At 46.8% G+C, this 220,228-nt stretch overlaps 2 protein-coding genes across 6 annotated transcripts; one reads left to right on the top strand and one right to left on the bottom strand.

Annotated features, from left to right (window-relative positions):
• The first annotated feature begins 668 nt into the window (after positions 1-668).
• On the top strand, positions 669-26,641 carry LOC127570494 (transmembrane protein 41A-like). 2 transcript variants are annotated; one of them, XM_052016140.1, is made up of 6 exons: positions 669-865; positions 11,100-11,253; positions 16,758-16,919; positions 20,561-20,699; positions 21,610-21,865; positions 24,255-26,641. In XM_052016140.1, exons 1-5 carry the CDS (start codon positions 729-731, stop codon positions 21,825-21,827), a joined length of 810 nt encoding a protein of 269 aa, XP_051872100.1. In that variant the 5' UTR covers positions 669-728; the 3' UTR covers positions 21,828-21,865; positions 24,255-26,641. The 2 variants fall into 2 exon arrangements, with proteins under 2 accessions (XP_051872100.1, XP_051872091.1); XM_052016131.1 differs by lacking the exon at positions 24,255-26,641 and having other exon boundaries at positions 21,610-23,699.
• A 7,664-nt stretch (positions 26,642-34,305) lies between these two features.
• Positions 34,306-185,865, bottom strand: LOC127573094 (mitogen-activated protein kinase kinase kinase 13-like). Of its 4 annotated transcripts, XM_052020986.1 has the most exons (16): positions 185,307-185,629; positions 164,291-164,458; positions 87,980-88,599; positions 84,361-84,544; positions 82,701-82,892; positions 80,848-81,006; positions 79,220-79,378; positions 73,626-73,734; positions 72,726-72,835; positions 69,275-69,391; positions 56,802-56,939; positions 52,505-53,195; positions 42,160-42,230; positions 36,893-37,196; positions 35,879-36,025; positions 34,306-35,064 (listed from the first exon to the last, which is right to left on the bottom strand). In XM_052020986.1, the coding sequence occupies exons 3-15, from the start codon at positions 88,524-88,526 to the stop codon at positions 35,924-35,926; spliced, it is 2,883 nt and encodes a 960-aa protein (XP_051876946.1). In that variant the 5' UTR covers positions 88,527-88,599; positions 164,291-164,458; positions 185,307-185,629; the 3' UTR covers positions 34,306-35,064; positions 35,879-35,923. The 4 variants fall into 4 exon arrangements, with proteins under 4 accessions (XP_051876946.1, XP_051876928.1, XP_051876918.1 ...); XM_052020968.1 differs by lacking the exon at positions 185,307-185,629 and adding an exon at positions 185,792-185,865 and having other exon boundaries at positions 34,306-36,025; XM_052020958.1 differs by having other exon boundaries at positions 34,306-36,025; positions 185,307-185,628.
• Between the last annotated feature and the right edge of the window lie 34,363 nt (positions 185,866-220,228).

Genomic DNA, 220,228 nt, shown 5'->3' on the forward strand with positions numbered 1-220,228 from the left:
TCCGGTTTCCTCCCACGTTCCAAAGACATACAGGTTAGGAAGTTATGGGCATGTTATGTTGGTGCAGGAAGTGTGGCAACACTTGCAGGCTGCCCCCGAAAAAATCAACCCACTGTGTGTTTCGATGTACATGTGACTAATAAAGATCTTATCTAAAAAAAATCATGAAAGGTACAGCCAGAATAGGGTGAGAGGTATTCTTTTGGCACAAGGGAGCAAGAACCAGGGGGGCATTGGATGAAGGTGATTCGCACAAGGACGGAGAGTGAGTGCTTGTGGTCTCGGATGCAGTGCAGGCAAACTGGGTGGTAGAGTTCAAAAGGGAGCTGGCTCAACGTCTGAAGGGGAAGGATTTGCAGGGATGTGGGGATAGGGCGGGGGATTGGTCTTTTGCATTGGGATAGCACCGGCCCGATGGGCTGAACGGCCTCGCCCCGTGCGGCGGCCAACCATGTGCGACTGCGGTTGCCAGGGCGACTCTGGGCTGACGTCGGAGGCGGGCTTTCGTGACGTCCAGCCACAGGTATTTCCCCCCACCCCCGGGCTTCAGGTGATGTCACTCAGAGTGACGGATGATGACATCTGGCGATGACGCGGTTGGGCGCGCGGCCGGCGGAGCGATGACGCGACCTTGTCCCTGGCGCGCATGCGCGCTCAGTCCGCACAGCCTTCGCTGGAGCCCGGCAGCGCGTCCTGTCCCTCTGCCTCCCCATCCACAGCCCGGGTTCATGTCGGCCAAGTCTCCGGTCAGCTTGCTGCTAATATTCGGCGCCGCCACCGTCTACCTGTACGTGCTGTCCAGGAATCTGCCGCATGCATCGTACGGGCGGGAGCCAGTGAGCGAGGAAGCGAGCCAGGAGCAGAGGTAGGCCTCGGGGGCCGGCGCCGCGGGTCTGCGCTCGGCTGGTCAGGCAGCACCCGTGGAGGGAGAAGCCGGGTTAACGCTTCAGGCTGGTGACCTTTCATCTCCAAGCCCACTGGGCTGCAGGAAAGCCGCAGCCGATCCCATTCAGCAGTCGGTGATCAGATCTGCTGGGCATCTAAACTCCCCAAACGTTTGATTACGGAGAGCAGGGAGAGGGTGGGTTTAGTACCTTCGTAAGGTGAGGTTTAAGGTAAAGTGTCACCAACCATGCGGTCTTATAACGTCCCTGGAACAGGAACTCTGTTGGCCTGTTGCGCTCACATCCCAGATCTATGAGTATCTGTCTCATTTTTGTTTTAACATTACTTATGGAATCGGTTTCTGTTGGCCTTTCAAATACTGTAGAGCATTCCAGATACCCCGACAGCATCTAGGAAAAATTAAATACTCCTTTATTCTATATCTTTTTTCTTATTGTTTTAAATATTGTTTGGGGGCAGGTACATGGATAGGAAAGGTGTAGAGGGATAGGGGCCAAGTGCAGGCAAATGGGACTAGCTTAGATGTGGATCTTGGTCTGTAAGGACTAGTTGGGCTGAAGAGCCTGTTTCTGTGCTATATGACTCTACATTTGCAAGGCAATAATCAGAAGTCACAAAATATTTTTTTTCAACTGTTAAAACTTTATGAAACTTAGTGGAAGTCTTGAAAAGGCCCTAAAGTTTTAATTTTTAATGTTAAGTAAATATTTTTTCTTGCAGTTCCAATTGTCTGCAATTTTTGGGGGGTTATTTGTTGCTTTTGAAAAGGATGGTTGTTGTGAGCTAAGGCTATAAACTTTTTTATTTCTTGCTCATTGCTGAAATGAGCAAGGGTTATCTCTGGAGAGTATGTTATGAGGAATAAAATCACATTCCAATCTGGAAAGAATTTTTTTCTTTATTTTTGTTAAATAATTTTTATTTGAACATTACTTCACATTGTTATATATAAACAGCATTTACTATTTTTATGTCATCTTCAACTACCAGGGTAATTATAAGGGCATTTAATCAATAAAAGTCCTTTTCAGCATAAATGTTGTCATTGCAGTTTCAGCAAACTGTAATCATAATTAAGGGAATATTTTTGCACTGTGTCCCCTTGAATTGAAAGGTTCCAGCAAGACAATTAGACTTTGTCCTTCCAAACTTCAGTTATGTCTAGAGAGTCTATCATTGGAGTGCAACATTATATACAGGTCTATCACTTTCACAGTAGGGTATGGTACTGTTGGGCTTTTTTTATTTATTCAATTTTTGGCATGACTAATTGCTGCTTTTTTTATTTATTCAATTTTTGGCATGACTAATTGCCCTTTAGAAAGTGGCGGTGAGTTGCTGCTTTGAACTGCTGCAGCCTTTAGGTGAAGGTACTCCCACAGTACAGTTAGGTAGTGATTCCAGGATTTAAACACAACAACAATGAGGGATTTCCAAATCAGGGTGGTGTGCAACCTGGAGTGGGGGAACTTGTAGATGGTGATCTTTCCATGCACCTCCTGTCCTTGTCTTCCTTGGTGATAGAAGTTGTGGGTTTGGGAGGTGCTGTCAGAACAGTCCAGGTGAATAACTATAGTGCCTTTTGTAGACAGTACACATTGCGGCCACTGTGCTGATGGTAAAGGGAATGAATGTTTCAGGTGGTTGATAGGCAATCATGTGGATACAGTACTGGTGAGTATAGTTCTGTTACTGTATAGCACTCGGAAGCAGTATTGTCACTCTCTCCCCTGCCATACGATCTCCCTCAACCTATGTTTGTTGGTCCTCCACCTTTGGGCTCCAGTGGATCACTTGCTTCATCACTTCACCTCTTGCTTTTCATGGCAACATCCATGAACTCAGTTTTAGTTACATTTTACCTTTTTGATTATATGTCAATGCATCTGTTACTATTCAGCATTCAATTCTCCTTTGAAACATTTTGTGATGCTTGTTAGCTAAATGCACTGGCTTCCTGTATTGTATCCTTCAATGCACTTCAAAAGTACTCACTTGATTGCAGAGTGCTTTGGAAGCAGTCAAGGCTTGTGAAAATCATATGGTCATAGAGTTCTACAGCATGAAACGGGATGTTTGGCCCACCAGGTCCATGCCAACCTTTTTGCCCACATTAGGACCATACCTTTCTGTGCCTTTAGAAGTGTCTGTCTAAATACCTCTTAAATGTAGAAATTGTATCTGATTCCACCACCTCCTTTGGCAGCACATCCCAGATGTCAACTAATTACTGTGCAAAAAAACTTGCCTTTTATGATCCCCCTTAAATTTCCTAATTCATGCCTTTAAACTATGCCATCTTGTTTCTGATAATGCTACCAATGAGAAAAAGATTTTGACTATCTGCCCTATCTGCCTCTTGCATAGGTTTTCACCAGGGGCTCCAGTTTCCTCCCACGTCACAAAGACGTGTGGGTTGGTACCCTGGCCAAAGTGAATTGACCCTACAGTAGTAGAATCTGGGGGAAGTTGTTGAGAATGTGAGAGAATTTAAAGGGAAATAAAATGAGACTAATGTTAGCTTAGTGTAAATAGTTGTTGATCAGTGGGTTGATGGGCCTGTTTCTGTGCTGTATCTGTCTGACTTCTATCAGGTCACCCCTCAGCTTCCTTCGCTCCAGGGAAAGCAAGCCCAGCCTATTCAATCTCTCCCCATTACTAAAGTCCTCCAATCCAAGCAACATCCTGCTGAATCTCCTGTGCACTCTCTTCAATGCAATCACATCCTTCCTATAGTGTAGTGACCAGAACTGTACGCAATACTCCAAGTGTGCCCTAACCATTGTTTTGTAAGGTTGCAACATAAGGTCCAAACTCTCTTATTCTGTGCCCTGACCTATGAAAGCAAGATGCCATATGCTGCCTTCACCACCCTATTTTATAATTGTGTCTTGTGTTCAATCTTTCTTAAAATGTAAATTTATGTGGTCTACATTGAAAACTTTTGACATAGCCTCTGCAGACTTGTACTTCTGGTTCCTTGTTCTTTACCCTTATTAGCTGTCTAATTGCTTGTGGTAAATTGTGCAACTGCATTTCCACCTCTCTTATTCAGCTTATGACGAGCATATTTATTTTTTTTCCGCAATTACACCTGCCTTCCTGATTACAATACAACCTCAACCCTTAAATCTGCCTGAAAAACACTATGATGCTGGAGGAACTCAGCAGGCCAGGCAGCATCTGTGGAGAAAAGCAGGCAGTCAATGTTTCAGGTCAGGACCCTTCTTCCAGCATCACCATGTTTTTCATCCAGATCCCAGCATCTGCAGTCCTTTGTTTCTCCTTTAATCTGCCTGGCTGAGATTAATGGGGTGGAAGTTCAATATCCATGGGGGTACAAAGTAGGATATTTGTCTCTGACTAGCTGAATTGTAGAAACTTTGGACTCTGTGAATGCCTTCCAAAAGAGTAGTACCTTATCTTTCAGAAGATAGACTTGAGCCGTCAGAAGCTGAGGCATTAAGTTTGGGTAGCCTACATTCAGTCTAGAATTTCCAGCAGCTGTAGGGTTCATTAAGGTTCATTTGGCCTGACCAAGTACTGGCCAAAATATTAAGGTTTTCAGTCACTTGCCAAAATATTGAGTTCTGAACTTCAGTAGTGCTCCTGTTTCTATGCATTTACGAGATAGTTATACTTCCCTAGGATTTTGACCCCTTGAGTTCATGTCAGCTTACAGACCAATCCCATTCCCCCCTAATTTTTCCCTGTAACCTATTCTTCCTATGTCCCCATTATTTTTCCCCTTTCTCCCCGAGGCTATGGTGTCCCTGACAAGACCTGCATTTACTGAGCATTTATTGCCCATCCCTCATCGCTTTCGAGAAGGTGCGCCTCTGTTTTTGCTGTGTTCCTCCTGCTGAAGGTATTTCTGCAACGTTGTTGCATGAGAGTGCCATGCTTAGAACCAGCAGTGACGGAAGAACTGCCGTATATTGCCGTGTCAGGGTGGTATGTGGGGTAGAGAGGAAACTGCAGGAGTTTGTCTCCCCGCCCCCCCCCCCGCCGCTCCCTCTTCTCCCCCGCCCACCCCCCCACCCCCAAACCACCCACACATCCAACTAATGTTATTCCCCTAGTGGTGAAAGCTACATGCATGGGACCGGTCAGTGAAAATTCCTTGGTGAATTCTGCAGTACATTTGGATTTGGCAGAGGGTCTGTACTTCAGCCACATGCACTAGTGATAGAGGGAGAGCATGTTCAGGGTAAAGGAAGGACTGCCAACCAAGCAGACTGCTTTAGATGATGCTGAATTTCTTGAGTGCTATTGGAGATGGATTCTTCCAGGCAAGGATGAGTGTGACTGCAAGAATTCACCACGTTCCTAACTTGGACCATGTAGATGGTGGAAATGTTTGGGGAACTGGAAGGTAAACACTTTGCTGCTGGATATCCAACTTTTGACCTGCTCTTCTAGCCACACATTCAAATGGAACTGGTTGTCTGGAAGCTTTCACCCTGCTCGCAGGTAAGTACCTCACATGGTACCTTACCTTGCATGGTAAGTCCGTGATGAGCTGAATGAGTTGTTTTCATCCATCATAGGACTCCACCTGAGCAGGGGTTCCCAGCTGGAGGTTAGGAAGATGAAGATAAGTATGATTATTTATTTTGTAAGTTATTTCAATATTAATTTTTAGTTTTAGTATTTTAATTTTCCTATTAATAAAATAGTTTATATTTTAGTTAAAGTAATTTTAATTGCTTTTAAATATCTCTATGTCAGAGATCTTTAAAACATTCTTACAAAATCTCACAGATGTTAATGGGATTTGAGGTTCTGTCACCAGTTTTGCCTTCTGGCAAAAGTCTGCCTCTGTTTTCTAGGGACTGGGGTCTTAGCTCTACACCCCTTGAGGTCTTGGCACATGGCTCCAGGATTGTGAGGCTCAGGATGGTTGAACCCACATTTCCATGCTAGGTTGGTGCAGATGTGGGGAGAGTATGGGAGACAAGTCTGAATGGTGGGCTCAATCGAGTGCAGTATTTGTGGCAGGTCCAGTTGTTTTTTGCCAGTGGTGACCTGTGTGTTGTTTTTGGTAAGGTGGGGATGGTGTGGAACTCAGGTTGTAATACTGAATGTATTTATCTCCTTATTAGGATGGTCATTGCCCAGCAGATCTGTGGCCATTTATCAGTCCATGTCTGAATGTTGCCAAAGTCTTCCTTTTTGCAGACAGGCATGGCTTCTTTATTATCTAAGGAGTTGTTAATGGAATTGAAGATGATGCAAGCTTTTGACCTTGTCACAGAGATGAGAATGTTTGATCCTGGTACACTGAGGAGGTAATGTAGTAATGTTCAGGGGCTGAGGTAATTGACCTGCTAAAACCAAAATGTGAAGTATGACTGCTGCCATTTGGGAAGTTTTACCCTCGAGTCCCTTTGACTTCAGCAGAAAAGGTAGAAAATAGTGAGTAGAATAAAACCAAAAAATGCCGGAAACATTCGACAGGTCAGGCAGCATCAGAGGAGAGAGAAACAGTTATTGTTTTGGGTCAGTGACTTTTCATCAGGACCTTGCTTCTGTTGAATTAGGAGTAATTGAATATTTCCAAGAATTTATCAGTGGTGGGGGTGGGGCTGTTACTTTCTTCGTAAACACCACCAGCTTGTTTAACCTCTTCACTGTCTGATTTGTCACACTATTGTCTGAGCTGTGGTATTGGACAAGCTAGGATTTTGTCCCTACTGAATGTTGTGAAGAGACGGTCATTTGACTTTGATTGTTATCATAAGTTGTGTTCCTTGGCCATCAGTTAGGCTCAGCATCTGACGAGTCCCAGGAGAAGTAACGGGAGATGTGGGCAATGAGATTATGACCACATGTCCACTCCATCGAGACTGCTTCCCAGACTCCTACTGGGCCTCAGATCAACTGTTGTTAAAGTCTTTATTACATTTGGATTTCACTGTTCCAATATTATCTTGTATATTCTCCATACTTCTAGAGTCTCCTTCACTAGATAAGCTATCCTTGTTCAAAACTCTGCTCTGAAATCTTCCTGCATGGTCCTGCTCACCCTTTGCTCTCCTGCTAACTGATCCACATCGACACCGTAGCTGAGAATGCCTCAGTTTTAAAATCTCCAACCTTATTTCAAATCTTTAAATGGTCTTGTCCGTCTTCTGTCTGTAACATCCTCCAAATCTACAGATCTTCAAGATCTCTTTACTCCATTTGTTACTTCTTGAACCTCATTGGTGGCTGTGCCGTCAGCTACCCTAAGTTCTGGAAATCCCTTCTTAAATCTCTGCATCTCTTCCCTTGCACTTTAGAGTCATAGATTTGTCAAAAAATGTGTCCGTCCTAACTTCTTCAGAGCTATCCAGTCAGCCCCATTCTGATGTTCATTTCCTGTAGCTTTGCAAGACATTCAGTATGCTTGTGAAAGCTGAAATTGACTGCTTCCATTACCCTTGCATGCAGTGACTTCCAAATCATAAACACTCAGTTTTGTTTAAAAAAAATCTTTACATAATTCCTGCATCTTTTGCCCATCACTTTGCCACTCTGGTCTTTGACGCATCCATTAATGGGAACAGCTTCTCTGTTTGTTCCACCTAAATCCATTAGGCTCCTGTACTCTTCTATCAAATCTTCTCTCAATCTGCTTTGTTCCAAGGGAAACAACCCCAGTCCTCTCATTTTAGGATGCTGCTCAAAACCAAACTCTGACAAAATATTTGGTCATCTGTCTTGATATCTCTCCTGTGATTCAGTGTTAACAATTTATTTTTATTGATAATACTGTTCTTTATCACCTTGGGATGGTTCAAACATTAAAGATTCTGTACATGCACAAGTTATTTTTTGTTGGCAAGATATAGCTGTGGATGTTCTGAATATCTCTTTTCACAAATCCAAATTTTGTGACAATTCCAAAGTAGTGTGTTTAGCAAACTGTAAGGAAGAATGTGGTAGACTGTAGGTGTAGGTATAGGTACGAGGGGATCGGGCAGGTGTGGGGCAAATACAGTTCAAAGTAGATCAATGTGTTGCATGTTTTGAGGGAGAGGGCCAGGAACAGTAATATGTTCAGGTCTCCCCCCAGTTAGCGAACATTCGCTGAATGAATTGTTGCTGCAAGGAAGGATTTTATTTAACTTGTGGCTTAATGGAAGTTTCTTTCAAACAAGGGTCCTTAAAAACCAGTGAATGCTTAACTTGATCAAAAAGATTGTTAATGAGAAGGAGTCTGTGAAACAAACAAGCTACAATGTATTTAAAATTTTGGGAAAAAAAACTCAAGCACCTGCACTCTGCCATCTGGCAGTAATGTCTGTTGGATGAATAACTTGTAGGATGCAGCTCCTCAAGACAACTGCAATTTGCATTTAATGTACTACAGCCTTGCGAGGAGGTGATTGATTATCTACTGATTCCTTTTATTAGCATCCAGAAAGTTGTTCCTACTGTTAGACAAATTTTCACATAACACAGGATTCTTGAGGAGTGTGACCCCTTTGTTAACTGTTGGAGACCTCAAATGTTTTGACAGATGGGATGTAGAGAGCATTGACATAAAAGGACAAATGGAATTACAGGTTTTCCACATGAAGGGGAAAGCATGAACATATGAATCTTGGAAGTTCACATTTCTGCAAGGTGTTGATTAGGTTGCACAAAGTGATGATTAGCATTGATATCAAAAAGAGAGAAATTAGAAACAGTTTTCTCCAGGTGCTCATTGAAGCTCTTAATCCTGAACTAAGGGGGAATTACATTAATATTGTAAATGTTATATGGCAAATGGATCAGAATAGATTGCTGCAGGGGAGGAGCTAATGTAAGCAGAAATGGTTATCATAATTGGGTGAAATTTGAAATTTTAGTAGCTAGCAGATAATAATTTGATAAAGTGCCGCACAGGAGATTGGTGGGTAAAATTAGGGCTCATGGACTTGGGGGGCGGGTATTAACATGGATAGAAAACTGGTTGGTGGATAGGAAACAAAGGGTAGGGGTGAATGGATGTTTCTCAGAATGGCAGGCCATGACTAGTGGGGTGCCACAGGGCTCGGTGCTGGGACCACAGCTGTTTACGATCTATGTTGATGATTTAGATGAAGGCATTGTGAATAACATTAGCAAGTTTGCTGATGATACAAAGTTGGGTGGCAGTGCGACATGCGAAGAGGAAGTTAGGAGAATTCAAGGTGATTTGGTTAGGTTGGGTAAGTGGGCAGATACTTGGCAGATGAAGTTTAATGTGGATGAGTGTGAGGTTATCCACTTTGGGAGCAGGAACAGGAAGGCGGATTATTATCTGAATGGTGTGGAGTTAGGTAAGGGGGAAATACAAAGGGATCTAGGAGTCCTTGTTCATCAGTCACTGAAAGTGAATGAGCAAGTGCAGCAGGCAGTGATGAAGGCTAATGGAATGTTGGCCTGTATTACAAGAGGAATTGAGTACAAAAGCAAAGAGATTCTTTTGCATTTGTACAGGGCCCTGGTGAGACCACTCCTGGAGTATTGTGTACAGTTTTGGTCTCCAGGGTTAAGGAAGGATATCCTGGCTATAGAGGGCGTGCAGCGTAGGTTTACGAGGTTAATTCCGGGGATGTCAGGACTGTCTTATGCTGAGAGGTTGGAGAGACTGGGATTGTACACGCTGGAATTGAGAAGATTGAGAGGGGATCTGATTGAAACATACAGGATTATTAAGGGATTGGACAAGATAGAGACAGGAAATATGTTCCAGATGTTGGGGAAGTCCAGGACCAGGGGGCATGATTTAAGAATAAGGGCTAGGCCATTTAGGACAGAGGGGAGGAAAAACTTCTTTTCCCAGAGGGTTGTGAATTTGTGGACTGCACTGCCTCAGAGGGCAGCGGAGGCCAATTCTCTGGGCACTTTCAAGAAGGAGCTAGATAGGTTTCTTATAGATAGGGGAATCAAGGGATATGGGGACAAGGCAGGAACAGGATATTGATTGAGGATCAGCCATGATCTCAAAATGGCGGTGCAGACTCGAAGGGCCGAATGGTCTACTTCTGCTCCTATTGTCTATTGTCTAAAATTAGCTTGAAGTACGGCTGCTTATGTATTAATATAAAATGAGTACATATCAGACCATTAGTTGACCTGGAGATACAACATGCTTCCCAACCGGAGATACAACATTAGTCTTTTCCATAGTAAAGTCAATAATTGTGCCTTTAAGACCATCTATGTGTTTTGCAGGCAATAAATTACTTCTGTTAATGAAGTGCCTAGGCAAATCGAAGAATTAATTTTCACACAGCAAGTTCCTTAATGAGCACGAGTTAATTAATCACTTGACGTTTCTTGGTGTGATGTCGATTAAGTAATGAATATTTTACCAGAATACACAAAGAATTCCTTGGTGCCATGGGATCTTTTATAATTAGCTGGGCAGACAGGTCTGTGGCTTAATGTTTCATGCCTTTTGTTTTTAAACTGGCTTTGATTGCAATAGATTTTGTTTAATGGCCTTTAGAACTTTATCAAAAGATATTGGAAAGTATTTGATAAGTAATCATTTATCTGCAGCAGTGAGGATTTTTTTGTTAAACTCAATCTTTCCTATCAAGAGATTGTCATGTAAATGTTCTTTTAAATATATATTGCATTATTGATATTGGGGTGAAACATTTCAAAGACCTGAGAAAAGAACTATGAAACTCTTCACCTTAAATTATACCAGTTGAACCCTACCTCCTAATTTGCCCGTTTTCAACTTTATCATTTTATTTCTTCATGGCATTCAGCCCATTGAGTGTCAGTTGAGCAATCCCACTCCCCTACTAATTTTCTCTATAACTTATTCTCCTGATATTCCCATCAACTCCACCCCAGATTCTACCACTCACCTACATATTAAGAGTAATTCATAGTGGCCAATTAACCTACCACCCTGCATGTCTTTGGGATGTGGGAGGAAACCAGAGTGGTCACGAAGAATGTGCAACTCTACACGAGTTCAGAATTGAACCTGGATGGCTGGCGCTGTGAGGTAACAGCTCCAGGAGTTGTACCACTGATCCTTTGCTGTTTTCCTGTGCTGAAAGGCTTTAACCTTCATATTTGTTCCTGAATTAAGAGTGAGGTTCATAGAAAAGTTAAACCTTTTCTTTGATGAATTGGATGAGTTTACAAATGAATTACATGTACATGAATTCTATTCAGAGTTGGTCATGAACTGGGTCTTTTGCTTTCCACAGGTCATTGACGTTTCCATCTGATCTTGAAGAGTTGCGAGCAATTGCTGGATTGCTGCATTCGTACAAAGCTCAGCACACGGGTTATGTATTATTGCTCTTCTGCAGTGCGTACCTCTACAAACAGACATTTGCAATCCCTGGCTCCTCTTTCCTGGCAAGTATTGAGCACTAACGACATAGGCATCTGTGGTCAATTTTAAAATGTGTAAAGATGAATAACTTTGCAAATGAGTCAAAAAAAAAGTTAGAAATGCGAATAAAAAGAAGTCTCTCTACTTTTTCTACTTATCACTTTAAATTCATACTCATTAGTTATTGGTAAGGGGAAAGGGCTTTCCCATTCACCCTAATTATGCACCATGATTAAATCTCCCCTTGGATATACATCTTGAAAAGCTAGTGAGATTCCACTGCAAACGGCCTTCCCTTGGAGGCGATTTTGGCTTCAACTTGCTGGTTTCCAGTCATTACTTGGACACTGTTGCATTATCCTTTTTTCCCCCACTGGTTCTTATCAAGATTTCCCCAAAGTGTTTCTGCCTTAGCTATACTTGTAGCAGAAATTTCCACTCTTAAAGGAATACATTTTATTTGAATTACTTATCAGTATATGGATGGATTAGGAACTAGGTTTTAACTGACACCAAGTTTAGCCTCATTTTGATTAAATGAAGAATACCATAGTTCTTTCCTGGGCCATTAAGATAAGGGTTTCTCTATTTCAAAAGTGACTGCAGAGCTGTAAGGAGGTGGTGCCCAGGAGATTTAAAAGTAACAGTTAAGTCACAGCCTTGGAATCGAATAAAAGGGAGGCAGGCTCCAGAGGAGTGGCTGTGTTTGAGGAGAAAGTACTGAGGCTTTGTCTCAGGAGGCTTCAGGGAAAAGGCTGAGCAGTAAGCAGGGGTAAGATAAGTTTTTTTTTTACTTTCTACTTTAGCCTTATTGCATTCAAGAATGTAGTCAAGGCTGTTGTATGTTCCTTTCGCAGGACGTGGGAAATCAGGGAGACTTCCAACGTTCCTGGTGACTATACCTATGAGAAGTGTGTCCAGCTGTGCTTCCTGACTGACCACATCCAGCAGCTGGAGCCACAGTTGGACTCACTCAAGGACATCCGTGATACTGAGAGCATCTTAGACAGAAGCTTTAGTGAGGTGGTCACATCTAAGATACAGGTGGCAGGTAGTTGGATAACCACCGAGAGAGAGAGAGAGGGGATAGACAGAGCGCAGGATTCTCATGTGTCTGTTCTCCTCAGTAACATTGGTACTGGTAACATATATACCATTCAGGATACTGTTGGGGGGGCGGGGGCGGGGGGGCTGGTGTGGTGCAGTGGTCTTTCAGTGAAGAGCAGCAGGAGCAGCCAGAACTGTGGAACCACAACTGTCTCTGATGCACAGAAGGGGAGGGTAGAGATGGAGAGCTGTGGTGCTAGGAGACCCTATAGTTAACTGGATTTGGTGGCCAGGATGGTGTGCTGCCTCCTGGGTGCTAGGGTTAAGGATATCTCTGAGCAGTTGCAAAAAAATTCTCCAGGTGGAGGGTGAGTAGCCATATTGGTACCAATGACATGGGTAGAAAAAAGGATGTGGTCCTGCAGAATGAATATAGGGAGATAGGAAGGAAGTTAAAAAGCAGGACCTCAAGGGTAGTAATCTCCAGAATACTCCTGGTGCCACATGCTAGTGCGGGTAGGAATAGGACGATAAGGCAAATGAATGTGTAGCTGAGGAACTGGTGCAGGGGGCTGGGATTCAGATTTTTGGACTGTGGGGATCTCCTCTGGGGCAGAGGTGACCTGTACAAGAGGAATGGGTTGCATCTGAACTGGAGGGGGTCAGTATCCTGGCAAGCAGATTTACTGAAGCTACTCAGGAGGGTTTAAACTAATCTGCCAGGGAAATGGGACCCAAAGTAGTCGTGAGGCAGATGATAAAGTTGAGGCAAACAGAAGTTAAAGGGAGCAAATCCAGTAGGCAGGAGCATGGAAGGGAGCGAAGGAAGACTGAGGGATTAAACTGCAGTTATTTCAGTGCACGAGGCCTAACGGGTAAGGCAGATGAACTCAGCATGGATGGGTTCATGGAACTGGGATATTGTAGCTATTACAGAAACATGGTTGAGGGAGGGACGGGACTGGTAGCTCAATGTTCTGGATCGCAAATGCTAAAGGAAGGATAGAGATGGAGGAAAGGGAAGAGGGGATGTTGCATTTTTGACTAGAGAGAACATTACAGCAGTACTTAGAGTTTATTCCTGGGGGATCATCAAGTGAGGCTATATAGGTGGAACTGAGAAATAAGAAGGGAGTGATCACTTTAATGGTATTATAGGCTCTCCAATAGTGGAAAGTAGAGGAACAAGTTTTTAGGAAGATTGCAGATATCTTTAAGAAAAATAGGGTTGTAATAGTAGGGGATTTTACCTTTCAAACATCGACTGGGAATGCCTTAGTTTTAAGGACTTGGATGCTGAGGAATTTGTGTGTTCAGGAAAATTTTATCAATATGTAGATGGCCCTACTAGAGAAGGGGCAAAACTTGAACTCCTTTTGGGGAAATAAGACAGGGCAAGTGACTGAAGTGACTATAATTCTATTAGTTCTAAAATAGTTATGCAAGACGAAGTCTTAAATTGAGGCAAGACCAATTTAGATGGCACTAGACAGGAACTTTCAAAAGTTGATTGGGGGAGGCTGTTTGCAGGTAAAGGCAAGTGGGAGGCTTTTAAAAGTGAGATATTGAGAGCTCAAGGACAGCATCTTCTGGTAGAGTGAAGGGCAAGGCTGGCAGGATAGGGAACCTTGATTACAAGAGATATTCAGGATCTAGTGAAGAAAGAAGAGGAGGCACATGTCAGGTATAGGCATCTGGGATCAAGTGAACCCCTTGAGCAAAGGGGTGTAGGAGCACTTAGAAGGAAAATTAGGAGGACAGAAAGGGGACATGAGATAGTTTTGGCTCATAAGGTAAGGGAGAATTCCAAGGTATTCTACAAGTTATTCCTCTTTTGCACTATTTATTTTTGTAACTTACAGTAATTTTTATGTACTGCTGCCACTAAACAACAAATTTCATGACATGTCAGTGATAATAAACCTGATTCTGAGAAGTATATTAAGGGGAAAAAGAGTAACTAGGAGAGAATAGGGCCCCTTAAAGATCAACGAGGCCACCTCTGTGTGGAGCCACAGGAGATGAGCGAGGTCCTTCACAAATATTTCTCGTCTATATTTACCATGGAGGAAGATATCGATGCTGGTGATCTTGGGAAATTGATAGCGATGACTTTAAGAGAGTCCACATTACAGAAGGAGGTGCTGGAGATCTTTAAACTGATAAAGGTAGATAAATCCCTGGGCTTGATCAAGTGTATCCTAGGACACTGTGGGAATTTAAGGAACAAATTGGGGGGGTCCCTTGCAGAGATATTTATATCATTGATAGCCACGGGTGAGGTGCTGGAAGACCAGAGAGTAGCTAATGTTGTGTCATTATTTAAGAAGGGCTCCAAGGACAAGCCAGGGATTCTAACATCAGTGGGGAGTTGGAGATAATTCTGTGCATTCACTCCACGGAAACGTACAGCAATGAGATTACCATTTCTTTGCCATGGGAGCACCAGCAGAGGCCAAGGGGTTCCCTCTCGTCAGGTTCTGGCACAGCAATGTGCAACCCAAACATATGTCCATGTTTGGATTGGAGAATCAAGAGCACCATAACTAATGAGGGTACCCTTGTATACAGTATACTCTCAGCCATCCATGGAGAATGTGAAGTGCTGGTTGCATGAATATACCAGTTGCAAGAGAATTGCTCAAAAAACATTACTGTACATCACACACCAGTATTCTATGCATAACCCTTTAAATAAATTGACAAACTATATGTCATCTCTTTACCCTTTTAAATAATGCTATACACTGCAATTTTATATTTTAAGGCTGGACAGTTAATGTAAAATACAGCAAAGATAAATTGAATGGACTCACCATCACATGAAGTGACAAATCTTCAAAGAGAATGTTGCTGCTAATCAACCTACAACTGCACTGTCCTTGTGGATAAACATAAATATACTAAACATGTCTTTACGCATTTATTTTGCATAATATTTCAAATAAAATTCACAGTTTGAGCTTACTTTCATAAAATTAAATAATCTCGTGTAGGCTATATACAGACCTTTCCACATAGCCTGGGTTAGCCATCCACACTAAATTCACTTAATTTTAATGTTAAAAGGGCAGTAATGTTAAAAGTTCTGGATACTCTAATAGCATTTCATCAAGTCCAACAGAACATTTGAGAGTCGAAGGCTGAGGAGATTTAGGCAGACTAACCTTGAATTGATCCCTTATGTCCACTTGCTTGCATGCCTTCTCTCGTGCAAAAACTGCATGAAGAAGATGAAGCTGCATTATAATTTGAACAGGAAAGCAATTTCAAGGTTACGCAAATTCTAAGATGATTTTGAATCTTTTGGCAGCAGCTTTCCAAGAGACTCCCTCCAGCTCCCCTTCATCATCATTTCTGCTTTTTCCACCAGCATTGATCCTGAGATATAAGCACCGTTTGATCAATTTAAGGAAAACCAGTCATATAAAGCTCGGTCAAAATGGTAAAACTTTGCTGCGTGCATTGTATTGTGCTTTATAAGTTCAGGAAGAACTCTTTCAAACTCTTTTAATGTTATAAATCATTGAGGAACCAATAATCTTTCATAAAAGCATTACAATTTTTCCATTTTCAGTTTCAGTGTTAGAACAACACATTACCTCTTCACACCTTTGCAGGAGTATTGTGGACATAGTGGATAGAGGGGGGGAAATATGGTACAGTTTATGAAAAACATTGGGAACCAAACACCACTTGTAACCACACAAGGGACTGAGGGCAGGCTGCTGTGCTGCAGGTTAATGGGAGACAGTGCATGAACAAATCGCATCGGAAACTGGCGAGTCAAATTCAAATTCAAATCTTCAAAAATTCAATGAATTCATTAAATACTGGATAAACAAGAGTTTACTGTATTTTTATATGCTGTGCTTGTCTGTCCATGGGGAAGATCACTGTATGAGCATGCAATCTTTTGTATTCCTAAACTTGCAAAGTTGTCTGCTTAGGCATTGGTGATATTTGTGTACAGAGGCCAATGTGAAGCTCATATCTCCTTTTAACATTTAACTTACTTTCTTTCTAGTTATAGAGTCAGAGAGCAATGTAGCACAGATACAGGCCCTTTGGCCCAACCAGTCCATGTTGACCACATTGTCCACCCACCTAGTCCCAATTTCCTGCATTCAGCCCATCTCCCTTCAAACCCCACTCTCTCATGTACCTATCCAATGTATACCACCCCCCCCCCCCCCCCCATAATACCATATGTACCTATCTATCCTACTTATGTTCTTAATTGAAACTATTGTACTTGCCTCAACCACCTCCTCGGGCAGCTCATTCCCCTCTCCGTGAAAACGTTCCCCCTCAGGTCCCTATTAAATCCTTCCCCTCTCACCCTAAACCTATGCCCCCTAGTTTTGGACTCCCCTACCCTGGTGTTCTGGAAAATTTTCAAGTGTAGCTACAACAGGTTAATTATTTGTTGCTCATCCAGCTTCCTCATGAACCAATATTTTGTCATCATCTTCTGCAGAATATATTAGCAGGTGCACTATTTGGACCATGGCTGGGCCTCGCTTTGTGTTGTGTTCTAACAGCCATTGGAGCAACTTTCTGCTTCCTGCTCTCCAGGGCATACGGTAAACAGTTTGTGGTACGCCGATTTCCTGAGAGACTCGCAGTACTGCAGCAAAAGGTAAATAACCTCATCCCCTTGCTTTCACACTGGAGTATGTTAATGTGGTTTGAGGTGGAAAAGTGAAAGCTTACTTTCATATCCTCAGGATCTCACAAGGATTGTGCATCTAGTGGATTGTGGTCAGGATTGTAGGCAAATACAGTAGCTATTGTGTGTGTGCAGCTGCATTCCACAAACGAGACTGAAATAATTGAAAATTTAATCTGTTTGAAAGTTAAATATTGACTCAGAAGATAGGAATTGTTACATCCTCCTGGACAAGCAGGTGAGATTTGTTATCCAGAAAGTAGCATGTTCAGTAGCACTCCTTTATTACTGGCAGTCTAGCTTTTGTCCTGGAATGGGTGTTGAACCAGAAACTTTTAATGTGTACAGATTATTTTGAGGACAAGGAGCCCTGTCATAAAATTAGAACTAAGTCATCAGAAGTGAAAGCAGGAAGTGCTTTTTCCTCAGTGTTGATGGTATCTAGGTTTTGGCCATCTGAAAGGCTGTGAATGCTGTGGTCAGTAGTAATTTTCATAAATGGGACAGAGATCTTCAATAGGTAAGGACATTGAGTGGTGTTGTAAATCGGCTGTGGGTTAACATTTTAACATGGTAGTGCAGCAGTTAATCTACAGATTGTCTTTTAAAAGGCATTTGATAAATACAACATTGCTGATTTATTCAGAAAATTGAACAACATTGTATCAAATGGGTTTATTAATTTGATACATTAAAGTCTAATAAAGAGGTGTCCATTTATACAATATCAACTACACTACCTAATCAACCTTTATTACTTCATCAAAGACACAATCAGATATAATTTGCATCTAATAAATCATTGTTGGTTTTCCCTTGTTCTTCCAAGGGAGAATTTTTTTTAAACTTTGATGTGGTACACTTTGGAAGGGCAAACTCCAAGGCGGAATACAAGGTAAATGGCAGGATTCTGGGCAGTGTAGAGTAGAGGGATCTAAGGGTTCATATCCACAGATCACTGAAAGTTGCCACAGGGGTGGATAGGGTAGTTAAGAAAGCTTACGGGATGTTAGCTTTCATAAGTTGTGGGATCGAGTTTAAGAGCCGCAAAGTAATGATGCGGCTTTACAAAACTCTGGTTAGACCACACTTAAGAGTACTGTGTCCGTTTCTGGTCACCTCATTATAGGAAGGATGTGGAGGCGTTGGAAAGGGTGCAGAGGAGACTTACCAGGATTCTGCCTGGATTAGAGAGTATGGATTATGAGGAGAGACTAAAGGAGCTAGGGCTTTACTCATTGGAGAGAAGGAGGATGAGGGGAGATAGAGGTATACAAAATATTAAGAGGAATAGATAGAGTGGACAGCCAGTGCCTTTTTCCCAGGGCACCAGTGCTCAATACAAGAGGGCATGGCTTTAAGTTAATTGGTGGGAAGTTCAAGGGAGACATCAGAGGGAGGTTTTTCACCCAGAGAGTGGTTGGTGCATGGAATGCGCTGCCTGGGGTGGTGGTGGAGGCTGATACGTTGGTCAAGTTCAAGAGATTGTTAGATAAGCATATGGAGGAATTTAAAATAGAGGGATATGTGGGAGGAAGGGGTTAGATAGTCTTAGGAGTGGTTTAAAGGTCGGCACAACATGATGGGCTGAAGGGCTTGTATTGTGCTATGGTCTCTAGTTGCCTCCTCACTACAGATGTAAGACTGACCTTTAGCCATCAGGTTTATACCCCTAACCCCACCCCACCAGCCCCCCACAATATAATATTTTTGTTTGCTTCCCAGTGCCATTTCCACATTTCCAGTTCCAGGGAAGATTAAAAGAAGTGATCATAACTTCTGCCATCTCCACTCCATGCATCTCAAACTGTTTAATGTTTAACTTTGAAAGATCAACTATTTTACACTTTTGCCTCAAGGCTGATGTGTATTATAATTACTCTGTTTAACAATCTCTTCTGTATAATTCCCATAATTTGGAAAGGATTTCTAGGCCTTTTGTAGGAGTGTGGATCACGTTCACTGGAATAGTAATAGGGATGAGAGAATTCATTCACATGGAAAGATGGAAAACATTGCAACTGGGATGACTAGGAGATCTAAAAGGCGCTCCCAAAATTGAGGTGTTCTGAGAGAACAGGTACAAATAGTCTGTGTATATATTCTACAGTGTGATTTAATATTCCAAGATTATAAGTTTAAAATAATTGGCAAAAGATCAGAAAGGAAATTAAAATTCCCCACCCCACAGAGGGTGGTTAGGATTGAGAATATTACATGGAGGACTGGTGGATTGGACCCCTTCAGAATTTAAAAATCAATATGACATGCACTTAAATCTGGATGTGGGTTAAAACGGACAGCTCATTAAAGTGGCACCAAAGGCATGAAAACTGAATGGGCTCCTTCGATATTGTAAGATTTTGGCTGCCGCTGGTAGTGGAGCGGTTAGCGTAACACTATTACAGCGCCAGCGACCCAGGTTCAATTCCCGCTGCTGTCTGTAAGGAGTTTGTATGTTCTCCCCATGTCTGCGTGGGTTTCCTCCCACATTCCAAAGATGTACAGGTTAGGAAGTTGTGGGCATGCTATGTTGGCGCCGGGAGCATGGCGACACTTGCGGGCTGCCCCCAGAGCACTCTACGCAAAAGATGCATTTCACTGTGTGTTTCGATGTACGTGTGACTAATAAAGATATCTATCTATCTATCAATCTCTATAAAAGTCACTTCTTGGATAATCCTCCAACTTCACCCATCCCCCTCCTCTTAATTGTTTCCTGAACTAGGACAAGGCTTGAAAAGCACAATTCTTGCCTGACCCAGAGATGTGAAGCTGTGCAATGGTGGGCACTGACCATTGTATTGGTGATTTTTCATATGTACAGACCATCTGCCCTGATTTGCATTTAGTTAAGACCACAGGTAGCTGGATCGTGCTGACAAGGAAGATCCCAAAATCTTTCTCTGCTTCTGCTGTTACCCAATCTCAGCCAGCTTAGATGGGTAAAGTCGCCATTAACAGGGGAGTGAAAAACATCCAGGCTTTTCATTCCTGTGGATGGGATTTGGTAATGATCTCATGACTGACACTACATCATATACTCTTGGGGTACAGTAGCCAAGAGTTAAGATTTTCAGCCAGAAAAAAATTAGCTAACAAGAGGAAGGAAATGAAAACAAAATCTGTATTTCAATCTTTTATTTTCTATGCTTGAATGGTTCCCAATAGACTCTTTCTAAAATGCTGCAAAAATGCAGGAAAAGTCATGTTTTGTTTTAAAAAAAAGAATGAGAGTGTGTTCTTCTACTTTTGTGTTATGATAGGACTGTTATGACTGTTTATTCTATACTAGTGCATAAAGTAAGGCATTTAACTTTGTCATTAGTAGCATTCATATGGGAATGACCATAACCTGCTTCAGGGGAAAGAGATTTCAAATATCTTGTCTTTGCTTGAGCCTTGCCAATTTCGGTTTTATGTTTTATGAAAAAATAAAACACGTAAGCTGGCTGCATGCTGTCTGGGCTATGATGCCAAACACAGTGAACTCTTAATTCAGTCATCTCATTATGGTTGGTTTGTAGCCAGAATGATGGGAATATATTGATGATTTGATGTTACTTGTTGAAGCTGTAATCATCTGATTATTTGTGATTTTGTATTGACAGGTGCAAGAGAATAGGAACAGTCTGTTTTTCTTCCTCTTGTTTCTCAGGTTTTTCCCCATGACTCCAAACTGGTTCCTCAACATCACATCTCCTATCCTCAATGTTCCCCTCACCCACTTCTTCTTCTCCATCGTTGTTGGTAAGACATATTGCTGGCTCAAATTTTTTTTTGCCTTTATGTTGAGAAAAGTTAACATAAAGCCCATTCAGATTGTCAAAACTCATGCATTATTCACTTAACTTGCAAATCAAAACCTCCCTCTATTATCTTAACTCAACTGCTTTCTCTGCCATCTTAACTACCATTGATACCCATCCCTCTGTTTACTTGCCTCTACTGTTGTATTATTAAGCTGAATTTTGAACATCCGTAAAGCTTTTGCTTCAATCATACATTGCAGCAGATAATCCCAAACAGCAACTTTCCATGCCAGCTTCATTACCACTTCCCCTCACGCCAACAAAGACGAGAGCAGCAATGTCATGGGATTACCATCATCCCCAGCTCCCATTGACGTTATGATATGGACATATCCTGCTGCTCATTCATTGTCCTTGCCCTGCACCATCCTGGAATTCCCTACCTCACACTGCCTCAGTACCACAAGGAATGCATATGTTCATGGGAAAGGCCCAGCACCCAACCTCGAAGCAATCAATGTATCGTTGCTGAGTATCTTCATTGCTTTGAGAACTCTTTTTTTTGGGGGAAAAAAAAATCCCTTTCTCATTGCGTCCTTTAATTGGGAGGCTAGATTTCCTCTATCTAAGGTTCTTCTGCAGACTGACAAGCAACACGGTGGGGAGCTTCACACATGCTGTCTCACATTATGGGTAATCAAAAGAAATTAACTGCTTATAAATGCAGAGGATATTTATCTTAAACTTGGTAAATTCTCATCTAGTCAGAATCATAACAAAGTTACTTTCAAAAATTACTTTGCTTTATGGGAATAAATCACACTGATCATTTGTATAGTAAGGAATTCTTTCCATTTGTAAGAGTTTAATTATGGTTGTGCTTAAAATTGTTACTTTCATCTTTTCAGGTCTTCTTCCTTATAACTTCATATGTGTGCAAACTGGCTGCATCTTGTCTGAGATCTCTTCGCTGGATAACCTGTTCTCATGGTCCATTCTCATGAAACTGCTGGCCATTGCCATGGTGGCACTTGTGCCTGGTGCTGTCATCAAACACTGCAGCCACCACCAGCTGGCTGAAAAGGTCAAAAATGGCCATTTAGACAACAGTCGAAAAACTCGGTGACTGATGCTAATCCTTCTGTGACTTACAATTTTATTATGGTATGAAAGTCTTAATATGCAGAAATAATCTTCCTAAAATGTAGAGTTATATTTGTACTATAGAAGCCTGTTCAGTAGAATCTGAACCATACAACAGTGTTCAAAGCGCTAAATATACACTTTACTACAAAGGTTAAATCCGTCCAGCTGACTTTTTCTGGCAGGTGCCCACCAGTTAATTCTTCACTCACAAGTCAGATAGTTATTGTTTTCTACCAACGTAGAACATTGCACAAATGAGTGGGTTACTCTCTCGCATTACGGGTAATTAAAATAAACTGCCGATAAATGCAGAGATAAGTTGGGTGTTCTTATTTTAAACCTGTTAAATTCTCAGCTAGTCAGAATCATGACAGAATTATTTTCTGAAAAAATTTCAAACTGTTTTGTTTGTTTTGGGGAATAAATCAAATTATCAATTAGTATGAATTCACTTTTTTGCTCAGTTTCACTTCAGACTGTGGATTAGTCAAGATGTAATTTGCAGAAGATGTTGCTTGTCCTTTTAAATTAGGAACAGGGCATTAGGATTATGGAGGCTAAAAGGTTCCGAGTCTAATGGTCATTCTGTGTGTGCAGCCTTCTGACTGGTGGTGATGAGGGCTTGCAGTGGTGCTGAGTATGTCACCAATGTTTCCATGTAACTTGGCCGTAATAGAAACATGAAGCTCCCTACCCTGATGTTAAGGGAAATCAAAATTAGTCATCAGCACCCTGATTTGGTAGCCATATTGTTCATTCTTAAAACCTCCCCTAGTCAGACCACCATGAGCTCATATCACCAGTTTGTACCATGCCTTTGACATAAAGTTGCCTCACTTAGCTTCAAGGTCATGTGAGAGGGAGGTGGTACTGGAGAAAAGAGGCCTTGAATATAAAGTCATTTTAAAAGCTCGAAGCCTGTAAACAAATAATGGACTACTTTTCTGCATTTATTCAGCTTAACTTTCACGGAAAGGTTTGGATTGTGATTTCAGAATTGAGGCAGAATTGGAGGTGATCTAAAACCAAAGATAAGCATCGAAATGATAAGACTGTAAGTGGATGGGAATGGACTTTGAGGCACAGACAGCTCAGAACAAACAAGGATATTCATCCTCTGACAACTTAAAAACCAAAAGTTATTTTATTTGTTTTAAACATGGTGGCCAATCCCAGGAGGAATAAAAATAGAAAGTCCTGCAAATCTGCAAGATGTGTGGGGAGAGGTGAAGCATTCAACAGAATGTTAGGATTCACACTTAGTTAAAACCTGCTTTATCTCAGCAGCAGTGGGAAAGGGGAGAATAGGACAAAGACCTGTGCCCTGGTGGCAGAATGGGAAAGTGGTCATGATTTGAACTTGTTGAAAGGACATGGCTGTGTTGTGTCTAGTTGATAGATGAGGTGCTGTTCCTCCAGCTTCATCAGAACAGTGAAGGTGTGGACGACAGAGGTCAGAGTGGGACCAATAATTGAAATATGTTGGAAGGGGATTAATGAGAAGCCAAGAACATAAGTGGAAACAGCTATGGAACAGAGTAAGGGTGGGGAAGGTAACAGTGAGCACAGTGGGAGGAAAACACAGGGGTAGAACATAGCACAGGACAGGCCCTTTGGTCACTTTGTCTGCACTGAACATGATGCCTATTTAACCTGCACATCTGCCTACACATGGTCCATATCCCTCCATTCCCTGCCTACTCATGTGCCTGTCTAAATGCCTCTTAAAGGTTGCTATTGTATCTGCTTACACTGCATCCCCTGGCAGTGCGTTCCAGGCACCTACCACTCTCTGTGTAAACAAAACTTGCCCTGTAAATCTGCTTTAAACTCCCCCCCCCCCCCCCCCCCCACCTTAAATCTATGCCCGCTAGTATTTTATATTTCGACCCTGGGAAAAAGACTATCAACCCTATCTGTGCCTCTCATAATTTTTATATATTTGAATCAGGTCGCCCCTCAGCCTTTGACGCTCTAGTGAAAACAATCCAAGTTTGTCCAACCTCTCTTTCCAGCTGATACTCTCCAATCCAGTCAACATCTTGGTGAACCTCTTCTGCATCCTTTCCAAAGCCTCCACGTCCTTCCTGTAATGTGACCAGAACTACATACATTGCTCCAAATGTGGCCTAATCAAAGTTTTATACAGCTGCAACATGACTTCCCAGCTTTTATACTGATAAAGGCAAGCATGCTGTATGCCTTCTTTAACACCCAATCCATTCGTGTTGCCATTTTCTGGGAACTATATATGAATATTTGTTCATCTCTGCTATTCCCCTGTCCCTCTATAGCCTCTAACCAGGTAACAGTAGGAGGACTTTAGCATTCTACATACAAGAGGAATTGAATATCTTTGATGTATTGCAGAAGTCAACTGCTTAAAGCTGTTCTGTTTGCTTTCCAGCTGAATCCAACACTTGTATTTGTGGCAGGGTCTTCAGACGTGTCAAGAGATATTTGGACAAGTTAGGATTGCTGTACAATTATGTTTGCAAGCTCTCTGCATCCATTGTTTTGGCTCTCTGTTTATTTCAATAGTTTAACTGAATTTATTTGTCATGGTTGCATTTTTTTTCCCAGAACTCCTTACGACGTAGAAGGAGGCCATTCAACCCAAGTCAATGCCAGCTCACAGGCAATCCCATTCTCCCACTAATTTTTTCTGTAATCTGTTGTAAGGACCAGCATTTTTTAGGAGGGAATAGTGGTTCCACAGCTTTCTTCTTGGTTGACAGGAGAAAGAGATGCCTGCTCCATTAAATACATATATATAACTTTTATATAATTTTATTGTACTTTTACCTATCCTTTTACATCTTCTGCGTATCATTGGGTCTTTTGCACTTTAAAATGCATCTTTCTTTGCAATTGTCATTTCAAGTGTGGCAGCTTTGTTGGGTAACTCTTTCAGTGGACAAATGGCCCCCTGTTCCATAAAATCAGTTGGTTTTACTGCCCTGGATGATTAGACTCCTGCAATGGGACTTTATCCCATAGTCTTCTGACACTGGCAAAAGACTGCCTGAGCCAAGCTATGACCAGCTCGTTTCAAGGTCATGTGACTTACCTTGCAGTCAGCTCCCTCCTTTTTACAGATAAAAATAGAATTAGCTGTTAATTGTGGAAGTGCAGTGACCCCTTTGTCCTGTGTTGAGTGGCAGTCAATTGTAGGTTGGTTTCAGTTGTGCACGGAGGATATCATCAATAGTGGTGCAGCACTTGTATCAGAGAGCTGTAGCTAGAATTTGTTCCCATGATGTTCACCTTTGCATTCAAATATTAAAATTCTTGAAGCTTTGAAGACATGCTTTATTTAATATAGTCTCTTTCATTCAATGTTTTGTCTGCAAATATAGCAGCATTCACATTGTGTTTTAGTGAGATTGGTTAGGGGCAAATGTTGTCTAGAGCACCCTGTGAATTGTACTGTGAATTTATTGAATGTGCTGCATTTCATCTGAAGGATGGTATTTGCAGTGTGGAAATGCCCTCAGTACTGCATCAGAATAAGAGTTACAATTGCTGCATGATAGTCGAAATTTTATATTGATTTTTTTTATAAGCTCGTGTCATCTGGAGCACGTTGCTAAAGGTATGAATGGCTTAGTGGTTGGCACTGGGACCTGCCAACTATTCCTTGTTGGGAATATGCTTTGGCCCCAGTTTTACCTTGGTCTCGTGTTGCCCCAGTGAAAGAAAGTGATTGGATCATTGCTTAATATTTGAAATTTAATTGTGAAATGTGAGTATACCAAAGGGATTGGTTCTGTCAGCTGAGAGTAAGCTGCATGTACTCCCCAGTACATGTACGTTAGAGAAGATCAGTAATCTTTGATTCCTAATGCAAGTGTTTTAATGTGAAGTAAGTTAGTTGTCTGAAGTTTAATCATTTGCATGTAAAGACTATACATATTGTTTTGCATAAAGTAGGATTCCAGGTTAGAATCAGCAGTCTAACTGTGGATGATCTCTAAAATAGAACAAAGTGTGTTCCACTCAGCTGCCCTTCCCTGCAGCATCACTATATTCACTTCAGCTTAGCACTTGCAAGTCCTGTTGCACAATTTGAAAACGCTGAGGCAATAAGTTATAAGCCTTTTAATGTGTAAGTTTGTTATGGAAATGTCATTAAATGTTTGAGTGTGCAAACACCCTGACTACAAGCTTGTTCGATCAAACCTTGAAGGTTAAAGAGCGGCTGTGTGTGTGTGTGTGTGTGTGTAAGGGCATGCCTGTGCAGCTCCCTCCTGGCATGGAACATTGGAATCACAACCAGGCAAAGTAACCAAGGTGCTGCTAACAGCAAATCAAGTAAGGCTACAAATTTCAGGTTGTAGCTGCAATATAACTCATATCATTGTGCCTGAGGGTAAGGAGTTGTGATTAATACACCATATTGAGGTGTAAGTGGATTTTAATATATTTTTTAATGGACTTCTCTCAGATTTGTAATCATTTTTGCTGTTGTCAAGTTTTTATAAACGAAGAGTCAGCATTGCTTTATATATTGTGAATAGTATTTTCTGTGAAGATTGTAGATGTACCTCACTATCTCCATAAAACTTTGCCTTTATCAAAGGAGTGTTTACATTGCATGTTTTATTTCAGTGATTGCACTTAATTTTCTCCACTGTAAGTGGAATGGATGTGATTTAAATTTCATACGTGACTTGTTTAAACAAGTGTGGCATACTTTGAAATAATAAAATATTTAAATATTCACCTGTTTCTTGTTTCTCAAGTGTAAATTGATCATGAGGTTTGTAATTGGCTAGAATTGCATGGTGAGCCAGCTTCGTGCATTGTCACAGATAAAGATCAGTTTTGTCTCTACACATTATCAACACAGTGGGCAAACAAACACAACTGCCTTGATTCAAATGATGGATAATTTGTTTCTCATGGATAATCTGCTGTTTGACATGGAAATGGTGTCGGTGTGCAGTCACACTGACCAACCAGAAAAGGTGCAGTCTAATTACAATATTTTGAGGTTTGATGGCCCACTGCCTTTAGATCCAGGACTATGGAATATGCTCATTAGCTGAACCTCATTCTAGTCTGCCAAGTTGTTACCCCATTTGTTCAAAAAGTTATGCACCACTTCCCTTAGACCACAAACAATCACATTTGTAAGGTCTAAGTATTCAGGTTGCAGACATTTGGTCTGCAGTGTGCAAACTGTTTGAAAGTATGTGACTAAAAGTGTCTTTGATTCAACCACATCTTAGTGACTGGCCAATGTCTCTTTACAGTACTGCGAAGTCTGTGAGATGCTTGGTGCACAATGCCATCCATCCCGGTGGTAGGAGTGATTCCTGAATGAGGCCGGTAGTGTGAATGTGGGAGTAGCACTTGTAGGGACATTCACCTGCGCAATGAGTGCATTGTTCCAGTCAACCACAGATGAGCAGGGCTTGGAAATATTAAAAAAAAAGCTGCAGATGCTGAAAATTTGAAGTAAACAATAATGGAGAAACCTAAAACCTTTATCTGAATATTCTATATTTAAAGTAAGTGGGTAGCTAAGGAAGAAACAGGGACCAGAGGTGTAATTATGTGTTGAGCCAAGGGATAGGAGTGAGATACCAAATGAATACTTATCATTGGTATTCACCAGGGAGGATAGGGTGGCTGGAGAGTTAAGGGAGGGATACACTGATATTCCGGAGCATGTGTATGTCAGGAGGGAGGAAATGTTAGAAATATTGAAGCGCATTAGGATGGATAAATCCCCAGGGATCTATTCCAAGATGCTAATGGAAGCAAGAGAGGAGGTTCTAATGCAGATATTTTGTATCTTTGTTAGCCATGGGCGAGCTAACGTCATCTCAAACTACAGGGGGATACACATCAACTGGAAAGTTAGCTGGAGCGGAGGCAGATGGAACTTAATCCAGACAAGTGTGAGCTAATGCATGTTGGGAGGTGAAATTCTGGTAGGACATATGAAGTAAATACTACGGACCTTAAGAGCATTGATGTACAGAGAGACCTTAGGGTGCAAGAATTTTAAAGGAGATCGGAGGGATAAGCTCTTCACACAGTGTGGTGAATATTTGGAACAAGCTGCCAGAGGAAGTAGTCGAGACAATATATGATATTTAAAAGGCATTTGGGCAGTGGATGGGGTGTGGGTGTAATGCAGGCAAATGGGATTAACACATCACAGTCAGCAGGTACTGAAAGGACCCGGATCTGTGCTGTACGTTTCTATATAAGCAAAATGCTGGAAATGCTCAACAGGTCAGGCAGCATCTGTGGAAAGAGAAACGGTTAACGTTTACATCCGGGATTCTTTATCAAAACTGTGTGATAAAAGATGCTGCCCTGAAATGTTAACTCTGTTTCTCTTTCCAAAGATGCTGCCCAACCAGCTGAGTGTTTTTCACAGAACTGTGGGAAGAGTTGAGGTGGAGTGTGGGGAGTGCGGAAGATTTTGCCAGATTCGGAATGTGTCCTCTAGCCTCTGCAGTGTGGTTTTGATTTCCTTTCATTGCCTGATAACATTCATGCATTGTTGATGTGCAGGAGAGGTACTGTAGCTGTGGCCAGGCTGTTACTGCAGTTCAAAGCCCCTCCCTATGCCGCCAAGGGTGCAATCAGGGACAGGTCTGTGCTCCAATGGAAATGGGGGGGGGGGTATCCACAGACTCCGCCAAAACCACAGCAGTCATCCTTTGTGCAGTAAGTTCTTGACATGACTGTGGTTACTTTGAATTTCAAAACTCAGCACTCTTGTCCAAAGCCCCCACTTTGCCCCAGCGCTCACGTTGATGTGATCCATTCACATTCCTGGCCTCCTGCCGGGTTTAGGATTACCTAGAATGTCACCCCTCCATATCAGCCAGATCCTGGTGCATCCATTCACCGTCCTGTCTACCTGGATCTGGTGTGCACCCACTGTTCCGGCACCTGGGTGTGTGGGTGTGCAGCACTTGACTGAAAGCACAAGTGCAAATGCATCAGGCAATCTGAAATTTTAACACCCAGTGGGCTCTGGAAGCCAAAGATATGAGGACTGCTGTGGAAGAGCACTGCTTCAGAGAAAGCAGGAGGGGGAAGGCACTTTGTAGGATAAGGAGAGGGGTATTAGATCTTCCTGAGCACTTCTCAGTAGCACTAGCCCATCAAACGCAGGTTTAGCATTAATAAGATGCCGACTGAAACTCCCTTTGCAGCTCCAATTGCAGGGGAGTACTGGAGAACTGGGTTCTGCATTAATGCTGGAGCAATGGTCCAGGTCTGTGAGTTCAAATCCCACCAGTACAGCTCAGGGAGTAAAACCTGGCAGTACATTGGGTAAGGGTAACCATTGCAGCTGATGAATTTATGTAAAATCTCACTTGGTTCACTCAAGTTTTTAATGGAAGGTAAACCGCCATCCTTTTCGCTCAGGTCTATGTGACTCCATACACACCCTCTGCCTCCTCAGCTGAGGGTCAATTAGGAATGGGCAATAAATTGCGAAAAATGTCCATTTAGACAAAAATTCTTGTTGATGGGTTCTCTGCTTTTAAATGGGGTTCCATAAAGGACAACATACCACCCCCCCCCCCCCCACCATATTATCCTAATTAAGTCCAGTGACTCTGTGTGTTAGACTCCTGCACCAGATTCACTGGACCAATATCAGGGTGATCCCCAAATCGCACAATGCAAGCAGAACAGAAGCCAACACAATCTCATTCAGTACACTGGCTTTTTATTCCATGCATTTTTTTTGCTGTCATTACTCTTCTGACCCCACCCCCACCCCCCCATCACTTGACACCGGTTATCAGCATCAGTTCTGCTATTGTCAGGAAATCCGAGGTGAAAGTAGATCGAGCCAGACGAACTCACCCTCGGTGGATGGAGGGGAACAGGTGAAATTTTCTGGAGTCCATGGTGCCAGGTGGATCTTGAAATTTAATACAAAAGGAATCTACAATACTGTCTCCTAAGTGCAAGGGCTATCAATAACTTGTGGTACCCCCAATGGGGAGGGCGGTGGCTTTACCAAAAATGGTAAAGGAAAGTCAGATATGGGACTTTGGTGAAATACATTTCAAGTGGGGAAAAAAAACTCCCATCAAATTTTTTTCCACGTTTTGCAAGAAGGTCCAAACAGAGCCCGTGGTTCACTTATTACCTTCCCCATTTAATGTTTCTAATTGGCTGCTTTTGTCAATTTGAATTGTTTGGGACTTGATGTTTGGAAACGCCTGGTCTCTTCCCCCCAAAAGAGGAGTGGTCAAATAAAAATTTCAAATCAAGACAGCCAGACTTTGGTTCATTAAGAGGAACAAAGATATTATCTTAAGGATCTAGTGAAGCTGTATGGGGAGGTGGTAAGGATCAGGTATGATTTTACTGAGTAGTGGAACAGGTTTAGTGGAACAAGATCGGTATTGCCATATTCGTAGCATTGTTGGCTCACTGGTTGATAGGTCCAAATTGGATCAGGGTCAGCAGGTGGGACACTGTTGGCCAGACAGCTCACAAGGATAGAGCTTTGCACACTCTGGAGAAATACAAACAGGAATCCTAGTGGGAGTTCTGAAGTGTTGACCCACTGGTTCCTACAGCTGGGGCTCACAATGATGAGATGGAGGACAAAAAGAACAGTTCTGAAACTGAACACCACACCAGCAACCTCGACTGATCTGTGTGTTAAGCTGGGGCAAGGCCTACACAGGTTTAAAGTTGCAGTTAAGGACCCTGTTCAGTGTGGTACCAATCACCCAAACAGTGACCCCTGTTGAAAGTGACTCTGCTAACAAGGTGGCTAATTTGGCAGTGGGTCCCACTTTCACAATATCAAAAGAGAGAGAGACAGACAGACAGACAGACAGTGGGGGGGGGGGGCACAGAGGGTGAGAGAGAGAGAGCACAGAGGTAGAGGGAGTGCAGGGGAGAGAGAGGATATAGAGGGTAGAGGGTGAGAGACGGAGAACTGAGAGAGAGAGAGAGAGCAAGCAGAGGTTGGGAATGAAGCAGAGAGGGGGAGCAGAGGAATTAAGAGAATGGGAGTGGGTCAGGAACTGATGCCATCAAAATCTCGTGAAGCAGAAAATGAGACAGTACGGGGTGAGGGGAAGGGGATGCTGGTGGAGGTGATGGTGCAGTAGCGAAGACTCCTGTTTCTGGGCAATGAAACCAATATTTAAGGTGGTGTGTTTGATGCTTCAGGCATCGACAGAGGGCTAAAAATCTGCAGGTGAAATGTGACATTTTGTTTTAAAAAGTAGGATGTTAAACGAGGGGATGAGCTGGAATTATGGAGGGAGTTGTACTTCAGTGAGATGTGCATGAGTTTTGGACTGCAGTCACTCTTCTCAACTTTGGGAGCGTGGCAAAAGTCTGAATGCTGATGATTTGGACAATGCAAAGGTCAATGTGAGCAAGTGTAAACCAGGGCAGAAGATCATGGAGGGGGACATTAGATCATTAGAAAAAATGATCTTGTTTTGTACATTTTATTGGAACACTTCGTGGTTATAAAATACTGGGAATGTTTCTTTTGTATACTGGAGATGGTGTATTGGGTAGCCCCCCCCCCCAGGAAGGCGGGGCAGCCTGAGGACAGACACATTGGTCAACCAATAACAGGAGCCTGATGGATGCTGGCTGTCCCATGATAGGACCTCCTGGGCTGCACTGTTGGCAACTCCACCACACAGATCTGATGTCCTGAGGAGATGGTGCGGTCCCAAGGAAAGAGGAAGTTACTGGGGTGAAAACTTAGAAAGCAAAGTTCAGAAGAACTTTAGTACAACAGGTTCGTAGGCTGGAGGTGAGGGAAGGATTCCCTTGTGTAAAACAGACTTGTTCTTTCAGAATGTGCTGGAACAGAGGCAGGGCTGTTGAAAATTGAGATGTGCGCTAAAACACAAGTGCAGCAGCACAACATTGCAGCAACCCTCAGGTCTCCTGTCCCCGGGCTGCAAACTCATAAGAGGGAGCCAGATTTCGCCTTTAAATCCAGGCTGCTCAAGGAAGAGGCATCCTGTCTGTGCAATGCTCCCACAAAGCTGATTGTATGAAAGCACTGAACACCTTTCTAACCATCAGCTTGGCCTCTTGTTCAGAGCCTCAGCCACCCCTCCGTCAGTTCAGTCCCTGCCCCGACTTGATGCGATCCACTCCAGCCGATGCTCAAAGGAACCAGAGACAGACAAACACAATTACAGATCCTTCTGGGAGGAAACAAAATTCTGATCTACAGAAAAACAACACAATTAAAACCTCAGCGATAAGTTAAGAATTCTGATGTAGTCCAGCTACAGAACCAAAGGAATAATTTAAAATGATCTGATACTGTTTTTGCATTAATGACCCATAGTAAAATTACACTGGTGCTAAAATCTGTGAGAGAATGATTAGAGTCTACACTTCCACAGACTGTAAACAAATATGAAAAGAGCAATTATATATATATTATATATGGAAAGAGCAAAACCATCCAGAATATCCGATTCAGGCTTTTCCAACACTGCCAATTTGGTTACATCACCAATGTGAATCTCTTTTAGAGGTGTACTGAATAAATATTTGGGGGTAAAATAAACTTGCAAGGCTATGAGGATAAGGCAGGTGTGTGGAATTGCAAAGTCAAGTGGCATCCCTGTACTTGCAGGTATTGAGCAAGTTAGGATGTGCTTTGCTATGTACGGTTCACTGCTCTTCTGAAGTGCCCTTGCTCACAGTTGCTTTGGTCCGCTTTCACAACGCAAGTTAACAACGCAAGTTAACTAAAGGGTTATCTGGGAATTGGTGATATGAATTGTTTTTGAGATCCAATTTTCCATCAGTTACCAGTAAACATGCAGCCTGCACCTTGGAGGTATTAATGGGAACTACCATTCACCCAGTCAACACCGACAGGGAGAGCAATGTCCTAGGTTGCAGGTGTCACACAGTTTAGATACAGAATAAATACGCAGGAATGAGTTACATTTGAATATAATCAGGGCAAATGGTGGGGAAATTGGGTGGTTTCTACATAGGATGTTCAGTAGGGTGGAAACTGATTGATATGTTCAGATATATGTGATATATGTGATATACAATGCTGCCTGGATCTAACCTCAGCCACACAGTTTCTGGTAGAACCTGTCTGGCTTTTACTGTGAATTTGTTGTGGTCTTGTTTCCCTTGTGATAACAGATCTTCAAACCCACCATGTCAGGAGAATGATCCTGGCAGACATAAGGGACAGTAGTGAGTGGCACCCTGCAGACTAGGTGTGTGACCAGGGTCTACAGGGGATCCATCGAGAGAGCAGGTGGACAAACACGATACATGGAAGATCAGGGCTACGGGTCACCCGTCATAGCATTACAAGGGGTGCCACTCCACATCGGGAACTTACTCCTGTCTGCTTTCCTTCCAGGATGACTATTTCAGAGGAACACAGGAACCTTATCCAAGTGGCCGTTCTCCATTTGGGTTGACCCAGACAGAATATTCTCCTACTGGAGCCTCACAGGGGGATTTTCACAGGTAATACACAGCACCCTGAACAAAATCACCCAACGCACCAGACTGAACTGTTCCTGCAAGCTGCTGGCCTGTGGTGGGTCTCCCAGAGTTGCTCATTGCCTTAATCAGCCAAATGTCAGGAATCTAAATAAAACATGATCAAAACCGAAGATAATCAGCAGAGTAAAAGCCTGAAAGGGACGATGCCTCTCTGGAGGTTTCAATATTTGCACATCATAACATAGTATCCTGCACTGATGAGCAAGGCGGCTCAGACTGAAGCCCGTGCTGATACAATGATGTATCTCCCACTGAACACCATCAGTTTACAACAATCCATTTCTTCTTGTGGAGAAGCCAGGGTTACTCTCATCTCTAATATGAATCAGTAATGTTGCCCTCTCCAGTTGATGGCAAGCTGCGGCTGGGAATCCTGGCTCCATCCTGCAGCCGTCCAGGCTCACAAGCTCAGCTTCCCGGTGGAATGGTTGACGCTCAGTCCGATACTACACAAAGTGGCATCTCCACTGAATGAAGCAATGAAGAGAAAGTCCTTGAACAGTGGTCCTGGGGAGGGACAGCGGTAACACGGGTCAGCGACAGATGGACGTCGTGGTTGGAGAGGATCTTGTTCTGGGCTAACATTCACCTGTCAGGACTGCACTGCCAGGCTACACGGCAACCAATACTGCAGCGTCCAGCGAGCCAGGGGTCTACTGGAAGCATCTGATGGAGGAGCCCACTCGATGGCTACTTTATTTAGGAGTCTCACCCCTAATCCCAGCCTTGTCTAGGATCAGTTGGAGCAATATGGGAGGCTGACTGTGTCTGTGGTGCTTGGTGCATCCACAGGACAGGTCCGCAGGAAGGGAGGGAGAGAGGGGGCAACAGGTGTGCTCACTGCACTGTCCTCACTTAGAACACAACCTGCTCTGCTTTCAGCTTGAGGAGAACTGGAGGAGGAGGAGGAGGAGGAGGAGGAGGAGGAGGAGGAGGAGGAGGAGGAGGAGGAGGAGGAGGAGGAGGAGGACTCTTTGGGATACATTTCCCAGGGCAGGGACAGGAAAGCTCCCTCTGCAGTGTCCCATCAGATACTCCCAGGGCATGGGTTAGATACATAGTAAAGCTCCCTCTACAACCAACCCATCAGCCACACCCTAGAGTCAGTACGTTGCACCTTCCCACCTGTGCCCCTGGCTACAGGGGAGTGTGACATTTGTCCATGCCAACCTCCCTCCAATCTGCCTGAGAACACTGCCAGTCTCCTGAGGGAAGCAAACTGCCCTCCGAGAAAGAGGTCAAGACCTGACAAACTCTTACTGAAGCAGACGTCACCCCCTTGTTATGAGCTGGATTTGAATGCTGGTCGCTGGGGGACAGGGGCAGAACCGAACTTACTGGAACATCCTGGCCCATTTCTGGTTGGGCACAGAAATTTTTCCATTATTCAGAAAAAAATGTTCTGAGGGACCAAGTTAAGCACAGGTTTCAGTTGGTCAACATTTCAGTCTCGAGCTTATCCTCAGTCCTGTTGAAGGATACTGGACCAGAAAAATCAACTAAATGATTTTCTGTTTCCCCATGGACGCTGCCTGGTGTGCAGAGTATTTCCAGTTTCTGCTTTTTTTTCAGATTTCCAAAATTACGAAGGCCTTTTCCCCACTCAAAGCACGGCGGGAATCAGGAACACACTCCCCAGAACAGTTGGAAATGATGAGACAATTGGAACTTTCGCATCTGATTGGTTTCTGTCAAGGGGAGAGAATTACAGATGGAGATGAGGTACATTTAAATGAGACGTTAATAGCCTCAAATCTCCCTGTTTTGCTTTTGTTCTGGATTGTATCTCAAATCCTCCCACGACAAGGTATCCGCAGTTTGGTGACTCCACACCTTGCAAAGGGAACCCTTCGATAATTTGCCCACTCACCCGCGTAGTTGCCAGATCACTCAGACAGACTGTTTGCTCACTACCACTCCCCAAGCTCTCTGACCAATGTCACTCAGGTAAGCTGCATTACCCAGAGCCCAGCGCTTTGCTGTTCAACTCCTTCCAATCCCCGAGTCCATCTGCCTTCACAAAGCTGAAGTGTGCATCTTCAGTGTTCTGTCTGCACCCATGAGCACCAGAACTAGTCTCCTCCTGTGAGCCATGACCCAGTTTGGTCTCTCTTTACCCTGTTACATCAGTCAGTCTCAGGCTGGAGCAGCAGTACAGGTTAATGTTGGTCCGTAATCTTTGCCCTGAGCCTTGGGCTCCATGCAGTAAAATGATTAAGACTAGCGATGCCTTGTTCATCTTCTTTGCACCTCCATGTCTCTTAAGTACTTGATATTTATACAGTATGAAGTGTCAAACAAAAATAAATTGTTAATGTTACACTAGCTACATTATTCAACAAAGTGGATCCCTGCCATACTTGATTGAAATGGTGTTGAACTCTACAATTACTTCATCACAACTTGCTGCAGAACATCGAAGAGTCTCCGAGTCTTTGTGTTATTGCAGTTTGTTCCCATGGGAAGTTTAGATAGTCTTTGTTTGTGTGTGTTTTCCTTTACCTTTCCACACACTCTCTAGGCAGCACTCTCTGCCTGTCCCAGTCCTCACCAGGTGGACGAGCTGCAGGCTTTCCCTCGGCGGACGGTGGCGTCGGAACACTCACCCTCCGAAGAGTCGCAGTCCGATTCTCCGAAGTGTACGGGGTTCTAAGGTGGACACAAACGTCAAACGTCAGGGCCACAAAAGCACAATGACTTCCACCCTCCACATCCCCTTTCTCATGCAGTTCTTTTGTCCAAGAGGCGCTGCCTCAAGAAGGCACCATCCATCATCAGGGACCCTGACCATCCGGGCCATGCCCTCTTCTCGATGCTGCCATCAGGCAGGAGGTACAGGGGCCTGAAGACCCACACCTCAAGGTTCAACAACAGCTTCTTCCCCACTGCCATCAGGTTCTTGAACTGACCTGAAAAACCCTAACACTACTTCAGACTATATTTCTTTTTCTCTCTCTCAACTTGCACTAGTGTTGTTATGTTTATTTTGTGTGTAAATTATGTATAATTTATGCTAAAAGTTTACGTTAACTTCATGTTTGTCCTTGTCTTTTAATGTACTGTACTGCTGCTTCAAAAGGCTAATTTTCATGGCATTTATACCCTGGGTATGTATGCCTATGACAATAAACTCGAACTTGACAATAAGCTCATTTGCCAATCAGTTCAACTCGCCTCCTTCCCCGGTTACTGACCTCTGACACTGTTCGAACACCTTTCATAGGATCTCCCCTAACCTCCCAACTTTTCCAGATAGTTGAAGTTTCTCAGTTCTGGAAGCATTTCAGTGAATCTCCTCTGCACCACCTCCAAAACTGAAATAAAATCTAACCTAAAAGTTTAGTGTAACCTCCTCGCTGTGTACTCATTTTCTGTAGTAATAAAGCCAAGGGGTTTGCAAGGCTTTTAAATAGCCCCAACAACCACCATGGTGGATTGTATTATGTATTCTCCCATGAAGCTACCTGCAGTGTAGTGTTGCGACAACGGCTTGGCAGTTAGCTATGGGAATCTCACCTCGTGGCAATGTTCTTCTGCACACAGTTTCCCCAGCGATATCTGAGTCTTCACCCTGCGCACTGCCGACTCCTTGTCGGACAGTCCGTCAGACTGCGTGGATATCTCGATGGGGATTTCTGGAGTGTGCGACAGCATGTCTTCCAGCTTGTCCTCCATCCGCTCCTCGTTGTTGTTGCTCAGTCCATCGGGGGTGCCGCTGTGCGAGTGGTCACTGGTGTTGCCCTCCTCCCCATCCGACACTGAGAAGTTCTCCGAACTGAAGGTGGAATACGACTGGCAGCTACTCATACAGCGGTGAGGCCTGAGGGATATGGAGAGAACACAAGCCTCAGAACCCGAGCAAGGCGTGAGGTCAGACCTCCCGCAATCCTGCACAAATACGGAGGCGCATTGTGGTGACGCTGGCCTTTCATCCCTGGGGCGTGGCTGCCACTCAGACTGGAGGTCAAGTTCAGTGCTAAAATGAGATGAGTTTATGTTCAACTCAATCCAGTTTTTTCCTGATCCTTGCAACTTTACTTTCCACAGACAATGGTCACATTGGGCCATCACCTGGAGATTTCTCATCTAAGGCCCCTTTTCTTTATCCAATTTAGTATTTAATATTTGCAACATATTAAATCCAATTAATTCTTCTCCTTGCCTTAATTTTGGGTTCCCTTCTGCCAATGGTATTTCATCCACGAAAATGGATATGAAGTGATCATGTAGCATGTTATTTCCTCACTGTCCAATGTAGTCTCACCTACATCCACTTTAGTCAGTCTACATTCCCCTTTATTACTCAATTGCTCTTAATATATCTATAAAACTTTTTAACTGTTCATTTTGATGAGCCTGTGCAAGATTTTTCATAAGCCTTTTGCATCTTTTATTACATTCGCTGCATTCATTTGCCTCCCTGTCCAGCTCTCACAGTACTCTGGGTTTATTGTCTGGAGTTCATAGAGTTAGTCATATAGCACAGAAACAGGCCCTTCGGTCCACCAAATAATGTTGACCATCAAGCATCCATTTACACTAATCCAACTTTATTCTTCCCACATTCCCATCAGTTTACCCCAGTTTCTACTCTCACCAGCACACCCATAAATGGCAGGGTTCTAGAAAGTGCTGTAGAACAGAGACCCAAGGATACAGTACATAGTTCCCTGAAAGTGGAGACCAAGCGGACAGGGTGGTGAAGAAGGTGTTTGGCACGCTTGCCTTCATTGGTCAGGGCATTGAGTACAAGAGTTGGGAAGTCATGTTACAACTGTACAAGACATTGGTGAGACCACACTTGGAATATTGTGTGCAGTTCTGGTCACCCAGCGATAGAAAGGATGTCCTTAAGCTAGAAAGGATGCAGAAAAAAAACCACAAGGATGTCACTGGGACTGGAGGGCTTCAGTTATAAGGAGAGACTGGATAGGGCAGGACTTTTTACCCTTGAGCGTAGGAGGCTGAGAGAGGTGACCTTCTGGAAGTTTATAAAGTCATGAGGGTCATAGATAAGGTGAATTATCACAATCTTTTTCCCAGGGTAGGGGAGTCTAAAACTAGAGGGCATAGGTTTAAGGTGAGAGGCAGAAGAGTTAAAAGGGATCTGAGAGGTAACTTTTTCACACAAAGGGTGGTACGTACATGGAACGAGCTGCCAGAGGAAGTGGTAGAGGCAGGTACCATTACAATGTTTAACAGACATTTGGACATGGATAGGAAAGGTACAGAGGGATATGGGCCAAATGCGGAGAAATAGAACTAGCTCAAGTGGACAATTTGGTCAGCATGGTCGAGTTGGGCCGAAGGGCCTGTTTCCCTGCTGTGCGACTCTATGACTCCATGACTAGGGGCAATTTGCAGTTCCAATTAACTTACAAACCCGCACGTCTTTGGGATGTGGGAGGAAACCCCGAGGAAACTCACGTGGCCACAGGAAGAACGTGCAAACTCCAAACAGACAGCACCCAAGGTCAGGATCGAACCCGGGTCGCCGGGGCTGTGAGGCAGTGGCTCTACCAGCTGTGCCACTGTGCCGCCCCATTTTGAGGATTGGTTTCAATGCTGAAGCAGTGGAGGTGTCCTTATCAGGTTTTCTACTCCCTGTCCCTGGAACAGTGATGGCTGCTGGAAAGTACATGAGTATGGAGCTTAGCATGGTTTATGTTAGAGTGAATGTCCTCCAACAAGAGTGGTTACCAACTGATGCGATTCGGGGGCACAGCGACAGAGTTGTAACCCTTGTGATCCACTTTCTGTGGGGAGACACATCCCCACAGGTCAGCATGGAGATCTCATCGGGGAGGTCATGGATGGGGTCCTTGAGGTCACGCTGAGTGCCCACCCTTTGTGCTAGATGGGAACCTAGAGGAATTGTGTATGGAGCCTCCCTGCCCTTGTGGTCTGCTGCCTACGTGGGCAGCTTGGGTGGTCTGTAGCCAGTTGACCTGCTTGGGAGTGAGCAGAGGAGAACCCTGGGACTACTGGCCTGCAGGAAGCTCAGCATCCACAACCCCAACAGCAGCAGGGCCATGAGGAGATGGATATGGTCCTTTCCTCGGGGTCTCTGTGACCCAAACAGTGAACGAGATCTGCCTCTGTGTCAGTGCTGGAAGGGTCAAGGGCAGGTACCAAAAATACAAAGCAGGAACTCATTCGATGAGGAGCTTGGATTGCAGAGCTCAGGGCCGTCCAAGAGCAAGTGACCATAAAAACAGAAAACGTAAGGGAACCAGTGGAAAACTCCAATAAAAAAAATCTAAAAATGAGGGTTGACTGGAAGATAGGACTGTTCATGAGATGGAACAGAACCAGAAGACAGAGGAGACACAAGAGACTGCAGATGCTGGAATCTGGAGCAACACACAAAACGTTGAAGGAACTCAGTGGGTCAGGCAGCACCTGTGGGAGGGAAGGAATTGTCGAGGTTTCAGGTCAAAACCCTACATCAGGACTGAGAGTGGAGAGGGGAGATGTTAATCTGGTGGTATTAACCTCCGGTGGGTTGTTCCCCTACCCCCCTTTTATTTCCCCCCTTCCAATCCTCCTCTGGTCCTCCCATTTTTGTCCCCTTTCCCTCAATCCCTTCCCCCCCCCCCAAGCCCCCCCATCACCCACCTCCATCCCCCTCCCCGTCCTGGTCCCATCCACCCACCACACACACACACACACACACACACACACACACACACACACACACACACACACTTCACCCACAGGTTCCACCCACCTCCACCCCACTGCCTCCCCTCTCTGGTTCTGGTCCCACCCGCCCTTCACCCCTCCCCAATGGTCCCCATTCTCACCTCCTTCACTTATCAGAGTCCAGCGCCAGGAGCCCTTTGTGTTTCTGCTCTTCTCCCTCCAGCAGCTCTCTCCAACATTCACAATCCTCTCCCCACCTCGCTCCACTGCCTCTCTGTACTTTTTTCCTCTCTCTCTCTGTCTGCCTCCATCTATCATCCACCTGCCACCGTCTCCCAACTCCACCCCCTCTCCCCTCCCCTACCTGGCCTCATCTGCCTGTCACCTCACACCCCTCCTCAGTCTACCAGTCACCTCAGGCCCCTGTCTCACCACTCCCCCTCTATATTCTGGCCATCTCTCCTCTCCATTCTCAGTCCTGATGCAGGGTTTCGACCCAAAACATCAACAATTCCTCCCCCCCCCCCAACAGATGCTGCTCGACCCACCGAGTTCCTGCAGCAGATTGTTTGTTGATGAAGACAGAGTAACTGCCCAGAAACTACAGCAGAAGGCAGAATGGAAGGGCCATGTTAAACTAGAGCGCCGGGGCAGACATCCGTTGGAAACACTGTTGGAGGGATTTCCAGTACACAAGCTGGTAAATAATTGTGAATGAACTGTGGATCTTTCCGGGGGTGTGGGATTGCCCTCTGAGGAGAGAATAAGCAGACTGGGCCTTTTCTCACTCGAGTTTAGGAGAATGAGAGATGGTCTCATCGAAAGGTACAAAGGACCAACAAGAACATTGCAGGGATGATGTTGCATCTGACTGGGGCGTCTAGAACTGGGGGGGGAGTCACAGAGTCAAAATAAGGGGTCCGCTATTCAGACACAGAGGAGAAGAACTTTCTTCATCCAGAAGCCGGTGAATTTTTCGAATTCTTGACTCAAGACGGCTGTCACTGAGTATATTTAAGATGGCCATCAATAGATTTTTAGATATTAGGGGGATCAGGGGATATGGGGTTAGTGCAAGGAAGTGGTGCCAAGGTAACGTTTCAGCCCCGTTGTTATTGAACAGAACAGGCATAAGGGGCCGAATGGTCTTTTCCTGCTTCTATTCCTCATGTTTACATATTTATTACACAATAAAGGTTCTTTCAATGCTACTTTTAAACAAGATATTGAGAAACAAGATAATGAGACAGTAAAATGCTTTCCTCTTTTGGTGGAAGAGAGCAGGACGTCCCTGCTTGTCACTTAGCTATGGCTATTAATGATTGTTGGTGTTCACACTTATCTTTTCAGCTTTTCACTGCTCTGATTTGAACATTATTTTTGAGCCAATTGGGTACTAGATGTTGACTGTGATGTGAGGAACAAATACCATTTGCGAAACTTTTTGTGACAATTTTGAGTTGTGGCAACTGTCCCCTGTCCTTCCTGAAGTTTCAGAAGCACCAGTAGCCATCTGATCCCTCACTTGAATGGCCACAACCAGAGAATGTGGTTGGATCTCCCACAGACTGGACTCATCCGATTTCCTTCTGGAGCCACTAAAGGAATATCAGAGTAACATCCCAATTAGCCCAGAAGTCGAGAACCTTTGCACTATCCTGGCAAAGCAACCCACCTAATGACATCTCGTGCACCGTTCTAAATGCATTACTTTGACCTGGGGTGCAGTGGAGCAGCCCAAACTGTCTACAGGGCACACTGCAGCAGCACTTTCCAATCGCCAATGTCTACCATCCAGTGGAGCAAGGGCAGCAGGCACACGGGGAGCAGCATTGGCTCCAAGCTCCTCTCCAAAGCATTCACCATCCTGATTTGGAAATATATCCCTGTTCCTTCTTCATCACTAGGTCTAAATGCCCCCCCCACCTCCCCAGCAGCACTGTGGTAAACCTTCACCAGAAGGATGGCAGCTGTTCGAGGAGGCAGCTCACCACCACCACCTCCACAGTCCTGGCCTTGCAGGTAATGCCCAATCCATGAATAGCTGCCGATGGTCGAACACGTCCCTGACTCCCTGTGTGACACTGGGAAAGGAGGACATTCTGCCCTGTGCAGGACGGCTGGGTTTCACCTCTTACCTCTGTCTGCGAGGAAACTCCACCTCACTGTCCACTTCTCCCTCCTCTTCCTCCGAGGAGTCGTCTCCATTCTGTGACCAACAGAAAACAATGCCACACTGTGTCCCATACAGCACGTACACTGAAGCCACAAGCTTCTTATTTAGAGATTTCCATCATCCTAACTGGCTTGGTTGGTTACCCAAGTCAAGACAAGCTCAGGTACTCAGTTGCCACAGTCTCAACCCAGTACCAAGCCAACTTTGGTCCAGAGATTAAAGGTAAACCTCATTCAGGACTAATCACACTTAAAAGGTCCCTTGGGACGGAATTAGTATTGTTCTGAAGTTCTGGCTAATTCAATGTAGAAGGCATACTCTGTATCTACCCTGTGCTGTCCCTGCCCTAGGAGTGTGTGATAGGCAGTGTAGAGGGAGCTTTATTTTGTCTAATCTGTGTTCTCCCTGCCCTGGGAGCATTTAATGAGATGATATTTCCATGGAATTCACCAAATCCATCTGTGGGATAAATGAACCAACAATAGCATACACTTGCAGGCCAATACCTCCAATCACACTCAGATTAAGTGGAAATTTGGACAAAGCATTGGCAGATGGATTGTACTCTCGACAAATTCAAAGAGAAGCATTTTGGGAAGTCAAATCGGGGAGGACATATACAGGATACTCAGGAATATTGAGGAACAGAGGGAGCTTAAGGTTCAAGTCTATAGTTCCCTGAAAGTGGTAACACAGGTAGATAGGGTGGTGAAGAAGGCATATGGCATGTTCCCTTCATACGTTGGGGCATAGAATGTAACAGCTGGGAGGTTATGTTGCAACTTTACAAAACACTTGGTTAGACATTGGAGTGGTGTGTGCAGTTCTAGTCGCCACACTAAGGGAAGGATGTGATTATGCTGAAGAGAATGCAGAGGAGATTTGCCAGGATGTTGTCTGGATTGGAGGACTTTAGGTATAGGAGAGATTGGAGAGGCTTGGTTTGTTTTCCCTGGAGCAAAAAGGGAGGTGACCTGATAGAGATATAAAATTATAAGAGGCATAGATAGGGTAGATCGTCAGAACTTTTTTCGCATGGTAGGGGTACCAAAAAGAAGGGGGCACAGGTTTAAGGTGAGAGGAAGGGGTTTTAAAGGGGATTTGAAGGGAAAGTTCTTTACACAGAGAGTGAGTGATGTCTGGAACATGCTGCCAGAGGTGGTGGTGGAATCAGATACAATCAATATGCTAAAGAGACATTTAGACAGGTCCCTAAATAGACAAGGTATAGAAGGACATGGTCCTAATGCGGGCAAACGGGATTAGTATGAATGGACAAAAAGGTTGGCATGGGCATGGTGGGCCGAAGGGCCTGTTTCTCTGCTGTACGACTCTCTGACTCTATCCGAGAAGGCATTGAGAACTTTGAGTCTTGGTTGGGAGCACAGCGGGCCCAGCGAAAATGGCAGGAGCATCCAACCTCCAGAGCATCCCCCTGACCATCCTGTCACGCACTTCCTCCCCCACCTGGGGCACAATCTGTGGGTCCCACAATGGCGTCAGCAACACCTCAGGACGCAGAGAACGGAAACAAGTCATCCTTGATCCTGAGGCACCTTCTTCCCTGGGAATGCGTGATGGGACAGTGAAGAAGGTTTCTTTTCTCTGTATCTAACCTGTGTTTTTTCCCAAATAATTTTAATTTATTTGCACCATTTACATTTTCATTTTAAAACACAATCCTCACTGTCCAAGATACACTCCAACCCCCACATCTACCCATTCTGAAAGGCCTCCAGAGAACCAGAGAACATTAATTGCTCCCTCCCCAGGGACACTTGGACATGGATGTATGCTCGGGAGAGGGACAGACAATTGTCTCGGACAGAACCCCCGATAGCCCGCTGCCCGGACCTGTGAATGGCCACGTTGATCAGACCCAGGAGCAGACGAACGAGGAGATCCTCCGACTGATTTGTCTCCCTCTGCACTGGGTCCCACAGATCAGGAGATTGGGGCTGAAGTGCAATCAGAACCTAGGAAGCAGTCCTTTCGAATGCTCAACCAGTGGCTGCAACCCCTCACTCTCTGCATATGCATGGAACACAAATGGCAGGCAGCCTGGTCCATGAACCTACTTAAAAACCTATTGCACAGCACTGCTCTGTGCAACACCCTGAACCCCACGTCCCCGATGTTCAGAGGGAGGACCCCTACGCAGAGAGACTTCCACTGGAGACATCCCCTTGCGGCCAGATGGCAGAATGGATCATCGCACAGCGGGCAGATGAGAGATGAGGGTGGGATAATGGAGAGTGTGCAGGAGAAGCCTATACAGTGGATGCCTCTATGTAATTCTGGACAAGCAGGGTGAGCCCCACTCCCAAGCCCTTGCCACTCTGATTACATGACTGCCAGAGTCTTTGGCCATGTCCCTGTCCTGGGGGCATGTAACAAAAGAGTGCAGAGAGAGCTTTACCCTGCATCTTATCCATGTTATCTAGGAGTGTGTGAGGGGGCATTATAACAGGAGCTTCACTCAGTGTCTAACACATGCAGTCCCTTGCCTTGCATCATGTGATGGGACAATGCAGAGGGAGCTTCACTTTGCATCTAACCTGTGGTAACCCTGCCGAGGTGTTGTGTGATGGGACAGTGTAGAGGGAGTGTTCCTCAGCTGGACAATACTGCACCCCTTTGGTTCCTTCTTCATCTTTCTGGATGGAGTCCAGTGTGATCAACAACAGTGGCTTCACTTCCCTCTCTATTACCATTGGAGTCTTGAATGATTGGAAGCATCCTTCCTGGCACTCTCCTATTTCTCATCACCACCCATTGAGATCATTAAACTGTTGGCCATGCCATTAGATAGAGTGGTAGAGAAGGCACATGGCATGCTTGCCTTCATTGGTCAGGGCATTGAGTATAAGAGTCAGGAAGTCATACTGCAGTCGTATAAAACTTTGGCAAGGCTGCACCTGTGTGCAATTCTGGTCGCTCCATTACAGGAAGGATGTGGAGGCTTTGGAGAGATAGCAGAAGAGGTTTACCAGGATGCTACCTGAATTAGAGAGTATGAGCTATAAGGAGAGGTTGGCCAAACTTAGGTTATTTTCTCTGGAGCGTCAGAGGCTGACTGGAGACCTGAAAGAAGTTTATAAAATTATGAGAGGCATAGATAGGGTAGACAGTCAGAATCTTTCTCTTAGGGTTGAAATGTCAAGTACAAGAGGACATGCATTTAAGGTCAAAGGGGGAAAGATTAAAGGAGATGCACGGGGCAAGTTTTTTTTACACAGAGAGTGGTGGGTGCCTGGAACGGGCTGCCAGGGGTGGTGGAGGAAGCAGATATGATAGAGGCATTTAAAAGGCTGTTAGATAGACACAATATACAGGGAATGGAGGGATATGGATCATGTGCAGGCAGAAGGGATTTAGTTTAATTTGGCATTGTGTTAGGCACAGACATTGTGGGCCGAAGGGCCTGTCCTGTGCTGTACTATGTTCTGTGTTCTATGTTCTATCTATTCTGACTCTCAGTACTCTGTTCACCCATCGCCCTGTGTGCCTCCAATTCCTCACTAAACCTCTACCTCTCTTTTGCTCTTGTAAAGAAAGCTCCTTAAAACCTACCTCTCCAGCTCAGTGTTTGATCCTGTCAAGGAACCGCACTCAATGGCTTGATATCACAATTTGTCTGATGTGCCTGGTGAGGATCATGCTCTGACTTTTTTCTCGGTTAAGTTGAAGGTGTGATATAAATGGAAGTTACTACTGTGGTGTCAGACCTGTGCTCTGAGTGCATGGGGTCCATGGCTCCTCTTGTTAGAAAGCCGGGACTCTGCTCTGAACTTAGAGCTGGACTGGTGTTGATGCTGCCCTTCCCTCCTTATTATGGCAGTGACCCTGTCAACAGAGATAGCTTTGTGGCCTCTTGACCACTGCCTCGGTTGGGCTGTTACATGATGCCCACTCAGTGATACGTGGCAAACAGTCTTGCCGAGCCGTGTCCCTCTCACAATTAGCAGGTGACGTGGACTCAACAGCTGGACATGTGCTCTGTTGACAAGCCAGCCCTCCAAGTGACCTCGTCAGCAGTCAGTGAGATGAGCAGAGTATAACGTTACATCAAATGATCCACACGAAGGAATCATAAACCAATCCCAACTTCACACGGATCAAGACTATCTGAATCTGTGTTGGTGAATGATTCACGGACTATGTACGGAATGTGTCACATGATAACACTCGATGAGGCATTGCCATTGGGTCCTTTTCAACCCCTCATGTTCACAGCTCTCCTCTCTCTGTTTACTTCCCCACCAGTATCTTGATCACTCCGCTGAGCTTGCATCACGTATTCCTATACATGTGAAGTACAAGATGTTCCTGCACTTATTAATACAAAACCATAATAGTTACAGTGTGTATGTGTGCAAGAGATGGATGGATTTCGACAGCATCTTGTTATCTTTTATTTTTTCTGTTTCCCCTCTGGGAGCTAGCCAGCTTAACAGGCTGTGTGTTTAAATTTTAACCCCTCCCTCTCCTGCCCATTTAAGATAGTGGAGGATGAAGTTAATATCTACCTCCCCCCCCCCCCCCCCCAAAAACTCCCCACTTCCAGGACTTCCGAACTCCCTTGAGACTCCCTTGAACATCTTTCCCTCCCTCGAGCCTCCTCACAACCCTCAACCTCCTCGTCTTCCCACCTCCCTTGAGTCCTCTTCCTCTCACAACCTTGCAGTCGGTCTGAACTGTGGGTCTTGGCTCTCACTGTATGAAACACCTGGTGCAGACTGACCAGTCTCAGAATTATGCCTCTTCCTGACCAGAGCTGGTTTTGCCATCATAATTCTGCATTATAGTGATCCAGGGAGCAATGGTCAGTTAACACCTGTGCTTAGCTGACAAAATTGTACTGTAAATTTAAAAACATCCTAACCAGCTCTACTGCTCAGTGCATCTATCTATCTCTGTACACCCAATTTTTTTCTCTTTCATTCTTAAAAGCCCCATATACATTGTTATTGCTTCCCTCTCTTCCATTTCGTGCTGTCTTCACTCTAACAGTCAAGAGGAGGTCACTAATTTATCTTCCAATGTGCAGCCAGTCCAAGCTTCTACCTTTGTCTTGAGTTTTGGTACGGTTTTGGTTTTGGTGAATGGAAGTGGTGACCTTGCTAACCGACATCAATAAATTGAACAGGGTAAATGTGTGCTTGATGGTTGACATGGACTTGGAGGGCCAAAGGGCCTGTTTCTATGACAGCCACCCTCTCTGCCAACAAACACCATAAGGAAATTCAGCCTAAGACAGATCAGATAATTTTACCTACTGAAACTCACTCTCCTGAGTTATGGGTTCAGTTGAAACCATAAAGGCCATGACTGACGGATGTTGGGTAAAAGTGTGGAGGAACAGGAAATAAGATGTGTTGAGGTAAAACTCAGCATTTTCTCACTAAATGGAGGAGCCAAGTGAAGAGGTTAAATGGTCTCCTCCTGGATCTATGTTCTAAACTGGGAACCAACAGCAGAACAGTGATTAAACAGTAGTCAGACTCCTTCAAGAACAGGGGAGCTGGAGAAACTACATCACGGGACACTGTACATCACTTGTATAATTTATGTTTAATTCATGGTCTTCTTATGAATGTTGTGTCTCTAATAATGCTGTATGCCTGTGATGCTGCTGCAAGTAAGTTTTTCATTGCACCCGTGCATACATATACTTGTGCATATGACAAGAAACTAGACTTTGACTTTGGGGAATGGGAAGAGCTTGTCAGGTGCCAGCTTTGTGGCAGCACCCACTAATCTCCCAGTCAGGTGACCTTGGACCAAATCCCAGTTGTCACAGAGTACAGGCTAGGTCTGATTATGGAAAGGTGCAGAAGCAACAGGGTTGTCACACTGGGGGACTTTAGCTTCCCCAGTATTGTTGGAACTTCCTTAATACAAAAGGATTAGATGGGGTGGGATTTCTTTAGCGCATCCAGGTGGGGTTGTTGAAACAGTATGTGGAGAGTCCAACTAGAGGAGAGAACATACTGGACCTGGTTTTGGGAAATGAGCCAGGCCAGGTGATAGACCGGATAGTGGGTGAACATTTTGGGAATAGTGACCACAACTCAGTATGTTTTAAGATAGTTATAAGTAAGAATAAATTTGGATCTTGCGAGAAGGTACTAAATTGGGGGAGGGCAAATTACGACAGGATAGGACAGGAGTTGAGGGACACTGACTGGGAGCAGCTGCTGTCGGACAAGTCCACATTTGACATGTGGAAGTTGTTTAAAGGCCAGCTGAGCAGAGTTCAAGATCAGCATGTTTCGGTAAGGAGTAAGGATAAGGATGGTAAGGTAAGGGAACCTTGGGTGACTCAAGCGGTCTGGAATTCAGTCAGGAAGGAAAAGGAAGCATACATAAGGTTTAGGAAGCTAAAATCAGACTGGGCCCTTGTGGAATATAAACATAGTGGGAACGTACTTAAGCAGGCGATTAGGAAGGCTGAAAGGGGCCATGAAATGGTTCTTGCTGAGCAGGATCAAGAAGAATCCCAAGGCTTTTTATACTCATACTAAAGAAAAGAGGATAACTAAAGAGAGAGTAGGTCCACCTAAGAATAAAGGAGGAAATTAGTGCTTGGAGTCAGAGCAAGTGGCTGAGGTACTAAGTGAGTACTTTGTGTCGGTATTTACCGAGGAGAAGGATTTGGAGGATAGTGAAAGCAGAGTGGAGCTTGCTAATGTGCTGGACGTTTGGAGATTAAGGAGGAGGTAGTGCTGGGTCTTCTGAAAAGCATTAAGGTGGATAAGTCCCCAAGGGCTGATGGCACATATCCCGGAAGATTGTTGAAGCAAGTGAGGAGATTGCTGGGGCTTTGACAAAGATCTTTGTGTCCTCACTAGCAGCAGGCAAGGTCCTGGAGGACCGGAGAGTAGCAAATGTTGTGCCTTTGTTCAAGAAGGGAAATAGGGATAATCCAGTTAATTATAGGCCAGTGATCCTCACGTCAGTGGTAGGGAAGCAATTGGAGAGGATACTTAGGGATAGGATTTATGCACATTTGGAAAGGGACTTCAGGACTTAGGGGCAGTCAGCATGGCTTTGTGCAAGGCAGATCATGCCTTATCAACTTGATCAAGTTTTTTTGAGGAGGTGACGTTATCTACATGGACTTCAGTAAGGCACTTGATAAGGCCCCTTATGGTAGGTTGATTCAGAAGATAAAGATGCATGGGATCCAGGGTGAATTGCAAGTTTGGATTCGGAACTGGCTTGCCCAGAGAAGACAGAAAGTAGGAGTGAAAGGCTGTTATTCTGGCAGGAAGTCCGTGACCAGTGGTGTTCCACCAGGATCGGTTCTGGGACCTCTGTTGTTTGTGATACGTATCAATGATTTGGGTGAAAATGTGGATGGGTAGATTATCAAGTTTGCAAATGGCACCGAGATTGGTGGAGCTGTGGACAGTGTAAAGGGCTATCAAAGAGTAAAGTGGGATATAGATCAGTTACAGATATGAGCAGAGAAGTGGCAGTTGGAGTTTAATCCGGGCAACTGTGAGGTGTTGTACTTTTGGAGGTCAAATGAAAGGAAAAAGTATACCATTTATGGTAGGCCCCTTATTAGCAAGAGGGATCTTGGGGTCCAGGTCCATAGTTCACTGAAAGTGGCTACACAAGTGGATAAGGAAGGCACACGACATGCTTGCCTTCATTGGTAGGGGTGCTGGGTCTCAGAGTAAGGAAGTCATGCTGCAGCTATATAAAATTTTAATCAGCCCACACTTGGAATATTGTGTGCAGTTCTGGTTGCCCCATTATAGGAGGATGTGGAGACTGTGGAAAGGTGCAGAAGGGATTTACCAGGATGCTGCCTGGATTAGAGGGTATGAGCTACAAGGAAAGGTTGGACAAACTTGGGTTGTTCTCCCTAGAGTTCAGGAGGCTCAGGGGAGACCTGATAGAGGTCTTTAAAATTATGAGAGGCATAGATAGGGTAGACAGTCAGAATCTGTTCCCCAGGGTAGAAATATCAAACACCAGAGGGGTTGCTTTTAAGGTTAGAGGGGGGTAAGTTTAAAGGTGACATGAGGGACAAGTCTTTTTTTACACAGAGGGTGGTAGGTGCCTGGAATGGGTTACCAGAAGTAGCAGTGAAATCAGGCAGTTTGGTGGAGTTTAAGAGGGTTTTAGACAGACACATGAATATGAAGGGAATGGAGGGATATGGTTGATACAAAGGAGGACAATGGGTATAAATTGTCATCAAGATTGGCACAACATTGTGGGCCGAATGGCCTGTCCTGTGCTGTACTGTTCTATGTCAGTGCATTACTGAGGGCGTGTCTCTCTGTCAGAATTGCCAGCTTCTTTGGGAAAATGTTAAACAAACTTGTTCTGCCCTCCCACGGCATCACTGAACCTCATCACAGCTGTGGAGTTATCCCCAGAGCCCACCGTGATAATTATCCTGAAGCTCCCGTCACCAACAGATGGCATCACCATTATCACACTGCCATAGTGAGGCCTCGCTGTGGGTGAACTGGCTGCCACCCTTCCAACTTTATGGCAATGACGGCACATTGAAAACACCCGGTGCAAACATTTCAGGGATTGTGGCAGGTCGTATGTAAGTGGATCTTTCTCAGGGTATCTGTAAGTTAAGGCTCCACAGGATTCATGGGATACCACAACATAAACCGTTCAGACCATCATGTTTGGAAGAACTATTCATCAAGTTCCTCTCCACCAGGTTTTTATTCCCACCAATCATTATCCAGCTCCCTTTGGAAAGTTACCACTGAACTGGCTCCCACCAACCTTACAGATCCCAACAACTCACAGAAGGAATACTTTTAATCCTCACAGTACCTCCGGGTTTTTCTAGCCAGCTTACTGAAACCTGTATTCTCTACTGCCAGTGGAGGTAGTCTCTTCTTCTGCCAGTGGAGGTAGTTTGTACTCTCTTGTGTCGCCTCTATCGAATTTCATCTTAACCTTCCCTGCTCTAAAGAGAATAGTCTGACTAATCCAGTTAATCCCACAAACATGGTACCATTCCAGTAAATCTCTCTAAAGCCTCGAGAAGCTTCATCAAGTAGGGAGCCCAGAATTAGCCACAACACTCTATCCTAAACAAAGGCTTGTATAACTTGTGTCATTGTACTCTACACTTGCATTAATAAAGCTAAGGTTCTTGTGTGCCTTCCCAACTTATGCTCTCAGTTTCCAAGGCTTGGGCACAAATCCTCATCTCTTCCTCCACCCTCTTTCAAACGGTACTATTTAGTTTACACTGTCTGCCTTTCTTCATCTTACAGAAATGAATCAATCCTTGGGCCTAATGCACAGTCTCCCATGCTATAAATCTCTGCGAATTTCCATGTTAAGTCCACTCGCCGCCAAAATGCCTAAATCCCACCTGTTCAGGCGTCTGTCTGGACATTCTTCATCACTTAATACATTCCTAAGTTTGAAATAACCTTTTAAGTTTTGTAACATTGCCTTCCGTAGCCAGGTCTGGGCATTAAAACATACATAAAAAACAACAGTTCTAATACCAGGCCTGTAGAAGAGCACCAAACACATTCCGCCTGGTTAGTCTACAACCCGACAGCACGAACATTGAATTCTCCAACTTCCAGTAACCTGTTCCCCCTCTGTCCCTTTTCTCTTCCCCTCCTGATCTACCCAGTTCCTCCTACACCCACCACAGCTCCCATCACCCTGTTTCTTTCCCCTCCTCCACCCATCCCATCTGCCCGTCACCCACTGGTTCCCCTTCCCCACCACTGTTCCCATCTGCCCTCCCCACCTCCCTCCCTTGGTTCCCTGCTCCACCTTCCTCTCCTGTCAGATTCCATCACCTGCAGCCCTTGGTCGCCTCCACCCGTCACCACCCAGCCTCTGTCGCTATTCCCACTCTCCCCTCCTCCATCTGCCTATCACCCCCCCCCCCCTTCACTTGGATCCATCTATCGCTTGCCAGCTCTTGCTCCATCCCTTCTCTCCACCTCTTTATACCAGACATCTTCCCTATATCTTTCAGTCTAGACAAAGGGTCTCAACCCGAAACGTCCATTTCCCTCCACAGATGCTGCCTGACCCGCAGTGTTCCTCCAGCTTTTTGTGTGTTGCCAGCACTAAAAAATACTTCCTTCCACTTGACTTCCCAACACTCTCTGCTTAATCCGTGTCCACCACGGTGCCTCGTTAGTCCAATAGGGGTTAGTTTTCCTGATAATTACGTGGTGTCAAACACTTTTTCAGGGTCTTATTAACAATAAACTGGCCCCGACCCAGGGGAACTGAAAGATTTGCCGTGGTTCTCACCAAAGAGCCACAAGAAGCATTCTTACCTCCTTCCTGGGGGCTCTCAGCTTGCGAGGTAGTGTGGGTGTGGTGAGCTGCTGAGGGGTGCTCAAGGAAGACCCTGCTTTGGAGCTTTCCGCCTGTTTCTCCTCTGAAGGCCTGTTGTTCTCCAGGAGCCTGGGGTTCTCGTAATGAGCCGCGGGATGGTGCACTGGAGACTGGGAGAGGCCAGGGGTCAGCTTGTACCCATTGGATAGTCTCTCAACTCTCATGCTGCCCTTCCGTTCCCAACAGTCCCGACACGTGGTGCCCCGACCGGCAGCTCCGTGCCCGCAGTCCATCACCTCGCCGCTCCCCGATCCCCTGCGGCAGCCAGCAGCCAGTGTGGTGGAGATGAGGTCGGGGCTGGAGCCGGATATCTTGAGCTGCAAGCGGTCAGTGTGAGGGCTCCTGAGGGCAGCTGCCGGGCCAAAGTACTTCAGGTTGTGCACGCAGCTGGCAGCGTCGCCCAGCCGGTGCTGGTGATGGAGGGCACACTGCTCCGGGCCCGCGATGGCCCGCAGGAAGCCCGCAAACTCCTGGTGGCTCCCCTTGCTGTTGCCGCGCCGATGCCGCTGCTTGCTGCGGTACCTCGCCTTGCCCGGCGGGGTGGACACCTTGGGGCTGCCGGAGACGGGCGAGTGAGCCGGGCCGACCTCCAAGCTTGGCACGATGCCATCTGACCTCAGGAGGTCAGGCCTGTGGGAGCCAGAAGGAGAGGGGGGTTAACACTGGCACAGGGCAGGCGTGGCTGGAGGTCAGTGTCCCGTCGGTGAATACAAGGAGCCTGCTGGGGACAGGTTACTCAGGCAACCCTGGCTGAGGTGTCCCCTGTGGACTTTACCCAGGCAGTAATGGCCTGGGTCAGGTGTAGGTCGATGTTCCAACTCCAATAACCCGGCACCTCAGGACTTTGGTGATGCTGGGCCAGCCGACTTTCCAGACTATGGGAGATTAATGCAACTGATCCTATTAACACAACAACAGACTTTTAATTCACCTTTTTTTTAAGATGTAACACAGTAATATAATAAATTTTCCACTGAACTAGGTGTTTTGGAAGCAGGGCCCCAGTGTGTTTAGAAGTGTGCAGGAACGAGGTCCTGGTGTGTTTAAAGGGAGTGCAGGATCCTTAACTGTATGCTTTCCCTTTACATTTGACCTCCCAAAGTGCAACACCTCATGCATGACCAGATTAAACTCCATCTGCCATTTCTCTGCTCATACAGTATCTGCAGCTGATCTATATACCACTGTACCCATTGGCAATCTTCTACACTATCCACAACGCCACTAATCTTTGTGTCATCTACAAACTTAATAACCCACCCATCTATATTTTCATTCAAGTCATGTATATATATCACAAACAACAGTGGAACACCAATGGTCATGGACCTCTGGGCAGAATAACACCCCTCCACCACTACCCTCTACCTTCTATGGGCAAGCCAATTCTGAATCCAAACCACCAAGTCACCAAGGATCCCATACATCTTAATCTCCTTAATTATAGAACCTCTGCTATGGGGAAACGTTTCTGACCATCTACCTTATCTATACCCCTCATAATCTGTCAGGTCGCTCCTCCACTCCAAGGAAAACAAACCCAGCCCATGCATTCTCTGCCTTCCCCCACCTGCCAGGTCCTCTGGGTTAGACTAGTGGTCACTCATTGCCTGTGATTGCTTAGGCTGTGGTCGACTAAACTCAAGAAGCATCCTAGATTTTTTGCATGGCATATTACTGAAGCACCATGCTTTGTTTAGCTAAGGTGTACGATTCATAGATGTCTGTCTTTAAGGACGGGTTCAAGTTTTCGATCTGATTTCAAAGACATAATCGTGTACCAGGAGGATGCCCCAAATCTGCAGGAAGCAGCAGGCCAATTAGGCCATAGACCATAAGATTTAGGAGCTGAATTAGACCATTTGGCCCATTGAGTCTACTCTACCATTCAATCATGACTGATTGTCTTTTCAACCCCCATTCTTCCGCCTTCTCCCCTTAAGCCTTAACCCCTCTGTCAATCAAAAACCTATCAATCCCTGTCTTAAATACACCCAATGTCTTGGGCTCCACAGCCCTCTGTGGCAATGAATTCCCCAGATTCACCACCTTCTGGCTGAAGAAATTCCTCCTCATCAGTTTTAAAGGGACGTCCCTTTATTCTGTGGCTGTGCCCTTGGATCGTAGACTCTCCTACAAATGGAAACATCCTCTCCACGTCCACTCTATCCAGGCCTTTCAGTATCCGGTAGGTTTCAATGAGATCCACCCTCATCCTTCTGAACTGCATTGAGTACAGGACCAGAGACATCAAACGCTCCTCATACATTAAACCTTTCATTCCTGGCATCATTCTTGTGAACCTCCTCTGGACCCTCTCCAGGGCCAGCACATCTTTCCTTAAATACGGGGCCCAAAATTACTCACAGTATTCCAAATGCGGTCTTACCAATGCCTCGTAAGCCCTCAGCAGTAGCTCTGATTGGCTGGTGTTGTAACCTCTCGGTAAAACTCGAAGGTGGATGTAGGTAAGGCTGTGATGTTCAGTTAGTTTGACTCCAAACTGCACAGTTGTGAGCATGGGTTAGATTCTGAGTACACCAGCAGGCTGTGAAACTGCCAATGCAGTTTGGCCACTGGATTACTAATTGGGTTTTAATGCCCTTCTATTTCAATAGCCCTCGGGATATGTGGCATTTAATAGCAACCTTCAGGGACAGAAGGTGGGAACTCTCAGGGGATCTGTGGGAATAATGAACCCAAGTAGAATATCGGAGTGGGAAATTCCAAAAGTATGGCAGGGAGTATTGTGGAACAGAGGGACCTCGGTGTAGAGGGGTAGTACACACACACCATGAATGGTAGGGAGCATTGTGGAACAGAGGGACCTCGGTGTACAAGGGCAGGACACACACACCATGAATGGTAGGGAGCATTGTGGAACATAGGGATCCTGGTGTAGAAGGGTAGGACACACATCATGAATAGTAGGGGGTACTGTGGAACAGAGGGACCTCAGTTTACAGGAAAGATATGGAGGCTTTGGAGAGGGTATTGGTATTGGTTTATTATTGTCACTTGTACCGAGGTACAGTGAAAAGCTTGTCTTACAAACCGATCGTACAGGTCAATTCATTACACAGTGCAGTTACATTGAGTCAGTACAGAGTGCATTGATGTAGTACAGGTAAAAACAATAACGGTACAGAGTAAAGTGTCACAGCTACAGAGAAAGTGCAGTGCAATAAGGTACAAGGTCACAACAAGGTAGATCGTGAGGTCATAGTCCATCTCATTGTATAAGGAAACTGTTCAATAGTCTTATCACAGTGGGGTAGAAGCTGTCCTTAAGTCTGGTGGTACGTGCCCTCAGGCTCCTGTATCTTCAGAATTGTTTACCAGAATGCTTCCTGGTTTAGAGGGTATGAGCTATAAGGACAGGTTGGACAAACTCAGATGGTTTTCTCTGGAGAGTCGGAAGCTGAGGGGAGACCTGATAGATGTTTATAAAATTATGAGAGGCATAGATAGGGTAGCTAGAATATTTTTCCCAGGGTATAAATGTCAAATACTAGAGGGCAGTGGTTTAAGGTGAGAGGGGGAAAGTTGAAATGAGATGTGCAGGGCAAGTTTTCCTTTTTAAACACAGAGAGTGGTGGGTGCCTGGAATGTGCTGCCAGGGGTGGTGGTGGAAGCAAATATGATAGGATATGATAGAGGCATTTAAGAGGCTGTTAGACAGACACCTGAATGTGCAGGGAATGGAGGGATATGGATCATGTACAGGCAAAAGGTTAGATTGGCATCATGGTCAGCATAGACATGGTGGGCTGAAGGGCCTGTTCCTGTGCTGTACTGTTCTATGTTCTATGTCAGCACTTAGAGCCACAAAGAAAGAAGCAGGAATTCCCATTGTTTCCATCTGGTCTCAGTTACTTAGAGTATTCCATCACATAAAAACGGGGCTAATTCTGCTACTGCCCAGTGCCTGCCAGGCAATCCAGAAGGAACTGGTGGACACTGCAGAGTTAGTGGCTGACCTGAGAACTACTGTGTCCTGACTATTGCCAAGAGCTTGGTACATGGGGTGTGTCAATCTACAACAGGTCAAGTGGAAGACTGCCTCGGTGGATTTGGCAGGGAGGCAATGGGTTTCCTCTTGTGTCAGCAATGAGCACCTTACTGCGCTGAAGAACAAGAATAATGATAATGGTTCTATGGAAGCAGAGGCTTCCGTCACCGTCTCAGTCCTGTCGCTGGCACACATTGAACTGCTTCATCCAACCACTCACTCACCGTTTCCCCTGGGCTCCGGGCTTGTGGGTTGATGCCTTCTTCTTGATCAATTTCTCAACGGCATTAGTGCGAATTATTGGCCTGACCAGGTGCCGCTTGTACGTCCCCGGGTATTTCTTCTCCACAGCTTGCTCACGTCTGTAGGGCAACAGAAGGCTTTCAGGGTCCTCTGAAAGAGAGGCTCAAATCTACAGGGAGTAGATTATGATGAAGTCACTTACCTGGTTCCAAGATAAGGGACACTTCAAGCCAGGTTGAAAGGGTAGGGAGAGGGGGTTGAGAAGCCATGTGTTGGGATCAATAACATAGAAAAAAAGGCAAGAGGTTCTGTCTTCCAATCACCAGATTTTTAGATATTAGGGTTGTGGGATTAGTGAAGGGAAGTGATACTGAGGTAAAAGATCAGCCAGGGTAGGACTTTCACAGTGAATGGTAGGGTCCTGAGGAGTGTTGTAGAACAGAGGGACCTCTGAGTACAAGTACAAGGTTCCCTGAAAGTGGTGTTGCAGGTAGACAGGGTGGTGAAGAAAGCGTTTGACACGATGGCTTTCATCAGTCAGGGCGTTGAGTATAGGAGCTGGGATGTTATGTTGCAGTTGTACAAGATGTTGGTGAGGCCGTATTTTAGAATATTGTGTTCAGTTTTGGTCATCCTGCCATAGGAAAGATGCCATTAATCTGGGAAGAGTGCAGAGGAGATTTAAAAGGTTGTTGCCAAGACTCGAGGGACTGAGTTATGGAGAGAGGTTGACCAGGTTGGGACTTTTTTCATTGGAGCGTAGGAAAATGAGGGGTGATATTATGGAGGTGTATAAAATCACAAGGGCCTTGGAGAGGATGAATGTACACAGTCTTTTTCCCCCGAGTTGGGGAATCAAGAACTAGAGGGCACAAGTCTCCGGTGAGAGGGGAGAGATTTAATTGGAGCCTGAGGGGCAACCTCTTCACCCAGAGGGTGGTTAGTATATGGTATAAGCTGCCAGAGGAAGTGGTTGAGGCAGGTACATTAACGACATTTAAAAGACACTTGGGACAGGTACATGGATAGAAAAGGTTTAGAGGGAACTGGGCCAAACATAGACAAATGGGGACACAAGAGATTCTGCAGATGCTGGAATCTGGAGCAACATGTACAAAATGCTGGGAATCTTGGTCGGCATGGACCAGTTGGGCTGAAGGACCTGTTTCCATGTTGTATGACTCTATGACTGTATTGAATGGCACACCAGGCGCTAGAGGCTTCCACCTGGTCCTGTTCCTTATGGTCCTGTCTCGAGAGTACCAGGAGCTGGGAGCTCACGGGCTATAATCTCTCCATTGTCATCTTCAGCCACATGAAAATTGACAATGGGACATACAGATTAGGGAGGTGCAGACATGGCTGATGAAGTTTCATGGGGAGGAGGAGTTCTACGCCATAGTTTGCTGACAGCAGGTCTGGGACAAGGAAGAGCCTTGTGGTAGTGGAAAGCACTTTAAATGCAGATAAAGTGAAAACCAAAGAATATAAAGTAACTAAACCAGAGAAGGAAAGCATGTATGTAAAACAACCCTGTGCAGAAGGATCGGTTAGGGTGCATGGGCTGAAGAAGAGTTCTACAGTATACACAGAAAACATGGAGCATTAGGGGGTTTGCAGGGGGATGGTTCTAAACTTCAAGGACAGGCCTTTCAAGAGTGGTTAGGAAATCCTTTCTACGCAGGAGGGTGGAGATTTAGGAAACCCTTCTGTACAGTGCCATGGACACAAGATCAATTGTTCATTCTAAATTTGGAATTGACAGATTTTTGTTAAGTCAAGACGAGTTTATTGTCATATGCACAAGTACATGTATGCACAAGTATAATGAAAGACTTGCTTGCAGCAGTGTCACAAGCACACAGCATTCACAAGAAAAACATAAATGAAACAGAAATTATACAAAATTATACAAGGACGAACACAAGCCAAGGATATTAAGGGATGTGATGAAAGGCGGATCTGGTGATAAGGCAGATCAGTGGAGTTAAGTTACAAATCGGTCACGTGTTGTTGAATATCGAAAGAGGCCTGAGGGTTAATCGGCCTGTTGCTGCTCCTATAGCTTAGAATGGGTCGCACAGATGACCATCAGTACTGGCTCAGAGACTTGCATGCTCACTGCCGGGGTCACTCAGGGCGAGAAGCATAGGATAGGAACCAGTGTATAGAACTGTTCCACCAACCAGGTTGCTTGTATGTTGGCAGTGAGAACATTAGTCTGCTGTACAACACATGTGTACAGATGAGAGAGGCAACTGGAGACCACCTGGGTCAGCCTTCTATAGATGCCCTTAACTCTTAAAGTCACAGAGTCATACAGTACTGAAACAGGCCCTTCGGCTCAACTAGTCCATGCCGACCAAGATGCCCATCTAAGCCAGTCCCATTTGCCCACGTTTGGCCCATAGCCCTCTAAACTTTTCCAATCTGCGTACCTGTCCAAGTGTCTTTTAAAAGTTGTTATTGTACCTGCCTCAACCACTTCCTCTGGCAGCTCGTTCCACTTAGATACCACCCTCTGTGTAAAAAAAGTTGCCCCCTCAAGTTCATATTAAATCTTTCCCCTCTCACCTTAAACCTATGCCCTCTAGTTCTGGATTCCCCAGTCCTGGGAAAAAGACCGAGTGCATCTATGCCCCTCATGATTTTATACACCTCCATAAGATCACCTCTCAGTCTCCTACGCTCCAAAGGATAAAGTCCTTGCCTGGCCAACCTCTTCCTGTAATTCAATCCCTCAAGTCCTGGCAACATTCCTATAAATCTTTTCGGCACTCTTTCCAGTTCAATAACAGCTTTCCTATAGCAGGGTACCAAAACTGAACACAACACTCCAAGTGCACCCTCACCAGAGTCTTGTACAATCACACCATGACCTCCCAACTTCTATACCAAATGCCCCGACTTATGAAGGCCATCATGCCAAAAGCCTTCTTCACCCCCACCTGTCTACCTGTGACTCCACTTTCAGGGAACCATGTACCTGAACTCCAAGGTCCCTCTGTTCCACAACACTCCCCAGGGCCCGGGCATTCACTGTGAAAGTCTTACCTTGATTTGACTTTCCAAAATGCAACATCTCGCACTTTTACTAAATGCAACACCTCTGCGGGGACTCTGGTTCAATCCTCACCTAAGGTTCTGTTTGTGTGGAATTTCCATGTGCTCCCTGTGATCGTGTGGATTCCCCCAGGTGCTCCAGTTTTCTCCCACATCAAAGACATGCAGGTTGGTAGGTTAATTAGCTGCTGTTGCAGGGCTATATGGGGAAAGGGGTAGATGGGATTGCTCTGCTGGGAGCTGGCATGGACCCGATCGGCTGAATGGTTGAAACATGTAAGTCAAAGTTTAACGTTTTAAAGTCCACAGTATTCTTAGCACCTCTGTGAGGCCTCCTCATCCTGCTCCTTCCAAGACTGAAGTGCCCACATTCTGGGATAAGAGGTTGTCCAGTTAGGACTGATGAGGAGAAAACTATTCATCCAGAGGTTGTGAATCTTTGGCCTTCTTCAGATCTGACAAAGACTGTGGATAGATTTCTGGATTCAAGGGAATCAAACAGTGTGAGGACTGGAAGGAAAGATCTTGTGGAATATTGGATCAATCTTGTTGGGCTTGTGGCCTCCTCTCGTTCTGATGTCTTTGTTCTTAAGGTGTGAGCTGACCAAAGTTCAAGAGGAAGATTGGACAGTATAGGGAAAGAAATGAAGTAGCAATTGAGTAATAATTATAGAGTGCCTGGTGATGGATACAACCTGAGGCATGTACATTATTGCTGAGGCAGTTCAATGGGCAGTTAGCCTTAGTGAATGTGGCTATAAAATCTAAACATGGTCTCTTCCCAATTCTGGTAGGGCCCACAGAGTAAATGGCAGGGAGTTTAGGAGAGTTGATGTACAGAGAGAACTTGGGGTGCAAGTCCACAGCTCACTGAAAGTGGCCCCACAGTTGGATAGGGTAGTGAAGAAAGTAATTGGTATGCTTGTCTTCATGGACTGAGGCTTCAGTACCTGTCGAGTTGGGACATTGTGTTGCAGCCATACAAAACATTGTTAGACTGAACTTGGAGTACTGTGTTCAGTTCTGGTCACCAGACTACAGGAAGGATGTGACAGCAACAGAGAGAGTGCAGAAGAGATTCACCCCAGTGGAGGTTCATACAATCATAAAGTGCTCAGATAGGATAAATAGTCAGAATCTTTTTCTCAGAGAAGGGGAGTCCAGAACTAGAGGGGACAAGTTTAAGGTGAGAGGGGAGAAATTTAAAGGAGATTAGAGGGGTAGGTTTTTCCACACAATCGGTGGTGGTTTATCTGGAACAAGCTGCCACAGGAGGTGGTGGAGGCAGATACAAGTTAAAAGCGACTTGGATAGGAAAGGCATAGAGGGATATGGGCCTAATGTGGGCAAATGGGACTGGTATAGATAGGTGTCACGGTCAGCATGGACGTGGTGGCCAAAGGGCCCATTTCTGTGCTGTATGATGTTACGATCCTCTGAATACTTTCTATCCTACTTCATCCAAGAAAACTTTCACTCTTTTTCCTTCCACTCCATAGGATCCAAGTTTCATCCATCATTCTCTCACAAAACAATAAAAATATTTCAGGCCCTTAGCCGCTTCATCAAACTCACTTGCTCGACCTGAATATGGAAACCCTCATACATTTAACCAATATGTCTCTGAAACCAAGGAGTTTACAACAGGAGAGGCCTGTAACTATTCAAAAGGGATCCAGGGAGTTCAGGAACAAACACATCAAGGGATAGACAGTAGCTGGGCTTGGGGGCTCCTCAACACTGCCATCTAGTGACATGCTCCAGTATAACATTAACACCCAGTCTAAACCCACCTGACCACAGACAATCCAAACTCAGCTACCACTAAAGGATGTACAATATACTTTCCTCGTTCCCAACCCGACCACAGCCCTAAAGGTAATTATCCACCCACATCAAACTGCAGGACTCTGCAGGTGTCCAAACTTGAAAACTTTGCTCCTAGGGTATTTCTTTCGTCTCTTCTTCCAGTCAAACTCAACGCTCCAAGACACATAGAACATAGAACAGAACAGGAACAGGTCCTTCGGCCCACAGCGTTTGTGCCGAACACAATGCTGAAGTAAACTAAATCACTTCTGCCTGCACATGATCCATATCGCTCCACTCCCTGCATATTCATGTCTCTATCTAACCATCTCTTAAACACCTCTATCATATCTGCTTCCACCACCACCCCTTTCAGCCCATTCTAGGCAGCTACCACTCTGTGTAAAAAACTTGCCCCACACATCTCCTTTGAACTTAACCCCCTTTCACCTTAAATGCATGCTCTGCAGTACTGGACATTTTGACCCTGCAAAAAAGATTCTGGCTGCATACCATATACCTCTCTTGATTTTATAAGCTTCTATCTGGTCTCCCCTGAGCCTCAAACAACCCAAATTTGTCCAACTTCTCCTTAAAGCTCATGCCCTCTAATCCAGGCAGCATCCTGGTAAATCTCCTCTGGTAAATCTTTCCAAAGCCTCCACACACTTCCTGTAATGGGGTGACCAGAACTGCACACAATACTCCAAGTGCAGCCTAACCAGAGTTTTATACAGCTGCAACATAAATTCCCGACTCTTATACTCCCCGACCAATGAAGGCAAGTATGCCATATGTCTTCTTTACTGCTTATTTAGTGGCCACTTTCATCCTGAGCCCGAGTTGCATCTACTCTTTGCCCCTTTTAGCAGGACATTTCCCGAGCACTCAGTGAGAGTGGCGCACTGCTCCTTGCTCTGACACAAGCTTGCTCACAGCACCTGTGCAGTGACTCCATCCCAAACTGTGAAGTACTGAGCCAGGCCAACCCAAACCCTAACCCCAGATGGATAGTTGGGTCCCCTAGACTCGAATTGGGTAGCTAAAATCCACTACCTACTTAATGGGTTGGAGATGTTTCCCAGTTTCTTTTCTAAACTGGTATCCTTCAAGAGAATATGTCAGCCTGCGTATGTAGCCAGCAGTGTGGCGGCTGCAATGGATCAGCTGGTATTTCTGTGGTCTTCTTTCTCACGTTGTGTCCACCCACGGTTTACTTGTGAGGCATGATAGGTCCTCAAACATAGGCACTGCTTTCTCTTCATCAGTCAATTCAGCTTCACTCCCTGCATCCACAAATCTTATCAATTCTGTGCCCTACAACAACAAGGCACAATAACCTTTCAGGCTGACCTTTGGCGAAGCTTCATCAACACGCTCCATCATAGAACACAGAACAGTACAGCACAGGAACCAGCCCTTCTGCCCACAATGTTGTGCCGAACTAATTAAACTAATGACACCTAATCCCTTCTGCCTACACAATGTCCATATCCCTCCATTCTCGGCACATTCATGTGCCTATCTAAGAGCCTCTTAAATGCCTCTGTTGTATCTGCCTCCAGCACCACCCCTGTCAGCGCATTCCAGGCACCCACCACTCTCTGTGCAGAAAAACTTGCCTCGCACATCTCCTTTGAATTTACCCCTTCTCACCTTAAATACATGCCCTCTGGTATTAGACATTTCAACCCTGGGAAAAAGATTCTGTCTGTCTACTCTGCCTACGGCTCTCATAATTTTATAAACCTCTATCAGATCTCCCCTCAGCCTCCGCCCCTCCAGAGAAAACAACCCAAGTTTGTCCAACCTCTCCTTATAGCACATGCCCCCTAATCCAGGCAGCATCCTGGTAAACCTCTTCTGCACCCTCTCCACATCCTTCCTATAATGGGGCGACCAGAAGAGAATCCAATAGTCCAGATGTGTTCTAACCAGAGTTTTAAAGCTGCAACCTAACTTCCTGACTCTTGAACTCAACGCCTCAACTAATAAAGGCCAGCTTGCCATACACCGTTTTTTACCACCCTATCGACTTGTGTAGCCACTTTCAGGGAGTTATGGACTTGGACCTCAAGATCCCTCTGTATATCAACACTGTTAAGAGTCTTGCCATTAACAGTGTACTGTCCCTTTACATTTGATCTCCCAAAGCGCAACACCTTACATTTGCATGCGTCATCAGGCAATGTCAATCCAGGTATGTGTAAGAAAGGAAAAGGTTTGTTTCTAAACGTGAGCTTTTTCTCCATCCAACCATCTTGCACAAAGAGTTGAGTCTGCATTATTGGAACCTCAAGGGAAGTAAGTTGCCTCAAATTAGATCTTTGCACAGTTAAAGGGAACCCAGAAATAGGGAACTTTTCACTTCATCCTGAAGACGATTTGGAGTCATAGGGTTGTACGGCATGGAGAAAGGCCCTTCGGCCCATACGTGTCCATGCCGACCAAGATGTATATTCTAGCTAATCCCATTTCCTAGCACTTGGCCTACGTTCCTCTAAACACTTGTCATCCATATACCTGTCCACATACTACTTAAATGTATCTAAAGTACCTGCCTCAATCATTTCCTCTGTAGCTGGTTCCATATATCTACCATCTGCTCTGTAAAAAAAGTTGCCCCTCAGATTCTTATTAAACCTTTCACCTCTAACCTTAAAACTATACCCTCTAGTTCTTGATTCTCCAAATCTGGAAAAAAGACCAGTCACCCTATCTATGCACCTCATGAACTTATACCTCTATGAGATCACCCCTTAGTCTCCTACCCTCCAAGGAGTAAAGGCCAAGCCTGTCTAACCTCTTCCTATAACTCAATCCCTTGAGTCCTGGCAACATCCTTGTAAAAGCATTCAAAGCATTTTAATAACCTTACCACTTTAAAGACTGCACTTAGTGACAAAGTTATAATGGGCAGAGAGGAGATATTGAACAATTGCCATATCAATCGACCTTGGTGTAAGTGACTGAGACTGACTTCTATCTTCCTGCTCTTGTACTCTCTGTCTCAGCCAATCAAGGCCAGTTTTCCTACTTAGCTACCTTATCTACTTGTCCTCCTACCCACAGGGATCTGTGGACAAACACTCTAAGATCCATTTGTTCCCCTCAGTATCCCACCACTTCTCGTACATTCCTTAGCCTTACTCGCCCTGCCCAAATGCATCACCTCCCACTTGTCCAGACGGAATTCCATTTCCTACTGTTGTGCCCACCTAACCAGTCCATTGAGGTCTTCCTATAGCCTGCAACTTTCTCCCTCTCGGTTAACCACACTGCCACGTTTAGTATTATTAGTAACTGCCTCACCATAGACTCTGTAGTTCCTGTCTTATTGGGCCTTTATATACACATTAAGTATTAAATGATTATGCTAGAGAGGGCGCAGAAAAGATTCACAAGGATGTTGCCGGGACTGGAGGGCTTGAGGTATAAGGAGAGATTGGACAGGCTGGGACTGTTTTCCCTGGAGCGTAGGAGGCTGAGGGGCATAGATAAGATGGATGGCGACAGTCTTTTCCCCAGGGTAGGGGAGTCTAAAACTAGAGGGCGTAGGTTTAAGGTGAGAGGGGAATGATTTAAAGGAGACCTGAGAGGCAAGTTTTTCACACAGAGGACAGTGGGGATATGGAACGGGCTGCCAGAGGAAGTGGTAGGGGCGGGTATAATTACAACGTTTATAAGGCATTTGGACAGATAGATGGATAGGAATGGTTTAGAGGGATATGGGCCAAATGCAAGCAAATGGGACTGGTTCAGAAAGACACCTTGGTTGACCTGGAGAAGTTGGGGTGCTTTCCGGACTGTATAACTTGATGATTCTATGACTTTTTCTGAATAATTTGACTTTGTGTAATGTGCTGGTAGCTGTACGAAAGGTTGATGCTGTAGTCAGATAAGGTGGGACATCTTAACTTCAATATGTTTAGGAAAACATAGTTTATTAAAAATAATCACTAGAATTTTAAAATGATAGATTGCATTTAATACTTTTGGTAAAACAGTCTACAGAGAAATGGGTAATGTCTAGAAAAATTGAGAATGGACATGGCAACAAAAAGGCAGAGGGAGCTGACAAGTGGATAAAAAAATTCTGGGAGCAGTGACAGCCTATGTGTCCATTCTATACATTGTGCAATGATTGTGGAATATATGCAATGATAAATGTACTACACAGGAGGTCGTTTGACTCCTGGGGAGAAATCCCATTAGTCCTATTCCCCTTCTTACTTTCCTGCGTCTCTGCACACAAACCCATCAACTCCTCTTCCTTTTTGCAATCAACCTATTCTAAAGTGTAAAACAAATACAGGAGATGATTAACCTGCCAATGTGCTTTGGGATGTGGGAGAAAACCAGAGCACCTATGCTGTCATGGAGAGAACATGCAAACTCCACACAGACAGTACCTGAAGTCAGCATCACACTGGGTCCCTGTAGCTGTCCTCTGTGTACAATTCTCGCTGCCTTGGTAAAGCAGCTAAGATAATCAAAACCCCACCCACCCCGGACATTCTCTTTTCTCCCCCCTCCCATCGGGCAAAAGATACAAAAGCCTGAAGGCACGTACCACCAGACTCAAGAACAGCTTCTATCCTGCCGCAAGACTACTGAACAGTCCCCTAGAACAATAAGATGGATTCTTGACCTCACAATCTACCTCATCATGGCCCAGGCACCTTAATGTCGACCTGCACTGCACTTTCTCTGTAATTGTAACACTATATTCGGCATTCTGTTATTGTTTTCTCTTGTACTACCTCAAATGTACTGATGTGATGAAATGATCTGTATGGATGGCATGCAAAGCAAAGTTTTACACTGTACCTCAGTACAAGTGACAATAATAAACCAAGTTACCAATTAGCTGTGAGGCAGCTGCACTAACTGCTGCCACTGTGTCACACCTTCAAAATGTTTTGTCAATACGTTTAGATCTGTAATTAGCAGCAAGGAGGTGGTTAACCTTGCAGTTGCTCTGCATATGATAGCTGGGCTCTAGAACAGATAAATATAAGGCGACACAAGTAGAACACCTCCAGTGCTGTCTGTATATTGGGAAAGGATTCTATGCTTAGGAGGGAAGTGGGATAATGCAGAGAAACATGAACAGAGTCAGGTTGGACCCTGATACAAGAAGCAGGAAAAATACATGTTGATTCAATCAGACCGGACAGTGGAAGAAAATCAAGAAAGGCAAATAACAAAGACAAGGAAACCCAAATCAAAACATACACAAAGGCACAAGGAACAATTACAGAACACGATTCCATGATTTAATTCACAAAGTAGTAGCAGTAAGTGAATTGTGAGTACAGTTGGGTCCAGACTGGTAATACAGTATCCTAAGCTATCAAGCTCTCAGGGAAGACTGGGAAAGAAAAAAATAGTGGTAAGATGGTGACACCAGTGAGGCAGAACGTAATGGTATGACAGCCTGTGTTTAAATAGGGGCACGTTAGACAGAACCCCAGTTTGGACGAAGCTGAGGTATAGATGACCGAATCTTGCTGTTGGCCACTGCAGAAAGGTGGACACTTGCAAAGCAGGTGAACACTACAGCAGTATGTCGGGTCGAAACCAGGAAGGGAATTAATCACAAGAATAAAGTTCTTAAGTTTGAGGCATTGAGACCATGAGCCATTGCAGCACAGGAACAGGCTCTTCGGCCCAGGACGTCTGTGCCAAACATGATGCCCAATTAAACTAATCCCTTTTGCCTGCACATGATCCATATCCTTCATTCCCTGAATATTAATGTATCTAACGGCCTCTTAAACTATCACATCTGCTTCCACCACTTCCCCAGCAGCCATTCCAGGTACCCACCACTCTCTGTGTAAAAAACGCTCCGCACATCTCCTTTAAACTTACCCCCTCTCACCTTAAAGCTACGTCCTCTAGCACTTGACATTTCTACCCTGAGAAAAAGATTCTGACTGCCTACCCTATCTACGCCTCTCATAATTTTATAAACTTCTATCAGGTCTCCCCTCAGCCTCTGGCGCTCCAACGTGTCCAACCTTTCCTTATAGCTCATACCCTCTAATCCAGGCAGCATCCTGGTGAACCTCTTCTGCATCCTTCCTATAATGGGGCAACCAGAACTGAATGCAATACTTCAAATGCAGCCTAACCAAGGTTTTATACAGCTGCAACATGACTTCCTGATTTTTACACTCAATGCCCTGACTGATGAAGGCAAGCATGCCACACGCCTTCTTCGTCACTCTATCATTCTCAACTGTGTCCACTCTCACCTGTCTGATCAAAGCCAGGATATCTCCAACAATAGCTTCTCTTCCTAACCCTTCACTGTGAACTCTGTTCCCTCCCAAAAGGCCTGTCTTTGCTCCCCTTCACTTCCTCATTCACAGTTGTCCCTCGGTGACCATCCACAGATATGCAAATAATTTACGCGTGTCAGCTGACAACACCGTTTACTATCTTCCTGGCACCAAGGCTCTTCTTCTCTGATCTCTAGCTGCCTCAGCTCCTTTACTACCTCTGCACTGTCAGACTGCACTTCCAGTATCCAGGAAGGACAGGTTAGTAGGACCCAGTGCAAGTTAAGATTACAGACAGCAGTGTTTTGGACACGCATGGACTGGTATCCCAAAGGGTGTGCGTTAAAGTCCCACCATGGCACTTTACCAATGCGAAACATGTAAAAAAAATCTGAAATTGAGAAAGCGGGTCCCAGTAATGAATCTGTCAGAAAATGCACGTAGGTGACAAAAGACTACAGCTGGTTCACTAGTGCCCTGTAAGGAAGGATGCTTTCCTTACCCAGTCTGGCCAAGTGCAGGAGGAAGGTAAAATGTATGGATCAATTCCAGCCCCACCCTGTAACCTGTGAAGTGGCTTAACCAACTAGGGTTACTTAGGGGACTGAGCAAGGCCAATAAATTGCTCATCTTTACAGTGATGCCCACAGCCTGAACACAATTAAACTTTGTAAGGTATTTGAGGAGATTTGATATGTCACCAAAGATTCTTACAAATTTCTGCAGATGTACGGTGGAGAGCATTCTGACTGGTTGTATCACCGCCTGGTATGGAGGCTCCAATGCACAGGATCACATGAGGCTGCAGAGGGCTGTAGACTCAGCCAGCTCCATCATGGGCACAACTCTCCTTACCATTGAGGACATCTTCAAGAGGCAGTGCCTCAAGAAGGTGGCATCCATCACTAAGGACCCTCACATCCAAGACATGCCTTCTTCTCATTACTACCATCGAGGAGGAGGCACAGGAGCCCGAAGACCCACACTCAATGATTCAGGAACAGCTTCTTCCCCTCCGCCATCAGATTTATGAACAGTCCATGAACACTATCTCATTATTCCTCGTTTTTTGCACTATGTACATGTCACTAATAAAGATATCTTATTTTTGTAATTTATAGTAATTTTTGTCTTTACACTGTACTGCTGCTGCAAAACAACAAATTTCATGTCATATAAGTCAGTGATAATAGATCTGATTCTGACCAAAGAGAATCCCAGCCCCATTCTCCCAGATGTTGAAATGCCCTGTTGTGTATTACAGTGGATTACAGTGTTACCTTTGTACCTACTTTATGAGTTCTTTCTCTCTGATCTCCAGTTGCAACATGATGGCACTGAGTTCCATGTAGAGATTGTTGGCTCGTTCCAGCTTCCTTTCATAATGCTCTCTGATGTCTAGAGCATGCCTGGAACAAAAGCAGCAGAATTGTGACCTAGCAGCTCACTCTACTATTTCAGAAAGTACAACACCCATCTTATTGTTCCCTTGGGTCATCCTCAAAGCTACAGTGGGCAATCTTAAAGCATTGTCACCCCAGCTGCTCTGAGATGGTGGCTTTGTGGAAGCAGTGCATCATGCTGGGCTAATCGGTATCATATGACATTGGTTGAATTTCTTAGCCCATCCATTGCACTTCTTCTTTGAAAGGAATATTTGACCCAGGCAGTAGATGGGACTTTGATCAGGCATCTTGCCAACAGTGCAGCACACTCCCAGGGCTGCAGTGCTGTTTGGGGTTGGATTACTTGCTCATGTCCCTGATGGAAAACATAACCAGGTCTGAGACCCGGCGGCGGAAGCATGGGAGATGTTGAGACTTCTTCCAAAACAGGCTACCAAGTGAGTCCAGCTGTCAACCAGGGGAACATACTGTAACCGGAAAATGTGCCTCCCTGCTTCCTACTGACACACTGTACAGAGAGGAAGTGAAGGGAGAATGTCACTGTCACGTTAGACTGTACTGGTTTACTTTACTTTTCTTTGACAACCTCTACACTATTCTGTCAAAGAACAACAAATAGCAATATAAGGCAGACATAGAGTCATAGAGTCACACAGCATGGAAACAGGCCCTTCAGCCCAGCTCGTCCATGCCGACTGTGATGCCCAGCGAGCTAGTCCCATCTGCCCACGTTTGGCCCACAGCCCTCTAAACCTCTCCTATCCATGTACTTATCTAGGTGGCTTTTAAATGTTGCTAATGTGCCCGTCTCAACAACCATTTGTGCCAGCTCATTTCAAATATGCACCACCCTTTGCGTGATGTCCCTTTTAAATCTCTTGCCTCTGATCTTAAACCTATGCCCTCTTGTTTTTAGCTTCCCCCCCCCCCCCACCCCAGGAAAAAAGACTATGCGCTTTCACCTTGTCTATGCCCCTCATGATCTTATATACTTCTATCAGGTCACCACGTAAGCTTCATCAACTGCACTGCCCTCATTAATATACTTAGGTACCTCTTCAAAAAACTTAATTAGTCAGACGGGATCACCCACCAGCAAATTCATGCTGACTATCCATGATCAATCCCTGCTTTTCCAAATGTAGATTAATCCTCTCCCTCAGAACTTTTCCCAACAATTCCCCTACCTCTGACGTTAGACTTAGTGGCCTACAATTACCTGGCCTATCCGTGCTACCTTTCTTGAATAAGGGACCACATTTGCTGTCCTCCAGTCATCTGGCACTGCACCAGCAAAGATTTAAATATCACCCACAGGGAACCAGCAATCTCCTCCCTTGTCTCCCATAGCAGCCTGGGATACATCTCATCAGGCCCTGGAGATTGATCCACCTTTATGCCCACTGAGATATCTACTACCTCCTCCCTTCTAACGATTACATTTTCTGGAATATCCTGACCTGTCTTCCTAAATCTGCAACTACAACGTCTTTCTCTTGTAGATGCAGATGAGAAGTATTCACTTAAGACCTGACTCACTTCCTCTAGTTCTACACACAGATTATCAGGTCCTGTCTAATAACATTGAAATCAGCCTTTGTCCACTTCAGACACTTAATTTCTGGGCCAGCCTTATCCATTTCCATAACTACTTTGAAATTTACGTAGATAAGGTCAGTATCCCCAAAGAACTTGCTCACTGACATTTTGTCCATTTGCCCAGATTCATTCCCTAGGATTAGGTGTAGCACTGCCCACCCCAAGTAGGACTACCTACATACTGGCACAAAAAAAGCTCTCCTGAATGCACTTTAAAATTTCCACTCTGTCTAACCCTGTCACACTAAGGCAATCAAGTGAACGTTCGGGAGCTGAAATCCCCTCCTACTACAGTGATCTCCCACACTTCTCTGTGATTAGCCCGCATATCTGCTCCTCAATTTCCTGCTGACTCTAGTATAATCCCAGCACCCAGCAAAGTGATCACTCTTTTTTTGTTTTAATCTCAACCCATCTGACCGCATTTGAAGAGCCTTCCAAGACATCCTCCCTCATGGCTGCAAAGATGATCTCCTTGATCTGTAATGCAATGCCCCTTTCTCTTTCACATTCCTGCCCCCATTCCCCCAATCATACCTGAAACTTCTGTACCCCAGGAATGCTGAGATACCAGCCCTGCCCTTCTTTGAACCACATACAGAGATTGCAACAATATCATATTCCTGTGTGCTGATATAATTTTTGTTGTCTTATTTCCTTACATCAACTCTTGGAAAAGCTTAGCAAGTGGACTTTCTGCAGCACTTACCTAAAGCATGAGAGTTAAAACTATAGAGTTGTCTCATTTAAAGACAACATATAAAATCATGAGGGGCATAGATAGGGTGAATGCGCACAGTCTTTTTTCTCAGGATTGGGGAATCATGAACTAGAGGACACAGGTTTAAGATGAGAGGGGGAGATGTAATAGGAACCTGAGGGTGGTCAGTATATAGAACGAGCTGCCAGAGGAAGTGATTGAGGCAGGTACATTAACAACATTTAAAAGACACTAGAACAGGTACATGGACAGGAGAGGTTTAGAGGGATATGGGCCAAATGTGGGCAAATGGGACTGGCTTACATGGGAATCTTGGTCGGCATGGACCAGTTGGGCTGAAGGGCCCTTTTCCGTGCTATATGACTCTATGAACGTCCCGATTCCAGTGTCAACTGAGACAACATACCGATGCTCAGGGTCAAAGGCCACAAGTGGCACCAAATGCACTTTAATTAGGGTTGCTGACACTGGTTGGTCATATCCCTAAAACTTTCATCATGAGACCTCAGGCGTCGAACTGCACCCTTCACCCCGGCCCATCAATCAACCAGCACCACCATTCACTTATTATTATCAGTGATAAAACTGCAGAACTAAAGTGCTCAAGGACAGGTGCGAAGATACAGCCCAATGCTCCAGCAGCAACCACAGGGCAAGGTTCAAGCTTTGAGCTCAGGGGTTGGAGAGGAGGACTGGACTGTGCCTGAATGCACCTCACAACCTCCTTCCCCCCAAATGGAGGGTTCGGCCTTTAGCTGCTGGATGGGCTGAACTTGGATCATGAAGGAGATTTCCAGCTGTTTAGTTTTAATGGAAGTTCCTTCAGCTTGAAGTGGAGACAAAAGTTGTCGGCTCACTGTGTCTAACTGGGAAACGCTGTCAAAAGTGAGAGTGTGATAAACAAATTATGACAGCGTTTTGCCACGAACTTTCCAACTGCTCAGCCCAGAGCGATATGAATGGTTACAATTGCAACAACAGTCCATTGTAAGGGGATGAATCTAGCACCGAGCGTACCTCAGCTCCTCTCTCCTCCGTCTGATTAGTTCTTCATCTAACCGATGGATGCATGTTCCTTCACTCTTTATCTTTTCAAAGTGCTTTTTCACCTCTTCCCTCCATTCAGCCTGTAAGCAGAGATCATTTGTTTTACCAGTGGGGTCCCCACTGTGACAAGACTCCCAGCTGTACACAAGTTTCTTCCCTGATCTCTGGTACCTGTGCGCAAGGTGAGTGTCCTCTACATATCACTTGTTTGACTGTGGAGGCTTCGTGAATAAACCTGATCTCCAATGACATTGTGGTCTCACTCCCAGCAAGAGTCCCTGGGTTGGGACTGAGCAGGACTGCTGGCTGCCTTTCTCCAGTTCAGAATCTCTGAGTACCAGGTCTCTGGATGGCTTGGGGTCCAGCTTGAGAGCCCACAGGCTGTGTGGCTCAGTGCTACATCTTTCTGAGAGACCTTCAGTTTACTGGAGAGCCTGTTCTCATCTCTTGATAACACTTCCGAGTTCCCCTCCAATCCTCCTCTAACTATGGGGACTCCACCGGCCAGTATCGAAGCTCTAAGGATTCTGCTGATGTTGAGGTTACTCATGATGATTGTGAGCACAATGGCTCAGGTCTCACTTCCCCACAGACACAAGTACTGGCCATCCCAGAGGGTTTCACAGCTAGTTTTTGATAACCACTTATTTCCAGTTGTTTTCCTCATGAACTATGGGTAAGGCAAGAAAGGTAGTGGCCAAATTCTGTAAATCCGACTGACTGCACCTGGCCCTATTGCTTTGTTGCTGAGGCCAACTGTTCCAACCAACTGACCTCGGCCAACTTAGTACAGACTGGGGACGTCCTGCTGTGTTACCAGGGCAGCCCTGTGGGTATCTCTTGTCTCCAGTCTCTGTCCTGCCAAGTTACCTGGGATTTGAAGTAGGTCTCCTGAGGGGTTCCCAGAACATCAGCTGATGCGATGTCCAGGTGGAGGAGGATCTGTCGGAAGGACGGTCGGTTGCGAGGTTTACTGTGCCTGAAGAAGAGAGCAGTTCCAGTTTAGCAGCACGTCTGCACCCACTGCTGGCCCAAGGCTACGTGCATTGGCTTAATTAGTTCGGCACAACATTGTGGGCTGAAGAGCCTGTCCCTGTGCTGTACTGTTCTATGTTCTGGGTCAGTTGGATTCTCTCTCAGCCTTTCTGCTGCCATGACAACATGGGGGTTTTCCAATCGTCCCCAATGTGCCAAATCAGCACGTGGCCTTCCAAAGGTCAAGGAACATGGCATCCACCAAGGTCAGAAGGCTGACCAAAACCCACTAACCTGTGGATGTGCCAACAGAAGAGGTGACTGAGAGAGAAAGGAACATCAGGAGAGAGCTGCACGGAGAGAGAGTGAGAGAGAGACAGAGAGAGGGGGAGAGAGAGAGAGAGTGAGAGAGAGGGAGGGAGAGTGTAACAGAGAGAGACAGATACAGAGTGAGTGAGACAGAGAGAGTGAGTGAGATAGACAGAGAGAGGGAGAGAGTGTGAGTGAGATAGAGAGATAGAAAGAGAGTGAGATACAGAGGGAGAGAGAGAGAGATAGACAAACATACAGTCAGAAAGAGAGAGAGAAAGGTTCTTGATTGAGACACAAGAGGCTGCAGATGCTGGAATCTGTAGCAACAAACAATCTGCTGGAGGAACTCAGTGGGCTGAGCAGCATCAGTGGGGGGGAAGGAATTGTCAATGTTTGTGTTGATACCCTGCATCAGGAGAGGGTCAACAATTCCTTTCCTCCCACAGGAGCTGCTTGACCTGCTGAGATCCTCCAGAAGACTGTTTGTTGCTCAAGGTTCTAGGTCGAACAAGGCTTGTGTTTCTAGGCCATCAATTTTATAAAGCTACTTTTCACAAGTTCAGGACTCTGAAGCTCTTCAGTTAATGGTTTATGGAAGGAGTTTGAGTCTCACCCTGGCAGCTGGGGATTTTAAACTTAACTAATTAAAATGAGATATTAGGAGATCTTGCATCTCCTAGGTAAAATAGACCTGAAATTAAAAGAAGATGCTGGGATCAGGAAAGGGGACCACAAACCTACTGGACCATTGCAACTCCCATCCAAGTTACTAACATCTTTTAGAAAGGAAATCTGGCACCTTACCCAGTCTGGTCTATGTCTGATTCCTAACTGTCTCCAAGGTTCAGGGGCAGTTAGGGGGTGAACAATAAACGCTGGCACTGCCAGCAAGGTCCGCTCAGCTTCACTCAGCTTTCTCCTCAAAGGATCTCACTCCCCGCACCCTCTCCCTGGTTCTCCATGCCTGGGCTCTTCCTAATCTGCCCCAGTGCCTCTCCTGAGTGGCAAACAGCAATCTTTCTGCATCAGCCAGCCTTTGTGTAACTGCCTGTAACTGTAGTTAACTGCCTGTAACAAGCGAGGCACTGCCCGCAAATGAATGAATAATAAAAAAAAATGCAGTTACTGGTGTAAAGGAGGAAAGTAAGACAGACAACTTCAAAATAATAAACAGCAGGTAACCTGTTTCAGGCGTTGGCTATTGTATTGTATTGTATTGTATTTGGTTAAATATTGGCCCAGACATGGGGCACCAGAGCTCTGCTGCTTTTATTGAAGGGTGGTATGGATTTCTTTTACATTTATCTGGGAGAGTAGATGGGGCCTCGGTTTAACTGTTCATCTGTTCACAGCACCACTGGAGTTTCAGCCGGGAAAAAGAAAGAGGAGAGAGAGCGAGAAGAGAGCGAGACAGTCAGAGAGAGAGCGAGAGAGAGAGCGAGAGAGGGAGCGAGACAGTCAGAAAGAGAGTGAGAGAGAGAGCGAGAAGAGAGCGAGACAGTCAGAAAGAGAGCGAGAGAGAGAGCGAGAAGAGAGCGAGACAGTCAGAAAGGGAGCGAGAGAGAGTGAGAGAGAGAGCGAGACAGTCAGAAAGAGAGCGAGAGAGAGCAAGAGAGAGAGCGAGACAGTCAGAAAGAGAGCGAGAGAGAGCGAGAGAGTCAGAAAGAGAGCGAGAGAGAGAGCGAGAGAGAGAGCGAGACAGTCAGAAAGAGAGCGAGAGAGAGAAAACGAGAGAGAGAGCGAGGGGGGGGAAGAGGGAGAGAGAGAGAGATGTAAGGAGCTGGAAGACGTTTGATGAAGTGTCCAAGCATGCGTGAGTGGTGGATCAGCCTGATTCATGCCCTCGATTGTTAGCGGGTGCAGTTCACAGCATCCCTGTAGGCCCCACTGTCTGCCACGGGAGGGCAGTAATGTACACAGTGCCCCAGTCAACACAAGGAGTGCAGTCACTGCCTCACTCTCCTCCCTCCCTGTCCCCGCTGTGTGGATGGCCCTTGGTGTGACCCACTCAGCTACACCAGGGAGCCGTCTACAGCCAGGGACAAGCAGCAGGATGTCATTCGGGGCTCTCTTCCTCCCTGTGGTCCTCTTCATTTTGTCTCTGTTTTCCCTGCAAGACCTCCCTCTGCCTCTGCTCTTTGACCCTGGCTCCATGGCTCTCGCTTCACTCAGCTTTCTCCTCAAAGGATCTACTCCCCGCACTCTCTCCCTGGTTCTCCATGCCTGGGCTCTTCCTAATCTGCCCCAGTGGCAAACTGCAATCTTTCTGCATCAGCCAGCCTGTGTGTAACTGCCTGTAACCATACTTGACTGTATTTAACCACTTGTAAGCGTGCTTGACTGTAAGTAACAGTTTGAAACTGTGTTTAACAAGAGGTAACTGCCTGTATCTGCTTTTAATTGTAATTAACTCCCCGTCACTGCATTTAACTGAAGGTAACCATGTGTAGCTAACTGTGTGTAACTACGTTTATTGGTAGGTAACTGCGTTTACAAGTAGGTAATTGTGAGTAACTGCGTTTATCCATAGGTAACTGTTTATCGGTAGGTAATTGTGAGTACTGTGCTTATCAGTAGGTAACTGCATTTATCGGTGGGTAGTTGTGAGTACCATAGAACAATACAGCACAATACAGGCCCTTTGGCCCACCATGTTGTGCCGACCTTTAAACCACACCTAAGACTATCTAACCCCTTCCTCCCACATATCCCTCTATTTTAAATTCCTCCATATGCTTATCTAACAATCTCTTGAACTTGACCAACGTATCAGCCTCCACCACCAACCCAGGCAGCGCATTCCATGCACCAACCACTCTCTGGGTGAGAAACCTCCCTCTGATATCTCCCTTGAACTTCCCACCCATTACCTTAAAGCCATGCCCTCTTGTATTGAGCATTGGTGCCCTGGGAAAGAGGCGCTGGCTGTCCACTCTATCTATTCCTCTCAATATTTTGTATACCTCTATCATGTCTCCCCTCATCCTCCTTCTCTCTAATGAGTAAAGCCCTTTAGTCTCTCCTCATAATCCATCCTCTCTAATCCAGGCAGCATCCTGGTAAATTTCCTCTGCACCTTTTCCAACGCTTCCACATCTTTCCCATAATGAGGCGACCAGAACTGGACACAGTGCTCCAAGTGTGGTCTAACCAGAGTTTTGTAGAGCTGCATCATTACCTCGCGGCTCTTAAACTGGATCCCCGACTTATGAAAGCTAACATCCCATAAGCTTTCTTAACTACCCTATCCACCTGTGAGGCAGCTTTCAGTGATCTGTGGATATGAACCCCCAGATCCCTCTGCTCCTCCACACTCCCCAGAATCCTGCCATTAACCTTGTACTCCGCCTTGGAGTTAGTCCTTCCAAAGTGTACTACCTCACGCTTCTCAAGATTGAACTCCATCCGCCACTTCTCAGCCCAGCTCTGCATTCTATCAATATCCCTCTGTAAGCTTCGACAGCCCTCCACACTATCCACAACACCACCGACCTTTGTGTCATCTGCAAACTTACTAACCCACCCTTCCACCCCCTCATCTAAGACATTAATAAATATCACGAAAAGTAGAGGTCCCAAAACCAATCCCTATGGGACACCACTAGTCACAGCCCTTCAATCTGAATGCACTCCCTCCACCACAACCCTCTGTTTTCTACAGGCAAGCCAATTCTGAATCCACACGGCCAAGCCTCCCTGGATCCCTTGCCCTCTGACCTTCTGAAGAAGCCTACCATGTGGAACCTTGTCAAACACCTTACTAAAATTCATGTAAACCACATCTACTGCACTACCCTCATCAATCTTCCTGGTCACCTCCTCAAAGAACCCTATCAGGCTTTTGAGGCAAGATCTTCCCTTCACAAAGTCATGCTGGCTGTACGTAATTAGTCCATGATTCTCTAAATGCCCATAGATCCTATCTCTTAGAATCCTTTCTAACAGCTTGCCCACCACAGATATAAGGCTCACCAATCTGTAATTCCCTGGACTATCCCTACTACCTTTTTTGAATAAGGGGACAACATTTGCCACCATCCAATCCTCCGGTACCATTCTCATGGACAACAAGGACTCAAAGATCCTAGCCAACGGTTCAGCAATCTCCTCCCTCGCCTCGTGAAGCAGCCTGGGGAATATTCCGTCAGGCCCCAGGGACTTATCTGTCCTAATATTTTCTAACAGCTCCAACACATCCTCTCTCTTGATATCCACGTACTCTAGAACATTGCCCTTACCAACACTGTCCTCAGCGTCATCAAGGCCCCTCTCCTTGGTGAATACTGAAGAGAAGTATTCATTGAGGACCTCACCCACTTCCACAGCTTCCAGGCACATCCTCCCACCTTTGTCTCTAATCAGTCCTACCTTTACTCTTGTCATCCTTCTGCTCTTCACGTACGAGAAAAAAGCCTTGGGATTCTCCTTAACCCTACTCGCCAAAGCCTTTTCATGTCCCCTTCTTGTTCTCCTCAGCCCCTTCTTAAGTTCCTTCCTTGCTACTCTATATTCCTCACAAGCCCTATCTGATCCTTGCTGCTTACACCATATGTATGCTGCCTTCTTCTTCCTAACTAGTTGTTCCACCTCTCTCGTCACCCATGGTTCCTTCACCCTGCCATTCTTTTTCTGCCTCACCGGGACAAATTTATCCCTAACATCCTGCAAGAGATCCCTGAACATCGACCACATCTCCATAGTACATTTCCCTTCAAAAATGTCAAGTTCTAGCCTTATAGCCTCCTAATTTGCCTTTCCCCAATTACATATCTTCCCGTCCCCTTTGCTCCTATCCTTGTCCATGACAATGCTAAAGGTTAGGGAGCGGTGGTCACTGTCCCCCAAATGCTCACCCACCGAGAGATCTGTCATTTGACCCGGTTCATTACCTAATACTAAATCTAATATGGCATTCCCTCTAGTCGGCCTGTCAACATACTGTGACCGGAATCTGTCCTGGACACACTTAACAAACTCTGCCCCGTCTAAACTTTTGGCAGTAACTGTGTTTATTGGTAGGGAACTGTGTTCATCGGTAGGTAATTGTGAGTAACCGCGTTTATCAGTAGATATGAGTAACTGCGTTTATCAGTAGCTAACTGTGTTTATCAGCAGGTAACTGTGTTTATCGGTGAGTAACTGCCTGTAACTGCAGAACAGCCATCACTCCCCCTCACCAGGTTTGCTTCATGAGGATCTTGAAGCCATCGGGACAGGTGGAAGGGACAGGCAGGTGCAGGCTGTTGCTGCCCACACCCCAGATGATAGCGGAGGAATCCACATCCTTGTAGGGCACCTCCCCGGTCAGTAGCTCCCACAGCACCACACCAAACGACCTGTGCCAGAGAGGGAGACAAACACAAGATGCAGGTCAAATTCTAACCCCACTTCAGATGCAGACATTAATATGAAATATCAGGTACTTAAATTTTTGGGCAGGCACAGTAGCATAGCGGTTAGCGCGACGCTATTACAGCGCCAGCGATCGGGGTTCGATTCCCGTCGCTGTCTGTGAGGAGTTTGTACATTCTCCCGTGTCTGCGTGGGTTTCCTCCTACATTGCAAAGACGTACGGGTAGGTTAATTGGGTTTAAAATGGGCAGCGCGGACTCATTGGGCCGGAAGGGCCTGTTACCACGCTGTAAATAAAATTTAATTTAATTTAACCATGTCTGTACAAGCAGAAGGCCAGGAGCAAGACTAACCAGACCAGAGCCACCCTCACGTTCAGCTCAATCAGAACCCTGGCTGTTGATTGGTCAGAGCTGGCTTTTAATCCAGCTCACACTCTGAATTCACTGCATTCAAGTAACATGGGACCAGACTACACCAGTGTCCCAGGAAACAGACCACTGGAACTCACCCTTCCTTATTAGCACCAAACCACACCGCACAAGGCAGCAATTCCCATTACATTCGGATCTTTACAGAGCAAGAGGAAGCTGTCTGGTGCTTCATTATTTTATCTTACGTCTGTGGTCCTTCGTTCTAGACCCAGAACCAGTTCAGGTACACAGAATTATGAGGGGCATGCCAAGCCAAATGTTTCCCTTTAGCATCTGTGTCCACAACCAGATGGCACAGGTTTAAGACAAGGGGACATGAGGAAGATTTATCTTCACCCAGAGCGCGGCTGTAATCTGGAATGAGGTGATGGAGGCAGAGACTCTCACCACATTCACAAAGCACTTAGACGAGCACTTGAAATGCCAAGACATAGAAGGCTAAGGGCCAAATGCTGGAAAATGGGTTAATATAGATGGGTACCTTAGGGCCAGCATGGACACGGTGGGCCGAAGGGTCTGTGTCCATGCTGTCTGACTCTATGACTGGAAACAGTCTGCTTTTGCTCACATTGCCCTGTCTTTCTGTAATTTGAAAGCACGTACCACCAGGCTCAAGGACAGCTTCTATCCCGCTGTTACAAGACTATTGAATGGTCCCCTTGTACGATAAGATGGACTCTTGACCTCACAATCTACCTCATTATGACCCTGCACCTTATGGTCTGCCTGCACTGCACTGTCTCTGTAACTGAAACACTTTATTCTGCATTCTGTTATTGTTTCCCTTGTACTAACCTAATCTACTGTTGTAATGAAATGATCTGTAAGGATGGCTTGCAAAGTTTATCATGGTATCTCATGTGACAATAATACTCCAATTCCAAGCTTGATCACACTGCCCCTCAACATAAGTTCTGCTGCAGAAAACTTTTATTTTCAATTCTTTCTGAGGATTATGGGCTTAAGGCCTGTAATTGGGAAGTCACACCATCACACCAACCCCCCGACGCACTGCTTACCAAATGTCCACCTTCTCAGACACAGGCTCGTTGCGAATCACCTCAGGGGCCATCCAGGCTACAGTGCCAGCGAAGGACATCTTTGTGCTCTTGTCACTCAGCTCCTTGGAGGTGCCAAAGTCAGAGATCTTCACAGTGTCGTCGTGGGTAACAAGCACACTGAAACACAAGGGAAGCTCCAGAATCCTTTAATTGGACACCAGGGCCCCAGCCACAGTAGGTTCTGCTCAAAGCCCCCTTCCAACTCATCCCTCCCTTCCCGCGAAACATGGCAGCTTTTGCAGGGACGATAGCCAATCGCTGGCATCCTGTGTGGGCCTGGCCATGTGGGTTAGGGTGTCAGGACACAGCTATTTAATATCATGGACCAGAGGGAGGGGCTGATGGCAGTGCTCACACTGACAGTTCCAGCAGAGACAGTGCAATGCACCACACACCTAGTTTTTCCTTGATTGGAGCTTGTAACTCACTTGTATTATGTGTGCGTGTTCTTGTATTTTCATAAACCACCTGATGCCCTTCTTAAATCTCAGCCTGCACAACACTTTCTGTTAAATATGTGCATATGTATATTTTGATGTATAGAGGTGTACTTGTATAGAATTGCCTGTGTGTAGTTCTGTGTTTATGTGTATTTTTTCATGTGTCTGTGCATATGCACGTTTACTTGGACTTATCTGTTTATTTGGATATATGGAATGTAAATATTTGTGTGCACATACATACAATGGGAGTCATGGACAAGGGGACATGGCTACAAAATGACGGGCTGGTCATTTAAGACTGAGGTGCGTAGAAATTTCTTCTCTCTGAGGGTAGTGAATCTCTGGAATTCTCCGCTTCCAGGGGAGGTGGAGGGCAGACCATTAGGTGTAATTAAGGTGAAGATAAGTAAATATTTGAAAGATTGAGGAATTCAGGGTTATTGGGAACTGGCACAGAAGAAGAGTTGAGGCCGGCATAGATCAGCCACGATTATACTGAATGGTAGGGCAGGGTTGAGGGGCTTCAATTTTCTTGTGCTTCTGAACTCTTGTGTGTAGATGCGTTTATTTTTGTTTACATGCATATATGTATTTTATTTATTTGTGTGCACGCATGTGCATTCACTCATGTATGTATGTGTATATGGATGTGTACAAGTATGTATGTGTCTAGAGCCATAAACAATCTGCTGGAGGAACTCAGTGAGATGAGCAACATCCGATATTCTGCTCAACCTGCTGAGTTCCTCCAGCACTTTGTTTGTTGATCCAGATTCCAGCACCTGCAGTCTCTTGTGTCTCCCATGTACGTGCCTATATGTAAATGAGTGCATTTTAGTCAATGCATGTGTACCATAGTTATATGTATACATTTGTCTTTGCACATTGCTTCTGGGTATGGTGGTGGCACAGCAGTTAAGTTACCGGATAACAGTCTAGAGGCTTGGACCTAAAGTCCAGGGGACCCGGTTCAAATCCCACCATGGCTATGGAACTTTGATAAAGCTAGTCACAAGTAGTGACGAGCACATAGCAACTAGATTGTCGTGGAAACCCATCTAGTTTATGAAGGTTCCTCAGAGACTAAATCATGTACCCAAACTCACTTCCAGTGACTTAATACCATCCAAAAATATCACCGGTTTACATGGACATGTGTGTTGGTGGGTTTACAGATATGTGTCGATGTGTGTATATCACCGGTTTACATGGATGTGCGTGTTGGTGGGTTTACAGATATGTGTCGATGTGTGTATGTCACCGATTTACATGGATGTGCGTGTTGGTGGGTTTACAGATATGTGTCGATGTGTGTATATCACCGGTTTACATGGATGTGCGTGTTGGTGGGTTTACAGATTTACTCACTTGGGTGACTTGAGGTCCCTGTGGATGATCTTGTGTAGGTGTAGGTAGTTCATTCCGCTGGCGATTCCCGAGGACCAATCCACCAGCAGCCGGGGACTGATCTTCCGGCCTGCCCGTAGAACCTCGTATAACTGTCCATGGGCACAATACTCCATAATAATGCAGTAACATGGGGCCTGGGTGCACACCCCCCTGGGGACAGACAAACACAGTCTGCTCTTACTGCAGCAGAACAGATTGTCCCACCGATAACAATCCCCAGCTCGTTTCACTGCTAACCTGAGGGAGGTAGGTGGACCAAACATTGGTTACAAAGTGTAGGTGGCAATTCTTACTTCTCCCTTATTGTCCCTTCACGACTGCCCCACCATCAATCTTTTACAGTTCTGTGGTGACCTAGCTTAAGTACTTGCGTCAGAATTAAAAGTATTCACAAGGATGTTACTGGCACTGGAGGGCTTGAGTTATGAGGAGAGGCTGGATCGTCTGGAATGTTTTTCCCTGGAGCGTAGGAGGAAGAGGGGTGACCTTAGAGGTTTATAAAATCATGAGGGGCATAGATAAGGTGAAGATCATAGTCTTTTTCCCAGGATAGGGAAGTCTAAAACTAGAGGGCATAGGTTTAATGTGAGAGGGGAAAGACTTAAAGGGGACTTGACGGGCAACGTCTTCACACAGAGGTTGGTGGGTTTAGAGAATGAGCTCCCAGAGGAAGTGGATGAAGCAGGTACAATAACAATGTTTAAAAGGCATTTGGATAGGTAAATGGATAGGAAAGGTTTAGAGGAACATGGACCAAACACAGGCAAAGGGGACTAGCTCAGTTAGGCAACTTGGTCGGCAGGGGTGAGCTGGGCCGAAGGGCCTGTTTCCATGCTGTATATCTCTAAGAACTCTATTTAGCCTCTGAGTGACGCTGGGATAGGAACACGTTGGACTTCAGTAGCTATGCACCACCGCACGCTGCCTGGGTAGCTGCCTAATACTGAGTAAAGCTCCCCCAACACTGTCAGGGTGACTTTTCTTTCCCGAGACCTTGTGCTCAGCCCCATTCAGTCAGACGTCAGCCTTTCCCTCTGCAGACGCTTTTCCCAGTTGTCTCGTAGTTTGTACAGCTACATGGGTCCCATACCAGACAGGAGCGGGGACGAGACCAGGCAAAACGCCTTTCCCACTCAGCTTTAAAACAGACCAGGGCTCAGCTCAGCAGTCTGGACTATTTCCAAAACATGCCAGAGATGTAAGGTCACGATCACAACTTCAGTCGGTGAGTTCATCTCTAGAACAAACTGCAGGGCTCCTGAGATGGTAGTGTAGCGGTTAGCGTAACGCTATTACAGTGCCAGCGACCTGGATTCAATTCTGGCCACTGTCTGTAAGGAGTTTGTATATTCTCCCCGTGTCTGTGTGTGTTTCCTCTGGGTGCTCCGGTTTCCTCCTACATTCTAAAGACATACGGGTTAGGAAGTTGTGGGTATACTATGTTGGCACCAAAAGCGCGGTGACACTTGCGGGCTGCCCCCAGAACACTGCGCAAGAGATGCATTTCACCATGTGTTTCAATGTACATATGACTAATAAAGACATCTTATCTTATCCTTATCTTATCTACTTCCCACCTCCCCTCTGCTTAAAAGGACGGAAGACGTGTAAACTTTACTTGAAGGCGATGATGTTTGGGTGCCTCAGCTTCCTTAGGTGTTTGATATCCGTTTCCTTCTGTTCCCGGACTTTTTTGATGGCCACATCTTCGCCTCGAAACTTGCCCAAGAACACAGCTCCCTGAGCTCCACTCCCCAGCCACTGGAGCTCTGAGATCTCCTCAAAGGGAACCTCCCAGGAATCTGGCAAAACAGGAGTCACAGTGGCATCAACGGATGAGACCTCGGCATGAAACCGTGTACGTTGGAAACCTAAAGTGAAATACTGTAAGTAGCCAATGGCTTCCAGAGGCACGGGCCCAGAATATGTGGCCCAAAGAGACATGCGTGGCCCCAAGACATGAGGCTCCAAGGGTCACGAGGCCCCAAGGGACATGTGTGGCCCCAAGAAACATGCATCAAGTTTGGAGGGTTGGGCAGTTGGGAATTCAGGGAGTTGGGAAGTTGAGACCTGAGTTGATTGGCATTGGAGGCTAGAGGTAGTGAGATCAATGAGTGGGTGAGGGTCCAAAGCAGAGGAAGTCCATCCCCTTTGGGGAAGTAATACCAGCACCAAGAAGTGCATAATACTGAAGTATACATGGGGTTTCTTCACCATTTTGTGACCTAAAAATCGCTTATTTCTGGAGCGAAATCCAACTACAACCATTTCCACTCTTAACCCACCATGCCTTCAATTTAACTGGGTATTTCTGGCTGTAAGTCAGCTCTGTGTTGGTGATGCATGGTCCCCAGTCAGTGTACACTGGTTGCTGAACTGACCGTTACTGGAACAAGCAGGTTTAATGAAGCTTCCCCAGGGCCCACCATCTCTTCTCCTTTGCGTCTCCACCCACTCATTAATCTCACTGTCTGTACTGCCCCCACCCCTTTCCCCCCAACACTGATCAGCTCAAGTCTTAACTCCTCCAACCCCTACAATCACCCTTCCCCAACTCCCTTGATTGTCCCAATTAATTGGCCGAGTCCCTGCTCCCTACAACCCAGAACCCACATGGAAACCCAGCAGCGGGTCCGATCTGGCCCCGTCCCCACTTGTGCTGCACGGTGCAGGGAGGGCAGTGTCATGGTCTTGGTCCACATGGCAACTAAATCTGCAGCAACAAGTCTGTCACCAAACTGACCTGTGGCCCCCAGCACCAGCATGCATCCTGAGACTATCTGGTTCTCAGCCCACCTCAGTGCACAACATCACATGACACGGTGGACAGTATTGTGTCACTGGTACACAGTGCCTTATGACATGGTCTGTACATTCCATACTGCACAGTGCATCACAACACCTCCTCCACGATTATCCTCAACACCGGTGCCCTACGAGGCTGCATCCTCAGCCCCCTACTCTACTCCCTACACACTCAGACTCTGTGGTCAGATTCTGTTCTACCTCCATCTACAAGTTTGCAGATGACACCACCATAGTGGGCCAAATCTCAAATAATGACGAGACAGAGTACAGGCAAGAGATAAGAGAGCTTAGTGGCACGGTATCAAGACAACTACCTTTCCCTGAGTGTTAGCAAAACAAAAGAGCTGGTTGTTGACTTCAGGAAGTGGGGCACAGTACACGTCCCTGTTTGTCAACAGTGCTGAGGTGGAGACGATTGAGAGTTTCAAGTTTCTAGGTGAAAATATCACCAACAACTTGTCCTGGACCAACCATGTAGATGCCACAGCCAAGAAAGCTCACCAGCGCCTCCACTTCCTCAGAAGGCTAAGGAAATTTGGCATATCCCCAGTGACCCTCACCAATTTTTACAGATGTACCACAGAAAGCATCCTATCCGGATGCATCACGGCTTGGTATGGCAACTCCTCTGCCTGGGTCCACAAGAAACTGCAGAGTTGTGGACACAACTCAGCACATCACAGAAACCAACCTCCCCCTCCATAGACTCTGTCTACACTTCTCGCTGCCTCAGTAAAGCAGCCAACATAATCAAAGACCCCACCCACCCCACACATTCTCTCTTCTTCCCCCTCCCATTGGGCAGAAGATACAAAAGCTTGAGAACGTACCACCAGGCTCAAGGGCAGCTTCTATCCTGCTGTTAACAGGCACTTGAACGGACCTTCCATACACTAAAGATGAATTCTTGATCTCCCAATCTACTTCATCATGGCCCTTGCACTTACTTGTCTGCCTGCACTGCACTTTCTCTGTAACTGTAACACTTTATTCTGCATTCTGTTATTGTTTTCTCTTGCACTGATGTGATGAAATGATCTGTATGGATGGCATGCAAAACAAAGTTTATCACTGTGCCTCAGTGCACATGACAATAATAAACCAACTACCTTAGAATACTGAAAGGCACACAATTACAAAAGAAGCAGATACTAACTGGTAGGCAATACAGACACATAATAACGCCTTAGAAAATAGGACAGAATGCTGACAGGTAAATAATGCTAATTAGTACAACAAACTGTAAAACTCCACCAATCTGACACACTCAGGAGTTTGCTGGTGTCAGACTGACAGTTTTTTCCAGACTATTGATGTTATTCTAATGAGTACTCCAAAACACCTTCAGTTCAATTTTAAGAAGTTATATAATAGTACAATAAATCTTCCAAAGAGCTCAGTAAGTTTGAAGGGAGCAGGAGAAACAGACGCGAGTTTGAAGGGAGCCCCGGAAATGGAACTCCATGAGTTTAAAGTGTGTGTGGAAATGACGCCCCAGCAAGGTTCTAGGTCGCACAGGAAACAGAACCAGGTCAGCTTGAAGGGAGGGCAGGATACAGTTAAATGGAGGCAAATTGGTAATTGGTTTATTAATGTCACATGTACCGAGATACAGTGAAAAACTGTACGTCATCCATACAGATCATTTCATACATCAGTATACTGAGGTAGCACAAAGGGAAATGCAATAACAGAATGCAGAATATAGTGTTACAGTTACAGAGAAAGTGCACTGCAGGCAGCCAATAAGATGAAAGGGCAATGATGAGGTAGATTGTGAGGTCAAGAGTTCTTTATCGTACAAGAGGTCTGTTCAACAGTCTTATAACAGTAGGATAGAAGCTGTCCTTGAGCCTGGTGGTACAAGCTTTTGTATCTTCTGATGGGATGAGTACAGGAGAGCATGGATGTAGTGGGCTGAAGGGCCTGTTCGGTGCTGTATGACACTGGGTCAGTGCATTTGAAAGGAGTGTAGAAATAAGGCCCAGTGTGCTTAAAAGGAGTGTGGGAATGGTGAGTTTCATAGTGGGTAGGAAACACAGTGAGTTTAAAGGGAATGGTGGAAACAGGGCTCCAGTGAGTTTAAAGTGAGTGTTAGAACAGGGCCCTAGTGAATTAAAGGGAGTGTGGGAATTGGGACCCCAGAGACCTTAAAGGGAACACTGGAAACAGGACCTGGTGAATTTAAAAGAAGTGCTAGAAACGGGACCAGTTGGCTTGCAAGGTAAAGCAGTAATCAGTACCTAGTGAGACGATGCCATTAGGATTTCTGAATAATTGGAAAGCGGGTTATCGGAGTTTTACTGCAAGTGGAACAATGCAAATTGTACAATGTTCATTGGAAGAAAACTTCCAGGTACAAAGCCAAGCAGAACATTACTAACCAGTATGAGAAAAGCCACAGTATGTTAGTAACCGACGGCACATACCTTGCTGTTGCAGTTTATAGTCCGTGGAGTAGGCTTTCCCGATGATGTTCCACACTGGCCTGAGGCAGCCAAACAGCCCCTCCAGGAATCCGCCTGACCCAGAGCCCGAACCTGACCCTGAGTGGTTGTAGTGCACCTTCATCTCATCCGGTCTGCTGTGGTCACCGTCATTGCCACCTTCCCCGTTCCCATTCCCATCCTCGGCAGCCAGGGTGGGCCCAGCTTCCTCGTGCTCCCTCAGTTGCAACACACTGTTCTCAAAGTGGTCGCGGGAGTCCTCGCTGAGGCTGGTCAGCACGGTGACAGTGACGGGGTGGTTGGAGTTGGAGCAGTGGCTGTTGTCCCCATGGGGCAGCCCCTTCTCCTGCAGGTTGTCCAGGATCTCGGGGGGAGAGTACGCTGGCTTGTGGTCCACATCTCGGACCGGCACCTTGGCCCGTTGCCCCGGGGTCCCCAGCTCTTCCTTCAGGTTCTGGTTGAGGAGGTTAGAGGGGGGTGACCAGGTCAGACCCTCCTGCGGACTGGCCATTACACTGTGTGTGTGCATGAGGCAGACGGCCAGGGGTGGCTTTCAGTTCAGTCCCAGGACACAACCAAATGACGAGGCCAGGCAACCAAACCTGCAAGGAAGAGGAAACAGTTTGTGAATAGCCAGCCACTCGGTGAGTTGTAGCTTGGGCAGCTAGCACGAGGTCAAGTTCCTGGCTGTAAATATCACCAACGATTTGTCCTGGTTCAACCATGTGAACACTACGACCAAGAAAGCACACCAGCGCCTCTACTTCCTCAGAAGGCAAAGGAAATTCGGCATGTCCCCAACGACCCTCACCAATTTCTGTATGAACAGTATGCAAGACAAGTTTTTCACTGTACCTTGGTACAAGTGACAATAATAAATCAATACCAATACTAATTTTTATAGATGCACCATATAGATTTTTTTAATTCAACTTTTATAGATGCACCTATCCAGATGCATCACGGCTTGGTATGGCAAATGGTCTGCCCAAGACCACAAGAAATTGCAGAGGGCTGTGAATGCAGCCTAGTCACGCAAACCAGCCTCCCCTCCCTTGACACCATCTACACTTCCCACTGCCTCGGAAAAGCTGGCAACATAATCAAGGACCCCTCCCACCCAGGTTATTCTCTCTTCTCTCTTCTCCCTTCTCCTGTTGGGTAGAAGATACAAAAGCTTGAGGGCACATACCATCAGACTCAATGACAGCTTCTATTCTGTTGTTATCATATGCTAAAAGATGAACTCGTGATCTCCCATTCTACATCGTCATGGCCCTTCCACTGTGCTTTCTCTGTAATAGTAACACTATACTCTGCATTGGTTTCTTTGGACTACCTTGATGTACTTATGTAAGGAATGATCTGTCTAGATGGTGTGCAAACTCTGTATCTCAGTACATGTGACAATAGCAAAACCAATAATAATAAAACCAATAATGTGACTGAAGGCCACAAGAGCCAATCTCAGCCTTACGTTGTTACAGATGCAAGACCTCACCTACTCCCAGGCACATGTAAAGATCCCGTTGCATGATTTAAGAGAACGGAAAATCAATTTTCAACTTTAGGAAAACTGTCCCTGCAGATTGAGGGATGATGTAGATTGATGTATTAGCCATGGTTGAAGACTAAAAGCAATGTAAGATTCCAACCTGTACTGGAAGCGTTTGATGGAACAGCATGCAGGGATTTGAACACAGTGTTTAACCAATGCTGAACCTTCCCTGGAAGTGTCTGATGGGACAGTGTAAGGGGAACATGGCAGAGTTTACCTGTGCAGTTCTTGTAGTGGGAGTGCTTAATGACAGAAAATAGAGCAGTTCCTGTGAGTTGACATTCCTCACATTGAATGTGAGAAGTAAGGGAAGGTTCGATGCAAGACCAGGATTTATGTTACAAGAACTGATTGACTGCCATTCAGAACCCTAATTTCTCTGTCAGTAAGTGCCACAACACACTCAGAGAGTGGTGGTATTTGCTTGCTTTGCGCAAAGCCTCCCCCTGACATTTGCATGGATTGACTTATTACTGAATCTCCTCAGGATTCTGTGACCTTTTACTTGCTTTTCACAAGTGCTCTAATTTCAGTGTTACTACACTGCCAAATGAGGCAGCAATTTCTCTGTGTGTGGGGTTAACTGTGCACATAATGAGTCCCATGTCTCCTTCACAGCAGTGACTGCACCTTGAATATACTTCAAGGGCTCTAAGACACTTTGGACGGGCTGACATCGTGAAAGGCACCACAGAAATCTGGTCTTTTCACCTCTGCCTTGGGAGATGTATATTGCGAATTTAAAAGCCACTGGGACAATCCGATGAGCTTCACCAGTCTCTCCCACTTGCCTGCCATCTGTCTGTGGCTTTCCTTTTTCTCTTCTGTTCCTTCTTCCACCTGAGGGGCTGGTGGTTTCTCCAGCTCCAGGTGAAAGCAATGCTTGTACGGATGATAATGCTTGTCTGGTTTCAGCATGTGAATAATGTAGCAGTTAATCCTTCACTACCACGCATCACCTGACATGGGAAAATTGCAGAGCTAGGAAAAGCTCTCTCAAGTGACAGCCAAACAATCTCGACTTGCCAGCCAGTGAAATGGCACTTCTCCAGACCTGGTGTTACTGTAATTACACCCTGCACGCTCACGGCATTAATGAGCCATGCAGGGTCTCCAGGTTTTGATTAAGCTCCAGCGCATTTTAATTCTCTATCTGATCCCATTCTGGCTTTACTGTCCATGGCCTCCTGCCATGTTATGAGGAGTCCAGCGCAAGCCTGAGGAACAACACCTCATCTTCTGTCTGCACACGCTGCAGCCTTCTTGACTCAACAATGAATTCTACAACTTCAGCTAACCCAGTCTGTATCAGAAGTGCTGTATCTGCACAAGTCATCCAATTGCGATATTACCTCAGTTTTTTCTTTCTCCATTAGTACAGCCTTACCTGCTGGGCCCCAGCACTGATCCCTGTGGTATGCCACTGGTCACAGACTTCCAACATACTGTGTCTGGACAAAATCTATCCAAAGTCAAAGTCAAGTTCATTGTCATGTGCACAAGTACATGTATGCACAGGTGCAATGAAAAGCTTACTTGCAGTAGCATCACAGGCACATAGCGTTAGAACAAAACATTCACAAGAAAAACATAAATGAAACATAAATTATACAAAATTATACAAGAAAGAACACAATTAGAACACAAAAAAGTCCACTGTAGTGCAAAGTGGTTAGTAAACATCTCTACAATAGCCGTGCCTGTGTATTGCATTGCTGCTTGTGGGACCTAGCTGTGCACATTGGGCAGAAGATACAAAAGCCTGAAACACATACCACCAGGCTCAAGGACAGCTTCTGTTCTCCTGTTATAAGACTCTTGAACACATCTCTTGTATGATGAGATAGACTCTTGACCTCACAATCTACCTCAGTCATGGCCTTGCACCTTACTGCCTGCCTGCACTACACTGTCTCTGTAACTATAACACTTTATTCTGCATTCTGTTATCGCTTTTCTCTTGCATACTACCTCGACGTACTGATGTGATTAAATGATCTGTATGGACGCCATGCAAAACAAAGTTTTTCACCGTATCTCAGTAAATGTGACAATAACAAACCAATTTACCAATTTAATTTACCAATGAGCTATGAATAAACAGAAAGCTATCTTATTTATACCATGAAGCGTACTAGCTAAGCACACTTTGTATTCTAGCAAACCAACCTGGTAGCTTCTGACACTGTGTAGTTGCTTTAGTGTAGTCAGGTTGGCTCTGCCCAACAGTATAGATGGGATCTTGGGATGAATTCTATGGAATTATGTCACCCTATTGCACTCTGTGCAATATCACACAGAATGGCATGTTAGCATTCTGCCACAACATATCATCTGAGCATCTATCACTTGGAGTATAGAATCATAGTCATATAGTCATACAGTACAGATATAGGCCCTTCTGCCCAACCAGTCCATGCCGACCATGGTATCCACCCATCTAGTCCCAATTTCCTGCATTCGGCCCATATCTCTCTAAGCCCTGTTCCTGCACGTACCTATCCAAGTGCTTCTTAAATGATACTGTTGTACCTGCCTCAACCACTTCCTCTGGCAGCTCGTTCCACCACCCTCTGCATGGAAAAGTTGCCCCTCAAGTCCCTTTTAAATCCTTCTGCTCTCACCCTAAATTTATGCCCCCTAGTTTGTGTGCAGTTCTGGTCGCCCCATTATAAGAAGGATGTGGAGACTGTGGAAAGGGTACAGAAGAGGTTTACCAGGATGCTGCTGGATTAGAGAGTATGAGCTATAAGGAAAGGTTGGACAAACTTGGGTTGTTCTCCCGAGAGCATCAGAAGCTGAGGGGAGACCTGATACATGTTATTAAAATTATGAGAGGCATAGATAGGGGAAACAGTCAGAATCTTTTCCCCAGGATAGAAATATCAAACACCAGAGGACATGCTGTTAAGGTTAGAGGGGTAAAGTTTAAAGGTGATGTGAGGGGTAAGTTTTTTTTACGCAGGGAGTGGAAGGTGGCTGGAATGGGTTACCAGAGGTAGAAGTGGAATCAGGCAGTTTGGTGGAGTTTAAGAGGCTTTTAGATAGACACATGAATATGAAGGGAATGGAGGGATATGGTTGATACAAAGGAGGACAATGGGTATAAATTGTCATCAAGATCAGCCAACATAGTGGGCCGAATGGCCTGGCAAGTGCTGCACTGGTCTATGTAAGATATCTTTATTGGTCATATGTACATCGAAACACACAGTGAAATGCCACTTTTGCATAGAGTGTGCTGGGGGCAGCCTGCAATTGTCGCCACGCTTCTGGCGCCAACATAGCATGCCCACAACTTCCTAACCTGTATGTCTTTGGAATGTGGGAGGAAACCGGAGCACCCGGAGGAAACCCACACAGACACAGGGAGAATGTACAAACTCCTTACAGACAGTGGCCGGATTTGAACCCGGGTCGCTGGCGCTGTAATAGCGTTACATTAACTGCTACACTACTGTGCATGTCTATGGTCTATGAGCCTAAACTAACATGGGACATAACAGGAACAGGAGAAGACCACTTTGTCCCAGACACCAGTTCCATCAATGGACAAAATCATAGCCAGTCTGAGACTTAACTCCATCCACCTGCTTCCCCCCCCCACCCCCCACCACCACCCCCACTGTCCTGTCCCCCATCTCCCTCGGTACCTTTAGCTAATAAAAACCTATCGATCTCAGATTTAAAATGAATAACTGACTTAGCATCGTTTGTGAAAAGAAGTTCCAAACTTCTACCATTCTCCACATGTAGAAATGTTTCTTAACTTCACCCTGCAACTGCTGCTCTAACCTCTGCATATGTCTTGGTCTCCCAGCCACCAGAAGTAAAATCAAGATCATGGAGTTGCTCAGTAGGTAAAGGCAGAATCTTCGGTGAGAGAAGCAAAGTTAACTTGCTCAATCGTTAACACTTGATCATTGACCTGAAATGTGAATACCACGAAGAGCATTTTCTGTTTTTATTTCAGATTTACAGTTTCTGTACTTTTTTTGCTCCACAGCTACCACAAACGGTTTCCGTATACCTATCATGTTGCCTTAATATCCTGCAGAGCAATCAAACTACCCTTCACCTTTGATATATTGAGGGATGTTTTGAGGGTACTTCCTTTCAACTTTCAACCGTTTGGTCCTTGAACCAACTGGCACAACCCTAACCACTACAGTTTAGCAACACTCAAATTAATCATATCTCACCCATTATCTCTACTCTCCGATCCTGTCACTCAGCCAATTTCACAACCAAGTCAACAAATTGTCTGGCTCGGTATTGTTTTTGTTTGTAAAATGCCTTGGAGTACGTTACCATGTTCAAAATGCCCATATAAATGTTGATTGTTGTTATTCGCCTGCATGTACATCCGAAACATTAGCAACATTCTAAATTCCTTCCTGGAATCAGGTTTTACTTGGTACTCCTCGTGAAAACTACCAGCAGAAGCTGATGCATAACAGGGAAGCTTAACAGCCCCTCCCGATAGCACTTAGCGTCACCTCCATCCAACTTAATCAGAAAAATATTTCAATGGACTAAATGCCTTGGGCATCCTGGCTTTCTTTCAGCTCTCCACCAGTGGCTGTGCCCTCAAAACTGGTTAGTCTCTAAACTCTGCAATTCCCTCCCTAAACCTCTCCATTTGTTTCCTTTAAGGCACTCTTAATGCTTCCTCCTCAACCAAGCTTTTAGTCACCTTTCTCATTGGATCGACACCCAAGAACAGGACAGGATCCAGATGCCCTCTGAATTATTCACAGGGTGACTAGCTCCAATTTAATTAACTCAACAGGGCCCAATGAAAATAATTGCGGCTTCCCAATATCACTTACAGACCTTTATGCTGGGCACTGATCACTGTACACAAGCTTGTAGGAGATACTAAAGCATACAAAGAGCTCCAGTCTGCCATGTAATCTTAGGTATAACTGGGCACTCAAGAGAGAAAACTCCTCTCTGAATATACTGACAGCAACACATCGATAAGCTGATCAGACAGTAGAGATGGGCCCATTGAAGGGTGTTGAGGTCGTCACACTGTCAATCATTTTCCCCACATTAGCCAAAATTCCCCATAATGCCAACCTTCCTGGGGTGTCCCAGACCTTCTCAGAGAGAAAGATGAATCTTTGGGTACTGCTGAGAGTTAAATCCTAGGTGACACCCCAATAACATGTTTTTTTTAAGTCTTACATACAAGTGCAAGATGCTGCATTTTGGGAAGACAAATGGAGGTAGAACTTTCACTATGAATGGTAGGGCCCTGGGGTGTGTTGTTGAACAGAGGGACCTAGGAGTACAAATACATGATTCCCTGAAAGTGGCGTAATAGTGGTAGATAGCGTGGTGAGGAAGACTTTTGGCACGCTGGCCTTTATCAGTCAGGGCACTGAGTGTAGAAATTGGGATGTTATGTTGCAGTTGTACAAAATGTTGATGAGGCTGCATTTAGAATATTGTGTTCACCTTTGGTCACCCTGCTATAGGAAAGATGCTATAAGCTAGAAGAAGCGCAAATAAGATCTACAAGGATGTTGCCGGCACTTGAGGGACTGAGTTATAGGGAGAATTTGGACAGGATAGAACTTTATTCACTGGAGCATAGGAGAATGAGATGTGATCTTATAGAGGTGTATAAAATCATGAGGGGCATAGACAGGGTGAATGCACACATTCTTTTTCCCAGGATTGGGGAATCAAAAACTAGAGGGCATAGGTTTAGGGTGAGAGGGAGAAAGATTTAATAGGAATCAGAGGCCCAACTTTTTCACCCAGTGGATGATCAGTATACAGAATGAGCTACCAGAGGAAGTGGTTGAGGCAGGTACATTAACAACATTTAAAAGACACTTGGGACAGGTGCATGGATAGGAAAGGTTTAGAGGGATGTGGGCCAAACACAGGCAAATGGGACTAGCTTAGTTGGGCATCTTGGTTGGTATGGACAAGTTGGACTGAAGGGCCTGTTTGTGTGCTGTATGACTATATGACTCTATTTTGTTTGAAGACATTTTTTCTAATTTTCACAGTATAAGAGATGGGGAAAGGGTGTTTTAACAGTCAAGTCTCATTCAGTTGGGCAATGCAGATTCTGTTTGCTTTGTAAATATTTGAAAGGGTCATGTTCCACAAGGGAATTAACGGCAGGGGGCTGGGCAGTTAGAGGCAGGAGTTCGAGAGATGAAAGCTCCAGGAATTCATCCAATCAGAATTGGCGAACTTTGCCCAAACTTGCTACATTAATTTATAAGTACAACTTCCTTCCACTGTTACCTCACAAGATATTGCTACATTCAAATCTTTCAGGAGCCAGCAGTAAAAAGGAGAGCACCTTCTCACAGAGGGTGGTAAATCTCTGGAGTCCTCTACCCCACAGGGTTGTGGAGGCTCAGCCAGTGTGGGTGCTGAAGGAGGAACTAGGTAAAACTTTGAGAGAACGGCAACTGCTCTGCCCAGCACCGCAATAAACTGCAGAGAGTTGTGGACACAGCCCAGCGCGTCACGGACACCAGCCTCCCCTCCTTGGACTCTGTCTTTACCTCTCGCTGCCTTGGTGAAGCAGCCAGCATAATCAAAGACCACACCCACCTGGGTCATTCTTTCTCCTCTCCTCTTCCATCAGGTAGAAGATACAGGAGCCTGAGGGCACATACAGTACCACCAGGCTCAAGGACAGCTTCTACCCCACTGTGATAAGACTTATCGAACGGTTCCCTTATACAATGAGATGGACTCTGACCTCACGATTTACCTTGTTGTGACCCTGCACCTTATTGCACTGCACTTTCTCTGTAGCTGTGACACTTTGTACTGTTATTGTTTTTACCTGTACTACATCAATGCAATCTGTACTAACTCAATGTAACTGCACTGCGTAATGAATTGACCTGTACGATCGGTATGCAGGACAAGTTTTTTCACTGTACCTCAGTACAAGTGACAATGATAAACAATACCAATACCAACTGGTACACAAAAGATGAGGCCTGGGCAGATCAGCCATGATTCGGTATTGGTTATTTTTGTCACATGTACCGAGATACAGTATAAAGCTATTGTTTGCTTGCCATCTAGGCAGGGGAAAGTGCAGTGCAGGTAGACAATATAAAGTGCAAGACCACAACGAGGTAGATTGGGAGATCAAGAGTTCATCTTTAGCATATGAGAGGTCTGTTCAAGAGTCTAATGAGAGCTGATAGAAGCTGTCGTAGATTCATAGAGAGATCAGCATGGAAACAGATCCATCAGCCCATTGTGTCCCACCATTTACACCAATCCTACATTAATCCTAATCTCCCCACATTCTATCAACTCTCCCCCCCCCACCAGATTCTACCACTCACTTACACACTAGGGGCAATTTACAGCAGCCAATTAAGCTACTGATCTGCATGTCTCTGGAATGTGGGAGGAAACAGCAGCACCCACGGGAAACCCACGCGGTCACAGGGAGAACGTGCAAACTTCACACAGGCAGCACCCAAGATTAAACCCGGGTCTCTAGCACTGAAAGGCAGCGGACCTATCCACTGAGCCACTGCGGAGCGGGCACAAGGGGCCGAATGGTCTTCTCCTGCTCCTACTTTCTTATGTTTACACCAGGAACAATTTGATTGCTATGGGTAAAATTCTCCTTTACTCCCTTCCCTTTGGTTCTGCCAGTAGCATAGTGTGTGTTATGCAATTTATGGTTTATTAAGATATACAGTACATCTATTACTGTGTGCAGGACAATGAGTGAAACCTTTGAATAAAGTAGCAAATACTATGCAACGGATTTCCTTAGAGATGGAGAGCTCACTGAATACATGCCTTACACTGGCGACATGGACAGGACAGCAAAGGATCACAGCTATCGAAAGGAATGAGACTGCCAAGGACATCAAGTGACCACATGACTGTGTTGGTAGGGTGAGTCATGATCAACTCCAGCGAGTCTGAGGTGCACGCTCAAAGAAGAAGGGAGAAAAGATAGTGCTTGCATGTTTGGTTGTGAATGAAAAGACAAGCCTGGTAACTGTCAAGTGCAAGACTGCACAAAGTGAGCAGATACTAGGTGTCTTGACCGATAGCAGTGAAATTCATACACTGAATGGGTGGAAAATTTTTAGGACAAATAACCTAATTGAAATAGAAGGTGAAGATGAAAGTACTTGGGATAAGGCCATAAATGAAAGGAAATGATCCTGTTAATAGAAATTGGGCCCGATACTTGAACAACATGGACAAACATATCAGTGCCCCTCGGTCAATTGATGGCCGATTTAACAAAGTGATAGAGAAGTTACAACTAAATGCCAGAGATCATGCAGAGTTACCTGTATAAGTTTGAAGCCCACAATCAAAGATCAGGAGAGACAATTAGGGATCACACAGTTGTTCCAAAGAAGTCTGTAATGCATTGCAGCCTCAGTGAATACTTGGATCGTGACCTGCAGGCTGAATTTATATGCAGCTTATCTAATGAGTATATCTACTGCAAGTTACTAAACATGTTAGATCTACTGCTCAAACAGGCAAGCAAGACAGCTACATCTATGGAAATAATTTCTGAAAATGCAAGGAATTCCAGCTGATATAAAACATAATGTGCTGGAACATGCTGCCCAAGGAGGTGGTGGAGTCAAGTACTCTCACAACATTTCAGAAGTATCAAGACAAGTATCTGAACCACCAAGGCCACAGAACACTATGGACCAAATGCAGATAAATGGGATAGTGGAATGGTTGGCGTGGACATGGTGGGCTGAAGATTCCTTTTCTTTGCAATATGGCTCGATGTAGTATGGACCAACAGCAAATGCAGTGCCAGGAGCTCCAACATGGGGTCCAGGTTAGGTGAGTGGCATGGGAAGTGGGTCTAGCGGGAACTTCTGCTACTCCTGCACTGGGAATCATTCAGAATAACTGCCTCAGCTCAGAGCAGCAAGATCATTTTGCATTGGGCCGGTGGACCCATGTGCGTGCTGTATAACTCTACGATTCTATGAGAGCTGGAGAGCGGTGGGTGCCTGCAACGCGCTGCCAGGGGAAGTGGTGGAAGCAGACACGCCAGCAACATTTAAAAGGCATTGAGACATACTAACGCTTCACTCGAGCACGGGATTTCATTGCACCCAAGTGAATATGACAACAAACTAATCTGAATCTGAATCCTACAGGCAAGTGAATAGGGCACTGAATGGAGGGATGCGAACCACGTGCAGGCAGACGTGCAGTTTAAATTGGCATTGTGGTCAGCACAAACATTGTGGGCCGAACGGCCTGTTCACGAGCTGTACTGCTCTATTCTTCAACTGTAAAAAGCAACAGTCTGAATGCAGGGCTAAATGGTGTGTAGCAAGGCATGGTAGCGTAGCGGTTAGCGCGACGCTATTACAGCACCAGCGATCGGGGTTCGATTCCCGTCGCTGTCTGTAAGGAGTTTGTACGTTCTCCCGTGTCTGCGTGGGTTTCCTCCGGGTGCTCCAGTTTCCTCCCACATTGCAAAGATGTACGGGTAGGTTAACTGGGTTTAAAAAATGGGCAGCACGGACTCGTTGGGCGGGAAAGGCCTGTGACCAGGCTGTAAATAAAATATAACATTTAAAAAAAAATTTTTTAATAAAAGCGGCAGGAGTCAATCAGGGTCCCAATGGAAGGCAAAAAAAAAATCATATGGGAGGTTATATAACACCAAAGGATGAACCATGCAAGAGAAGTTTTTTAAATAAGATATATGCCTCCAGTAGAGTTTTAAACATAGTGACTTCAAAATTAAAGATTAATAATCAAGATGTTAATATGAATATTGACATAGCTGCTAACCGGTCCAGCCTGGGAAGGATAAACAAGTGACCAGACGGTGCCATAAGCAAGAGGCATATTAAAGTTGTGAACATATCCTGGCCAGACCCTGAGAACATTAGAACAAATGTAATGTGTAACCCTCCGTAATGGGCAAAAGGCAAGGTCACTGAATGTAGCAGCTGATTACATGAACAAATTAGGGAAAAGTTAGCTTAAAGAGCTAAGACTGGATTGGAAAAATGTACTTAGCATGTATACATCATGACCACGATTAAAAAAAGCTCCTGGAACATCATGAAGATATGTTGTAAGATTTATATACGGGCATTAAAAGGCACCAAGCACGCACGGAAACAGGCCATTCGGCCCACTATGTCCATGCAAACTATCAAGTAACTATCTAAAATAATCCCATTTCCCAGAACTCAGCCCAAGACCATCCATGCCGTGGCATTTTAAACGTTCATCTAAATACTTCTTAAATGTTGCAAGAGTACCTGTCGTTCATTACTTATTAAACCAAATGCCAAACCATTCTATTGTAAATCTAGACTGTGTCTTTTGTGCTAAAAGCCCAAGTAGAAGACCTAAACAAACTGGAGCAGCATGGAGTATTGGTGAAAATGTCACAGGATGACTGGGTGACACCCGTCATGGTTGTACCTAATAAAGACTGCCCAACTCTATGGAGATTATTGTGACCCTTAATAGTGCAGTGAATAATGAACTGTACTTTCTGCCCGCATCTCAACATTCATGCAACCAATTTGCAAAGGATGAGGTTTTTCTTAAGATAGATCTGTCTCTTATGTAGATGAGGAACATCAGCGCTACTTGAAAATTAACTTTTTTCCTTAGGCAGTCCCTAGAGGTTGAGGGTGATTTGTTTCCACTGCGGTTCTGTGGATTCAGAGGCTGACTGATCCTTTTGATTCCAGGTTGGAAAGGGTCCATGGAGGAATTGGGATGCATCATGGCTTGGTATCCTATCCGGATGCATTATGGCTTGGTATGGCAACTGCTCTGCCCGAGAGCGTAAGAAACTGCAGAGAGTTGTGGACACAGCTCAGCACATCACGAAAACCAGCCTCCACTCCATGGACTCTGTCTACACTTCTCAATCAAAGACCCCACCCTCTCCGGACATTCTCTCTTCTCCCTCCTCCCCCAATCAGGCAGAAGATACAAAAGCCTGAAAGCATGTACCACCAGGCTCAAGAACAGCTTCTATCCCACTGTTATAAAACTATTGAACGGTTCCCTAGTACGATAAAATGGACTCTTGACCTCACAATCTAATTTGCCATGGGCTTGCACCTTATTGTCTGCTGACACTGCACTTCCTCTGTAATACTCTGTTCAGCACTCTGTTATTGTTTTCCCTTGTACTACATCAATGTACTGATGTGATGAAATGATCTGTACGGATGGCATGCAAAACAAAGTTTTTCACAGTACTTCGGTACATGTGACGATAATAAACCAATTTACCAATTCAAATGAGTCCTCCTGACAAAATACTTAGAAGACAGCACAAATGACAACAATGCTCACCACAACCAACACTGTCTTTCATCAGACAGAAAAGATCCATGGGATACATGGCAAGTTGGCAAACTGGATCTAATGTTGGCATGGTAACAGGAGGCAGAGGATGATGGTGGAGGGTTGTTTTTGTGATCAGTGGTAATATCACAGTGTTTGAGAAATGTGAGAGGTGCAATCAATAAAGCACCACTTCAGTCTCAGCCCAGCTTAAAACAGGACACACCCTGTCTGGGCTCCTCATATCTCATGTGTATTGTTTTGTATACTTTGCAATAGACTTCATTGAACATAGTACAGCACAAGAACAGGCCCTTCAGCCCATAAAGCTGTGCCAAACTAATTAAACTAGCAATCAAATGCCTAACTAAACTAATCCCTTCTGCCTACACAACGTCCATGTCCCTCCATTCTGTGCACATTCATGTACCTATCCAAGAGCCTCTTAAATGCCTCTATTGTATCTGCCTCCACCACCACCCCTGGCAGCGCATTCCAGGCACCCACCACTCTCCGTGTAAAAAAAACCTGCCCCGCACATCTCCTTTGAACTTATCCCTCATGCCTGAAATGCATGCCCTCTACTATTAGATATTTTGACTCTGGGAAAAAGATACCAGCTGTCTACTCTGCCTCTCATAATCTTATAAACTTCTATCAGGTCTCTTCCCAGCCTCCACCACTCCAGAGAAAACAACCTAAGTTTGTCCTACCTTTCTCCTTATAGCACATGCCCTCTAATCCAGACAGCACCTGGAATATTGTGCACAGTTTTAGTTACTAGGTTATAGGAAAGACATCATTAAGCTGGAAAGAGTGCAAAGGAGATTTATGAGAGTGTTGCCAGGACATGAAGGCCTGAGTTATAGGGAGAGGTTCAGCAGGCTAGGACTTTATTCATTGGACCGTAGGAGGCTGAGAGGTGACTTTATAGAGGAGTATAAAATCATGAGGGGCTTAGACAGGGTGAATGCACACAGTTTTCTTCCCAGAGTGAATCAAGAACTAGAGGACCTAGGTTTAAGCTGAGAGGGGAAAGATTTAAAAGGGGACCTGAGGGACAACTTCTTCACACAGAAGGTGGTCCGTATATGGAACGAGCTGGCAGAGGAAGTGGTTGAGGTGGGTACAATAACAACATTTAAAAGACATTTGGACAGGTACATGAATAGGGAAGATTCCAAGGCATATGGGCCAGAGGCAGGCAAATGGGACTAGCTTAGATGGGAATCTTGATCGCCATGGACCAGTTGGTCTGAAGGGCCTGTTTCTGTGCTGTATTGGTCTATGTGAGGAGACCAGCACTCCCCTTTACCTGACTGTCTGGGAGAGGTTATCTTTGGAACTTTGCACTCTGGGTGTGGTTGACCGGCTACAAGTACCTACAGTTTCTGCTAAGTTTTGCTGGTTTCACGAACACAACATAGTTAAAACAGGCCAAAACAGTGTAAAAGATCTGGATCTTAAATGTTAATTGTAAATCATTTCTGCATTAATGTAAAATATACACTGGATGCTTGCCTCTATCCACACCTGTCCACATCGCCAGAGCAGAGTACTGACCATGGAAAATTCACCCATTGCATTCATTGTTAGGATTACTCTTGGCTTTGCAGGCACGTGTTGGCACAGTATCTGGTCAATGTACCTCTGGGCATTTGTGCAAGGAGAATGCTATATGTACTCCATGAGTTAAGCTACGAGGCAATTGATTTGTATTTCCTGTGCTTAATAGGCCAAGGAATGATCTGAATAAAGTATTTAAAACATTAGAAGGATTTAATGGGGCAGAAACAGAGAAAAGCACCATTCTGGTGTGAAATCATGAAGCATTTTTAGGACAAAGGAAATATGGAATTCTCTCCCAGGTTGTGGATCCAGGTGTTAACTGGAGCTTTCAAGTCTGTGATAGATTTTTTGGAGACTCGAGACTGCAGATGCTGGAAACAAACAGGATGCTGGAGAAACTCAGCAGGTCAGGCAGCATCTGTGGAGGGGAATAGACAGTTGATGTTTTGGGTCGAGACCCCTCATCTGGGGAGATATCCAGTATACAAAGGTGAAGGGAAAGGGTGGAGCAAGAGCAGGCAGGTGATAGGTGGATCCTAGTGATAGGTGGATCCAGGTGAGAGGGTGACAGGCAGATGAAGGAGGAGAGAGTGGAAATAGCGACAGAAGCTGGGAGGTGACCAAGGGCTGAAGATGATGGAATCTGATAGGAGAGGAAGGTGGAGCACGGAATAAAGGGAGGGAGGTGGCAGATAGGAGCAGTGGGGGAGGGTGGGGGTGACGGGCAGATGGAGTGGGTGGAGGAGGGGAAAGAAACAGGGTGATGGGAGGCCAGGGAGAGTGTAGAAAGAACTGGGTAGATCAGGAGAGAAAAGGGACAGAGGGGAAGCAGTTCACCAGAAGTTGGAAAATTCAATGTTCAATGATAGACTTTTGTTGAATAAGGTTATTCAGATATATGGATCTAAGGCAGCAAAAAGGAATTAAGGTGCAGGTTAAGCACAATTCAATTGAACACAGAGTGGATTCAAGGGGCCATTAAAATGAATGGGTGGTTGCCGATACACCTGCCCCGGTGTTTGCTTGCGTCATGAGCAATAATGATTCACCCCAGGAAAGCAAACTTTCAAGAGTTTTAGTCTACTGGTTATGTTGCTTCCCAGAACACCTCCGCTCAAAGCTGTTGCCTTAACACAACTTACTTAAGAAATTCCAAAAACACATGTGCTACTGTAACTGGAAACCGCTAAAATACACGTTTCACTGAATGATCTGGTGAAGTAGGCAGGTCCGCAGAGAATGGATTGGTTCAAATTATCCAGTGTCATCAACCAGTCAACTTAAATTATCTGATCAAATTTACGGCAATAAATTCCTAATTTGTTGCATTTGTTACATTGTTTCATTCAAATTTTAAGAAAATTCAATATTTTGGCATTGGTTTTGAATTATTTGGAACACATTGAGTAAAATCCACTTGTTTCCAAGCTGAATGACAATAGTTAAAACAGCCTATAAAGAGTAGTTAAAACAGTTTACAGAGAGCACACAGAAGCAGCGGCAGGAAGTTATCATTCAAAGAGATCTCTAACTGGATGCATAATCTACCTTTTCATTAACTCTTCTCCCTTTATTCATCCATCTAAGGGAAAGATCTGACACCTGACTCAAGGTATTTGAGTAAAACATGAGAACATCTATTCAATTCCACATTCCATGTCAACTCTTGCTTTGCCACATTCCAGAAAACATTGACACCTGTGGAAGCTGTCATCTCTGAGTATCGGTCTTGTTTCTCGGCAAGTAGGTTTTCAACCAAGAATTAAGCCATTAAACAATTTCCTTTTGAAAACAAAATTGTTTATTGAAGTCTAGTTAGTGCACATACAAAACACCCCCATTTTGGTAACTTACTATAATCTAACCTGGTTTATATCGAGTAAACCTCCCTCCGGACTGTCCCATCATAAACTACCAGGGCAGGGGAGCAGGTAGTTAAAGTCGAAGTCGAGTTAATTGTCATACACAGAATACTATATATATTGTATTTGCAGAATGTAAGAGATTGGAGCCCCGTTTTGCGTATTTGATGAGGCCGCTCCTCAGGTTCGGTGGCATTTCAGCCCCATGCTCCTAGTCTATGGGAACCTGGTGCCGAGGTTGGGGGGGGGGGGGGGGGGGGGGGGGGTGTCAGTCAGGGGACCTCCGTGTCGGTCTATTCCCCAAGCCTGGTCGAGATGACCATTAACAGGTACAGATAGTGGGTTATTGGGAGGGGCCATCTCACTGACTGCCAGCTCCTCATCCAATCCAAGGCTATAGAACAGTACAGAACAGGAATAGGCCCTTCAGCCCACAATGTCTGCACCAAACATGATCCCAAATTAAACTAAATCCCTTCTGGCTGTACATGATCCATATCCCTCCATTCCCTGCATATTCCTGTGTCTATCTAAAAGCCTCTTAAACCCACAATCATATCTGCTTCCAACACTACCCCGGCAGCCCATTCCAGCACCTACTGTGTAAAAAAAACTTGCCCCACACATCTCCGTTAAACTTTTCCTTTCTTACCTTAAATGTAGTATCACCTCTAGTACTTGACAATTCCACTCCGGGATAAAGATTCTGACTGTCTCCCCTCTCTGTACCTCTCATCATTTTATAAACTTCTATCAGGTCTCCCCTCAGCCTCCAACGCTCCTGAGAAAACAATCCAAATTTGTCCAACCTCTCCTTATAGCTCATACCCTCTAATCCTGGCAGTATCCTGGTAAATCTCTTCTGTACCCTTTCCAAAGCCTCTACATCCTTCCCAAATGGGATAATCAGAATTGCACACAATACTCCAAGTGTGATCTAATCAAAGTTTTATATAACTGCAACATATCTTCCTGACTCTTATACTCACTGCATGCCATAAACTTTACCACCCTATCTACTAGCATGGCTACTTTCAGGGAGTTATGGACTTAGAGCCCAAGATCCTTCTGTACATCATTGCTGTTAACAGCCCTGCCATTTACTGTATATTATCTTCATGCCCCGGTGTCCCCGGAGAGGGAGCACGCAGTGTCCACTGGCTCCCTGGAGGAATTCTGGGATTAGTGGGCACCTCTGAGGGTGGAGTACATCCCAGACATTGAGGAAAATATTTTAACTGTTTTGATGTTCATCTTTCACTGAAAGGAAAAAGGGATATACACAGACATTGCATAATTTACACAGAGTAAAGCTGTTCTGTCGAACACTCCCAGGGCAGGGACAGCACGAGTTAAATATAAAGTGAAACTCCCTCTACACTGTCCCATCGCACACTCCCAGGGCAGGATATTAGGGCTACGCAAAAAGAAAACAGGTTAGATACACTGTAAAAGCTCCTGTTAGCAGTACTGATTTACAGAGGGATCTTGCGGTCCAAGTCCATGGCTCAAGCTGAAGGCAGGGACAGTATGAGTTAGACACAGGTAAAGCTCCGTTTACTCTGTCCCTTCACCCTGGGAGAACATGGCTAGATACAGAGAAAAGTTTCCTCCATGCTCTGCCGCCACACACACCCACGGCTGCGAGAGCAACTATTGGATACAACATATAGCTCCCCCTACACTGTCTGAACAAACACTCCTGGTAGAGCAAAACTAACAGAGTTTCCACATCAAAATCATCCATTTTCCACTTTCAGGCACTGACTAACCTGCTGAACATTTGCAGCACTGTCTGCTCCAGTTTCTGAATTCAGAAGCTGTCTTACACGATGATGAATCACACCAGGATCACAGTGGAGATTCTTAAAATTCCACAATTCTCACAACAACCTCACCCATTGCACACAGTCAGCACTCATGTTTCATGGAGAATACCTTGATCATCGATGGGGTACAAAGGTTATTCCCAATCGTCAGGTGAACACGTTATCTCAAACTAGCTGAGGAGGAGGGGCCTGTACAAATGATTTCATTTTAATTCTCCTTATTCATAAGGTGAAGGTATAAGAGAGATTTCCATTTCAGGCAATCACTGCTCATCAAACATGCCCAGGGCACAAACAGTGTGGGTCAGAGTAACATTCCTTTCTCTCAACAAACACTATCAGGACTTCAGCCACTTCCTGTGTGTGTTAGAGACTGGATAAAGTTCCTTTCATGGGGCAGGTGCAAATTTGGTGGAATTACATTTTCCAGTTTTAACTGACAAAAACTAGAAACCAAAAGGCTTTTTTTGCAAAGTGCTTTCTTATTCTTTTATATAATTGACATACTTCTATGCCATAAACAACTGGAAAGCAGGCAAAATTTACCTTATTTTTAGAACTTGGGTCTCAGCTGGTAATTCTCGGGAAAAGACCACTTGCTGGTTAGTGGCATGACAGTGGAAAAAATACCCCAGAGAAGTAAAAGCATTGGACAAACCATGGCAAAGTAATAAAGGCATGAAAATGAAGGTTTTGCCAGAGTTGTTTAGTCAGAGGAATTTCAGTCCAGAGGCGTGATTCCCAGCAGGAATTTTGCAAACTATCTCTGATATACAATCAGGTAACAAACTGCCATGGTAAACAAAAGGCAATGAGACATAGAGCCCTTTCAGATTGGAAAGGAAGTTCAGTTCAACTTGCATGCACATTTTGAATAATGTGCTGTTGTGAATGATGAAATCTATTATTTCCTTGACAGAAGGAGATCTTCATTTCTAACAAGCAGCAAGGGTCCCACACCTGTACACCTCTACAATCAGGGTGAGTGAATTTCAAATCACAGAATAGCTTCACCATGTAGCTTACAGAAGAGGTGCACTGATATATCAAATCAGCTTGTGACTTTGTCGGTGCTTTGATTTAGCTGCACATATACAAACTAAAAGGAGCAAAGACTGATGCTACTCACCCAATGAGCATTTTTAAAATAACCTAAAATTAACAGATTATACCAAATACTAATAGAAATCAAAATGCGTCTCTGAACAGAACCAAACAGAACAACCTAAAATTTCATACCCTAAGCTTGGGCTGGATGCAGTGTTTCCCACACTGTAACTAAGAATACAATATATAAATACTTTATTTGCAGTAATGCACTTTGGATTACCTTGAGATCTTGAGAGATACTGAATGTGAAAGTTGCTTCTATTCTTTCTTTGCAGGATAGAGACAGACCATTTAGCCCTTCTTGCTTGCAGTTAACTTAAAAGTAGTGGAAAAAACAGCAGGAGATTAGGGAACAACCTGATGCAATCTTGCACTGGGTCAGACAGGTCCTAATTTCAGAATCAGAATTATTACCAATGATCTTGATTTATTATCAATTATTGGCCCATACTTTGTCTGCTACACTTGGTTTATAAATCCCTCTATGATTCTCACCCTAGAACACCACTATAACCTCCTCATAGCCCTACAACCCTTTGAGCTATCAGTGTTCCTCTAGTTCTAGCCTCATGCAGTTTTGACGCAGGCAGCTGGTCTTCAATTTTCTGAGGCTCTATGTACTGGATTTCCAGCCTAAAACCTGTCTGGTTCCTCTACCTCTTCCTCCACTCTGAAATCTACCTCTTCAACTAAAGCATTCCCTTTATGTGTGTGGGTGTCAAATTCTGTTTGACTGTGTACTTGAAAAGCACCTTGGGACATTTTACTAAAGATTGTTGGCTTCAGGAGGGGGAAGAAGGGCAACCATGCGCCAGTCTACATTGGGGGATTGGCGGTGGAGAGAGTCAACAGCTTTAAATTCATGGGCGTTAACATATCCTGGGCCCAGCACATAGATGTAATCACAAGGAAGGCACACCAGTGCCTTTACTTTCTTAGGACGTTAAGGAGGTTCGGCTTGTCATTCTAACAAACTTCTACAAATGTACTGCTGGATGCATCCTGACTGGTTACATCACGGTTTTGTACAGAAATTCTAATGCTGCAGAGAGTAGTGGACTCTGCCCAATACATCATTGGCACATCTCTGGTAGTATCTACAGGAGGCGCTGCCTCAAGAAGGCAACATCCATCATCAAAGATCCCCACCATCTGGGCCACACCATCTTCTCACAGCCACCATCAGACAGGAGGTACAGAAGCCTGAAATCCCACACTGCCAGGTTCAAGAACAGCTACTTCCCTTCAACCATCAGGTTCTTGATCCAACCTGCACAACCCTAAGCACTACAACACGATGACCACTTTGATCACTTTGCACGAAAATGGACTTTTTTGTTGTTCAAATTGTGTTCTTTCTTGTAAAAATTATGTATAATTTATGTTTGTTTTTCTTGTGAATGCCGCTTCTGTGATGCTATGTGCCTGTGATGCTGCTGCAAGAAAGTTTTTCATTGCACCTGTGCAAACATGGGCCTATGACAATAAACTCAACTTCCAGATATATGCAAGTTCCTGAAAATGCAATTAGTGCAAAAATTGTTGTTAAAGGTGCCAAATAAATGCAGATTGTTCTTGTTAACACATCTAGCACTTAGTACAATCACCCCAATCTAGTGAGAAAAGATATGAATTCACACTGTCACTGTGAAGTGTACGGTCCCTGGACAGAATCAGGTGGAGCTCTGCTGTGATCTTCCCAGAAGCAAAATATCTGACTGACCTTCAAGTGAGGTAGAGATACCCAAGGGCCTTATGTGCCTATGGACCATATCCCAGAGATGAGGTAAACCAGTGCAACCTGTCAAGCCCGGAATTTACAGGGTTAGGAAGAATGCAACTGTTTATGAAACCAAAATACAAATCTCACTGGTTACCATCATGTGATATCCCTAATGATTGGCTCATGTTTACGCTCCAAGGATTTTTTGGACTGTAAACCAGGAATTCAAGCTGCCATTAACTTTTTCAATTCAGAATGTGCTGCCAATTTGCAGAGTGCTCCGCCTACATTCCTCAACATACAGACGCCGTGAAGCTATTCACCGAGCACAGCCCTTCACGTAGGTGGCATCTGAGAGACTGGCAGTGGGCAAAGGCAGCCTTGACACAGGCAGTGCCACACAGGGTGACCATCAGCACAAAACTACTCAAGCCCATTGCAGAGGAAAAAAGAACAGGTGAATTTTTTTTTAAAAAACAGCACTTTTCAGTACATCAGGCCATCCCCAATTTTTTTTACCATCATGAAGGAATTTCAAAGCAAAGTCTCCATTTCAGTATGGGAAATGTGCTGGTCAGGCTGCATGTATCAGGAGTCCATAAAGCACACACATTAACACAGGCCAGGATTCAAGATCTCTCCTGTTCTTTAGTAGGTGCCACACATGCTTTTATGCCCACTTGAGAAGGAGATGAGTAACTAACGTCTCAGCCGAAAGGCAGTAAATTCAACAGCATTGCATAAGCATGTCAACTTGAAGTGGGTAGATGGGAGGAAGAGAGATTGAGGGAAAGAAAGAGATTGAGGGAAAGAGAGAGAGATGGAGAGAGAGAGAGAGAGGGGGTGGGTTGGGGGGGGGGGGGGGGGAGGAGCAGGCTTCCAGCATTGAAGCCTTGCACTTCTAACCCTATTTATGGGTTTGGCATGACTCATGGCCTCAGATGGATGACGCACCACCGAAACTCACAGCTAGGATTTAAAGAAAAAAAGGTGGTGACAAATTGATCTCCACGTCAACAATTATGATGAAAAAACTGTTATTCTTTAAGATGTGTTCTTTATGCTTTACGCAAAGCTCACTCTGTAAGAGCCCTTTCCCTGTGCACACGACCTGCAAGTGAAGCATTTCTCCCGGTCTGCAATCAATGTGCATTTCCACAGGAGTGATGCATCTGAAGAGACATCTTGGGTACAAATTGTTAGCAGAGACTTGCAGCAAATAAATGTAAAGTGATCTATAGCTCACTATTATATTGAAAATTCTGCTGGCTGGAATTTCAACGGGGATTCATATAATCTCAGCAATAAGTTGGCTGGTTGAAACTTTGCAGCAGTGAGCATCATGCAGTTGTCCAGAACTTCTGGTCACATTGATGAGGTCCAGCACAATTTCTATTCCATAATGATTTGAAATGTCACTAACAAATGCTGACAAGAGGTACGTTCCAGCTCTTTCAGTTCAGTTTTATCTCCTCCCTTATTGTACCAGATCCAGTCCATTTGTACCTGGTCCTTGTCCTTCATGTGAACTTCCAACAGTGAGCCTTGCCAACCCATTTAACTGTCGAATGCACTGAAGCTAAACCTAATCCTGACCTTATCCAATGTCACAACTATGTTCTCCATAGGATTTACCAGAAGATGAGTAGAGGGGAAAATGCCTGGCTCACTTTTGCTTCCTGATGACCCTTCAGCTTCTTGAGTGCTGTGGCCTTTTAGTGCTTCCAATTGTAAAGATGCCTTGAGTCAGGTTTTGTTGGTTGTACATCAATTAAAGAGCCTGATCACACATAGAATATAAATAAAATGAGATGAAATATCAATGTAATACCACAAACAGAGAGCTAAAAATTGCACTCTGATTGTGTACAGGTTTATTTTTGAACATAAGATGTTGCAGTTTTATAAACAGAGTGTTCCCAATGGTGGGTGTGACAAGCTTTTCAGACTAATAAAATTGACCCGAATTTACTCTTGGAAGTTAACCTGTATTTCATGAATCACACAGAGACTAGAGTGTAGAATCCGGTTCACACTCCACCCAATGCCATCTTCCTCTGGTCATGGACAAATCAAACTTTATAAATAGTACAAAGAACAGAGAACAGTTTTCAGGTTATGGTTCAATTTACACTCCAGAGGCTTCCGCAAAAGTTCTAAGCTGAGGGAGTGCTGTAAGGTCAATTGTGTCAATGAGATATTAAATGAGGTTGGCCAACATTTAACTTCAAAGGACAGGTAGAGGTCTTGGGTGAAGTTTGTTATGGGCTGGACCAGAGTATCCCAGAGGCATACAGCTCAGGATCAATCTGAGACTTAATCCCTATAGATCAGGAAAAATATGTAGGAAATAAACCATCAGCATGTGGGCAGTCAATTTCCCTTGTAAATATGGGGCCTCTCATCAAAAAACTGGGCTATTGACAACTTATGCTTCTTCTCTCTCCTCCTTGCCTTTCTCTCTTTCCTCTCCCCGTATGTTGCTCCCTCCATCCCTCTCAAACCCCTTCCTTTCCTTCCCTTTCTCTTCTTTTACTCCCCAAACCTTCCTCCTCCTGCAGCAGGAGCAGCCAGCAGTTAAATGTCAGTCTTTGATAGCAGACTTAGCCAAGCACCCGACCAGAGCAGCTGTTAAGAACAGTTAACTGCTGTGAATTGCCATGGTTGGGATGTTGTCCTGTGAGGGGCTGGTAACCTTTCTGCACAAGAGTCCTCAGCAGTTTCCGGAAATCCCCATGGGACAATCACAGCCAGTCTGCAAAGACTAATATATTATTTAATTTTGCAACCAACAAGGAACCAGCATTTCTCTGGGGAGATGCAAAAGCCAGACAGAACTCACCCTTTGTAGGATGGATACCTTGGCTGGGTAAATTGAAAGGGAAGTAGACCATCTCGTATCAAACTCAAAAGAGACCATTCCTTCTGAAATAAGGGAAGTTACATTCAGCCAGAGATCGTTGCCAACACCGCATTAAACCAAAGCCCTGACATCCTCTCATAAAACATCCAAAGGTACCATTTTGACAAACTGCAAAGTATTTATTGAGTCATAGAGTTGTACAGCATAGAAACAGGCCCTTTGGCCCATTGAGTCTATGCTGGCCATCCTGCCTATCTATACTAATCCCACTTGTCTGCATTAATTCCATATCCCTCTATGCCCTGCTCATTCTAGTACCAGTCCAGATGCCTCTTAGATGTCGTTACTGTTCCTGCCTCCACCACCTCCTCTGGCAGCTCATTCCAGATGCCAGCTACTGTCTGTGTGGAAAATTTAGCCCTCAGATCCCTTTTAAACCTCTCCCTCTCAGCTTAGACCTATGCTCTCATACTAGGGTAGATAGCCAGTGCTATTTCATGTCTCTCATAATTTTATATACCTCTATCATATCACCTCTCAGCCTCCTTTGCTGCCAATCCTGGCCAACATTTATCACTCAATCAACTTCACTACAAAACAAAATGATCTGATCAGTATCGCATTCACATTTGTTTGTGCAAACTTTGTGTGTACAAATTGTTGCATTGTAGGATATACAGCAACCGGCCATCACAGCAAAATGGGCTTCATTGGCTGTACAGAGTTTTCAGAAATACTGCATTCATGAAAGGTAAAAGTAAAGTCCAAGAGTTTCTTTCATTCTGGCATTAATGAAGGATCAGGATAATGGGGGTGACGACATTTGCAGGGTAAGGGAACAATTCATAAATGCCAGTCAACTTCCATATAGGCCACTCAGCCCCTCAAGTGGGATCTATTTCTAACCTTAACTCCCCACTCTCAAACCCTGTCTATATGGACTTTAGTAAGGCATTTGACAAGGTCCCATGAGGTAGGCTGGTCCAGAAGGTTAAGGCACATGGGATCCAAGGCGAGCTGGCTAATTGGATCCAAAATTGGCTTGGTGACAGGAGGCAGAGAGTAGTGGGGGAAGGATGCTTTCTGATTGGAAGTCAGTGACCAGTGATGTAGCACAGGGATCGGTGCTGTCCCCTTGTTGTTTATGATATATATTTATGACTTGGATGTGAATGTAGAAGGTATGATTAGTAAGTTTGTGGATGATGTGAAAATCGATGGTGTTATGGATAGTGAGATTGTCTAAGGCTATATAGCAGGCTATAGATCAGAAGGAAAGTTGAGCAGAGTGTTGGCAGATGGAACTTAATCGAAGAAATACATTTTGGGAAATCTTGCAGTCATGCTCTCTTCATAGGTTGGAGAACAGAATATAAAAGTTGGGAAGTTATGTTGCAACTTCACAAAGCATTGATTAGACTGAACTTGGAGTATTGCGTGCAGTCCTGGATCCCATGTTATACAGTTGGTTCTGCTATAACATGCAGTTCCATAACACAAATTGGTTATCACGTGATTCATAGATTAGGGAACACTTATTCGCATTATGTGGGACACACTGGTAACAGCATGATTGCAGTAACCTGTTTAAATCTGTACTTTGAAGGCAGCAACAGCCTGTTCTGCTATAACACGACCTTCTATAACACGAGGTTTCTTAGGAACATAACTGTCACGTTAGAGCAGAACTACCTATAGGAATGATATGGTTGTGCTGGAGAGAATGCAGAGATTTGCCAGGATGTTGCCCCTGGATTCGAGGACTTTTAGTTATGGGCAGAGACTGGATAATGTTGGGCTTGTTTTCCCAAGAACAAAGGAAGCTGAGCTGTAACTTGATAGAAATACATAGTATTATGAGAGGCACAGACAGTGCAGAGAGTCAGAATCTTTTTTGCACGGTAATGGCAGCAACAACAAGGCGGCACAGGTTTAAAGTGAAAGGAAGAAGTATTAAAGGGGATCTAAGGGGGTAAGGCTTTTTTTTAAACACAGTGATTGAGATCTGGAACTCTGAACCAGAGCAGATACAATCACTACATTCAGGAGCCACTTAGGCAGGCACTTGAACAGACAAGGAGGCACAGAAGGATACAGACCCAATGAAGGCCTACAGGATTAGTGTAGCTGGGCAAAAAGGTTGGCATGGACCTGGTGGGCCAAAGGGCCTGTTTCTATGCTGTATGACCCTTTGACTCTATTCCTGATTCCTGCTGACCCATGGTACCCTTTCATTGCCTTGCTTAATAGGAACAAATCTAACTCACCCTCAAAACTGTTCAAAAGCTCTGCTTTCACTGCTGTTTTGAGCTCCAAAGGACTCACAACTCACAGAATCAACAGAAGCTTTTCATCTTGGGTAGGAGATGGGGCATGGGGTGGCGGGGGGGGGGGGTGGGGTGATGGGTTCCAAGGTCCCTCTTCCCCAGAAAGCTGATGATCCATGAACGTACATGTATTTGGTACATGCCTAAACATACAAAAACACAGATTGTGTCCCAAAGTGTCCCTGACTGTAAATAAAACCGAATTCTCACCTATTCCTTGAGCTGCAATCAGTGGAATTTTCCTTAAACTGCTTCTCATGTTCAGTGTGTAAAGATACCCGCAGGTCCGTACTGCATTCATCAATGCCTTGGACAGGAAAGGAAAATGCTTTGAAGAGGTGTATGTAACGGAAGGAGGGGGATGGACTGAGGGGAGTGTGGTGATGGCTGGTTTGAAATTTCATGCGGCAACACACTGGGAAATCAGTGTAAACTCAAACCTTTTGTCAGTCCATTACTGCAGCCTGGGGCAACCTGATCTGTTGCTTGTCTGTCAGGGATAATGGATAATCAGATTGCAGTAAGGCGACTGTAATCTAAAACCAGCAGGTGAAGAAAGGAGTGCAAACTAAAACACAGCAATACCACCAGCCCCACTCTTGGGAGCTCAGAGCTTCAATGTTGTGTAAATTTCTGAAAAACAACAACTTACATTTATGTAGCAGCCTATAACATAGTGCAGTGTTCCACGATATAATCAGACAGCTGATCAAAGGTTTTATCAAAGTAATACAGACTTGGATTTATTTATGTAGCACTTTTCATTACCTCAGTATGCTCCAAAGCACTCAACAATGAAATAGTTTTTCACTGTTGTAACGTAGGTATCATGGAGGCTGGTTTGGGATTGAATTCCAGAGTTCAAGGACTGATGTCCCAACTTTCAATGAAATACTGCACTGGGATCCCATCTTCTAAGCAGCTTTGATGAAATGCAACTCTTCCTCCCAAGTTGACAGAATTCTCCACCACATCTTTTCTTTTCCAAATTGATCATTGGGAGTTCCAGACAGTCTTCAAAGTGCAATGTACAAACATGCAATTCTTCATGATTCATGCATTGGATTAAGTGCTTGCCCAGCAGGACAAGAAGATAATGCTCATTACAAAGGCTTTGGTACTTTGGTCCTATTTTAATAATAAATTCCAGTCCGGATTCCCACAGCATTCAAAAAAATTCCTCTACAATGACAGTGGGTTTCTGAAAACATACCAATGAAGGGTGAAAAAGGTTTATTTATGAGAATGGATTGCAAATGCTGGACATGCATTCCCTGGAGTTTAGATTATTAAGAGATGCTGTAATTAAGATGATTAAGGGACTTAATAAGGTGGCTATAGAGAAATTTTTTCCTCTGCTGGGGGATAACAGATCAAAGGGGGCTGAAGATTAAAATTAGAATGGCGTGATGTTAGGAAACACTTCTTCACATAGAAGTTGGGATACTCACACCAAGGAAACCTAAGAAAGACTTCAAAACTCAGATGCCAGACCTTTGTCCAGAAGACTATTAAGGGATATGGAACAAGGCTGTAATTGGACTTATGATTCAGGCTGAAGGATCCGAATGACCATCTGCTGTCCTTATGTATTAAGTTTGGCTTTTATTGTGACACACAGAAGATGGAGCAGTTTAGTCAGTAAGCAGTGGAGACAATCTGCATGCACAATCTAGCCATAATGTTATTCTGCTACTGGAATCTTCATTAAGTCCAGAATGAACTGGATAACTTTGAGGATAAAGGACCAATATGAAATGGTCTTGGGTGGCTGGCAGTGCTACATTTAATTTTTGCACTAAATCGCAGGATAGTTGGCCTTGGAAGTGATGCAGTCAAAGTTCCTCGGAATGACATTGGGGCTTCAAAGGTTACATTCTAAAAAATCAGCATCCTATGAGTTTAGAAAATTAGAAGGTCATCTGACTGAGTTGATTAAAATATTAATTGTCTAATCGTTGGAAGCAGAGAGGATGATTTGGGCTGCAAAGACATTCTGATCACACTTGAAGAACAACCCCTGAGACAACCTGCAAGAGGTTAGCTGGTGCCCATAGATAAGTATTTCATCCCCTTCAAGAATATGCAAACTGGAGGTGGTGGAGGAAGGAATATGGGGCACAACTAATGCAAACCTACAATAACACAGAATATCATACGGTGAATGCAATGTTAAAGGTAAGTGCCTACACAAAGTACATCACATACTCCCTGAAGTATCAGTCTCTATGAAACCAGAGTGCATACAGACGATGCATACCCAGAAACAAGACTTCTCTGCCAAAATACTTGCTGCAGTGTTTCCAACTACTCTGTGTCACCTTTGCCAACTCTGCAGAGTGACTGAAAATAAATTGTTTTATTTTATAAGGAAAGAAAAAAATCAATTGCATTGGCTGACTTTTAAAAATTCTTACTGGATCTAGTACAAAGTCAACTTCTGGCACAGGTTCAACTTAGCCCAATCTCGACATTTAGTAGGTCAGACACAATACAAAGATTTATGACTGCTTTATGTGAGTTGAAGGTTGATGGCAACCAGGTATCCAAAGCAATGAACATAAGTATCTGGTACGTGGAACCACGATACTGATCATCTATGACCTAACAATGTGGAAAAGGTTCAAGGGGCTAATTGGGCTCCTTCTGTTCCTATTTTCATGTACATCCCTTCAGATGGCCCTGACAGGTACAACTCCACATGTGCTCAGAGCCCTTTGCCACCTCATGCAGTGGCCTGTCATGACCGATCCAAGGGTTGCTGAAGACATCATAAGCCAGCAAGTTCTTAACCCCAAATAATTTTAGAACACCATTTAATCAGTGGGAGTCAGTAACCCAGTGAAACTAAAGTGCTGCTCCATTTAAGGCAGACTAATTGGACGTGGTGCTGAGCCTGATTACACATCTGCAATACTGAAGATGGGCACAAAAAAACGTTTCCACTTGTGGGCAAGACCAAACCAGGGGGTCATAAGTATAATCATTAATAAATAAAAATAGGGAATTCAGGCGAAACTTGTTTACTCAAAGAATGGTGAGAATATCGAACTCACTAACTGGGATGATGAAAATGATATAAGTGCTGATACAATTTGTAAAACCAGATTTCTTATACCATGCTTGTAAAGTTTCGCAGCACCCTTTCAGTGCCTCTGTATCCTTTTTATTAATCAGCAACTGGAAATACAATCCAACTGAAGAAAGCAAAACTTCCCTACTTTTCAAATTCCTGCCCAAAAATAAACAAAAACAAGCCAAACGGTAGGATTTAGGACAGTGTTATTAATCTGAATCATTACTTTTGGTAAATTGTATTCTTGTACTTTGTTCCTCTCTGCTTTATTTTTCCATGTCATATTATGGTCCTTCAATGCCCTACCAAATATTAAAACCACAACCATGGTTTTGAAAATTATTTGCCAAACTCGTCTATTCCGTAAGTTTATTGATAACTTCTAATCGCTGAAGTATTTAAAATTCCACCACTCCCTCCAACCATCACAACAACATGGCACTTGCAAACTTAGAAATTATGTATTTTTTATTTCTAGTCGCATATCCCGACACTTATCTTCGTGACAAGCGATTCCCCCACTTTATGTCACTCAACTCTCCTATTCTCTGCTAATCTGGCTTGCAGCCAGCAAGCTTTCCATTCTGCTACTGCATGCTCCCTTCCAGTTTATTCATTAGTCAATTATCAAAGGCCTTTAGGAAGTCCAGATAAATTGCACCTACTGAGTTATCCTTATCTACTCTTATTTTGTCACATTTACAAATAATTCAGTAAGTTTAGGTAAGACATTCCCTTTAAAACCCATGGCATTGTTATTTGATTTGTTCTAGATTTTTTTCTACTTTCCACTTTTAATGTGATTCCATAATTTTCCTAGCACCAATGTCTCAATTTAACTCTCCTCTATGGACTCTCAAGACCTTCATGCACTTTCCATACTCAATTTGTCCAAGACACAACTTCTGTAACCTCAAGCCTTGAAACTCCATCTCCAGCTCCATCTTCTCTCCAAAGACCATAAAGATGCTGCTGACTCCCAAATCCTGGGTGCTTGAATTCCTCAAATTTGGTTTCCATCTCTGACACAGCAGCAAGATGGTTCTCATGAAATTCACAACTGACATCCTAAGTGACTATGAGAGACAGAAACTACCTTGCCTCGTCTTTCTCAACCCATCAAAAGCTTCTGTAGATCACATCATCATCAATGCCTTTGCACCATCATGTAGTATATTAGACCACATTTAGCTGCTTATTCCTTTTTATCCAATTGTGCCCACAGAAATACCAGCAATGACTTTGTTAGTCACTTCCCTAATATCACCTCTGCAGTCCCAATGGATATGTTACTGTTTCAGGCAACATATAAATTAAAAATGAACATCATTGTTGGTTATGTTGGTTCCCACATGTATGATCATGCCCAGCATTAACTAATGAGCATCTCTCTGGATCTCTGCAATATCTACTAAGAGTCAGTTACACAGCATGGAAACAGGCCCTTTGGCCCTACCATGCAAACCAAGTTATCTACTTGAGCTATTCCTATTTGCCTGCATTTGGCCCATATCCCTCTAAACCTTTCCTTTCCATGCACCTGTCTTAATTCCCATTTAAACGTTGTACTGTCAAGTCACTTGTCCAACTGAGCACTCAATGGTGGGGAGGATTGTGCCTGTGATGGAGCTGGCTGAGTCTACGACCTTCTGCAGCCTCTTGCAATCCTGTGCATTGGAGTCTCCATACCAGGCTGTGATGCAACCAGTCAGAATGCTCTCCTCCGTACATCGATCAAAATTTGCAGGAGTCTTTGGTGAAATACTGAATCTCCTCAAACTCCTAATGAAGTAGAGCCACTGGCGTGCCTTCTTCATGATTGCATCAACGTGTTGGGCCCAGGACAGATCCTCAGAGATGTTGACACCCAAGAACTTGAAGCTGCTCACCCCTTCCACCGCTGACCCCTCAATGATGACTGGTGTGTGTTTTCCCAACTTCCCCTTCCTGAAGTCCACAATCAATTCCTTGCTCTTGCTGAGTGCAAGGTTGTTGTTGCAACACCACTCATCCAGCTGATCTATTTCACTCCTGTACGCCTCCTCGTTCCCATCTCAACAACTCCTTTCTATCAATTCCTTTGTCACAAAGGCAACAAGCCCAACCTATCAAATATTAGTCAGAGTTATACAGCACAGAAACAGGCCCTTCGGCCTAACTCATCCGCATCAATTAAGTTGCCTATCTGAGCTTAGTTCCAGTTGTACCTGCCTCTAGCACTTCCTTTGGCAGTTTGGTCTGCATGCCCACCACCCTTGGTCTGAAAACCTTGCCACTCAGCTCCCCTTTAAATACTTTCCCTCCACCACTACATTTTCCCAATCCCAGAGCATCATCCTCTCTCCTGCCACCCACCCCTGGCACCATCACTAAACCAGCCTTCCCTCCATGGACTCCGTCTACACTCATAATCAAGGGCCCCTCCCACCCTGGTCATTCTCCCATCTCCCGTGTCCCATCAGGCAGAAGGTACAAAAGCTTAAAAACATGCAACACCAGACTCAAGGACAGCTTCTTTCCCGCTATTATCGGACTCTTGAAGGGGCCTCTCATACATTACGCAATGAACTCTTGATCTCCCAAGCTACCTCGTAATGGCCCTTGCACTTTAGTCATAGCACAGCACAAAAACAGGCCCTTTGGCCCAAGACATCCATGCCAACCAAGGTGCCCACATAGCTAGTCCCATTTGCCCATGTTTCTCTAAACCTCTCCTATCCACGTACTTATCCAAAATTTGTCTACGTGCACGGCACTTTCTCTGTAACTGTAACTCTGCATTGTTTCCTTTGTACTACCTCAATGTACTTAGGGGTGGCGTGCAAACAAAAGCTTTTCATTGTATCTTGGTAGATGTGACAATAATACACCAGTTGTATGTCGGAAGCACCAAGGATGCTGGGGTACAGCTGCCCCAACCCTGCAGTCGGAGCACAAAGGGTGGGGAGCTGGTTAGGGTTGACGACCCACGTGACCAAGGCACGGCCTGCGGTCCGCGTGATCAGGAGTCTGTTCACGTGACCACGGCCGCCCCACGTGACCAGTTAACCGCCCCCGGCCCACGTGAACAGGAGACCGCCCATGACCCACGTGACGGGGACTCTGACCCCCGGCGTTCCGGCGGGAAAGTGGTCGCAACCGATTGGCCAGCAGCCCTCAATGACCATCCGCCCTCTCCCCGGTGACGAGGGCGGCTCCGGCCGGCGGTGTAAACACACTGCGTGGAGCTGCAGCGAATGGTCAGCGGCAACCTGCCCGGTTACCCCGGCGCTCAGGCTGTGCCGCGCCGTCCGCCGCAGTCGGCAGCAGCCACCCGCTGCGCCCCCTCGCTTCCAGCAGCCAATGACAGGCCGCCACGTCTCGCGACGTCGCCTCTGTCGCGACGTCACATGGAGGATGACGTTTGGCATTTTCGCGCCAGAACGCGGCATCAACACGTAACAAAATAAAGGAGCAAGCTGATTGGCTCTGGGTGGTCCTGCCCTGAAGCCCCGCCCCTCACCAGGCCCCGCCCCCCGCGCCCACTCCATCTCTGTCTTCCACCAGTTCCAGCCTCGTCCCGTTGTGGTTACTCTCCTTCCTGCCCCTCCACCCCCACAGACTGACCCCTGCACCCACCTGTCCCCACCCCCACCACCTCACCCCTGCACCCTCCCACCCCCACAGACTGACCCCTGCACCCACCTGTCCCCACAACCTCACCCCTGCACCCTCCCACCCCCACAGCCCGATCCCTGCACCCTCCCACCCCCACTACCTGACCCCTGCACCCACCTGTCCCAACGCCCACAGCCTGACCCCTGCACCCACCCGTCCCCACAACCTCACCACTGCACCCACCTGTCCCCACCCTCACAACCTGACCCCTGCACCCTCCCACCCCCACAGCCCGACCCCTGCACCGTCACACCCCCGCTACCTGACCCCTGCACCCACCTTTCCCCACCCCCACAGCCTGACCCCTGCACCCACCCGTCCCCACAACCTGACCACTGCACCCACCTGTCCCCACCCCCACAACCTGACCCTGCACCCACCTGTCCCCACACCAAACTGAGCCCTGCACCCACCTGTCCCCACCCCCACAGCCTGACCCCTGCACTCACCTGTCCCCACCCCCACAGCCTGACCCCTGCACCCACCTGTCCCCACCCCCACAACCTGACCCCTGCACCCTCCCACCACCACAGCCTGACCCCTGCACCCACGTGTCCCCACCCCCACAACCTGACCCCTGCACCCTCCCACCGCCACAGACTGACCCCTGCACCCACGTGTCCCCACCCCAGAACCTGACCCCTGCACCCTCCCACACCCACAGCCTGAACCCTTCACCCACCTGTCCCCACCCCCACAACCTGACCACTGCACCCTCCCACACCCACAGCCTGACCCCTGCACCCACCTGTCCCCACCCCCACAACCTGACCCCTGCACCCTCGCACCCCCACAGCCTGACCCCTGCATCCAACTGTCTCCACGCCCACAACCTGACCCCTGCACCCTCCCACCCCCACAACCTAAACCCTGCACCCACCTGTCCCCACCCCCACAACCTGACCACTGCACCCACCTGTCCCCACCCCAACAACCTGACCCCTGCACCGTCCGACCGCCACAGACTGACCCCTGCACCCAACTGTCCCCACCCCCACAACCTAATCCCTGCACCCTCCCACCCACACAGCCCGACCCCTGCACCCTCCCACCCCCACTACCTGACCCCTGCACCCACCTGTCCCCACAACCCACAGCCTGACCCCTGCACCCACCCGTCCCCACAACCTGACCACTGCACCCTCCCACCCCCGCAGCCTGACCCCTGCACCCACCTGTCCTCACCCCCACAACCTGATCCCTGCACCCTCCCACCCCCACAGCCCGATCCCTGCACCCTCCCACCCACACTACCTGACCCCTGCACCCACCTGTCCCAACGCCCACAGCCTGACCCCTGCACCCACCCGTCCACACAACCTGACCACTGCACCCACCTGTCCCCACCCCCACAACCTGACCCTGCACCCACCTGTCACCACTCCAACCTGAGCCCTGCACCCACCTGTCCCCACCCCCACAGCCTGACCCCTGCACCCACCTGTCCCCAACCCCACAACCTGACCCCTGCACCCTCACACCCCCACAGCCTGACCCCTGCACCCACCTGTCCCCAACCCCACAACCTGACCCCTGCACCCTCACACCCCCACAGCCTGAACCCCTGCATCCACCTGTCCCCACCCCCACAACCTGACCCCTGCACCCTCCCAGCCCCGCAATCTAACCCCTGCACCCACCTGTCCCCACCCCCACAACCTGACCCCTGCACCCTCCCACCCCCACAGCCTGAGCCCTGCACCCACCTGTCCCCACCCCCACAATCTGACCCCTGCACACTCCCACCCCCACAGCCTGACCCCTGCATGCACCTGTCCCCACACCCACAGACTGACCCCTGCAACCACCTGTCCCCACCCCTACAGCGTGACCCCTGCACCCTCCCAACCCCACAGCCTGACCCCTGCACCCACCTGTCCCCACCCCCACAACCTGACCCCTGCACCCTCCCACCCCCACAGCCTGACCCCTGCACCCACCTGTCCCCACCCCCACAACCTGACCTCTGCACCCTCCCACCACCATAGCCTGACCCCTGCACCCACCTGTCCCCACCCACACAACCTGAACCCTGCACCCACCTGTCCCCACCCACACAACCTGAACCCTGCACCCTCCCACCGCCACAGCCTGACCCCTGCACCCACCTGTCCCCACCCCCACAACCTGAGCCCTGTACCCTCTCACCCCCACAGACTGACCCCTGCACCCAACTGTCCCCACCCCCACAACCTGACCCTGCACCCACCTGTCCCCACCCCCACAACCTGAGCCCTGCATCCTCCCAGCCCCACAGCCTGAACCCTGCACCCACCTGTCCCCACCCCCACAACCTGACCACTGCACCCTCCCACCGCCACAGCCTGACCCCTGCACCCACCTGTCCCCACCCCCACAACCTGACCCTTGCACCCACCCGTCCCCACAACCTGACCACTGCACCCACCTGTCCCCACCCCCACAACATGACCCTGCACCCAACTGTTCCCACACCAACCTGAGCCCTGCACCCACCTGTCCCCACCCCCACAGCCTGACCCCTACACTCACCTGTCCCCACCCCCACAGCCTGACCCCTGCACCCACCTGTCCCCACCCCCACAGCCTGACCCATGCACCCACCTGTCCCCACCCCAACCTGACCCCTGCACCCTCCCACCCCCACTACCTGACCCCTGCACCCACCTGTCCCCACCCCCACAACCTGACCCCTGCACCCTCCCACCACCACAGCCTGACCCCTGCACCCACCTGTCCCCACCCCCACAGCCTGACCCCTGCACCCACCTGTCCCCACCCCCACAACCTGACCCCTGCACCCTCCCACCCCCACAGCCTGACCCCTGCACCCACCTGTCCCCACCCCCACAGCCTGACCCCTGCACCCTCCCACCTCCGCAGCCTGACCCCTGCACCCACCTGTCCCCACCCACACGACCTGAACCCTGCACCCACCTGTCCCCACCCACACAACCTGAACCCTGCACCCTCCCACCGCCACAGCCTGACCCCTGCACCCACCTGTCACCACCCCCACAACCTGAGCCCTGCACCCTCTCACCCCCACAGACTGACCCCTGCACCCACCTGTCCCCACCCCCACAACCTGACCCTGCACCCACCTGTCCCCACCCCCACAACCTGAGCCCTGCACCCTCCCAGCCCCACAGCCTGAACCCTGCACCCACCTGTCCCCACCCCCACAACCTGACCACTGCACCCTCCCACCCCCACAGCCTGACCCCTGTACCCACCTGTCCCCACCCCCACAACCTGACCCTTGCACCCACCCGTCCCCACAACCTGACCACTGCACCCACCTGTCCCCACCCCCACAACATGACCCTGCACCCACCTGTCCCCACACCAACCTGAGCCCTGCACCCACCTGTCCCCACCCCCACAGCCTGACCCCTGCACCCTCCCACCCCCACAGCCTGACCCCTGCACCCACCTGTCCCCACCCCCACAACCTGACGCCTGCACCCTCCCACCCCCACAGCCTGACCCATGCACCCACCTGTCCCCACCCCAACCTGACCCCTGCACCCTCCCACCCCCACTACCTGACCCCTGCACCCACCTGTCCCCACCCCCACAACCTGATCCCTGCACCCTCCCACCACCACAGCCTGACCCCTGCACCCACCTGTCCCCACCCCCACAGCCTGACCCCTGCACCCACCTGTCCCCACCCCCACAGCCTGACCCCTACACTCACCTGTCCCCACCCCCACAGCCTGACCCCTGCACCCACCTGTCCCCACACCCACAGCCTGACCCATGCACCCACCTGTCCCCACACCCACAGCCTGACCCATGCACCCACCTGTCCCAACGCCCACAGCCTGACCCCTGCACCCACCCGTCCACACAACCTGACCACTGCACCCACCTGTCCCCACCCCCACAACCTGACCCTGCACCCACCTGTCACCACTCCAACCTGAGCCCTGCACCCACCTGTCCCCACCCCCACAGCCTGACCCCTGCACTCACCTGTCCCCACCCCCACAACCTGACCCCTGCACCCTCCCACCCCCACAGCCCGACCCCTGCACCGTCACACCCCCGCTACCTGACCCCTGCACCCACCTGTCCCCACCCCCACAGCCTGACCCCTGCACCCACCCGTCCCCACAACCTGACCACTGCACCCACCTGTCCCCACCCCCACAGCCTGACCCCTGCACTCACCTGTCCCCACCCCCACAGCCTGATCCCTGCACCCACCTGTCCCCACCCCCACAGCCCCACAGCCTGACCCCTGCACCCACCTGTCCCCACCCCCACAACCTGACCCCTACACCCTCCCACCCCCACAGCCTGACCCCTGCACCCACCTATCCCCACCCCCACAACCTGACCCCTGCACCCTCCCACCCCCACAGCCTGACCTCTGCACGCACCTGTCCCCACCCCCAAAGCCTGACCCCTGCACTCACCTGTCCCCACCCCCACAACCTGACCCCTGCACCCTCCCATCCCCACTACCTGACCCCTGCACCCACCTGTCCCCACCCCCACAGCCTGATCCCTGCACCCTCCCACCCCCACAGCCTGACCACTGCACCCACCTGCCCCACCCCCACAACCTGACCCCTGCACCCTCCCACCCCCACAACCTGACCCCTGCACCCACCTGTCCCCAACCCCACAACCTGACCCCTGCACCCTCACACCCCCACAGCCTGACCCCTGCATCCACCTGTCCCCACCCCCACAACCTGACCCCTGCACCCTCCCAGCCCCGCAATCTAACCCCTGCACCCACCTGTCCCCACCCCCACAACCTGACCCCTGCACCCTCCCACCCCCACAGCCTGAGCCCTGCATCCAACTGTCCCCACACCCACAACCTGACCCCTGCACCCTCCCAGCCCCGCAATCTAACCCCTGCACCCACCTGTCCCCACCCCCACAATCTGACCCCTGCACACTCCCACCCCCACAGCCTGACCCCTGCATGCACCTGTCCCCACACCCACAGACTGACCCCTGCAACCACCTGTCCCCACCCCTACAGCGTGACCCCTGCACCCTCCCAACCCCACAGCCTGACCCCTGCACCCACCTGTCCCCACCCCCACAACCTGACCCCTGCACCCTCCCACCCCCACAGCCTGACCCCTGCACCCACCTGTCCCCACCCCCACAACCTGACCTCTGCACCCTCCCACCACCATAGCCTGACCCCTGCACCCACCTGTCCCCACACACACAACCTGAACCCTGCACCCACCTGTCCCCACCCACACAACCTGAACCCTGCACCCTCCCACCGCCACAGCCTGACCCCTGCACCCACCTGTCCCCACCCCCACAACCTGAGCCCTGTACCCTCTCACCCCCACAGACTGACCCCTGCACCCACCTGTCCCCACCCCCACAACCTGACCCTGCACCCACCTGTCCCCACCCCCACAACCTGAGCCCTGCACCCTCCCAGCCCCACAGCCTGAACCCTGCACCCACCTGTCCCCACCCCCACAACCTGACCACTGCACCCTCCCACCGCCACAGCCTGACCCCTGCACCCACCTGTCCCCACCCCCACAACCTGACCCTTGCACCCACCCGTCCCCACAACCTGACCACTGCACCCACCTGTCCCCACCCCCACAACATGACCCTGCACCCAACTGTTCCCACACCAACCTGAGCCCTGCACCCACCTGTCCCCACCCCCACAGCCTGACCCCTACACTCACCTGTCCCCACCCCCACAGCCTGACCCCTGCACCCACCTGTCCCCACCCCCACAGCCTGACCCATGCACCCACCTGTCCCCACCCCAACCTGACCCCTGCACCCTCCCACCCCCACTACCTGACCCCTGCACCCACCTGTCCCCACCCCCACAACCTGACCCCTGCACCCTCCCACCACCACAGCCTGACCCCTGCACCCACCTGTCCCCACCCCCACAGCCTGACCCCTGCACCCACCTGTCCCCACCCCCACAACCTGACCCCTGCACCCTCCCACCCCCACAGCCTGACCCCTGCACCCACCTGTCCCCACCCCCACAGCCTGACCCCTGCACCCTCCCACCTCCGCAGCCTGACCCCTGCACCCACCTGTCCCCACCCACACGACCTGAACCCTGCACCCACCTGTCCCCACCCACACAACCTGAACCCTGCACCCTCCCACCGCCACAGCCTGACCCCTGCACCCACCTGTCCCCACCCCCACAACCTGAGCCCTGCACCCTCTCACCCCCACAGACTGACCCCCACAACCTGACCCTGCACCCACCTGTCCCCACCCCCACAACCTGAGCCCTGCACCCTCCCAGCCCCACAGCCTGAACCCTGCACCCACCTGTCCCCACCCCCACAACCTGACCACTGCACCCTCCCACCCCCACAGCCTGACCCCTGTACCCACCTGTCCCCACCCCCACAACCTGACCCTTGCACCCACCCGTCCCCACAACCTGACCACTGCACCCACCTGTCCCCACCCCCACAACATGACCCTGCACCCACCTGTCCGCACACCAACCTGAGCCCTGCACCCACCTGTCCCCACCCCCACAGCCTGACCCCTGCACCCTCCCACCCCCACAGCCTGACCCCTGCACCCACCTGTCCCCACCCCCACAACCTGACGCCTGCACCCTCCCACCCCCACAGCCTGACCCATGCACCCACCTGTCCCCACCCCAACCTGACCCCTGCACCCTCCCACCCCCACCCCCACTACCTGACCCCTGCACCCACCTGTCCCCACCCCCACAACCTGACCCCTGCACCCTCCCACCACCACAGCCTGACCCCTGCACCCACCTGTCCCCACCCCCACAGCCTGACCCCTGCACCCACCTGTCCCCACCCCCACAACCTGACCCCTGCACCCTCCCACCCCCACAGCCTGACCCCTGCACCCACCTGTCCCCACCCCCACAGCCTGACCCCTACACTCACCTGTCCCCACCCCCACAGCCTGACCCCTGCACCCACCTGTCCCCACACCCACAGCCTGACCCATGCACCCACCTGTCCCCACACCCACAGCCTGACCCATGCACCCACCTGTCCCCACCCCAACCTGACCCCTGCACCCTCCCACCCCCACTACCTGACCCCTGCACCCACCTGTCCCCACCCCCACAACCTGACCCCTGCACCCACCACCACAGCCTTACCCCTGCCCCCACCTGTCCCCACCCCCACAGCCTGATCCCTGCACCCACCTGTCCCCACCCCCACAACCTGACCCCTGCACCCTCCCACCCCCACAGCCTGACCCCTGCACCCACCTGTCCCCACCCCCACAGCCTGACCCCTACACTCACCTGTCCCCACCCACACAGCCTGATCCCTGCACCCACCTGTCCCCACCCCCACAGCCTGACCCCTACACTCACCTGTCCCCACCCCCACAGCCTGACCCCTGCACCCACCTGTCCCCACCCCCACAGCCTGACCCCTGCACCCTCCCACCCCCACAGACTGACCTCTGCACCCACCTGTCCCCACCCCCACAGCCTGACCCCTGCACCCTCCGACCCCCACAGCCTGACCCCTGCACCCACCTTTCCCCACCCCCACAGCCTGATCCCTGCACCCACCTGTCCCCACCCCCACAACCTGACCACTGCACCCACCTGTCCCCACCCCCACAACCTGACCACTGCACCTCCCACCCCCACAGCCTGACCCCTGCACCCACCTGTCCCCACCCCCAGAACCTGATCCCTGCACCCACCTGTCCCCACCCCCACAACCTGAGCCCTGCACCCTCCTGTCCCCACCCCCACAACCTGATCCCTGCACCCACCTGTCCCCACCCCCACAACCTGAGCCCTGCACCCTCTCACCCCCACAGACTGACCCCTGCACCCACCTGTCCCCACCCCCACAACCTGACCCCTGCACCCTCCCACCCCTGCAGCCTGACCCCTGCACCCACGTCCCCACCCCCACAGCCTGATCCCTGCACCCTCCCACCCCCACAACCTAACCCCTGCACCCACCTGTCCCCACCCCCACAACCTGACCACTGCACCCACCTGTCCCCACCCCCACAACCTGACCTCTGCACCCTCCCACCACCACAGCCTGACCCCTGCACTCACCTGTCCCCACCCCCCAAACCTGACCCCTGCACCCTCCCACCACCATAGCCTGACCCCTGCAACCACCTGTCCCCACCCCACAACCTGCACCCTCCCACCACCACAGCCTGACCCCTGCACCCACCTGTCCCCACCACCACAACGTGACCCCTGCACCCTCCCACCGCCACAGACTGACCCCTGCAGCCACCTGTCCCCACCCCACAACCTGCACCCTCCCACCACCACAGCCTGACCCCTGCACCCACCTGTCCCCACCCCCAGAACCTGATCCCTGCACCCACCTGTCCCCACCACCACAACCTGAGCCCTGCACCCTCCTGTCCCCACCCCCACGGACTGACCCCTGCACCCACCTGTCCCCACCCCCACAACCTGACCCCTGCACCCTCCCACCCCTGCAGCCTGATCCCTGCACCCACGTCCCCACCCCCACAACCTGACCCTTGCACCCACCCGTCCCCACAACCTGACCACTGCACCCACCTGTCCCCACCCCCACAACCTGAGCCCTGCACCCTCCCAGCCCCACAGCCTGAACCCTGCACCCACCTGTCCCCACCCCCACAACCTGACCACTGCACCCTCCCACCCCCACAGCCTGACCCCTGCACCCACCTGTCCCCACCCCCACAACCTGACCCTTGCACCCACCCGTCGCCACAACCTGACCACTGCACCCACCTGTCCCCACCCCCACAACCTGACCCTGCACCCACCTGTCCCCACACCAACCTGAGCCCTGCACCCACCTGTCCCCACCCCCACAGCCTGACCCCTGCACCCTCCCACCCCCACAGCCTGATCCCTGCACCCACCTGTCCCCACCCCCACAACCTGACGCCTGCACCCTCCCACTTTCACAGCCTGACCCATGCACCCACCTGTCCCCACCCCAACCTGATCCCTGCACCCTCCCACCCCCACTACCTGACTCCTGCAGCCACCTTTCCCCACCCCAAAAGCTGCACCCTCCCACCACCACAGCCTGACCCCTGCACCCACCTGTCCCCACCCCCACAACCTGATCCCTGCACCCTCCCACCCCCACAGCCTGACCCCTGCACCCACCTGTCCCCACCCCCACAGCCTGACCCCTGCACCCTCCCACCCCCACAGCCTGATCCCTGCACCCACCTGTCCCCACCCCCACAGCCTGATCCCTGCACCCTCCCACCCCCACAACCTAACCCCTGCACCCACCTGTCCCCACCCCCACAACCTGACCACTGCACCCACCTGTCCCCACCCCCACAACCTGATCCCTGCACCCTCCCACCCCCACAGCCTGATCCCTGCACCCTCCCACCCCCACAACCTGACCCCTGCACCCACCTGTCCCCACCCCCACAACCTGACCACTGCACCCACCTGTCCCCACCCCCACAACCTGATCCCTGCACCCTCCCAGCCCCACAGCCTGAACCCTGCACCCACCTGTCCCCACCCCCAGAACCTGATCCCTGCACACACCTGTCCCCACCCCCACAACCTGAGCCCTGCACCCTCCTGTCCCCACCCCCACAACCTGATCCCTGCACCCACCTGTCCCCACCCCCACAACCTGAGCCCTGCACCCTCCCAGCCCCACAGCCTGAACCCTGCACCCACCTGTCCCCACCCCCACAACCTGACCACTGCACCCTCCCACCCCCACAGCCTGACCCCTGTACCCACCTGTCCCCACCCCCACAACCTGACCCTTGCACCCACCCGTCCCCACAACCTGACCACTGCACCCACCTGTCCCCACCCCCACAACATGACCCTGCACCCACCTGTCCGCACACCAACCTGAGCCCTGCACCCACCTGTCCCCACCCCCACAGCCTGACCCCTGCACCCTCCCACCCCCACAGCCTGACCCCTGCACCCACCTGTCCCCACCCCCACAACCTGACCCCTGCACCCTCCCACCCCCACAGCCTGACCCATGCACCCACCTGTCCCCACCCCAACCTGACCCCTGCACCCTCCCACCCCCACCCCCACTACCTGACCCCTGCACCCACCTGTCCCCACCCCCACAACCTGACCCCTGCACCCTCCCACCACCACAGCCTGACCCCTGCACCCACCTGTCCCCACCCCCACAGCCTGACCCCTGCACCCACCTGTCCTCACCCCCACAACCTGACCCCTGCACCCTCCCACCCCCACAGCCTGACCCCTGCACCCACCTGTCCCCACCCCCACAGCCTGACCCCTACACTCACCTGTCCCCACCCCCACAGCCTGACCCCTGCACCCACCTGTCCCCACACCCACAGCCTGACCCATGCACCCACCTGTCCCCACACCCACAGCCTGACCCATGCACCCACCTGTCCCCACCCCAACCTGACCCCTGCACCCTCCCACCCCCACAACCTGACCCCTGCACCCACCTGTCCCCACCCCCACAACCTGACCCCTGCACCCACCACCACAGCCTTACCCCTGCCCCCACCTGTCCCCACCCCCACAGCCTGATCCCTGCACCCACCTGTCCCCACCCCCACAACCTGACCCCTGCACCCTCCCACCCCCGCAGCCTGACCCCTGCACCCACCTGTCCCCACCCCCACAGCCTGACCCCTACACTCACCTGTCCCCACCCCCACAGCCTGATCCCTGCACCCACCTGTCCCCACCCCCACAGCCTGACCCCTACACTCACCTGTCCCCACCCCCACAGCCTGACCCCTGCACCCACCTGTCCCCACCCCCACAGCCTGACCCCTGCACCCTCCCACCCCCACAGACTGACCTCTGCACCCACCTGTCCCCACCCCCACAGCCTGACCCCTGCACCCTCCGACCCCCACAGCCTGACCCCTGCACCCACCTTTCCCCACCCCCACAGCCTGATCCCTGCACCCACCTGTCCCCACCCCCACAACCTGACCACTGCACCCACCTGTCCCCACCCCCACAACCTGACCACTGCACCTCCCACCCCCACAGCCTGACCCCTGCACCCACCTGTCCCCACCCCCAGAACCTGACCCCTGCACCCACCTGTCCCCACCCCCACAACCTGAGCCCTGCACCCTCCTGTCCCCACCCCCACAACCTGATCCCTGCACCCACCTGTCCCCACCCCCACAACCTGAGCCCTGCACCCTCTCACCCCCACAGACTGACCCCTGCACCCACCTGTCCCCACCCCCACAACCTGACCCCTGCACCCTCCCACCCCTGCAGCCTGACCCCTGCACCCACGTCCCCACCCCCACAGCCTGATCCCTGCACCCTCCCACCCCCACAACCTAACCCCTGCACCCACCTGTCCCCACCCCCACAACCTGACCACTGCACCCACCTGTCCCCACCCCCACAACCTGACCTCTGCACCCTCCCACCACCACAACGTGACCCCTGCACCCTCCCACCGCCACAGACTGACCCCTGCAGCCACCTGTCCCCACCCCACAACCTGCACCCTCCCACCACCACAGCCTGACCCCTGCACCCACCTGTCCCCACCCCCAGAACCTGATCCCTGCACCCACCTGTCCCCACCACCACAACCTGAGCCCTGCACCCTCCTGTCCCCACCCCCACGGACTGACCCCTGCACCCACCTGTCCCCACCCCCACAACCTGACCCCTGCACCCTCCCACCCCTGCAGCCTGATCCCTGCACCCACGTCCCCACCCCCACAACCTGACCCTTGCACCCACCCGTCCCCACAACCTGACCACTGCACCCACCTGTCCCCACCCCCACAACCTGAGCCCTGCACCCTCCCAGCCCCACAGCCTGAACCCTGCACCCACCTGTCCCCACCCCCACAACCTGACCACTGCACCCTCCCACCCTCACAGCCTGACCCCTGCACCCACCTGTCCCCACCCCCACAACCTGACCCTTGCACCCACCCGTCGCCACAACCTGACCACTGCACCCACCTGTCCCCACCCCCACAACCTGACCCTGCACCCACCTGTCCCCACACCAACCTGAGCCCTGCACCCACCTGTCCCCACCCCCACAGCCTGACCCCTGCACCCTCCCACCCCCACAGCCTGATCCCTGCACCCACCTGTCCCCACCCCCACAACCTGACGCCTGCACCCTCCCACTTTCACAGCCTGACCCATGCACCCACCTGTCCCCACCCCAACCTGATCCCTGCACCCTCCCACCCCCACTACCTGACTCCTGCAGCCACCTTTCCCCACCCCAAAAGCTGCACCCTCCCACCACCACAGCCTGACCCCTGCACCCACCTGTCCCCACCCCCACAACCTGATCCCTGCACCCTCCCACCCCCACAGCCTGACCCCTGCACCCACCTGTCCCCACCCCCACAGCCTGACCCCTGCACCCTCCCACCCCCACAGCCTGATCCCTGCACCCACCTGTCCCCACCCCCACAGCCTGATCCCTGCACCCTCCCACCCCCACAACCTAACCCCTGCACCCACCTGTCCCCACCCCCACAACCTGACCACTGCACCCACCTGTCCCCACCCCCACAACCTGATCCCTGCACCCTCCCACCCCCACAGCCTGACCCCTGCACCCTCCCACCCCCACAACCTAACCCCTGCACCCACCTGTCCCCACCCCCACAACCTGACCACTGCACCCACCTGTCCCCACCCCCACAACCTGATCCCTGCACCCTCCCACCCCCACAGCCTGATCCCTGCACCCTCCCACCCCCACAACCTAACCCCTGCACCCACCTGTCCCCACCCCCACAACCTGACCACTGCACCCACCTGTCCCCACCGCCACAACATGACCCCTGCACCCTCCCACCGCCACAGACTGACCCCTGCAGCCACCTGTCCCCGCCCCACAATCTGCACCCTCCCACCACCACAGCCTGACCCCTGCACCCACCTGTCCCCACCCCCACAACCTGAGCCCTGCACCCTCCCAGCCCCACAGCCTGAACCCTGCACCCACCTGTCCCCACCCCCAGAACCTGATCCCTGCACACACCTGTCCCCACCCCCACAACCTGAGCCCTGCACCCTCCTGTCCCCACCCCCACAACCTGATCCCTGCACCCACCTGTCCCCACCCCCACAACCTGAGCCCTGCACCCTCTCACCCCCACAGACTGACTCCTGCACCCACCTGTCCCCACCCCCACAACCTGACCCCTGCACCCTCCCACCCCTGCAGCCTGACCCCTGCACCCACGTCCCCACCCCCACAACCTGACCCTTGCACCCACCCGTCCGCACAACCTGACCACTGCACCCACTTGTCCCCACCCCCACAACCTGAGCCCTGCACCCTCCCAGCCCCACAGCCTGAACCCTGCACCCACCTGTCCCCACCCCCACAACCTGACCACTGCACCCTCCCACCCCCACAGCCTGACCCCTGCACCCACCTGTCCCCACCCCCACAACCTGACCCTTGCACCCACCCGTCCCCACAACCTGACCACTGCACCCACCTGTCCCCACAACCTGACCACTGCACCCACCTGTCCCCACCCCCACAACCTGACCCTGCACCCACCTGTCCCCACACCAACCTGAGCCCTACACCCACCTGTCCCCACCCCCACAGCCTGACCCCTGCACCCTCCCACCCCCACAGCCTGACCCCTGCACCCACCTGTCCCCACCCCCACAACCTGACGCGTGCACCCTCCCACCCCCACAGCCTGTCCCATGCACCCACCTGTCCCCACCCCAACCTGACCCCTGCACCCTCCCACCCCCACTACCTGACCCCTGCACCCACCTGTCCCCACCCCCACAACCTGAGCCCTGCACCCTCCCACCCCCACAGACTGACCCCTGCACCCACCTGTCCCCACCCCCACAACCTGACCCCTGCACCCACCTGTCCCCACCCCCACAACCTGACCCCTGCACCCTCCCACCCCTGCAGCCTGATCCCTGCACCCACGTCCCCACCCCCACAACCTGACCCTTGCACCCACCCGTCCCCACCCCCACAACCTGACCCCTGCACCCTCCCACCCCTGCAGCCTGATCCCTGCACCCACGTCCCCACCCCCACAACCTGACCCTTGCACCCACCCGTCCCCACAACCTGACCACTGCACCCACCTGTCCCCACCCCCACAACCTGTCCCCGCACCCACCTGTCCCCACCCGCACAACCTGACCCCTGCACCCTCCCACCCCCACAGCCTGACCCCTGCACCCTCCTGTCCCCACCCCCACAACCTGACCCCTGCACCCTCCTGTCCCCACCCCCACAACCTGACCCTTGCACCCACCCGACCCCACAACCTGACCACTGCACCCACCTGTCCCCACCCCCACAACCTGACCCTGCACCCACCTGTCCCCACACCAACCTGAGCCCTGCACCCAGCTGTCCCCACCCCCACAGCCTGACCCCTGCACCCTCCCACCCCCACAGCCTGACCCCTGCACCCACCTGTCCCCACCCCCACAGCCTGACCCCTGCACCCTCCCACCCCCACAGCCTGACCCCTGCACCCACCTGTCCCCACCCCCACAACCTGACGCCTGCACCCTCCCACCCCCACTACCTGACCCCTGCACCCACCTGTCCCCACCCCCACAACCTGACCCCTGCACCCTCCCACCTCCACAGCCTGACCCCTGCACCCACCTGTCCCCACCCCCACAACCTGACCCCTGCACCCTCCCACCCCCACAGCCTGACCGCTGCACCCACCTGTCCCCACCCCCCACAACCTGACCCCTGCACCCTCCCACCACCACAGCCTGACCCCAGCACTCACCTGTCCCCGCCCCCACAGCCTGACCCCTGCACTCACCTGTCCCCACCCCCACAACCTGACCCCTGCACCCTCCCACCACCACAACCTGACCCCTGCACCCTCCTACCACCACAGACTGACCCCTGCACTCACCTGTCCCCACCCCAGAACCTGACCCCTGCACCCACCTGTTCTCACCAGTTCCTGCTCTCCTCACCCCCTCCACAATCTGGCTACTACTCTGCCTCCCATCTCTGCCCCTCCTCTCCCCGTGCTCTTGCCCACCCTCCCATGCATCTAACCCCCCCCCCACCCTGAATGCTATTTTTCTGCACCCCACTCCCCCATTTAGCTGCTGCCCTTCCTCCCCCTCCTTCAGCTGCTACCCCTTCACTTCCTTTCTTTGAGAATTGAGGGAGCTGGAGTTGGGCCTTGGTCCAAGCACCCTGCTCAGTGATCTGCAGCATGGCTGATGGTGCTTTGCTGCAAGGGCCAGGGCAAGTGGAATTGGAACCTGGAAGTGAGAAACTGCAGCATCATCACGGATGCCACCCTTCAGGTGAGACGTTTAACTGAGTCCCTGCCCAAACATCACCAATTCAAAAAAGAGCAAGGTCATTATCCACATAACTCTGTCCAACATTTTGTCCTCAACCGACACCCTGTAAACACCTGATCGTTGTCTTGTTGCTGTTTGTGGGACTGCCATGTACATGGGTCTTTTATGTTTCCTCCATAATGGCTACACTTCAAAAATACTTCATTGGCTGTCAGGCACTTTCTGATGTCCTTGAGTCAGGATTTGTGCTTTATAATTGCAACCTTTTTATTTTCAGCATGCACAAAAAGCAAAGCTACCATTAAACAGCAACATCTGCCATCATTATCACAGTCGGACGTCCTCTCTCACTGCCCTAGCCTCATGAGTGTTCCTGCTACTTCCCAATGTAATTCCAAGTGACAGCAGCTGATGAGAGGTCAAGAACAACACAAAAAGCACTGGAGGAACTCAGCAGGTCAGGCAGCATCTACGGAGGGAAATGGACAGTCAATGTTGAGTCGACTGGGTTAACAGAGATCAAGAGTACAGTCTTTATATGCCAGTTGCTTCTGTGACTCCAGCTCACAATCCAGGGAAGTGACAACTGAACAAAGTCTCAGAAGATAACATACCCCAGCAATAGAAGGGCCTATGGCCCTTCCTTCACAAGTCTTTGAAAGAACTATCCGATCAACACCACATTGAAGATATCTTCCTTTAAGGATTTGTACATTTCCCTTTTGAAAATTACCCATTATCTGGTGTTACCCTTTCAGTCAATGTATTCCAGATCACAACTTCCAATTACCTTGACCAATACCTTGCAGCCACAATCCTGCCAACACAATCTCAAGGAAGGTGCGCTAGAGTCTTTAATTTCTGCAAAGGTTAAAAAGGTTCAGCATATCTAACAAACTTCTACAGATGTACTGTTGAAAGTATCCTGACTGGTTGCATCATGGTCTAGTACAGCAATTCGAAAGCACAGGGATGCAAGAAACAGCAGAGAGAAGTGGATTCAGGCCAATACATCACTGCCACATCCCTCCCCACCATCGGAAGTATCTACATGAGGTGCTGCCTCAAGAAGACAACATCCACCATCAAAGATCCCCACTATCTGGGCCATGCCACCTTCTCACAGCTACCACTGGGCAGGAGGCACAGTCTGGCACAGCCTGAATTCCCACACCACCAGGTTTAGGAAAAGCTATTTCCCTTCAACTATTCGGTTCTTCAACCAACCTGCACAACCCTAATCACAACCTCAGAATAGCAACACTATGACCACTTTGCACTACAACGGACTTGTTTTTTTTGTTCTGTTTTTTCTTATATTTTTCATGTGAATGTCGTGACTCTAATGTTGTGCCTGTGACGTTGCTGCAAGTAAGTTTTTCATTGCGCCTGTGCACGCACGTACTTGTGCATATGACAATAAACTCAACTTTAGAAATAACGTCACCCTTCTTTCTTCTACAGCCTTTTACTTAATCAGAGCTTCAACTTCCATCCCCCTCCTACCCAATTCTGCATTAGGGAGGATAGTGCACAGCTGGCAAAAGGATGAAATGTCCTGCTAAAGGTTACCTTTCAATATTTAAGTTGAACCAAATCAACGAGGTCCCATTCCCACCTGTCATTATGTGCTCAACACCAACAATCATCAACTATCACTTGTTTCCAGCATCAGCCTCTATAAGAATGGGGGCGGGGGGTGGCGTTGGAGGATATGTTCCCTGGCCATAGGTACATCACCTAGTGCTTCATACATCTGTCTCAGACTGGGGTAGGGGGCTAGGTCCAAGATTTCCCAAAGACCCACTAATATTCCCTCACAATCTCAGGACGCTGAGTACATTTACAGGCCCCTATCTTTTTTTTGCTGGCAGCACGGATGGCTATGTTATTGTTCCTCCTAGTCTCACCTTGAAGTGGGAGATTTTATCAAATTCATTTCCAGCTTCCAATTCCACAATTCCCTGAACATCCCTGATGCTTCCCATTCCCTCTTTCAAAGTCAAAGTCAACTTCTATATCTCTGGGAGTCCACACTGCCACGGTTTGGTATTGGGGCTATTGAAGTGCAGTAATTTGTTTTATCCATTTTCTAGGATGTGGGCATTTCTGGCAAGGCAAGTATTTACTACCCATCCCTAATTGCCCTGGAGAAGTTGGTAATGAGTCCCTAACTGCTACAGTCTATCTGGTGAAATTCCACTGGGAAGGAAGTTTTCCAGGATTTAGAATGCCGGGTGATATCAGGATGATGTGCGATTAGAAGGGAAACCTGTATATGGTGATGCTCCCGTGTGCCTGCTGCCTTTGTCCGTGATGATAGAGATGCTAGAGGAGTAGCTGGGGTGAGTAAATGCAGTGCAGTTTGTAGCTGGTACACACTGTAGTCAGTGAGAATCAGGTTTATTATCACTGACTTATATGTCGTGAAATTTGTTGTTTTGCGGCAGTAGTACAGTGCAAAGACATAAAATTACTATAAATTACAAAATAAATAAATAGTGCAAAAAAAGGTATAATGAAGTAGTATTCATGGGCTCATGGACCGTTCAGAAATCTGATGGCAGAGGGGAAGAAGCTGTTCCTCAATCCTTGAGTGTGGGTCTTCAGGCTCATCCCGATGGGAATGAGAAGAAGGTATGTCCTGGATGGTGAGGGTCCTTAGTGATGCATACCACCTTCTTAAGGCATCACCTCTTGAAGATGTCCTCAATGGTAGGGAGAGTTGTGCCCAAGATGGAGCTGGCTGAGTCTCTGCAGCCTCTTGCAATCCTGTACATTGGAGCCTCTGTACCAGGCTGTGGTGCAACCAGTCAGAATGCTATCCACCAAACATTTAAGAAATTTGCAAGAGTCTTTGGTGACATATCAAATTCCTCAATCTCCTGACGAGGTAGAGCCACTGACATGCCTTCTTTGTGATTGCATCAATGTGTTGAGCCCAGGATAGATCCTCCAAGATGTTGACGCCCAGGAACTTGAAGCTGCTCACCCTTCCCACTGCTGACCACTCAATGAGGACGGGTGTGTGTTCTCCTGACTTCCCCTTCCTGAAGTCCACAATTAGTTCCTTGGTCTTGCTGATGTTGAGTGTGAGGTTATTGTTGCAATACCACTCAACCAGCCGATCTATCTCACTCTTGTATGCCTCCTTGTCACCATCTGAGATTCTACTAACAACAACAGTGTCATTGGCGAATTTATAGATAGCGTTTGAGCTTATGCCACACAGTCATGTGTGTAGTGAGAGTAGAGCAGTGGGCTAGGCCTGCATCCTTGAGGTGCACCTGTATTAATCATCAGCAAGGAGGAGACATTATCAATCTGCACTGACTGTGGTCTCCCAGTAAGGAGGTCGAGGATCCATTTGCAGAGGGAGGTACAGAGGCCCAGGTTTTGAAGATTGTTGATTAATACTGAGGGGATGATGGTGTTGAATGCCGAGCTGTAATTTTTTTTTAAATTTCAAAATAAAATTTATTCATAATAAAAAAATATATACAAAGAATAAACAGTGCAAAACCTTTACATTTGTAGTCAATACATTCAGTAGTGTTAACTTGTTCTTTTTAAAACCCATAGCACTGTTGTCACTCATGTGATCCACTAGGGTGATACACCTTTACAATATTTAAGGGGCTTTCCCACCCGACCCAGCCCCTCTATGTCCAGTAGTGGAAGAACACTAGACTGTAGTCCTTCCCCATGGTGCCCTTGCATTGGCTGCACCCAGCTTCAGTGCATCTCTCAGCATGTACTGCTGCAGCCTGGAATGTGCCAGTCAGCAGCATTCCCTGATGGACATCTCGCTGTGGTGGGAGACCAACAAGTTTCAGTCAGACCAAAGAGCATCCTTCACCAAGTTGATGATCTTCCAGCAGCAGTTGTGTGTTCCTGGGAACAGCCTGTAGATCACAGAGTCCTCTGTAACGCAGCTGCTCTGTAATCGATAAACAGCAGCTTGAGGTATGTTTTGCTGTTGCCTAGGTGCTCCAAAGCAGAGCGGAGAGCCAGTGAGATTGCATCCACTGTAGACCTGTTGTGGCGGTAGGCAAATTGCAGCAGGTCCAGGTCCTTGCTCAGGCAGGAGTTAGTTCTAGCCACAACCAACTTCTCAAAGCACTTCATCACAGTAGATGTGAGTGCTCCCAGGCTCATTCTACTCTTCTTGGGCACCGGTATGATTGCTGCCCTTTTGAAGCAAGTGGGAACCTCAGACCACAGCAGTGAGAGGTTGAACACTCCAGCCGGTTGGTCGGCACAGTTTCTCAGTACCCAGCCAGGTACACTGTCGGGGCCTGATGCTTTGCGAGGGTTCACCATCTTGAAGGATGCCCTAACGTCGGCCTCCAAGGCGGAGATCACAGGGTCGCCAGATGCTGTGGGGATGCACACAGGCCTAGTGTCATTCTCCCTTTCAAAGCGTGCACTAATGCTCCAGTGGTGGGGGGATCAACTGTTCAGAGTGGTGCATGGGGTGCCATTCAATTGGCCTGCTTTGTCCAGGATGGCACAGAGCTTCTTGAGTGTTTTCACAGCTACTTGTGCCTTGTAGATGCTGGAAAAGCTTGTAGTACCAATGGGTACATTTCAGTCACTGCACACCACTGGGTACAGTACTGGTGGGGACAGGTCTGTCACTACTCGTTAATGGGGAACAGGTTTGTCATGGTGCAATAATGGGGGGCAGGTGTCCCACTGCATGACAGATTGGAGACTGTATAACAGGGTCCTGGACCTTGAGCGACTCCCCAGTTTGGCTAATTAGTTGTAGTTTATTCACTGACGATTTGATCAGTGTATAAATTGGCATATCTCACTTGTCACCTCACACACACACACACACAATTTTGCTGATATACCTCAAAAGAAATGTTAGAAGGTAATTGAAATATCTGTAGTTATTTTTTATGTGTCCTGTATCATCTCACGGCAACTGGACTTTCTATATTAAAGGCATACACAAATAAATTTCAGCTTGTGAATAATTGTATAATCCTATTGTACACTAACAATCATGTAGATGCCATGGCCAAGAAAGCTCACCAGCGCCTCTACTTCATCAGGAGGCTAAAATGATTTGGCATGTCCCCTTTAACCCTCACCAATTTTTGATCAATGCACCATAGAAAGCATCCTATCGGGATGCATCATGGCTTGGTATGGCAACTGCTCAGCCCAAGATGGCAAGAAACTGCAGAGAGTTGTGGACACAGCTCAGCACATCACGGAAACCAGCCTCCCCTCCACGGACTCTGCCTACACTTCTCACTGCCTCAATAAGGCAGGCAACATAATCAAGAACCCCTCCCACCCCGGTCATTCTCTCTTCTCCCTGAAAGCCTGAAAGCACGTACCACCAGGCTCAAGGACAGCTTCTATCCTCACTGTTAAGATACTACTGAAAGGTCCCCTAGTAAAATAAGATGGACTCTTTACCTCACAATCTACCTCGTCATGGCCTTGCACCTTATTGTCTGCCTGCACTGCACTTTCTCTGTAACTGTAACACTTTATTCTGCATTCTGTTATTGTTTTCCCTTGTTCTACCTCAATGCACCATTGTAATGAAATGATCTGTATGGATGGCATGTAAAACAAAGTTTTTCACTGTACCTTGGTACATGACAATAATAAACCAATTCTAATCAGAACTACTGTGGCAGGAGCAACAAACAATCTGCTGAAGGAACTCAGCGGGTCCAGCAGCAGCTGTGGGGGAAAAGGAATTGTCGACTTTTTGGGTTGAAACCCTGCATCAGGACCCATGCTCCAGATTCCAGCATCTGCAGTCTCTTGTGTCTCTCTAGTGTGGCAGAGGTGTGTTAAAATGTCTGTCCACTTCCATTACACTTTGTCACAGATCTTGCACAGAACTCACAGAATGAAAGGTTGATGTTTCATTCTAAGTTCTTTTAAGCTAGAACCCGAGATTTCTCAGCAACTTCCTGACAAGATCACAGGATGTATAGTCAGGTGGCACCAACTGGACTCCCACAGGGAGAGCCTAAGCAGGAGGCTTAAAAGGGACAGAGCAGGTTAGCAATTGCAGAGAGGCAGTGAGCAGTGCTGGGGGGAGGGGGAGAGGGTTCTCTGCCAGTTCTAACAGTGCAACATCTTCAAGAGGCGGTCCCGCAAGAAGGCCACATCCATCACTAAGGACCCTCACCATCCGGGACATACTGTCTTCACATTACTATCGGGGAGGAGGTACAGGAGCCTGAAGACCCACACTCAATGATTCAGGAGCAGCTCCTTCTTCTCTGCCATCAGGTTTCTGAATGGTCCATGAACGCTATTTTTTATTTTGCACTATTTATTTACTTTTGTAATTTATAGTAATTTGATGTCTTTGCACTGTATTGCTGCCACAAAACAACAAATGTCACGTCATATAAGCCAGTGATAATAAATCTGATTCTGATAATTGCATTCCTGGCTCCAGGGAGAATGGACATCCATGTATTCATCCTACAGGGTATTTCTGTTATCTGTTGGAAATTCCAGGGTCCTGTTCTGTTCAAGGTGGAATTCATAGTCAATTAGGGTTCATCCTGAATGATCATTTGGATGGTAGACCCAGCCTCCTGTTAGCCTGCTGCTGTCTAGTGTCCAGTAATCAGTTCCATTCTGGGGTTGTGGTGAGTTTTCTGGGTTGTACAAGAGCTCAGGGAAGGAGAGTTTACGTTAATGCTCCTGGGGTGGAGAGAGGAAAATTGCTTTTGATATCCATGAAGTAATTGCAGGAGGAATGTGAGTGACCCAGTCAGGTGAGGATAGGTGAGATCTGGCTCTGATTCCCTCACAGGTAGAGTTGTTGACATTATAATGCATTGAGATTGGGACATGTACCAATGGAGACTTAACCCTGGTAGGGTTTCACAAAAAGAAGCCAGTGAAATCCAGAGAATATTCTCCCAATAGGAGAGTGGGGAAAGTCACCCATACACATGAAAAATCTAGGAGGTGACACCATAAAAAGGCTGTGAACAACAGTCTAGGGGATCCAGACTATCTCTCTGCTATTCCAGATATACACGGAATGAACTGAGATTTCCACTCGTATACACAAGGCTGAAACACACACACACACAATATCTGCACCTGACTTGAGACAGCGTCAGACTCCGAAAACTTTATAAACTTTTGGTTTCATAGTTGAAGATCTAATCTACCATAAAACGGCACCTACCCCTCTAACTCACCGTCAGGGAACGTCAATATTCTAAATCAGAAATAAAAAGTTCGTCCTGGGGCTAGCGGGGAGCTGGGATAGAGTTGTGTTGTTGAACAGTGTTAAAAAGTGCAAGAGAGGGGCCAGTCCTGATTCCACCAGAATGTAACATCCTCCAGCAAAATTGCACTAAACATAAAATCCCCAAGAGTGATGTGAAAACTGTCAGCGGATTCCGCGGAGATGATTAACACTTTGTGGAAACACAACTCGGTTCTGCTCAGACGGGAGACACAGCAGCAATTAACCAGAGGTCAGGCGTCATCCCAGTAATAGCCTCGACACGGGGCTCTATTCTGCAGCTGCGCCTGTGTCTTCTTGTAACATGTCGCATGTCAAAGGGCAACCTTATCTTCAAATAAAATACACACTGCAACAACTAAGGAAAGACAGCTCTCCTCATCTCACAGTACATATATGCCCACAGTTTGCTCGCATCTCCCCAAGGACCTTCCTTACATCCCCCCCCATCACAATCTAATGCACATCACACCCACATTTAAACCTCCCCTGCTTCAGCTCAGTAACGCAGCCCCTGCAATAGGCCCGCTCAGCAGGCTGTCCACTGCAACATTAACCCAACTCTCAGCAACGCTGGCAGAAACACAGCTTTGATCTATTTTTAAATGCACAGAAGTATTTATAACCGAGGTTAAAAGACGTAAATAAATGGGCCAGGAAGGAGGACAGGCAGGGAGGGGAAGAGTCAGAGGGATAAGCTTCTCCAAGGGGTTTGTACCATTGACTGTAACCGCTGCTGGACATTCTGTGGGCCAGCCGTTCAGCACCATTTTGCTAGTCAGCTCCTTGTGGCCTAAGTGCTCCCTGCACTCACTGATAGCAGCGTAGTAGCATTCTGTCCTTCACATCAAGGCACCCTCGGAGCCCAGAAAAATAAAACAAACCGGCCAGACGCCGAGCTAGGATGCAGAGGAAGAAGCAAATAAAACCATCACTTACTCTGAACGGAACTCATCCTTTCTTTTAGCCCCAGTTTCTGAGCACGAGGGAAGATGGTAGAGAAAGAAGCCTTGCTGATTAAAACAAAAAAAATCCTCCCACACAATCTTGCAGCCCACTGCAAGCAGCCCAGAAGGTTGCTGACGTCACCGATTCATGAATGGATGTAAATTGGCCTGTTTTAGGATTCGGCACAGGTCTGGGAGCTGTGAGGGAGGGCGGGGGCAAGCCAATGGGGATGTGTGTAGCTGCAGGCTGGCTCCTTCAGAATGAAAGCACTGGCCGGGTCCACTGATTAGGCTGTGCAGCACGTCGCGCCTCGGGACCTTTAATTCCGCCTCGTCAGGAGCAGGCTGGGCTTCTCCGGGCATCCAGTCCGCCGGCACCTAGGATGCCAGGTGCTGGCACGGCCGCTCCACAGTGCTGTCCCGTGGAGGATGGGCCAAGGGGGGCTGTACGAGGCAGGCACGTCCCCGAAAAGCCGATTGATTGGTTCCTAATTGGGTGCTGGTCTTGAATTAGAATCAGATCTATTATCACTGACTTAGATGATGTGAAATTTGTTGTTTTGCGGTAGCAGTACAGTGCAAAGACATAAAATTACTGTAAATTACAAAAAAATAAATAAATAGTGCAAAACAAAAAGGAATAATGAGGTAGTGTTCATGGACCGTTCAGAAATCTGATGGCGGGGGAAGAAGCTGTTCCCAAATCTTTGCACGAGGGGCTTCAGGCTCCTGTACCTCCTCCCTGATGGTAGTAACAGGAAGCGGGCATGTCCCGGGTGGTGAGGGTCCTTAATGATGGATGCCACCTTCTGGAGGCAGCGCCTATTGAAGATGTCCACAATGACGGGGAGGATTGTGCCTGTGATGGAGCTGGCGGAGTCTACAACACTCTGCAGCCTCTTGCGATTCTGCGCATTGGGGCCCCCATACCAGGCTGTGATGCAACCAGTCGGACTGCTGACCATAAACCATCCACTTACAACAACCCTACACTGATCTCATTTTATTCTCCCTAATTTCCCATCAACGCCCCACAGATTCTACCACTCACCGGCACACCAGGCTGAATTTACAGTGGCCAATTAATCTACCAACCAGCACGTCTTTGGGATACATGGAATATAGAACAGTACAGCACAGGGACAGACTCTTCAGCCCACAATGTCTGCACAAAACATGATGTCAAATTAAGCCAAATCCCTTCTTCCTGCACATGATCCATATCCCTCCCTTCCCTGCATATTCATGTGTCTGTCTAACAGCCTCTTAAACATCACTATTCTATCTGCTTCCACCTCATTTTCTGCCTGGCAGCCCATTCCAGGCACCCACCACTCTCTGTGTAAAAAAAAAACGTGTCCCGCACATCTCCTTTCAACTGTCCCCCTCTCACCTTAAACACGTGCCCTCTAGTATTTGATGTGGGAGGAAAATGGAGCACCTTGGGGGGGGGGGGTGGAGGGGGAACCCACACGGCCACAGGGAGAACATACAAACTCCACGCAGACAGCACTGGTGGTCAGGATCAACCCAGGTCTCTGTGGCAGCTCTTCTGGTTGCCACTTCAAATGTTGTTCCCTGATGGTGGCAGCACAGGTGATCAGCAGAAGATCAGAATGTCTGAAAGCTCCCCAAACAAACATGGGGAGTCTCACTGGAATTCCAAGCAGAACCGAGGACCATTGCAGGTGAGAAGACCCTAATCAGTGCCAGCACTGGGCGAGTGAGCCTGCTCCCTCTGCGTTGTTACCTGTGACCCACATTATACCTTTGCCACATTTCTGGTGGCAGTGGCATCAAATGTTCACTATGACGACCAGTATCACCACCATGGCCTTTGTGTGAATGGTTTTTCACAGACAGAAGAGCACAATCCAAAATTTATAGCTTGCTTTGTGTATGCCACACATTCCCCTCCCTCCCCTGTAACCATAGGAGGTGTAACATCTGCCCCTGCACCTTCCCCCTCGCCAACAGCTCTTCCAGATGAGGCAGTCCTTCACATGTGAATCCCACAGTATGTATTGCATGTGGTGCTCCCATTGTGGCCTCCTCCACATCGGTGAGACCAGGCACAAACTGGGTGATTTGCCAAGCACCTATGCTCTGTCCACCTGGATCTCCAGGTTGCCAGGCATTTTAATTCTCCTCCCCATTCCCACACTGTCACGTCCATCCACGACCTCATCCATTGCCAGGGTGAGGCTAAATGCAAACTCGCAGAACAGCACCTCATATTCTGCCTGGGTAGTCTACAACCCAACTGCATGAACATTGAATTTTCCAACTTCCGGTAACTGCTCCTCCTGTCCCTTTTCTCTCTCCTCCTGATCTACCCAAAATCTCCTACACCCCCATCACCATGTCTCTTCCTGCCATCGTCTCTATCTACCCATCACCCACACACTCCTCCCACTGGTTCCCCTCCCCACCTCTCTCCTTTTATTCCGTGCTCCACCGTTCTCTCCTATCAAATTCCATCACCATCAGCCCATTGTCACTTCCACCTATCACCTCACAGCTTCTGATGCCATTCCCACTCTCCCCTCCCCCATCTGCCTATCACTCCCCTCACCTGGGTCTACCAATCACCTGCCAGCTCTTACCCCATCCCTTCCCTGCACCTTTTTGCACTGGATATCTCCCCTCTATCTTTCAGTCCAGATGAAGGATCTCGACCCAAGACATTGACTGTCCATTTCCTTCCATAGATTCTCCCTGACCCACTGAGTTCCTCCAGCATTTTGTGTGTTGTTCCAGATTCCAGCATCTGCAATCTCATGTCTCCGCTTTACATACAGATCATCCCAAGTGAGCAATGTGACAAAATGTCCACGACTTTAAGAGCAATTTCTCATTCCTGTGCAAATGCACCTTTTCCATTCCCCTTTCTGCACCAGGGACTGGCTGGATTTGAAAGATTCCCATCATTGCTGCTTTTAGGGATTTTGGATGCTACCACTTTTTTCTCGTCATGTTTGTCTTTAGTGACAAGGGCATTTCAATCTGACAAGGTCTTGCACTGTGCAGGGGCCTCTCTCTGTCGGCGGTCAGAATAAAAGCTGTTTCAAAATCTGTCTCGTCACTAATGCAGGTCCTAGAGCTGGAAGAGAAACCCCATTTCAGTATCTTGGCCGTTGACCTGCTAACCTGGATGCAGAGGCAGTTTTTGAGCCTTCTAAATGGTCCATTCCTCCATGAGGAACAAAAGCCTGCCTTTAGAATGGAGACAATGAAGGGTAGTTCCCTCAGGTTTCCTGAACAAATCTGCTCCTAACCTCAGCCCAGCAATGAAATCCAGATACATCCATTGATGTCTGCTATTGAAAAATTACACAGATGGTTCAATGCAGCTCCTTACAACAGCAGAATGTCAAAGTACGTATTCTGCGGTGGATATTGGATTCTGCTTAAGTTCTGGCAAGTTATATTTGCAGTAACAGTTACAAAACAGAGAGGCTTCAAATAAGAGTGTTTATTCTAATGGAGACACAAGAGACTGCACATGCTGGAATATGGAGCAACACACAAAAAGCTGGAGGAACTCAATTTATGGAGGGACATTTCAGGTCGAGACCTTTCCTCTGGACCCAGATCCAGATGAAGGGTCTTGACCCAAAACATTGACTGTCCATTTCCCTCCAAAGATGCTGCCTGACCTGCTGATTTCCTTCAGCTTTTTGAGTGCTTATTCTAACTCAACCAGCAAGGAACTCCCTACCAGTGATGTTACCACATATATTGTACACATGTTGATGATATAAATTACATCCGCTGAACACGACTTATTTATATAACTACATACAAATATCCCATACTACCTACTCTCTTTAAAGAAAATATGTGCTACAAGAAAAACTTACTATGATGCTGCTGGAAGTAAGTTTTTCATTGCACCTGTGCATACATGTACTTGTGCACATGTCAAACTCAACTTTGACAGGACTACATGCATTGGCAAGGCCGTATCTGGAGTGCTGGGTACAGTTTTGGTCTCTGTACCCAAGGAACATTGGAGGCAGTTCAGAGAAGGTTGATCACTAGAATGAAAGGGATGTCTTAGGAGGAAGGACTGAGCTGGGCCCTATATTCATTGGACTTTAGAAGAATGAAGGCAATTTTACTGAAACATACAAGATTCTAAGGGTGCTTGACAAGGAAGATGCTGAGAGGCAGCATGGCAGCAAACTGCAGGTAGGGAACACCATTTTGGCCTACTCCTGCTCCAATATTCTCAGATACTTTCCATAGTCATTGAAGATTCATCTTCCTTCCTTCATCAGTTTGACCTCTTCAGCCATGTACTTGTCTCTCATGTTGTACTTGTTCCTGCAACTAAATAGTTTGCAACCTAGTGACTTGACATACTTCTTTGTGACTGATGAAAATTGGTTGACGCTGCATAAAAGACAGGAATAGATTCATCTTCAAACTTTATTGGAATGTCTGTTACTGTGATCATCTACAGGGCACCTCTGACATGATTTCCGACAATGAAGTACGTGCCTTTGGACTAGGTTTCCCAGCTCTCACTGAGTCTCGTACTTGCTTGCTACTCTGTTGACTTTAACTCTTTCACCTAGTGGAAATTTCTTTCTTCTTCCCTTAAGCATTGCCTGGTTCAGTTTTTGCCTCTGAACTCTCCCTCTAAGTTACACTGTGCCAAGCTCAGTTGCATGCAAAGACATTGATGCATTAACAGCTCTGCTAGAAGTAGAGAGTGGAGTCGTACTGTTATGTAAACAAGAAGTCAACCAATCGATGCTGTATTGTGAAGCTGGAGTGATCATAGACACTTGCTTCTTCAAGGCTTCTTTTAGCAAATGTACAGATCTCCCCCCTGCCCCATTGGAAACAGGATGGCACAGAGAAGTCAATAAATGTTAAATTGAGCTAAACTCTCAAACAATTGTGAAATGAACTGTGGTACTCTGTTGGCCACTAGTTCTGGTGGTATTCCATGGGTACCATAACTCTTCAATGTCCCATTCACTGTTGTACAAGTACCTACATGTCCGATTTCATTCCATCTTGGATAAACACAAGGAAATGATTGTTCCCCTTTTGACAGAAGTCAACATGGACCCCTTGGAATGGTTGGCTATTTCCAAGGTCATAATAATGTCTCAGGTGGTCTTGCTCTGTATTGCTGGTAAACTGTACACATGGACACAATTTGTTCCAACTCTTTATCCACATTTGCCCAATACACAAAACTCCTGCCAACAGCCTACATATTGTCCACATAAATGTCACTGGCACGTAGCTCAGCCACAATTTATTTTCTGAGAATACTTGGAATAGCTACAGAGTAAGAGGCAAAGAGTTAACAAAGGACATTGAAGGTTTGATCAGGGAAACAAAGGAAGCACAAGTCAGATATGGGAAATTGGTATCGAATGATTTATTCCAGGTTTATTAGGGATATAGGAGGAAACAAGAAAGAAATTAGGAAGGCAAAAAGGGGCCATGAAATAGCAGTAGGACTAAGGAGAATCCCAAAACCTTTTATAAGTATATTAGAAGCAAGAGGGTAGCTAAAGGAAGGACTAGGTCCCCGTAGGAACCAGAGGGGCAACCTATGCATGGAATCAGGGGATTTGAGTGAGTACCTAAATGAATACTTCTTATTGGTATTCACCAGGGAGAAGGATGTGGAGAGACTGATATTCTGGAGCATTTCTGTGAAGGAGGAAGTGTTAGAGATATTAGAACAGATTAAGGTGGATAAATCCCCAGGGCCTGATGGGATTTATCCTGGGATGCTAAAGGAAGCAAGGGAGGAGATCACTGGGGCTCTGGCAGAGATTTCAGCATCTTCATTAGCCATAGGTGAGGTACCAGAAAACTGGAGGATAGGTAATGTTGTCCCCTTGTTCAACAAGGGCAGTAGGGATAAGCCTGGAAACTACAGGACAGTGAGCCTTCCATCAGTGGTAGGGAAGCTGTTGGAGAAGATTCTGATGGATAGGATTTATGTTCACTTGGAAAGGCAGGGAGAGATTAGGAGGAGTCAGTACAGTTTTGTACAGGGGAGATTGTGTCTCTCAGATCTGATTGAGTTTTGAGGAGGTAACTAAGAAAATTGATGAAGGCAAAGTGGTAGATGTGACTTTGGCAAGGTTTTTGATGAGGTCCTGAATGATAGGCTGGTCCAGAAAGTTAAGGCACAAGGTGTGTTGGCAAACTGGATCCGAAATTGGTTGAGTGATAGGAGGCAGAGGGTAGTGATGACTGCATGGTTTTCTGACTGGAAATCTGTAACAAGTGGTAAACTGCAGGGATTGGTGCGGGGACCTTTGTTGTTTGTAATATTATATATGTAGAGGTATGTTCAGCAGGTTTGCAGATGACAAGAAAATAGGAGTCGTAGATAGTGGAAAAAGTTATTCAAGGATACAATGGGAAATAGATCAGCTGGACAATTGGGTGGAGTGATGGCAAATAGAATTTAATCCAGACAGAGCATTGATGTACAGAGGGACCTTGGGGTGCAAGTCCATAGCACTCTGAAAGTGGCAACACATGTGGATAAGGTAGTGAAGATGGCATTTGGTATGGTTTCCTTCATAGACCAAGGATTGAGTATAAGAATTGGGACCTCAGGTTGCAGTTGTACAAAGCATTGGCTAGACTGCACTCAGAGACCTGTGTACAGTTCTGGTCGCCCCACTACATGTGGTAGCAATAGAGAGAGTGCAGAAGAGATTCACCAGGATGTTACCTGGAATGGAGGGCTGTAGTTATAAGGAAAGATTGGATAGGCTTGGTTTATTCTCACTGTAATGTACGAGGCTGAGAGATGACCCTATGGAGGTTCATAAATTATGAGGGGCATAGATAGGGCAGGTAATCAGAATCGTCTTCCCAGGGTAGAGGAGTCTAGAACTAGACGGCACAGCTTAAAGGTGAGAGGAGAGAAATTTAAAGGAAAAGGCCTTTCTGCCATCCATGAGGGACAAGTCAGGAGTGTGATGGAATATCTCCACTTGCCTGGGTGTTGTTAGTCCATATACTCAACATCCGCCACATTACCTATATCATCCTTCCAGCATCTGCCAGGGACAGGTTGGAGTGTGATGGAATACCCACTACTTGTCTGGGTGAGTGCAGCTCCAACAACTCTCAAGAAGCTTGACACCATCCAGGACAGAGCAGCCCAATTGATCAGCACCCCATCCACCACTCCAAACTACCCCCCCCCTTCCCCCACTGACGCACATTGGCTGCAGTGTCCACCATCTACAAAATGCACTGCAGTTATCACCCAGGCTTCTCCACAGCACCTTCCAAACCCACAATCTTTCCACTCAGAAAGACAAGGGCAACAGGTGTAGGGAAACACCACCACCTGTCAGTTCCCCTCCAAATCACACACTGCTCGACTTAGAAATATGTCGCCATTCCTTCACTGTCACTGGGTCTAACCCCTGGAACTCCTCCCTCCCCAACAGCATTGTGTGTAGTTCTGGTTGCTTTGCTCTGGGCAGGATGTCATCAAGCCGGAATGGGTGCAGAAAAGGTTCACGAGGATGTTACTGGGGCTGAAGGGCTTAAATAATAATGAGAGACTGGATAGGTTGGGACTGTTTTCCTTGGAATGAAGGAGGCTGAGGGGTGACCTTATAGAGGTTTAGGAAATTATGAGGGGCATAGATAAGGTGATGGTCAGTTTTTTCCAGGGTAGGGGAGTCCAAAACTAGAGGGCATAGGTTTAAGGTGAGAAGGGAAAAATTTAAAAGGGGACCTGAGGGGCAAGTTTTTTCACACAGATGGTGGTGGGTATGTGGATCGAGCTGCCAGTGGCAGTTACAATTACAATGTTTAAAAGACATTTGGACAGGTACATGGATAGGAAAGGTTTAGAGGGACATGGGCCAAACACAGGCAAACAGGACTAGCTCTGGAAGGCACCTTGGTCAGCATGAATGAGTTGGGCCAAGTGGCCTGTTTCCATGCTCTATAACTCTGACTGAGGGGTAAGTTTTCCAGAGAGAGTGGTGAATATTTGGAACAAGCTGCCAGAGGAGCTGGTAGAGGCAGGTACAATTACAATGCTTAACAGGTGTTTGGACAAGTACTTGGACAGGCAGAGGGTAGAGGGATATGAGCCTGATGTGGGCAAATGGGATTGGTGTAGATAGGCATCATGGTCGGCATGCACGAGGTGGGCTGAAAGAGCCATTTCTGTGCCGTAGGCTTCTATGATTAGATGCACCTTATAAATATCCTCAGTCTATTTAAAACCGTGATTAAATAATGGCTGTCCAGCTTCAATTGGACTCTTGTGCAGGCTGTTCCATCCTGAGTGTATTCTGTAGACTGCTTCAGCACTACATCTTGTCAAGTGGCCCGAGCCATTTAATTGGCTGTTGCTGGCCAATCCTTGTCTACAAGTTTCAGCGCAAGGATTAAACTTTCACTCACAATATCATACGGTTCATATTGATTCTGGACAGAGTATCCACCAGTGAATCTGCCTGTCAATTTGCAATCTAGTTAATGAATCTTCCCTCATTAGCATGGGTTGTAGTCCACTGTGACTGTGGGTGACTCAAGACACTGGCCATCCTGAAATACTGCATGCTGAGTCTGTCCCTAGACCTGCAACACTTGTCCGATATGTGCAACACATCAGATGACCTCTCCTGGACCAAGCAAATAGATGCAATCACAAGGAAGGCGCGCCAGTCTCTTTACTTCCTTAGGAGGTTTGGCTTGTCACCAAACACTCCAACATACTTCTACAGATGTACTGCTGAAATTATCCTGACTGGTTGCATCATGGTCTGGTATGGCAATTCGAATACTCAGGAATGTAAGAAGCTGCAGAGAGTAATGGACTCAGCCCAGTACATCACAGGCACATCCCTCCCCACCATCAGTAGTATCTACAGGAGGCGCTGCCTCAAGAAGGCAACATCCATCAAAGATCCCCACCATTTGGGCCGTGCCATCTTCTCACAGCTACCATCAGGCAGGAGGTACAGAAGCCTGATGTCCAACACCACCAGGTTCAAGAACAGCTACTTACCTTCAACCATTTGGTTCTTGAACCAACCGGCACAACCCTAATCACTACCTCAGTATAGCAACACCCTGACCACTTTGATCACTTTGCACTAAAATGGACTTTGTTTTTTCTTGTTCTAATTGTGTTCTTTCCTGTAACAATTGTTTGATTTATGTTCTTCTTGTGAATGCTGTTTATACGATGTTGTGTCTGTAATGCTGCTGCAAGTAAGTTTTTCAGTGCACCTGTGCCTACATGTACTTGAGCATATGACTACAAATAACTTTGACCTTTGACTGTGAGTTCCTTACTATCTGTAGAAGACCTGCTCAGCTTATGCGAAAATCAAAAAATTACAAATGCTGGAAATTGTAATACAAAACAGAAAACGTTGGAAACCCAAGTTAGTCCAACCTCTCCTTATGGCTCACACCCTCTAATCCAGGCGACATCCTGGTGATCCTCTTCTGCATCCTCTCCAAAGCCTTCCTATAATGGGGGCAACCAGAACTGCATACAGTACTCCAAGTGCTGCCTAACCAAAGTTTTATAAATGTTTTTGTTTTAAAAATGCTACACGATAGTATAATAAGTTTTCCAGTAAACCTAACAAGTTTAACAAAGGTGTGGCTATGGGGCCTTGAGAAGTTTAAAGGGGGCATAAGAAATGGGTCCTCAGAGAGTTTAAAGGGAACACAGGAAACAGGGCCCCAGTGATTTTGAAGGGCATGTAGGAAACAGGACCCTGGTGTGATTAAACAGAGTATGGGGAAAGAAGGCCCCTGAGTGTTTACGCTTCTAAGCCCTGAAATGCCTCTGCAAATAGCACACCTGAAACTTTCTGCAAAGCTACTAAGTGTGTGCGCAATACATTTCAGAACTGATTTCCATGACTTTCCTATGTTCCACACACAGCGTTCAATGCCTGCACTCTCTCAGCACTGTCTTCCAGCTCAAGAACATCCCCTATCATGATTAACATTTCCATTCTGTGTGTAGGGTGTGAATAATCCACAAATTTGCAAATCTGCTGGTGTTCCAGCCATCACTCTCTTCCTTCTCCTGCTGCAAATGTGTTGTGGTACTCAAACCTCCTGTGCATTTACACTATTACACGCCACTTGTTCCACTGTTTGTACACTGTCTTCTTGTCTTAAGTTAGCTCCACAGTGAACTGCAAGCACCTGGAGCTGTCTCGTTTCCCTTCAGCCTCACTGTGGGACCTGCACATAATGCACTTCCGGACCTTTGTGTTGGGAGCCTGAACCTTCAGGATGCATTATCCGCCCTTTTCCCTTGCAGCCGTGGAATTTTCACATCCATGAGGTTAGAATACCCCATATGATTTGACTTTCTTGCTGCTCCTAAAGACACAATGCTGATTTGTTTCCCCACCACACCCCCCACACCATATTTTTTAAAAAACTTTTCTGATCCAAGTTGCAAGTTGTAACATATCCCAAGGTGAACCTGGATATGGCTGGAGATATAGAGTCACAAAACACGGAAACAGGCCCTTCGGCCCAACTCATCCATGCTGATCTAGATGCCTATCTAAGCTGGTCCCATTTGCCTATGTTTAGCCCTTATCCCCATGTCCTCTAGTTCTTGATTCCCCAACCCTGGGAAGAAGACTGCGTGCACTCACCTTATGTCCCTCATGATTAGTTTATATGTTTTAATCAAGTCTCCTCTCACTCTTCTAAATTCCAATGTGTACAGAGCCACCTGTCCAACCTTTCTTTGCATTTCTACCATTCCAGGTATTAGTTTAGTAAATTTCCTCTGAACTGCTTCCAACACATTAACATCCTTCCTTGAATACAGAGACCAATATTGTACATAGTTCTCCAGGTGTCATTTCACCAATGTTCTATATAACTGAAGGATAATCTCTCATCTTTTGTAATTCAATTTCCTATTCTGCCAATCTTTCTAACTACATGCCGTACCTCCATTCTGGCCTTTTGCAAATCACGTACAAGGAAACCTAGATCCCTCTGCAACTTTCTGTTGTTTATCTCCTTGTTTCCAATTCAATTTTGGTTTCTGGCCATCATCAGCAAGGCCAGCATTTATTGCTCATTCCTAATATATATCACACAATGACAGGTACAGGACATAAGAGCTTTACAGGACAAAGAGTGTTTATTCTGATTCTAACAGCAAGGGGCTCCCTCCACTTATGCCATATATTATATACAAGTCTGACCACAAGACTCACACACTGTTCTGGTGTGAAGGTGAGGAGAGATTGTCTAGGAGCTGGTATGGCTGCGTAGGAAAGTCAGGCAGCTGTAAATCAGCCATGCTTAAAGACACAAAGGCTCATGCATGACTTCAGGGTTCAAGGAGCTGACCTCCAATACAGCACCGTCACCTACACCATTTCATTCACCCCTGCAGAATGTTTAATCACCAGTGTTACGTATAATTACAGCAAGTCTCATCACAGGGCCTCTGTGTGATTGTGGAATGCATCTTCACCAGGGTGCATACTGCTATAGGATGCATCACCTCAAATGTTCTACATGATCATAGGATCTCCTCTGTTCCGATCTCCTGCATCCTAGACCTGGTTTGCTCCACCACTGGCACTGTTGAAAGTATCCTGACCATTTGCACCACAGTCTGGTACGGCAATTCCAACACACAGGAATGCAAGAGGCTGCAGAGAAAAGTGGGCACAGCCCAGTCCATCACAGGCACAGCCCTCCCCACCATTGACAGCATCTAAGGAGGTGTTGCCTCAAGAAGGCGACATCGATCATCAAAGATCTCTACCATCCGGGTCATGCCACCTTCTCACTGCTACCGTCGGGCAGGAGGTACATAAGCCTGAAGTCCCACACCACCAGGTTCAGGAAAAGCTACTTTCCTACAACCATCAGGTTCTGAACCGACCTGCACAACCCTAACCCCTACCTCAGCAACAGAACAGTATGACCCACCTCTTGCACTACTGTGGACTGGTCTCTGATTGTGTTTTTTTTGTACTGTTGTCTTGTTTTGCAGTCTTTTACTTCCTCATTATCTGGTATAATTGATGTATAATTTATATTCTGTGTGTTGTCTGTAGCTATGTGCATGTGATGCTGCTGCAAGAAAGTTTTTCATTGTACTGTACCTAACCATACTTGTGCACATGACAATAAACTTGACTTGATTTGAGTTCCACTGCCACATACTAAACTCTGGAATTCCATCTTTATCTCAACATGATTTCCCTTCACATATGAACAAACGAATTAGGATCTTTGAGCCTGATCTGCTGATCAATAAGATCATGGCTGATCTGATGGCAACCTCAAATCTACAATCCCACCTACCTGTAGTAATCTTTCACCCCTTGCTTATCGTGAATCCATCAATCTCTGCATGGAAATATTCAAAGACTCTGCTTCTACTGCCCTGAGGAAGAGAGTTCCAAAGGCTCATAACCGTCAAAGAAAAAAAAATTTTGTCTCATCTGTCTTAAATGGTGACCCCTTATTTTTAAACAATCACCTCCAGTTCCAGGTTCTCCAACAAGAGGAAACAGTCTCCACATCCATCCTGACAGGACCCCTCAGAATCTTATACGTTTCAGTCAAATCTCCTCACCCTTCAAAATGTCAACAGATACAAGCCCAACCTGTCCAACCTCTCCTCATGAGACAATCTGCCTATTCCAGGTCATTGACTTCAGGAAACAGGGTGGAGTACATGCCCCTGTCTATATCATTGGTGCTGAAGTGGAGATGCTTGAGAGCTTCAAGGTCCTAGGTGTAAATATCGCCAACAATTTGTCCTGGTACAGCCATGCGGACACTACAGCAAAGAAAGCACACCAGCACCTCTACTTCCTCAGAAGCCTAAAGGAATTCGGCATGTCACTGATGGCTCTCACCAATGTTTATAGATGCACCACAGAAAGCATCCTATCCAGATGCATCACAGTTTGCCCAAGACTGCAAAAATCTTAGGAGAGTTGTGGACACAGCTCAGTCCATCATGCAAACCAGTCTCTCCTCCACTGACTCCGTCTAAAACTTCCCACTGCCTTGGGAAAGCAGCCAACATAATCAAGGACCCCACCCACCCCGATCATTCCCTCTTCTCCCCCCTTCCGTCGAGCAGAAGATACAAATGTTTGAGAGCATGTACCACCAGGCTCAAGCACAGCTTCTACCCCACTGTTATTAGACTCTTAAACAGACCTTTCATACGCTAAAAGATGAGCTCTTGATCTCCCAATCTACCTTGTCGTGGCTCTTGCACTTTATTTGTCTATCTGCATTGCACTCTCTCTGTAATTGTGCATTGTTTCCTTTTTACTACTTCAGTGTATGGAACTGATCTGTCTGGATGACATAGAAACAAAAACTTTTCACTGTAGTTCAGTACATGTGACAATAATAAACTAATACCAACAAATTTTCTCTGAACTGCTTCCAACACATTAACATCCTTCCTTAAATAAGAAAGCCACCAACACTGGATACATTATTCCAGATGTAATCTCAGCAATACCTTGTATAACTGAAGCATAATGCCCCACTTTTGTATTGAGCAGTTCAGTACCGAGTTTTGGTGTTTTTATTACTTTGACCTGCTGTATAAATACTGGCTTTTGCAGTCTCCAATGTTTCAGTCAGGGGTCATTAAGCAACAGAATGCATGATGTTAAGTTTCCATTCAGTTGCAGAAGCATAGCCTCAGGATTCCCAACTGCTGTGGAGGACAATGTTACAGAACCCATCAGTAATATGGGTTCATTATAGATCACAAGAGTTCAGCTCTCACGAAAAATAAGCAATCCATTGATCTGAAATGTTAGCTGTGTTTATCCCTCCGCCTGACCCACTATTTCCAGTATTTGCTGATTCTATTTCAGATTTCCAGCAAAAAAAACTTTGTTTTTGTATCACAAAGTTTCAGAGTGCTTCAGCTTGCCTCAGCAGCAGGAATCCATTCTATTAGAACTGTAGAACAATACTGCACAATACAGGCCCTTCGGCCCACCATGCTGTGCCGACCTTTAAACCACACCTAAGACTATCTAACCCCTTCCTCCCACATATCCCTCTATTTGAAATTCCTCCATATGCTTATCTAACAATCTCTTGAACTTGTCCAATGTATCAGCCTCCACCACCACCCCAAGCAGCGCATTCCATGCACCCACTACTCTCTGGGTGAAAAACCTCCCTCCGACATCTCCCTTGAACTTCCCACCCATTATCTTAAAGCCATGTCCTCTTGTTTTGAGCATTGGTGCCCTGGGAAAGAGGTGCTGGCTATCCACTCTATTCCTCTCAATATCTTGTATACCTCTATCATGTCTCCCCTCATCATCCTCCTCTCCAATGAGAACAGCCCTACCTCCTTCAGTCTCTCCTCATAATCCATACTCTCTAATCCAGGCAGCATCCTGGTAAATCTCCTCTGCACCCTTTCCAATGCCTCCACATCCTTCCTATAATGAGGCAACCAGAACTGGGGACAGTACTCAAGTGCAGCCTAACCAGAGTTTTGTAAAGCTGCATCACCACTTCGCGGCTCTTAAACTCGATCCCTCCAATTTATGACAGCTAACATCCCATAAGCTTTCTTAACTACCCTATCCACCTGTGAGGCAACTCTCAGTGATCTGTGGATATTAACCCCCAGATCCCTCCGCTCCTCCACACTGCCCAGAATCCTGCCATTTACCTTGTACTCCGCCTTGGAGTTTGTCCTTCCAAAGTGTACCACCTCACATTTCTCTGGATTAAACTCCATCTGCCACTTGTCAGCCCAGCTCTGCATCCTATCAATATTCCTCTGTAAGCTTCGACAGCCCTCCACACTATCCACAACACCACCGATCTTAGTGTCATCTGCAAACTTGCTAACCCACCTTTCCACCCCTTCATCTAAGTCGTTAATAAATATCACAAAAAGTAGAGGTCCCAGAACTGATCCCTGTGGGACACGACTAGTCACAGCCCTCCAATCCAAATGCACCCCCTCCACCACAACCCTCTGCTTTCTACAGGCAAGCCAATTCTGAATCCACACGGCCAAGCCTCCCTGGATCCCTTGGCCTCTGACCTTCTGAAGAAGGCTACCATGCGGAACCTTGTCAAACGCCTTACTAAAATCCATGTAGACCACATCCACTGCACTACCCTCATCAATCTTCCTGGTCACCTCCTTGAAGAACCCTATCAGGCTTGTGAGGCAAGACCTTTCCTTCACAAAGCCATGCTGGCTGTCCCTAATCAGTCCATGATTCTCTAAATGCTCATAGATCCTATCTCTTCACAACAGACGGCCATAGAAACAACAGCGTGTGGTTATCACACCTATAGAGTAACAAATCACCCTTAAGATTACCACATCACAGGGGCCACACTCTTGTCAAGAGCAGGGATCCATAACGTCATACAAGATGCTGATGAGGCCACACTTGAAGTATTGTGTTCATTTTTGGTCACCACACTATAGGAAAGATGTTACTAAACTAGAAAGAGTGCAGAGGAGATTTATGAGGATGTTGCCAGGACCCGAGGGCCTGAGTTATAGGGAGATGTTGGACAGGCTGGGGCTTCATTCCCTGGAGTGCAGGAGAGATGATCTTATCAAGGTGTATAAGATCATGAGGGGCATAGATGGGGTGAATGCACTCAGTCTTCTCCCCAGGGTTGGAGAATCAAACTCTAGAGGGCATAGGTTTAAAGTGAGAAGGGAACGATTTAATAGGCCAACTTTTACTTCCCCCCCCCCCCCCCCCCCACACAAAGAGTGGTCAGTATATGGAACGAGCTGCCAGAGGAAGTGGTTGAGGCAGGTACATTAACAACATTTAAAAGACACTTGGACAGGAAAGGTTTAGAGGGATATGGGCCAATCGCTGGCAAATGGGACTGGCTTAGATGGGCATCTTGGTCTGCATAGACCATTTGGGCTGATAGAGTCACACAGCAAAGAAGTAGGCCTATGACTATAAAATCACAAGGTGTTTATAATGTTATAAGATCCAACACCACCACCATCTACTATTGTACTAAGGAGGTAATAAATGGATCAAGATTACCAGAAGGCATTCCTACTCCAGTAGGATGCTACCCACAGTATGGATACAATACAGAACTCACCCTCAGGAATGGTTCATGTCATTAAACAGTCCACCAAGGTTAAACATGTTTAAGGAACACATGCCCACTGAGATCCATACCATTACAGCACATGATCACAAGGGATCCACTTTAATTTATTTGTTCACAGGATGTGTTTGCTGCCAGTTAAACCAGCATTTGTTGCCCATCCCCCAAATGCCAAGAACCAATCGCACTGTTGTCTGGTCACACTTAGATGAGCCAAGGGAAGGATGGCCAATTCCTCCCCTGAAGGACATTTCAACAATTTCTTATTCCAGGAATTTTTATTCTATTACTTGAATTTAAATACCTCAGCTGCTCTGCTGGGATTCAAATTCACATTTCCAAATCAATCGTCCAGGTAAGTGGATCATAGTCCAGTGGCCCAACCAGCATTGCATTTAACAGAATATTACACGACAGAATGCATCGTCATAAAGGGTTAATAGTTCTGGTCACACGGCAGAAGGGGTGGTGAGATTTGAGATTTGAGGAAATTGACCAGAAGCCAGTTTCATTTCCCGCTGCTTTGCGAAAGCAGCCAACATAATCAAAGACCCTGCCCGCCTCGGACATTCTCTCTTCTCCCCCCTCCCCTCGGGCAGAAGATACAAAAGCCTGAAACCACATAACACCAGGCTGAAGGACAAGCTTCTGTCCCGCTGTTAAAAGAATATTGAATGGTCCCCTAGTATGATAAGATGGACTCTTGACCTCACAATCTGTCTGGTCATGGCCTTGCACCTTATTGTCTGCCTGCACTACACTTTCTCTGTAACTGTAAACCTACTTTCTGCATTCTGTTATTGCTTTTCCCTTGTACTACCTCAATGCACTGATGCGATGAAATGATCTGTGTGGATGGCAAAACAAAGTTCTTCATTGTATCTCAGTACGTGTGACAAAAATAAATCAATTTACCAATGCAATGTCAATCCAATTTCCTTTGCATCTCCCCAAAACTGACCCTCATTCATCTGGAACAGGTAGACAGCAGTCACACCTGAAGTGGACTTGGACCCACCTATCTGGGCTCCTAACTCCAGAACTCTAGCTGCTTTCAGCGGCTCATAGAGCGAGACAGAGAGTAATACAGCATGGAAACAGGCCCTTCAGAAAGGCACATCTAAAAGGAAACAATTCTTGATACAAGTGTTTAGTGTAAGTGTAACCGAAGTCATTAAGTGGAGCAGGGCCTCGTCTTGTGTCCCCTTGACACTGGATCAAGACTTCACTCCGTGAAGTCAGTGTGGTAATGTGAAACATCTAGTTCACACTAAAAGAAATCATACAGGCAACTTCCTCTGTACAGAATGAAGTCAGGACCCTCATGGACAATCCCAACAGCGACAGACCTGAACACCACTCTGGTATCATAGCTGAGGAAGTTGGACACTTTCACACTGACATCACTGCCCCGACACAACAAGTTTAAAGAGAGATTGGACTTAAGGTGAGAGGGGGAAAGTTCAAGGAGATGTGTAGGGCAAGTTTATTTTTACTCAGAGTGGTGGGTGCCTGGAATAAGCTGCCAGAGGCAGATACAGTAGTGGCATTCAAGAGTCTTTTAGATAGGCACATCAATATTCAAGGAATAGAGGGATATGAATCATGTGTAGGCAGAAGGGATAAAGTGTCAGCTTAATTAGTTTGGCACAACATGGTGGGCCAAAGGGTCTGTTTCTGTACTGTACTGTTCTATGTTGTATGATGGGGCATGCTGATGAAGGTGGTTCTGGAAGGGCAGACTGGAAAAGAAACGTTATCTTGAGGGAGCAAGCTTTGCCTTCAAGGAGGAGTAGTTTGGCATCTCAGTGACTGTCCCTGTGGAATTAGTTAACACCTCATGATGCTTTGACCCACTCTAACACAGAACCAACACGCTATGATCATCATTGGTGGTATGGTTAGTAAGTTTGCAGATGACACCAAAGTTGGTGGTGTGGTGAACAGTGAAAGTGGTTGTCTGAGATTACATTGGGATCTTGATCAATTGGGCCAATGGGCCAAGGAGTGGCAGATGGCATTTAATTCAAGTAAATGCAAGGTGTTGCATTTTGGTAAGACAAATTAGGGCAGGACTTGCACAGTAAATGGTAGGGCCCGGGGGAGTGTTGTAGAATAGAGAGACCTAGGGGTGCTGGTTCATAGTTCCTTGAAAGTGATGACACAGGTAAACAGGGTGGTATAAAAGGCATTCAGCACGCTTGCCTTCATCAGTTGGAATATTGAGTACAGGGGTTGGGACAACATGTTACAGCTGTACAAGACGTTGGTATGGCCACATGTAGAATACTGCGTACAGTTCTGGTCACCCTGGTACAGGAAGGATGTCATTAAACTGGAGAGGGTCCATAAAAGACTTCCAGGACTGGAGTTATAAGGAGAGGCTAGATAGGCTGGGACCTTTGTCCCCTGGAGTGAAGGAGGTCGAGGGGGTAACCTTATAGAGGTGTATAAAATCATGAGGGGCACAGATAAGATGAATAGCCAATGTCTTCTCCTCAGGGTAGGGGAGTCCAAGACTGGAGGGAACAGGTTTAAAGTGAGAGGGGAAAGACTTAAAAGGGGCCGGAGGGGCAAGGTATTTTCCCCCAGGCAGAGGGTGGTGGGTATATGGAACAAGCTGCCAGAGGAAGTGGTAGAAGCAGGTACAATTATGACATTTAAAAGCCATTTAGACAGTTACATGGATGGGAAAGGTTTGGAGGGATATGGGCCAAACTCAGGCAAATAGGACTAGCTCAGGTAGGCAACTTGGTCAGCATGGACGAGTTGCATTGAAAGGCCTGCTTCCATGCTGTATAGCTCTGTAGAAAAGATTCACAAGGAAGTTGCTGGGACTGGAGGGCTTGAGTCATAAAGAGAAATTGGAAAAGCAGGGACTGATTTCCCGGGGGCAAAGGAGGCTGAAGGGTTTACAAAATCAAGAAGGGTCACAGTCTTTTCCCCCAAAGTAGGGGAGTCTAAAACTAGAGGGCATATATTTAAGATGAGAGGGGAAAAGAGTTAAAGGGGACCTGAGAAACAAGTTTTTCACATAGAGGATGGTGTGTGTATGGAACGAGCTGCCAGAGGAAGCAGTAGAGGTGGGTAAAATTACGTTTAAAAGACACTTGGACAGGTACATGAATAGGAAATAGAGGGATATGGACCAAACACAGGAAAATGGGACTAGCTCAGAAAGACACCTTGCTTGGCATGGATAAGTTGGGCTGAAGGGCCTGTTTCTGTGCTGTACAACTCTATGACAAAATGAGGTGGGGATGTGAGCAGTAATGAGGATGCAAAAGACATTGGGGGGGGGGGATACAATGTGAGTGAGAAGGTGAGAACATAGCAGGTAGAATACAATGTCAAAAAATGTGAGGTTATCCTCTGATAGAGAAAACAGAAATGCTGAGTATTATTTAAATGGCGAGAGAAGTAGTGTCAATGTTTTATCATCTGAAATGCAAAGCATTTTTCCCATTGGTCCATTTAAGTTTAAAGGAAATGTATTTTGCATTGGATTATTGAAAGTATGGGTTTTATATTGCCACCTAACAATGGGATTAAAACTGTCAGTCATTCACTTAATTAATCCTGCTAAATTATACAGACCAAGTCCATATACTTATAAAAGGCATCATTTAGAGGGAGCCATTCTGTTATAGAATTTCAAAGCAAATGCTGTTCTGGATGCATCCTCAAAACACGTACCTTCTGTTACAGACCATCACTGGCAGCAGGTACAAAATTGATCACGAAGCAAGATTCCTACCTTTGTAGAATACATTCCCACCACAGTTCTGTGCGATTATGGAGCCCAAATTCACAAGTGATCCATGATGTTGCAGGGTGCAGCATCCCCAGGGATCCAAAAGGTAACAGCAAACATCATCGCCGCAGGAGAACGTTGTTGAGGAATGTATCACTGCAAGGTTTAGACCTGTTGAAAAACCAGTTACGTATATTATTGCAAGATTGTGTTCAGTTTTGGTCACCCTGCTATAGGAAAGATGTTATTAAACTGGAAAGAGTGCAGAAAGATTTACAAGGATGTTGCCAGGATTTGAGAGACTGAGTTATAGGGAGAGGTTGGACAGGTCAGGACTTTATTCCTTGGAGTGTAGGAGACTGAGGGGTGATCTTATAGAGGTGCATAAAATCAGGAGGGGCATAGATAGGGTGAACGCACTCAGGCTTTTTTTCCTGGGGTTGGGGAATCAAGAACTAGAGGGCAAAGGTTTAAGGTGAGAGGGGAGAGATTTAATAGCAATCCGAGGGGCCACTTTTCTTTTGCACAGAGGATATATGTGGAATGAGCTGCCAGAGGAGGCGGTTGAAGAAGGTACAATAACAACATTTAAAAGGTACTTGGACAGGTACATGGATAGTAAAAGTATTGGTATTAGTTTATTATTGTCACTTGTACCAAGGTACAGTGAAAAGCTTGTCTTACAAACCAATCGTACAGGTCAATTCATTACACAGTTCAGAGGGATGTGGGCCAAATGGGACTGGCTGTATGGGAATCTTGGTCAGGATGTTCTGAAGGGCCCATTTCCGTGCTGTATGGCTCTAAGAGTATCAAGCACTTGAGGGATCATGGATCAGGTATACTGAAAAACAACACTACCAACAGCTGATTATTCTGTTAGCCAAAGCAGAATAAACAGGGGAACACAATTAAGATGTATAACAATACTAGAGGGAACATTATTCATTGGGTTTGTTAATATTAGTAGTCTCACCATTGGTGTATCAAATGGATTGGAATACATCCACCAAGGATTTCTTTCCATTATAGAAGAGACCATGAATAGCATTTTATCCTATTTTAAAGTCCCAGGAATGTCCAACAATAAAAATAAAATCAAGATTTCATGATACGAAAGAATAAATAATAACCGAGATGCAACACGAATGGAAAACAAATCAACATTGTATTCTCCTGTTATACACATCACCAGCACCTAAACTTACATCTATAATAAAATAATGGCCAGAATATAATTTTATTAATGAAGGTGCTATCTCCAGGATATAACTCTAACATGGATTACCCAGTCGGCGGGATTTAATTCTGTTATCAAGCACATCACCACCAGGATTTCATTCAATTACAGAACACAAAATATCCAGGATTTCATTCTATGATAGAAAACATTACCACCAGAATTTAAATTTATTATAAAACCCATCATTAGGCCATTTCATTATATTGTAAAACATAACAGGATTTCACTCCATAATAGGACACAACATCACCAGCAATTCATTCTGGATTTCATTCTAATCTAGAACTAATCATCACCAGGATTTCATTGTAATATAGAACACACTGTCGCCAGGAATTGGTTCTATTGTAAAATGCCTCATCTCTAGGTTTCTCTTTGATATACAACATGCCATCGACACAATTTAATTCTATTATAGAAAAAAAGTATCACCTGGATTTCACTCTTGTAAAACACATCAATATCAGAAATTACATTCTGTTATAAAGCACATCATTACCAGATTTTCATTGGGCATCAGAGCATTTTCGTTCTATTATAGAACACATTATCTACTCTATAATAGAATGAAATCCTGGTGATAATCACCTGTATTAATTCTCTTATACAACACAACATCACTAGAATTTTGCCCTTTTATGGAACACATCAAGCCCAGGACAACATTCTGTAATAGACCACATCATCACCTGAATTTATTTTGATTCATGACAGTAACATCCCCAGGATTTTATTCTAATCTGAAACATCATCTCCAGGGATTCATTCAATTCCAGAACACACCATCTCCAGGATTCATTCTACACTAGAACACACCAGCTCCAGGGCCTGTTCTATTCTAGAACACAGCACCTTCAGGGTGTGTTACATTCTAGAACACAGCGACTCTTGGGACCACTCTATTCTAGAACATGCCATCTCCAGGGTATCATTCTGTTCTAGTGCATACAGTCTTCATGGGTCTGTTCTTTTCTAGAATGCATCATCTGCATAGGGCTCATTCTATACTAGAATACAGCATCTCCAGGAATTCATTCTATTCCAGAACACATTGTCTTCAGGGTTTCATTCCACCCTAGAACACACCATCTTCAGGGGGCCATCTCTACTCTAGTACATACCACCTTCAATGGCTAGCGCTATTCTAGAACATGTCTCGACTGTGGGTCTGTTCTAGAACATGTCTCGGGGGGGGTCTATTCTAGAGTGCTGTCTCTCCAGGGGCTTGTTCCATTCTAGAGCATGTCATCTCCAGGGGCCAGTTCTGTTCTAGAACTCATTGCTTTCATAGATCCGTTCTTGTCTAGAATGCACCTCCAGGGATTCATTCCGTTCTAGAATGCATCATCTCAAGGAAATCATTTTCCGATAGAAGACATAACACACAGGATTTCTTTCTATTATAGAACACATCATCACTAGAATTTCATTCTGTTGTAGCATCAATCAAGACAAATCATTATCAAAGACAAATTCATTGTATTTTAAAACACAACAGCAGGATTTCATTCCAGTACTGAACACATCATTACCAAGGTGTCAATCTTTTATTGAATGCATCCTCACCAGGATTTCAGTCTATTACACAATATATCCTCAGCAACATTTTGCTCTATTTGAGAATGCATTACTACCAGAACGTCATTCTACTATAAAGTCATAGCACCTTGATTTCATTCTATGATAGAACACTTCATCACCAGAATTTCATTCTCTGTCATAGAACACACCATCATAGCAAATCCACTGTATTTTAGAACAGAACAACAGCAGAATTTCATTCTGTTATAAAATGCATCATCACCAGGTATTCACTGTGTTATACAACACATCATCAAAGCCATTTCATTCTATTACAGAGCACATCATCACCAGGAATTGATTTTATTACTGAATGCATCCTCACCAGGATTTTGTTCTGCTATGGATGTCATAACACCCAGGATTTCATTCTATGAATGAACACATCATTAACAGCATTTCATTCTGTAGTAGAACACGTCAAGGCAAATTCATATTTTAGAACACAACGACAGCAGGATTTCATTCCTTTGTAGATACATCATCGCCAGGAATTCAATTTATGACAGAACACATCCTCACCAGGATTTCATTCAGTTATACAACACATCATTAAGGCGACTTCATTCTATTACAGAACACCTGATTGTCAAGATTTTGTTCTATTTTAGAACGCATCGTCACCAGGAATTTATTTTGTTACCAAAAACATCCTCATCAGGTTTTCAGTTCACTATAGCACACATCCTCACCAGGAGTTCATTAAATTGTAGGACTCATCTACACTAAGACTTCAATCCAACACTGAACACATCCTCACCAGGATTTCATTCTGTTATACAACACATCATCAAGGCAATTTCATTCTATTACAGAACACGTCACCACCAGTATTTAATTCTATTTTAAAACACACACCAGGATTTCATTCCATTATTCAACTTATTCTCACCAGGAATTCATTCTATTGTAGAACACTTCATCACCAGAATGTCAACTTATTATAAAAACACATCACCACCATCATTTCACTCTATCATTGATCACATTCTCACCAGGATATCTTTCTATGATACAACACATCCTCACCAGGATTTTGTTGTATTTAAAATGCTAAAACATCAAGATGTAATTCAATTCTAGAACACATTGTCACCAGCATCTTATTCTATTTCAGAGCACATCATTGCCATGAAGTCGTTCTATTATATTACACATCATTAAAGGGGCTTAATTTGATTATAGAATACAACATCCACCCGGCTTCCATTCTATTCTAGAATACACCCGCACCAGGGTCTTGCCCTGTTCTAGAACACACCTCTGCATGTGCTCGTTCTGTTCTAGAATGTGCTTGTGCCACCATCTCATTCTATTCTAGACAGTGTTTGCACCAGGATCTCATCCCAATCTAGAACTCAACTTGGGAGGGTCTCGCTCTACTCTAGAACACACCCGTGTCTGGATTTCATTCTGTTCTAGAACACAACTCACCAGGGTTTCATTCCATTACAGGACACATCATCACTAGGATTTCATTCTATTGTAGGACTCATCTACATTAGGATTTCAATCCAACACTGAACACATTCTCAGCAGGATTTCATTCTATAATAGAACACAACATCACCAGCATTTCCATAGAACCATACGGCACAATACAGGCCCTTCGGCCCACCATGTTGTGCCACCCTTCAAACCACACCTAAGACAATCTAACCCCTTCCTCCCACATATCCCTCTATCTTAAATTCCTCCATATGGTTACCTAACAATCTCTTGAACTTGTCTGATGTATCAGCCTCCACTACCACCCCAGGCAGCGCATTCCATGCACCAACCACTCTCTGGGTGAGAAATCTCCCTCGGACATCTCCCTTTAACTTCCCACCCAATACCTTAAAGCCATGTTCTCTTGTTTTGAGCATTGGTGCCCTGGCAAGGAGGCGCTGGCTGTCCACTCTATCTATTCCCCTCAATATCTTGTATACCTCTATCATGTCTCCCCTCATCCTCCTTCTCCTTCTCTCCCATGAGTAAAGACCTAGCTCCTTTAGTCTCTCCTCATAATCCATACTCTCTAATCCAGGCTGCATCCTGGTAAATCTCCTCTGCACCCTTTCCAACACCTCCACTTCCTTCCTATAATGAGGCAACCAGAAATGGACACAGTACTCTAAGTGTGGCCTAACCAGAGTTTTGTAAAGCTGCATCATCATTTATTGGCTCTTAAACTCGATCCCCCGACTTATGAAAGCTAACATCCCATAAGCTTTCTTAACTACCCTATCCACCTGTGAGGCAACTTTCAGTGAACTGTGGATATGAACCCCCAGATCCCTCTGCTCCTCTACACTGCCCAGAATCCTGCCATTTACCTTGTACTCCGCCTTGGAGTCTGTCCTTCCAAAGTGTACTACCTCACTTCTCTGGATTGAACTCAGCCCTCCAATCCGAATGCACTCCCTCCACCACAACTCTCTGCTTTCTACAGGCAAGCAAATTTTGAATCCACACGGCCAAGCTTCCCCGGATCCCTTGGCCTCTGACCTTCTGAAGAAGCCTACCATGTGGAACCTTGTCAAACGCCTTACTAAAATCCACGTAGACCACATCCACTGCACTACCCTTATCAATCTTCCTGGTCACCTCTTCAAAGAACCCTATCAGGCTTGTGAGGCAAGATCTTCCCTTCACAAAGCCATGCTGGCTGTCCCTAATCAGTCCATGATTCTCCAAATGCTCATAGATCCTATCTCTTAGAATTCTTTCCAACAGCTTACCCACCACAGATGTAAGGCTCACTGGTCTGTAATTCCCTGGACTATCCCTACTACCTTTTTTGAATAAGAGGACAACATTTGCCACCCTCCAATCCTCTGGTACCATCCCCGTTGACAACGAGGACTCAAAGATCCTAACCAACAATCAGCAATCTCCTCCCTCGCCTCACGATGCAGCCTGGGGAATATTCCGTCAGGCTCCGGGGACTTATCTGTCCTAATATTTTCTAACTCCTCCAACCCATCCTCTCTCTTAATATCTACATACTCTAGAACATTACCCTCACCTACATTGTTCTCAGCATCAAGGCCCCTCTCCTTGGTGAATACGGAAGAGAAGTATTCATTGAGAACCTCACCCACTTCCACAGCTTCCAGGCACATCCTCCCACCTTTGTCTTTAATTGGACCTACTTTTACCCTAGCCATCCTTCTGCTCTTTACTTACGAGAAAAAAGCCTTGGGACTCTACTTAACCCTACTCGCCAAAGCCTTTTCATGTCCCCTTCTTGCTCTCCTCAGCCCTTTCTTAAGTTCCTTCCTTGCTACTCTATATTCCTCACGAGCCCTGTCCAATCCTTGTTGCTTACACCTTATGTAGCCTGCCCTCTTCTTCCTAACTAGTTGTTCCACCTCTCTCGTCACCCATGGTTCCTTCACCCTACCATTCCTTCTCTGCCTCACCAGGACAAATTTATCCCTAACATCCTGCAAAAGATCCCTGAACATTGACCACATCTCCATAGTACATTTCCCTTCAAAAATGTCACCCCAATTTACACTCCCAAGTTCTCGCCTTATAGCCTCATAATTCGCCTTCACCAATTAAATATCTTCCTGTCCTCTTTGCTCCTATCCCTGTCCATGAAAATTCTAAAGGTTATGGAGCAATGGTCACTGTCCCCCAAATACTCACCCACCAATATATCTATTATAGAATGCATCATCATCAGGATTTCAATCTATTGTGGAGCACATCCCCACCAGGATTTCATTCATCATAGAACACGTCACTACCAGCGTTTCACTCCATTAGAGAACACATCACCAGGATTTCATTCCATTATAGAACAGATAATCATCAGCATTAATTTTCTTACATGATACAACATCTCCAAGATTTTGTCCTTTTCTGCAACACATCAAGCCTAGGGCCACATTCTACAATAGATTGCATCATCATCAAAAGAATAACAGAAAGCAGAATAAACTGTTACAGTTACAGAGAAAGTGCAGTGCAGGTAGACAACAAGGTGCAAGGCCATAATGAGGTTGATTGTGAGATCAAGTCCATCTTATTGTACAAGAGAACCATTCAATAGTCTTATAACAGTGGGATAGAAGCTGTTCTTGAGCCTGGTGGTACGTGGTTTCAGGCTTCTGCCTGATGGGAGGGAGGAGAAGAGAGAATGTCTAGGGTGGGTGGGGTCTTTGATTATGTTGGCTGCTTCACTAAGGCAGCAAGAAGTGTAGACAGAGTCCATGAAGGGGAGGCTGGTTTCTGTGATGTGCTGAGCTGTGTTCAACTCAACTCTCTGCAGTTTCTTGTGGTCTTGGGCATAGCAGTTGCCATACTAAGTAGAGATGCATCCAGATAGGATGCTTTCTATGGTGCATTGATCAAAAATTGGTGAGAGTTAAAGGGAGATTCATTTTATTACAGAACACATCCTCACCAGGATTTCATTCCATTTTTGAACGCACCATCACCAGGATTTTTTTCCATTATAGAACACATCAACACCAAGATCTTATGCTATTGTAGAACACATTCTCGCCAGGATTTCATTCCATTATAGAACCCAGCATTACTGAGATTTCATTGTATTACTGAATGTAGCATTGGTATGATTTCTTTCTATTGTAGAAAGACAATCACCAGAATTTTTTCTATGATAGAATATACAATCACCTGTACTGCATTCAATTATTAAGTGCTTCTCCAATAGGAGTCCATTTTACTTTGTAACATGTCAACCCCAGGATTTCATTCTGTTATTGAGCACATCAGCAGCATCTTATCAGAACATATCTTCACCGGGAGGTGGTTGTATTCACAAATACATCAGCAGAAATATTTCATTCGATTACAGGGCAAATTATCATTAGGATTTTATCTCATTATTGAACCCATCAACACAAATCATTGTATTATAAAACAAATCATCACCAGGATATTATTCTCTTCTTGAACCAATTACCACCAGAATGATGTAGTATATTCTGTTATCTAACTGGACCATGTGTTTATCAATAGCTTATGACATATCATTATGTGAAGTCTCTCATTCTTCCAAATAATTCCAAACCAAATTTGGTGCTCCTCCCACACTCCTCCATTTAACCCTGGCTATACATTATTTTATTCATTGCTCCCTCATCTCTTATCAGGTTTCTCCTTAAGTGCATGGATGCTCTTTTCCTGTTCCTAGTGTCTCCAAATACCACTCTCTTTGTACATTTATCCCTTCCTGCCTGGTTCACATCTGTAATAGGAAACTCCTTTTGTTACTCTGCCTTCCCTGTAAATCCATTGCATTATATTAAACACCCCCTACATATCCTCCCTCAATCTCCGCTTTTCTAGAGTTAAACTCTCTTGCGGGTTCAGACTTCCCCGAAAGCAAGAACCTCTCAGTCCAGGTATCATTCTTGTATAACTCTTTTGTACTTTCTCCAGTCCTTCCAAGTCCACTTTATGTTATGGAGCCTAAAATGGTGTCAGGACTCCAAGTATTTTTTGACAAACATCTATTCAAGTTTAACCTCTGTTTTGTTAATATTACACAAAAGATCTCCTCTACTCATTGTGTTTTCATGACCCTATTAACCTTGTCATGGCTTTTAGTGATTTCTCCCACATCTTTCTTGCCCATTTAGACATTTACTTTCCAAGGAATACTTCCTTCTTATGAAGATCAACCACCTCGCAGATGCTATCACTAAAAGCATGTCACTGAACACGCTAACAAACTTCTACAGATATACTGTTGAAGGTATCCTGACTGGTTGCATCATGGTCTGGTACTCATTCAAGTGAGCAAAAATGTTAGAAACTGCAGACAGTAGTGGACTCAGCCCAATACATCATGGACGCATCCCTCCCCACCATTCATGGTATCTACAGCAGGCACTACCTTAAAAAGGCAACATCTATCATCAAAGATCCCCACCATCTGGGCCACGCCATCTTCTTGCAGCTACCATCAGGCAGGAGGTACAGAAGCCTAAAGCCCCACACCACCAGTTCCTTGAACAGCTACTTCCCTTCAACCAGTTCTTGAACCAACCTACACAACCCTAGTCACCACCTCAGTATAGCAAATCTATGATCACTTTGCACTACAATGGACTTTGTTTTTTATTGTTCTAATTGTGTTCTTTCTTGTATAATTTTGGATAACTTATGTTTAATTTATGTTTTTCTTATGAATCTTGTGTATGTGTATGCTATGTGCCTGTGATGCTGCTGCACGCAAGTTTTTCACTGCACCTGTGCCTACATGTACATATGATAATAAACTCAACTTTGACTTCTAACTTTGAAAGCACACTGGTTTCCCTATTATGAAGTAATATATCATTATGTGGTGTCCACTCAGCTATAGAAGAGTACCTGGACGTCACACAACACAGAAACAATCTCTGTAGCCCAGAATCTGCACTGACCATCAGACACCCATTGACACCAATTCAGGTGAGAAATCAGATCTCTGGAACAGAGAGGCAGCAACTCTTCTAGCTGCACCACTTTGCTAGCCTACAATGACAAGATTTCCCAGACATTATTGAACATACCATTGATTTATAGAACACATCATTAGAATGCATGCATAACATTAAGGTGTGTACTATCAAACAGGGTTACTCTCTAATAAGGCTGCTATCTACAGTAAAACAGCTGCAGCCAGGACCAGCGAGTACAAGCGAGACTGATTGTCTGTTGCTATCATTGCAATAGCTGTCACTTACACTTGTAGTCATTTTTAAGCAGTATTTCACTTGCCAAGGGACAGGTCACTTTCCAAGACTGGGACAAACAACAATGACACTTACAAACGACAACAGAAGGGAGATTTCTTGTTCAGAAATTCATTCAGTGACAACTGGGATTGTACAGTATTCATCCCACAAACAATAACTGCAGAAAACTGACAGACTTTGAAGTAAAGGTGATGATTAACAACCAGTGCATTGACATGCGAGTTACTGCTGTAGAATGTCAATGCATTTCCTCTGGTAAGCACTACCAGATGCCACTGATGGAAAACAGCAGAGCACCAGAAACCTACTCCAGGGAGGTTTTGACGAACATTGGGGCTGGTGCAGTGAGGAACCGGGGGGATCTGCCTGAGACAACCCAAGCTAGCTTGGGAGAATGCTAACAGCCTCAATGCCTCAAAGATATACCTTGACACATTGTCAGAGAGTCATAGAGTCATACATCACGGAAGCAGGCCCTTCAGCCCAACTGGTCCATGCTGACCAAGATTCCCATCTAAGCTAGTCCCATTTGCCTGCATTCGGCCCATATCCCTCTAAACCTTTCCTATCCATGTACCTCTTCAAGTACCTTTTATATATTGTTAATGTACCTGTCTCATCCACTTCCTCTGGCAGCTCATTACATATACTGACTAACCTCTGGGTGAAGAACTTGCCCCTCATTTCCTACTGTCCAATGAATAAAGTCCCAGCCTGCTCAACCTGTCTCCATAACTCAGACCCTCAAGCCCTGGCAACATCCTCGTAAATCTCATCTGCACTCTTTCCAGTTTAATGATCCTATAGCAGGGTAACCAAAACTAAACACAATATTCCAAATGTGGCTTTGTACAACTGCAACATAACATCCCAGCTTCTATATTCACGCCCTGACTGACGAAGGCCATCATGCCAAAAGCCTTCTTCACCACCCCGTCTACCTGTAATTCCACTTTCAAGGAACCACGTACTTGTAACTCCTAGATCCCTCTGTTCCACAACCTTTTGAGGGCCCTACTGTTCATTCTGAATGTCCTATCCTTATTTGTCTTCCCAAAATGCAACACCTCACACTTATCTGACTTAAACTCCATCTGCCATTCCTCAGCCCACTTACCCGGCTGATCAAGATCCCTCTGTAAATCCTAATAACCATCTTCACCATCAGCAACACCACCTATTTTAGTGTCATCTGCAAACTTACTAATTATGCTTTGTACGTCCTCTTCCAAATCATTGACATAGATGGCAAACAGCAATGGACCCAGCAGTCTGAGAAAAAACCTTCTACCATCACCCTCTGCTTCCTACCATCAAGCCAATTAGCTAGCTCTCACTGGATCCCATGCATTCTAACATTCCATGGCAGTCTACCTATGTGGAACCTATGGTGAGGTGTGGTAATATGTTCAAAAACAGCCATACTGGCACAGCAGGGTACAATGCACACATATGCATCAGACCTGAAGCAAAGATCAACCCACTGCAAGCCCAGAGCAGTCCTGCATGCTCAAAAGAAGCAGGTTGAATGGGAACGAGAAAGGCTTAAACAAAATGATAACAACTAACCAGAGTGAAGGGGCCACACCAACCGTGATTGTGCCCAAGGCAGATGCCATTTGGTTGTGAGGAGACTACAAAAAGCACACTAACTGGACCGGTAGATAATAAACAATACCCTTTACCCACTTCTGGTATATGCAGAGTCAGCAAGAATTCACAAAAATTCGATCTTCCCCAAGCCCAAACACAGCTGAACTGGTCGACAGTACCCAACCAGAAGCAGGCACAGAGAGGTTAGCCAAGGGTAAAGACTTCACCCAAAATTTCCCAGGCCATGGTTATTAAATCTTGCAAAGAGTGCACTATGTCACCGAGATGTACCACAAGTGCAGAAGTGTGAGAGGAAGAGGAAGAGAGATTGGACAAGCACAAAGTGAAGCAAATGCATGTTCTTGCGATGAGAATAGGGTACTTTGGTTTAAAGGTTGGAGCCAACAGCCAGTGAAGAAGTAGAGGGCCCCAAGCCCCAAAAATATCAGAGCTAAGGCTGTTTCAAGAGATGGTGCAGCATCCCCTTGTTCATTACAAACTGTGAGTCAAAGTTGGCGTCAAGCTACGTTGTAGGTTCAGTGATAAGCCACGTGATTGATGAAGAGCGAGAGGAAACCAACCCTTTCACTTCTCACACCCTCACAAGAAGCAATAGTACACAACTTGAAAAGAAACGCCTTGGAATTGAGAAGTTCCATCAGTTTTTACTCTCCTTTACTCTAGCAACAGATCATGAGGCATTTCCCACAATGACACAAATTAGCAATATGCAAGGATACAGAGATGGGCAACCTCAGTTTGAATGGACAGTTCGCTATGGGAGTCTCACTGCAGATGCTCTATCATGGCTACAGTATGAGAACTGAAGTTGGAAGTGGAAATGTGGTTGAGACAGTAAATGCGATCAACAAGGACTTCCTACTGATGGTGTCTGAAATCATAGAAAATGCTCAGAAGGAGCCAGTGTTGAACATTGAGGGAATGGAAGGAACATGACCAGGGAACAGATGAGGAACTGAACCTGTTCTAATTGGTAAATTAGTTTATTATTGTCACACGTACTGAGTTACAGTGAAAAATTTTGTTTTGCAATGTCATCCATGCAGATCATTTCACCACATCAGTACATTGAGGTAGTACAAGGAAAAAGCAATAACAGAATGCAGAATATAGTGTTACAGATACATAGACAATACGGTGAAAGGCCTGTTCTACAGTCATCACAATGTGTTGTCATGTGAACAGGACAGCATCAAGTAGGGTCACTGAGTGGTGAAAACTACCACTTTAAGAGGAAAAAAAACTTTGGTCCAGCTCCAAACACAAGCTCTATTCCCTGGCCTTTTGTGGATAGTAACCTGGAATCACTGATAAAACAAAATGCAGTATTTGCCAAAGTTGTAGAAATAAGCCCCCTGAGACTTCTTTGCTGGCATGGTCACTGCCTACAGGACCTTGTCACAGAGAACATGTAGACCTTTGTACTGGTACTGATCAATAATCACTCAGGTGGATTGAAGTGGAACACACAGGTTCATGTACCACTACTGAATGTACCACAGATGAGTTGAGGTCTCTATATGTCTGTCCTGATTCATTTGTTTCTGATAACGCCCTAATTTTTATTTACTGTTTACAAACTTTATGAAACAGAACAGTATCAAACATACTTTTGTACCTTCATACCATCCAGCTTCCAGCTGGAATATTCAGGGAAACTCCTGAGAACCAAGTGTTCCAGGGACATTCAGAACTCAGCACGAAACATCCCATGACTAATATCTTGCTGAAGTACTGAACAACCCTATAAACTGCCACAGGCACACACCCACAGACCCCCTGACGAAGAGGAGACTGTGCCTTCTTCAACCAGACTTACCTCTGAGAATTGAATAGAAGCAGTTGAATCGAAAATGTCATGAGGAACCTGATCAGAAAGAACAGTTTCAAGCAAAACTAATGTGTCTGTGTTCTTAGGCCACCCAGAAAATGGAGCTCACACAGCGGGAGGGAGGACCAGAGGGGAGCTCAGTGGAACCAAGGGATGTATATGATTGGAAGTCTGGAATCATTAAGTTGTATCTGAGTTGGATCCAGTGTTAGACGTCAAGAAGTGAAGAACCAAGTCTGACACAGAATCAGAAACTTCTCACAGTTTAAATCCATAAGTATTTGTAAATTATAAATCAATGCAAGAGTATTCAACATCCACAACCTGCAAGGAGATCAGGAAGACACAAGAGCACAGATGCTGGAATCTGGAGCAACACACAATCTGCTGGAGGAACTCTGGGTCGAGCAACATCTGTGGGATGAAAGGAATTGTTAACGTTTGGGCTCTTGGTGCAGGGTTTCAACCTGAAACATTAACAATTCCACCCCTCCCGCCAACAGATGCTGCTCAACCCACTGAGTTCCTCCAGCAGATTGTGTTGTTGCAGGAGGTGAGGAAGCCTCTGAAAACTGCTTCCTGGAGTGGCGTTACTGCTGTTGTTCATTGCATGTGTACATTGATAAGTTAACTGTCCTTGGAAAGAAGTGCCTCTGTGTGATGTATGCACATGCTGTTGTCTGTGTGTCCATGTGTGCATTCACATTGTGAATCGGTTAGACACAGTCTGCAGTGAGAATAACTCTTGGGATATACTCCAACTGTCTCTCTATAAAGCAAGCACCATGACACTGACACCTCCTTCTCCCTATAGCAAGCACCACTACCATAAGATGTAGGAGCAGAATTAGGTCCATCTGGCCCATCAAGTCTGCTCCTCCATTCAATCATGGTTGATTTATTTTTCTACCCCATTCTCCTGCCTTCTCCCTGTAACCCTTAACTCCCTGACCAATCAAGAACCTATCAATCTCTTCCTTAAATACATCCAATGACTTGGCCTCCACAGCTCTCTGTGGCAACAAATTCCACAGATTCACCATCCTCCGGCTAAAGAAATTCCTCCTCAATCTCATTTTTAAAGGGACGTCCCTTTATTCTGAGGCTGTGCCCTCAGATCCTAGACTCTCCTATTAATGGAAACATCCTCTCCACATCCATTCTATCCAGGCCTTTAAGTATGCAGTAGGTTTCAATGAGATCCCCCATCCTTCTGAACTCCATCAAGTACAGGCCCAGAGACATCAAATGCTCCTCATATGTTAAGCCTTTCATTCCTGGGATCATTCTTGAGAACCTCCTCTGGACCCTCTCCAGGGCCAGCATATCCTTCCTTACATACAGTGTCCAAAATTGCTCACCATGTTCCAAATGCAGTCTGATAAACACCTTATAAAGCCTCAGTGGTACATCCTTGCTTTTATGTTCTAGTCCTCTCGAAATGAATGCTAACATTGCATTTGCCTTCCTTAATACTGACTCAACCTGCAAGTTAACCTTGAGGAAATCCTGAACTAGGACTCCCAAGTCCCCTTGTACCTCTGATTTCTGGATTCTCTCCCCATCTAGAAAATAGTCTACACCTTTATTCTTCCTACCAAAGTGCATAACCCCACACTTCCCTACACTGTATTCCATCTGCCACTTCTTTGTCCACTCTCCCAACCTGTTCAAGTCCTTCTGCAGACTCCCTGCCTTTACAACACTACCTGTGGCTCCACCTATTTGGTATCATCACACCCTTGAACCTTCAAGAAGCAGGATGGAGTACACGTCCCTATCTATCTCAATGGTGATAAGGTAGAGATGGTTGAGAGCTTCAAGTTCCTAGGTGTAAATATCACAAATAACCTGTCCTGGTGCAGCTATGTAGACGCTACAGCCAAGGAAGCACATCAGCGCTTCTCCTTCCATAGAAGGCTAATGAAATTTGGCATGTCTCAAATGACCCTCACCAATTTTTACAGATACATGATAGAAAGTGTCCTAACTGGATACATCAGAGCTTGGTATGGCAAGACCACAAGAAATTGCAGAGAGCTGTGAATGCAGCTCAGTCCATCACGAAAACCAGCCTCCCCTCCACTGACTTGTCTTTGCCCTTCACTTCCCTTTGCCTCAGGAAAGCAGTCAACACAATCAAAGACCCCTCCCATCCCATTCATTCTCTCTTCTCCCCCTTTCCATTGGGCAGATGATACAAAAGCTTGAGAACACGTGCCACCAGGCTCAAGAACAGCTTCGATACCCTTGTTAAAAGACTCTTGAATGGACCTCTTGTACGATAAAGAACTCATGATCTCAGTCTACCTCATCATGGCCTTTGAACCTTTTTTGTCTACCTACCTGCACTTCCTCTGAAGCTGTAACACTACATTCTGCATTCTGTTACTGATTTTCCTTTTGTTCTGTCTCAATGCACTTGCGTATGGAATGATCTGTCTGGAGAGCATGCAAAACAAGGTTTTTCCACTGTATCTCAATACACGTTAGCAACTGGCGAAATTCCCAAAAACTGGAAGGTGGTTAATGTTGTTCTGTTGTTTAAGACGGGTAGCAAGGGCAAGCCAGGTAACTATAGGCCGATCAGCCTGACATCAGTTGTGGGGAAGTTACTGAACGGGATTCTGAGGGACAGGAACTACCAACATTTGGATAGACAGTCTGATTAGGAGGAGTCAGCAGGGCTGTGTGTGTGGAAAGTCATGCTTGATGAACCTTTTAGAGATTTTTGAAGACGTAACCAAAAAGGTAGATGAGGGTAGAGAAGCAGATGTTGCCTATTTGGACTTTAGTAAAGCCTTTGACAATGTCCTGTCTGGTAGGCTGGTCTGGAAGGTCAGGTCCATGGAATCCAGGGAGAGCTAGTTAGGTGGATTCAAAATTGGCTCAGAGGTAGGAAGCAGAGGGTGGTGGTTGAAGGTTGTTTCTCAGAGTGGAGGTCAGTGATTAGTAGTGTGCCGCAGGGATTGGTGTTGGGACCCTTGTTATTTGTAATTTATATAAATGATTTGGATGCGAATGCATAAGGCTTGATCAGCAAGTTTGTGGATGATACAAAATCAGGAGGTGTTGTTGATAGTGAAGAAGGTTATCATAGATTACAGGGGATCTTGATCAGTTGGGGAAGTGAGCCAAGGAGTGGCAAATGGATTTCAATAGATACGTGTGAGGTGATGCATTTTGGAAAGTCAAACCAGTGTAGGACTTATATAATGAATGGTAGGGCACTAGGGAGTGTAATGGAACAGAGGGACCAAGGAGTACAAGTGCATACTTCATTGAAACTGGTGTCACAGGTAGACAGGGCGGTGAAAAAGGCATTTAGCATGCTGGCCTTCATAAGTCAGGGCAATGAGTATAGGAGTTGGGACATTATGTTGCAGTTGTATTGGTCGTTGGAGAGGCTGCACTTGGAGTACTGTGTACAGTTTTGGTTACCCTGTTATAGGAAAGATGTGGTTAAGCAAAAGAGTGCAGAAAAGATCTACGAGGATGTTGCCAGGACTAGAGGGCCTGAGTTATAGGGAGAGGTTGGCCAGGCTTGGTCTTTATTCTTTGAACATAGGAGAATGAGGGATGACCTTACAGAAATGTTTAAAATTATGAGAGGCACAGATAAGGTGGACAGTAACAGTCTTTCCCCAGGTAGGGGAGTCTAAAACTAGGGGGCATAGATTTAGGGTGAGAGGGGAAAGATTTAAAAGGGAGCTGAGGGGCAACTTTTTCCACGCAGAGGGTGACGAGTAAATGGAACGAGCTGCCAGAGGAAGTGGCTGAGGCAGGTACAACAGTATCATTTAAGAAGCACTTGGATAGGTCCATGGAGGGGAGGGGAGGGGCTGGACCAAATGAGTTTTCCCAAGGAAAATTAGCTGTTTTCACAGGTTCCATACAGCAGTATCCAGGAGATCACTCTTTCATTCCCAGAGATTCCAGAATCCAAGAGTTAAAATACTTTAACTGTTCTGGTCCTTCATTTATCTCTCAGCAACAGGATAAACCATTCACCCTCATTCCCATTGGTCAGATCTTAACAAGCTGCATAATGTTTCCTAAATACAACCGTGACATCATTGATCGTAAAGCATTTAGGAAATCCAGGGGCAGTGAGAGGAATGATAGAAATGTGTCTGTCCTACTGTTCTGCCTCTGAGATCAGGGACACTCATGAGCAGGGAAACCTCCTCGTTTACCACTGATCATCCTCCCTCAGTCATACAGCTCATCTAGACACTTCTTAAAAGCTGTCAGCAACCCAATTTCCACCACTCTCTCAGGCTGTGCATTCCAGGTACTCACCGCTCTCTGGATGAAGAAGGTCCCCCTCAAATCCCCTGCAAGTCTATTCCCCCTTACCCTAAACCTATGTCCTCTAGCTTTATCTACCTCTGATATGGGGAAAGGTTTCCTGCAGTCTACCTATCTCTACCGCTCATAACTTTATATACCTCAATCATGTCCCATCTTAACCTCCTCTGCTCCTGGGAGAACAGACCCAGTCTCTCCACATAACTGAACTGCTCCATCCAAGGCAACGTCCTGGTGGATCTCCTCTGCACCCTCTCCAGAGTTATCACATCCTTCCTATAATGCGGTGACCAGAACTGCATGCAGAACTCCAGCTGAGGTCCAAACAATATTTTATAAAGTTGGAGCATAACCTCCCTGTTCTACCCGACCTACCTGACTAATGAAGGCCAGCATCTCAAATGACTTCTTAACCACGTTATCCACCTTCAAGAATTTCTGGACTTGCCACCAAGGACACTCTGTGGTGCTACCAAGCCACTTGGTTATGGACACTAGGTCCCCACTCAGAGTACATTCTGTACTCTTGCTACTCTTAGGGCTTCTTCTAAATGTTATTCCACATGGAGGAACACTGATTCTGGAAGAGATTGCTGGGGCTCTGACTGAGCTGGCAACAAGTGAGGTACCAGATGACTGGAGGATGGCAAAAGTGGTCTCCCTTTTTCAAGAAGGGCATTTCTTAGTCCATTTCACCAAGATCACCCTGTAGCCCTGAGACCTTGCCATTCATGATTGATGTCCTGGAGTTGTTGGTACTCCAAAAATACATCACTTCACGTTTATCTGGATGAAATTGCATCTGCCATTTCTCAGTCCATTTCACCAAGATCACCCTGCGGCCCAAGGCTACTCTCCACTTTATCAACAACTCTAATCTTAGTACCACATGAACTTACCAATCATGCCTCCTACATCCACATCATTTGTGCTTTTTACAAACAGCAAGGGTCCCACCACTGGTCCCTGTGGAACACCACCAGTCACAGGCATCCAATCACAAAAACAACCTCCTACCATCACCCTCTGTCTCCTATTGCTAAACTAATTTTGGATCCAATTTACCAACTTGCCCTGGATCCCATGGGTCCAATCTGCCACGTGGGACCTTGTCAAAGGCTTTACTGAAGTCCATGTAACCCACATCCATTGCACTACCCCCATCAAGATGCTTTGTTACCACCTCACACAATTCAGTCAGATTGGTCAGACAGAATCTGCCCTTGACAAAGCCTTGGTGACTGTCTCTGATCAGTCCCTGCCTTTCCAAGTGATCATTAACCCTGTCCATTGGATTTTTTCCAATAACTTCCCTACTACTGATGGTCAATAATTACCAGGCTTTTCCCTGCTGCCCTTCTTGAAAAAAGGAGACCACATTTGCCATTCTCCAGTCATCTGGTACCTCACGTTGCCAGCTCAGTCAGAGCCCCAGCAATCTCCTCCCTTGAGGGAAGAGTGTTCCTCCATGTGAACAACATTTGGAAGAAGCCCTGAGAATAGCAAGGGTACAGAATGTACTATGGGTGGGGACCTAGTGTCTATTACCAGGTGGCTTTGTAGCACCACCGCTGTTCGAGCCCTGAAGTTGCCTGACTGGGTCTGTGGCAGATATTGAGTGTGTCAACACTACTTGACCTCAGCCTCACCAATCCACCTGTAGCATTGGTTGAGGTGCCTTGTGGTGAGGACTCCCTACACAGAGCTGTGTGGCACTGCACTCATGCTAAATGGGGCAGATTCAGAACAGTCTGACAGCTCAAAATTGGACCTCTGAGGTGCTTTGGACCATCAGCAGCTACAGAAATGTCCACCACCTCGATCTGTAACCTCGTGGCTCAATGCATCCCTCACCCACCATTGTTATTGGACCCTGGTTCGATGGGGGGTGCGGAGGGGTATGCTGGGAGCAGCACCAGGCGTACCTAAAAAAGAATGAGATGAGGCTGCAACACAGGAGTACTTGTGTGTGAAACAGGCAGGGCAGAGTGATCTCACAAATGGTGAATCAGACTGAAGTTCTGCAATCTGACCACAGAGTTGTGAATGGTGGTGGGCAATTAGACAGCTAACTGGAGGAGAAGGTTGCAAGGACCATCTTGCCCAGGCTGAATCAACAGCACCTCCTACATCTGACCTTGGTGGTGGTGGGGCCCAGCATATGAGTGCTAAAAACAAGGTCAAAACATTTACAACCAGCTTCATCCAGAATAGAGACCAACTGAGATCCCAACTATCACTGAACCAGTCTGATTCATTCCAGGTGATATCAAGAAACGGCTGAGAGTGCTGGACACAGCAAAGGCTGTGGGATCAAACATCCCAGCTGTAGTACTGAAGACCAGCACTCCAGAACTAGCTGCACCTCTAGCCAAGCTGTTCCACTACAGTTACAACACTGGCATCCACCCAATAATGTGGAAAATTGCCCGGGTATGTCCTATTGACAAAAAGCAGGACGAATCCAATCCAGCTAATCACCGCCCAATCAGTCAGTTTCAGCAAAGTGATGGAACTATCAACAGTGTTATAAAGTGGCACTTACTCACCAATAACTTACTGACCATTGCCCATTTGGGGTTTCACCAGGACCACTTGGCTCCAGACCTCATCTCAGCCTGGGTCCAGACATGGACCAAAGGGCTGAACTCCAGGGGCTCTTGACGTCAAGGCAGCACTTAACAAAGTTGAGGCACCCTGGTAATACTGAAGTTAGTGGTCATCAAGGGGCAAACACTCCAATGGTTGGATTCATACCTTGCAAAAGTTACAGTGTTTGGAGGTCAATCATCCCAGTCTCAGGACATCGCTGTAGGAGTTTCTCGGGGCAGTGTTGCAAGCCCAACTCACTCAACAACACTGCAATAAGACTCTTAAATTTACAGGTCATACAACACAGAAAGATGCCAGAGTGAACATAGAACATTACAGCACAGTACAGGCCCTTCGGCCCACAATGTTGTGCTGACATTTTATCCTGCTTTAAGGTCTATCTAACCCTTCCCTACCACATAGCCCCCCCCCAATTTCTCTCTCATTCACGTGTCTAAGAGTCTCTTAAATGTCCCTAATGTATCTGCCCCCACAACCTCTGCAGGCAGTGTGTTCCACGCACCCACCACTGTGTAAAAACCTTACCCCGACATCCCCCTTATATCTTCCTCCAATCACCTTAAAATTATGTCCCCTCATGTTAGCCATTGTCGACCCGGGAAAAAGTCTCTGACTGTCCACTCGATCTATGCCTCTTATCATCTTGAACACAAGGGGTGGAGAAACTAGGGTTGGCAAGAATAGGGGTGAGGAATAGGCAGGAGAGCAGAGAGGTAGAGTAGGGGTGGTGTGGAGAGGGTGAGAATGTGTGTGGGGTTGGGGAAGGGAATAAGGGTAGAGTGGGGGAGAATGGGGTGGGGAGAGTGGGGTACAGAGAAGGGGAGAGTAGGGGAGAAAAGGGGTAGAGGGTGGGGGAGAATGGGGGTGGGGTGGAGGAGAGAGAGGGAGTGGGGGAGAAGGGGCGTAATTGGGGTTGAGGAGAGTCACACCCGACTCTGGGACCGGGGCAGTCACCTTCCGACCTCGGGACTGGGACAGTCACCTACCCCATACCCCGAACTCAACCCCATCTCCCCCGATCCGGGGACACTCACCATCACCAACCCCGCGCCCCGATCCGGGGACACTCACCGACCCCAAACCCCGACCCGGGGACACTCACCCATCCCCCCGACCCACCTCAAACCCTGGAACCCGCACACCACCGATACTTGCGAAACGCGGACTGGATGCAGATGTAGAGCTGAACCCCACCCCGAGAACCGTTGACAGGAAAGGGGCCGAGCAGCCGGTGAAGGGCGCCCTGCGGACGTGAGGGTGGTTGTGGGGTGGTTGGAAGAAGGAAGCCGCTTGTGCTGGTCCGGGGGGTGGGGTCCGGGAGCAAACACGCCGGTCCGAATAATCCATGCCGGGCATCGCTTGCAGCCCAGGCTGCGGGCGCTCCAGTTGCCACAACAAGCGCCAGGTACATGTACATACACACACACACACACACACAGAGCCAACCCTCCCCCTACATCAATGCAATCACCGCCAGGCTGCCAAGGGATTTAATTCCTCTGCCAGCCGTGTGTTTATACACACACCTGCCCAACCCCTTGGTGCTGGGACCCCCAGATTGGTCCAGGACACCCCAGGCACTATGACAGCAGCTGTGCACTCACCTTACACCCCGCCTTCTGCAAACGCCCCACAAGCACTCAGCAGATTTGTTATCCAGCAAAATCAGGCAGCAAACATTAGAGCATGTGACCCGTAGGCTGGTCAGGGAGCTTGGCTTTTAATGAGCGGCTTAAAGAGGAAAGAGATTTACTGGAAGTGCAGAGACTTGGAAGCTGAACCGCACCCTGAGTCGGGGTGGGACCAGCAAGGTGCAGGGGTAGAACATAGAATAGTACAGCACAGAACAGGCCCTTCGGCCCACAATGTTGTGCCAACATAGTTAATCCCTCCTACCTACAGAATACTCATATCCCACCATTTTCCTCTCATTCATGTGCCCATCCAAGCCCCTCTTAAAAACCCCCAGTCTTCTACACTATTCACAACTCCACCAATCTTGGTATCATCTGCAAACTTACTAACCCACCCATCAATATATTCATTCAGGTCATTTATGTACATCACAAACAGCAGAAGTCCCAGTACAGATCTCTGCAGAACACCACTACTCATAGGTCTCCAGCCCAAATAAATCCCTTCAACTACTACCCTGTCTTCTATGGGCAAGCCAGTTCTGGATCCATGCAGACTCTGAGTAGAGCAGTTTGGGACAGAGTCACGGCCAGAAACCCAGGAGAAGAAGTCTTTGTAGCAGGACTCCCAGGTGTCCCACCAATAATACGTGCTGACTATCCCCGACCAATTCCTGCCTTTCCAAGTGCAGATTAATCCTGTCCCTCAGAACTTTTTCCAATAACTTTCCTACCACTGATGTTATACTCATTGGCCTCTAATTACTTGCCTTTCTTGAATAGAAAGACCACATTTACTGTTCTCCAGTCATCTGGAACCTCACCTGTGGCCAGCAAAGATTTAAATATCACCATCAGGGCACCAGCGGTCTCCTCTCTTGCTTCCCATATCAGCCTGGGATACATCTCCTCAAGACCTGGGATTTATCCACCTTTAAGCCTGTTAAGACAAATAATTCCCTTCTAGAATTTCACCATTCCCCCTCCCTGAATTCTCCTTCTACAATGTCCTTCTCCTCAGTGAATACAGATGACAAGTATCAATTTAAAACCTCACCCACATCCTCTGGCCCCACACACAGATTGCCCCTTTGGTCTCTGATGGACCCCACTCTTTCCCTGGTCACTCTCCTATCCTTAGTATACGTATAGAAAGCTTTGGTGACTAGACAGGCTTTACAACAATCAGTTTGGTGTCCTCAACAACTTACTCCAAATTTATTTAATTAGCTGTATTTAAATTCTCTATCTGCCATGGTGGGATTTGAACTTGCGTCTCACGAATCCAACCTGTGACCATTAGCTTGTTGCCCCTTTCAGAATCGATGAAATGTGAGAGGTTTGCCTGACATCAGGAGCTGCTGGACTCTGCAGTCTGGTGGCTTCTGTGCATTTTTGGCAGCCCAGGGTTCCTTTTTAAGGTACACAAAGCCACTCAAAGATGTTTGTTAAAAGGTTTGCTCCTCACTCTGTACTGAGCTAAATATTCTTGGACTCTGCAGGTGGTCTCAGTGGCCCCGTTTCAAGTTACTGCTCCACTGACCATAGTGACCAGCAAAGCTAATACCAGGCGTTTTTAGATTGTCATCGCCACCACATGTCAAGTAAAAAGAAGCAGGTCCTCTGTCTCCCGAAGACTAAAGTCCAACAGAAAACCTATGAGATAACAAACAGCTGGTGGATGGAAAGAACACAGGAGATCCAACAATTTGCTTATAACCATGACAGATGTGGATTCTTCAGAGCTGTCAAAACCATGTTGCCAGGACTCGAGGCCTGAGTTATAGGGAGAGGTTGGGTAGGCTGGGATTTTATTCTGTGGAGTATAGAACCAACTTCCTCTACTTCCTCAGGAGGCTAAAGAAATTTGGTATGTCCTTGATGACCCTCACCAATTTTTATAGATGCACCATAGAAAGCATCCTACCTGGATGCATCATGGCTTGGTACGGCAACTGCTCTGCCCAGGACCGCAAGAAACTACAGTTGTGGACACAGCTCAGGACATCACGAAAACCAGCCTGCACTTCCCGCTGCCTTGGTAAAGCAGCCTACATAATCAAAGACCCCACCCACCCCAGACATTCTCTCTTCTCCCCCCTCCCATCGGGCAGAAGAATCAAAAGCCTGAAAGCACAAAACACCAGGCTCAAGCATAGCTTCTATCCCACTCTTATAAGACTATTAAACAGTCCCCTAGTTCGATAAAATAGACTCTTGACCTCACAATCTACCTCGTTATGGCCTTGCACCTTATTGTCTGCCTGCACTGCAATTTCTCTGTAACTGCAACACCAGGAAGGATATTTGTAAGATTGAAAGAGTGCAGAGGAGATTTACTAGAATGTTGCTGAGTCTTCAGGAGTTGAGTTACAGGGAAAGATTGAACAGGTTAGGACTTTATTCCTTGGAGTGCAGAAGAATGAGGGGAGATTTGATAGAGGTTTACAAAATTATGAGGGGTATAGACAGAGTTAATGCGAGCAGGCTCTTTCCACCTAGATTAGGAGAGATAAGTACGAGAGGACATGGCTTTAGGGTGAAGGGGGAAAGGTTTAGGGGGAACATTAGGGGGAACTTCTTCACTCAAAGAGTGGTAGAAGTATGGAACGGGTTGCCATCTGATGTAGTAAATGCAGGGTCACTCTTGAGTTTTAAGAATAAATTGGATAGATACATGGTCGGGAGAGGTCTGGAGGGTTATGGACTAGGTGCAGGTAAATGAGACTAGCGGAATAACGTTTCAGCACAGACTAGAAGGGCCAAATGGCCTGTTTTCTGTGCTGTAGTGTTCTATGGTTCTATGGTTCTATATTCTGAATTCTGTTATTGTTTCCTCTTGCACTACCTCAATGCACTGTTGTAATGAAATGATCTGTATGGATGGCATACAAAACAAAGTTTTTCACTGTACCTCAGTAAATGTGACAATAATAAATCAATTTACCAATTTTTATAGAAGTGTATAAAATAATGAGAGGCTTATATAGGGTGAATGCACACAATCTTTTTCCCAGGGAAAGGGAACCAAAAACTAGAGGGCATAGGTTTAAGGTGAGAGGTGAAAGATTTATAAGGGATGTGAGGGTCAACTTCTTCACACAGGGGGTGGTGGGTATATGGAATGAGCTGCCAGAGGAAGTGGTTGAGGCAGGTACATTAACAACATTTAAAATACAGTTGGATAAGTATATGGATAAAAAAGGTTTAGAGGGATAAGGGCCAAACACAGGCAAATGGGACACCTTGGTCAGCATGGACCAGTTGGGCCGAAGGGCCTGTTTCTGGGCTGTATTACTCTATGACTCTATCTATAGCCCAAACACCCAAGAGTCCATTGTGAGCCAAGATGGAAGAAAGCTTAGATAGAGAGGAATTCAGTGCCTGACAGAAGGAGCACTTAACAAACTCCTCAATCATAGCCCAAGTGTCCTTGATTCCAGCCCACATCAACCCTTCTGGCCCAACACAGCCTGCCCTTGCTGATGTTCTGAAACTTGTTGGGGAGGAACTTCAAACACAAATTCACAATCCCACCTCCCACATCTGGGAAGAGGAGGTCATGTCAACGGGCCACAGCGATTCCAGAAAGGTGATCATATTCAGGAAACGTCTGACTTTGGTAATTACAGAGGGAACTCCCTGACGTCTGCCATAGAGAAAGTCAACACCAGGGACCTCCTTAACCACCTCCTCCTAGTGGCTGAGCTGCTCCCTGAATCACTGTTGTGGACTCCGTCCATCTAGAGAAACAGGGGACACCAACTTCACTTTGCAACAACTCCAAGAGCAATGCAGGTAGCAGCACCAGCCAGTGTACATGAACTATTCCATCCTCACTATAGCCTTTGACTTCATCACTCCGGAGAGACTGTGGAAAACCTTCCTCACATCAGCTACCCACAGAAATTTGCCTCCACAGTGGCATGCAAGCCTTGATATTAACCAGTGGGTCTGCAACAGGACCAATCTCAATGAAGATGAACATCATAAGAGGCCACATCATTGCCCCAACACTTACTTCCAACTTTCTCACTGCAATACTGTACCTCACTTCCAACAAACTTCCCGTAAGAGGGGAGCTAATCTTCAGAACCAATGAGAAAATGTTCAACATAACCTTAACCCTAATCCTAACTCCAGAACCAAGGTTACCCCAGCAGATGAGCTGCTGTAAGTAGATAATGCTTGCTCAGAGGCTAAGCTCCAAGACATCAAATTGGTAATTGATTTATTATTGTCACGTGTACTGAGGTAGAATGAAACACTTTGTTATGTATGCCATCCATACAGAACATTCATCACATCAGTACATCGAGGTAATCCAAGAGAAAACAATAAAAGAATGCACAATAATGTGTTACAGTTACAGAGAAAGTGCAGTGCAGGCAGACAGTAAGGTGCAAAGGCTGTGATGAGGCAGATTGTGAGGTCAAAAGTCCATCTTATTGTACAAGAGGTCTGTCCAATAGTCTGATAACAGCGGGATAGAAGCAGTCCTTGAGCCTGGTGGTACTTGCTTTCAGGCTTTTGTATCTTCTGCCCAATGGGAGGGGGGAGGAGAGAGACTGTCCAGGGTGGATGTTGGCTGCTTTACCGAGGCAGTGAAAAGTATAGACAGAGTACATAGAGGGGAGGCTGGTTTTTGTGATGTGCTGAGCTGTGCCCACAACTCTCTGCAATTTCTTGCAGTTTGAGGCAGAGCAGTTGCCATACCAAGCCGTGATGCATCCAGATAGGATGCTTTCTATGAGTCATCTATAATAATTGGTGAGGGTCAATGGGGACATGCCAAATTTCTTTAGCCTCCTGACAAAGTAGAGGTGCTGGTGAGCTTTCTTGGCCATGGTGTCTACATGGTCAGACAAGGACAAGCTACTGGTCATGTTTACTCCTAGGAACTTGAAGTTCTTAACCTCTCAACCTCAGCACCATTAAGGTCAACAGGAGCGTGTGCAGCATCATTGACTCATTCACTGAAGCAGATGAGAGGATGGGCCTTATGATCAAAACCAAGGTCCTATACCAACCTGCTACACTGTACCACACTGCCTTCTGACAATAAAGGTCCATGGGGAGCCCCCGAAGACATGGGGCATTCCCCATATCTGGGGAGCCACCTCTCACTGAAGACAGACATCGCTGATGAAATTCAACAACACGTTCAAAGGGCCAGCACTGTCTTTGGTCAATTGAGGAAAAGGGAAGATGCAGATCAAGACCTCAGACTTGGCACAAAACCCATGGACCATTGGGCATCAGAGATTCTCTCCAAGACCTGGCATACTTACAGCAGACATCTCATGCACTGGAAAGGTACCAACATAGTCTCCACAAAATCCTCCAAATCCACTGGGCATTGAGAGAGAATGAGTTACAGGGGAAGAAGTGGTGGAACGGAATTAAGCTGAGTTAGCATAGACTTGATGGGCAGAATGGCCTATCCCTATGTCATAAGGAAATTGGGTTGTTTGGGTCAGTGGGTTGATTCTTATGGCACGGATTTAAAGCTATAGGTTCTTGGAACCAGTGTCCATGTCCACTACCAGGCCAACATCAACATATTGAGGCCCTAATAACTCTCAGTTGGCTCCATTTGGAAGGCCATGTCATTGTAAGCCTGAGCTCTGTTGTGCGAAAGGGAAAAGGTTCATGCACATGCTCAATGTCTCCTTGTGGAAATGCAACATCCCCACTGAGTCCTGGGAACCTCTGGCCCGTGACTCCTTAAAGTGGGGAAGGAACACCCACGAGCCCTGCATAAACAGGGGAAGGAGGCCCAACTCACAAACTGCCAGCCCATCAGCAACCTCCTTCCACACCCTGTGGCAGAATCAGCAGCCAGGAGTGGTTCCAAGAACCTATAGCTTTAAATCCGTGCCATAAGAATCAACCCACTGACCCAATCAACCCAATTTCCTTATGACATAGGAATAGGCCATTCTGCCCATCAAGTCTATGCTAATTCGACGCAATCGTTCCACCACTTCTTCCCCTTAACCCATTCCCTCTCAATGCCCATCATCTCCCCCACCCCCAAGTCTAAATCTCCTGCCACCCACCTACCTTTGGGGCAACTTACAGCAGCCATTTAACCCACCAACCCTTCTTTGGGATGTGGGAGGAGACCGGAGCACCCGGGGGAACTTATGGAATCACAAGGAGAACGTGCAAACTCCACACAGACAACGCCCAAGGTCGGGATCGAACCCAGGTCTCTGGAACTGTGAGAAAGCAGTGCTAACCACAGTGCCACTGTGCCACCCTAGACTGAGGCAGTGTAGAGGGATTTTTTACTCTGTATCTAACCTGATTTGATTTAATCCCTGGCTCCCATTTTGCATGGGATTTTTGTTTGTTTTTCTTTTAGTTCAAAAACCTTTATTGAAACTACAAAATAAAAAATTTAAATTAATTAATGCTGCCCTCAGTATCCAGGATGCTCTCCAGCTCCTACAGTGCCCACCGGTCCCAGAAGGCCTCCAGCCAGCCAGCAGACATGTCCTCAGATGAGGAGCAGACAGTTGGATTCGATGGACTCCTAGACGAAGCAGCCAGTCCCAGGAGCAGACCAACAAGGAGTTCCCTGATCGAGTCACCCGCCCCCCCACCCCCACCCCTGCACTGGGTATCCAAAGACCAGGAGAGTGGGGCTGAAGGGCAATCGGAACTTGAGGAGAAGCTCCTTCAAACTCTCAAACCTCTGACAATCAGCATACGTATGAACCCTCCGGGCCACAGAAACGGCAGGCAGTCCGGGCTCTGCGAACCAACTCAGAAACCTGTCGCACTGGACTGCTCTGCGCAGCACTCTCCACCCTCCTCCCTGATGTAAAGGGGGAGGACTCACGCTGCAGAGAGACCTCCTCTGGAGACCCTCCTGGGTATCCAACGGCAGAACAGATTGCTGATGGCATGTCCGGATGGCAGACGAGGGCCAGTAAGTGGAGAATCATGGAGTCAATGAGTTACACAGCACAGATACAGGCCCTTCAGCCCAACCAGTCCATGCTGTCCAAGGTGGCCACCTAAGCTAGTCCCATTTGCCCATGTTTGGCCCGTATCCCTCTAAGCCTGTCACGGAGATGTACAGCACAGAAACATGCCCATTGACCCACTGCAGCCAAGCCATGTCATGTCGTGAAGGAGCCCAGGTGGAAAGTGCCCCTGTGGTGTGGGATTTCTGAGACACGGCTCACGTTGTGCGGGATCAGCTCCATGGATGGTTTTGGGGACTGCATCCAGCTGTGGGGGACAGCTGGGTTGGGATTGCCCCACACTCCTCGACACTGGCTGTATTGGGACTGATATGGAAGCTCCAGCTCTGACCCTTGGTGTCGTGTGACAGGCTCCTCCAACATCTCCTGCTGTCCTGGGAATGTTCGATGGGGCAGTGTAAAGGGAGCTTCAGTCTCCAACTATTCCCACTGGACTTGCTCTGGGAGTGTCTGATACAGGGTGCTGAGGGTGAACAACATTTACATTGTTCGAACTGATTAGTACAGTGGCACAGCTGGTAGAGCCACTCCCTCACAGCTCCAGAGACACAGGTTTGATCCTGACCTTGGGTGCTGCCTGTGTGGAGCTTGCACGTTCTTCTTGTGACCACATGGGTTTTCTCCAGGGTGCTCCGGTTTCATCCCACATCCCAAAGACAAGCAGGTGGCTGGATAAATTGTAAATTGCCCCCAGTGCGTCGGTGAGTGGCAGAATCTTGGCGGGAGGGATAACATGGAACATGGAACATAGAACATTACAGCACAGGAAAAGGCCCTTCGGCCCAACTCGCCTGCGCCAAACACGATGCCAAATTCAAGTAAATCTCTCCTGCCTGCACATGATCCATATCCCTCCATTCGTCACATATTCATGTGCCTATCTAACAGCCTCTTAAACCCCACTATCATATCTGCTTCCACCACCACCCCTGGCAGCCTATTCCAAGCACCCACCACTCCCTGTGTAAAAACTTGCCCCTCACATCTCCTTTCATACTTTCCCCCCTCACCTTAATGCTATGCCCTCTAGTATTTGACATTTCTACACTGGGAAAAGGATTCTGACTGTTTACCCTATCTGTACCTCTCATGATTTTATAAACTACTATCAGGTCTCCCCTCAGTCTCCAATGCTCCAGAGAAAACAACACAACTTTGTCCAACCTCTCCCTATAGCTCATACCCTCTCATCCAGTTGGCATCCTGGTAAACCTGTTCTGCACCCTCTCCAAAGAATCCACATCCTTCCTGTAATGGGGCAACCGGAACTGCACACAATACTCAAAGTCCAGCCTCACCAAAGTTACATTACAGGCAAAATTAGCTGAGGAATGGGATTACTCTGTGAGCTGGTACAGACTGGATAGGTTGAAGGGTCTTTTTCCATGTCATAAACAAATAGGGAATTGTCCGATAAAAAGAAAGAAACACCCTAACATGAGCACAGTCTCTGCCTTTCTGTCAGGCAGACTTTGGCTGAGGTGAATATCCATTCAAATAATCCCTGAAGATTTATCCTCTTCTCTGATGAATTTTTAAAGCTGTCATTGAACACAGGAGTATAATACCCTGACTAGACCTCAGTACAATGCAGCAATATCTGATTTCTGCAGCACAGACAGTCGATACAAATCAGCTCCCTTTTTTATAGCTGCATTTTATTCCTGCCGGGAATGTGGGGCCTTTTCTGTGGCATCAGGTTTCCCTGGTGACTGCTGGCGCTGTGAGTTGGAGCACCAGTCTGAGGGTGAAGATGATGTGGAGACCTCGGCCCTGTGTGAGATATTCACCTCCCTCATGGTGAACCAGGGGTTTGAAATTTACCAACATACAAGATGCAGGAGGAACTGAGTGGGTCAGGCAGTATTTGTGGAGGATGAAGGATCTCGACCTGAAACGTCAACTGTCCATTTCCCTCCATAGATGCTGCCTGACCCGTTGAGTTCCTCTAGCATCTTGTGTGTTGCTCCAGATTCCAGCAGCTACAGTCGCTTGTGTCTCCTGTTGGAAATTTAGCCCCTGTTCCTGACCAGTGTTTTACATTCAATTCTGGTTGCCCCATTATAGGAAGGATGTGGAGGCTTTAGAGAGGGCACAGAAGGGGTTTACTAGGATGCTGTCTGGATTTGGAGGGTATGAGCTATAAGGAGAGGTTAGACAAACTTGGGTTGTTTTCTCTGGAGTGTCAGAGACTGAGGGGAGACCTGATAGTTCATAAGATTATGAGAGGCATGGATAGAGTAGACAGCCAGCATCTTTTTCCCAGGATCGAAGTGTCAAATACTAGAGGGTATGTATTTAAGATGAGAGGGGAAAAGTTCAAAGGAGATGTGAGGGGCAAGTTTTTTACATAGAGAGTGGTGGGTGCCTGGAATGTGCTGCCAGGGTTGGTAGCGGAGGCAGATACAGTAGAGGTGTTTAAGAGGATCTTAGATAGACAGATGAATGTACAGGGAATGGAGGAATATGGACCATGTACAGGCAGAAGGGATTTAGTTTAATTAGGTGTCATTAACTTAATTAGTTCAGCACAACATGGTGGACTAAAGGGCCTGTTCCTGTAGTGGGGAGCTGAGGCTTTGGCTCAAGAGGCTTCAGCGTATAGAGACGGAGGCCAAGGTGAGGTTCTGTTAAGTTCTCTTTCTTTACTATTACACAGGTAGAGCAGTGTGAGTGACAGTCAGGGCAGTGGTGTGCTCCGCTTCCAGGATGTGGGAAGTCAGGGAGACCTTCAGCATCCCTGATGACTACACCTGCGAGAAGTGTATCCAACTGCAGCGTCTTACAGACCATGTTAGGGAGCTGGAGCTGGATGACCTTTGGATCATTTGGATGACTGAAGGATAGAGAGACAGGAGTTACAGGAAAGCAGTCACACCTAAGTTGCAGGAGGCAGGTAGCTGGGTGACCGTCAGGAGTGGGAAAGGGAATAGGCAGTCAGTGCAGGGTACCCCTGTGGCCGTCCCTCTCAATAACAAGTATATTGTTTTAGATAGTGTTGGCGGGGACGACCTGCCAGGGGAAAGCCACAGCTGTCAGGTCTCGGGCACTGAGTCTGGCTCTTTGGCTTAGAAGGGAAGGGGGGAGAAGAGGCAAGAGGTAGTAATTTGTTAGGGGAGCAGACAGGAGGTTCTGTGGACAAGAATGAGACTCCCGGATGGTATGTTGCCTCCAAGGTGCCAGGGTCAGAGATGTTTCAGATCAAATCCATAGTATTCTTAACAGGGAGGGTAAGCAGCCAGAAGTCGTGGTACACATTGGTGCTAATGACATAGGCAGGAAAAGTGATGAGGTCCTGCAAAATGAGTTCAGGGAGTTAGGTGGTAAGTTAAAAGACAGGACCTCCAGGGTGGTGATCTCAGGATTGCTACCTGTGCCATGTGCTAGTGAGGCAAGAAGTAGGAAGATGGTGCAGTTCAACACGTGGCTAAGCAGATAGTGCAGGAGGGAGGGCTTCAGGTTTTTAGATTATTGGGCTCTGTTCCAGGGCAGGTGGGATCTGTACAAACGGGACGGTTTGCACCTGAACCGGAGGGGAACCAATAGCCTTGCGGGAAGGTTTGCTAGTGCTGCTTGGTGGAGGCGGGGGGGGGGGGGGGGTATTAAATTAGAGTTGCAGGGGGGTGGCAGGGCAGCAAATGGAGAAGCTGTGAGGAAAGTAGATGTTAAGACTACAAGCAAAGATGGAAACTGAAAGGTTGAGCGTGGTGGGACTAATGTTCTGAGTTGCATCTATTTCAATGCAAGGAGTATTGTAGGTAAAGCATATGAAATTAGAACATGGATCCGTACATGGAATTATGATGCTGTAGCCAACAGTGAGACTTGGTTGCAGGAGGGGCAGGACTGGCAGCTCAATGTTCCGGGGTTCCGACGTTTTAGACATGATAGGGAGGGAGGTATTAAAGGGGGAGGGGTGGCATAACTCATCAGGGAAAATGTCACGGCAGCGCTCAGAGAGGACAGACTGGAGGGCTCGACTACTGAGGCAATATGTATGGAACTGAGGAATAAGGAAGGGATGATCACATTAATGGGACTACATTATAGACCTCCCAATAGTCAGCGGGATTTAGAGGAACACTTTTGTAGAGAGATAACAGACAGTTGCAAGAAAAATAAGGTTGTGATAGTAGGTGATTTTAACTTTCCACATATTGACTGGGACTCCCATACTGTAAGAGGATTGGATGGGATAGAGTTTGTCAAATGTGTTCAGGAAAGTTTCCTTAATCAATACATTGAGCTCCCAACTAGAGAGAGAGAGCAATATTGGATCTCCTCTTAGGGAACAAGACAGGGCAGGTGACAGAAGTGTGTGTAGGGGAACACTATGATCTGGTGATCATAATTCCATTTGTTTCAAGATAATTATTACAGAGAAGGATAGGACTGGTCCTCGGGTTGAGATTCTAAACTGGAGTTAGGCCGATTTTGATGGCATCAGAAGGGATATGGCAGGCATGGATTGGGATCAGTTGTTTTCCTGCAAAGAGATGCTTGGTATGTGGGAGGCCTTCAAAAGTGAAACATTGAGAGTCAGGATTGATATGTTCCTGTTAGAATAAAAGGCAAGGCTAACAGGTTTAGGGAACCTTGGTTATTGAGGGATATTGAGGCCCTAGAAAAGCAAAAGAAGGAGGTGCATATCAGATATAGGCAGTTAGGTTCAAATGAGATGCTTGAGGAGTATAAGAAATGCAAGAGAACACTTAAGAGAGAAATCAGGAGGGCTAAAAGAGGACATGAGGTTGCTCTGGCAGACAAGGTGAAAGAGAATCCCAAGGGTTTCTATAGCTATATTAAGAGCAAAAGGATAGCAAGGGAGAAAATTGGTCCTCTTGAAGATCAGCGTGGATATCTATGAGTGGAGCTGAAAGAGATGTGGGAGTTCATAAATGATTTTTTTTTGCATTTGTATTTACTATAGAGACAGACACAGAGACTATAGAACTGAGTCAAAAGAATCGTGAAGTCATGGACCGTATCTGGATTATGGAAGAGGAGGTGCTGGCTGTCTTGAGGTGAATTAAAGTAGATAAATCCCCAGGGCCTGATGAGGTGTCCCCTTGGACCTTGTGGGAGGCTAGTGCAGAAAATGCAGGGGCCCTGGCAGAGATATTTAGAACGTCCTTAGCCATGGGTACAGTGCTGGAGGACTGGAGGATAGCTAATGTTGTTCCGTTGTTTAAGACTGACTCTAAGAATAAGACAGAAACTTATAGGCCAGTGAGCCTGATGTCAGTCGTGGGTAAATTATTGGAAGGTATTCTGAGGGACAGGATATATAAGTATTTGGATAGACAGGGCCTGATTAGGAATAGTCAACATGGCTTTGTGTGTGGCAAGTCACGTCTAACCAATCTTACAGAGTTCTTTGAGGGGGTTGCCAGGAAGGTTGATCAAGGGCAGGTGGTGAACGTTGTCTACATGGACTTTAGCAAGGCCTTTGACAAAGTCCCACATGGGAGGCTGATCCAGAAGGTTTAGTTGCTTGGCTTCAGGATGAAATATTCAGTTGGATTCAATGGCTTAGTGGGAGAAGCAAGAGAGTGGTAGTAGATGGTTGTCTCTCTGATTGGAGGCCTGTGACTAGTGGTGTGATGCAGGGATCAGTGCTGTGCCCTTTGGTGTTTATCACCTATATTAATGATTTAGATGATAATGTGGTAAACTGGATCAGCAAATATGTGGATGACACCAAGGTTGGGGGTGTTGTGGACAGCGAGGAAGGCTATCAAAGCTTGCAAATTGATCTGGACTAACTGGGAAAATGAGCTGAATAATGGCAGATGGAATTTAATGCAAACAAGTATGAGGTGTTGCACTTTGGGAGGACAAACCAGGGTAAGACTTACCCAGTGAATGGTCAGGCTCTGAGGTGTGTGGTAGAACAAAGGGACCCGGGAATACAGATCCGCAATTCCTTGAAAGTGGCATCACAGGTGGATGTGGTCATAAATCAGGGCACTGAGTACAGGAGTTGGGATGTTATGTTGAAATTGTATAAGAAATTGGAGAGGCCAGACTTACAGTATTGTGTGCAGTTCTGGTCACCTACCTACAGGAAAGATATCAATAAGCTTGAAAGAGTGCAGAGAACATTTACAAGGATGTTGCCAGGACTTGAGGACCTGAGTTATAGGGAAAGGTTGAATACGTCAGGACTTTATTCCCTGGAGCGCAGGAGAATAAGGGGAGATCTTATAGAGGTATACAAAATTATGAGGTGTATAGATAGGGTGAACGCATGCAGGCATTTTCCCTTCAGGTTGGGTGAGACTAGAACTAAAGGTCATAGGTTTAGGGTGAAATATTTAAGGGGAATCTGAGGGGAACTATTTCACTCAGAGGGTGGTGCAAGTGTGGAACGAGCTGCCAGCGGAAGTGGATGCAAGTTCAATTGTACACTTAAGGGAAGTTTGGATAGGTGCATGGACGAGAGAGGTATGGAGGGCTATGGTCCGGGTGCAGATAGATGGGACTAGGCAGAAAACCAGTCCGGCATGGACTAGATGGGCCGAAGGGCCTGTTTCTGTGCTGTAGTGCTCTATGACAGTTTGACTCCATGTGTCGTGTACGTGCTGTTTAACTTCAGCACTTAAAGCCACACAGTACAGTTATAAAGCACCATCTCAAAACACAAAGACCTTCCCTTCCTTTGATGGAGCGGGTCAGGAGTAGTTGAAGGGCACTGGATTGGGATCGGCTGTTTTCCTGCAAAGAGATGCTTGGTAAGTGGGAGGCTTTCAAAAGTGAAATACTGAGAGTACAGAATTTGTATGTTCCTGTTAGAATAAAAGGCAAGGTTAGCAGGTTTAGGGAAGCTTGGTTATCGAGGGATATTGAGGCCCTAGTGAAGAAAAGGAAGGAGGCGCATATCAGGTATAGGCGGTTAGGATCAAATGAGGCACTTGAGGAGTATAAGAAATGTTTAAAAGAGTAAAAGAGAGAAATCAGGAGGGCTAAAAGATTACATGAAATTGCTCTGGAACTCATGGTGAAAGAGAATCCCAAGGGTTTCTATAGCTATCTTAAGAGCAAAAAGATATCAAGGGACAGAATTGGTCCTTTTGAAGATCAACGTGGACATTTACCCATGGAGCCGAAAGAGATGGGCGAGATCTTAACTGAATTTTTTGCATCTGTATTTACTCTGGAGACAGACACAGAGACTATAGAACTGAGGCAAAAGAGTAGTGAGGTCATGGACCATATCCAGATTATGGAAAAGGAGGTGCTGGTTGTCTTGAGGAGGATGAAGGTGGATAAATCCACAGGGCCTGACAAGGTGTCCCCTTGGATCTGTGGGAGGCTAGTGCAGAAATTGCAGGGGCCCTGGCAGAGATATTTAGAACATCCTTAGCCATGGGTGAGGTGCTGGATGACTGGAGGATAGCTAATGTTGTTTTGTTGCTTAAGAACAGCTCTAAGAATAAGTCTGGAAAATATAGACCAGTGAGCTGACGTCAGTCATGGGTAAATTATGGAAGGAACTCTAAGGGACAAGACATATAAGTATTTGGATAGATATGGCCTGATTAGGGATAGTCAACATGTCTTTGTGTGTGGTAGATCATGTCTAACCAATCTTATAGAGTTCTTTGAGGAAGTTACCAAGAAGGTCAATGAGGGAAAGGCAGTGGATGTCGTCTGCATGGACTTTAGCAAGGCCTTTGACAAAGTCCCGCATGGGAGGCTGATCCAGAAGGTTAAGTCGCTTGGCATTCAGGATATAGTAGCCAATTGGATTCAACATTGGCTTAACGGGAGAAGCCAAAGAGTTGTAGTAGATGGTTGTCTCTGACTGGAGGCCTGTGACTAGTGGTGTGCTGCAGGAATCAGTGCTGTCCATTGTTGTTTATCATCTATATTAATGATTTAAATGATAATGTGGTACCTGGATCAGCAAATTTGCGGATGACACCAAGATTGGGGGCGTAGTGGACAGCGAGGAGTGCTATCAAAGCTTGCAGTGTAATCTTGACTATCTAAGAAAATGGGCTGAAAAATGGCAGATGGAATTTAATGTAGCCAAATATGAGGTGTTGTACTTTGGGTGGACAGACCAGGGTAAGATTTGCACAGTGAATGGTAGGGCTCTGAGGTGTGTGGTAGAACAAATGGACCTGGGAATACAGATTGTCACAGGTAGATAGGGTTGTCAAGAGAGCTTTTGGCACATTGGCCTTCAGAAATCAGGACACTGAGTATAGGAGTTGGGATGTTATGTTGAAGTTGTTCAAAATGTTGGTGAGGCCAAATTTGGAGTATTGTGTGCAGTTCTGGTCACCTACCTACAGGAAAGATATCAATAAGCTTGAAAGAGTTCAGAGAAAATTTATAAGGATGTTGCTGGGACTTGAGGACCTGAGTTGTAGGGAAAAGTTGAATAGGTTAGGACCTTATTCCCTGGAGCAAAGGAGAATGCAGGGAGATTTTCTAGAGGTATACAAAATTATGAGGGGTATAGATAGGGTGAATGCATGCAGGCTTTTTTTCTTAAGGTTGGGTGAGACTAGAACTAGAGATCATAGACTTAGGGTGAAAGGTGAATCTGAGGGGAAACTTCACTCAGAGGATGGCGGAAGTGTGGAACAAGCTGCCAGCAGAAGTGGTAGATGCAGGTTCAATTTTAACATTTAAGAGAAGTTTGGATAGGTACATTGATGAGAGGGGCTTGGAGGGATATGGTCCGGGGGCAGGTAGATGGCACTTGGCAGAAGATCAGATCGGCATGGACTAGATGGGCCGAAGGGCCTGTTTCTGTGCTGTAGTGCTCTATGACTCTGTGAGAGTGTGTGTGTGTGAGTCTGAGAGTGTGTGCATGTGTATGAGTATGGGTGTGTGTACCATTTTGTGTTTGTGTGTATGTGTGTGGGTGAGTGTGTATGTGAGTGTATGTGTGAATGTGATTGTGAGGTTGAGTGTGTGTGCATGTGTGTGTGTGTACGGTTGTGTGTATGGGTGTGAGTGTATGTGTGTGGGTATGTGAGTGAGTGTGTGTGAGTGTAAGTGGGTGAGCGTGTGTGTGAGCATAACTGTGTATTAGTGAGTGTATGTGAGTGTGTGTAAGTGTGTGTATGTGTAAGTATTTGAGTGTGTGTGTGTGTGTGTGTGTGTGTAAGTATGTGAGTGTGTGTGATCCATTATGGTCACCCACAGGAAGCTCCCAGCCTTATGGGTCAGGGGGTCGGACTGGCTGCAGTTGGGGTGAAGGGATAGAACAGACGTGTCCACAGGGAGCAGGGAGTCTGCTGGGGGAGCTTTGGGTGGGTGAGTGATGTGTCTCTCTCTACCCAGTGACCTGTTCACCCAGCCAGTGAGCTCGGTACACCTTTGGACAATCTCTGTTTCCTGTTCTCTCTCTTGTGGCCCAGACTCAGGACTCAGTAGTGGAACCTTCTCCAGGCGGCCATCATTGGGTGTGTCCCCTGACACTGAGGTGGTGTTTGACCAGAGTGGATTACCCATCAGCAGGTACGTAGACAAGGAGGGTAACACTCTCTCTGTCTGACACTCCATCTCCTTCGCAATAAAGACCATCATTCTATCCACCTTCATCCAGCCTGCTATCCCTGAGATGTGACTGTGTGTCTGTCCACAATCTCTCTGAACACCATTCGCTGGGCTCACACCATTTTCTTCCAACTAGAGCACATAATCTCACATTGCCCAACGTTATACTCCATCTGCCATTTTGCCCACTCTCTTAACCTCCCTGTATAACTTCACGGGCTGCTTGTACCTGCTTGTACAACACACTCTGTCCCTTCACCTGAATCATTCGTACAGACTGTATATTGTTCAGACTCCAGCACTGATCCCTGTGACACCTCAGTACAGCAACCTGCCAACCTGACAGCAGCCCTGTTCCCTGTTTTATTCTACTCCACCAGCCCTCTGTCTATGTGATCCACAACGGAGGGCTAACCAACCTCTAGTTCCCTGCTTTTTCTTTCTTTCACCATTTTCCTGGACCCTTTCCAGGACGTAGAGAGGTCTGATAGATTACAACCAATGCCTGCACTTTATTTGACATCTATATCAACGATTTGGATGAGAATGTACAAGGCATGGTTTGTAATTTTGGAGAAGACACTAAAATAAGTGGTGTCATGGATGGTGAAGGTGGTTATCAAGAATTACAGAGCGATCTGATCAGCTGGGTAAGTGCACTGAGGAATGGCAAATGGCGGTTACTTTCGATAAGTGTGAGGTGTTGCATTTTGGAAAGTCAAACCAGGATGGGACTTTCACATTGAACGGTAGGGCTCCAGGGAGTGTTGTAGTACAGAGGGACCTAGGAATTACAAGTTTTGGTTCCTTGAAAGTGGCATCACAGGTAGACAGGGCGGTGAAAAAGGCTTTTGGCACACTGGCCTTCATCAGTCAGGGCATTGAGTATAGACGTTGGGATGTCATGTTGCAGTTGTACAAGATGTTGGTGAGGGCACATTTGGAATATTGCATTCAGTTTTGGTCACCCTGCTATAGGAAAGGTGCCACTAAGCTGAAAGAGTGCAGAAGAGATTTACAAGGAAGTTGCCAGGACTGAAGGGACTGGGTTATAGGGAAAATTTGGCAGGCTTGAACTTTATTCCTTGAAGCGTAGGAGAATGAGGGATGATCTTATAGAGGTGTATAAAATCATGAGGGGCATAGATAGGTTGAATGTGCACAGTCTTTTCCCCAAGAACTGGAGAGCATAGGTTTGTGAGAGGGGAGAGATTTAATGGGAACCTGAGGGGTAACTTCTTCATGCAGAGGGTGGTGTATGTTTGAAATGAGCTGCCAGAAGAAGTGATTGATGCAGGTACAATAACACATTTGAAAGACGCTTGGACAGGTACATGGATAGGAAAGGTTTAGAGAGATATGGGCCAAACACGGGCAAGTGGGACTAGCTTAGATGGACATCTCAGTTGGCATGGACCAGTTGGGCCAAAGGGCCTGTTTCCATGCTGTATGAATCAATGACAATGACTCTATGACACTACCTAAGAACTCTGTAAGATTGGTTAGACATGACCTGCCACACACAAAGCCATGTTGACTATTCCTAATCAGGCCCTGTCTATCCAAATACTTAAATATCCTGTCCCTCAGAATACCTTCCAATAATTTACCCACGACTGACATCAGGCTCACTGGCCTATAAGTTCCTGGTTTATTCTTAGAGTCATTCTTAAACAACGGAACAACATTAGCTATCCTCCAGTCCTCCAGCACTGTACCCATGGCTAAGGACATCCTAAATATCTCTGCCAGGGCCCCTGCAATTTCTGCACTAGCCTCCCACAAGGTCCAAGGGGACACCTCATCAGGCCCTGGGGATTTATCCACTTTAATTCACCTCAAGACAGCCAGCACCTCCTCTTCCATAATCCAGATACGGTCCATGACTTCACGATTCTTTTGACTCAGTTCTATAGTCTCTGTGTCTGTCTCTATAGTAAATACAAATGCAAAAAAAATCATTTATGAACTCCCACATCTCTTTCAGCTCCACTCATAGATATCCACGCTGATCTTCAAGAGGACCAATTTTCTCCCTTGCTATCCTTTTGCTCTTAATATAGCTATAGAAACCCTTGGGATTCTCTTTCACCTTGTCTGCCAGAGCAACCTCATGTCCTCTTTTAGCCCTCCTGATTTCTCTCTTAAGTGTTCTCTTGCATTTCTTATACTCCTCAAGCATCTCATTTGAACCTAACTGCCTATATCTGATATGCACCTCCTTCTTTTGCTTTTCTAGGGCCTCAATATCCCTCAATAACCAAGGTTCCCTAAACCTGTTAGCCTTGCCTTTTATTCTAACAGGAACATATCAATCCTGACTCTCAATGTTTCACTTTTGAAGGCCTCCCACATACCAAGCATCTCTTTGCAGGAAAACAACTGATCCCAATCCATGCCTGCCATATCCCTTCTGATGCCATCAAAATCAGCCTAACTCCAGTTTAGAATCTCAACTTGAGGACCAGTCCCATCCTTCTCTGTAATAATTATCTTGAAACAAATGGAATTAATGTCACTAGATCATAGTGTTCCCCTACACACACTTCTGTCACCTGCCCTGTCTTGTTCCCTAAGAGGAGATCCAATATTGCTCTCTCTCTCTAGTTGGGAGCTCAATGTATTGATTAAGGAAACTTTCCTGAACACATTTGACAAACTCTATCCCATCCAATCCTCTTACAGTATGGGAGTCCCAGTCAATATGTGGAAAGTTAAAATCACCTACTATCACAACCTTATTTTTCTTGCAACTGTCTGTTATCTCTCTACAAAAGTGTTCCTCTAAATCCCGCTGACTATTGGGAGGTCTATAATGTAGTCCCATTAATGTGATCATCCCTTCCTTATTCCTCAGTTCCATACATATTGCCTCAGTAGTCGAGCCCTCCAGTCTGTCCTCTCTGAGCGCTGCCGTGACATTTTCCCTGATGAGTTATGCCACCCCTCCCCCTTTAATACCTCCCTCCCTATCATGTCTAAAACGTCGGAACCCCGGAACATTGAGCTGCCAGTCCTGCCCCTCCTGCAACCAAGTCTCACTATTGGCTACAGCATCATAATTCCACATGCCGATCCATGCTCTAAGTTCATCTACCTTACCTACAATACTCTTTGTATTGAAGTAGACACATCTCAGAACATTAATCCCACCACGCTCATCAACCAGTCGATTTCTGACTTTGCTTGTCAGTTTAACATCTACTTTCCCCACAGCCACTTCACTTGCTGTCCTGCCATTCTGGTTCCCACCCCCCTGCAACTCTAGTTTAAACCCCCCAGAGCAGCACTCGCAAATCTTCCCGCAAAAGGATTTTGGTCCCCATCCAGCGTGTGAGTGTGTTTGAGAGTGTTTGAGTGTGTGTGAGGCCACACTCACTTGCAATCACACACACACATTCACACAGTCTCACACACACACTCACACACATACTCACACACACTTGTACACACTCACACACACTCTCACACAGACATCCACACAGTCATGTACATTCACACACACACACACACACACACACACACACACACACACACACACACACACACACACACACACACACACACACACCTCGGGACCAGAAGTGGGGAGAAGCCATTTCAGCTGCTCAGGTCTGTTCTACCACTGAGTCAAATTGTGGCTGATCTTTGACCTCAGTACCACGATCCCTCACTAACCTGTGTCCCTGGGTTACAGTTATATCTGAAAATCCATCAGTGGTGTACGTGGTGTCTGAGCTGTGACTGCCCTCTTCAGGGGATAATTCCAACCATCCTCCACCCTCTGGTCGAAGACATCACTGCTCAATTCTGTCCTAATCAGCCAACTCCTTACTTTCAGGCTGTTACCCGTGGTTCTACACACCCCAGCCTGGGGAAGTATTAACCTCACATCTACCCTGTGAAGCCCCTCTCATTGAGATCCCCTCTCACTCCTCTAAAGATTAGAAAGTACTGGGCTCATCTGCTTAATCTCTCCTCACCAGACAACACCCCATCCCTGCACTCCTAAATAGATCCTTAGGTAAGAAAAGCAGACGATAGTTCAGGTGTGGTCTCACCAGGGTCCTATGTGGTTTCAGTCAGACATCTTATCAAACCCTCTTCCAACAAAGGACAGTCTCCCACTTGCCTTCCTAATCCCCTGCTGTACCTGCACATTAACTTTCAGAGGTTGCAACAAACCATCTGCTGGAGGAATTCAGTGGGTCAAATCCCTGCATCAGGATTGCAACAAAACCCAGTCCAGATGAAGGATCTCAACCCGAAACGTCGGCAATTCCATTCCCCCCATAGATGCTGCTCGACCCCCTGAGTTCCTCCAGCAGATTATGTGTTGCTCCAGATCCCAGCATCTGCAGTCTCTTGTGTCTCCAACCCATTTAGCCTCAGAACAGCCTCTTCACTGTCCACAGGAGCAAGTTAAAGTTCATGTTCAAGTTCATTGTCACTGGCATATGTACCCAGGTACAAATGCCATGAAAATTAGCTTTTTGCAGCAGCAGCACAGTACAAGTGCGACAAACGTAAATTACATAAGCTTAACATAAACTATATATAATTTACATGACAAAATAAACAAAAATAAACGATTAATGCAAGTTGAGGGAAATATACTGTTAGGGTTTTCCAGGTCATAGAACATAGAACATTACAGCACAGTACAGGCCCTTTGGCCCACAATGTTGTACCAACATTTTATCCTGCTCTAAGATCTATCTAACCCTTCCCTCCCATATAGCCCTCCATTTTTCTATCATTCATGTGGCTATCTAAGAGTCTCTTAAATGTCCCTAATGTGTCTGCCTCCACAACCTCTGCCGGCAGTGCATTCCACGCACCCACCAGTCTCTGTGTAAAAAAACTAGCATAGCGGTTAGTGTAACGTTATTACAGCGCCAGCGATCTGGGTTCAATTCCAGCCACTGTCTGTAAGGAGTTTGTACGTTTTCCCCATGACTGCATGGGTTTCCTCCGGGTGTTCTGGTATCCTCCCACATTCCAAAGACGTACGGGTTAGGAAGTTGTGGGCATGCTATGTTGGCGCTGGAAGCGTGGCGACACTTGCGGGCTGCCCCCAGAACACTCTATGCAAAAGATGCATTTCACTGTGTGTTTCGATGTACATGTGACTAAAGATATAGTCAAGTTTCCCTATACCTTCCTCCAATTACCTTAAAATTATGGCCCCTCGTGTTGGCCATTTTCACCCTGGGTGGGTTCAGGAGCCTGGTGGCAGTGGGGAAGAAGCTGTTGTTGAACCTTGAGGTGTGGGTCTTCAGGCTCCTGTACCTGTTTCTGTAGACGATGAGTACTCTGTGACAAGTGACTCACCTCCCAACAGCCCTGTACACTATCCACAAGGGAAAAGCCAGGAGTGTGATGGAGCGCTCTCCACCTGCCTGGATGAGTGCAGCACCAACAACTCTGAGGAAGATCAACACCGTCCAGGACAAACTCAACAAACAGACACTCCTCTCACACACAGAGGTCCCACAGGACAAGTTAAATCAAAGGCAAAGGCTGATAAAGTTGGCAGAAAAAGCAAGTGACAAAGGAGTTAACCAAATACTTTGTGTCTGTCTTTGGGCAGCAACAGGTGGAGCCACTGCCTCACAGCGCCAGAGACCCGGGTTCGATCCCAACCCCCACTGCTGTCTGTGTGGTGTTTGTACGTTCTCCCTGTGACCGTGTGGGTTTCCTGTGGGTGCTCCAGTTTCCTCCACATCCCAAAGACGTGCGGGCCGGTGGGTTAATTAGCTGCTGTAAATTGCCCCTGGTGTGTAGATGGGTGGTAGAATCTGGGGGGGACCCTGGTGCACACCAGCTGCACGAAGAAAGTCTGGGTCCAGTGGTGGGAGGGCGAGATGTAGGAGACATCAGTGGTTACACACAGGTAACGTACAGGTAGCACACCTGTACGCAGGTAGCACACCTATACACAAGTCTCACACAGGTCACACACCTGTACACAGGTAACACACCTCTACACAGGTCACACACCTGTACAATGTAACACATGTGTACATGTCACATGCTTGTACACACGTAACACCCCTGTACACAGGTCACACAAGGTGACACACCTGTACACAGGTCACACACCTGTACACAGGTAATACACCTGTACACAGGTTACACATCTGTACACAGTAACACAACTGTAGACAGATAGCACACCTGTACACAGGTAACACACCTCTCCACCAGCGGCCAAGGAAACAGAAGTGACAGGTCACACCACAGCCCTGGTACCTGATGCACAGGAATGAGCTGCTTCCCACGGAGCAGTGAGCAATGAAACCACCACCCCCCCCCCCCACCCCCCCACTCACTGTGTCACAGTCAAGCAGCGTGAATCTGAGCCGTAAACTGCAGTCTGGCCACCAGCTCTGCTCACAGTGAGATCCCTCACTGCCACAAACAGTGCCACGGGTGGGAGAGTCGGAACACTGCAAGAGCAGAGTGATTTCGGATTTGTGGGGGTGGGGGAGGTGGTGAGGATTTGGCAGGGGAGACGCCAGTGCTGTGGATCACCTCCCCCACCTCCCCCATCCACACTGATCATCACAGGGCAGCTCCTGTAAAGGGCCAACATTGGCTCCAAGGGCCAAATGGCCTCCCCTCCTGGCTGACCAGGACAGTGAGATTAACACTGCGGCTCCCACAAGCAGGAACCTCACCGACAGAAGAAGCTCACCGCACAGTACCAGAGACCCTCAGGGTGCCCCCTCCCCCACAGGATCAACTCTGACCCCTCACCTCAGTCTCCCTGTGGACGAGATGCTGCACCCTCATGTCACACAGTGTGTGAACACAGACGCCCTTCGCTCCCCAGACACAGGCACCAACACACAGGTGGTGTTACGTTACTGCACACACTGCAGGAGGTGGGCGGGGACAGGTCAGAGCACGTGTAAGCAGCGCTGCACAGGCCAAGTTACTGATCCCATCAATAATTCACCAACAGTTACTGTGTCTTCAGTCTGATGGTGCCCTCCCCCTCCTCAAGCACAGGTGTGTGTGTGTGTGTGACTGTGTCTGTAATAGAGAGGGTGTGTGTGTGTGTGTGTGTGTGTGTGTGTGTGTGTGTGTGTGTGTGTGCGCACACATGCTCTATCCATGTGTGTATGTGTGCGCTGAGTTCAGTCCTGCCCAGTAAATGAGAGGAAGGGCATCATGCCAGAACATGACAACACCAATGGAAGAGGTCCCACTACTCACTCCCCCAAGAAACAGCCCCGTCCCAACACAGAGATCTCCCAGCCCATCCCTCATCCAACTGCATCAGCAGCAGACTCAGCTCCTTCCACACACTCACCTACAGCGCCCAGACCAGAACCTCCAGACCAGGACCTCCAGCTCAGGACCTCCAGCTCAAGACCACCAGCCAAGGACCTCCCACTCAGGACCCTCCAGACCAGGATCTCCAGACCAGGACCTCCAGCCCAAGACCCTCCACACCAGGACCTCCACACCAGGCCCTCCAGCTCTCCCTAGTTGCCCTTGAGCTGGAGCTGCCTTCCTAAACCCCTCTCGTCCTTCTGGCGAAGATACTCCCACAGTGTTGATGGGGAGAAGTGACATTGGAGAGCAGGCAACATATTTCCAAATCAGGAGGGTGTGTGACTTGGAGGGAACCTGTAGATGGTGGTGCCTGCTTCACCTTCCCCCTTGTCCCTCTTGGCGAAGGAGTTTGTGAGTTTGGTGAGTTCTGTCAGTGTATCCCGGACGAGTGCATCTTGTAGCTGGTGCACACTGCAGTCACAACAAATGTTTAGGGCATTTGATGGGGCGTCAATCAAATGGGCTGCTCGGTCCTGGATGGTGTTGAGCATCCTGAGGGCTGTTGGAGCTGCAGTCGTCCCGGCAAGTGGGGAGTGTTCCATCACACTCCTGACTGGTGCCTTGTAGATGTTCAAAATCAGAGTCAGAATCAGGTTTATTATTACTGACTTATGTGACGTGTAATTTGTTTTTTTTCGCAGCAGCAGTAAAGTGCAAAGACATACAATTATTATAAATTACAAAAAGAAATAAATAGTGAAAATAAGAAGGAATAATGAGGTAGTGTTCATGGGTTCATGGACTGTTCAGAAATCTAATGGTGGAGGGGAAGAAGCTGTTCCTGAAACATTGAGTGTGGGTCTTCAGGCTCCTGTACCACCTCCTCGATGGTAGTAATGAGAAGAGGGCATGTCCCAGATGGTGAGGGTCCTTAGTGATGGATGCTACCTTCTTGAGGCACCGTTTCTTGAAGATGTCCTCGATGGTGCGGAGAGTTGTGCCCAGGATGGAGGTGGCTGAGTCTTCAACCCTCTGCAGCCTCTTGTGATCCTGCGCATTGGAGCCTCTATACTAGGCGGTGATGCAACCAGTCAGAATGCTCTCCACTGTACATCTGCAGAAATTTGCAAGAGTCTTTGGTGACATACCAAATCTCCTCAAACTCCTAATGAAGTAGAGCCACTGGCATGCCTTCTTCATGATTGCATCAATGTGTTGGGCCCAGGTAGATCCTCAGAGATGTTGATGCCCAGGAACTTGAGGCTGCTCACCCTTCCCACCGCTGACTCCTCAATGAGGACTGGTGTGTGTTCTCCCGACTTCCCCTTCCTGAAGTCCACAATCAATTCCTTGGTCTTGCTGAAGTTGAGTGTGAGGTTGTTGTTGTGACACCACTCAACCACCCGATCTATCTCACACCTGTGCACCTCCTGTTTCCATCTGAGATTCTGCCAACAATAGTATAGGTGGCGCTTGAGCTGTGCCTAGCCACACAGTCATGAGTGTAGCGAGAGTAGAGCAGTGGGCTAAGCACGCACTTGAGGTGCGCCAATGTTGATTGTCAGTGAGGAGGAGGACCTCACTCACTCCCTGAACCCACCTCCCTCACTCTGAGCCCATTTCCCTCCCTGCCTGACCCCACCTCCTTCATTCCCTGAACTCACCTCCCTTACTCTGAGCTTACCTCCCTTACTCCTTCAAGCCACCTCCCTCCCTCCCTGAACCCACCGCCTTGTACATGCAGGTACAGTAAGTGTCTGGGAAGGTGAACAGAATGTGGGATTGACTGTAAGAGGATCTGAGCACAAGAGCAGAGACATCCAATTATGTAGGGCTTGGTGAGACCACACCTAGAGAATGGCCTGGTCTCCCTTCCTAATGTAGGAGATAGGAGGGAGTGAGCTAAGGTTTACCAGACTGATCCCTGGAATACCAGGATTGTCTCGTGAGGGGAGGTTATGGGGTGTGAGCCGGTACACTCTAGAGGTTAAAAGATCTAAAGCTGCTCTAATTGAAAGGTACAACATTCTTACAGGGCTTGGCAAAGTGGAAGTGAATTGGGGTTTGCCCTGTCTGGGATGTCCAGAGACAGGAGTCACAGACTCAAGATAAGGGGCTAGCCATTCAGCACAGAGGTGGGAAGGAACGTCTTCACCCAGAGGTGGCGAACCTTTGGGTCCCTCCTCCTGAGGAGGCTGGAAGGGCTGGGTTGCTGAGTATGTTTAAGACAGAGATCTTAGATCCGAGGCATGTGGGGTGAGTGACGTTGAGGTAGTAGATCAGTCACGATGTTGCTGAAAGGCTCAGTAGGCATGAAGGGCCAAATGGCCTCCCCTACCCCCGATGCTGCTTCTCGCTTCCTCACGTTGCACGTCGTCCTGACTTGGAAGTTTGTTTGTCATGGCTGGGTCCAGGTCTGGGCACCTGGGCGGGTTTGATTTGAAGCGAGTGTGTGAGCTGGGCTTGGCCCAGGCCGAGGATGGTGTGGTGACAGGACAGGGAGCTGGGGGCCTCTGCTGGCTGCTCACGGCCTGTACAAGCAGGGCTCCAGAGACAGAACCCAGGCTGGGGGAAGGCACACCACGGCACACCCTCCTCTCCTGCCTGGGACCCTTCCCAGGATCAAATGACCCACCCCCCCCCCCCCCACCTCCCTGGGACCTCTCCCCACTTCAACAGTGACCTCCCGGGACCCCACCCAAGGTCAACAATGACCCACACACACACACACCCTCCCTGGGACCCTACACAGGGGTAATTGTGACCCACACACCCCTTTCCTCCTCGGGACTCCCTCCTCTGTTCTACAGTGACCCACACACCTCTCTCCTCGGGACCCCTCCTGTTTAAATGAGAAGAGACAACAGAAACCAGAGGACACTACTCCAAAGGGACTTGTTAACAGAGATCTGGGGCGGGGTGTACTAAGTTTGTTGAAGGTGACAGGGAAAGTTGGGAACATGGTTTGAAAGCACATGGGATCTTCCAAACAGAGGCAAAAGTGAGGGGTCACATTGGACCAGCACACAGCACTGGTTGGGTCACAACTGGAGTGTTGTGTCCAGATCTGGGTGCCATACTTCAGGGAAGACATGAAAGCTTTGGAAAAAGTGCAGAAAATGTTTATTCAAATCATTCCAACGAATGACGTGGATAGACTAGAGACCTAGACTGGTTGGGGAATCCAGAACTAGAGGGCATAGGTTTCACGTGAGAGGGGAGAGATTTAATAGGAACCTGAGGGGCAACTTTTTCACCCAGAGGGTGGTCAGTATATGGAATGAGCTGCCAGAGGAAGTGGCTGAGGCAGGTACATTAACAACATTTAAAAGACAGTTGAACAGGTACATGGACAGGAAAAGTTTAGAAGGATATGGGCCAAAAGTGGGCAAATGGGACTGGCTTAGATGAGAATCTTGGTTGGCATGGACCAGTTGGGTCGAAGGTTTGAGTGACTGTGGTAGCCCGTGGCCGAGGTCTTGCTCTGACTGACCAGTACCCATGGGGAGCGATGAGGGCCAACTGCAAGTCTCCTGGCTGGCCTGGGAACCTCATTGACTCTGGGATTGTTCACCATGGCACCCTGATTTATTTGTGTGGTTTTCTTTTTAATTTCATTTACAGGACAGTGCTGGGTCTATTCTAAAGGACATGTTCTTTTTCAATCTTTTTATTGACTTTCAAATTAATTTCAAATTAATATACATAACATTAGTGATTATACACATGGTATGAAGAGATCAGGATAACGATAATAACAGTTAATATATACCCTCACGGGAGTAAAGTATATAATCTGGACCTCCCAATCTCTTACTAAGTGAGCATCATACAAAAAAAAATTTTAGAAGAAATTTGATCATATGAAAAGAGAACCCCCAAATAAAAAAATAAACAAAAACAAACCAAAAACTTCAAAAAAAAACTGGACTGATATTTGTTTGGTTAAAAAAAAACATTATTAGTCATTAGCTCCGCTCCTCTATATTCAAATCTTATTGAAAGGGATTCGACAAAGGTCTGCTTATATCATATGGAAATACTGAATAGACTCCAAACTTCCTCAAATTTAAGCGAAGGATCAACAGTACCACTCCTAATTTTTTCTAAGTCTAAACATGTTATAGTTTGTATTCTAAAGGATATGTTATCAAGTTATTGTTAAAAATTGGTATTGGTATTGGTTTATTATTGTCACTTGTACTGAGGTACAGTGAAAAGCTTGTCTTACAAACCGATCATACAGGTCAATTCATTACACAGTGCAGTTACATTGAGTCAGTACAGAGTGCATTGATGTAGTACGGGTAAAAACAATAACGGTACAGAGTAAAGTGTCACAGCTACAGAGAAAGTGCAGTGCAATAAGGTGCAAGGTCACAACAAGGTAGATCGTGAGGTCATAGTCCATCTCATTGTATAAGGGAACTGTTCAACAGTCTTATCACAGTGGGGTAGAAGCTGTCCTTAAGTCTGGTGGTCCGTGCCCTCAGGCTCCTGTATCTTCTACCTGACAGAAGAGGAGAGAAGAGAGAATGTCCCGGGTGGGTGGGGTCTTTGAGTATGCTGGCTGCTTCAGAGGTAAAGACAGAGTCCAAGGAGGGGAGGCTGGTGTCCGTGATGCACTGGGCTGTGTCCACAACTCTCTGCAGCTTCTTGCAGTCCTGGGCAGAGCAGTTGCCGTACCAAGCCGTGATACATCCAGATAGGATGCTTTCTATGGCGCATCAGTAAAAGTTGGTGAGAGTCAAAGGGGACAAACCAAATTTCTTTAGTGAGCTTTCTTGGCCGTGGCATCTATGTGATTTGACCAGGACAGGCTGTTGGTGATGTTCAAAAGTAATAATACTTCTGAACATTCAACACGGGTTTATAAAATGAAAAACATGTTTGACAAATCCATTGGAGTTATTTGAAGTTGCAGCTGGTGGAGTAGGTGAGAGGGAAAAAATGCTTCTGATGTACTGGGGTTTTGAGAAGGCTTTTGATAGATAAATGTAGATTGTGAATGTATGAGGTATGATTAGTAAGTTTGCAGATGATACGAAAGTCAGTGGTGTGTACAGCGAGGACGATTGTCTAAGGCCACAGTAGGATATAGATCAGACAGAGAATAGTGCAGAGGATTGGCAGATGGAAATTAATCCCGACAAGTGTGAGGTGAAGCATTGCAGGAATTCAAATAGGGGTAGGACATATACAGTAAATGGTAGGGCACTGAGGTGTGTTGATGAACAGAGGGATCTTGGGGTTTAAGTCCATAGTTTCCTGAAAGTGTCAATACAGCTGAAGAAGGCATATGGTATGCTTGCCTTCATTGGTGTGGACATAGAATATAAAAGTTGAGACATAATGTTGCAACTTTACAAAACACTGGTGAGCCAGTACTTGAGTACGGAGTACTGTGTGCCTTTCTGGCTGCCACACTACAGAAAGGATGTAGTTGTGCTGGGCAAAGTGCAGAGGAGATTCACTAGCACTTTCCCTGGATCGGAGGAAGACCTTGGTTATCGGGAGAGATCGGATAGGCCGGGCTTGTTTTCCCTGGAGCAACTGTGGCTGAGGGGTAACTTAACAGGAGTGTATAAGATTATGAGAGGCATGGATAGTCAGAATCTTTTTCCCACAGTAAGGGGGTCTAAAGAGGTTTAGGGTGAGAGGGAGGAGTTTTAAAGGGAATCTGCGAGAATTATTTATTTTCTACAGAGAGTATTTGATATCTGGAGCTCACTGCCAATGGAGGTGGTGAAGTCAGATACAGTCATTACATTGAAGAGACTGTTAGACAAGTAATTAAACAGGCAAGGCATAAAAGGATATGGCTCTTTCAAATCTTACAAATCTAGTGTGGACAAATGGGATTAGTGTAGGTGGAGATCAAGGTCAGCATGGGCAGGGTGGGCCGAAGGGCCTATTTCCGTGTTGTACAACCCCAAGGTCCATCACTGAAGGCCGATGTACAAGGTTAGAGCACGTGAGCTGGGGGGGGGGGGGGTGACACAACACATGGATAGACTGTTGCTTAATAAAAAACAAGAGTTGCTGTTTTTTCTTGGGTTGGCAGGTGCTGACTAGTGGGGGAGCACAGGGATTGGTGCTGGGGTCCCAGTGATTTGGCTATTTCTCTCATATGTCTCATATGTCTATACCTCTCATATGCTTAAAGGTGAACTCTTGATCTCCCAATCTACCTCGTTGTGGCCCTTGCACTGTATTTGTCTGCCTGCACTGCACTTTCTCTGTAACTGTAGCACTATATTCTGCATTCTGTTTTCCTTTGTACTACCTCGATGTACATATGTGTGGAATGATCTGTCTGGATGTCATGCAAAACAAAAGTTTTTCACTGTACCTCAGTGCAACTACCACTTCTGGTTCCTTTACTTGCCACGGAAGGAGCACAGGCAAATTCACTGAGCTGATCCTGGGGTGGCGGGTTTGTCACAGGAAGTGAGTCAATATTCTCTGCAGTGCCGCATCAGTGGTGAACTCTTGAAGTTATTCATCACTTGAAGTTATTCCCAGTCCACAACATGCATTGTAAATGAGTCCCAGAGATTCACAAAATCTGCACTGTGAATGGGTCCGGTGATTCACAATCTGCATTGTGAACGGGTCCTGGTGATTCACAATCTAGAACTGATTTGGCTGAAGGGGGGAACCAAGTACCACATTTCCAATTTTGCTGACGTTACTAAATGAGGCAAGTTGTGAGCTTTGGAGAAGGATGTAAAGACTTCATGGGGATATGGTGAGTGGGTGAGAACATGGCTGATGGACTAGAATGTGGGACAATGTGAAATCCTGTGGTGGAAAAACAGAAATACCAGGTATTATTTAAATAGCGGGAAATAGCAGATTATTAATCTTTAAAGGGGTTTGGGTGCCCCATACACAAGTCACTGAAAGCTAACATGTAGACTCAGCAAGTAATTCAGAAATTAAATGATACACTGGAAGGATTGCGGTACAGGAGTAAAGATGTTCGACAATGATTGTACAGGGCTTTGTGAAACTACATGTGCACCACCGTTACAACCTAATTAAGGACCCCTCCCACCCTTGCCATTCTCTCTTCTCCCCACTCCTGTTGGGTAGAAGATACAAAAGCCTGAGAGCACAAGGATAGCTTCTATGCCGCTGTTATCAGACTCTTGAACGGACCTCTCATATGCTAAAAGGTGAAGTCTTGATCTCCCAATCTACCTTGTCGTGGCCCTTGCACTGTATTTGTCTACCTGCGCTGCACTTTCTCTGTAACCGTAGCACTATACTCTGCATTCTGTTTTCCTTTGTACTACCTCAATGTACATGTGTGTGGAATGATCTGTCTGGATGTCATGCAAAACAAAAGTTTTTCACTGTACCTCAGTGCATGTGACAATGATAAAGCAACTATCACTTCTGGTTCCCTTACTTGTCACAGAAGGAACGCAGGCAAATTCACTGAGCTGGTCCCGGGGCGGCGGGTTTGTCACAGGAAGTGAGTCAATATTCTCTGCAGTGTCACATCAGTGGTGAACTCTTGAAACTTAGAAGCTTCTTACAGGGCTTGATGGGTTGGATGCAGGGAGGATGTTTCCCCTGACTGATGAGTCTAGAACCAGGGGGCACAGACTGGGAGCTGAGGAGACATTTCTTCACTTAAGAGGATAGTGAACTATTGGGGTTCTCTGGAGACAGAAGAGACTGCAGATGTTGAAATCTGGAGCAGAAAATAAACAAACTGCTGGAAGAACTCAGTGGGTCAGCATCTGTGGAGGGAAATGGACAGTCAACGTTTCAGGTCTTGGGACCCTTCATCAGCACTAGGAGAGAAAACAAATTAGCTTTCAGCCGGAGAGAAGGTGGGGAGGGATCGGTAGAGCAAAGATAGAACCCTTTCACAAATGCAGTGCATTGTGGTGAAAGGTGTCTGCTTATGTTGGACCTGCAGTCCAGCTGAAGGGTCTCAACCCGAAATGTCAACCTTCCGTTTCCCTCCACAGATGCTGCCTGACCCACTGAGTTCCTCCACTAGTTTGCTTGTTATTTTGGGCACTGAGGGAATTGGGGATGGTGCAGGAAAATGGCTCAGAGATGGATGGTCTTCTGAGTGGGGAACAGATTTGAGTGGTCCCATTTGTCATGTCCCCCAGGGTGATGATGGAGGGGGAATGCACGGGCTCCAGGCTCTGCTGGTGACCACATGCCAGGGTCCCAGACAGTAGTGGGACTGTGCAATGCCCATGTGTGGTCAGTGTTTGCCTGCCCACTTCAAATTGGTTTAGTATTGTCACATGTATTGAACTGCAGTGTAAAACTTTGTTTTGCATGCCATCCATACAGATAATTTCATCACATCAGTACATCAAGGTAGTGCAAGGGAAAAGCAATAATAGAATGCAGAATATAGTGTTACAGTTACAGAGAAAGTGCAGTGTAGGCAGACAATAAGGAGCAGGGCCATGACGAGGTAGATTGTGAGGTCAAGAGTCCATTTTATCGCACTAGGGCAGAGGTTTTCAACTGGGGGGTCCGTAGCGGGTTGCTAGGAGGTCCACGAGCAAGCCAAGAAAAAAATGGAAAAGCGATCTGTTACAAAGACATAGCTTACTTGCTTGCTCCAGTTTTCCACTATTCAGAAAATCAGCCATATCTATTCTATCTGTTATAAGTGACAATCTTGGAGACTTAGACGGTGTTACCTTCCGGTAAACTGCCACTTAATATTCGATTTGTGTAGTCAGAGTAGTCAGTAGTGTTCACTACTCACTACTATTCTGTTGTGCACTGTAGTGTTAGCAAGACTGAGTGACGTCATTGGTGTGCCTTAATAATATTGCTTACTTACCATGCATTTACGCCACAGTGACGTCACTGTTAAACAAAGAGTGCGCAAGCGTGTAAATTTTAGATTAGTTTTGATAATTTTGTTTATCAGTAATAGTAATTAAACTGTCCAGCGTGTATTGCTGAGTATGGAGAAATTTCTGAAGAGAAAAGCTGACCAGAAACCAGAAGATTCTGATGACAAAGGGGATAAGGGTGACCGAAAGAGAAAACAACGCAGGTATGATCCAGAATACATTTCACATGGCTTCATCACAGTGGGGACACATGCGGACCAACCTCTCTGTATTGTGTGTTTGCAAACACTGTCCAACGATGCAATGAAACCAGCGAAATTGAAGCGACATTTAACAACAGTGCATCCAGATATTGCCAGTAAGCTGAAGGAATATTTTGAGCGGCAAAAGGAGCTGTACCTCAAGCAGAAAGGCAAAATGACAGCCTGTGCCACTGTAAATGAGAAGGCTCTTCACACATCATATTTGGTAGCATTACGAATAGCACGTTCCAGAAAGCCTCACACAATTAGAGAAGAGCTTATACTGCCTGCAGCAGTAGACATGTGCGAAGTTGTACTGGGAAAAGAATCCAGTCAAAAACTGAAAGCCATTCAACTGTCTGATAACACAGTAAGCAGAAGAATTGGTGATATGGCAGAAGATATACAGAGCCAGCTGATAGCACGTCTTCAGCAAGTCAGATTTGCGATTCAGCTCGATGAAAGTACTGATGTTGCCAGTGCTGAGCAGTTGTTTATGTTCAATATTGCTGGGAAGGAGAGGCTTCGGAAGACTTTTTGTTTTGCAAAGCACTCCCAGGGCGTACAACCAGTGAAGAACTTTTCCGTGTGCTTGACACTTTTTTTGTACAATCGGCATTGGCGTGGACACAGTGTATTGGAGTATGCACGGATGGTGCTGCCGCAATGACGGGACAGAAGTCGGGTCTAGTCGCACGAGTGAAAGAAGTAACTCCACATGTAGCAGTAACCCACTGCATGATTCACTGTGAGGCTTTGGCTACAAAGGATATGGATGAAAATCTTGCGGATGTTTTCCACGTGCATTAAAATCGTTAACTTTATCAAAGCCAGGCCGCTCAATCATCGTTTGTTTGAAAACATATGCCGTGAAATGGAAGCAGAGCATAAGCATTTGTTGCTACATACAGAAGTCAGATGGCTGTCACGAGGCCACATTGTGCAGCGTGTATGTGAATTGCGAGATGAACTACTCATTTTTCTAAATGAGCATAATGGATCATTGGCACAGTTCTTGACAGATGAGATGTGGGTTGCCAGATTAGCTTATCTTGCAGATATTTTCAACATTTTGAACGGCTTAAATCTATCATTGCAAGGACCTGGCTCAAATGTTCTGAAAACGTATGACAAAATCAATGCCTTCCAGAAAAAACTCCGTATCTGGAAGGGAAGATGCAAGCAAGGTGTCTATGTTTCCATTGCCGGCTGACTTTCTGACAGTGAACGAGACTAAGACAGAGGCCATTGCCAGCACCGTTTTGAACCATATTCAACAGCTGTCGCATTATTTCCATGAGTATTTCGGTGACGATGACACGAGCATGTTTGATTGGATTCGAAATCCGTTTGAATGCATGCTTACTGATTTAACTGGACATGAACAAGAAGAATTGGCTGAACTGTCATCTGACAGGACTTTGTGCTTGCAGTTCAACCGAATGTCGCTGTTGTCGTTCCAGACGGCATATTCCCAGGAGTATCCACTGCTGTCCGGCAAACCTGTCAATG

Source organism: Pristis pectinata, chromosome 1 (assembly GCF_009764475.1).
Source record: "Pristis pectinata isolate sPriPec2 chromosome 1, sPriPec2.1.pri, whole genome shotgun sequence".
Classification (NCBI taxonomy): domain Eukaryota; kingdom Metazoa; phylum Chordata; class Chondrichthyes; order Rhinopristiformes; family Pristidae; genus Pristis; species Pristis pectinata.

Bases quoted from the DNA above. Each gene is read 5' to 3' on its own strand.
- LOC127570494 (XM_052016140.1), top strand. From the start codon at position 729: ATGTCGGCCAAGTCTCCGGTCAGCTTGCTGCTAATATTCGGCGCCGCC. The intron at 16,920-20,560 runs GTAAATAACCTC...TTGTATTGACAG, and splicing joins TCGCAGTACTGCAGCAAAAG to GTGCAAGAGAATAGGAACAG. The intron at 20,700-21,609 runs GTAAGACATATT...TCATCTTTTCAG, and splicing joins CTTCTTCTCCATCGTTGTTG to GTCTTCTTCCTTATAACTTC.
- LOC127573094 (XM_052020968.1), bottom strand. From the start codon at position 88,526: ATGCACACACACAGTGTAATGGCCAGTCCGCAGGAGGGTCTGACCTGG. The intron at 72,836-73,625 runs GTAACTTGGCAG...CTCTGCTTACAG, and splicing joins AGACCTACTTCAAATCCCAG to GCTGAATGGAGGGAAGAGGT. The intron at 37,197-42,159 runs GTAAGAGGTGAA...CATATCCCTCAG, and splicing joins GAGTTTCCTCGCAGACAGAG to GCCTCACCGCTGTATGAGTA.